Source organism: Muntiacus reevesi, unplaced genomic scaffold, assembly GCF_963930625.1.
Source record: "Muntiacus reevesi unplaced genomic scaffold, mMunRee1.1 SCAFFOLD_98, whole genome shotgun sequence".
In the NCBI taxonomy this organism is placed as follows: domain Eukaryota; kingdom Metazoa; phylum Chordata; class Mammalia; order Artiodactyla; family Cervidae; genus Muntiacus; species Muntiacus reevesi.
This window is the reverse complement of record NW_027077871.1, coordinates 150,425-435,219: the sequence shown is the minus strand read 5'-3', so window position 1 is coordinate 435,219 and position 284,795 is coordinate 150,425. Positions and strand designations below refer to the sequence as shown.

The window sequence follows — 284,795 nt, the reverse complement described above, 5'->3', positions numbered from 1 at the left end:
ACGTGAACACATGGAGAGCACATGTGAACATAGGGAGAGCGTGTGCTAACAGCGCAGTGAACACGGAGAGCGCGCGCTAACACAGAACCCATGAACACATGGAGATCACACGCCAACACAGCACAGTGACCATGTAGCACACACACTAGCATGGAGAGCACACGTGAACACATGGAGAGCACATGCTGACACAGAGAGAGCACATGTGAACATAGGGAGAGCGTGTGCTAACAGCGCAGTGAACACGGAGAGTGCACGCTAACACAGTACCCATGAACACATGGAGATCACACCCCAACACAGCACAGTGACCATGTAGGGCACACACTAGCATGGAGAGCACACGTGAACACATGGAGAGCACATGCTGACAGAGCACATGTGAACATATGCAGAGCGTGTGCTAACAGCGCGGTGAACACGGAGAGCGTGCGCTAACACAGTACCCATGAACACATGGAGATCACACCCCAACACAGCACAGTGACCATGTAGGGCACACACTAGCATGGAGAGCACACGTGAACACATGGAGAGCACATGCTGACACAGAGAGAGCACATGTGAACATAGGGAGAGCGTGTGCTAACAGCGCAGTGAACACGGAGAGCGCGCGCTAACACAGAACCCATGAACACATGGAGATCACACCCCAACACAGCACAGTGACCATGTAGCACACACACTAGCATGGAGAGCACACGTGAACACATGGAGAGCACATGCTGACACAGAGAGAGCACATGTGAACATAGGGAGAGCGTGTGCTAACAGCGCAGTGAACACGGAGAGTGCACGCTAACACAGTACCCATGAACACATGGAGATCACACCCCAACACAGCACAGTGACCATGTAGCACACACACTAGCATGGAGAGCACACGTGAACACGTGGAGAGCACATGCTGACAGAGCACATGTGAACATAGGGAGAGCGTGTGCTAACAGCGCAGTGAACACGGAGAGCGCGCGCTAACACAGAACCCATGAACACATGGAGATCACACCCCAACACAGCACAGTGACCATCTAGGGCACACACTAGCATGGAGAGCACACGTGAACACATGGAGAGCACATGCTGACACAGAGAGAGCACATGTGAACATAGGGAGAGCGTGTGCTAACAGTGCGGTGAACACGGAGAGTGCACGCTAACACAGAACCCATGAACACATGGAGATCACACCCCAACACAGCACAGTGACCATGTAGTGCACACACTAGCATGGAGAGCACACGTGAACACATGGAGAGCACATGCTGACACAGAGAGAGCACATGTGAACATAGGGAGAGCGTGTGCTAACAGCGCGGTGAACACGGAGAGTGCACGCTAACACAGAACCCATGAACACATGGAGATCACACCCCAACACAGCACAGTGACCATCTAGGGCACACACCAGCATGGAGAGCACACGTGAACACATGGAGAGCACATGCTGACACAGAGAGAGCACATGTGAACATAGGGAGAGTGTGTGCTAACAGCGCAGTGAACACGGAGAGTGCACGCTAACAGAACCCATGAACACATGGAGATCACACCCCAACACAGCACAGTGACCATGTAGGGCACACACTAGCATGGAGAGCACACGTGAACACATGGAGAGCACATGCTGACAGAGCACATGTGAACATAGGGAGAGCGTGTGCTAACAGCGCAGTGAACACGGAGAGCGCGCGCTAACACAGAACCCATGAACACATGGAGATCACACCCCAACACAGCACAGTGACCATCTAGGGCACACACTAGCATGGAGAGCACACGTGAACACATGGAGAGCACATGCTGACACAGAGAGAGCACATGTGAACATAGGGAGAGCGTGTGCTAACAGTGCGGTGAACACGGAGAGTGCACGCTAACACAGAACCCATGAACACATGGAGATCACACCCCAACACAGCACAGTGACCATGTAGTGCACACACTAGCATGGAGAGCACATGTGAACATAGGGAGAGCGTGTGCTAACAGCGCAGTGAACACGGAGAGCGCGCGCTAACACAGTACCCATGAACACATGGAGATCACACCCCAACACAGCACAGTGACCATGTAGGGCACACACTAACATGGAGAGCACACGTGAACACATGGAGAGCACATGCTGACAGAGCACATGTGAACATAGGGAGAGCGTGTGCTAACAGCGCAGTGAACACGGAGAGTGCACGCTAACACAGTACCCATGAACACATGGAGATCACACCCCAACACAGCACAGTGACCATGTAGGGCACACACTAACATGGAGAGCACACGTGAACACATGGAGAGTACATGCTGACAGAGCACATGTGAACATAGGGAGAGCGTGTGCTAACAGCGCGGTGAACACGGAGAGTGCACGCTAGCACAGTACCCATGAACACATAGCAGTCGCACCTGAACACATGGAGAGCACACATGCACACACAGAACACCCGGGGACACATGGAGATTACATGTTAACATGGCACTGAATGTGGAGAGCACATGCTAAGACATGGACAGACACACTCACACGGCATGCTAACACAGACACACTCACACGCGCGTCAGGCACGTGGTGAACAGAAGAGTCAAGTGCAGCAGGCGAGGGCATAGAGCGTTCGGAGGCGAAGAGGGAAGGGTTTCCTCAGCAGGACACAAAACAGTACAGAAGAGATTGATACTGTTGAGAGCGTTAGAATTAAGGATTTCCAGGCCTTCCCTGGTGCGGTGGTTAAGGTTCACCTCCCAGTGCAGGGGTGCAGGTCCAGACCCTGGAGAGGGAGTTGAGATCCCACATACCTCAGAGCCAAGAGACGGTAACAGAAGCAGTGTTGCAGTGAATTCAATAAGGACTTTAAAAAATGGTCCATATAAAAAAAAAAGATTTTCGTGTTTCTGTTGAACAGAAGATGTGTGGAGCACGGGAGGGGCCGCACAGTGCCCGGGGCCTCCTGCAGGTGGAGGACGGTCAGGCAGCCTCCATCCCTGGCCGTGGGTCCTGTGAAGCGCACAGCGGAGCCCCCTGGGGAGGAGCGCACGTCACTGCTGTGGGGCGGGGTGTCCGGGTCAGGGTCACAGGGCACCGAGGGCACGTTGCAGCATTTGGTGCGTCTTGCACAAGAGCCAGTCCTGGCAGCCCAGTTCTCCTTGACCAGCGACACAGGCTGGGCTGTCCTACATCAGCGAGTGTAAGTGAGCAGGTGCGGCATGTGCCCAACGGAGCCCTCAGGACGTGGGACTGCGTGGGTTGCAGAAGGGTGTCTGTCTACACGTTACAGCTTAGCACGCGAAGTCTTTGTTTCTGGATGTGCACTTGTGTAGCGAAAGCCTCGGGGGGCACCCACCTGCGAGCGTCGATCAGGCCAGCACTCCCCCCGCCCCGTCTGGCCTCTACTCGGAGGGTGGGGTGGGGGTTGGGCGGCGGCTCTGGTGCTGGATGTTCTGTGGCTGAGGTAGATTTAGGTTCTTGGGAGGTGGAGACAAAGGCCAGCCAGCAGACGCCTGCCGATGGGCCCTGGGGCTTGGTCGCCATGGGGCGTCAGGCGGGGCGAGCTCAGCGCCCTAGGGCTCCCGGGGCCTGTTGGCTGTGGGACCTCAGTGGCTCTCGTGTTACAGGATGCAGAGGGCTCGACTTGTTTGCACCTGGCTGCCAAGAAAGGCCACTACGACGTGGTTCAGTACCTGCTCTCAAATGGACAGATGGACGTCAACTGTCAGGTAAACGCCCCGTCCGCTCTTGATGCCGCCTCATGGGCTCGGCCTGACCTGAGACGAGTCCTCGCGGTGGTCCTGGCCCTGCCTGTCCTCGGGGCTACCTCTGCAGGGCCTGGAGACCTGGCCTCTTCTCCCCAGCCTGTCCGCCTCCTGGCCTGCTCGCTGGCTCACTGGCCTCCTAGAGGTCCGTCTTCAGGCACTGCCGCTCGAGCGGGGCCCCAGCCTCCATGGGCCGAGCTGCCCTGGGCTCCTCGCCTTCCCTCCCAGCGCTGACTGTTTTCGCATGTTCTGTCTCTTCCCGTGTGCTTGCTTTGCGTCTGCCTGTCTGTCCAGCTGCTGTCAGGACTCTGGGGTGTCCTGCAGTGCCCAGTGCAGTGTAGGTCCCGTGTACGTCTCCTGACCTGTGAGGGGCTGGGGGAGAAGATGAGGGTGCAAGGAAGGCCCTTCCACCTCTCAGGGACCCCTTCCCACCCCCTGGGGCCCCACACGTGACTGCGGTTCTGGGGTGACCACCTCCGTCACAGCGCGCACCGTGTGCTGGCTCTGCTGTGGGCTCTCCCGGACGGACCGCGGCGCTACTCCCTGCAGTGAGGTTTGTGCCCCTGCGGGCCCCCTCCCTTGGCTCAGGCTCATCTCCCGCCCGGGCGGACTGGGCTATGCTGCCCTGCCATGTACCCAGTCCCGCAACAGGTCTGTGTGCACCGTCTAACTTCAGTCGTGGAGGCCAAGTGTGTCCACGGGAAGATGCGGTGACTAGCGTAGGCAGCTAGTTGTGTTGGGCAGGGACTGAGCCTCTGGCCGCCGGAGGAGGAATTGGCCATGTGGTCCTTGTTGGCTCCGAGCTGCTCCTGGTTTAAATAAACCCCCGGGACCGCCGAGTGGGGTGGGGGCAGGGTAGAGAGGCAGCCGGCTGGGCAGGACTGTGGTCAGCTGGGTGGGCTTCTGCTCCATGCCCTCCTTCACGGACTCCTCATCCTCTGATCTGGCATCTGTAGTTCATGCCTTGTGCGTGGTCTGTCCTGGGACCACTGAGTGGGCAGATGTGTGCTGGCCGCTGCTTCCTACCAGCCAGGCACACTCTGCCCCCGGCCCTGCTCTCTGCCCCGGCCCTGCTCTCTGCCCCCGGCCCTGCTCTCTGCCCCGGCCCTATTCTGCCCCCGGCCCTGCTCTCTGCCCCCGGCCCTGCTCTCTGCCCCGGGCCTGCTCTGCCCCGGCCCCCTTCGTAGGTGATGCTGTCCGGGGCGCAGGCATGTTGGTTGCCGGGCGGCCTGCCTGCACTCACCAGGGTCCCCGGACAGTGCCCCGAACCTCGGTTTCCCTTAGCAGGACGGGGCCCCCACTCCTACCCCCTCCCTGGGGCCACTTCTCAGGTCCTGAGTGATGACTGTGTCTCTCCTCGCACATCCAGGGGCTGTGATAGGTTTTTCTTTGTCTTTGAAATTAGGATGATGGCGGCTGGACGCCCATGATCTGGGCCACTGAGTACAAGCACGTGGACCTCGTGAAGCTGTTGCTCTCCAAGGGGTCCGACATCAACATCCGGGACAACGTGAGTCTCCCCTGGCAGGAGGGCCTGGAGGACAGGCGGACGTAGGGTGGCTGACAGCACATTGGTCGTGGAGGCCGCATCCTAGCACCTGCCCTGACCTCTTCCTGTCCGGTCGTCAGCGTGTGCTGACCCTGTGCGATCTCCTGTGTCGGCCTGTAGTTGGATGTGAGCCGAGGGACACAGGCCCTGAGACCTGCCTCGGGTGGAGCTGTGTTTCCAGAAGTTTAGAAACATTGACTCTGGTGTCTGTGGTGGGGACTGCGGCCCAAGGCACACCACCCCGGGGCTGAGGTGCTGAGGCGCCGGGCTCTCTGGGAACAGCCTTTGGCTGTGTGTTGGTGGGAGAGTTTGCTTGCAGGCAGCACCAGGCACTTCTGATGAAGCTGAAGGGGAGTCTCATCTCAGGAACGCTTCGGGGGTCCCAGCACCAGTGGGTGGTGGCCTGCTCTGGCATGAACCTGTGTGCTGCCTCCCAGGCGAGGGACAGGGTTCCCGGAACACGGACGGGCTATGCTCGTGAGCTGTGTCCACCTTTGCAGAGTTACCAGAGCCGTAAGTAGGAAGCTGGCCACAAGTCCGTGGCATTGATGATGGACTAAGGTAGGAAGGCACAGCCATCCCTCTGCTTAGAGCCCCAAGTGGACCATGTGAAGACAGGATGGGAGTGGTGACTGCTTTGCAAGAGGACCCTGCCCACAGAGCCTGGGAGCAGTAACCCCACCAAGGGCACTGCTGCTGGGTACCCCCGGGCCTGAGATATGCCCTTAACTGGGAATACTAAACACGCCTGACGTGGACATAACCAGTGCTTCTTAATCAGACACACCAGATACCTGAGAACCAGTCCCCTAACAGACATGACTAGTCCTTCTTAACCAGACATAACCAGATACCTGAGAACCAGTTCCCTAACAGACATGACTAGTCCTTCTTAGCCAGACATACCAGATAGCTGAGAACCAGTCCTCTAACAGACATGACTAGTCCTTCTTAGCCAGACGTAACCAGATACCTGAGAACCAGTCCCGTAATAGACATGAATAGTCCTTCTTAGCCAGACATAACCAGATACCTGAGAACCAGTCCCCTAACAGACATGACTAGTCCTTCTTAACCAGATGTAACCAGCCCCCAAACCGCACACAGCCAGTCTTCTGCCTTGTGTTCCCGAGCGGCCCTCTCAACCTTTTTCCTTGCAGTCCCGCCCGGGCGCTGGCCTGGCTCCCCCTCAGTGGCTGCGTGGAGCCGCCTGCTTGTCCTGCGTGTGGGCGGCCTGTCTCCGGTGCGGCCAGCCCTGCAGGGAGAGTGTTTCCCAGTGGGCGGGTCTGGCTGCTCCACCCTCTACTGCTCTCACAGACATGCTGCGTCTTTCTCTTCTTTTCAGGTCTTTTCATTTTTTTACTGGATTGTTTATCTTATTCTCAAGTTTGGAGAGTTTCTGTGTATTCTAGATAGAAGTCCTTTATCAGATAGTGTGTTCTGTTACTCTCAGTTCAGTTTATCAATTATTTTGTCTATGTGTGTGCTAAGTTGCTTCAGTTGTGTTGTCTCTGCGACCCTATGGACCATAGTCCACCAGGCTCCTCTGTCCATGGCATTTTCCAGGCAAAGATATTGGAGTGGGTTGCCATTTCCTTCTCGGGGGATCTTCCCTTGCCAGGGATGAAACCTACATCTCTTAGGTTTCCTGCGTTGCTGGGAGGGTTCTTTATCACATGTGAAATCCCTGCCCCACCCAGACACTCCATGTCTCCTGTTGTAGTCTGTAGGTTCAGGTGCATAGTAGGAAGTGGGGTTGGGCTCTTTCTTCTTGGGGTGTGGACCTGTCACTGTTGCCAGCAGGGTGCGTAGGAAGCGGCCTTTCCTCCTCAATGGGCTCTGCCCCGTGGCCACGCTTCTCTTCCGGGCCTGGGCCCTGTCCTTGTTCTGGGGCAGGCCCTCCTGACGAACGTCGCTTCAGGGCCTGTGAGGAGAACCTCCCAGTATCTGTCCCTCCCCAGCTTCGTGCCCTTCCTCTCATGTATTTTACTAAATAAACAACATAATATGGGGCTGTTTGTTTAAACAGTGGTGGCCTCTGGGAAAGGCTGTGACGACGCGCCTGGTGTCTGGCTCCCGGAGTCCCCTCCTCCCCGGGCCCGTGTGTCCACTGCTGTTTCCTTCTGCGTGTCTGAGGTCTGTCCGCATTTCCTGCCATGCTGGGTGGCCTGGGCTGAAATCTCAGCTTCTTAACGCCTGCAGAGTCCTTTCCCTCACTCTTGAAAGGTGTTCTTCTGGGTGAAGAGTTGTGAGTGACAGTTGGTTTCAGTGCTTCCCTGAGTCCTGGCTCCGCAGTCTCCAGCGGGGGATGGTCTTGCTGGCGGCCTTGCTGGGCTTCTCCGTGTCACGTGCCTCTTTACTTCCGGGCTCTGTTAAGGTTGTCCCTTTGCTACTGGGGCTTGGTGCTCTTACTACAAGGTGCCTGGTGACGTACGCATGCAAGTGTGCATTCAGGGTTCCCCCTGGGTCTGTTGTAGGGGGGCTCTACCAACCTGGAAGCTTCCTGCTCACTTCTTCCAGAGTCGCCTCTGCCCCACCCCCCTTGGGGAGGCTGTGGTTCCATGTGTACCGCGAAGCTGTTCCACCGCTCACTGAAGCCCTTTTCATTTACTGGGGTTATTTTTCACTCTGGACGTCCGCTTCGTTGGTCCTGCGCGCTGTGTCCGAGCTCGCCGGCCTCCTCCACGGTGTCTGCCACGCTGCTGATTCTGTCCCGTGTGCTCCCACCTCGGGCACTGTGGCCTTCAGCTCTGAACGTTCTGCAGGGCCTTCTTGGTATTTTCTGAAGTGTGTCTCTTCTGAACACAGTTGTTCGGCTTCTCTGATGCCCGAGTTTGCTGGTCCACCCTGTGTGTCATTTCTGGGTTTTGGTGGTTGACTTTCTGCTTGTTGTAGGTCTGGTTTTCTGAGTCTTTGCCTGTCTGGTAAGCTGACACTGGAGTCAAGATGCTGTGAACTCACCTTGCTGGGAATCTGTCTTCAACCTTGTTCCCAGTGCAGCAGTGTTATTTGGAAATGGCCCAGTCATGTGGGGTTTTGCTTTCTAAGTTGGTCAGGTAGTCCGAACAGGTCTCAGCTGAGGCTGGTCATCCCTACCCTGTGGGGCCGGCACTGAGCCTTGTGCACCGGTGTGTCCTTCTGGAGGCCCAGGCTTGGAATGTGCAGCCCTCCAGAGGCCTCTCTCAGCCCACCACTGGCCCTCACTCCTGGCCGCCTTGTTCTGGGGCAGCCTGATCTGGAGCTGAGAGGGACAGGGAGCAGCAGCCACCTCACTCCCGCCTCGGGGTGCAGCCCTTCACTGCCTGATGTCCAGCTCCTGAAAACTGTTCCTGCCTGCATTTCCACCTAGGTGTGGGTAGGGGTAAACCCATCGTAGCCCCTCTTGCCCCTCCTTTGCTGGACACCTGTCAGACGTGTGGGCCTGTCCTAAGGTAGCGGCCCGGGCACCTCCCCCGACCGCAGGCCTGGGGGCTGGGACAGGCTCAGTTCTGCTGATAAGGTCTCGGAGAGCTCTGATGCTGGAGCAGGAAGAGGCCCCTGGGGGGCTCCGTTTCACTGAGGAGCCCACAGGTGTGCGGCAGGTGGAACCTGGGGTGGGGGCTTCTGAGAGCGATGCCGGGGAGAGGAGTCTGCTTCGCTTTCTCTGTGGACTCAGCAAGCAGGGCCTGGCCCCTCAGCTCCTGCTCCACGCTGTCTTCCTCAAGGTGGCCGAGCTGGAGGCCTGGGACGTACGAGGTGTGGGGATGGGGCGCTGAACGGAGCAGGGCCTGGCGTCCTAGACATGATGCGCCCTCTGCCCACACAGCAGAGAGTGGAGGCCGCAGCCCTGAGGCCAGTGGCCAGAAAGGGCAGTGGGAACATTGCTGGGAGTGTCTGCAAGGGAGGCGGAGCCAGGGGCCGGGGGCAGAGCTGGGGGCTGAGCCAGGGGCTGGGGGGGATGGAGCTGGGGGCTGGGGGCTCCCTGCTCTGGGAGCCAGGGACCAGGGGCCACTCTGGGCGGGCTCTCTGTGCATGGGGCCGCGTGCAGCAGGTTGGATGTGCCGTGGTTCTTGTTTAGACTTTGTCTTTTGACTTTTAGGTTTGCTCCTCATTGTTATCTTATGTTGTTTTTTATTTACCTTTCGTTTTCACGTTTGTTTTTTAGAAACTAGTCTTCTTACAGACTTAACATGGTAGATTATATCACGTGTATAATCTATATGTGGTAAATCATGTATTTTACATACGGCACAGGTACTTCAAATTTTTTCTTTGCCTCCTTTAAAGTTTTTAGATTTTTATGAAATAAAGTTTTAATCAGATTTGCCTTTTTCAAATCTTATACAAGCATCACTATCCTACAGTCGTAACTGTGCTTCAAAAGGAACGTGATTTAAAAAAGCAGGTAAACTGGCCCTAGGTGGCATGTCGTGTATGGTGTAGCCCAATTCTGGAGGCTGTTCTCTGTCTAACCTACTCTGCGCTGTGACGATGTGCATCTTAATGAAAAGGAGACAAAACAGCAGGATGCCTCTGTCGCGTGGGGCTCACCCCCGTGTCCCCCACCCAGGAGGAGAACATCTGCCTGCACTGGGCGGCCTTCTCGGGCTGCGTGGACATCGCCGAGATCCTGCTGGCCGCCAGGTGCGACCTGCATGCGGTGAATATCCACGGGGACTCGCCCCTGCACATCGCAGCCAGGGAGGACCGCTACGCCTGTGTCGTGTGAGTGGCTCCAGGGCCCCGGGGGCTTCTTGTGGCGGACAGGCCTCTCCTGCCAGGCCTGCGGTCAGTGGTCAGCGTAGCTCGGGAGGATTGCGGTGAAAATTCGCCATCCTGGAGACTCCCAGTTCCGGGCCAGGAGAGCGACGCCGTCCGGAGGGCAGACGGGTCGCTAGGAGCCCCGCTTGCCAGAGCCTTTGCTCCGCTCCAGGCTGAAGCTCAGGGCCATGCGGCCCAGTCCTCCCCGCATGGGGGCGTGGGACGAGGGGTGCCCCTGTCACGGGGCCTGCGCCCTCTCGGATGGGGTCCCTGGGGACGCCGAGCTCTGGCACACTGTCTGATCCTCCCTGGCACACCATCGCCTGCCAGGTGCTGAGCTTGTGGCCAAGAGACGTCGCTGTCCTTTCATCCCGAGGGTGCCTTTAATGGAAAAGCTGAGAAAAGTCGGATGCCATCCCTAGTTTCTGTGCTCTTCCCGCGAAGGACAGTGCTTGTGGGGAGGAGGCTGTGTCTGCGTGGTGGCTGGAGGCGCCGGTCTGCAGGCTGTGGCGTCTGGGAGCAGGCGGCGGGTCCTTGTGCACTGGGTGGGCGTGCTGCGTGCATCTTGTCGTTGAGTCTTGGACTGAAGGGCTGAGTGTCCTGTGCCTTGCTCTCTGTGCAGCCTCTTCCTGTCCCGGGACTCGGACGTCACCCTGAAGAACAAGGAGGGGGAGACGCCCCTGCAGTGCGCCAGCCTCAACTCGCAGGTGTGGAGTGCCCTGCAGGTGAGCCAGGCTCTGCGGGATGCGGCCCCCGACAGGCCCGCCCCGGTGGAGAGGACGGTGAGCAGGTGAGGAGCAGCCAGGGTCAGGGCGGCGCGGGCACGGGAGGGCGCTGGCTCGCCCGGCGCTGACGCGCGGCCCGTGGCAGGGACATCGCTCGGGGCTACGAGCGGATCCCCATCCCCTGCGTCAACGGCGTGGACGGTGAGCCGTGCCCCACCGACTACAAGTACGTGTCTCAGAACTGCGTGACGTCCCCCATGGGCATCGACAGGAACATCACCCACCTGCAGGTCGGCGGGGGCCCTGGTCCAGCGCTTGCTGGGTGGTGGGAGGCTCGGGCCCAGGCTCGGGCTGCCCTCAGCTCCACTGGCTTGGTTCTGGCCACTCCCCCAGCGCCTGCCCGCTCTCCCGCGCTCCTGGGGCCAAGAGCGCAGGCCCCCAATCCTCCCCCCCCACAAGCCCTGCGTGGGACCTGCGTGTCCTCTCCACCTCCTCCTTGGGGGAGGCTGCAGGCCCCGGCGTCCTGAGGACCGTCCCCAAAGCTGGGAATGGCGTGGGGCTGTGGGGTGGGGCGCTGTCTGACACGGCCCTCCCTGCAGTACTGCGTGTGCATCGACGACTGCTCCTCCAGCAACTGCATGTGTGGCCAGCTCAGCATGCGCTGCTGGTACGACAAGGTGAGCACGCGGGTGAGTGGGGGGATGCAGGGGGCGCCGACTGGGGGCCAGGGCGGGAGCCAAGGCGGAGCCTGTGTCCCTGGGTGGGGGACTGGGGCCAGGGCGGCGTCGCTAGCCTGGCTGGAGGCAGCTGCGGGGCTGGGAGGGCGCTGCTGAGGCAGGAACCCTCTGACTTTGGTTTGGGGTTCAGGGGTCATTATTGGGGGCAGGAGTGAGGTGTACTGGGGTGAGGAGGGCACATAGGCCCTACATGGAGGCTGCTGGCACAGGGTCGTCATTAGGGAAGACAGAGCATCAGGGTCACCCAAAATAGAGGCTCAGGCGTTGTGGGCAGGGCTCTCGGCACCTCCCTGAGGGTGTATCGTGCTGACGGGAGCGGGGCCGGCAAGCTGTGCCCCTCAGAACGGCCCCTGAAGCTGCCAGGGCCTCGGACTCTGCCTGGTGTAGCCCAGCAGTTGACGGCGTCCCCAGTGTCGGACAGAAACAGGGTGCTGGGTCCCTCCAGAGTGGGTGCTTGCAGAGGGGCAGGAGGTGCGGGCAGGCGGTCGAGGTGGGAGGCCACAGGGCAAGCTGCAGGGGCCTCAGGAGGCTGAGAGGATGCGGGGAAGGTGGGCAGGCCAGCCAGTCAGGGACCAGGAACCAGCCATGTGGACTCTTGGCCACTCCTCCCGGGTGGAAGCCAGTGTTCTGGAGGCGTGTTCATCTGCGGGGGCCCTGCTGTGGGTGGCGAGCCCTTCTCGTGTCTGCCCCAGGACGGCCGGCTGCTGCCCGAGTTCAACATGGCAGAGCCACCCCTGCTGTTCGAGTGCAACCACGCCTGCTCCTGCTGGAGGACCTGCCGCAACCGCGTGGTGCAGAACGGCCTCAGGTGAGCCCCGCCGGCGGCACCAGGAGCCCTGCGGCCAAGGGTGCGGGTGGCCTGGGCCCTCGGGCAGCTCACGGTTTCACGAGTGTCCACAGACAGGAGAACGTGTGTTTAGTGTGTGCGTGTGTTCCTTGGAGCCTTGGCCTGTGTTACGGGTTGGTGTAAAGAGCAGAAGTGGGGTGTGTGTGTGTGTGTGTGTGTGTGTAAAGAGCAGAAGGGGTGTGTGTGTGTGTGTGTGTGTGTGTGTGTGTGTGTGTGTGTGTGTGTGTGTGTGTAAAGAGCAGAAGGGGGGTGTGTGTGTGTACGCGCGCGCGTGCGTGCATGTTCCTTGGAGCTTCGGCCTGTGTGTGTGTGTATGTGTGCGCGCATGTGTGTGCGTGCATGTTCCTAGGAGCCTTGGCCTGTGTTAGCGTTGTTGTAAAGAGCAGAAGCCGTGTTTCCTACCTACTCAGATGTGGGTTCAGGTCACACAGCCCAAAGGCGAGAGCCGGGCTTCGCATGAGCCGCCTTATCCAAGCTTACGAGCTCGAGCCGGTGTGGACACTTGGGTCCCCTTGCACTCCGCCCTTTGTGTCATGGAGGTGGCGTCTAGTGTAACACCTTGTCGCTTAGCTATGTGGGTGTTTAGTCTGCTGACCCCCCAGAGCCAGACCCTGGGGCTGTGGTCATGGAGCTTTTTTCTGTGGAATGTTCGAGAGTTGGAAAGTCTAAGGTCATGAGGGCGGATTTATGTTCTGTGTAAGTTTAGCTGAGCGTTAATGACCTCAGGATTTTGGGGTCTGTTAACAGTAAGTAACTTCGCTGCACCATGTGAGCAGCCCACACTTCTGTGTCCTTGTGTGTGGCTGGAAGTCCTTGGGAAGAGGACAGACACGCCTGTCTCCCTCGAGGGCCCCGGAACACAGATGGCAGGCGGATGCCCTGACTCTCGGGGCCGGGAGGGGGCCCCCCCTGCCCCCAGAGGTCAGCTCAGCCTTGCCGTTCGCACATCACCCACGCCCAGCTGCGTTCCAGTCGGGGCTGGCAGGCTGCTCACCCGCCTGGTCCCATGCTGGGCGCTGGGGTCAGGACCCTGCAGCACTGGGAGGGTTGGCGGGGCCGAGGGCCCCCCCCCCCAGCACCTCCTGTGGGCGTGAAGGACGGAGCGGCGTGGCTGGGGGCCTGGGGTTGCTCGGAGTCTCTGTTGCTCCCTCACCTGGTGCTGAAGCGCCTCCAGACACGAAGGCGGTGTTCTCTGCCCTCTACTCCCGAACCTCGCGTGGCACTCCTGAGCGGAGTGAGCTGGGACGTAGCTGTGTTTTCCAGGGCGAGGCTGCAGCTCTATCGGACGCAGAACATGGGCTGGGGCGTCCGGTCTCTGCAGGACATCCCGCTGGGCACCTTTGTTTGCGAGTGAGTGCCGCGCTCCCGGCTCTGCCCCTGCAGTCACAGGGTGGGTGGGTGGGCATCTCCTGGGCCTTGCCCCTGTGGTCTCGGAGTGGCGGGGGGGCAGCACGGGGGAGGGGCGCCAGGCAAGCCCACCCGCCCTCGTGGCCCAGACGCGCCAGGCGGGGCTGCCCAGGCCGGCTGTGTGGCTCGTGCAGTGGGTGCCCCCACCCCGTCTGCTCTGATGCCTACACTTCCTCCCCAGCTTGGAGCTCCTTTCAGAAGGTCTGTCAGGATTTCGTTCGTGATTCCCAGGGATGATCACTTTGGACCCTGGTCAGAGGGTTTCTGTGTTGTATCCTGGGGCCCAGGTTCAGTCCTTGTTGAGTCACAGCAGATCGTCCTTGCGTGGGACTCCTTCAGGTTCCCAGGTGCCGCGTTCTCACCATCCCGCCCTGACCCACAGGTATGTCGGGGAGCTCATCTCTGACTCGGAAGCCGACGTGCGGGAAGAAGACTCTTACCTCTTTGATCTTGACAACAAGGTAACGCAGCCTGAGGGGTAGGACGTGGCACCGGGGGGCCCGTGGTGTGGCGGTGCCCATGGGTAGGGAGACTCGGCAGCCCTGGCCGCTGCTGGCCCTTCTGCTGGGCTCAGGTGCCTGCGGCGGGGTCACCAGGCCCAGAGGCCGTGTCTGTCCCGCCAGCCTCCTGAGCGTGGGGCTAGGACGCAGCTCTGCAGCCTGAGCCCGCCCTCTGAGCAAGGCTCCGTGTGCGCTGAGGGTCACATGTGTGACTGGGGACTGCTCTATGTCCCGGCTCCCTCCCAGGGTCTGGCGGGGTCGCTGGACTCCAGCTTCTCCACTCCGGGCCCTGGTGTCAGGGGTTTCTGAGCTGGCACAGCTGCCCTCCGCCTTGCCCTGGCTCATGAGTTGCTCCCTGGTTCCTCAAGGCTGACTTAGGAACTGGCTGGAGCTCACAGGGGCTGCAAGCAGGGGCCCTCAAGTGCTCAGTCCCCAGGAGCCTGAGCCTCCGAGCCCCTTTCTGTGGGTTGGGGTGAAGCCAGGTGCTCGCTCCCATGCCTGCCCAGTGTGCCGTGTATTCCGAGTGCCCTGCTGAGTAGACATGGTCCCCTCACCAGCCGACGGTCCCCTCCCGGCCGGGCCACCGTTCCCGCTGTGGATGAAGGAAGCTTCCAGACCCCAGGCTCCCATGGACTGTGGGTGCTCAGGGCTCTGCTGCAAGGTCACCAGGAGTCACATGGTTGGCTAGAGGTTCTATTCAGTGCTTTTCTGCATCTGTTGAAATCTTTCTGCTCCTGCAGCCTCTCTCGTACTTGCTGGAGTGATACAGAGGGTGATTCCACTTTGTGGGCCATCACACCCGGGTTGTATCTTACACCTCTTACTCGGTGCATCCTAGCTGCGGCGTTCGCCTGCAGGGGCTCACACGTGCCCCAGCGCGGCCACCGGGCACCGCCCGCCCCCCCCCCCCCCGCCCCCCCCCGGCCTGTGGTCTGTCTCTGGGGTCCCTGTGGTCTGTCTGGTGTCTGGGGTCCCTGCTTACCCGTTACCGCCTGTTCCTAACTGGTTTTTGCTTGGGTCCCAAACCTGCCTGAAGGGCCTCAGGGCGTAGGCTCCCTCCTCTGGGAGCACGTGATCGCGTTGCGGGGACCGAGCTGCAGCTGCCCCCTCTGAGTCCGGCTCAGCCTCCCCCGCGGTGAGCCCAGCCCGGCTGCCCGGCACGCGGCACAGCCGGGACCGCCCCAGGCAGCCTCGCCGTGGAGCTCAACCCCCGAGGTTCTCTGCCCGCTGCTGCTTGGACGTCGCCAGCCTGCCTCCGCCTCCGTCTCTGCAGACCAGGCTGCCGGTCTGGTTCTCACAGCCCCTGACAGGCGGGCGAGGGGTCGCCGTCGGGAGACGGGAGGAGGGCCGTTCTGGGTGCCCAGTGGCCCCTGGCAGAGTGACCCTCGGAGGGGCTGGCTGCCCTGCAGGCCCTCCACGCTCATTCTGGGAGGTCTCTTCCTTGCTCCACCCAGCCCGCGTGGCCTCGGGTTGTGCAGTCCCATGACACATTCATTCTGGGCACGTGAGAGGGCGGATGCACCCACGGCCCCCGCCACTCCAGCTCAGGCCTGAGACCCCAGCACTGACTTTCAGAGTGCCCACACCCGCCGGGTGCCTGCGTCCCCGAGTGCTGGTGTTCAGAGTGCCTGCACCCCCTGCCCCATCGTCCGAGGCAGCAGGGCACTTTCTGGCCATGCTATCCGGGTGTTTCCTGGGTCACAGCACCTGTCCTGCTGCTGCGGATCTGCCCGTCTCCTTGCTGTTCTGGAGCCTTCCAAGCACCCACCCACTTGTCCTCTGCCCGTGTCACCCGACTCCCTGGGTGCCCACACTCTGCGCCTCAGAGCTGTGACGAGGGGTTCAAGTGGGCTTGGGCTCGCTGCCCTCGTTTGTGCTGCAGGACCGGGTGTGGGTGGTTTTTGATCAGAGCAGCTTTGAAGGAGCAACATGCTCATCTGAAAGGACATGTTTTAAAGGCCCGAGCAGTGTTTGTCGCCGGAGGGTGCGGGGGTTCTTGCGGAGGGAACTTACAGGGCCGGGGACACAGTCTGGCCTTCAGGATGGGTGGCCGAGCGCCCAGGACGCACCTTGTGGGAAGTGGGGGGGTGTCGGGGCTGGAACTAGGGGCTGGTGGGCGGAGGAACCCCTGCTCGTCCCCAGGGAGTCCTGCGTTCCTGGGGGCTGCCCAGGTCCTGCAGACTCAGGCGGGCCTGGCCGCCTCGAGTCCTGAGGTGGATGCTGCGTCCGTGGGGCCCTCGCTGCTGTGGGACCAGCCCTGCACCCCTTCCTCCCGCACCTGGGACGAGGACCCCTTCTGTGGCCCATGGAGTCTCTCGTTTAGCTCAGGAAGCTTCCTTCCTGCAAGGATTCCTGTTTCTGGCCTCTGTGGGTAAAGCCACAGGAGACGAGGGAGAATTGGCCCAGTTGCGGCCCCTCCCGCCCCGCTGGGTGCCGCAGACACGGCGGTGCTGGGGGGCCCTGCCCCTCTCCGGGGGGCTCGGGCCGGGGGGCCCTTGCCATGTGGCCCTTCCTGGCGCAGCGTTGCTCTGGTGTTTTGGGTTTTTCCAGGGGAAACGCGGCTTTCTCAGGGTTCAGCCGTGAGGCCAGACCTCTTCTCAGGGCCAGGTCAGGCCTGGGTCCTGGCCACTGTCTCTGCCCACGGGGTCACCACCGCCCTGAAGGCTGGTGTTGGCTAAGTCCCCTCAGCAGTGACTGGCAGACCCACCCTCTGCTCCTCTGACTCCCCGTTCTGTTGTCTCCCTGTCCATCTGTCTCTCTGTCCCTCCATCCATCTCTCTGTCCCTCCATCCATCTCTGTCCCTCCATCCGTCTCTGTGTCCCCCCATCCGTCTCTCTGTCCCCGTCCCTCCCCCTCTGTCCCCGTCCCTCGCTCTCTGTCCCCGTCCCTCTCTCTCTGTCCCCGTCCCTCTCCCCCTCTGTCCCCCCTCCCTCCCTCTCCCCCTGTCCCCGTCCCTCCCCCTCTGTCCCCGTCCCTCTCCCTCTGTCCCCGTCCCTCCCCCTCTGTCCCCGTCCCTCCCCCTCTGTCCCCGTCCCTCTCCCCCTCTGTCCCCCTCCCTCCCCCTCTGTCCCCCCTCCCTCCCTCTCCCCCTGTCCCCGTCCCTCCCCCTCTGTCCCCGTCCCTCCCCCTCTGTCCCCGTCCCTCCCTCCCCCTCTGTCCCCCCTCCCTCTCCCCCTGTCCCCGTCCCTCTCCCCCTCTGTCCCCGTCCCTCTCTCTCTGTCCCCGTCCCTCTCCCCCTGTCCCCATCCCTCTCCCTCTGTCCCCCCTCCCTCTCCCCCTGTCCCCGTCCCTCTCCCCCTCTGTCCCCGTCCCTCCCTCTCTGTCCCCGTCCCTCTCCCTCTGTCCCCGTCCCTCTCTCTCTGTCCCCCTCCCTCTCCCCCTCTGTCCCCGTCCCTCTCCCCCTCTGTCCCCCTCCCTCCCCCTCTGTCCCCCTCCCTCCCCCTCTGTCCCCCCTCCCTCCCTCTCCCCCTGTCCCCGTCCCTCCCCCTCTGTCCCCGTCCCTCTCCCTCTGTCCCCGTCCCTCTCCCCCTCTGTCCCCCTCCCTCCCCCTCTGTCCCCCCTCCCTCTCCCCCTGTCCCCGTCCCTCTCCCCCTCTGTCCCCGTCCCTCTCTCTCTGTCCCCCTCCCTCTCTCTCTGTCCCCCCTCCCTCTCCCCCTGTCCCCGTCCCTCTCCCCCTCTGTCCCCGTCCCTCTCTCTCTGTCCCCCTCCCTCTCTCTCTGTCCCCCTCCCTCCCCCTCTGTCCCCGTCCCTCTCCCTCTGTCCCCGTCCCTCTCCCCCTCTGTCCCCGTCCCTCTCCCTCTGTCCCCGTCCCTCCCCCTCTGTCCCCCTCCCTCCCCCTCTGTCCCCCCTCCCTCTCCCCCTGTCCCCGTCCCTCTCCCCCTCTGTCCCCGTCCCTCTCCCCCTCTGTCCCCGTCCCTCTCCCCCTCTGTCCCCCTCCCTCCCCCTCTGTCCCCCCTCCCTCTCCCCCTGTCCCCGTCCCTCTCCCCCTCTGTCCCCGTCCCTCTCTCTCTGTCCCCCTCCCTCTCTCTCTGTCCCCCTCCCTCCCCCTCTGTCCCCGTCCCTCTCCCTCTGTCCCCGTCCCTCTCCCTCTGTCCCCGTCCCTCCCCCTCTGTCCCCGTCCCTCCCCCTCTGTCCCCGTCCCTCTCCCCCTCTGTCCCCCTCCCTCCCCCTCTGTCCCCCCTCCCTCCCTCTCCCCCTGTCCCCGTCCCTCCCCCTCTGTCCCCGTCCCTCCCTCTCCCTCTGTCCCCGTCCCTCTCCCCCTCTGTCCCCGTCCCTCTCTCTCTGTCCCTGTCCCTCTCCCCCTCTGTCCCCGTCCCTCTCCCCCTCTGTCCCCGTCCCTCCCTCTCTGTCCCCGTCCCTCCCCCTCTGTCCCTGTCCCTCTCCCTCTGTCCCCGTCCCTCTCCCCCTCTGTCCCCGTCCCTCCCTCTCTGTCCCCGTCCCTCTCCCTCTGTCCCCGTCCCTCTCTCTCTGTCCCCCTCCCTCTCCCCCTCTGTCCCCGTCCCTCTCCCCCTCTGTCCCCCTCCCTCCCCCTCTGTCCCCCCTCCCTCCCTCTCCCCCTGTCCCCGTCCCTCCCCCTCTGTCCCCGTCCCTCCCCCTCTGTCCCCGTCCCTCTCTCTCTGTCCCCGTCCCTCTCTCTCTGTCCCCGTCCCTCTCCCTCTGTCCCCGTCCCTCTCTCTCTGTCCCCGTCCCTCCCCCTCTGTCCCCCCTCCTTCTCCCCCTCTGTCCCTCTGTCCCCGTCCCTCTCCCTCTGTCCCCGTCCCTCTCTCTCTGTCCCCGTCCCTCTCTCTCTGTCCCCGTCCCTCTCCCTCTGTCCCCGTCCCTCTCTCTCTGTCCCCCTCCCTCTCCCCCTCTGTCCCCCTCCCTCCCCCTCTGTCCCCGTCCCTCTCTCCCTCTGTCCCCCTCCCTCCCCCTCTGTCCCCGTCCCTCTCCCTCTGTCCCCGTCCCTCTCTCTCTGTCCCCGTCCCTCCCCCTCTGTCCCCCCTCCTTCTCCCCCTCTGTCCCTCTGTCCCCGTCCCTCTCCCTCTGTCCCCGTCCCTCTCCCTCTGTCCCCGTCCCTCTCCCTCTGTCCCCGTCCGTTCCCCCCCCCCCCCCCGGGTCCCCCATTCCTCTCTCCGTCCCCCCGTCCATCTGTCCCTCTGTCCTGCCTCTCGGGGGCGCTCCTCCCCGCTCCATCACCGGGACCCTGAGGGGCAGTGCTCCCTTGTGGTCCTCATGGACCCCGGCGCCTCTCTGGGTGCCCACGGCGCCGTACACGTGAGTCCCGGATCTGCGCTCCTTCCCGGCGAGTGGGAGCTCCGGCCGGGGTGGGGCGGCGTGGCGCCCGCGCCTGCCCCGGGTGCTCAGCGCGTGTCTCCCCCAGGACGGAGAGCTGTACTGCATCGACGCGCGTTTCTACGGCAACGTCAGCCGCTTCATCAACCACCACTGCGAGCCCAACCTGGTGCCCGTGCGTGTCTTCATGTCCCACCAGGACCTGCGCTTCCCGCGGATCGCCTTCTTCAGCACCCGCCTGATCGAGGCCGGGGAGCAGCTGGGGTAGGTGCCCGGCGGGCGGCGGGTGGCGGGCGGCAGCGCGGGCGGGGCGCAGGCGCAGACCCGGCTCTCTCTCCGCAGCTTCGACTACGGGCAGCGCTTCTGGGACATCAAGGGCAAGCTCTTCAGCTGCCGCTGCGGCTCCCCCAAGTGCCGGCACTCCGGGGCCGCGCTGGCCCAGCGGCAGGCCGGCGCCCAGGAGGACGGGCTGCCCGACACCAGCTCCTCGCCCGCTGACCCGCTATGAGAGCGCCGTCCGGCGCCCAAGTGGACGCCGTTCGCTGTGGTTTGGGGAAAACGGAGAGGCGTGCAGGAGACCGTCCGGCCTGCCCGGGGCCGCGGGGGGCGGGGCCCGGCTGCGCGGGGACGCCTGGGCTCCTCGCCGGCCTCGCCGTGAGTTTCCGACGGTGGTCTTTCTGCTCCACGTTTCTCGTCTCCCCCCGCACGCCGTCGCTCCCGGCTCACCGCCGGGCTGGGGGCCGCGTCCTGTCGGCCCGGACTCTCCGTGTGGCCTCCCACAGCCCACGTGGCCGGTGCTGGCTCCGGGTGGCATAGACCCAGTGCCCACCACCCCTCCGAGGTCAGGGCCGAGCCACTGCTGACTTTGGAGAAAACGTGGATTTGCTTTTTAAAGAAATCCTATATCTAGTCCTATACACCAGACCTCTCACGTGTTTCTTTCCGAGGGGGCGGTTTGGGGTGCAGGATGGCCATGGCCCCAGAGCACCGCACCTCCTATTGATTTCTAAGCCACATGCTATGATGATGAATAAACTGATTTATTTTCTACCATTATTGGACATTAGGACAAACAAGAAATAAACACAAAAACACAGACAACGGTGCTGATTCTGGTGTGGTTTCTACTCACCATGTGAAAATAAACTATCAACTGTATAAAGAGAACAAAGTGATTTTAGAATAAAATGCAGGAAAAACTTTTTTTAAAATGTTAGTCTTGTAGTGTGAATAAAATTGCCGTCACCTTTTGTGTGATGGCCTGCCAGGTCATATACTTTTTTTTGGCATATACTTTTTTAAACACTGTAATTAGTGCAGTAACAGTGGGTTTTCTGTGCAACTCTTCTAAAACATTCATGATGCAGTCATGTTTATTTTTTCTGTTAAAATGTTTTTGACAGTTCTAAGAGCAGTCTTTTGGCTCAGACCATTTCTTGTTCTGTTTTCAATGAAATAAATAAAAAAAAAAAAGAAGTACTTTAAGTGAGGCTTCATCATGGTATCATGTTTCAACTGGTTTCTGCGAGACACCCACGCTTCCTGCAAGTGTCACGCGGTGCTTGTGGTTCCCACTCAGCCCTGGGGGCCGGCGGGCAGGCCCAGCCCTGTGCCGCCTCCGAGCAGGTGGGCCTGCAGCCCCCTTATCCCTGGAGGAGGATGCGGCCTGTCCCTCCCCAGGCAGCCCTCAGGGGGATGTGTGTACCTGTGTGTGGGCGTGGGGGCGTCTGTGTGTGTCCAGCGCTCCAGAGGCTGGAAGTGGATCTCCGGACACAGTGACGCTGGAGTTAGACGCGGTGAGGCTGGAGAGGGACGCAGGGAGGCTGGAGAGGGACGCGGGGAGGCTGGGGACGGCAGAGCTGGGCTTGTCCCCCTCTTACCGGGCAGGCCGGTGTCTACAGAACCTCTGGTCCCAAATCTCACCTTCAAACTCAAGAAGCAGCTTGAATGCTCTGCCTTTTATACACAGAAGTTACTCAGATAGACTCTTTCGAACATTTGTCCAGAACCTGCATTTTGCAAACAGTCCAAGCAGGGTGTTTTCCCTGTGGACGGGGACTGAGGCCCCGTGTCTGGAGCCAGGGGACTGAGCTGAGACTGGTCTGCATGAGAAGCCCTCTCTTCCCTGGGGACTTGCTGCCTTTCTCTCCTGGGGGCGCCTGGACCCCAGGAGGGGCTGTGCTGGCCGGAGGGCCCACCTGCAGCTGGACCTCAAGCCGAGATCATACCCCATGTGCCCCTCGGACCAGGCTCTGAGCTCGGGGGCCAGAGGCGTTCACCGGTTCTGTGCTGGGGCAGGGCCAATGCCCAGACAGCTCTTTGTTGACTTGAGATACAGTCCAGTTGCAAACTTCGGGGTGTCGGGGAGGCCTGTGGCGGGGGTTCCCCACGGGGCGTTTCGGCAGCAGGTGCGGGCAGCTGCGTGTGTTCCCGGGTCCTGCGGGGTCTGCACCGTCCCTTGGTGCCCTCACCACCAAGACGCTCCCCTGAGGGGCTGCCCAGAGTGTGGGGGCAGGCCAGAGGCCTCCTGTGGAGTGGGGGCACTTGGGTAGAGCGTGAGGGTCTCACCTGGCCGCTCACTCTTCAAGGCAGACCTGTCAGTTGCCTGCCTGCCTGGGGGTCCCTGTGCCCCGGCCTGCCCAGCTCTGTGGCTGCCCCTGCCTAGGTCCAGACTGTGGCCTCCTCCACGCTTCCCGACAGCTGCTTCCGTTTCCACTGACGTAGACGGGCAGAAAGGAGGGTTCCGAGCCTCGTGTTTCTCCGCCTGTGCGGTTACCCTCCACCCACACCGCCCTCTAATCGTTGGAGGAAGAGGACCCGAGTGCTACTGCTTCGCTGCTGATAACACCGAACGTCGCATTAATGACAGACAGGCCTTCCCTCCTGTGTGAGTTGCCTTGTAAAATTTAATTGCGTCGTTTATATTTCTCTTATTGATTTGTGTGGTCTCCTTATATATTGTAAGGGCTTCTCTGGTAGCTCAGTTGGTAAAGAATCTGCCTGCAATGCAGGAGACCCTGGTTTGATTCCTGGGTCGGGAAGATCACTCTGGTATTGTAGCCTGGAGAATTCCATGGACTCTGTATGGGGCTGCAAAGAGTGGGACACAACTGAGTGACTTCCACTTCACTTTATATACTGTATGCTTTTACTCATGGTGAACTTACATTTTTATATGGTAATATCGCTTGTCATTTCCGATTTTGTACCATATTTAGAAAGACCTTCATCTCCAAACTGCAAAAATATTCTCAGACCTCTCTAGCAGCCCAATGGTCAGGAGCCTGTGTTCCCACTGCAGGGGCATAGGTTCAATCACCCGTCGGAAGACCCTTCATGCCTTGTGGTGTAGCCAAAAAAAAAATTATAAAAATATTCTCTAGTACCTGTTCAGTGTTTTATTTGCAAGTTTAACTCTTGAATCCAGGTGGAATTTATTTGGTATGTGGTGTGAAAAATCTTAAATATGAATATGGAGGAATAATCTTCCGAGGTGGCTCGGGGGTAACCTGCCCGCCAGTGCAGGAGACCTGAGTTTGATCCCTGGGTCAGGAAGATCCCCTGAAGAAGGGAATGGCAGCCCACTCCAGTGTTCTTGCCTGGAGAATTCCGTGGGCAGAGGAGCCTTGCGGGCTGCAGTCCATGGGGTCACAGAGGGTCAGACTGAGCAGTCCACACACTTAACCTCCGCACAGCGAGGCGCGCGGCTCCTCTGTGTACAACCGAGCAGGCTTTGACCCACGCCTTTGCCCAGGTGACCTCTCCTGTGGAGGTGCAGGCCGTTTGATCCCCGAGAAACGCACCCCCACCCTCCGCCTCCGTCCTCCCCAGCTGGTCGCGCCTCTGAGACGCAGTCCCTGTTCTAGACCTCACGTCTGCGGACTCGCAGGGTGCTCTGTCAAGCTTCTCTGCTCAGCTGTTTTCCGTTCACTTTCATAAAGCCCTGCTCACGTGTCGTCTTCCTCCTCAGGCGCGCCCTCAGCGGGAGTCGCCAGGCTTGTTTGTCCCGCCACCTGTGCTGTTTCCATCTGGGGGTTTTGTCGCTACAGCCGCTGCGAGCAGCCTTGTGCGTCTGAAAGTGGGCCTTTTGGGGCGGCCTGAGTGCTGGTCTTTGTTGGCCTGTCCTGGAGGACCTCACTGTGGCTTTGACTGGCATCTGCTGACTTGTGAGGCTGGGCACTTTGCAGAAGCTTGTTGCCTCCCACCGTCTTGTTTGCCAAGTGTCTGTTGAGCCTCCTGTGTGCTTTTGATGGGCATGTGTGTCCACCGAGTGTAGGAGTTATTTATAGGTCCGCTGCAAGTCCTTTGTCACAGTGTTGCTGTTGACTTGCTCAGTCCTGTCTGACTCTTTTGTGACCCCCTGGACTGCTCCTCTGTCCATGGGATTTCCCAGAGGAGAATACTAGAATGGATTGCCATTTCCTTCTCCAGGGGATCTTCCTGAACCAGGGATTGAATCCAGGTCTCCTGCATTGGCAGGCGGATTCTTTACCACTGCGCCACCTGGGAAACCTCTTTTTTTAAACTTAAAGTCTTTATTGGGACACAGTTGACATATCAGAAAATGCACCCATTTTAAGTGTTTCTTGAAAGTGAGTTGCTCAGTCATGTCTGAGTCTTTGTGACCCTGTGAACTGTAGCCTGCCAGGCTCCTCTGTCCATGGGGATCTACCCAACCCAGGGATCGAACCCAGGTCTTCCACACTGCAGATGAGTTTACCGTCTGAGCCACCAGGGAAGCCCAGGAATACTGGAGTGGGTAGCCTATCCCGTCTCCAGGGAATCTTCCTACCCAGGAATTGAACTGGGGTCTCCTGCATTGCCAGCAGATTCTTTGTCAGCTGAGCTGGCAGGGAAGCCCTACATGTTTCATGGGTTCTAGCAGTTTCTGTGCCTGCGTGGCCATGTCCGTGATCAGGACGTGGTGACTGTCTTTGTTGCCTCAGGCTTCCCTGCTGCCCCTGCATGGTCCACCCGCCTGCCCTGGGGCACTGACCTGCCCTGACCCTTCAGACCAACATCTGCTCTAGACCTTTTTATAATTGGAATCTTGCACCGCGGATTCCATCGTATCTATATTCCTTGGGTTAATGTATACTTTAAAATTTTGAAACCATCTCAAATTTATGGAGAACTGCAAGCATAATACAGTGTTCCTGTATTATAAAACATAATACAGTGTTTTCTCTCTTGAGTCATCAGGAAACAGGTTTCTTCCTCCTCGATGCCCCAGCACCGCCGGCACCCGGATGGTGACCCTCAGGCCCGGGGCGGCCCCTGCCCGTTCAGCCGCCGTTCTGTGTGGCTGTCGCATCTCCTGTCGTTTTAGCCAGAGCAGGCCCATCGGCCTGTGTGCATGGACTTGACCATGACGAGGATGGATTGGTGCTCTTGTCGAAAGTCCTCAGTCTGTTCCTGTCTCCTCAGGGCTGGCTTTGGGGCTGCGTCTTGGCAGGGACATGTCAAACATGGTACTGGGTCCTGGTGTGGCCTCCCAGGTGGCCCACAGGTTGGGTTTGGTCCACTTACTGATATGCAAGCGTGAGATCATTGGCCTGAGATTCAGCCTTCCCCACAGCTTCGGTTTTCTTGTTGTAATTCATAAATACTTTGTGGGAGAAAGATCCCATCCTTCATCAGACTTTCCGGTTACTCCTGGGGGTACACACTCACGGGTTGTGCGACATCCAGCGGGTTACAGTCTGTCACTCATTATTCAGTAGCTGAAATGTCAAAGGTTGGACGTGGTGGCACCCTCTCAAGATTTCTTGTTTCTCGCTGAGCACATCTCACTTCATGGCGTGAGATGTCCGCGGCTTTCTGGTACCTTCCCTGCCCCCATCCGATTCGGCTGGTTTTCTAAAGCTTCAGCCTGCCCTTTCGCTGTTCTCTGCTTGTCTAGTCCTCTCTTGGTGCCTTTCCCTGTTTGCAGGCTGTCTTTTGGTTGAGTGTGTTCTGTGATCTGCCCTGCCCGCTCCGTTGGCTGGTTAGCGCGGCCCGTCTCTCGCTGGCTCCTCTGGGGTTCCCTCTCAGGTGACTGCACCCTGCCCTCCGGCGGGGTCACCCAGGCCGCCGCCCGTGTGAGGCTTTCCTTCCAGGGGCAGGCCCGCGTGCCCAGCTGTCGTTCACTGCGGGCCCTAGAGTTTACGCCCCCAGGTGCCGCTTCTGCTCTACTAGCCAACTGCTGTCGTTACTCTTAGTTTGTACCTGGTCTACTCATTCTCTCACTGGTTTCTTTTTTGTAATCGCTTTATGGAAATGCAAGTACATACCATGCGTGCGCTCTACAGTTTCCCACCTCGTGGGTTTCAGCGTGTTCACGGTAGCATGCAGCCGTCGTCGCAGCATTACACTGTGATCGCCCAGGAGGAGCCCCGGTCCTGCTGCTCCAGCCCCAGACCCCTTACAGCAAGCAGAGCATCCCACGTTCATCTCCCGTCTATTACAGCACTGCTGTCCTTACTCATGTCCTGTTTCCACATACTGCAGTCGCCCACTACACGCTTAATTACAAGTAAGATTAAGAAAATTACAATTTTGTGCTTTTGCTAAGTTTGTTCCTTCTCTGACTCTCATCATGTAGATTTGACCTTCTAGTTAGTTCTGTTTTTCTTTTCTCTGAAGAATTTTGTTTATTTTATTGCACAAAGGTTTGTTGTTCACTCACTCGGTCATATCTGACTTTTTGTGACCCCATGGACTGCAGTGTGCCAGGCCTCCCTGTCCATCACCAATTCCCAGAGCTCACCCAAACTCATGTCCATCGAGTTGGTGATGCCGTCCAACCATCTCGTCCTCTGTCGTCCCTTCTCCTGCCCTCAGTCTGTCCCAGCATCAGGGTCTTTTCCAGTGAGTCAGCTCATCAAATCGGGTGGCCAAAGTACTGGAGATGCAGCTTCAGTACCAGTCTTTCCCATGAATATTCATAGTTGATCTCCTTTAGGATGGACTGGCTTCGTCTCCTTGCTGTCCAAGGGACTCTCAAGAGTCTTCTCCAGCATTGAAGTTCAAAAGCATCAGTTCTTTGGCGCTCAGCCTTCTTTATGGTCCAACTCTCACATCCATAAATGACCACTGGAAAAACCATAGCCTTGACTATATATATGGACCTTTGTCCACAAAGTAATGTCTCTGCTTTTGAATACACCGTCTAAAGTTGTCATAGGTTTTTTTCCAAGGAGCAAGCGTCTTTAAATTTTATGGCTGCAATCACCATCTGCCGTGATTTTGGAGTCCAAGAAAATAAAGTCTGTCACTTTTTTCATTGTTTCGCCATCTATTTCCCATGAAGTGATGGGACTGGATGCCATGATCTTAGTTTTCTGAATGTTGAGCTTTAAGCCAGCTTCTTCACTCTTCTCTTTCACTTTCATCAAGAGGCTCTTTAGTTCTTCTTCACTTTCTGCCATAAGGGTGGTGTCACCTGCGTATCTGAGGTTATTGATATTTCTCCCGGCAATCTTGCTTCCAGCTTGTGCTTCATCCAGCCCAGTGTTTCTCATGATGTACTCTGCATATAAGTTAAATAAGCAGGGTGACAATATACAGCCTTGATGTACTCCTTTCCCTATTTGGAACCAGTCTGTTGTTCCATGTCCAGTTCTAACTGTTGCTTCCTGACGTGCATACGGGTGGCAGGTTTCTCAGGAGGCAGGTCAGGTGGTCTGGTATTCCCATCTCTTGAAGAATTTTCCACAGTTTGTTGTGATCCACACAGTCAAAAGCTTTAGTATAGTCAATGAAGCAGAAGTAGATGTTTTTCTGGAATTCTCTTACATTTTCTATGACCCAACGAATGTTGACAATTTGATCTCTGGTTCCTTTCTTTGCCTTTTCTAAATCCAGTTTGTACATCTGGAAGTTCTCAGTTCACATACTGCTGAAACCTAGCTGGAAAGATTTTGAGCATTACCTTGCTAAATTGTGAAATGCATGCAGTTGTGCAGTAGTTTGAACATTCTTGGGCATTGCCTTTTTTGGGGATTGGAATGAAAACTGACCTTTTCCAGTCCTGTGACCACTGCTGAGTTTTCGAAATTTGTTGGCATATTGAGTGCAGCACTTTCACAGCATCGTCTCTTAGGACATGGAATAGCTCAGCTGGAATTCCATCACCTCCACTAACTTTGTTCATAGTGATGCTTCCTAAGGCCCACTTGACTTCACACTCCAGGATGTCTGACTCTAGGTGAGTGATCACACCATCATGATTATCTGGGTCATGAAGGTCTTTTTTGTATGGTTCTTCTGTGTATTCTTGCCACCTCTTCTTAATATCTTCTTCTTCTGTTAGGTCCATACCATTTCTGTCCTTTATTCTCATTTTTGCATGAAATGTTCCCTTGGTATCTCTGATTTTCTTGAAGGGATCTCTAGTAGTCTTTCCCAATCTATTGTTTTCCTCTAATTCTTTGCAGTGTTCACTTAGGAAGGCTTTCTTATCTCTCCTTGCTATTCTTTGAAACTCTGCATTCAGAGGGGTTTATCTTTTTTTTTTTGTCCTTTGCTTTTCACTTTTCTTCTTTTCTCAGCTATTTGTAAGGCCTCCTCAGACAACCATTTTGCCTTTTTGCATTTCTTTTTCTTGGGGATGGTTTTGATCACCACCTCCTCTTCAATGTTACAAACCTCCATCCATAGTTCTTCAGGCACTCTATCAGATCTAATCCCTTGAATCTATTTGTCACTTCCACTGTATAATCGTAAGGGATTTGATTTAGGTCATACCTGAATGGCCTAGTGATTTTCCCTACTTTCTATAATTTAAATCTGAATTTGGCAATAAGGAGTTCATGATCTGAGCCACAGTCAGCTCCTGCTTTTGTTTTGTCTGACTGTGTAGAGCTTTTCCCATCTTTGGCTGCAAAGAATATAATCAATCTGATTTTGGTTTTGACCATCTAGTGATGTCCATATGTAGAGTCTTCTCTTGTGTTGTTGGAAGATGGTGTTTGCTGTGATCAGTGCGTTCGTTCTCTTGGCAAAACTCTGTTAATTTTTGTCCTGCTTCATTTTGTACTCCAAGGCCAAACTTGCCTGTTACTCCAGGTGTTTCTTGACCTCCTACCTTTGCATTCCAGTCCCATATGATGAAAAGGACACCTTTTTTTGGTGTTAGTTCTAGGAGGTCTTGTAGGTCTTCATAGAACCATTCAACTTCAGCTTCTTCGGTATTAGTGGTTGGGGCATAGACTTGGATTACTGTGATGTAGGATGGTTTGCCTTGGAAACAAATGGAGATCATTCTATCGTTTTTCAGGTTGCCTCCAAGTACTGCATTTTGGATTCTTCTGTTCACTGTGGAGGGCTACTCCATTTGTCCTAAGGGATTCCTGCCCACCGGTAGTATAATGGCCATCTGAATTACATTCTCCCTTTCTCGTCCATTTTAGTTCACTGATTCCTAAACTGTCGATATTCACCCTTGCCATCTCCTGTTTGACTACTTCCAATTTTACCTTGATTCCTGGACCTAACATTCCAGGTTCCTAGGCAATATTGTTCTTTACAGCATTGAACTTTACTTTCACCAGCAGACGCATCCCCAGCTGGGCGTTGTTTTTGCTTTGACTCCATCTCTTCATTCCTTCTGGGGCTATTTCTCCACTAATCTCCAGTAGCATATTGGGCACCTACAGACCTGGGGAGTTCATCTTTCAGTGTCATGTCTTTTTGATTTTTCATCCAGTTCATGAGGTTCTCAAGGCAAAAAGGCTGAAGTGGTTTGCCATTCCCTTCTCCAGTGGACCACGTTTGGTCGGAACTCTCCACCACGGGCCCGCCCGTGTAGGTGGCCCTACACAGCATGGCTCCTAGTTTCATTGAGGTAGACAAGGCTGTGGCCCATGTGATCAGTTTGGTTAGCTTTCTGTGATTGTGGCTTTCATTCTGTCCTCCCTCTGATGGAGCAGGATGAGAGGCACAAACAAAACCTTTTGTGCACCCGCACCCGAGAGAAGCACAAGAGACTGAGCCAGAGTCACCTGGGCGCTTTGGGAGGCTGGCGGAGGCGTGGGGTCAGGAGCACTGACTGCAGAAGTCCTGGGAGCGCGCATGCTGGCGTAAGTCCTTTTGAAGGAGGTTGCCATCACCCCTACCATAGTTTGGCCTCTGGGCACACTACAGGGCGCGGACACAGCGCCACCCATCAGCAGAAAATTGCGTGAAAGATTTACTGAGCATGGCCTTGCCCCCCAGATTATCCCCTCATCCAATCCCTCCCATCAGGAAGCTTCCACAAGCCTCTTACCCTCATCCATCAGAGGGCACAAAGGCTTGCCAGTGATGAATTCTGGTTTTATTCGTATGGGAGTCTTAATTTCTCCTTCAGTTTTTAAAACATTTATTTTTGGCTGCTCTGGGTCTTCTCTGCCGCTCGAGTGCTTTTCTCCAGTATCGAGTGGGGGCAGCGCTCTAGTTGTGGAGCATGGGCTTCTGGTTGCAGAGCGCTGGCTCAGGTTCAGTGGTTGTGGTGCTCAGGCTTAGCTGCTCTGTGACATGTGGGATCCTCCCAGGTCAAGGACTGAACCCGTGTCCCCTGCTTTGGCAGTTGGGTTCTTAACCACTAGACCACCAGGGAAGTCCCTTTCCATCACTTTTGAGTGATTATTTCACTGGCAGAGGACGAGATGGTTGGATGGCATCACCGACTCAATGGACATGAGTTTGAGCAAACTCCGGGAAATGGTGAAGGACAGGGAAGCCTGGCGTGCTGCAGTCCGTGGGGTCCCAAAGAGTCGGACACGACTGAGCGACTGAACATCAGCAAAGATAGAATTCTGGGTTGGTGGGGAGTTTGCTTTCAGCACCTCTTCATTCCATTCTCTTCTTACTTGCATGGTTTCAGAGGAGAAGTTGGGTGTAATTCTTATCTTAGTTCCTGTGTAGGTACCGTGTTCTCCCCAACTCCCCTAGCTACTCTCAAAGTTTTCTCTTTGTTTTTGGTTTTCTGCCTAAATGTGGTTTTGGGTATTTATTTGTTGTGTTCTCTGAGCTTCCCGAGCTGTTATGAAGAGCACACCGGGTATATTTCACATGGTTGCTTTCCCTTCATCAACGAGAAGCACGAGGGGTGTTCTTGATTCTTTATTGTAAGAACCTGGTGTTGCTCCCAGAGGTACACCCCAAAGTGTGAGGCGCCCTCAGACACCGGTCCGGGAGTTTCCCACTCCCATCCTAGCTCATTCCCTGCCTCTGGTAATTTGTCCGAGTTACTCGGTGTTCCTGCCAGTTTATGGCTCCCACGGTTTCGGGCCCAGTAGTGGATCTCGGCCAGGGCTGTCTATGCCTGCCTGTCTCCAGAGTCCAGAGGAGGTTCGTGCTGTGACCTCAGTTCTCTGACAGGTTCAGGGAAAGCCATTGGTTTCAGTTGTTTCAGCCTTTTTCTTATTGTAATGTTGGGCGTGTTCACTTAAGAAGTCTATATGTCAGACCTGAAACTCGAAGTTTGGTGTTTTTTAAAGAAATTAAAAAATGAGAGAAAAGATATTTTACATTATGTACATTTACAGTTTCCAGTGCTCTTCTTTTCTTTGCAAATCCAGATTTCCAACTACTGTCATTTTCTTTACCCTGAAAACATCTAAAAAAAATGTTAGCATAGATTTTTCCAGCAAATAATTTTTTCATCTTTTCTTTGTCCAAAAGTATCTTTGTTTCATCTCAATTTTAAAGGTTATTTCAGTGGGTCTAAAACCCTAGGTTGAATGTTCATGCTCCCTTTTCAGTAGTGTAAAGATGCTATTTCATTGCCTTCTGAACTGCCTTGTTTCTGATGAAAAATCTGTGGTTGCTCTGCAGTGTCACATCTGTTAAGCCCATCCATGAATTTTTTATGATTCCCATTCGGGACATGGCATTTGGTTCTTTCATGGCCTCAGTTTCTCTTTTGAGATTCACTCTCTGTGACTTCACTGTATTCATGTTTTCCCCTAACTCTTTGAACATAATTATGATGGCTTTTTTAAAGTGTCTGTATTAATCCTGTCATATCTGTTTTGTTTCTGTTGACTGATCTTTCTCCTAGTTATGTCACGTTTCTACACTGCTTCTCGTGGGTGATAATTTTTAATTGGATGATGGGCAGTATGAATCCTGTGTTAACGGTCTGGAGTTTGTTGTCTTTCTCTGGGAAGCATTGGCAAATAGTTACTTTACTTTTAGATGAGCTTGATCATCTCAAGTCTTTATTCTATGTCTTTTTTGGAGAGAGGTCTAAAGTGGCCATTAATTTAGGGCAAGGGTGGCTCCACGCTGACAGTGGGTCTCTACACTCTTGGCCTCTGCAGCAGAGGGTGCGGCCAGGATTCCTGCTCTTGTTAGGACGCGGACGGCCCCGGCCCGGGGTGAGTGTGGCGCAGTGCAGGCACAGCTGCAGAGCCCCCCGCCCACGTTTTGCAGAGCCTGCGCTTGCACAGGGCGTCTGTCGGCCCGAGGCCCCGGGCTCCCCGCTGTGGGTTTCTGGCGCTCCTTCTCTGTTCACTCCTGCATCTCTGGTGTCTGCCCCTCTGCGTCTCCAGCCTCTGACCCCTGTCCTGGAGCCTTGCCAGGAGGACGTGACTCTGCTTGGTCCCCGCCCTTGTGCTGTGGTGGGGAGTCGTCCCCTTCAGCTGGGCCAGGGCGAGTGTGAGTGTGAGACATGGGCCCGTGTCTTCCTTTTTCCAGGAGTGAGAATCCCGGACTCTCTGCTGTCCAATGCCTGAAAGTAGTTTCACATACATTTGCCCATTTTTACAGTTTTTATGACAGGATGGTTATCTAGTACCTGCTATTTCATTGTGGCCAGAAGCAAAAGAATAATAGAATTATATTTTCTTCCAACCTGAAAGCAAGTTATTTTTGTCATTCAGTCACTCAGTCGTGTCTGACTCTTTGTGACCCCAGGGGCTGCAGCACGCCAGGCCTCCCTGTCCTTCACCAACTCCTGGAGTTTTCTCAAACCCATGTCCATTGAGTCAGTGATGCCACCCAACCACCTCACCCTTTGTCGTCCCCTTCTCCTCCCGTCTTCAGTCTTTCCCAGCATCAGGGCCTTTTCCAGTGAATTGGCTTGTCCCATCAGATGGCCAAATTATTGGAGCTTCAGCATCAGTCCTTCTGAAGAATAGTCAAGGTTGACTTCCTTTAGGATCTCCTTGTTGTCCAAGGACTCTCAAGAGTCTTCTCCAGCACCACAGTTTGAAGGCATCAGTTCTTCAGCACTCAAGCTTTTTTATTGTCCAGCTCTCACATCCATACCTGACTACTGGAAAAACCGCAGCTTTAACTATACCAAATTATTTTAATACCATTTATTGACTTATCTTTCCTTTCTCACAAATCTTAAATCTCATCCACTAGATTTATGTTCACACACACACACTCCTTTTTATTCTGTTATACTGTTCCGTTGTATTATTCTGTTCTTGTATGTATTGTTTCCTTATGATTTGGGTTTTTATTTTATTTTTTTCATTTATTTTTATTAGTTGGAGGCTAATTACTTTACAGTATTGTAGTGGGTTTTGTCATACATTGACATGAATCAGCCATGGATTTACATGTATTCCCCATCCCGATCCCCCGTCCCACCTCCCTCTCCACCCGATCCCTCTGGGTCTTCCCAGGGCACCAGGCCCGAGCACTTGTCTCATGCATCCAACCTGGGCTGGTGATCTCTTTCACCATAGATAATATACATGTTTCGATGCTGTTCTCACGAAACATCCCACCCTCGCCTTCTCCCACAGAGTCCAATGATTTGGGTTTTTAAATAAAAAAAGTCAGTCATAGATACAGTACGGAGACGAGAAAAGTCAAAGCTCAACTCAGTTCCAGTGTCTTTCTCAGATTAGTCGCTTTTAACAGTTTCATGAATATTCTTGCAGATATTTTATGTAAAGAATATATTGATGATAATATGTAGTATTTTTAAACCTCTTACTGTTTTTTAAACAAACAGCGCTTATTATGTCCAGGCACTGTTCTATGTGCTCTACATACACGGCCGTTCAGTTCTCGTGAGAATTCTATGTGGTGGGAGTTGTCCCCACCCCCCAACACAATGATGAAACAGGCGGTGAGGGCCCTGCCCGGGGCCACGCGGCCCAGGCCGTGCGCCCCAGAGCCCTTCCCTCCCAGCCTGTCTCCTCATTGGCACCAGTGGTCCCTTTGGGTCCCTAAAGCTTCTGGTGAGTGAGTGACAGTCACGCAGGCCTGTCCGACTCTGCGACCCCATGGACTGTAGACCACCAGGCTCCTCTGTCCATGGGATTTTCCAGACAAGAAAACTAGAGTGAGTGGCCTTTTTCACCTCCAAGGAATCGTCCTAACCCAGGGATCAAACCCACGTCTGGTGCATTGCAGGTGGATTCTTTTGTTTAAAAGACTCGTTTTGTATCGGGGTGTAGCCAGTTAACAATCCTAGGATGGTTTCACGGGAACAGTGAAGGGACTCAGCCATGGTACGCATGTGTCCATTCTCCTCCAGACTCCCCTCCCATCCAGGCTACCACACAACGTTGAGCAGAGTTCCGCGTGCTGTGCAGTAGGTCCTTGGTGGTTATCCATGTAAAATACAAGAGAGTATACATGTCCATCCCAAACTCCCTAACTATCTCTTTTTCCACTCCTCCTGGCAACCATGAGTTCATCCTCTAAGTCTGTGAGTCTCTTTCTGGTTTGTAAGTTCATCTGTATAATTTCTTTTTAGATTCCACATATAAGGAACGTTGTCTGATCTTCCTCCTCTGTCTGATTTCACTCACTGTGACAATCCCTAGGTCCATCCATGTTGCTGCAGGTGGCATTATTTCATTCTTTTTAATGGCTGAGTAATATTCCATTGCATATATGTTCCACATCTTATTTAACTTATGTGCAGAGTACGTCATGAAAAACGCTGGGCTGGATGAAGCACAAGCTGGAATCAAGATTGCTGGGAGAAATATCAGTAACCTCAGATATGCAGATGACACCACCCTTACAGCAGAAAGTGAAGAACTAAAGAGCCTCTTGATGAAACTGAAAGAGGAGAGTGACAAAGTTGGCTTAAAGCTCAACATTCAGAAAACTAAGATCATGGCATCCAGTCCCATCACTTCATGGCAACTTAGGGGAAACAGTGGAAACAGTGGCTGACTTTATTTTTCTGGGCTCCAAAATCACTGCAGATGGTGATTGCAGGCATAAAATTAAAAGACGCTTATTCTTTGGAAGGAAAGTTATGACCAACCTAGACAGCATATTAAAGAGCAGAGACATTACTTTGCCATAAAGGTCCGTCTAGTCAAGGCTATGGTTTTTCCAGTGGTCATGTATGGATGTGAGAGTTGGACTATAAAGAAAGCTGAGCGCTGAAAAATTGATGCTTTTGAACTGTGGTGTTGGAGAAGACTCTTGAGAGTCCCTTGAAATGCAAGGAGATCCAACCAGTCCACTGTAAAGGAGATCAGTCCTGGGTGTTCTTTGGAAGGACTGATGTTGAAGTGGAAACTCCAATACTTTGGCCACCTGATGTGGAGAGCTGACTCATTGGAAAAGACCCTGATGCTGGGAAAGGTTGAGGGCAGGAAGAGAAGGGGACGACGAAGGATGAGATGGTTGGATGGCATCACTGACTCGATGGACATGGGTTTGGGTGGACTCCGGGAGTCGGTGATGGACAGGGAGGCCTGGCCTTCGGCAGTCCATGGAGTTGCAAAGAGTCGGAGACAACTGAGCGACTGAACTGAACTGAACTGTTGGTTGAACAACACCACGTATTAGATTAGAAGTCACTGAATTGTACATTTTTAATGACTAAAGTGGTAGGTGTTATATTATGCTTATTTTACTTCAATAAAAAGATGTAAATAGAAAGTGTAAATGATTTTTTAAAAATAAGGATATTCGGGTCCCTTCCATCTCTCTGGCTTCCCTGGTAGCTCAGTTGGTAAAGAATCCGCCTGCAATGCGGAGACCTGGGTTTGACCCCTGGGTTGGGAAGATTCCCCTGGAGAAGGGAAAGGCTACCCACTCCAGTATTCTGGCCTGGAGAATTACATAGACTGCAGTCCATGGGGTCGCCAGGAGTCAGACAGGACTGAGCAACTTTCACTTTCCATCTCCACCACCAAAGTCATCTTCCCTGTTGTTCAGCCAGTGGTGTCGACTACCTCATGATTGCTCCTTGCAGCCTTGACCACGTCGCAGCTGCCCACGGCTCCTCTGTGGCTTCCCTGGGGCACCAGCCCTGCCACTCTGGGCCCCCTGCTCATCTGACATCAGCCCCATGGTTCACAGGCCCCTAAAGGTGCCACCTGCTGTCCCTAAGCCTGACAGATGCACATATATAAGCCATATATATATAAGCCCGCAGATAGAAGCCAGAGCCCACATCACCAGCAACTCCCGGGTGCCCACTGGCCTGCGCTGGGCTCTCCCTGCCCTCACCCCCTGGAGCACTCTTGGCGTCTGCCGCCCCGCTTCAGTCACGGGGCTGCAGGCGGCACTTCCCTGCCAAGCGCTGCTGAGCACCCATGGCCACCCCCTGACTGTGACGCTGCTTCTGTCTCCAGACCTGCAAGTGTCCGCGGCAGAGTCGGCCCCCGCAAACGGGCGCTCCATCAGGTAGCTCCCAAACCTCGTCTCCAGGGCGAATTTCTCTCCTGAGCGCCAGACCTGGGATCCACCTGTTTCTGGACATTTTCCCAGGAGAAATGGGAGTCTGAAAAGGATGAAGGAAGGGAACTGACAAATATGTAACAAAAGTTAACCTAAAAGTGCGAATAAATAAAACGAGGACGAAGAGAACAAAAGAACAGTCCCAACAATATAAAAATGGACAATAATCAAATTGTGTAGCCCACCCAGCCCTGAAAGGAAATTGTAAATATACTGATGTGAAGGCAAACTACCAGGAGAGCAGAAACGGCTTTAATCTTCGGGTGCAGGGACACCCCAGCCTGGAAGCTGCATGTGGCCGACAGCAGGGTCGTCTGGAGACAACGCGCCAACAACGCTGCGTGGCCACGGACTGAAAACCACCGACTCAGGGAAATGCTGCTGAACCGGACTAGAGAAGCAAGTGGAAGTCTTGTAAGGCAGAAGCAATAGAGAACCTAAAAGCTGATATACGTTCTTAAGTAACCCATCATAAAAAAGGAAATAAACACATTTAGAAAATATGATTGGACTTCCCTGGTGGTCCAGTGGTTAGGAATCCACCTGCCAACACTCTCCAGCAGTAACTGCAGCAGTATCTCTTTTGATCCATCTCCTAGAATAATGGAAATAAAACCAAAAATAAACAAATGGGACTTAAACTCAAAAGCTTTTGCATAGCAAAGGAAACAACAAACAAAACGAAAAGACAAGGCAGAGAGCGGGAGAAAATATTTGCACACGATGTGACTGACGAGGGACTCGTCTCCAAAATTTACAAACAGGCCATGATGCTGAGCAGCATCAAAACGAGCAAACTAACCAACAACGGTCACAGGACCTAAACAGACATTTCTCCAAAGGAAGAAACACAGATGGCCAAGAGGCACTTAGAAAGAAGTTCAACATCGCCAATTATTGCGGAAATGCAAATCAAAACTACAATGAGACATCACCTCGCATCAGCCAGAAAGGCTAAGATCAAAAAATCCACATAAATGGATTTTGGTGGAGACTGTGAGAAGAAGGGAACCCTCTTAAACTATTGGTGGGAATGTAAGTTGGTACAGCCACTGTGGAGATCAGTATGGAGGTTCCTTAAAAAACTAAAAATAGAGCTACCATATGACTCTGCAGTAACACTGCTAGGCATATATCTGGAGAAATATCTGATCGGAAAGGGTACATGTACCCCAGTGTTCATTGCAGCACTGTTTACAATAGCCAAGACATGGAAGCAACCTAAACATCCAACGACAGAGGAATGGATAAAGAAGATGTGGTCAGTCAGTTCAGTCATTCAGTCGTGTCTGACTCTTTGCAACCCCATGAATCACAGCGCGCCAGGCCTCCCTGTCCATCACCAACTCCCGGAGTCCACCCAAACCCATGTCCATCGAGTCAGTGATGCCATCCAATCATCTCATCCTCTGTCGTCCCCTTCTCTTCCTGCCCTCAATCTTTCCCAGCATCAGGGTCTTTTCCAATGAGTCAGCTCTTCACATCAGGTGGCCAAAGTATTGGAGTTTCCGCTTCAACATCAGTCCTTCCAAAGAACACCCAGGACTGATCTCCTTTACAGTGGACTGGTTGGATCTCCTTGCAGTTCAAGGGACTCTCAAGAGTCTTCTCCAACACCACAGTTCAAAAGCATCAATTTTTCGGCACTCAGCTTTCTTAACAGTCCAACTCTCACATCCATACATGACCACTGGAAAAACCATAGCCTTGACTAGACGGACCTTTATGGCAAAGTAATGTCTCTGCTCTTTAATATGCTGTCTAAGTTGGTCATAACTTTCTTTCCAAAGAGTAAGCATCTTTTAATTTCATGGCTGCAATCACCATCTGCAGTGATTTTGGAGCCCAGAAAAATAAAGTCAGCCACTGTTTCCACTGTTTACCCATCTATTTGCCATGAAGAGATGGGACCAGATGCCATGATCTTAGTTTTCTGAATATTGAGCAAAGCCAACTTTGTCACTCTCCTCTTTCAGTTTCATCAAGAGGCTCTTTAGTTCTTCACTTTCTGCTGTAAGGGTGGTGTCATCTGCATATCTGAGGTTATTGATATTTCTCCCAGCAATCTTGATTCCAGCTTGTGCTTCATCCAGCCTAGTGTTTCTCATGATGTACTTTCCATATAAGTTAAATAAGCAGGGTGACAATATACAGCCTTGACGTACTCCTTTTCCTATTTGGAACCAGTCTGTTGTTCCATGTCCAGTTCTAACTGTTGCTTCCTGACCTGCATACAGGTTTCTCAAGAGGCAGGTCAGGTGATCTGGTATTCCCATCTCTTTCAGAATTTTCCACAGTTTATTGTGATCCACACAGTCGAAGGCTTTGGCATAGTCAATAAAGCAGAAATAGATGTTTTTCTGGAATTCTCTTGCTTTTTCGATGATCCAACGGATGTTGGCAGTTTGATCTCTGGTTCCTCTGCCTTTTCTAAAACCAGCTTAAACATCTGGAAGTTCACGGTTCAGCACTATCTAATTTCAGGAAATTTTCATCACCTGGAAAAGACACCGGGAACCTGTTCCCAGTCTCTCATTCTGCCTCCTTCCCTGCAACCTGTAGTCCACTCTTTGCCTCTTTGGATTTCCCTGGAAACAGTTGATAAAGCAGAATCACGCATGGGTGGCCTTCTCTGTCTGACTTCCACTTAGGGTGATGTCTTCGAGGTTCATCTCAGATACAGCTGGGATTAAATGTACCAGGATTTTATTAGATGTTGTTACTTGATGATAAATAGACATTATTGTCATTAGAGATAAATTGGGAAGGAGTAGTAAAGGCTGGCAGACTGATGCAGCTCTAACTTCCAGCGACAAGAAAGGAACCGAGTCTGGCGGGAACATCATGCTCCCTGCGCTTCTAAGGCTGACTTGGTGAAGCCGCTGTGGAGCTGGGACCCCCAGTCCAGGAACCAGGACCCCACACAGGAGCTGGGTCCCCCAGCTCAGGAGCCAGGACTCCACACAGGAGTTGGGACCGCCCCCCCCCCCACAGGAGCTGGGACCCCCCCCACACACACACGCACAGGAGCTGGGACCCCCACACAGGAGCTGGGACCTCCAGCTCAGGTGCTAGGACCCCACACAGGAGTTGGGACCGCACCCCCCCCCACAGGAGCTGGGACCCCCACACAGGAGCTGGGACCCCCACACAGGAGCTGGGACCCCCACACAGGAGCTGGGACCTCCAGCTCAGGAGCTAGGACCCCAGACAGGAGCTGGGACTCCCCCCCCCCCGCCCCACCACACACACAGGAGCTGGGACCCCCACACAGGAGCAGCGTGGGCTCTCAAGCAGCAGTCCAGTATGTAGTTGTGCCTCCTGCACCTGGGGCAGCCAAGTACAAGTTCAGGACAGCCACTGCTCTTTAAAACAATCATCGTGTCCTGTGTGTGTGCCTTAAGAAATGCTGACAAGTAATTAATCAGTCATCTGAGGGAGCAAATAAACCTAAAATGAAGGAGAAGAGAGGAAACATTAGGAGCAGATATTAATGAAATGGAAAACAACCACATGATAGAGAGAATCAGTGAAGCAAAAATTGGTTATTTGACAAGATTAACCAAATGGTAAACCTCAGCAAGATTGAGAGAGAGAGAGGAAGACAGGCAGAATCCAAAGGTACCAGACAGACTAAAGAGATACAGTGAGCAAGTGTAGGCCAGTACATTTCTAGAAGAATATAACTGAATGAACACTGGCCCGGGAGGAAATAGAAAACTGAATAGTCTTAAATAGAGTCAGTAATTAAAATCACAATGAAAACATCAGGCGACTCAGTTGATTCAGCTGAACTTTCAAAATACAGATGCTTTATAGCAATGCTCCCCAGGGCTGCCATAACAATGATGCCAAAATCTAATAAAAATAGTACAAGAGAGGAATTCAGAGACATACCTGCAACAACTCAACAGATGATTAGTAAATCAGATTTCTCATGTGTGTGTTCCAACTCTTTGCAACTCCATGGTCTGTAGCCCACCAGGCTCCTCTCTCCCTGGGATTTCCCAGGCAAGAATACTGGAGTGGGTTTCAATTTCCTACTCTAGGGGATCTTCCCGACCCAGGGATCAAACCCATGTATCCTGCATCTCCTGCATTGGCAAGCGGATTTTTGACCACTGTACCACCTGGGAAGCCCATAACCAGATTTCAGTAGCATGTAATAATAATCAGTCATGACCACACTTGATTTATCACAGGAATGAAAGGTTGGTTTAACTCTTATGAAATCACTTAGTGTAAGTCACCTACACAGGAGAAAAGTTATATCCTTATCTCAATGCAGAAAAATGATTTGATAGAATTCTTCACCATGATAAAAACTACTAGATGTTAAGACTAGAGGAGAATTTCTTGTGCAGTAAGGTGGGTCTTTTTTTTTTTTTTTTAAGAGCATAGCAGACCTCATAATCGTGAAAGGTTGAAAGTATTTTATTTAAGATGAGGAAAAAGACAGATGTGTACTGCCCCATTTCTCGACTTATGCACCGGCACAGGAATGTCAGGAAAAGAAGCAAAGCATATAATACTTGGAAAAGACGAAACATTTTTCAGTATTATCTACACAGAAAATAAAGAAATCTGACAGTGAATTGTTAGTCAGAGAATTTAGCAATGATGCTGTGTACAGAGAACTGTTGCACAGAATGTGGGCAACAGGACATGTAACTCTAGGTGGAGCCCTTGTTTTAATGTGAAGACAGGAAATACCTGGGAATAAATCTCATAAATATACAGGATCTTCATGGAAAAAATTGTAAAACTTTATTGAAATGAACCAAAGACCACCCAAATAAATGATACATATTTTGCTCATGGGCTGAAAGTCTCAGTATCACAAATGTGTAATTTGCCCCAAACTGATCTATTGATTCCATTCAACTCTTGTCAAAAGTCTACTGTGTGTGTATAACTCGACAAGTTGGTTCTAACAGTTATACAGACAAGGAGTTCCTTGGTGGTCTGGTGGTAGGACTTGGCACCTTCACTGCCATGGCCCCAGTTCAATCCTTTGGTCAGGGAACTAACATCATGCAAGCCATGCAACATGGCCAAATAAAAATATACAGACAAATTCTTGGGCTCCAAAATCACTGTGGTCAGTGAAATTAAAAGACACTTGCTCCTTGAAAGAAAAGCTATGACACACCAAGACAGCGTATTAAAAAGCAGAGATGTCACTTTGCCAACAAAGGTCCATCTAGTCAAAGCTGTGGTTTTTCCAGTAGTCACGTATGGATGTGAGAGTTGGACGGTGAAGAAAGCTGAGTGCTGAAGAATTGATGCTTTTGAACTGTGGTGTTGGAGAAGACTCTTGAGAGTCCCTTGGACTGCAAGGAGATCCAACCAGTCCATCCTAAGGGAGACAGGTCCTGGGTGTTCATTGGAAGGACTGATGCTGAAGCTGAAACTCCAGTACTCTGGCCACCTGATTTAATGAGCTGACTCATTGGAAAAGACCCTGATGCTGGGAAAGATTGAAGGCAAAAGGAGAAGGGTTAGCAGAGGGGGTGATAGTTAGCATCACTGACTCAATGAACATGAGTTTGAGCAAACTCCAGGAAATAGTGGAGGACAGAGGAGCCTGGCATCCTGCAGTCCATGGGACCGCAGAGTCAGACATGACTTAGTGACTGAACAACAACAACAAAATCTTTAGTGACTAATATGGTGTAGTACTGGCCCAGAGATAGACAAATAGAGAGCAGAGCTGAGCTGAGAGCCCAGAAACAGATCCAAACATTTACAAAATTTTGACATGACAGAGCTGACTGAAGTGGAGGAAAGGATAACTTTCAAAAACGATGTTCTGACAATTTAGTTATGTAAAAAACAGTGGACTCCTGCTGCATGACATTACATTGAAAGATTATTTGCACGTGGTTTAAAATCCAAAAAGCAAAACATGCAGACTTTGGAAGATAGGAGACTATATTCTCAACGTTCTAAAAGAACTGCAAGAGAATATCCTCACAACAATTAATGAAGAAAACATTTTCTATGATTCAAAAAGCACAGAATATGAAAGAAAGTTGAATATAGTTAGATACATTATAATTAAGAACTTCTGCACATCAACAGTGAGAGACGACTTCCCTGGTGGCTCGGTGGTAAAGAGTCCAGCTGCCAGCGTAGGAGAGACACAAGAACTACAGGTTGACCCCTGATCCGGGATGACTTCCAACGCTGTGGGCAGTGGAGGTCCGTGTGTGACCGCTGCATGCACGTGCCTGGAGCCTGTGCTCAGCAACAGGAGAAGCCACAGTGACAAGTCCGTGCGCTGCAGCACGAGTAGCCCCAGCTCGCCGCTGGAGAAAGTCCACGCCCAGCAACGAAGACCCAGCACAACGAAAAATAATCAGTTAAACCTCTTAACCATTAAAAAAAAAATGAGTGATTTTGCAACACACACATCTGACAAAGTTTCACACCCAGTACATACAAAGCATTTGTACAAGTAAATGGGAAGAAAATGATCCAGTTGGAACGTGGACATGAGACTTGAACAGGCACTTTGACCGAGGGGTAGATTAAATAGGTAGTAAATGCACGAGCAGTTGCTCACTTCCTTAGTGACCAGGGGAATGCAGATTTAAAGCCATAGTAGAAAAGTAGTGAAAGTTGCTCAGTCGTGTCTGACTCTTTGTGAACCCATGGACCATACAGTCCATGGAATTCTCCAGGCCAGAATACTGGAATGGGTAGCCTTTCCCTTCTCCAGGGGATCTTCCCAACCCAGGGGTCGAACCCAGGTCTCCTGCATTGCAGGCGGATTCTTTACCAGCGGAGCCCCAAGGGAAGCCCAAGAATACTAGAGTGGATAGCCTTTCCCTTCTCCAGGGGATCTTTCTGACCCAAGGAATTGAACCAGTGTCTCCTGCATTGCAGGCAGACTCTTTACCAACTGAGCTACCAGGGAAGCCCCCAAAATGTGATGCTTTAAATATTCAGGTTGCCAACAGTATCGATCACACCAGACAGTTGGGCAAGCGAAACCAATGGGACCTGTGAGCTGCTAGGGCAGCATCAGGTACCAGGAGAACTCAGCTATTTATCAGAGCACGAAGGCAAAAGCATGTAAAACTATACAGATGCTGTGTGAGGATGCAGTAGAGGGAGAATTGAAGGAGGTGGGGACCTCTTTGGGGAGTAGGGACCCCTGGGGGCACAGAGGGGCTTTGCAGGGTCTCCTGGGTCTGTTTACTGGGCTGGTTGGTGGTTGCACAGGAATTTCCAGTATTGTTATTCCTTAAGCCTTATGCATGTTTTATAATATGCATGTACTCATTGTTCAATTTCAGAAAGTAAATATGGAAGTGGGGGCCGTTAGGGAGGGTGTCAGAAATAGGGGTTGATGGTGGGCTGGAGAGGTGTACGGGGCCCTAATTCAGACGGAAGGTGCTGCCTGGTGTTTGAACAAAGGCAAAAGCATGTAAAACTTGTATGCTTAGTCGCTCAGTCCTGTCTGACTCTTTGCGACCCCACGGACTGTAGCCCACCAGGCTCCTCTGTCGATGGGGATTCTCCAGGCAAGAATACTGGAGTGGGTTGACAAGCCCTCCTCCAGGGGATCTTCCCCACCCAGGGATTGAACCCAGGTCTCCTTCATTGGCAGGTGGATTCTTTACCATCTGAGCCACCAGGGAAGCCTATGAATACTGGAGTGGGTAGCCTTTCCCTTCTCCAGGGGGTCTTCCCGACCCGGGAATCGAGCCAGGGTCTCTGGCATTGAAGGTGGATTCTTTACCAGTTGAGATACCATGGAAGCCCATGTAAAATTACACACATATATATGTGTGTGTATATATATACACCCCCTACATACATCTGAGTCCATGTAAAATTACACATATGCATATGTGTATGTGTATATATACACCCCTACATACAACTGAGCCCACGTAAAATTACACATATACATATGTGTATGTGTATATATATATATACACCCCCTACATTTATCTGAGCCCACATAAAATTACACATATACATATGTGTGTGTATATATACACCCCCACATACATCTGAGGGGATGCAGATCAGCTGGAGGCACAGGGGTCCCTCCTTCACAGAGCCACTCTGGCCTCAGGTGCTGCTTACCCTTATGGGTTAAAAATTAAACGTTAATTCTGTATGGAAACAAAAGTTCCTCCAAGTTTTCCCTACTCAACTCTCCATATGGGAACACAACACCTAGTGCAGAGGTGAGACTTGGAAGGGGGTGTATCACATTCCCAACAGCTTCAAAAGCAACAAAACATCCAGGAATAGCGTCTATCCAGGTGAAAGACCTGTACACTGAAAATTATGAGACATTAATGGAAGAAACTGAAGAAGACATAAATAAATGGAAAGATGACCCTTCATCCCCAGACCTCCTGTTCACGGACTGGAAGAGTTAATACTGCCAAAATCTCAACTATTCAAAGCTGTCTATAGATTCAATGTAATCCCTATAAAAATTCCAATGGCAGTTTTGGTAGAAATAGAAAAAACAACCCTACACTTACATGGACTCACAAAAGACCTCAAATAACTGAAGCAAACTTGAGGAAGAATAAAGATGGAGGAATCACACTTCCTGACTCCAAGCTATACTACAAAGCTATAATGATCAAACCAGTATGGCACTGGCAGAAAGGCAGACACAAACACTGCCGGAACAGAATCAAGAACCCAGAAACAAACCCTTATGTATACAGTCAACTACTATTTGGCAAGGGGAAAGTATAGTTGAATTCTCAATGGGGAAAGTTTAGTCTCTTCAATAAATGGGGTTGGAAAAACAATACTCACTTGCAAATGAATGAAAATGGGTCCCTATTTTATACCACTCAGAAAAAGTAACTTGAAATGAATTAAAGATTTAAGTGTAAGACCTGAAACCATAAGACTCCTAGAAGAAAACATAGGGGAAAAGTTCATTGACACTAGTCTTGCCAAAGATTTTTTGAATATGACACCAAAAGCACAAGCAACAAAAGCAAAAATTAACAAGCGTGACTGTGTCAATCTGAAAAGCTTCTGCACAGCAAACCATCAGTGAAATGAAAGGCAGTCTATGGAGCAGCAGAAATATTTGCAAACTACATATCTGATTACTGATTAACATCCAAAATATTTAAGGAACTCTCACAACTCAGCAACAAAACAAATAAACCCCAAGTAACCCAATTAAAAATGGGCAAAGGATCTGAACATTTTTCCAGAGACAATATACAAATAGTCAACAAGTACACAAAAAGTTGTTCATCATCACTAACCATCAGAGAAATGCAGATCAAAACCACAGTGCACTATCACGGCTGCTGGAATGGTGAGCTTGGCGTGCGGCAGTCCATGGGCTTACAGAGTCGGACATGACTGAGCACCTGAATGGCAACAACAGAGTGGCTATCAGAAAGACAAGAAGTGACACGTGTAGGTGAGGACATGGCGAAAAGGGAGCCCTTGAGCACTGTTGGTGGAAATGTAAGTTGGTGCAGCTACTATGGAAAATATATATAGATGCCTCAGAAAAGTAAAAATAGAACTACCATGAGATCCAGCAATTTCACTCCTAGGTATTTATCCAGAGGTAACCAGGATCTCAAAGAGGTATCTGCAGCCCGTGTTTACTGCAGCATCAGTCACCACGGCCAAGATGTGGAAACAACCTGAGTGTCCATCGATGGATGCCTGGACAAAGCAGAAGTGAGACATATAGGTACACACACTGAAATATGTGAACTACGTCCAGTGATAAAAAGAAGGAAGTCCTGCTATTCGTGACAACATGGATACAACTTGAGGGCATTGTGCCAAGTGAAGAAAGAAAGACAGAGAAAGATTAATGCTCTGTTATCTCAATGACATGTCAAATCTCAAAAAAGCTAGACTCAGAGCAGAATGGTGGTTGTCAGGGGCTTGGGAGTGGGGACAACGGGGAAACTCTGGTCAAAGAACAAACTGCAGTTGTAAGCTCTGAGGATCTTGTGCACTGTGTGGGGTGACTACAGTTAATACTGCGTTGTGAACTTGAAAGCTAACAGAGTAGACCTGAAGCCTTCTCACTCCAAAACAACAACAGCAGCAACAAACAAACAGTGTGAGATGACGGACGGTGAACGAGTTAACTGACCTTACTGTGTCATCATTTCACAGTGTGGACATGTATCGGATCATCACATTGTGAGGCTAGACTCACACAATGTTACATGTCAACTGCGTCTCAATAAAGCTGGGGGGAAAGAGGGGAAGGAGTTGAAGTGTGCCAGAGGGGAAGGTGGGCAAGGGCCCTTCCACCTTCTGGGGGTGGGGGCCCAGCTTGTAGGACAGTGCAGCCTGGTTGCAGAGCCATCGCCAGCAAGTGGCAGGAACAGCTTGGCTTGTGAGGACCTCTTGGGGGATGGTGGGTGACACCCTCTGCCTGATGTGTGAAGCTCTGCAGTGGTGGTGCCTTGTGGGGGCATCCCCGAGGATTCCAGGTGAGTAGGACAGAGGAAGGGACCACAGACCCCTGCCAGGAAGGGTGGGGGCGGGCAGGAGACCCCCAAAGTCACCGGTGGGACAAGTGTGCTTGAGGCCTGGAGTGAGAGCAGTGTCACCACTGGGCAACTGCTCAGCCTAGTCCCGACTCCCGTCCCCCCACGGCCGCCCCCCCAGGCCTCTGCAGTGAGTTCTTCTCCCTCCCCTGGATAAACACATCCACTCCTTCTCCTTCCAACCTCAATGCCCCTGCTCGGTCTCAGCTCTGATCTTGCCTCTGATTTCACTGAGAAGATCACAATCCAGAAGCAGCCCCCACCCCCCTTCCCCCATTAACCAACTAGCCTGCTGTCCCTGCGGTGAGTCCCATCTGTCCTTCTGCTCAGGGATGGCTGTCACCTCCAACAGCCTCAGCCCAGAAAGTGTGGCACATCCTTTCTGTTGAACTGGAACTTGTCTTTCTTTTGAGCCACTCCAACCAGCACACGAAGCCCAGTAACATCCACCCCCTTAATTAGCCCACAAAATACCCTCCATGGCCTGTGTTTCCAGCAATGGTGCCATGCCCGCTTCCTTGGGGGAAAACTCACTGAACAGGCTGTGTCCACTTGCTGTATGCACGTCCTCATGAGCCATCCTCTTTTATTCACTCCACCCAGGCTGTTGCCCATTTCTCCTGGAAAATGCTTTCCTCAAGGGAACAGACACCTCTGTCTTTCATGCCAAGGAAAGTCAGCTGCCCGAATCTCTCTACAGCACTTGGCCGATAACTGTGACTTCTCGGTGGACAATGCCCCTCTCATGGCCCTGGGACACTGGACTCTGCGTTCCTCCCCTCCGAGGGCTCTGGGGCTCCTTCTGTCTCCCTTTGATCTGCTCCATCTTGCTGAGCACCCCAGGGGCCTCATCTCTCTATCAGCATTACTCCCTCCATCACGACGACTTTGATTCAGGCAGGGATGTGGCAGGTGGCACGTACGAGGGGCCGTCTACCATGAGTTGCACAGGGTGCAGTGAAACCTCAAGGGGAAGCACTAATACCCCTCAGGCATTGGCATCGCCCTCAGCAGGAGCAAGGGGCAGGAGCAGAAACCTGGGCCTGGAGAGAAAAAGGAGTGGAGGGAGGTGCCTGACAGGAGAGAGCCTCAGCTGGGGCCTAAAGCCCAGCCCAGGTGGCCAGTGGAGGGGCTGGGGGAACAGACTCTGACCTCACTTTTTTCCTTCCTCCACTGCCCATGGTGCTCAACACTGGCCAAGCAGCACTAAGAACCAGAGGTCAAGGGAGTGAGCTCTGTGGTCTACATGTAACCAGGAAGGACCCTGAAGGTCTCCCCATGGACAGACCACCTTGGGTCCCCTGTCTCTTGTTTGCAGAAAAGTTTTAGTCTCCTAGGCCTTCTCTGGTATCCAAAAAAGCAAATTTAATCAGATAAATGAGGAAATGCAAAAACAAAGGAAATGTCAAGGAAGATACTAATTTAGTCATAGAACAAAGTTGAGGACCTTTCATTCCTCCTCACGGCTGTAGGTAACACCCTGAGCCATGTCCTTGAGATGTTTGCAGTCACTGAAAGCCCTGCCGGGGGCAGAGGTTAACTGCCTGCTGCCTGTCAGCATGAAGACCCCAGAACAATTGGGATCAGAAGGTTCATGATGCTAATTCCCAAAATACCACCTGGTTATCTCACCACCAGCCAATCAGAAGGGTGTGCACAAGCTGCTCACACACGCTGAGACTCTTGCCCTTCGTCCTGCCTTTCAAACCCCTGCCCTGAGAGCCTTTGTGGAGTTGGGGTCTTTGGAGCCTGAGCTTCCTTGTTGGGCCCCATCTTGGACACCTTGCAATATACACTGCACTTTGCTTCACCACAAAGGCTGACTTTACTGCCTACAGCCGGGCTGACCCAAGTTTGGCTCAGCAACAGCGCACAGCACAGAGCAAAGTGGGAGGGGTGGAGGGGGTGAGGGGGCAGATAGGAAGCATCCACACGGCTTTCAGAGTCCCATTTCAGCTGTGACCTCTCCTCTGAGCTTCTGTCACGATATCCAACACAACCTCTCCAGTTCTGTGTGAAATACAGAATCCCATGACCAGCAATCCCGTCTCAGTAAAGAGCATCAGTCAATAGTTCTCTTTCACATCTCACAACGGACACAGCAGCCCTTCAGTCAGCTCTGCAGGGGACCACTGGGCGTCACACCCCTCTCCGGGCTTCTGTGAGAATCTCCGGGCTGGCTCCCCCTTTCTCTCTGTGACAGGCCTTTCCCCCACTCCCAGCTGAGTGAGCCCCAGTTTTCTTTGGCGCTACAGTCTCCCCACCTCCGTGGACGGTGGGTCCCTGTTCTCACGGCCCCACCTTCTTGAAGCCAGGAGTGGTACATGGCCCTGGTCTGCCCAGTGGAGTTTGAAGATAAATTTCCTGGGGAGCCTCTGAGAGAACTTTCCTTTGTTATAAAACAATGTAATTTTGTTTATTTTTTTGAAATGTATGTCCTTACAGATGGCCAATAGGCACATGAAGAGATGCTCAGCATTGCTAATTATTAGAAAAATGAAAACCAGAACAAGTGAGGTACCACCTCACACCAGTCAGAAAATCCACAAATAACAAGTGCTGGAGAGGGTATGGGAAAAAAGGAGCCCTCCTTCACTGTTGGTGGGAATGTAAATTGCTGCAGCCACTGTGGAAAACAGTATGGAGCATCCTCAAAATACTGAAAATAGAGTTGCACGTGATCCAGCAATCTCACTCCTGGATATGTATATCCAAGAAAACTCTAATTTGAAAAGGTACATGCACCCCTACATTCATGGGAGCACTATCTCCAATAGGCAAGGCATGGAAGCAACCTAGATGTCCATGGACAGATGGATCGGTAAAGAAGATGTGGTGTGTATAGACAATGGAATACGTGTTTGTTGCTGTTCACTTGATCAGTTGTGTCCGACTCTTTGTGACCCCATGGACTGCAGCATGTCAGGCTTCTCTGTCCTTCACTATCTCCTGGACTTTGCTCAAACTCATGTCCATTGAGTTGGTGATGCGATCCAACCATCTCATCCTCTGTCGTCCTCTTCTCCTGCCTTCAATCTTTCCCAGCGTCAGGGTCTTTTCCAATGAGTCTGCTCTTTGCATCAGGTGACCAGTGTTGGAGCCTCAGCTTCAGCATCAGTCCTTCCAATGAATATGCTGGGTTGATTTCTTTTAGGATTGACTAGTTTGATCTCCTTGCTGTTCAAAGGACTCTCAAGAGTCTTCTCCAGCACCACAGTTTAAAGGCATCTATTTTTCGGCCCTCAGCTTTCTTTATGGTCCAACTCTTACATCCATACATGACTACTGGAAAAACTTTAGCTTTGACTAGATGGAACTTTGTCAGTAAAGTAATGTCTTAGCTTCTTAATACGCTGTTTAGGTTGGTCATAGCTTTTCTTCCAAGGAGTAAGAGTCTTTTAATTTCATGGCTGCACTCACCATCTGCAGTGATTTTGGAGCCCAAGAAAATGAAGTCTGTCAGTGTTAATGTTTCCCCATCTATCTACCATGAAGGGATGGCACCAGATGCCATGATATTCATTTTTTGGATGTTGAGTTTTAAAGCCGGTGGCGCTGGAGAAGGAAATGGCAACCCACTTCAGTATTCTTGCCTGGAAAACCCCACAGATGGAGGAGCCTGGGAGGCTGCAGTCCATGGCTGAGTGACTTCACTTCACTTTCTCCTGAGGGCTCCTGATGAGCGAGACCGGAGCAGAAAGTTACTGGCTTATTGGCTGGAGAGGGTGACGGGTGAAAACTGAGGGGTGCTGGGAAGTTCGGAGTTATGAACTCCCTTCAAGTGCGTGGCTGGCCTGAAATGCAGAAGGTCCCAGGGCAGGACAAAGCCAGAGGCCAAAATGGCCAACTCCAGGGGAGACCAAGTTTGGAAACTGACAGATGCTTTCAGAGAAGAATAAAATGTAAAGCCGGTGGGCTGTAGTGGGGCTGATGGCGGCCTCCTCCAAGAGGACTTGGGCCACATGCTGAGCCTGCGGGACCGCTGCCGTCGGGGCCCCTGTCCCTGGGGCAGGCCACTGCTGACCCACACCTCTGCAGGAGACGCACACACTCAAAGGCAGCTCCGGCTCGGTGTCTTGTGAGCATCACTGCTCCTTTCCCTCTGTCCTGGTGCTCACAAGGTTTTGTTTGCACCCTCCAAGCATCTCTGGCGGGTATGAGATTTGATTTTAAATGTGATTGTGTCCCTCCTACCATCTTGTGGCAGCTTCTCCTTTGTCCTTGGTTGTGGGGTATCTCTTTTTGGTGGGATCCAATATTCTTCTGTCGATGGTTGTTCAGCAGCGAGTTGCAATTCTGGTGTTCTTGCAGGAAAAGATGAGCACATGTCCTTCTACTCCTCCATCGTGAAACAGAAAATATAATGGAATACTACTCAGTCATGAAAATGACATACTGCCATTTGCAGCGGTGTGGATGAACCTGGAAGTTATCATTCTAAGTCAGAGAGAGAAAGAGAAATATCACATGATATCACTTATATGTGGAATCTGAAATATGATACAAATGAACTTCTCTATGAAAAAGATACAGTCTCATAGACATAGAGAATAGATTTGTGGTTGCCAGTGGAAGGTAGGAGAGGGATGGGTTGGGAGTTTGGGGTTAGCAGATGTGAACTATTTATTATATATAGATATAAATGAAGCACTCTGCTGTACACCAGAAATTAACACAACTTTATGAATCAACTATACTTAAAAAAAAGTCCTTTTTACACATGCTTGTTCCTTCCTGTCTGAGACAGAGGTATAAAGACATGATGCCTTGTGCTATGGCAGCCACCTTGGGCCATGAGGCGACAAGCTTGAGGATAAAAGGTGTACATGGTGACAATAGGAGGGAAGAGAGATGGGAGGAGTCTGTGTCCCTGAAATGGTGCACTTTCTGACTTCTGATGAAGTGAGGTTAGAACTGTGCTGCATAGTCACTGACACCGGGGGCTGGGCTGCTAGCCTCTGGACACACCCCCCGGGGATGCACACACCGCAGCCTGCAGTCTGGTCCCCACCGAGCAACCAGAGGGACCCTTTTAGAGAAGGAGTCAAATGACGACTTATCTGTTCCAAACTCTCCTCTGACTACCCATCACGCTAAAAACGGCAGCCAGAGGCCAGACCTCAGTCTGCCTGGCCCCAGTGTTGCCATCCCAGTGTCCCGTCTCACTCTACATTCAGGTCCACTCAAGGACCATTTCCTGAAAGTCGTCTTCCCTGGCTCCTGTTCTGTTTTCACAGCCCTGCTGCCGATGCTGTGGTGGTGCTGACTGGCTGTTTGTGCACTGGTGGAAGGGATGCTTGGCTTACCTCCTCTGTCGCTGATTCGGGAAAGGCTTCTTATTTGAACATTGTGAGGCCCAGATGAGCAAATAGTATGTGAATCCAGGAGAACAGGGCTGGGCACAAATAAGCCCTGTGAGAACACTACCCCTGTGTAAGCATGTCTGCTCCCTAAAGGCAGAGCTGGGAGCTTAGCGCCTGGCATCTAATACTGCTTGGTGGAGATGTTGGCTGAATAGCATACAACAAGCTCTCTTTAAATTTTTATTGAGGGAATGGTGGAACACAGAACTCTCTGAATTGAGGTTTTGGAGCTGATTCAGTGTGTGTTGATGGGAAGGTCTAGGACATGATCGAGGGAGGAGGAGCCCAGGAGAGGGCTGTGCATTCTGAAAACCCGAGACCAGGAGTTGACAGCATCCTCTTTCTTGACGCAGAAGACCCCGAAATGAAGGCAGGAGAGAACCTGGGAGTCAACGTCTTCTTGGAAGAGCCCGGTGGTCGCAGCGAGGGGGAGGGGAGTGGGCGATGTGGCCGCTGGGAGGAGTGAGGTGTGGAAAACCTGGGGAGCAAGGGGCTCCCCGACCCCACTTTGGGCGACAGCATCTCGGAGCTGGCGATGCCTCCGGTGTGTGGGGGGCGGGGGGTGTCGTTTGCGCCGCTCAGCTCGCCGTCGAGGACTCTCAGCCCCGCCCAGCTCCTCGTCTCAGCTGCTCAGTTCAGCATCTGGTCAAGTGCCGGCCGGGAGCGAGGCGGGACGCGCCGAGGGCGCACACTCACCGCTCTCGCGCAGCCGGGAGGACTCGGGGGCCGAGGCGCGGTCCCAGGGGCCGGCGGCTGGACGGGGCTAGGGGACAGGGCGGGGGCGGCCAGCTGGGGGCGGGGCGGGCGCGATCCGGGCGGGCGGGGCGGGCGCGGATTGGCCTGGAGCCTCCATGTGACCGGCCCCATATAGGGCGTGGCGCGGGCGGCTGAGTCGGGTGCGGCGGCTGCCTGGCGGGCGAGGTCTGGTGCGGGTCCGGCGGCTCCGCGGCTGCTCCGCTAGAGCGCCGGGCGAGGCTCGCGCCTTCCGATCCCCGCGGGGCCGCCGGGCCGGGGGATGCGCTCAGCGCCCGGGAGCCATGGTCCGCTTCGGGGACGAGCTGGGCGGCCGCTATGGGGGCCCCGGCGGCGGGGAGCGGGCGCGGGGCGGCGGGGCCGGCGGGGCGGGAGGCCCGGGCCCCGGGGGGCTGCAGCCGGGCCAGCGGGTCCTCTACAAGCAATCGATCGCGCAACGCGCGCGGACCATGGCGCTGTACAACCCCATCCCGGTCAAGCAGAACTGCTTCACCGTCAACCGCTCGCTCTTCGTCTTCAGCGAGGACAACGTCGTCCGCAAATACGCCAAGCGCATCACCGAGTGGCCATATCCTGCCGTGTGCCGGGCCGGGTGGGGGCCAGGGGCCGCCAGAGGCCGCGGGAACGGGGACGGGGCGCGGCGTCCGGCGTCTGCGCCTTGCGGGGTCTGGGAGGGGCGGCCTGGGCTGGGGGCTTGGGAGGGGGCCGGCCGCATGCTGCGCCCAGTGGCCATCTTTCCCCGGGCTGGAGGAGGGTGCGCCCTGGGAGAGCGCATCGGGTCGCTCGGCGAGGAGGGGGCGGGGCGGATTCCGGGCCCTCTCGGCGCGCCGCGTGTGCGTGCGTGGTTTTGTTTCTCTGTGTGTGTGTGTGTGGTCGTGGTGGCGGCGGCCGCGGGAGCGGGGTGGGCGCTGGGCGGAGCCCCCTGCCCCTGGGCTCGTCCCTTCTCTCCGTCGATGCCGGCGCAGAGCGCGTGGCCAGCTTGGAGGGCACCCGAGGGCGAATCGGTGTCCGTGTAGGTGTGAGCGCCGGGTGGAGGCGAGCCCGTGCGCGCGCCTGACTGCAGGTGCCCGAGTGTGTGAGGGCAGAGCGTGAACCCGGCGCTGCGCGTGCGTGCGCTCGGGACTCTCGGTACATGGGTGTTCACGTGCTGTGTAGGTACATGTGGCTGCGTGTCTTGAGGCAGCGTGCGCCTGCGCTGGGTCCTTCCTCCCGCCGCGCGCGGGGGGCGCACGGCCCCCTCTCTCGGGGCGCGGGTATCGGGCGGAGCCGCGGAGGGAGCGGTGTCCGTGGTGCTGACGGCCGCGGGGACGTGCGGAGGCGCTGGGAGTCGGGCGGAGCCGCGCAGGGGCGCTGTCCGTGGTGCTGACGACCGCGGGGACGTGCTGAGGGGCTGGCGGCTGCGACTGCGGAGGCGGCCCTCGCGGCGCCCCGAGCGGGGCGGGAAGTGTGGGGTGGGCTCCGGACCCGGTCATTCTCAGGCCCTCTGGAGGCGGCCGGGCTCGGCTGCTGCACTGCGCGCTGCCGGCCTTGGCCTCCTCGCCTCTCCTCTTTGGCGCCTCCTGTCTAGTCCTTAACCCACGCACTCCGTTTGAGTACATGATTCTGGCCACCATCATCGCCAACTGTATCGTGCTGGCGCTGGAGCAGCACCTCCCAGACGGAGACAAGACGCCCATGTCTGAGCGGCTGGTGAGTGCTGTGGTGGCGGGCTGAGGGCGGGGCGTGCAGTGGCGGCAGCTTGTCTGATTCTGCGACCCTTCAGGACCCGTGACGGGGCAGCTTCCTCGGGCTGGGTTGTCTGGGCAGCTAACACTTCCCTCAACGGTCAGGAGGAGTGGGACAGCCCGCTCAGCCCCTGCTTGGGGCCGGTGGCTTGAGGGAGGGCATGTTAGCCAGCAGCTGCTCTGCCCAGTGACACTAGCCAACCCTACCCCTGTCCCGCCCACGCGGACTTAGCGTGACCTAAGAAACTAAGAGCTAATGCTGGCACGTGAGAGGGGCCTTCACGATGGCCCAGGGTCTGCAATGCCAGGCTGCCCCTTTCCCTCCAGGGCTGTGGTGGGCTCTGACCCAGGTGCACCCCTGGTTGTCTCCCTCTCTGGCTCTGCTTGGGTCGCCTTCCCTGTGGGGCCTTTGCTTCCCATGGATGCACTCCTTCCCAGGCTTTCTTCCCAAACATCCCCAAACATAGTTCTCACCCGCTCCTGCCAGGAGCTCCCAGACCCCATGTTTCCCCTGTTGAAGCACTGAGCCCATGGGAACCAGGGTGCTAGGTCAGGGTATCTGGAGGGGCTGGGGCAGAGGCAGGGTGCTGCTTGAGGAGGCAGGCCCCATTCTGAAGGTGAGCCTATGTCTCCTAGCCCGCAGCGTCCCAGCTGCCCTGGCCTCTCTGCCCAGGCTTGATGTGGGCTCACTGGGGCCTGAGAGACTCAGCTTCAGAGCAGAGAGAAGGAAAGCGCACGCAGGGGCTGGAGGGTGCTGCAGTCCTGGGGTCCCTGAAGAAAGAGGCACTTCTGGGGGCACCAGCCTTCCAGAGACTGAACCCTTTTCTCCACATCCTGACAAGAAACTGTTCTTCCAAACTTCTTTCCTTTACTTCAGCAGAGATAAGCATTGATGAAGCAGAGCCTGTTCTGTGCTTGGCATGGGCCTTGAACTTCAGGCCAAGGGGTGAAGCAGAGGAGACAGAATAGGCTGCCCTGGGGGTGCTCTACTTTGGGTGGGCACCTCGAGAAGGCAGAGAAGTGACAGCCGGGGTGGTCAGCCAAGAGATGGGGGTTTGTGGATTGGCTGTTTCTCCAGGCACAAGAACGGCTGAGGGGTTTCAGTTGTGGGTTTGGAGGGGGAGGGTTGTGAAGGGCATACTGACAGAGTGGAGGGTGGTCCCTGTGGGTGACTCCTGTCCAGATATGGAGCTAGACAGGCTCACCTGCCCTCTTTGGGCCCCAGGTTTCTGCTGGTGATGGGGCCCCTGGCCTGCTGTGAGCTTGGTGGTGGGTGCCCATTCTGAAGGCTGGAGAAGAGGGTGAAAGGGAGAGAAAATGGGTTTCTGGCAGGGAGCCTCGAATGCCAGGCCACAGGGTGTGGCAGGGGCGGGGCCAGAGGGAAACAGGCTGAGGGTGGCAGGGGCAGGGAGGCCTGTGAATGGCAGTCAGGCTCGGGCCTTCCTCCTGGGCAGCAGGCTTGAGTAGGCCAGTGTGCATCCAGCCTCTCAGGTGAGGGACAGTTTGCTTTGTGGTGATGGGAGTCTGTACACTTGTAAGGGTTGAGGGTTGAGCAGAATGTGCTCACCCCCACAAGGCCTGGTGACCCTGAGATGGTTGGAGGCTGAACACAGAGGGCCTGGGGAGCAGGCGCAGTGGTGGCCCAAGATCAGGTCTGGAGGCTGGTGCTGCTGCCAGAGGCTAGGAGGGGCTTCGTGGTGCAGAGGCACCTGCCTCCGCAGCTCTGCTTCCCACCCACCTGTCAACTTCCCACTTGGCCTTTAGCTGGAGCCCCCAGCTCACAGTCTCACCCCTCCCCCGAGCCAGCCCTTGCTGAGTGTGGTCAGGGGTGGGGCTGGGAGCAAGGGGTCTGGGAAGGGGCCCCACTCCATTTCCTCATGTTGGCCAACTCTTCTCCCGCAACCCCAGAGTTTCTCTGAACATGTTTGCTGGGACCCTGTGTTTATTCAGGGTAGGTGGTTGGCAGCCTCTTCTCTTGGGGAAAGGGGACCCTCTGACTGAACCAGACCAGAAGCATTGGGGAGGGAATATCCTCGTGAGTCAGCAACAGGACAGTAGGATGGGGGAGCTAGGCTGTGATGGACGCCCCACTGCCTGGTCCCTGGGGGCAGCAGCTTCTGCCGTACGCTGCTACCAGCAACCATGGGCCAGGAGGCCAGGCTGAGGGCTCCCCAGGTCGGACGGGAGAGCCCTGGAGGCCAGGCTCCTGGGGCGAGGAAGGCACAGGCTGCTGGTCCGCAGTGGGAACAAGCAGCCCCCACAGGAGTCAGCCTGGCTCTCCCCTCCCTGGGTCCGGAGGCCAGGCCTCTCGCTGGCAGAGCAGCCTCTGGGTGGCAGGTCTCACGGTCCTGAGAGCAGGACCTGCCCGCCTCCTCTTTCTCCTCTTGTGTCTGTGGTCTGCGCCCGGGCTGTTTCCCTTGCTGACCCTCCTCCTCCAGTGCCCCTCGGTCCCGCCCCTGGGGTCACCTGCACAGAGGCTCCGTCTGCCCCTGCCCCCAGCGTGTGACATCCCCATGCTCCCCGAGTGCCCACAGCCCATCCCCGCGCGGGCCTTGGCACCCGCAGGCCTGCTCCCCGTCCCAGTGCTGCTGTCTGTTGACTCCAGCCAGAACTCCTGTCTTGGTCGCCCCGCTGGTTGCCTTGCTCTCCAGGGGCTCCCTGAGGCCCACCGTGTTTGCGCGCACCAGAACGTGTGTGTTTTGAATACGCAGCAGGTGTGTCCTGAGTGAGCGAGCGGGTCCTGGGCTGTGCTCCAGGGAGCTGGGCATGGTCCCTGCCGTGGTTCGAGCCCAGGGTCAGACCCGGGTCACCTCTGGCTTGGAATCCGGCTCTGCCTCTCATAAGCTGCGAGTCTCTGGCCCAGTTCCTTGATCTCTCTGTGCCTCAGCTCCCCCTTGGATGGGGATGGCCGCAGTGCTCAGTGCCTGTGGGATGGTGTAAGAGGACCGCCCTGGTGATTGCAGGAAGCCCCTCACATGCTGCTGTTGGCAGCATTGCTCACTCTGCGGTAGGGTGTCGGGGGGAGCCCCTCCTCACATGGCTGGGTGTCACTGGCTGTGGGGACAGGGCCACCTGTGTGCTAGGGGAGCCTGGCAGAGAGCACCCAGGCCCGTGCTGAGAGGACCGAGACGGTGGGTGTCGTGGCAGGGCTGGGGGTCCTCGCCGGTGCGTCTGGGCGGTGGTGACCTTGCTCCGTGCTTCTCCTCAGGATGACACGGAGCCCTACTTCATCGGCATCTTCTGCTTCGAGGCTGGGATCAAGATCATCGCGCTGGGCTTTGTCTTTCACAAGGGCTCCTACCTGCGGAACGGCTGGAACGTCATGGACTTCGTGGTGGTCCTTACGGGGTAGGTGTGGGCCTGGGGTGCCCTGCGCATGGAGTGGGTTCGGGCAGCATTGTCCACACTGGGGGCCGGTGCTTCTTGGTGGTCTTCATGGGTGGACAGGCATTGTTCTTCCCTGGGAAGAGCCTGGGCTGTGATCTTGGCTGAGGGGCTGTCGAGGAGATTTGTCCTCGGCAGAGCTTGCTTGCGGAGCTGCTGGTGCTGTGGTCAGGTCCGCAGGGCAGGGAAGGCACTGGGCCTGATTTTGTAACTCCTGGGCTGCAGCCTGGCCTCTTTTGCCCCATGACCTGGGGACACATGTGTGCGTCCGAGCCTCCTGCCTGAAGGGTTCGTGGACACGTGCTCCTGGAGCTGTGCTTTGGTGAGGCTGTCCCTCTGTAGTCACAGCTTCTGGTTCCAGGAAGGTGCTTAATCAGTGTTCCATCCCCCACTTTCCTTCTCAAATAGACTCTAATAATCACCAGCTTGTGGTTCCCAAACAATCCAGGAGATCCAGAAAATCGCCTGAGCCTGGGCTGGGGAGGGGGAGGAGAGTGGGAAGAAAACCTGTCTCCTCATCACAGGGCCCCCAGCCTTCGGGGCCTCAGTCTCTCTACCTGCCTGATGGTATTCAGGGCCTCTGCCCTATTCTGAGGTTGAGCTGCCATTGCCCCAGCTCTGGGCTGCCCTCCGCCTCTGGCTGGGGTGGGGGTAAGCACCTGGGGTTTGCTCCAGAAACCTGTTTGTACAGTCCAGGTCCCAGAGGCCCCACCCCTGGGACTGCAGCTGCTCCTCCTGGAGCCTCCTTGCTGGGAGCCCCTCTGTGGCCCAGAACTCTCTTTCCAAGGGACAGGTGGCTGTGGCAAGGGCTCCTGTGCTACATGTGAGGATAAACAGACTTGGCCACATGGCCTCTGGGCTCCCAGATAAGACCCTCAGTGCAAGCCCCGCTCCATCCCCGACCCCGGCCTCAGAGGCCGGCTCTCTGTCTGCTTGCACGGCTGCTGATGGCTCCAGCAGTGCCTGTGGCATGCCCAGCACAGGCCAGAATCGAGGTGCCTCGCTTTCAGAGGGTCTCTCCCTGGAGATGACCGAGGGGCCGGTGGGCCTCATGCCGTCTTTGTGGGTGGCACCAGCCTGTCACTGGCTTTGATGAGATGGGCACCACTGAAATTGGATATAATAGGCTGGGCGACTTTCTAGTCTGTTCCTTTTCCCTAATGACCAAGGAGGGGAGGGAGCAGGGGGCCTTTTGTTGGGAGTGGTCATCCTGCCGCGTGGCGCTCACCGTCCACATCCGTCTGCTGCCCGAGGGCAGACTGCCGTGGGGGTTTGTACAGAGAGCCCTCTGAGATCCCACTGACGGGGCGTGGTGGCGAGTGTGCCCTTGGAGGGCAGGGTATGCCCTGCAGTCCACTGGGCGCTGCGTGGGCTGTCGAGAAGTGTCACTGGCTGTTTACATCTCTCTCCCTCTAGGCCTGTGTCGCTGAGGGTATGAACGTATTATTGTTTAGGGTGTCCCCAGAGCATAGCTTAGGCAGGGCCCCCAGGAGGGTCAGGGAGTGTCTTCTGAATTAATGGGCTATTGAAGCTCGGGTGCTCTGTGCTTGAGCCAGCTGGGAGCTGGTGAGGGTGGTGGGACCGGCCTCTGGGGGTGCTGTCCGTGGTGCTGTTTGGGCTGCTGGGAGCAAGGCAGGGAGGTCCACACCAACCCCTTGGCAGGACCCCCGAGTCTTCCAACAAACATATCCTGATTCCAGGCTCAGGGAGCCTGGTCCCTCCGTGAGGCCTGGGAGACTTCCAAGGGCGGCTGCTCTCTCTTGCCTGTTGACCACACTCCTGGGCACAGGAGAGAATAGGACGGCTCACCTTCCTGGAGCCCCAGCATGGGGATCCCAAGGGTCCCAAGACTGTACCTCTGCCCCCAGCCTTGCCTCAGAGATCCTGCCCTCAGTCCCGTCTCTGCCTCTCCTCTCTCCTACCTTCACGTGAGCCTCTATCCCGCCCGCCCTCCCACTGTGTCTCTCTCTCCCCTTCTCTCTCTCTCTCTCTCCCCCTCTCCCTGTCTTAATCTCTTGGTCTTTGTCTCCCCATTTCTAAGCTTCTCTGCATCTCTGCTTTTTTACCTCGTCTTCATCTTTTCTATTTGTTTACCTCTTGATGTTTCTCCTTCTCTGTCTTTTGCTTTCTCTCTCTTATTCTTCCTTTGCCTTTCTCTTTCTGTTTGTTCTGCACCTCTCGTATGGGCCGTGGAGTCTCTGCTCTCACTGTGAGAGGAGGGCTGGGAGTTGGCACTGATGGCTTCCAGGCTCCCTCTCTCTGCACCTTGTTTGCAAGGATTGCTCTGGGTTGGGAGGGAAGCCCCCAGATGGGGAAGGTGGTCTGCGTGCCATGGGGGCTCACATGCTGCCCAGAGTCATGTGGGGGAGTTGCTCTGCTGCTCTTGCTTGCAGCACCTGGGGACTGGCGATGTGTGTACACGTGTATGTATGCATGTGTGCACATATATACGCCTGCACTGCATGTGTGTGCATGCACGCACATGTATATGTGCACACATGTGCAGCAGTGCATATATGTATATTTGTGCGTGTGCACATCCGCACACACACATGCATCTGTTCATGCATGTATGTGTACACACACGTGTGTTTACACGTGTGCGTGTGCATGTGCATCTATTCAGACACACATGTGGACGTGTGTGTGCGTGTGACTGTGCACACATGTATGTATGTATGCACACATGCGACTGAGCACCCGTGTGTGCGTGTGCATGTGCAGAGCTGTGTACGCATGTTTGTGTACACATGTGTCTGTGTGGTGCATGACAGAAGGCGGCCTCGTCTGTTTTTGGGGTGAGTCCTGGGCCTGGGGATCCACAGAGAGCCCTAACCCTCCTGAGCTGAGGCGCCTGTGGGAGCCATGGGGGCGTTGTTTCTCGTCACTCTGTTGTTTTTAATTAGCATTTACTTAATTGGTTCTCAGAGGGCTGGAAGCCCCATGGTGAACAGGGAAGGCCGTGTTGCCTGGTGAAGCTTGACTTGTCCCCGAGGACAACTGGGCTTGCTTCTGCTTCTGGGCTGGCATGCAGGGCGTGGGAGGTGCCCTGGATGGGACTGTGACCCTACCCTGCATCGGGAAAGCCTCTTAACCTCACACACTCACCTGTAAACTATGCCTGGGCACAGCCTTGGCATTGCGGGGGGGAGAGCGATACAGCACCCGTCCTGCCCACGGAGCGGGGCGGGGCTGTCCTGGCTGCAGCCCCCAGTCTGCACACTTCCAGCCACGTGAGCTGCCCTCGTCTGGTGCTGCCCCGCCCACTGGTCGTCCTTTGATCGCTGTTTATTCAGAAGCAGAGCTGAGGATACAGCAGTGAACAAGACCCCAGTCCCTGCCCTGCAGGCTGCATTCTCAGGGCACCTGGTCTCCCTGGCCCTGCTCTGTTTCCTCTAGGTGTCCAGAGGCTCAACAAGGGCTGAGGGCACAGGCTCATGGCCACATCGTGGGGCTTGGGGGTGGGTGTGCTGTGGAGACCACTCCTCACTGACAGTACAGGCTTCATTTTCCCATGTAGGAACGGGGTTCAGGAGAACATGGTGTGGTCTGGACGGCTGCGGTTTGGTGTAGGCTCAGTAGTAAGGGGCTGAGCCTGCTAGGTATTTGGTGAGAGGCAGTGGCTGACGGGGTCAGTACCAGAACACAGGTGTCTCCATGGCCTTTAGAGCTCGAGATCAGACAGGACCCCCAGGGGTGGGGTCTGGAGAAGAAGCTGTCCCTGACTGAGCCTGGAGACTCCAGAGCTGGTAGGTTGGGACTGGCCAGTGAGGTGGGTGGGGACAGTGTTTCAGGAAGGAAGAGCGTGTCCTTCTTGAGCAGGAGTGCGGGGAGGATGGACCACGGAGTGCAGCGACAGGCAGCCTGCAGGTGAAGGGTCCTCGCAGATGGCCTGCACGGAGGCGCCTGTAGGCCCAGAGGGTCCATGGTGGGCACCCAGGGCAGCTCTTCCACCTCCAGGGGTGTTTTTCAGCAAAGCCGGGCAGAGAACTGGGTAGTGGTGGGAGGGAGAGGAGGGGCAGAGGGTTTAATCAGGCGGGGGCCACAGCCTGGCCCAGGAGGCAGAACAGCAGCAGTGCAGCTGGCGTGCTGGAGTGACGTCTGGGTGGACGAGGGCAGCTGGGACCCTGGAGTCCATGCTCATCTCTCTGTGACTTCAATACACCAGAGGTCAAGCTGAGTGCATGTGCTGGGTTGTCAGATGAGAAAGCAGGGATGGGGCGAGAGCCATCCTCTGGTGCTCTGCATGCCCATCAGCTGAGGCTGGCGTGGGTCGCAGGTGGTCTGCGATGGAGGGACAGGCTTGCAGGCAGAGTGAGTGAGGATGCCCTCTGCCTGGCCTCTTGCCTTCTTCTGGGCGCCCCTGGCTGGTCACCTTCCCGTCTCTCCCCGTTGACCCTCTGGCTGACTGCCCATCCCCTCGTTCGTGCGGAAGGTATCTGTCAAGTGCCCTGGTTGCTGGGGACACAGCAATGGACGTGGAGGCTGCATTTCCCGGGGACGCAGGCGACAAGCAGCCTGTCCACGTGGGCGTGAAGTGCAGTGACGAGCAGGGAGCCGGGTGGTGGGGGTGACGTTCCCCTTCATGGGGTTCAGGGGAAGTCCTTAAGAAGGACCTTGAGCAGAGTAGCAAGTGGGAGGGGCTTGGGCGTCCTGAACCTGGGAGGGGGCAGGGGGCAAAGAGGCTGGGAGGCCATGGGGGCTGCTTGGGGCTCTGGGTGCAGGGGCTGACCTGGGGGGTGGGCTGCTGACCGTGGGGAGCAGTGCCCAGGAGGTAGTGTGGGCCTGGGCTGGGCTGGGCTGTGGGAAGCACTGCCGCTTGGTTGTCCTCAGGAAACTTGCTGGCCCCCGAGTGTGGCACCCACGTTGCCCGCCTGTCCTAACTGCTGCCGTGCCCACCCCTGCACCTTTGCCCTCCCCATCCCCAAGGGAGCGCCCAGACCAGCCTTTGGTCCCCAGGGGTTGATTGCAGCTGGGAATCGGGCAGGGTCCTCTCAGACCATGAGGACTTGGGCCCAGAGTCCCCCACCAGTTATGGCCCAGCCTGGAGCTTCCCTTGGGGGAGGAGAGGTCTATCCCAGCTCGGGCAGGTAGCTCCCTGCGGACAGTTCTAACCACAGCATCTCATTTTACTCCAAATTAAGCTGGGATTTCTTTCCAGGACATGTAATTAGAACTCAGGGTCTCCTGTCGCTGGCCTGAGCCTCCTGTGTTGCCTAGGGAGGGATGTCTGTGTCCACGCCCTGCCCTGCCTCCGGAGCACCGGGGGCCTGGCTGGGGCTGCTGTCAGAGGGCATGGGAATGTGGTCCCGGGAGGCTGGGCCCTGGGTGAGGAGGGGTCCAGCAGGTGAGGGCCAAGGTGAGCAGTGAGCCTGTGCCCACGTGTGGGAGCCAAGGGCACCGTGCCTAGCTCCAGGTGACCAGAGACACCATGAGTGACACTGGGTCTGGAGGTGGACTGACCTCGGCTCGTGACCTCGGGTTCCAGAGCTCACGTTTGGGCCGGAGCTGCCCTGTGTGGGCTCTTCCTCTGTTCCGTGATGTGGTCCTGCAGGCGGGGTCTCTGATGCCTGCTCAGGATGGGGGTTTGCTGGACCTTCGCTTCTATCCCCACCTGAGGCTGGTAGTCACTGGGAATCGCTGGGACGGGGAGGGGCCTGAGTTCTGACCAGCGGCCCCTGGAGCGGCAGAGGGAGGCTGCTGGGGACCACGCCTTTAAACTCCCGCCAGGCAGCGTCCCTGAGGCGTTGCTGATAATTCGGAACAGGCTCGGCCGCTGTGTCTGCCTGGCTCCCAGGTGCCTGCTTCCTGCCAGTGGCCCTGCTGGGCTGCTAGCCCCTTGCTGGCGCCAGAGGCAGGGTATGGGGTTCCCTGAGGGTGGCTCATTCTACTGCTCACCTCTCAGTGTCTCTGCTCTCCTGGCTCCCCTCCCCCTTCTTCCTATGATTTAGGGTTTTTCACACCCTCCTGGAGGGCTGTGGGGAGCCAGAACCAGGCCCTTCCTGGCTGCTGCCTGCAGATGCCACCCCATGTGTTGAAGGAGAGCCCCCTCCACCCAGCTCCCAAGGCCTGGTGATCCTGGCAGGACAGGGGGTGCAGGCTGCCAGACTCAGGCCCGGAGCTCTGCTCTGCTGCACTGTGGGGTCTTGAGTGCTGGGCCCCCGGGACTGTTGCAGCCGGTGCCCGCAGCATGCTGATCGCGGTGTGCCCCTGTAGAGGTGTGGTAGTCACTCAGTTGTGTCCAACTCTTTGCAACCCCATGGACTGTAGCCTGCCAGGCTCCTCTGTCCTTGAAATTCTCCAAGCAAGAATAGTGGAGTGGGTTGCCATTTCCTTCTCCAAGGGATCTTCCTGACCCAGGGATTGAACCTGGGTCTCCTGCATTGAAGGCAGATGCTTTGCCATCTGAGCCACCAGGGAAGCCCTCCCTCTGCAGAGATGGCAGGGAGCAACTGCTCATCTATCCATGTATCTTGTGCCAGGTGTGCCTGCAGAGGTTACAGGAGGTCAAGTTCATGCCTGGTGGGAGTGGGAGTCTTTGCCCGTGGCTGGTGGATATACCTGCAGCTGTTCAGGTGGGTGGGGCAGCTGGGTATTGGATTCTGCCTTCCTGTTGAACTTCAGGTGCCTCCCCTCACCCTGTTTCATGCTGGTGAGCCCAGAGCTGCAAATTCACACGGAGGTGAGAAGGGTTGCTAATGTCCTGTTGTGTTGCTAGGCCTGGAGCCAACGCCAGTCCCAGTCCCTGGACTGGGGAAAGGCTGGAGAGCAGGTCCTCCTTGGCTGAGCGGTGGGGGGCCGCCAGGATGGGCCGCTTCCTGCCCTGCCCACAGCCCGTCTGAGTCACACAGGCCTGGAACCTGCGGACCCCCGCAGGCCACCTGCACAGGCCCCTGGGTGTCCTGTCTTCACCCGGCTGGCCGCCCCACTGTGCCTCGCTTTCTCCAGGCCTCAGCCTCTCTGGGGAGCCCCTCTCGGAGCCCTCATCACTCCAGCTGGTGGCTCCCTCTCTCTCCCAGGGTATAAGAGCCCATGTACCCGGGGCCGCTGCTTTCAGCATGATAGGATGTGGGTCTGTGTTTCTCTGCCTAACGGCCTCTCTGCCCTGCTCTTGTCCCAGGGGCTTCCCTCCTGGCTGGCTCCACAGATGGACTTGCCTGCAGAACCTTCCCCTTAGCTTGGGTGCCGCACAGATGCCTGAGATGGGGGTCAGGGCCCGAAACAGCAGGTGTTCACTGTCTCAGTTTGGAGGCTGGATGTCCAAGATCAAGGTGCCCGCAGGGTTGCCTTAGGTGGGGTGTCTTCCTGCCGGTAGGCAGCTGCCTCCCCACTGTGTCTTCCCGGGCTGCTTCTCTGTGTGTGCAGACGCAGGTCTCTGGTGTCTCTCCCTGTTCTATTAAATTAATCCTTTAAATTAAAGCCCATCCGTAGGACCTTGCTTAACCATTTACCTCCCAAGAATCCCATCTCCAGATACAGCCCCACTGGGAGTCAGAGCTTCAACAGAGGAGTCTGCGGGGACACAGGTTAGCCTGCAACAGCTGCGCTCGGACTCCAGGCTCCTCTGATGATCCCTGGCCCCCAGTTCCCAGCGTGGAGTGAGTGCTGCGGGACTGAAATCCAGCGGGGGAGTGGGGACCTCCCTCGGCCCCCATGGGCACAGGTGGCGCCTGGCTGATCCTGGGCGTCCCCGTGGCTACCAGTCCGGGTCTGCAGTGTCTGCGGTGTGGTGGGCCCAGGTTAGTTGTCTAGTTAGTAGGTCCTTTCTCACTCCTGCGTTTGGTCATCAGCCTCCTGGGTCTGACAGCAGGGACTGTGGACTGAGATGGCTGAAGGCAGGGCTGCCCACTGCCCCGGACCCTCTGCAGCCTGGACTGGGGCAGGAGCCGGGGAGGGCACTGCTGAGCGCATGGGGGGGTCAGGGGGGTGTCCTGGGTGTCCTGCAGCCTCCTGTCTGAGGGGGAGCATCCCTGAGGGGGCCTCCAGCACCACCCGCCCTCTCTGCCTGCCGGCCCCTCCCCACACCTGCTGTCTGGGGCCCTGGTTATGTGAATGCAGTGTGGGAGCAGGGAATGGGCAGGAAACGAGAGTGTCCTTCTTCCCATTTCCTGATCAGTCCTGGGGCCTGGTGTTTCCACTGTCCAGCCCTGCAATACACTGACGCAGGGGCACAGCAGGGGCACGAGCGAGACCCCCGTGTGGCCAGGGTTCGGTCTCCGTGAGTGGCTCCTTCCATGGGGTGAGACCCCCTGGATGGTGCGCTCACTCCCATGCTTCTCTGGGTCCCTGGCCTGGCAAGCAAGCAGCGTGGGTGCAGAGCCCTCTGGTGGAACACAAGCGGGTGGGGCTGGAAGGACGAGCAGGGGAGAACGAAAGCGTGAAGTTGGCTTTTCCATGAAGTCTCCTAGGCACTGGCTGCTCTTCTAATGTGATCGTCCCACGACCTTCCTGCGCTGGATGCTATTATTAACATCCCCTCGTAAATAATTAAATATCTTATCTCGAGCTCATCACAGATTTGCAGTATGCACAGAGGGTGCTGAGGTGCCGTCCAGGGAGGCTGTAGCATGGTTTCACAACCAGAGTGTGACCCCGGCACAGCAAGACGCAGAAACTCCATCCCGACCAGGACCCGCCCTGTTGCCCTTCTGTACCTGCTTCCACTTTCCTCCGGCCTCACTGCCCCTTAATCGCTATGACCATGACCCAGCACCCACGTCCATCACTTTGTCACTTCAGGGGCGTTAAGTATTGGTTGATGGAATCGCGCCTTGGGGGCTGGCTCTGTTTACTGGGACGGCCGTGAGGCTGACCGAGTCACACTGCCGCACGCTTCTACTTTCTCTCTCTTTACTGCCCACTGCCTCTAACTGTTCACCTGTTGAAAGACACGTGGTTTGTTTCTGGCTTTTGAAATGTCACCCACAAGACCGCTCTGGATGTCTGTGCACAGGTTTCGTGTGAACGTAAGTTTCCTGGATGGATGCCTAGGAATGCAATTATGGGGCCATACTGTAGCGCATGTTTAGTTGTTTAAGATGTTACCAAACTGTTATCCGAAGTGTCTGTACCACTTTACATTTTTTTTACATTCCCACCAGCAATGTATGAGTGATCTAGTTTCTCCATATCCTTATCAGCATTTGCTGTTGTCACTGTTTCTTATTTTAGCTATTCTGGTGGGTATGCAGTGATATATCATGGTGGTTTTGATTTGCATTCCCCTAATGGACACTGACCTGCATGGCCACTGATACTGGACATCTTTTCATGGGTTTGTCTGCCATCTGTATCTCCATTTTGGTGAAATGTCAGTTCATGTATTCTATTCAGGTTCTAATTGGATTGTTAGATACTAGTTGATTTTCTCCCAGTCTGTAGTTAATTTTTTTTCATCCTTGTGATGAGGACTTTTACAGAGCAAAAGCTTTAAATTGTAATGAAATCCAGTTAGTCAGTTTTCCCTTTTATAGATAGGGCTTGTGGTTTTGAGTCTAAGAACTCTTTGCCAGACTGACGTCACGAAGATTTTCTCCTATTTTTTTTTCTATGAAAGTTTTATCATTCTATATTTTACATGTAAGTCTGGGATCTGTTCCGAGTTAGTGTTTGTTTCAGGAGTGAGGCTTCTTTTAGTTGAGATTCTTTTTGTTAGTTTTCTGCCTGCCTGTGGGTATCCAGGTGCCCCAGTACCACTAATTGAAAAGGCTGTGAAGTGTGTTTCCACCACCGAAGTGTTTTGTTCCTCTGTCAGAAGTCAGCTGGCCATGTGTATATGGGTCTGCTGCTGTTCCATTGATCTGTGTCCATCTCTCCACCAGTTTTACACTGTATTGATTACTAGAACTATTTAAGTATCAAAATTGGGCAGACTCATTCCTCCCACTTTATTCTTTTTTTAAAAACTGTTGTAGCTATTCTAGTTCCTTTTTTTCCATATAAATTTTGGAATAATCTTGTCAATATATATACAAAATCTTCATAGGAGTTGTATAAAATTAGTTTGTTAATTTTCAGAGAATTAATATCTTTACTATGTTGAGTCTTCCAATCTATGAACATAATATGTCTCTTCATTTATGTAGACCTTATTGATTTCTCTCCTCTGTATTTTGTAGTTTTGGGGATTCAAGAGCTGTGCATTCACATCTTGTTAGATTCACATCTAAAAGTTTCTCTTTTATTTTTATGCGTGTACAAGTGGTGCAATATTTAAAACTTCAGTGTTCAAGTGTCCATTGCCATTGCTACATAGAAAAGCAATACATTTTCTTTCATATTTGTTTTTATTTCTGTAACTTTGTTGAATGCACTTTTTAGTTTTAGGAGATTTTTTTTTTTTTTTTTTAAGATTCTTTGGAGTTGTCTATGTAGACAACTATGTCATTTGCAAATGGAACAGTTTTATTTCTTCTGCCCTCTCATTCCTTTTTTTCTCTTATTGCATCAACTAGGACTTCTAGTGCTACATTGAATGAGACAGTGGACACCTTTGCCTTGTTTCCAAGGAGGAAACATTCAAACTCCTCCCGTGAAGTATGATGTCTGCTGTAGGTTTTTGCTTCCCCTAGCTCAGCTGGTAAAGAATCTGCCTGCAGTGCCGGAGACCTCAGTTTGATTCCCGGGTTGGGAAGATCTGCTGGAGAAGGGATAGGCTGCCCACTCCAGTATTCTGGCCTGGAGAATTCCATGGACTGTATGGTCCATGGGGTCGCAAAGAGTTGGACACAGCTCAGCAAATTTCACTTTCACTTTCACTTTGCTGCAGGTTTTTGTAGATGCTGTTTATTAAGTTGAGGTAGTTCTTCTCTATCCCTTCTTTTCTGAGAGTTTTTGTCATGAATCAGCTTCCTCTTGTCAGTGTCTGCTGCTGCTGCTAAGTCGCTTCAGTTGTGTCTGACTCTGTGCGACCCCATAGACGGCAGCCCACCAGGCTCACCCGTCCCTGGGATTCTCCAGGCAAGAACACTGGAGTGGGTTGCCATTTCCTTCTTCACTTGTCAATGTCAGATTTTATCAAATGTTCATTCTACATTGATATGCTTACATGACCTTTTCTTCCTCTGCCTGTTAATATGGTGAATTACAATGATTAATTTTTGAGTATTGAACCAGACTTACTTCCTGGAATGAACATGGTCATGCTATGTAATTCCTTTTACATACTTTTATATACTTCTGAATTGCATTTGCTAATATTTTTTAAAGGATGTTTGCTTCTGTATTCATGAAGGCTATTGATCTGTCAGTTTAGTTTTTTTTTTTTTTTTTTTTGCTTTGTTTTGTTCTTTTTTTTTTTTTGGTACTGTCTTTGTATGGCTTTGATATCAGGATAATACAGGCTTCCAAAAATGGATTTGGAAGTGTTCCTTCCCCATTCTATTTTCTGGAAGCTATTGTGTAAAAGTGCTGTGCATTCTTCTTTAAATATTTGGTAGAGTTCTACAGTGAATCCAGTTGGCCTATAAGTTTCTCTTTAGGGAGTTTTAATATTATGGATTCAATTTCCTAAATAGTCAAAGGGGTATTTAAATTATCTATTTCCTATTGGGTAAGTTGAGGTAGTTTGTATTTTTTTGAGGACATAGTCCATTAAGTCTAAATTGTCAAAATTGTGTGTGTAGAGTTGCCCACAGCAGTCCCTTATTATTCTTATGATGCCTGCAGCATCTGTAGTGACAGCCCTTGTTTCATTCCTTATATTGGTAATTTATGTCTTCTCTCTCAATAGCTCTCTCTTTTGGGAGGTTTGGGTTAGTCTTGCTAGAAGTTTGTCAGTTTTATTGATCTTTTCAAGGAAATAACTCTTAGTTTCAATAATTTTTTAGTTTCTTTTTTTCAATTTTACTTTTTTCTGCCCTTATTTTTATTATTTTCTGCATTCTGTTTACTTTGAGTTTGTTTTGCTCTTCTTTTTCTCAGTTCTTATGGTGAGGCCTTAGGTCAGTGATTTGAGACAGCCTTTCTTTCCTAGTGTGTGTGCATGGTGTATTAAATTTGCCTCTCAGCATACTTGAGCTGTGTCTCACACATTTCAGTATGTTGTATTTTGAGTTTAATTCAGTTTCATGTGTTCTTAAATTTTCTCTAGACTTTTCTTTGATCTATAGATTGTTTAGAAATGTGTTATTTAGTTTCTAAATGTTTGGAAATATTCCAGTATCTTTCTGTTACTGATTTCTAGCTTGATTCCATGTGGTCAAAGAACACTGTATGATTTTGATTGTTTTAAATTTGGTAATGTTTCTTTTAGGCTCGAGATATGGTCCATTTTTGTTTATGTTTCGTGGGAACTTGGCAAAATGTGTATATGGCTGTTTCTGTGTGGCGTGTTCCGCAAATGAGGATTAGATCCTGTTGAAGGTGTTAGTAAGTCTTCTGTGTCCTTGCTGGCCTCTGACCGTTCTGTCAGTGGTCAAGGTGGGTGCTGAGGTCTGTGTTTATAGCAGTGCATTTGTCTGTTTGTCCTTGCATTTCTCTTGGTTTTTACTTCACGTATTTTGTGGCTCTATTGTTGAGTACATACAGGCACACATCATTTACTGAGCTTCACTTTATTGCAGATAGTGCATTTTTTAAAAATTGAAGCTTGTGGTAACCCTGCTTTGAGCGAGTCTATTAGCACGGTTTTTTCAAAAGCATAGGCTCACTTTGTGTCTCTGTGTCATATTTCTTTCATTTTTGGGATATTTCAGACCCTCCTAAAAGATTATGGTTTGTTGAAGGCTCGTCTTCTTTCCCCTTGCCTGCGATTCCGATTGGCTTTTACAGCCCGGAGCCCCTCTCCCCGCACTCCTTCCGCTGCTTCCCCCCCGCCCCGGCTCCGTCTTTGGCCTGATGTCTCGGTCCTTCCTGCTCTTCAGCCCTTGGCCCTTCCCCACGTTCCCTGTCTTCTACAGTTGAGCCCATCCTCTTAGCTTTCACATTGCCTATTGTAGTTTTCAGTTATAAATTTTCCATTTAATTCTTCTTTATATTGTTCAGGATACTTTCTTCTGTTTGTTTCGAACATGTTAGTGGTTCTTTGTGGAAAGACTTTATCATAACTGCTGCAAAATCTTTGTCAGAAAATTTTAGCGCCTCTGTTATCTCAAGTGTCAGAATCTATGATTGTCGTTTTCATGCAGTTTGAGATCTTCCTGGCTTTTTGATAAATGAGATACGATTGAAACCTGGACATCTCCAAATGTTTTTCTGAGACTCTGGTTCTTATTAACTCTGTTTTAGTTGGGTCTGTGATGCTTCTCAGTAAGGAGACAGGGTTTTCTGCTTTGTAACTTCTACGTGGAGTAGAAGTTCAGGTTCCCTGCTCAACCATCATTGGCAGGGCCCCTCATCTTTACAGGGAGGAGGTGACACTCTTACTTTACAGACTGGAAACTGAGAGGAGGTCAGACATTTTGCAGGAACCAGTGCAGATTCCAGCTAGACTAAGCCAAAGTCCAAGCTTGTAACCACCAGCCACCCCGACCTTTAGGAGTGCAGGGGGAGTGCTGTCTACCCTGAGATGAAGGGTCTGATGACAGTGACGTGAAGGCAAGGTTTCCATGGCTGCAGTGGGTGAGCTTCCTGGGTCATGCTGACCGCCCTGGTCAGAGCTTTGCTTCAGGTGACAGAAGTATTAGGCCTTTTTCAAGCTGGACAGAGCCCTGCAGCCAGTCTAAGGATGCAGTGTCCAGGTGGGTGGTGGTCAGGGAAGGGCTGTAGAGCATCTCTACAATGGCCACCCCCCATGCCCCAAAGAAGCTGGGGGCCTGGAACCCCTGATGTCCACTGTGTGGTCCCTACCTGCTCTCTAGCCCTAGAGGAGGGGTTGGAGGGGGTGAGAACATTTAGCTGGACTTTCCTGTACTTTGGGCATGCCCAGCTCCTCCTCTTCGTGGGTCGTGAGCCTGGACACTTGGATGTGCCATCTGAACCTCAGTTTCTTCCTCTGTATGATGGGACTAATGGTACTGACCTCTGAGTGTCCTTGGTGTGGAGTAGACAGCCGTGATGTTTTTCTTTGAGTGAGTTGTGAATGTCATGTTGTCCGGTTGGGGGCCTGCCGCTGCCAGGGCCGGCCCTTCTTCAGCCTTGCCTGGGGTCTCTAGGGTTTGGAGCGGGCTCAGGGCCTCTAGTGCGGGGCACTGTGCTTTATCTGCTGCCCAGGATGGGCTAGAGTGGCGAGCATGGCAGAGGCTGAGACATCTTTGGCTGAGACCAGGAGGCTATATCCATGGCAACTGCCTCAGCCTCCCGGGCAAGAATCAGCATCTGGAGAGTCAGTGACACAGAAGTTCCCGGAGGTGGTGCTGCCCCTGCCAAGTCTGCCCACAGCCCCCCTGTCTCCCTGGGCGTGGGCCTGGCCTGGAGACCGTGTACCTGCCCAGGGCGAGCCAGGGCTGGGGCAAGCAGGTGCAAGCCTCCCCCAGACAAAGTGCTCCTGGCTTTTCCCTGGAGCCCCGCTCCACCCCTCCCCCATGACAGCAGCAGCTATCCCAAGGTGGCCGCACACCAGACCCTTCTTGCTGAGTTGTTGTCCAAACTGCTACGTTTTGAGAGTCAGAGAGATGTCCATAGCAATTGTGTGGGCTTGGCAGCCCAGACTGAGGCTGTCCCGGACATCTCTGCTCTCTTTGTCAGACTTGATGGACTTGGGGCCTCAGGGAGGGCTCCCAGCTTGGCCTGTGGAGGGGCAGAGGTGACCCCCCCATCATAAAACAGATGTGGAAAGGCAGGGTGACCCAACTCAGCCAATATGTTGAACATGCAGCTACAAAGACCCAGCTGGGGACCCCAGAATCTGGGCTGGGGGTGCTTGGGTCAGCGTCGGGGCCCCAGGCCAACACTGCAACGAGTGGTCCCATGTTTCTTCATGGCTGGGCACCCCCTGCCTCGGGTGCCTGTGAGTGGAACCCCAGGAAGGGACTGGCTGGTGTGTCCACACCATGTGTTCCTGGTCCATCATCCACGGTCCAGGCTCCACGGATGATCACGGTCCAGTGTGTCCGTGGCTCCTGCTGGCCACACTGGCTGCTTGTGTACCTGTGGGGCTGTGTGTCTGAGCGTGTGCCTCACGCCTGTGTGTCCCCAGGTCTACGCCATGTCTCCATGCCCTGCCGTTCGGTGTGCAAGGTGATGGGCCTGGGGATCGGGCTACAGTGGTCACAAGCTGGTGAGTGTGTGCTCAGGGGCCCAAGTCTTTGTGTATTTTATGTATTTGTAATCATAATTTGCATAAAACTTCCATTGTACTTTTTCGTGTATAGCAGCATATTGAGGTAAATTCACATACCATGATATTCATCCTTTTATAGTGTACAGTTCAGCAGTTTTCAGTATTTTCTAATTTTAGAGCAGTCCATGTCCCCAAGAAGGGAGCCCCTTCCCATCCGTGGTCACTCCCCGATGCCCTCCTTGCCGACCCCAACCTCGTGTTTGTCTCTGGGGCCGCGTCTGTCTGGACCCTGGCTCCGGGTGCCATCATGCACTGTACGGCCCTTTGTATCTGGCTCCTTTCACTTAGTGCAGTGCTTCTAAGATTCACCCGGGATCAGTTCATCTGTTTCCTTTACTGTTACTTCACAAACACATTAGGTCTGATGTATTATTTGTGATGAACACCCAGGCTTCCACTGTCATTGAACACAAAGATGATTGTTGTTGTTCAGTCCCTAAGTCGTGTCTGACTCTTTGTGACCCCATGGACTGCAGCACGCCCGTCTTCCCTGCCCTTCACTATCTCCAGGAGTTTGCTCAGACTCATGTCCATTGAATTGGTGATGCCATCCAACCATCTCATCCTCTGTCACCCCCTTCTCCTCCTGCCCTCAATCTTTCCCAGCATCAGGGTTTTTTCCAATGAGTCGGCTGTTTGTATCAGGTGGTCAAAATATTGGAGCTTCAGCCTCAGCATCAGTCCGTCCAATGAATATTCCAGGTTGATTTCCTTCAGGATGGACTGGCTTGATCTCCTTGCAGTGCAGGAGACTCTCCAGAGTCTTCTCCAGCACAGTTCCAAAGCATCAGTTCTTCGGCACTCCGTCTTCTTTATGGTCCAACTCTTTAATCGCAATAGCGTGATGTTGATCTTTCGACTTTGGTTTCTTTTTTTTTTTTTTTTTTTCATTATTTCAATGGGGCAGATTCCCAGAGTGGACTAATTGAAAGTGTTTAAGCATTTTATGGCATTTTATTTTGCAAGTTGTTTTACAAGTGTGATGCATTAGTTTACATTCCTACTATATGTGTGTGTTAGTTGATCGGTTGTGTCTGACTCTTTGTGCCCCATGGAATGGAGCCTGCCAGGCTCTTCTGTCCATGGAGTTCTCCAGGAAAGAATACTGGAATGGGTTGCCATGCCATTCTCCAACATTCCTACTAAATCTATTTAAATTTAACATCTACATTGCCACGACTGTGTGTTTTGTTTCTAAATCCTCTTGATGATATATTTGGTGTAAGGCCTTGCCTTGTTGCTGTTTTATCTTTTGTTTCCATGACTGATGGTTTGGACATGTTTGCATGTTACTGCATTATGTTTTCTTTTTTTTTTCTCATTTATTTTTATTAGTTGGAGGCTAATTACTTTACAATATTGTAGTGGTTTTTGTCATACATTGACATGAATCAGCCATGGATTTACATGTATTCCCCATCCCGCTCCCCCCTCCCACCTCCCTCTCTACCCAGTCTCTCTGGGTCTTCCCAGGGCACCAGGCCCGAGCACTTGTCTCATGCATCCAACCTGGGCTGGTGATCTGTTTCACCCTAGATAATATACATGTTTCGATGCTGTTCTCTCAAAACATCCCACCCTCGCCTTCTCCCACAGAGTCCAAAAGTCTGTTCTGTACATCTGTGTCTCTTTTTCTGTTTTGCATATAGGGTTATCATTACCATCTTTCTAAATTCCATATATATGTGTTAGTATACTGTAATGGTCTTTATCTTTCTGGCTTACTTCACTCTGTATAATGGGCTCCAGTTTCATCCATCTCATTAGAACTGATTCAAATGAATTCTTTATAATGGCTGAGTAACATTCCATGGTGTATATGTACCACAGCTTCCTTATCCATTCGTCTGCTGATGGGCATCTAGGTTGCTTCCATGTCCTGGCTATTATAAACAGTGCTGCGATGAACATTGGGGTGCACGTGTCTCTTTCAGATCTGGTTTCCTCGGTGTGCATGCCCAGGAGTGGGATTGCTGGGTCATATGGCAGTTCTATTTCCAGTTTTTTAGGAAATCTCCACACTGTTCTCCATAGCGGCTGTACTAGTTTACATTCCCACCAACAGTGTAAGAGGGTTCCCTTTTCTCCACACCCTCTCCAGCATTTATTGCTTACAGACTTTTGGATAGCAGCCATCCTGACTGGCGTTTATGCATGTGGATTCTTTGCTGTTTCGTTTTGGAAACTTCAGGGCTTCTTCACTAAAACCGAGCATGTGTTTCCTACCAGGAGCCATGCTGGGTGTGAACCCAGAAGGAAGGCCTCCAGCTCCAAGCCAGTCCTGTTCCCCTCCCCCAGGCTGACCTCCTGTCTTGCTCTCCAGCATCTCCTAGAGCCTAAGACTTTGGGAATCATAGGCACCCAGAAAATGCATGTTGAATACAAAGATGTATGCTATAATCACCCTTCTGTTACTGTTGTTAATATATCATTTTTAATTAAAGTGCCTCAAAGTTATTTTATTATTTTAAACAATTTCAGTGTAGGGTACACATTCTTCTTTGCCATGTAAATAAAAATATTGATTTTCTCACTTGAAAATGCTCCTATTGGAAAGAATAAAAATGACCCACAGGCCCACTACCCTGAGATAACCACTGTTAATGTTTTGAGCTTCTCCATTCTAAGCCTTTTCTACGTGTAGGCTTTTGAAATACACAGCTGCTGCCCTACCCTGCGGGCACGGGGCGCTCTGCGGCCGGCACGGGCAGGCTGGCTTGTGGGGGGCTGCGCGAGGTCCCCGGGGCGGTCTGTGCGCCCCCACAGCTGAGAACGCGCTGCAGACACGGGGCCGACCAGTCATCTTCCTCTTGTTGACTGTTGTTATTTCAAAGTTTGCGTTTATAGAAAAGACCAAAAAGCATACCTACATCAGTGCCCTACCTCTGACTGTTTCCTTGGGACAAATGCCTAGAAGATGGGGAGTTTATTTCTTCTGTGTGACGGGATAACGTTCCCGTCATTTGGTTGTGCGTCCTTTGTCACATACTGAAGTGCTCTTGTGTGTTACCCATGCTGCTTGTTTGGGTTCGAACCCATCTGGCCCGTGGTCCAGAAGTTGAGCTCAAAGTAATATCTCAGTGTCTCATGAAACAGGACCTTCTCTCTTTTCTTTCCTGAACATTTATTTAATATTTTGCCTATTTAATTTTCTAGATAATTTTGAAATCATGTTATTATAGTCCAAAGAATTCCTTTTGGGAAGTTGTTTCAGTTATTGAGAATCTCTGAGCTGATTTGTGGAGAATCAGGTTTTGAAACCCCACATTTTGTTTGTCTCTCCAGGAGTGGCGCGTGTCTTAGTATGTGTCCAATTCCTGCAGTTCTACTGGTGTAGGGCATTCCCAGTTTGGAGTCATCCCTCAGTGGTTTGTGTATGAGTCTTCGTGGTTGAGTTTTGTTTCTTTAGGGTTTGGACCAGTCATGTTGGTGCCACATCAGCTTTGGGGAACTTGTGCTCCTGTCCTGGTCCTGGGCTTGGTCCCTACAGTTTGCTGAGGGGAGCTGATGGATGGTGGGCTTGCAGCCAGGTTTTGATTCTTTTCGGCCTAGATTTCTCAGCACTCTGATGACAGTATCTAAAGATTGCTTTTCTGTGTCTGTTTTTTTTTTTTCCTTCCTATAATTGCTCTGTGCTGCATTTTTCCTTCAAGGCTTTGTGTTACTTTCTGTCCTCTGGAAGTTGGGGGTGGGGAGTGGGATTTGCAAACCTGCAGGAAGGGGTTCAAGGAGATGCTTCCGACCAGCATCCGCACAACATGAGTGTGCATCAGAATCACCTGCAGGGTCTCCTGCAGTCTCGGTGCTGGGCCCACCCCCTGAGGTCCAGCGGCTCAGAGCTCACCCCCGATGCCATTTCCCAGGGGCACTGACACTGTGATCCTGGGACCCGGCTCTCTCTCTCTCTCTCTATATATATATATATATATATGCATGTATATAAAATTTATTTTATATGTATATTTTAAATTGGAGTATAGTTGCTTTGCAATGTTGTGTTAGTTCCTGCTGTGTCAGCCACATATATGTATTGATCCCTTCTTCCTTGTTTTTCCTTCTCATTTAGGTCACCTTTGAGAAATTGCTGTCAACCAACTTCCTGGGAGTTTTGTCCGTGTCTTCCAGAAATAATCGCTTTATCTATTCTTTTCCTTATGTCATATTCACATTCTGTTATATTAGCCAGAACTCTTGAAATAAGATTCAGTGAGATTTATGGCAATGATTCTTATTTTATTATGTGATTTAAAAGGAAATCCTTCATGATACACGAGGGTTTTTTGGCACTCTTTAGAGTGGATTTTATGCATAGAAAACTTTTAATTTCTAAAAATCAAGGTTCTATTTGTTAAAGTGACAAATCCAAAATTGCAATTCTTTTAAAGAAATTTTAGGTTCAATTTGTGACCACATGGATGGATCTTGAAAGCATTATGTTAAGTGAAATGAATCAGACAGAGGAAGACAAATACTGTGCTTATATGTGGAATCTAAAAACAGATACACCCCAAACTTATAGAAAAAGAGGTCATATTTGTGGTTCCTAGAATGAGGTGGGGGCAGGGGAATTGGAGTTGTTATTGTTGTAAAGTACAGTTACAGGTATGAGATAAATAAGGCCTGGGGAGTTGATGTACGAGTGGTGACCTCAGCTCACATGAGTATATGATCTGTAAGAAAGCTGTGATCACTCACCTAAAGCCAGACATCCTGGAATGTGAAGTCAAGTGGGCCTTAGGAAGCATCACTATGAACAAAGCTAGTGGAGGTGATGGGATTCCAGCTGAGCTATTTCAAATCCTAAAAGAGGATGCTGTGAAAGTGCTGCACTCAATATGCCAGCAAATTTGGAAAACTCAACAGTGGTCACAGGACTAGAAAAGGTCAGTTTTCATTCCAATCCCAAAGAAGGGCAATGCCAAAGAATGCTCACACTACCGCACAATCGCCCTCATCTCACATGCTAGCAAAGTAATGCTCAAAATTCTCCAAGTCGGGCTTCAACAGTATGTGAACCATGAACTTCCAGATGTTCAAGCTGGATTTAGAAAAGGCAGAGGAACCAGAGATTAAATTGCCATCATCTGTTGGAATGTAGAAAAAGCAAGAGAATTCCAGAAAAACATCTACTACTGCTTTAACTATGCCAAAGCCTTTGACTGTGTGGATCACAACAAACTGTGGAACATTCTTAAAGAGATGGGAATACCAGACCACCTTACCTGCCTCCTGAGAAATCTGTGTGCAGGTCAAGAAGCAACAGTTAGAACCAGACATGGAACAACGACTGGTTCAAATTTGGGAAAGAAGCATATCAAGGCTGTATATTGTCACCCTGCTAATTTAACTTATATGCCCAGAACATCATGCAAAATGCAGGGCTGGATGAAGCACAAGCTGGAATCAAGATTGCTGGGAGAAATATCAATAACCTCAGATATGCAGATGACACCACCCTTATGGCAGGAAGAGAAGAGGAACTAAAGAGCCTCTTGATGAAAGTGAAAGAGGAGAGTGAAAAAGTTGGCTTAAAACTCAACATGCAGAAAACTAAGATCATGGCATCTGGTCCCATCACTTCATGGCAAATAGATGGGGAAACAATGGCAAAAGTGACAGACTTTATTTTCTTGGGCTCCAAAATCACTGCAGACGGTGACTGAAGCCATGAAATTAAAAGACGCTTGCTCCTTGGAAGAAAAGCTATGACCAACCTAGATGGTGTATCAAAGAGCAGAGACATTACTTTGCCAACAGTGGTCCATCTAGTCAAAGCTATGGTTTTTCCAGTAGTCATGTATGGATGTGCGAGTTGGACTATAAAGAAAGCTGAGTACTGAAGAATTGATGCTTTTGAACTGTGGTGTTGGAGAAGACTCTTGAGAGTTCCTTGGACTGCAAGGAGATCCAACCAGTCCATCCTAAAGGAAATCGGTCCTGAATATCATTGGAAGGACTGATGGTGAAGCTGAAGCTCCAATAGTTTGGCCACCTGATGTGAAGAACGAACTCATCGGAAAAGACCCTGATGCTGGGAAAGATTGAAGGCAGGAGGAGAAGAGGACAACAGAGGATTAGGTGGTTGGGTGGCATCACAATTCAATGGAGATGAGTTTGGGTAATCTCCGGGAGTTGGTGATGGACAGGGAGGCCTGGCATGCTGCAGTCCATGGGGTCACAAACAGTCACACATGACTGAATGACTGAACTTGAACTGAACTGAAGAAGGCTCTTGAGAAGTAGATCCTGAGAGAGAATCTTTTTCTCTTTCTCATTGTATCTACATGAGATGATGGATATTAACTAAGCCTATTGAGGTAATAATTTTACAATATATGGAAATCAAACCATTGTTCTGTATGCCTTAAACTTTTATAGTGATGTATGTCAATTATTTTTCAATAAAACTGCAAGAGTATTAACATTTTTAAGATTCAGCTGATGAAAATTTATATGTATACATTTTGCAGTTCTAAAAAAAATTAGTTTTTTAATTGAAGGATAATTGCTTTACAGAATTTCGTTGTTTTCTCCCAAATACCAACATGAAGTGCACACATGCCCCCTCCCGTCTCCCACCCGCCCACCGTCTGGGCTGTTACACGGCCCTGGTTTGAGTTCCCTGAGCCACACAGGAAATTCCCGTGGACTCTCTATTCCACCTGTGGTGATGCAGGTTCCCATGCTGCTGGCCCCATACGTCTCAGCCTCTCCTTCCTCCCCCGCCCCTGCTGTGTCCATAAGTCTGTTCTCTGAGTCTGTTTCTCCATTGCGGCCCTGCAGATAAATTCAGCAGTTCCATCTTTCTAGATTCCGTATGTATTGTTATTTATCATTTTCTTTCTGACTCACTTCACTCTGTATAATAGGCTCTAGGTTTGTTTACCTCATTAGAGCTGACTCACATGTGTTCCTTTTTGTGGCTGAGTAATATTCCATTGCATATATGTACCACAGCTTCTTTACCCATTCACCTGTCAGTGGGCATCCAGGTTGCTTCCATGTTCTAGCTATTGTAAATTGTGCTGCAATGAACATTGGAGAACACATGTCTTTTTCAGTTTTGATTTCCTCAAGGTGTATATGCCCAGATTGCTGGGTCATATAGTGGTTTTATTCCTAGTTTTTTAGGGACTCACCATACTGTCTTCCTTAGTGGCTGCATCAATTTACATTCCCATCAACAGTACAAGAGGGTTCCCTTTTCTCCACACCCTCTCCAGCATTTATTGTCTGTAGACTTTTTGGTGATGGCCATTCTGATTGCTGTGAGGTGACATCTCATTGTAGTTTTGATTTGCATTTCTCTAATAATGAGTGATGTTGAGCATCTTTTCATGTGTTTGTTAGCCATCTGTATGTCCTCTTTGGAGAAATGTCTGTTTAGGCCTTTTTCCCTCTTTTTGACTGGATTGTTTGTTTTTCTGGTATTGAGTTGTATGATCTGCCTGTATATTTTGGAAATTAATCTTTTGTCTGTTGTTTCATTTGCTATTATTTTCTCCCATTCTGAGGGTTGCCTTTTCACCTTGTTTATAGTGTCCTTTGCTGTGCAAAAGCTTTTTAAGTTTAATTAGGTCCTTCTTGTTTATTTTTGTTTTTATTTCCATTACACTAGGAGGTGGGTCATGGAGGACTTTGCTTTTATTTATGTCATCGAGTGTTCTGCCTGTGTTTTCTTCTAAGAGTTTTATAGTTTCTGGTCTTACATTTAGGTCTTTAATCCATTTTGAGTTTCTCTTTCTGTATGATGTTAGGAAGTGTGCTAATTTCATTCTTTCACATGTAGCTGTCCAGTTTTCCCAGCACCACTTATTGAAGAGGCTGTCTTTGCCCCACTGTATATTCTTGTCTCCTTTGTCAAAAATAAGGTACCCATAGGTGCATGGGTTTATTCCTGGGCTTCCCATCTTGTTCCATTGGTCTGTGTTTCTGTTTTTGTGCCAGTACCACACTGTTTTGACAACTATAGCTTTGTCTGAAATCAGGACGGTTGGTTCCCCAGCTCCATTCTTCTTTCTCAAGACTGCTTTGGCTATTTGGGGTCTTTTGTGTTTCCATATGAATTGTAAATTTTTAAAATTATAGTTTTGTGAAAAGCGCCATTGGCAATTTGATAGGGATCACATTGAATCTGTAGATTGCATTTGGTAGTACAGTCATTTTCACAATATTGATTCTTTCAACCCAGGAACATGGACTCTTTTTCCATCTGTTTATGTCATCTTTGATTTCTTTCATCAGTGTCTTACAATTTTCTGTATACAATTCTGTCTCCTTAGATATTTTATTCTTTTTTTTTTGCAATGGTGAATGGGATTGATTCCTTAATTTCTCTTTTTGATTTTTCATTGTTAGTATATAGGAATGCAAGTGATTTCTGTGTATTAATTTTGTATCCTGTGACTTTGCTAAATTCGTTGATAGCTCTAGTAATTTTCTGATAGCCTTTTTAGGGTTTTCTATGTATAGTATCATGTCATCTGCAAACAGAGTTTTACTTCTTTTCTGATCTGGATTCCTTTTATTTCTTTTTCTTCTCTGATTGCTATAGCTAGGAATTCCAAAACTATGTTGAATGATAGTGGTGAGAGTGGACACCCTTGTCTTGTTCTTGATCTTAGAGGGAATGCTTTCAGTTTTTCACCACTGAGAATAATGTTTGCTGTGGGCTTATCACATATGACTTTTATTAAGTTGAGGTAGGTTCCTTCTATGCCCATTTTTGGAAGAGTTTTTTTTTTTTTTTTTTAATCATATATGGGTGCTGAACATTGTCAAAGGCTTTTTGTGCATCTGTTGAGATGATCATATGGTTTTTATCTTTCAATTTGTTAATATGGTGTATCACATTGATTGATTTGCATATACTGAAGAATCCTCGCATCCCTGGAATAAACCTGACTTGATCATGGTGTATGAGCTTCTGATCTATTCTAAAATGAGATTCATTTTTTTACTTTCTCAGAAAGCCTTGGTATAGAGTTGAGCTGTCATCTCTTTAAATGTTCAAATTTTCAGAAAAGTGAATGAAAAAAAAAAGAATTTATAAGAATGGAATAGATCTAGACAAATGGAGGAATTTGTCTCTATTTCAAATTGAATTCTATTTGCTAGAATTTTGCTGAGGACTTTTGCATCCGTGTTCATCAGTGGTACTGGCCTGTAATTTTCTTTCTTTGTGTTGTATTTGCCTGGTGGTGGCATCAGGGTGATGGTGGCCTCGGAGAATGAGCTTGGAAGTGTTCCTTCACCTGCAGTTTTTTGAACGTGTTTCAGAGGGACAGGCGTTAGCATGTCTCTAGATGTTTGATAGAATTCACCTGTGAAGCCATCTGGCCCTGGGCTTTTGTTTTTTGGGAGATTTTTGATCACAATTTCGATTTCAGTGCTTGTAATGGGGTTGTTTATAATTTCTTTTTCTTCCTGGTTGAATCTTGGAAGATTGAACTTTTCTAAGAATCTGTCCGTTTCTTTCCGGTTGTCCATTTTATTGCCTTATAGTTGGTAGTCTCCTATAATCCTTTATATTTCTGCATTGTCTGCTGTAACCTCTCCTTTTTCATTTCTAATTTTGTTCATTTGATCCTTTCCTCTTTTTTCTTGATGAATCTGGCTAAAGGTTTGTTAATTTTCTTTATCTTCTCAAAGAACCAGCTTTTAGTTTTATTAATCTTTACCATGTTTCTTTCATTTCTTTTTCAATTATTTCTGCCCTAATCTTTAAATTTCTTTTCTTCTGTTAACTTTGGGGTTCTTTTGTTCTTCTTTCTCCAGTTGTTTTAGGTGTAAAGTTAGGTTGTCTATTCGATGTTTTTCTTGTTTCTTGAGAGGATTGTATTGCTATAAGCTTCCCTCTTAGAACAGCTTTTGCTGCATCCCTTAGGTTTTGAGTTGTCGTGTTTTCTTTGTCATTTGATTTTAGGAGTTTTTTTATTTCTCTTTCGATTTTTTCAGTAACCTGTTCATTATTTAGAAGTGTATTGTTTAATCTCCATGTGTTTGTGTTTTTTACAGTTATTTTCTTGTAATTGATATCTAGTCTCATAGCATTGTTGTTGGAAAAGATGCTTGATATGGTTTCACTTTTCTTAAATTTACTGAGGTTTGATTTATGACCCAAGATGTGGTCTATCCTGGAGAAAGTTCCATGTGTACTTGAGAAGAAAGTGTATTCTTCTGCATTTGGATGGAATGTCTGAAGATATTAAAAGCAGCAAGGGAAAAGCAACAAGTAACATACAAGGGAAAACCCATATGTTTAAAAGCTGATCTTTCAGCAGAAACTTCAGGCCAGAAGGGAATGGCAGGATATATTTAAAGTACTGAAAGGGAAAAATCTACAACCAAGATTACTCTACCTGGCAATGATCTCATTCAAAATTGTTGGAGATATCAAAAGCTTTACAGACAAGCAAAAGTAAAGAGAATTTAATACCACCAAACCAGCTTTAAAACAAATCTTAAAGGGACTTATATAGTAGGAAACACAATAGAAGAGAAAAATATACAAAAACATGTGCCAAACAATTAAGAAAGTGGCAATTCACTTTCAGTCAGAAAGTGGCAATTTACTCTCAGTTCAGTTCAGTCGCTCAGTTGTGTCTGCCTCTTTGTGACCGCATGGACTGCAGCACACTACTCTTCCCTGTCCTTCACCAACTCCCGGAGATTACCCAAACTCATCTCCATTGAATTGTGATGCCACCCAACCACCTAATCCTCTGTTGTCCTCTTCTCCTCCTGCCTTCAATCTTTCCCAGCATCAGGGTCTTTTCCGATGAGTTCGTTCTTCACATCAGGTGGCCAAACTATTGGAGCTTCAGCTTCACCATCAGTCCTTCCAATGATATTCAGGACCGATTTCCTTTAGGATGGACTGGTTGGATCTCCTTGCAGTCCAAGGAACTCTCAAGAGTCTTCTCCAACACCACAGTTCAAAAGCATCAATTCTTCAGTACTCAGCTTTCTTTATAGTCCAACTCGCACATCCATACATGACTACTGGAAAAACCATAGCTTTGACTAGATGGACCACTGTTGGCAAAGTAATGTCTCTGCTCTTTGATACACCATCTAGGTTGGTCATAGCTTTTCTTCCAAGGAGCAAGCGTCTTTTAATTTCATGGCTTCAGTCACCGTCTGCAGTGATTTTGGAGCCCAAGAAAATAAAGTCTGTCACTTTTGCCATTGTTTCCCCATCTATTTGCCATGAAGTGATGGGACCAGATGCCATGATCTTAGTTTTCTGCATGTTGAGTTTTAAGCCAACTTTTTCACTCTCCTCTTTCACTTTCATCAAGAGGCTCTTTAGTTCCTCTTCTCTTCCTGCCATAAGGGTGGTGTCATCTGCATATCTGAGATTATTGATATTTCTCCCAGCAATCTTGATTCCAGCTTGTGCTTCATCCAGCCCTGCATTTTGCATGATGTTCTGGGCATATAAGTTAAATTAGCAGGGTGACAATATACAGCCTTGATATGCTTCTTTCCCAAATTTGAACCAGTCGTTGTTCCATGTCTGGTTCTAACTGTTGCTTCTTGACCTGCACACAGATTTCTCAGGAGGCAGGTAAGGTGGTCTGGTATTCCCATCTCTTTAAGAATGTTCCACAGTTTGTTGTGATCCACACAGTCAAAGGCTTTGGCATAGTTAAAGCAGTAGTAGATGTTTTTCTGGAATTCTCTTGCTTTTTCTACATTCCAACAGATGATGGCAATTTAATCTCTGGTTCCTCTGCCTTTTCTAAATCCAGCTTGAACATCTGGAAGTTCACGGTTCACATACTGTTGAAGCCCGGCTTGGAGAATTTTGAGCATTACTTTGCTAGCATGTGAGATGAGGGCGATTGTGCGGTAGTGTGAGCATTCTTTGGCATTGCCCTTCTTTGGGATTGGAATGAAAACTGACCTTTTCTAGTCCTGTGACCACTGTTGAGTTTTCCAAATTTGCTGGCATATTGAGTGCAGCACTTTCACAGCATCCTCTTTTAGGATTTGAAATAGCTCAGCTGGAATCCCATCACCTCCACTAGCTTTGTTCATAGTGATGCTTCCTAAGGCCCACTTGACTTTGCACTCCATGTACTCCTAGAGCCATGTCTGGCTCTAGGTGAGTGATCAAACCATCATGGTTATCTGGGTCATGAAGATATTTTTTGCATAACTCTTCTGTTTATTCTTGCCACCACTTCTTTATATCTTTTGCTTCTGTTAGATCCATATCACTTCTGTCCTTTATTGTGCCCATCTTTGCATGAAATATTCCCTTTGTATCTCTAATTTTCTTGAAGAGATCTGTAGTCTTTCCCATTCTACTGTTTTCCTCTATTTCTTTGGATTGATCACTTAGGAAGGTTATCTTATCTCTCCTTGCTATTCTTTGCAACTCTGCATTCAAATGGATATATCTTTCCTTATCTTCTTTTACTTTCACTTCTCTTCTTTTCTTAGCTATTTGTAAGGCCTCCTCAGACAACCATTTGCCTTTTGGCATTTCTTTTTCTTGCGAATGGTTTTGATCATGGCCTCTACAATGTCACGAACCTCCATCCATAGTTCTTCAGGCACTCTGTCTATCAGATCTAGTCCCTTGAATCTCTTGTCACTTCTACTGTATAATCGTAAGGGATTTGATTTAGGTCATAACTGAATAGTCTAGTGGTTTTTCCTACTTTCTTCAATTTAATTCTGCATTTGGCAATAAGGAGTTCATTATCTGAGCCAGCTCTCAGACTTGTTTTTGCTGATTGTGTAGAGCTTCTCCATCTTAGGCTGTGAAGAATATAATCAGTCTGATTCCAATATTGACCTTCTGGTGATATCCATGTGTAGAGTCTTCTCTTGTGTTGCTGGAGAGGGTGTTTGCTATGACCAGTGTGTTCTCTTGGCAAAACTCTGTTAGCCTTTGCCTTGCTTCATTTTGTACTCCAAGGCCAAACTTGCCTGTTACTCCAGGTATCTCTTGATTTCCTACTTTTGCATTCCAGTCTCATATGATGAAAAGGACATCTTTCTTTGGTATTAATTCTAGGTCTTGTAGGTCTTCATACAACTATTCAACTTCAACTTCTTTGGCATTAATGTTTGGGACATAGACTTGGATTACTGTGATATTGAATGATTTGCCTTGGAAATGAACAGGGATCATTTTGTCATTTTTGAGATTGCACCAAGTACTGCATTTCAGACTTTTTTGTTGACTGAGGGCAAGAACATGGCAATAGGAGCATATTTAGCAATAATTACTTTAAATGTAAATGAATTACATGCTCCAACCAAAAGACACAGATTGGCTGAATGGATTAAAAAAACAGGACCCATATATATGCTGTCTACAAGAAACTGACTTTAGACCTAAAGACACATAGAGACTGAAAGTGAGAGGATGGAAAAATGTATTCCATGCAATTGGAAATCAAAAGAAAGCTGGAGTAGCAATCCTCATATCAGATAAAATAGACCTTAAAAAAATATTGCAAGAGATAAAGAGGGACACTACATAATGATCAAGAGATCAATCTAAGAGGAAGACATAACAATTGTAAATATCTATGCACTTCACATAGGAACACCTCAATACAAAAGACAAACACTAATAGACATAAAAGGAGAGTTTGACTGTAGCACAATAATAGTAGGAGACTTTTTTTACACACACCAATGGACAGATCATCAAAACAAAAAATTAATAAGGAAACACAAATGACACATTTTGCAATTTTTAACAATTACTTTCAAGGAGACTCTAAGTGGGCTTTTTATTCCATTTCATTTGCTTAGTTAATGTAAAGCATTTAATATTTCATTTATAAATTTATTCTAACTTGATCTTCCTAAGTATTGTATATCCAGCATATTAGACTGTAAATATAGTGAATCATACATTTGCTTAAATGTTTCAATACTTTTTAGAAACTTATGAAGTTTTCAACTTGAAATCACACATCTAAATCAATTTTCCCATTACACTTAAAAAATTAGAATCACAGGGCTAATGTGATGCTAAACTCAACCCCGTTTAGCATGTCGATATGTTCTGATAAGTTCTTTTAATTGTAATACTGTAATAACAATGCAGAAAATTTGATTTCCATAAACATTTATGTGTTTGATTCTGATTCTCCCTGGGAGTACCGCATTGCTGATCCACTGACGAAGCTGTCATCTCAGAATGAACAAGGCTGAATTTCCGTCCCCTGTGGCCGAGCTGCCTTTGCAGAGAAATTTCCTGGCGGTTGAGGACAGACCCTCCCACAGCATCGAAGCCCAAGGCAGGGCCTCTCACACAGGCTCTCAGGCTGCCGTTGGGTTGTGATTACTCCACCTGGCTGCTTACATCATTTGGGTAGCTTTTGTGTTCTTGCGTTTCTTCATATCGTGGACATTCTTGCCTGGGTCTGAAAATCTTAGAGTTCCTAAAAGACAAAGAGTTGTTTTCCTGTCTCACAGGCTGTGACAACACTGACGTGGCAACGCCAGTTTGTGTGTCGCACGTGACCTGGCAGCGTGGCTTCTCAGGTCATTTTTCTGACATGTCTGGGTTGTGATGACCCCGTGTGTCCTGACGCCTGGGAGACAGGAGCCACAGGCCCAGGAGAGATGGCTTTTCCTTCTGCGTGGCTTATCTCCCCCTGGGAATGGCTGTGGAGGTCCTCCACCGCCCTTCTCTGGCAGATCGTCCATGTCTTCTGAGGGTAGCTCGCCCATGTGTTGTTTAAAGTGTGCGTTCCCCTCCCTCGCATCTCCCTGTAGGTTGGCACCTAGCTTCAGAGATTTCTCTTAGAGAAATAAAGCATTACAGATACAACTGAAGTCTTCTGATTATAATCCCTCAACCAAAATCTCTTCTCTTTATCTGTCCTTCATTTTACCTTCCGATGGAAACAACAGATCTGTGTTCATTATTCAGTGCATGTGTGTGTGTGGATTGCAGAGAGAATTCCAGCTTTTACTAAATGTGTCCATATCCATAAATAGCATGCAGTCTTGTTTGTGTGGTTTTAATTGTATGAGTGTATATATGTGTTTATGCATAGATATATAATTGTTTCACAGCTTGCCTTTTTACCCCTTCACATTGCTTTAGGCATTTTCATGTTAATACATGTAGTTTACTTAATTTTATGTGCTCATCGCATTTCACTACAGTCATGCTCCATCACCAATGTTTTCTGTCTTTGTGTGATAAGCAGTAGGTGATTCCTGTTTTTCATTATTGCAGACAAGTGATGCAACGAACATGCCTGTATACATTTCTGCAAACATTTGTGTGGCAAATCTAGTCTGTATGTTCATTTAAAAATTATCTAGAAGTGGCCACATGCTCTCCCTAATGATTCTACAGTTTTCTCTTCTGCCAGCTGAACTGTTGCTTGGCATCACCAGCTTAACACTATTTGCTAAGTGGAGGATGTGAAATGATATCTCTGTTAGTTTAATTTGAATTCCCCTGACTGGCAGCGGTTTTGAACATCTTTTCTCTTTTGTTATTTGCTTATTTTTCCCATAGGTGATTTGTATTTTTCGTATGAATTCATAGGAATTCTTTATATATTTTGGAAACCAGTTCTCTGTCAGTTTTTTTCATTGCAAACATTTTATTTTCACTTTCTCTGTATCTTTTGTAGTATAAATTTTATTATAGGCAGATTTATCAGTGTACCACTTTATGCTTTGCCATTGTTACGTGTTCTTTAAAATCCTTCCCTACCTCATACTTGTAGATATGTTACAACATGATTTTGTTTTGTTTTTCCAAAGTTCTAAAGTTTGCTTTTTGCACTTAGGCCTACTTTTATTTGACAATTTAAGAAATCATGACAAAATACACGTAACATAAAATTGACCATATTATTCATTTTTAAGTATGTAGTTCAGTCGTATTAAACTTACTCATTTTATTGAGCAGCTATAACCTCCATCCATCTCCAGAGTTTTTTTCATCTTGAGAATGTGAAGCTCTGTCCTCATTAAATAAGCCCCATCTCTCCCTCCCTGCAGACCCTGACAGCCACGATTCTACTTTCTGTCTCTATGATTTTCACTACTCTAAGTATGTCATTAAAGTGGAGTCCTGCAGTATTTGTCTTTTTATGATTGGCTTATTTTCCTTAGCATAGTATCTTCAAGGTTCACCTAAGTTGCATTATATTAGAATTTTCTTCCTTTTTAAGGCTGAATAATATTTCAGCATGTGTATATAACATATTTGCTTCTCCATTCATCCAATGAGGACATGAGTTCCTTTCATGTTTCCGCTCTTGTGAATAATGCTGTTGTGATTCTGGGTGTAACAAATAAGTCCCTTTAAGACCCTGTTTCAGTTCTTCTGGGTTATACCCAGGAGAGGAACTGCTGGATCATATGGTAATTCTATTTTCACTTCCTGAGGAATCACCACAGTGTTTTCCACAGTGGCTGCCCCATTTTACGTTTCCATCAATAATTCACAAGGGCTCTAGTTTCTGCACATCCTACCCAACACTGTTGTCTTTTTATTTTTTTAGTAGTAGTCATCCTAATGGGTGCAGTTGGTATCTTATTATAGTTTAGACTTGCATTTCCCTAATAACTAGTGATGTTAAGCACCTTTCCTTGTGCTTAATGGGTACTTGTATATCTCTTTTTTGACGAAATAGCCATTCAAGTCCTTTGCCTATTTTTAAATTGAGTATTTTTTTGTTGTTGAGTTGTAGGAGTTCTTAATATATTCCAGATATTAATCTCTGATTAGATAAATGATTTGTGAATATTTCACCCCATTCTGTATCTTGTCTTTTCACTCCTTTGATGTACAAAAGTATTAAATTTTATGAAGTCCAATTTTTTGTGTTTTTTAATTGCTCAGGCTTTTGGTGTCATTTCCAAGAAATCATTGCCAAATTCAATGTCATAAAGATTTTCTCCTATATTTTCTTCTGAATGTTACAGATTAAGGTATTACATTTAGATCTTTGATCCATTTTGAGTTGCTTTTTATATATTGCATAAGATACAGGTACAACTTAATTTTTTGCAGGAGGATATCCAGCACAATTTGGTGAAGAGACTTATCTTTTCCAGACTGAATGGTCCTGGTATTCTTTTTGAAAATCGATTGACTGTGTATATGAGGATTTGTTTTTGGGTTATTATTCTATTGTTTTGGCTACCCAGAGTCCCTTGAGAGTCCATATAAATTCTAGGATGAGTTTTTTTGTTTCTTCAAAGAATGTCGTTGGAACTTTGATAGGGTTTGCTATAGGTTGCTTTGGGTATTGACATCTTAACAATATGGTTTTCCAATTTATGAACAGGGATGTCTTTTTCCCTTTTTTAAGAATAGGTTTGTTTATTTGGCAGCATTGGGTCTTAGGTGTGGCACGCAGGGTGTTTGTTGGGGCCTGCAGGTGCTTCTGTTGCTGCCCACAGGCTCTCGGTTAAGGCGCAGGCTCCCCTAGTTGCATGTAGGCTCCAGAGTGCACGGGCCCAGCGGCTGCATTGCACAGTATGTGGGATCTTAGCTCCCCGAGCAGGGAGTGAACTCAAGTCCCCTGTGTTGGGAGGTGACCACCAGGGAAGTCCTGATGCGTATGGGATGTCTTTGTTTAGTGTTCTTTAATTTTCTTCACCATTGTTCTGTAGTTCTTAGTGTCTTTCACCTCCTTAGTTAATTTTATTCCTAAGTATTTTATTCTTTTTGGTGCTGTTGTAAATGGATTTAAAAAAATTTCTTTTTAAGTTGTTCATTTTAAGTGTACAGCATACAACATATTTTTTGTGTTGACTTCATATCTTAAAACTTTGCTGAGTTCATTAGTTCTGGTAATTTTTGGTGGATTTTCTACAAATTATGATTTTCTACACATAAAATCTCGTGGGTTTTTCTTTTTTGGGATTTCATTGAATTTGTAGATTAATTCTGGGAAAGGGACATCTGAAGATGTCAAATTGTCTCATCTATTGATGTGGTTCATCTCTATTATCCCTTTCTTCTTCAAGAATGTTTTAGGACTTTTATTATCAAGATATTACATTTATTTTATTGAGCCTATTCCTAGATACTTTGTAGATTTTGTTGCCATTTTAAACAGTATTTTTATGGCAGCTTTATCGAGATGTACTTCACATGCCATAAAATTCATACTTTTAAGTATACAATTCAGTGATTCTCAGTATGGGCATAGAGGTGCACGGCCATCACCACTAATTGTAGAGCATTTTTGTTACATGGAAAGGAGTCCCATATCCATTAGAATAAGAGATTTAAAATTTCTATTTTCTAATTATAAATGAAAATAATTTATTTTTGTATATGTATTTGGTATTTCATAACCCTCCTAAACATTAGGTTCTAATAGTTTTTCTGTGCTGTTTATGCTTTTAGATCTTCTATGTAGAAATCACAATCTCTGTGAATAAGACAGTTTGTTTCCTCCTTCCTAAAGTTATATATTTTATTTCTCTTTTGTGTCTTTTTACCTTGGCTAGGACCTCTGTATAATATAAATGGTATTTTTGTGTTATCCTTGAATGTAAGCAGAAATCCTCCTCATGGTTTTTATTAGACACCTATTGTCATTTTGGGCTTTCCCGATGGCTCAGTGGATAAAGAATCCACCTGCAATGTGGGAGACCTGGTTTCGGTCCTTGGGTCAGGAAGATCTCCTGTTGGAAGGCATGGCGACCCACTCCAGTATTCTTGATTGGAGAATCCAAAATGGACAGAGGAGCCTGGTGGGCTGCAATCCACGTGGTTGCAAAGAATGGGACATGGCTGGTGACTAAGCACAGCACACATTGTCATTTTAAGGAATTTTCTAATTGTAATTCTTTTTAACATGAATGATACTGAAAATGTTTCACTATTTCAAAAATTTTTAATTGGAGGATAATTGCTTAACAATGTTGTGTTGATTTCTGCTGTACACCATCGTGAATCAGTCAGAAGTATACATCTGTCCCTCCCTTTTTAATCTCACTCCCATCCACTCCCATCCCTCCACTCTGCATTGTCACAGAGCACCAGGCTGAGCTCCCTCTGTTATGATACTGAAACTTTATCAAATAATTTTTCTGAAAATTTTGACGTGATTGTATGATTTTTATTTTTAGTGTGGTGGACTGCATTAATAGGTATTCTACTATTGAGTTATTCTCATGACAGCTCATTTGGTCATTATACGCTTATGCTCTTCAATATGTACCTTTGAATTTTATTTACTCTGATATTTAAAATTTGTGTTCATAACTGAGATGTGTATAAATTTTTCTTGTCCTTTTCCAGTCTTTAAAAATTTTTTATTTTTTTAAAATTGAAGTTTAGTTGATTTACAATGTTGTGTTAGTTTCAGGTGTATGGCAAAGTGACTCAGTTATACATACAGGTATGTCTATTTTTTTCAGAATCTTTTCCTTTATAGGTTATTAAAAAATACTAAGTATAGTATGCTGTGCTAAACAGTAGGTCTTTGTTGGTTATCTATTTTATATGTAATCGTGTATATATGTTAATCCCAAACTCTTAATTTTTCCTTCCCCCCTCTTTCCCTTTTGCTAACCATAAGTTTGTTTTCTATGTCTGTGAGTCTATTTTGCATAAAAGTTCATTTGTATCATTTTTTAAGATTCCACGTCAAAGTGACATCATATGATATTTGTATTTCTCTATTTAGTTTACTTCACTTAGTACGATAATCTCTAGGTCCATCCTTGTTGCTATGAATGGAATTATTTCATTCTTTTTATAGCTGTGTAATATTATATTGTGTAAATATATAACATCTTCTTTACTCATTCATCTGTTGATGGATATTTAGGTTGCTTCCATGTCTTGGCTATTGTGAATAATGCTGCTATGAATATTGGGGGGGTGCATGTATCTTTTTAAATTATAGTTACAGTCTTGATATCAAGGTTATACTTTAATCATAAAATGAGTTGGGAGCTTCTCTTGTATTTTTGTTCTTGAAACAGTTTGTATAATGTAGAATTATCTCTCCTCTGAATGTTTGTAGGGACACACTTGTAAAATTGTCTGGATCTGATATTCTGACGAGGAAACCTGAATCCAAAGTAATTCTTCTAAATGGTTTTGGAAGGCAAAAATTCTAAGATAACTCCAAGACTCTGGTCCCTGCCTGCCCCCTGCAGTCATCTCCCCTTGAATGCGGGTAGATCCTGCGGGTATGATGAGATAGCACTCCTGCGATTAGGCTATGATTAGGTTTGCCTCTGAGTTAACCCAAAGGGAGATTATTTGGGTGGGACTGGCCTTATCAGATGATTCCGTTAAAGACACTTTTCTTGCTAGAGTCAGACTGGTTAGGAGTGTGAGAGGGGCCGTCGAGGAGGCAGGTGGCAGGACCTGAGAGTGAGTGGCCTCCGAGGGCGAAGCGGTGCCTGGATGGCTCCAAGGCAAGGGCCTCTGTTCCTGCTGCAAGGGAGAAAGCTCTGCCGATGGGCCGGGGGCGCTGCAAAGTGCCCCTTTCCCTAGCTGAGCCTCCCAATGAGGATGCAGCTGGCCGGCCCCTTGACCTCAGCCTCGTGAGGCCCACGGCAGAGAATTTAGCCACATGTGCCTGACTTCTGGCTCACAGAACTGTGAGTTGATAAAGGGGTGCTGTTCCAAGTCACTAGGTTTGGGATAAGTTTTTACAGAATAGAAAACTAATATAATTGTTCATGGTTTATTCAGATTTATCTACTCCAGCTACTTTTGGTAATTTGCCTTTCAGGGAGATATATCCATTTCATCCAAGTTTTAGCTTCTATTGGCATAAAATCATTAGTAATATTCTCTTGTGATTCTAAAAACTCCTGTCTGTAGTTGTGTTCCCTGTGTGTATGTACATTCATATGCACGTGTATGTGTGTACACACGTATGCACATATATGAGTGTACATGTGTGCACACATGCACACACTGTGTGTATTTGTTTATGTGCATATCTGTGTATGTATGCGTGTGCACACTCTCTTTTTCTTGATTATTCTTGAACAGGCCAGAAGCCTGTTCATTTTATCAAACTTTCAAGGACTCAGCTTTCTGTTATTTCTCTATTTTTTATTTTCACCATGTCTATGATATCCATTTTTATACTTTTTCTAAATTTACTCTGCTATTCTTTTCTAAGACTCTTGAGACATAGCAATACTTGGTTTATTAATTTTTAATCTTTGAAAAACAAAATCAGTTAAGTTTATCAATTTTCCCTAAGGCATCACTTTGCTTGAACCCTACATGTTTAATATGTAGTGCTTTTGTTGTTGATGAGTCTAAATATTTGGTAATGTCTACTGTTACTTCTTTTATTAATGAGTTATTTAGTTGTGCATTTTGAAGCTTTCTGTAATGCAAGTTTTCTTTTAAAATATGTTTTTATAGTAGTACTCTTTGTTGTTGTTCAGTCACTCAGTTGTGTCTGACTCTTTGGGACCCCACGGACTGCAGCATGCCAGCCTTCCCTGTCCTTCACCATCTCCCAGAGCTTGCTCAAACTCATGTCCATTGAGTCGGTCTTTCCATCCAACTATCTCATCCTCTGTCATCCTCTTCTCCTCCTGTCTTCAATCTTTCCCAGTATCAGGGTCTTTTCTAATGAGTCAGCTCTTCGTATCATGTGGCCAAAGTATTGGAGCTTTAGCTTCAACATCAGTCCTTCCAATATTCGAGTATTCAGGCTTGATCTCTTTTAGGATTGACTGATCTGATCTCCTTGCAGTCCAAGAGACTCTCAAGTCTTCTCCATGCCACAGTTCAAAGGCATCAGTTCTTCATTGCTCACTCTTCTTTATGGTTCAACTCCTCATATCCATACATGACTACTGGAAGAACCATAACTTTGGCATGATGGACCCTTGTTGGCAAAATAATGTCTCTGCTTTTTTAATATGCTGGCTAGGGTTGTCGTAGCTTTTCTAAGGAGCAAGTGTCTTTTAATTTCATGGCTGCAGTCATTGTCTGCAGTGATTTTGGAGCCCCCCCAAAATAAAATCTGTCACCGTTGCCATTGTTTCCCCGTGTGTTTGCCTTGAAGTGATGGGACCAGATGCCATGATCTTAGTTTCTTGAATGTTGAGTTTTAAGCCAGCTTTTTCACTCACCTCTTTTACCTTCATCAGGAGGCTCTTTAGTTCCTCTGTGCTTCTGCCATAAGGGTGGTGTCATCTGCATATCTGAGGTTATTGATATTTCTCTCAGCAATCTTGATTCCAGCTTGTGCTTTATCCAGCCCAGCATTTCTCATGACATACTCTACATATAAGTTAAATAAGCAGGGTGACAATATACAGCCTTGATGTGCTCCTTTCTCAATATTGAACCATTCTATTGTTCCATGTCCTGTTCTAACTGTTGCTTCTTGACCTGCATACAGGTTTCTTAGGAGGTGGGTAAGGTGGTCTGGTATTCCTGTCTCTTTAAGAATATTTCAGTTTGTTGTGATCACAAGGCTTTAGTGTAGTTAGTGAAGCAGAAGTACATGTTTTTATGGAATTCTCTTATTTTCTCTGTGATCTATCGGATGTTGGCAATTTGATCTCTGGTTCCTCTGCCTTTTCTAAATCCAGCTTGGACATCTGGGAGTTCTTGGTTTGTATACTATTGAAGCCTACCTTGGAGAATGTTGAGCATTACTTTGCTAGCGTGTGAGATGAGTGCAGTTGTGCAGTAGTTTGAGCATTCTTTGGCATTGCCTTTCTTTGGGATTGGAATGAAAATTGACCTTTTCCAGTCCTGTGGCCACTGCTGAGTTTTCCAAATTTGCTGGCATATTGAGTGCAGCACCTTCACAGCATCGTCTTTCAGGATTTGAAATAGCTCAGCTGGACTTCCCTCACCACCACTAGCTTTGATGCTTCCTAAGGCCCACTTGACTTCACACTCCAGAATATCTGGCTCTAGATGAGTAATCGCATCATTGTGGTTATCTGGGTCATTAGAATCTTTTTTTGTATAGTTCTGTATATTCTTGCCACTCTTCTTAATCTGTTCTGCTTCTGTTAGGCCCATACTGTTTCTGTCCTTTATTGTGCCCAACTTTGCCTGAAATATTCCCATGGTATCTCTAATCCTCTTGAAGAGATTGCTAGTCTTTTCAACTCTAGTATTTTCCTCTATTTCTTTGTATTGTTCACTTTGCATTTTCACTTTGCATTTGTTGTATTATTATTTAATTGCATTAGTTTAATTGCAGAGGTGCAATAATAAAAGTCACTAATTTTTTGAAATTTGCTGAGACTTCTTTTGTGATGTAGCATATTTTCAAAGCTATTCTTGTGTACTGTAAAAATATATATTTTCTATTTTTTTAGGAACTCATTTTCATGTAAAACTAGATAGATTCTAGTTGATAGATAGGTAGATAGATAGATGAAGAAATATATGGAAGAATAGAAGACAGAACAATAAAATGATCAAGGTGCTAATTCTGTTGTAATCGTGCACAGCATTATTGCACTTTGGTGTTTAGTCCTTCAGATTCTTTTGAGAGCTTTGCAAGAATCTTTCACCAAGTTGGAGGAGTTTTCATTTTTTCTTTTTCTGTTTTGATTTTATGATGTTAGATGCATAAAAATTAATGATGATTGCATTCCTTGGTGTAATTTTGTTTTCATTATTATGTATTATGTTTCTCTTTACTCTTAATATTGTTAATATTGTTTTTGCTTTAAATTATATTTTTTCTTTAGTATTATATATCAGCTTCATTTCCTGTACCATTTACTTAGTATATTCTTTCTAAAATTTCTTATTTTCAACATTTCTGTATTGTTTTCAGGTATGTCTTTTGTAAGTAGCATATGTTTGGACTTTCAAAAGCCCCAATCTAATAGTCTATGATTTAATAAGAAATTAAAATTCATTTATATATTTTATGATATATTTGGGCTTAATTCTAATGTCTTATTTTACGTTTTCTTTTTATATTCCTTCTTAGCCTTTTTTGAGGAGTCTTTGTCTGATTTCTGTAATTTGACTAAATGTTCTTTATTATCTGTTCCCTACACACCTTCCCCCTACACCGCCCCCTCCCCCCGGCTGGTTCTGAAATAGACTGTATTTCTATCCGTTTACTAGATGTCCTTAATTTTTAAAAAAATTTATTATTACAATTTTGTTTGTTGTGGACCATTTTTTTGTCTTTATCGAATTTGTTACAATGTGGCTTCTGCTTTATGTTTTGGTTTTTTGGCCACAAAATTCGTAACTCCCTGACCAGAGGTCGAACCTGCGCCCTCTGCGTTGGAAGCTGAAGTCTTAACCACTGGGCTGCCAGAAAAGTCCCTGAAGCTTTTAGAGGGAGATTCATCGCTGCACATGAGTCTGCGCCTCCAGGCGGCTCAGTGGTAGAATCCGCCTGCCAAGAAGGAGACACAGGTTCAGTCCGCAGACTGGGAAGATCCCCAGGAGCAGGAAATGGCAAACCATCCCAGTATTCTTGCCTGGGAAGTCCCATGGACAGAGGAACCTGGTGGGTTACAGGTCGTAGGGTTGCAGAGAGTCAGACATGGCTGAGCACGCACACACGCGTACATCTGTTTAACACGGAGGACAGACAGTTATAGCCCCACTGCCTGGCAGTCTGTGCTTATAAATAACATTTTTATTGGAACACAGTCTTGTCCATTCATTTACATGTTATCTCTTATGCTACATGGCAGAGTTGAGTGGTTGTAACAGAGATCTTATGACTCACAAAGTCATATTTACTACTGGCCCTAATGCAGTGAAGAATGATTTAACCTCTGTAACATAATCTGATGCAACTATACGTGGAACAACCCCTTCTGTAAATAATTTTGTTATTGCCTAGGTTGTTAGTTTTGTGTGTAGAAAATAGTGAAAAATTGGACATCATAATTTAAAAAAATCAATGAGTAGTTAATTACTTAAAAATTATTTTCTGTACCTACCATTGTTCTTATATACTGTGCTTTCCCTTTGGGTTCAGTTCCTGTGTTGTTTTACCAAGGATCCGGAGTGACGACTTACTGAATCTATGAAAATATGTTTATTTTGCCATCACTCTTCATTCAGAGTTTAGCTTGGTATAAGGTTCTAAGAAGTCAATTATTTTCCTGCTGCTTTTTGAAGGTGTTACTTAGTTGTCTTCTAGCATATTTTCTCTCTCTCCCTCTTTTTTTTTCCTGAGGTGATGTTTTCTCTCCTTTTAACTATCATTTTTCTCCCCTAGGTATTTCATCTTTCTCTTTGGTAGCCTTTAATGCTTTCTTTTTATGCTTGATATCCTGTAGTTACTCACACCATTTCTAGTTGGATGTATTTTATTTATCTGATTGTACCCCTAATACACTTTAAATTTGAGAAATCAAGTCTTTAATTTGGGAAATTTCTCATCTGTTATCTCTTCAAATGTTGCTTCTTCACCATGTTCCCTCTATTCTCTTTTTCTGGAACCCACATGTGATGTGTGTTAGGTATATGGTTTAACCTCTGTGTCATTTCATTTCTTCCATTTTTTTCTTTGTCTTTCTGTTGTTTGTGAGTGATTCCTTAGTACTGTTTCCTAAACCATTAATACTCTCCAGCTATGTCTCCAGCTTAGAGTATGATTATTATTCATATTATTTAAATAAATGTTTGTTTTTTCCAAAAGTTCTAGCTACTATCTTCCAGTAGTTGAATATCCCTCTTAGTATTGGATTTTCTCGTGTGCTATGGAATTTTGCTTTGAGTAGATTTTCTTGTTGCCCTTCTTTCCTTCCCCTACCGTTTCATTTCATTTTACCCCGGCGGCATCTCACATGTCATTCCTTACTGCTGTGTCTCTAGAGTGGGGGCAGCGGGGCAGGCGGCAGTGCTTTTTCACTGAGCGTCCAAGACTTTTTAAAGGTACAGTCAACGGGATTGTAGGTGGATTGGATGTGGAGTGTAAGAGAGAGAGGAGTCACGTGGGAAGCCTTGGTTCTGGCTTATGTAACAGTTGACTAGTGCTCTTCACAGAGAGCGGGAAACACTGCGGGAGGAGCAAGGTTGGGAGAAAGAATAAAAAATTCTCTAGTCGCCATCATGTAACAATTCTGAGCTTAAAAATAATACATACTTTAATATTTGCATTAGAGTTTTAAAAAGTATTCTTTAGTTTTAATAATGTTTGATATGCTTTTTTTTTGCTATCCAAGTGGAAATGTTGAAAAAGGCAAATGGATGGACATACGAACCCAGAGTTCCAGATTTGAGTTAAAGATATAACTTAGGGAGTAATAAGCTTTCAGTAGTATTCAAAGCTATTGGGTGGATTCTGTATGGTTTGAGCCCTGACGCATTCAGGTTTTCAGTCTGGTAGAGGGGGCAAAGGTGACAAAGGGACTCCCGGGGTGTAAAGAAGAAAATGAGAGAGTTGACCAGTGGGCAAGAGAAGAAACCATTTATAGGAGACTTAGCTATTGATATTGGCAAGAAGGCTTGACAAAACACTTTAGTGGAATGGTGGGAGTGAGAATGTAGTTGGACAAAGCTGAAGAGAGGCTGAAGAGTTAACAGTAGGAGACCAAGGATTGACACTTCGAATGCGTTTTGGAGTGAAGGGAGCAGAGAAGTTTGCTGGGGTAGGAGGCAGATACGGAGTTTTCTGTTTTGTTTTAAGATGGGAGACACTGGGGTATGCTTTTATGCTAACGGGGTTTTCTGAGCCCTCCGTTCACCCTCTCCACTCTGCACTCCTGTGCTCTCCTGTGGGAAGCGTGGAGGCCCCGTGGCATCTGTGGCCCTGTGTCCAGAAGTCCCTCCAGCTCATTCTTCTGCTCTCAGTATCACCACCGCTCATGAGGCAACTTGGAGAGCAGCTGGGGTTGCTTGGGGACATGGTTCAGGCTAGGACTCAATTCAAGGACAGATTCAAGGCCGGGCCAGGGACCAGAGACCAAATGTTCCCTCGGGTGATGCCCGGAAGGATGGTCATGCTGGTAAGACCATCACTAACATTACTGGCGAGGATGTCTGAATTCAGTTCCTGGCCTCCCCTGCCTGGTGCTCTGGTGCTTGGACAGTGGGGGACACAGGCATGAAGGTGTCGATGCTCTTGGAGGACAGGACGTGGGTGGTGGGAGGGGCGTGCCCTCTTCTCAACACCATGCAGAAGCCCTTACTTCCCGCTTGTCTTTGTTCCTGCCAGGATCCTCGCCACAGCTGGCACTGACTTTGACCTGCGAACGCTGCGGGCTGTGCGTGTGCTGAGGCCCCTGAAGCTGGTGTCTGGGATTCCAAGTGAGTCTGGCGAAAGCAATCAGGCCCAGCCTACCTGGACCCTGACCTTGTCCCCTACCCCTGCCACAGCCACAGTGAGGCCCTGACCTCTGGACCCTCTGGTGACTCTGAGCTTGCCACCCTTAGCCCCAATGAACCAGGCTTGAAGAAGGCAGAAGTGGCCCTTCTCCAGTCTCTCCCATCTCCTTGAAAGACTAGAGGGTAACCCAGCTTCCTACATGGAAGCTTTGCTCCTCTCACACCCTTTGCTGTATTTCCAGCTCTTTGCTTCTTTTCCTGAGGTTAAAGGGCAGATGAGAGATGAACCAAGGTGGTGGGGCAGGGAATACATTCAGAGGCTGCAGAGGGCCATCTGTCCTGGCTCAGGCTAGGCAGGGCTGTCGAGACCTGTGACCCAGTTAAGACATGCTCCAGGACTGGGCGGCTTAAGAGGCCATGTGAGGGCAGAGGGTGGCCAGGCTGCCTTGAGTGGTGACCGCCTGGGCCCCTGTTCCTCCAGGCCAGTGGAAGTTTGGGTTTCCTTCAGGGTGGGAGGCAGGCCTGGAGCTGTGTCACCCGAGCCCGCTGCAGGGAAGACCGCTGGTCGGCTCTCTGTACTGCCCCGAGACCCTGCCAGGAAGAGGTTCAGGCCTGTACCCAGGAGCGAGCTCAAGGCTGGAGGTGGGGATTGCTGCCCTGGCCTGGACATACTCATGCCCTACAGTCAGTGGTAAAACCCTCCTTAAGAGTAGGCCCCCTGCTTTCCTTTCCCTCAGGAGTGGGTCTGTCAGGAACTCCTGTTTTTCATTCCCAGCATCCCCTGCTCTTAGTTCCCATGATCCTCTGCTCTTCCCTTCCAGCATCCCCTGCTCTTAGTTCCCAGGATCCCCTGCTTTCAGTTCCCAGGTGTCCCTCGTCTTTCCTCTCAGGCCTCTCCACGTTTGCTCCACCCCGAGCCCTCCACAGACTGAGTCCTCGTCAGTACTTCCTACTGATACCCCCACGCACTGTTCCTCTCTCTAACTGGGACTCTGCTCAGTCCACTCCCCCACCTCAAGGAGGCTCCGCTCTACCCCGTGTGGGCACTCACTGTTCTGTCCTGCTTCCCCACCACCCCCTCTCTGTCCCCTGCTTTGAGGGCCCAACCCTGTCCTCTCGCCTCAGGAACGCTCATTGCTCCACACTTTGCCCAGGACTCTCAGCACTGCCTCCCCAGGCCTTGCTGTTCTGTCCATACCCCAGCCCACTCCCTGCCCTGACCACTGTGCTCCTGACCTGCCTGCTTCGCCTGCTCTGCCCAGGTTTGCAGGTGGTGCTCAAGTCCATCATGAAGGCCATGGTTCCACTCCTGCAGATTGGGCTGCTTCTCTTTTTCGCCATCCTCATGTTCGCCATCATTGGCCTCGAGTTCTACATGGGCAAATTCCACAAGGCTTGTTTCCCCAACAGCACAGGTGAGGCCTTGAAGTACCCGTCGGACCCAGAGAAGGACCACAGACTCATTCGTCCCGGAGAGATTCACTGTTCTGGGCCCTGAGGGGGCCTTCTAGGTGCTAGACAAAGGAGGTGGACACAGGCAAGAATCTGATAAACACAAACACACGAAGTAATTACAGAAATTACTGCAGTAACTTCTAGGAGGGAAACAAGAAAGGTATCTAGAATAGAATGATTTGGGGGTCTGTTTCACAGAGCATAGCCTGGGGAGGCCTCTGTCGGGGTGACAGTTGGACGCGACCTGAGTGTGGTGACAGCGAGCCCATTCAGCAGCCTGCTGGAGGCTCCGGCCACAATACTAGCAAGTGTGAAAGGCCAGAGGGAGAAGCAGTGAGTGCAGGGGCATCATGTGGGTTCAGGCCATGGTAGGACTCTGCATCTTATTCCTAGAGAAGTGGGAGGACAGTGGGGCCTTGAGTGAGCGCTGGTACCCTCTGATTGTTCTGGCTGCTCTGGGGAGGCAGATCAAACAGGGGAGAGTCAGAGAGTCAAATCTCAGTCCAGGAGAGATGGATAGAGGCTGGGGCCAGGCTGTTTGGCAGTTAGTATTGTTTTAGTCACTAAGTTGTGTCTGACTCCTTGTGACCCCAAGAACTGTAGCCCGCCAGGCTCCTCTGTCCATGGGATTTCCCAGGCAAGAATACTGGAGTGGGTTGCCATTTCCTTTTTTAGGGGATCATCCCGACCCAGGGACTGAACCCAAGTCTCCTGCACTGGCAGGAGCATTCTTTATCACTGAGCACCTGGGAAACCTGTTTGGCTCTTAGAATCTGTCAAGTTCTGGGTATATTTTGCAGTGAGTCCTGCTGGGCTATCTGGGTTTTCTGGGCAATTGTATGTGGAGTGAGAGAAAGTGAAGAGTTAAGGGTGACACAAAGGTTTGTGTCTTGACCTATAAACACATTAAAGGAGAAAACCTGTATGATCATCTCAATAGATTCAGGAAAAGTTTTTATTAAAGCTTAAATCATTAATAATTTTAAAAACCCTCTTAATCAAATTGGAAATAAGGGGAATTTTCTTAAACTTCCTGAAATTCCCTTCAGACAACATACTTTGTCATCAGTCTCGAGAGCTGTTCCTTTAAAGTCAAAAATGAGATGAAGGCACACATGGTCACTGCTGGTCCATGTAGCCTTGGTGCTTGTGGCCAGTGATGTGAGGCAAGAAAGAGAACAAAAACTCTAAGAAGAATATGAAAGGAGGAAATAAAACTGTCATTATTCACAGAGAACACAATTGGCTACAAATAGACAGACAATGACTTCCTGGTTTTCTTTATGAGCATTTATTAAGATAATTGGAAGGAAAGGAATAAACTTGTGTGATCAGTTTTGCCTTCTAAATTTGGGAATATTTGCTTCCCATCCTAGCTATTCCTAAAAATTTCCCCTATCCTGATAGGAGAGCTTTTCCATGTGTTGTTATGCATTTTTAAAGAATAGTTTTTTCTTTAGGTTTTGGGAGGGAGGGATTAGCATGAGTTGCTTGCCCCCTTATTCCAGAGGTTAGTCCTGGTTTTCTGCGATTTCTTTAACATCTCTTTGTGTGGCTCCTGGCTGCCAGCAAGAGCGTGTCCCCTTTGCTGGGGCCAGTGCCAGGAGAACTGGGCCCTGAGGCCCAGTCATGCTCTGGGCCTGTGTTGGTCAACCTGCCTGAAGAGCACCGGGGCTTCAGGGCTCCGTCCAGCTTGGTTCTGGCTCCAGAGCGACAGGCAGACCCACATGTTGGGGAAGTCTGGGTAGAGGTTCACCTGTGGGACAGTTCGGGTGCTGGCGATAGGAAGAGTAGGAGGTTAGGAGTTGGTTGTTTTTGATTTTAAGGTGATTGAGTTCTCGGCATGTTTTCATAGTGATGATGGGCAGTTTCTGTGGGGAAGGAGAGGTTGGCCAGCTGTTCCTGAGAGGGTGGATCTGAGGGTGGGTGGGGGCAAGGTGTCGATTGAGGATGGAGGCAGGGCAGGCGCAGGGGTGGCAGGAAGCAGTTTCCCTTGTGCCTGATCCCTTTCTCCCGTGATGAGGTCTCTGGGGCCCACAGTCCCCGCAAGGGTGGAGAGTTCGGTGTTTTCGGCTCAGCCCTGCCTACCCCTTCTCCCCGCAGATGCAGATCCGGTAGGTGACTTCCCGTGTGGCAGGGAAGCCCCAGCTCGGCTGTGTGAGGGCGACACTGAGTGCCGGGAGTACTGGGCTGGCCCCAACTTCGGCATCACCAACTTCGACAACATCCTGTTCGCCATCCTGACGGTGTTCCAGTGCATCACCATGGAGGGCTGGACCGACATCCTCTACAACGTGAGTCAAGTCTTGGTCCAGGAGCTCCTGGGCCCCCTTGGGGCAAGGCTTCTGTCCAGCCTCTGGCTCCCTTCTCCCCCTAGAATGGAACACAGGCTCCTTCGGGCAGCTCCCCTGCAGGGCCACTGACCTGGGTTCTGGATTCTCCAGGCAACTTCTGTTTTGAAAGTGAAGGTGAGGGCTGGGTGGTGAAGGTTAGAAAAAAAAATTCCAGCACTGCCACTGCTGGTGATGAGAGCCCTGCCTGCAGACGTGGGAGTGAGGCTTGGAGAAGCTGGTTAGCTCATTCTGGGCTTGAAGCAGCAGGCTGCTGCCTTGTGAACGGGAGGAGCGGGGCTCAGGTGCAGGGAGGATCTGCTGATTGTGCCAGGGTCCTGGGGGTGGGAGGTGGGGTCTGGGGTTCCTGGGTGGGGGGAAACCAGAGTCCTGCAGGTGGGAACTGCATTGTATACCTTTGCTTGCGTCCCTCTGAGTCTCCCTCCTGCTCTCCTGCCCGCCCTCCCCGTCTTCTCTGTCATTAGGACTCTAGTCCACCTAGCACTGTAGGGTGGTCTGGGGGTTGGTGCTTGTGGACAGAAGCTGGGTATAAGGCCCTCTGGGGCTTCCTGATGACCCGTCTCATGCCTGCCTCCCCTCCATCTGAGGCTCTTCTTGGGGACTCCTGGGTAGCTCTCTGTGTCTTTTTTTATGTGATGAGCCTCCACCCCCACAGAGGTCCCCTCTAGAGTCCTGTGATTGTGGGCATGAGAACAGTCAAGTTAGAAGAAGTGGAGAAAGACAGTGCATTTGAAACAGGAATTTTGGAAGGTCTGGCTGGTGGATTGCTGTATTTTGCTAGCTAGAGGGTATGTTGGCCCGGGAGCTGTGGAGGGGGCTTTGTGGAGTGCAAGTTACTTCACTTTGAACTTGTCACTTGTGCACTGGGGATGGGGCTTGGGCCGCCAGCCTCCAGAAGCACTGGCGTAGCCACGTGTTTCTGTCATGGACAAGGATGGGAGGGACAGGCTGGAACCCTCTGCTCTGTGACTTGTCTTAGAGTTCATGGAAACTTGGTGGGTCTCAGGGCTGGACATCTCACAGTGTTTGGTAAGTGCTGGCTGGGCAGGAAGGTGGCAGAGGGTGAGTTATGGAAAAACTGGCCCGAGGTCCACTGAGCCAGAGCCCTTCTTGGAGACGGAGTCGTGTCTGATAGCAGGCTTGGTTTGATCAAGGGAGAAACAGAGACAAGGGTGGTGATGAGGAGCTTGGCTGTTCTCTCCCTGCAGCCAATCCAGGAACAATTTCCACAAAGACAAACCCTAAAAATAGCTGGAGATGGCCACATCCCTGCCAGCCCCACCGAGCGGGGCACTGCGTGAGCCACGGGACTTGGTCACGGCCCAGGTGACTCAGCCTGGTGGGCCTGTGCCCCCAGGGGAGGGGCGGGTGGGAGGCGCTGGCTGGGAAGAGCCACAGAGGCTTACTTGACACAGATTTCCAGGGGACACACTGGGTGCAGATGCTGCAGGCACAGTGGTGGCAGGAGGCTTTCGATAAATAATGCCAATCAGTAACGGCAAGTTCTGTGAAGGGAGCAGGAGGGTGAGGGGCAGGGGTGGCAGGTCGGGGGCGCTGGGAAAGCAAGATCTGTGGGCTCTGGGAACCAGACCTGCAGAGCCTGCGGGACAGCGCTGGGGAGCCCGCAGCTCACCGGCATGCTATGCAGGGTGTGGGCCGTGAGCCTGGTGCCTGGAGCCAGTGGCAGAGCGCTGAGTCCACTCCACACGGAGCAGTTACAGCGCCAGTTGCTGGAGATCAGACAGACTTCGTTCTCTTCTGTCTGCACCAGGGGTTGAACCCAGGTCCTCGGCAGTGGACTCGCAGAGTCCTAACCATTGCACCGCCAGGAACGTCGCCAGACAGGACATTTGAAGAGTGTTCTCTGGCGGGAGAGGCTGCCTCTCCCCACGGCCCAGGGACGGGGTGTTTGTGGTTGCCTCAGATGAATGCTCCTTGATGGAGCCTTCAAGGGGCGGTGCCTCAGGCTGCACCTTGGGCTGGGGGGCTGGGGGGTGGTGAGCACCTGTGCCGCCTGGGGAGAGCAGGCCGCCCAGCCCGGGAGGCATGGGGGTCCTCGCGGAGACTGGCTGCTGAGGCACTGGCGGTGGTGGCAGGTCGGTCCCCATCTTGAGGAGCGATGGCCGTCTGGGTTCTGAGGAATGTGGTCAGATGGGTCCTGAAAGAGTGTCTTGTGAGGGATGAGTCAGTTGCGAGTTCCTGCCAGGCCGGAGAGGTGGGTTGTCTCGGGACAGTGGGCCCCGTGCAGGGAGGACTGTCCCCCCCACCTCCGCTGCATCAGTAGTGCTGGGGTCAGAGGCCCTGGAAGGAGGAACAATGCGAGGCGTGGTGGGCAGGGAGGGCCGCGCTGTTCTTTCCCTCTGAAAGCAGCCAGCTGTGCAGGCCTTTGGAGGAGGGGCGATGATCTCAGTGAGGAGCACGGCAGCTGGGATGGGACGCTTAATTACTGAGTTCAGCCTGTGTTTTCTACTTGCATTGATTGTAGCATCTATTACCCAGTTATCAGAACCGTCACAGGACCTATCCACATTTTCATCCTGGGATGTGACTATGTTCAGAGGGACCATAGGAGGTAAATAATGTGGGTTTATGGTTACATATGTGTGGTTTTGCATCTGTTCATTGCACTAGTTTTGTGAAGATCTGAGGAAGGGGCCTTCAGATATGTAGGTGGAAAGCTCCATTTTGAAGTTAGTGCAGACAGAACTTGTTCATTGGTTCAATGTGATGTTTAACGTGAAAGAAAGAGGGATCAAAGATGCTGTGACTTGAGCCATTAGGAAAGGTGGTGCCTTTTACTGAGAAGGGGAGAAAGGTGCTTGAGGAATTTTGTTTTAGCAGAGCATTGTGGTGGACACTGAGAACTCTGCTTTGTCCCTGGGAAGCTGAACACACTGTTTCATCCAAGTGTAGGTGCTGAGTATACAGTTGAACATATGAGAAGGGGCTTCGGGGGACAGCAGGGCTGAGGGTGCATGTGTGAAGTCATGGGTGGTGTTTCAAATTACGAGACAGGATGAGATTGCCCAGTGTGAATATGTGGAGCTAGAAGCAAGGTGGCTAAAATGAAGCTTCTGTGAGCCTTTGACTGTCAGGAGACTTGCAACATTCGGAAGCCAAGTAGGAGAGAAGTAGCCAAGAAGAGTGCAAGGCGGGCCTGAGGGGAACCGCAGCCCCCGCAGGTGTGCCATGTCCTGGAAGCCGAGCGATCGACCAGACCAGCTGTCGCCAAGAAGTCCCAGGAGACGGGCAGCTAGTGGGAATAGAGCCTCGGAACGCACAGGTTAAAGGGGGCGAGGCTGAAGGTGAGGACGGCAGGGCAGTGAGGCACCTGCAAGGGACACGTGGGAATTGTCTCTTTTTTTAAATGAAACTTTTTATTGTGGTAAGGTAGGTTCACATACAGTTGTAAGGATTAATACAGAGAGAGCCCATGTATGCTTTGTCTGCTTCTTCCAACAGCCTGCAAAACAGGCGACTCCCAGAACCAGGACGGTGACCCTGCTGCCGCAGAGACAGAATGTCCCATCGGCAGGGTGTCCTGCTGGCCTCTGGTCCTCTGATGGCCACGCCTGCGGCTCTCTCGCCCTCATCTCTGGTCACCACGTGCTTTTTGCCACATTGATAATTCTGCCTTTTCAAGAACATTATGTAGATGAAACCAGACCCTGTGTGACTTTTGGGTATTGGTTATTTTTCCCTCAACATATTCTCTGGAGACACGTCTGGATTATTGCATGTCAGCAGTTTCTTCATTTTTCTTTTTTTTTTGCTGAGTGGTCTCCCAGGTGTGAGTGGACTACAGTGTTTAATACTCACCTGTTAAAGGACATTTGTGTTGTCTCTGCTTGGGGCTATCATGAATAAAGTTGCTCTACACGTTTGTGGGCAGATTTAAAAAAAAAATTATTTATTTATTTATTTATTTTTGGCTGTGCTGGGTCTTCGTTGCAGTCTACTCTCTAGTTGCAGTGTGTAGGTTTCTTCTTGTGGTAGCTTCTCTTGTTGTGGAGCACGGGCTCTAGGGTGTGCATGCCTCAGTAGCTGTGGCGAGTGCGCTCGGCAGTTCGGTGGCTGTGGCGAGTGGGCTCGGTAGCTGTGGCGAGTGGGCTCGGTAGTTCAGTGGCTGTGGCGAGTGGGCTCGGTAGCTGTGGCGAGTGCGCTCGGCAGTTCGGTGGCTGTGGCGAGTGGGCTCGGTAGCTGTGGCGAGTGCGCTCGGCAGTTCGGTGGCTGTGGCGAGTGGGCTCGGTAGCTGTGGCGAGTGCGCTCGGCAGTTCGGTGGCTGTGGCGAGTGGGCTCAGTAGCTGTGGCGAGTGCGCTCGGCAGTTCGGTGGCTGTGGCGAGTGGGCTCGGTAGCTGTGGCGAGTGCGCTCGGCAGTTCGGTGGCTGTGGCGAGTGGGCTCGGTAGCTGTGGCGAGTGCGCTCGGCAGTTCGGTGGCTGTGGCGAGTGGGATCGGTAGCTGTGGCGAGTGCGCTCGGTAGTTCAGTGGCTGTGGCGAGTGGGCTCAGTAGCTGTGGTGAGTGGGCTCGGTAGTTCAGTGGCTGTGGCGAGTGGGCTCAGTAGCTGTGGTGAGTGGGCTCGGTAGTTCAGTGGCTGTGGCGAGCGGGCTCGGTAGCTGTGGCGAGTGCGCTCGGCAGTTCGGTGGCTGTGGTGAGTGGACTCGGTAGCTGTGGCGAGTGGGCTCGGTAGTTCGGTGGCTGTGGCGAGTGCGCTCGGTAGTTCGGTGGCTGTGGCGAGTGGGCTCAGTAGCTGTGGCGAGTGCGCTCGGCAGTTCGGTGGCTGTGGCGAGTGGGCTCAGTAGCTGTGGTGAGTGGGCTCGGTAGTTCAGTGGCTGTGGCGAGTGGGCTCGGTAGCTGTGGTGAGTGGGCTCGGTAGTTCGGTGGCTGTGGCGAGTGGGCTCGGTAGTTCGGTGGCTGTGGCGAGTGGGCTCGGTAGTTCGGTGGCTGTGGCGAGTGGGATCGGTAGCTGTGACGAGTGCGCTCGGTAGTTCGGTGGCTGTGGCGAGTGGGCTCAGTAGCTGTGGTGAGTGGGCTCGGTAGTTCAGTGGCTGTGGCGAGTGGGCTCGGTAGCTGTGGTGAGTGGGCTCGGTAGTTCAGTGGCTGTGGCGAGTGGGCTCGGTAGTTCGGTGGCTGTGGCGAGTGGGCTCGGTAGTTCGGTGGCTGTGGCGAGTGGGCTCGGTGGCTGTGGCGAGTGCGCTCGGTAGTTCGGTGGCTGTGGCGAGTGGGCTCGGTAGTTCGGTGGCTGTGGCGAGTGGGCTCAGTAGCTGTGGCGAGTGCGCTCGGCAGTTCGGTGGCTGTGGCGAGTGGGATCGGTAGCTGTGACGAGTGCGCTCGGTAGTTCGGTGGCTGTGGCGAGTGGGCTCAGTAGCTGTGGTGAGTGGGCTCGGTAGTTCAGTGGCTGTGGCGAGTGGGCTCAGTAGCTGTGGTGAGTGGGCTCGGTAGTTCAGTGGCTGTGGCGAGTGGGCTCAGTAGCTGTGACGAGTGCGCTCGGTAGTTCAGTGGCTGTGGCGAGTGGGCTCAGTAGCTGTGGCGAGTGTGCTCGGCAGTTCGGTGGTTGTGGCGAGTGGGCTCGGTGGTTGTGGCGAGTGGGCTCGGTGGCTGTGGTGAGTGGGCTCGGTAGTTCAGTGGCTGTGGCGAGTGGGCTCGGTAGTTCAGTGGCTGTGGCGAGTGGGCTCGGTGGTTGTGGCGAGTGGGCTCAGTAGCTGTGGCGAGTGGGCTCAGTAGCTGTGGCGAGTGGGCTCAGTAGCTGTGGCGAGTGCGCTCGGCAGTTCGGTGGTTGTGGCGAGTGGCATCGGTAGCTGTGGCGAGTGGGCTCGGTAGTTCAGTGGCTGTGGCGAGTGGGCTCGGTGGTTGTGGCGAGTGGGCTCGGTGGCTGTGGCGAGTGCGCTCGGTAGTTCAGTGGCTGTGGCGAGTGGGCTCGGTGGCTGTGGTGAGTGGGCTCGGTAGTTCAGTGGCTGTGGCGAGTGGGCTCAGTAGCTGTGACGAGTGCGCTCGGTAGTTCGGTGGCTGTGGCGAGTGGGCTCAGTAGCTGTGGCGAGTGTGCTCGGCAGTTCGGTGGTTGTGGCGAGTGGGCTCAGTAGCTGTGGCGAGTGCGCTCGGCAGTTCGGTGGTTGTGGTGAGTGGGCTCAGTAGCTGTGACGAGTGCGCTCGGTAGTTCGGTGGTTGTGGCGAGTGGGCTCAGTAGCTGTGGCGAGTGCGCTCGGCAGTTCAGTGGTTGTGGCGAGTGGGCTCAGTAGCTGTGGCGAGTGCGCTCGGCAGTTCGGTGGTTGTGGCGAGTGGGCTCAGTAGCTGTGGCGAGTGCGCTCGGTAGTTCGGTGGTTGTGGTGAGTGGGCTCAGTAGCTGTGGCGAGTGCGCTCGGTAGTTCAGTGGCTGTGGCGAGTGGGCTCGGCAGTTCGGTGGTTGTGGCGAGTAGGCTCAGTAGTTGTGGCGAGTGGGCTCGGTAGCTGTGGCGAGTGGGCTTGGTGGCTGTGGCGAGTGGGCTCGGTAGTTCGGTGGCTGTGGCGAGCGGGCTCGGTAGTTCGGTGGCTGTGGCGAGTGGGCTCAGTAGTTGTGGCGAGTGGGCTCGGTAGCTGTGGCGAGTGGGCTTGGTGGCTGTGGCGAGTGGGCTCGGTAGCTGTGGCGAGTGCGCTCGGTAGTTCGGTGGCTGTGGCGAGTGTGCTCGGTAGCTGTGGCGAGTGGGCTCAGTAGCTGTGGCGAGTGCACTCCGTAGTTCAGTGGCTGTGGTGAGCGGGCTCGGTGGCTGTGGCGAGTGGGCTCAGTAGTTGTGGCGAGTGGGCTCAGTAGCTGTGGCGAGTGGGCTCAGTAGCTGTGGCGAGTGGGCTCGGTAGCTGTGGCGAGTGCGCTCGGTAGTTCGGTGGTTGTGGCGAGCGGGCTCGGTGGCTGTGGCGAGTGGGCTCGGTAGTTCAGTGGCTGTGGCGAGCGGGCTCGGTGGCTGTGGCGAGTGGGCTCGGTAGCTGTGGCGAGTGCGCTCGGTAGTTCGGTGGTTGTGGCGAGCGGGCTCGGTGGCTGTGGCGAGTGGGCTCAGTAGTTGTGGCGAGTGGGCTCAGTAGCTGTGGCGAGTGGGCTCGGTAGCTGTGGCGAGTGGGCTTGGTAGTTCAGTGGCTGTGGCGAGCGGGCTCGGTGGCTGTGGCGAGTGGGCTCGGTAGCTGTGGCGAGTGGGCTTGGTAGTTCAGTGGTTGTGGCGAGTGTGCTCGGTAGTTCGGTGGCCGTGGCGAGTGGGCTCGGTAGTTGTAGCTCCTGGGCTCTAGAGCACAGGCTCGATAGTTACTTGCAATCTTCCTGGATCAGAGATCGAACTTTGTGTCTTCTGCATTGGCAGGCAGATTCTTTTCCACTGAGCCACCAGAGAAGTCCTGTGGGCAGGTTTTTGTGCAAATGAAAATTTTCATTTCTCTGGGTTAAATGCTCAAGAGTGCAATTTCTGGGTTGTATGTTTAATTTTTTAGGAAACTAACACCTTTCGAAGACCCGTATTCTTTTGAATCCACCAGCAGTGTATGAATAATCTAGTTTTTCTATCTCCTTACTGATATTTGGTGTTTTTAACTTCAGGCATTCTGATTGTGCAGACATGAATCATCATGGATTTCCTAGTGGCCGATAATGCTAAGTATCTTCTCATACTGATTTGCTGCTTGTGCATCTTCTTCAGTGAAATATCTCTTCCTATCTTTAGCTCATGGTCTGGATTGTTTTTTTGCTCTAGAGGTGTATATATTCTAGATACGAATTGTTTGTCAGATGTATGGTTTGCAAATATGTTCTCTGAGTCAGTAGCTTGTCTTTTCCTACACCTCATCTGACCTGTGAAAGAATGTGCATATTTAATATGGATAAAGTCCTGTTTAGCAGTTTTTTCTTTTGTGGACTGCGCTTTTGGCATAAAATCTAATAACTCTTTGCCTAGTCCTAAATCAAATATTTTCTTCTATATTTTTTCTGACATTTTTATTATTTTACACATAAGTCTGTGATCCATTTTGCATTAATTTTTGTATAAAGTGTGAAGTTTAGGTTGAGATGTGCTCCCCCCTGCCCCCTCCCTCCCTCCTTTTCTTTTTCTTTTTTTCTCTCTCCCTCCCTTCTTCCTTCCCTCCTCTGGCTTTTGGACATCCAGTTACTCCAGCAACACTTACTGAAATGCTGTATTTCCACCATTGGATTGCTTTTGCACCTTTGCAAACAACCCGTCGGGCATACTTGTGTGGGTCCCATTTCTGTTCCAGTGATCTCTGTGTCTGTCCCTCTGCCAGCATCACACAGTCCTCAATATTGTAGCTATACAATAAATCTTTTAAACCAGAAAGATTCCTCCCATTTTATTCAGTTTTGGAGAATTGACATCTTTACTGTATTGGGTCTTTCAATCCATGACATGGTGTATCTCTCCCTTTATTTAGATTGATTTCTTCAATCAGAATTTTATAGTTTTCAAATATACAAATCTTGTATATGTTTGTTAGATTGTAAATGGTGTTATATTTTAAATCTTTGTGTCCATATGTATTTTCATTGCTAGTATACAGAAATACAGGTTTCCTAGGTGGCACAGGAGTAAAGAATCCGCCTGCCAAAGCAGGAGACACAAGAGTGGAGGGTTTGATCTCTGGGTCGGGAAGATCCCCTCGAGTAGGAAATGGCAACCCACTCAGTATTCTTGCCTGGAAATGTCCATGGACAGATGAGCCTGGTGGGCTACAGTCTGTAGGGTCGCAAAGAGTCAGACACGACTGAGTGACTGAGCACACAAACATATAAAGAAATATGACTGACTTTTGTTAGTTGATCTTATATTCCTGACCTTTCTGAACTCACTTATTAGTTTTAGGAGATTTTTTGGAGATTCCTTGGGATTTTCTATATAGATAGACGTGTCATTTGTAAATAGGAATGATTTCTTTTTTTCTGACCTGTATGACTTTTATGTTTTAATTTTTTAAAGTCTTTATTGAATTTGTTACAATATTGCTTCCATTTCATGTTCTTTTTTTCTGGCTATGAGACATGTGGGTCTAGCTCCCTAAGCAGAGATAAAACCTGTACCCCCTACATTGGAAGGTGAAGTCTTAACCACTGGACCACCAGGAATGTTCCCCTGTATGCCTTTTATTTTCTGACTCTTGCTTAATTTCAGTGGCTAAAACATCCACCATCACAGCAATTAACTTAGAGTAGTGAGAGCAGACATACTTTCCATGCTCCCAATCTTAGGGGGAAAGCATTCAGTTTTCACTGCTAAGGTTTAATGTTAGCTGTCAGTTTTTTTGCAGATGCTCTTTATCAAGCTGAGTTAGTCCTTGGATTCCTATTTTTCTGAGAGTTTTTATCGTGAATGGGTGTTGAGTTTTGTAAAATACTTTTTCTGCATTGGTATGATTATGTGATTTTTTTTTCTTTAGCCTGTTAATGGTGGATTACACTGATTGACTTTTGAATATTGAACCAACATTGCATTCCTGGAATAAACCCATATGGTCTTGGTATACAATTCTTTTATATATTGCTTAATTCTATTTGCTAATATTTTATCAAGGAAGCCTGTATATATATATATGTGTATATATATATACATACATGTATATATATACATACATGTATATATATACACATATATACAACTATATATATATATATAGTTGATTTACAATGTTGTGCCAATCTCTGATATATAGCAAAGTGACTCAATTATACACATATACATTCTTTTTTATATTCTTTTCCATTACAATTTATCACAGTATATTGAATATAGTTCCCTGTACTATACCTTAGGACCTCATTGTTTATCCATTCCAAACCTTATAATTTTCACCTACCAACCCCTACTTCCCAGTATATCCCTCTCCCTTCCTCCTCCTGCTTACAACCACAAGTCTCTATGTCTGTGAGTCTGTTTTTGTTTTGTTGTTGTTGTTCAGTTGCTAAGTTATGTCTCACTCTTTGCGATCCCATGAACTGAAGCACACCAGGCTTCCCTTTCCTTCACTATCTCCCTGAGTTTGCTCAGACTCTTGTCCGTCTAGTCAGTGATGCCATCCAACCATCTTATCCTGTCGCCCCTTTCTCCTCTTGCCGTCAATCTTTCCTGGCATCAGGGTCTTTTTTAATGATTGGTTCTTTGCATCAGATGACCAAAGTATTGGAGCTTCAGCAGCAGTCCTTCCGATGAATATTCTGGGTTGATTTCCTTTAGGATTGACTGGTTTGATCTCCTTGCTGTCCAAGGGACTCTCAAGAGTCTTCTCCAGCACCATAATTCAAAAGCATCAATTCTTCAGTGCTCAACCTTCCTTATGGTTCAACTCTCACGTCCATACATGACTGCTGGAAAAACCATAGCTTTGACTATATGAACTTTTGCTGGCAAGTAATGTCTCTGACTTTTTAATACACTGTCTAGGTTTGTCATAACTTTTCTTCCAAAGAGCAAGCATCTTTTAATTTTGTGGCTGCAGTCACTGTCCACAGTGATTTTGAAGCCTAAGAAAATGATCTGACACTATTTCCACTTTTTCCCCATCTATTTGCCATGACGTGATGGAACTGGATGCCATGATCTTTGGTTTTTTGGGTGTTGAGTTTTAAGCCAGCTTTTTTACTCTCCTCTTTCACTTTCATCAAGAGACTCTTTAGTTCCTCTTCACTTTCTGCCATAAGGGTGGTGCCATCTGCATATCTGAGGTTGTTGATATTTCTCTTGGCAATTTTAATTCGGGCTTGTGAGTCATCCAGCCCGGCATTTTGCATGGTGTACCCTGCATATAAGTTAGATAATCAGGGTGACAATATACAGCCTTGACGTATTCTTTTCCCAATTTGGAACCAGTCTGTTGTTCCAAGTCCAGTTCTAGCTGTTGCTTTTTTTCCTGCATACAGGTTTCTTAGGAGGCAGGTCAGGTGGTCTGGTATTCCCATCTCTTTAAGAATATTCCACAGTTTGTTGTGATCCACAGTCAAAGGCTTTAGTGTAGTCAGTGAAGCAGAAGTAGAGTCTTTTTTATGAATTCCCATGGTTTTTCTATGATCCAGTGGATGTTGGCAATTTGATCTCTAGTTCTTCTGCCTTTTCTACATCCAGCTTGTACATCTGGAAGTTCTTGGTTCACAAACTGCTGAAACCTCAGTCAGCTCAGTTCAGTTGCTCAGTCATGTCCAACTCTTTGCAACCCCATGGGCTGCAGCATGTCAGGCTTCCCTGTCCATCACCAACTTCTGGAGCTTACTCAAACTTATGTCCATAGAATCGGTGATGCCATCCAACCATCTCATCCTCTGTTGTCCCCTTTTCCTCCTGCCTTCAATCTTTCCCAGCATCAGGGTCTTTTCCAATGAGTCCATTCTTCACATCAGGTGACCAAAGTATTGGAGTTTAAGCTTCAGCATCAGTCCTTCCAATGAATATTTAGGACTGATTTCCTTTAGGATGGACTGATTGGATCTCTTTGCAGTCCAAGGGACTCTCAAGAGTCTTCTCCAACACCACAGTTCAAAAGCATCAGTTCTTTGGTGCTCAGCTTTCTTTATGGTCCAACTCTAACATTCATACATGACTACTGGAAAAACCATAGCTTTGACTAGACGGACCTTTGTTGGCAAAAAAAACACAGCACCTTTGTTGACTGAAAGCTAGCTTGGAGAATTTTGAGCGCAATCTAGTGTGTGAAAGGAGTGCCATTGTATGGTAGTTTGAACATTCTTTGGCATTGCCTTTCTTTGGGATTGGAATGAAAACTGACCTTTTCCAGTCCTGTGGCCTCTGCTGAGTTTTCCAAATTTGCTGGCATGTTGAGTGCAGCGCTTTCACAGCATCATCTCTTAGGATTTGAAGTAGCTCAGTTGCATACAACTGAGCTACTTCACTCATCCAGCTGAGCCATCTCCACTATCTTTCTTTGTAGCAATGCTTCCTAAGGCCCTCTTGACTTCATACTCCAGGTTGTTTTGCACTAGGTGAGTGATCACACCATTGTGGTTGTCTGGGACATTAAGAGCTTTTTTGAACAGTTCTTCTGTGTATTCTTGCCCCATCTTCTTAATATCTTCCATTCCTGTTAGGTCCTTGCCAATTTTGTCCTTTATTGTGCCCATCTTTGCATGAAATGTTCCCTTGGTATCTTCAATTTTCTTACAGAGATCTCTTTCTAGTAGATAGGTTTATTTGTCCTGTATTTTAGATTCCACATGTAAGTGGTGTCATATGGTACTTGTTTTTCTCTTTCTGACTTACTTCACTTAGTATGATAAACTCTAGGTCCATCTGTGTTGCTGCAAATGCATTATTTCGTTCTTTTCATGACTGAGTAGTATTCCATCGTATATATATATGTACCACATCTTCTTTACCCGTTCATCTGTTGTTGGACATGTAAGTTGTTTCCATGTTTTGGCTTTTGTAAATAGTGCTTCTGTGAACATCCAGGTGCATGTATCTTTTTGAATTAGAGTTTCGTCTGGATATATGCCCAGTAGTGGGATTGCTGGATTTTATGGTAATTCTATTTTTAGTTTTCTGAGGAACCTCCTTATTGCTTTCCATAGTGGCTGTACTAACTAATATTCTCACCAACAGTGAAGGAGGGCTCCCTTTTTTCCATACCCTCTCCAACATTTGTTATTTGTAGACTTTTCAGTGATGGCCATTCTGACTGGTGTGAGGTGGCACCTCATTGCAGTTTTGATTTGCATTTCTCTAATAATTAGTGATGATGAGTTTCTTTTCATGTGCCTACTGGCCATCTGTATATCCTCCTTGGAGAAATGTCTACTAAGATCTTTTGTCCATTTTTGACTAGGCTGTTTGTTTTTTTATTGTTGAGCTCAACAATATTGTTGAGCTGTTTGTATATTTTGGAGATTAAGCCCTTGTCTGTCACATCATTTCCTGCATCTATATTGATGATGACTTTTGATCATACTTACTTTTCTTTCTTTCTTTCTTCTATTTTTGTCTGTTTTTAAAAAAAAAATAAGGATAATACAAGTTTTATAAAATCAATTGGGAAGTAATTCTTCCTGTTCTATTTTCCTAGAAGAGATTGCATATAAGTGGTGTTAATTTTTAAAAATCATATATAAAATAGACAGCCAGCAGGAGTGTGCTGTATGACACGGGGAACCCAAAGATGATGCTTTATGATGACCTAGAAGGTTGGGAGGGGGAGGGCGGAGGTTGGGGTGTAAGAGGGAGGGCGCGTATGTATACCTACGGCTGTTTCTTATTGCTGTATGGCAAAAACCATCACAATATTATAATTATCCTACAGTTAACAATAAAATATTAAAAAAAAGATTGCAGAAAGAAAAAAAATGGTTGATAGAATTCTGTAATCTGGGCCTGTTGTTCAGTCACCTAGTTGAGTCCGACTCTTCCCACCCCCATGGACTGCTGCATGCCGGGTTTCTCTGGCCCTCACCATCTTCCAGAGTTTGCCCAAGTTCATATCCATTGCATTGGTGATGCCATCCAGCCATCTCATCCTTTGTCTCCCTCTTCTCCTTCTGCCTTCAATCTTTTCCAGCATCAGGGTCTTTTCCAATGAATCAGCTATTCACATCAGGTGGCCAAAGTATTGGAGCTTCTGAGCCTAGAGATTTATTTTTATTTTTTTAAATAATGATTTTATTTTTATTCAACTACTATGAAATCCATCAAAGTGGTGAATGGTTCAGTGCATTTTGTATATTCACAAGATTGTGCAACCAGTATCATTACTAATTTTTGAAGATTTTCATCAACTAAAAAAGAAACTCTGTATCTATTCATAGTCACTTCCCATTCCTCCATTCCCCTAGCCTCTGGCAAACACTAATATATTCTGTCTCTTTATATTAGTCTATTCCAGACATTTCATACAAATGGACTCCTACAGGATGTGGAATTTTGTGTTTTTAAGGTCCCTCCATGTTATAGCAAGTATCAGTATTTCATCGCTTTTATTATCAAAGATGATTCCATTGTGTGGATGTACCATCTTTTGTTTATATTTCATCAGTTGGACATTTTGGGGTTGTTTCCACTGTTTTACATTATGAATAATGCTGCTATGGACATTTGTTTACAAATTTTTGTGTGGAATGTGTTTTCATTTCTCTTACATGTACACCAAGGAGTGGAATTTTCTGGGTCACATGGTAACTCCGTATTTAACCTTTTGAAGAACTGCCAAATTGGTTTCCACAGTGGTTGCAGCATTTTACATCCCCACCAGGAGTGTACGAATGTCCCACACTCTCCACGTCCTCACCGAGCTTTGGGCTTCCCGGGTGGCACTGGTAGTGAAGGATCCACCTGTCAGTGCAGGAGGTTCGATCCCTGGTTTGGGAAGATCCCTTGGGGTAGGAAATGACACCCCACTCCGGTACTCTTGCCTGGAAAATGCCATAGGCAGAGGGGCCTGGTGGGGCTGCAAAGAGTCAGACATGATTGCGTGGCTGAGCACACACACACACATCACCAACGCTTGTCTTTCTTTTAAATTTTAATCATCCTAGTAAAATCCATTTGCAAATTTAACCAGCCAACCATGAAGTGAAGTGGTTTCATTTTAGCTTTGATTTGTATTTTCTTAATGACTTATGATGTTGAGCATCTTTTACATGATTATAATACCATTTTATATCTTCTTTGGAGAAATATGTGTTCAGATCCTTTGTCCGGTTAAAGATTAGGTTATTTGTCATTTTATTATTGACCTGTAAGATTTCTTTATACATTATGAACACTAGACCCTTACCAGATATTTCAGATGATTTGCAAGTATTTTCTCACACTTTATGAGGTATCTTTTCACTATTCTGATGGTGTTATTTGAAGTAAAAAAGATTTTTATTTTGATGAAGTCCAATTTTCCTGTTATTCTTTGCAGTTTTGGTGTCATATCTAAGAATCCTTTACCTAATCCAAAGTCATGAAAATTTACTCCTGTATTTTCTAGTTTTGGCTCATATATTTAGGTCTATGATCCATTTTGACTTCATTTTTGCTGTGTGGTAGGATCCAATTTTATTTTTTTGTCTGTGGATAGCCACTTGTCCCAGCACCATTTGTTGGAAAGAGTATACTTTCCCCACTGAATTGCCTTGGCATATTTATTTTAAAAAAATTTACATCATACATATAAAGGTTTATTTCTAGATCATCAATTCTATTTCATTGATCAATATGTCTGTCCTTTTGTAGGGGAAGTTTTAAAATCATCACTTTCTTTAATAGTTATTGGACTATATTTTATATTGGGTGGGTTGCAGTAATTTGTGTTTTTGGAAAAATTAATCTATTTCATCCATGTTGTCTAATGCATTGAGAGTTGTCTGTAGTATTCTTTAATTATCCTTTTAATGTTTCTTGGGTCTGTAGTGCGGTACCCTGTTTCATTATTGATATTGATAATTTATATCTTCTCTTTTTCTTGGTCAGTATTGCCAGAGGTATGTCAATTTGACTGTGTTTTCTAAGAGCAAACTTTTTCAAAAATTGATTTTCTCTATTGTTTGTATTTTCAACTTCGTTGATTTCTGTTTTTATCTTTGCTGTTTACTTTCTTCTACTTGATTGGGCTTGTTTTGTACTTCCTTTTCTAAATGTTTCAGGTGGAAGCCTAGATTACTGATTTGAGACTTTTCCTTCTTTCGTAAAGTATTTAGTAATATAAATTCCTTCTTACAATTGCTTTAGCCATGTCATTCAAATTTGATGTCTTATATTTTCATTCTCATTCAGTTCAATATTTTAAAATTTCCTTGAGGATTCTTCTTTGATACATACATTATTTAGAATTGTTTGTTTACTTTGTGCTTGGAGAGTTTCCTATCATCTTTCTGTTATTTGTCTCTTGTTTGATTTTATTAGGGTTAGAGAATATACTAAATTTGAAAAAATTTTCAATTCTTTTAAATTTATTGAGACTTGTTTTATGGCTCAGGATATGGTCTATCTTCATATATGTGTCGGGTATACTTGAAAAGAATGTTTGTAACATGTTATTGTGAACTGTGTGTATAAATGTCAATTAAATCCTGTTGGTTGATGGTGAGTTCTTTTATATCCTTGCTGATTTTCTGTCTAGTTGCCTTATCAATTTTTGAGAGAGAGGTGTTGAAGTTTTCAACTGTAATTATGCGTTTGTCTGTTTCTCCTTTCAGTTCTGTCAGTTTTAGCTTCACGTGTGTTATAGTTCATTTGTTAGGCGTGTTCACCTTTAGAATCGCTATGTCTTCTTGATGAATTGACCATTTTATCATTCTAATATATCCCCCAATTTTTGAAAGTTCTCCTAATACCACTTCACTTTTATGAAATACCTACATTAGTACTTGTTCCCACTAACCAAAAGAAAGCCGTGGAGGATTTATGCTTTTATGAAACAAGGTGAAAAGAGAAAATAGTGTTCAGCGTTTGTTTTGCAGGAAACTACTCTAGTGGCAGCGTGCCCCCCAAGCAGCAGGAGTGGCACTGCCCAGCTCAGCCCTGGGCGCCGCGCTAGCTCCTCGGCGTCAGGCAGGCCACAACTCCGTGGTGTCTGGGAGCGTCTGTCCCCTGTTTACTTTCCTCTGTCTGGCAGCACGTGTATCCTGTGGTGACTGGTTGTTCTTGGCTTTACACCATCCTGGCTTAGGAAAGCTTCACAGGACTGCACTGCTTTCAGATTGTGGGGAAGCGTGTATATGTTCCTGTGTCTCTGGAGAAATTTTTTGTTCTAATGTCTGCTTTATCTTATATTATTCTAGCCACTACAGTTTCCATTTGATACATGTTTATATGATGTTTCTTTTTCCATGTCTCCCTTTCAGCCTGCCTATCTATCATGTGAAAGTCGCTCAGTCATGTCCGACTCTTTGCGACCCCCTGGTTTGTAGCCTGCCAGGCTCCTCTGTCCATGGAATTCTCCAGGCCAGAATGCTAGAGTGGGTAGCTATTCCCTTCTCCAGGGGATCTTCCCAACCCAGGGATCAAACCCAGGTTCGCTCTCCTGCATTATAGGCAGATTCTTTACCATCTGAGCTACCAGGGAAGTCCAAGAACCCTGGAGTGGATAGCCTATCTCTTCTCCAGAGGATCTTCCTGACCCAGGAATTGAACTGGTGTCTCCTGCATTGCAGGTGAATTCTTTACCAGCTGAGCTACCTGCCTAAATTGCTATATTTGAAATGAGTTTCTTGTAGACAAAACATAGTTGGGTCATGTTTTTAAATTCAGTAGCTAATCTTTGTCTTTTAATTTGTATATCCAGACACTTAACATATAATGCAATTATTGATATGTTAAAGCTCACATCTGCCATTTTATTTGCTTATTTTTTGTTTGCTGTTTGTTTTGGCTTTTTGTTTGTTTTCTTTTTCCTGCCTTCTTGGAAAAAAATTCAATTTTCATCTATCTAGCTGTTTTTGAGTGTATCTCTGCTCTTTTAGTAGTTGCTCTATATCTTACTCTAATCTACTGGTGTCATAATAGTATCAGTTCAAGTGACTTGTATATCCCTTATCTTCTTTTTATTTCTTTATCCTCCCCTATTTATAATACAATTATCTTAAACATTTCCTCTGCATATATTTATAACCACATCATAGTGTGCTACAATTTTTGCTTCCACTGTCAAAACATAATTTAGGAAACTCAAAAGGATGAATAAAATCCATCTACCCTTAATTTTGGGCTTCCCTTGTTGCTCAGTTGGTAAAGAATCTGCCTATAGTGCAGGAGACCCAGGTTCGATTCCTGGGTTATGAAGATCCCCTGGAGAAGAAAATGGCAACCCATTCCAGTATTCTTGCCTGGAGAATCTCATGGACTGTAGCCTGCCTGCCAGGTTCCTTTGGCCATGGAATCGCAAGAGTCGGACATGACTTAGCGACTAAACCACCACCACCACCACCCTTATTTTTACTCTTTTCATTGTTTTTTCTTCCTTCTTAATGGTCAAGAATTCCTTTTTAAATCATTCCTTTCTGCTTAGAGATTTTCACTAGTCATTCTCTTAGGGTAGATATGCTGGCGACAAATTCTCCCACTTACCCTGCTTTTATTAAGAGAATGTTTTGATGTTCCCTTCATTCCTAAAGTATATATTTGATGGGTGCAGGTGTTTGTTGAAGGTTTCTCTCTCTGAGCACCTGAAAAGTAGTGTGTGACTTCATTCTGGCCTCAGTAGTCAGTGATGAGGAATCTTCTGAATTGTTTTCCCCCATAAGTAAGGTGCCATTTTTCTCTTGCCACTTTGAAGATTTTTAATCTGTGCTTTTCTTGGTTTGACAATGAGATATCTTGTGGATCTCTTTGGGTTTATTCTGTCTGGTATTAACTCAGCTTCTTGAATCTGTTGGTTTATGTCTATTGCCAAATATGGGGATTTTTTGAGCTATTATTTCTTTGAGTACTGTTCAGCTTTCTCTTCTTTCTCCTGTGCTCTTCTACTCTGATAAATGAATGTCAAATGTTTCGTCATTGCCACACAGGTTATTGAGGCTCTGCTCTGATCTTTCTTGTTTGATTTTTTAAAGTCTATTTCTCTTTTTATATTGAGTAATTTCTCTTCTTCTTTTTTACCATCTGTTAATTCTTTCCTTTATTGTCTTTATTGTTATGCCTTTCCACTGAGATTTTAATTTTGATTATTGTATTTTTCAGTTCTAAATTTTCCATTTGATTGTTCATTGTATCTTTTATTTATTTGATGATATTATTTCTTTGTTGAGACTTTCTATTTTTTTCATGTGTTTCAAATGTGCATACAATTACCCTTTGAAATATTTTTACAATGGCTGCTTTAAAATCTTTGTCAGATATCTGTCATCTCTGTCATCTTAGTGTTAGTGATCTCTGGGGGTTCTCCAGAGAAATAAAACAGACAAGACATACGTGTGTATGTGTGTGTGTGAGACAGAGAGAAAGAAAGGTCTCTATTGTTAGGAACTGGCCCATGTGATCAGGAAGGTTGCCAGGTCCACGTGTGCAGTGAGCTTTGGCTGGCAGGCTCACAGCCCAGGAGAACGTGTGGTGCAGCTCCAGTCTGAAGCAGCTGGAGGCCCAACAGTGCCAATGGTGCAGATAACGTCTGCATTCTCTTCTGGAGAATCTTCTCTTACTTCAAAGAGGGTCAGTTTTTTGTTCTATTATGTCCTTGAATTGATTGGATGAGGCCCACCACATTATGGAGAACTATCTGCTTTATTAATGAAAATGTTAATTTCATCCAAAAACACACTTGGAGAACCATCCAGAATGTTTGGCTAAACATCTGGACACCCCATGGCCCAGTCAAGTTGACACATAAAATTACAGCATCTAATTGTTTTGTGTGCTCTTTATTCTTTATTACACAGCATCTATTCTTTTTTTTTTTTTTTTTTTTAATTCAGTTTGTCTCTTCCTGGTTCTTGTTTTGGCAAATGAGTGTCAATTGAAAGCTGAACATTGCTGGCATTGTGTTCTAAGACCCTGGATCTTATGTAAATCCTGTTTTAGCTGACCTCCTCTGACTTCTGCCAAGAGAAGCAGGGGTTGCTGCCTTGCTACTGCAAGGTGGGCATAGAAGGCTGGTCTCCCTACCTGGCCTCCGCTGACACATTGTGGGGTGTTTTCGTTCTGCCTGGTGCAGTGGTGATTCTGGCTCCCACTGTACCTCTAGGGTGCTTCCCTGGTTGGGAAGGTTAGGTGTGCCTCGCTCCTGCTCTCCACGTGGTCTGTGCACATTATGTGGGTGGGGTGTGTGTGGCCTCGTCACTGGGTGACGGTGAGAGTCTGACTTTCCCCTAGGGCCCCTCTGGCAGCAGCACCTCAGCAGGGAGCGGGAAGTGTGTCTCATTGCTGCCACCTGGGGGTGGAAGTCCAGGCTCTTGCTGTGGTCCCCGCTGATATCACAGAGGTAGGGTGGGATGGGCGCCTTGGGAGGATGTCCACCTCCCTGCTTGTCTTTCTCTGGCATGTCCGTGGTTTAGGGGTGTTGGGAGGTTGCTTACCTCATTACGGTCTGGGGAGGGGGTTGTCTAGCTCCTCCTTGGCCTTTACTGACCAGGGTGGAGGTGTCGTCATGTACTTTCTGCCCTGTTTGTCTGGAATAGCACAGTTATTGTCTGTCTTACTAGGTGGCCCCCTTCCTGGCCCTTTGGTTAGAGAGAGAGAGAGAGACAGAGAGAGAGCACACTGGTTTTTGTTGCTGTAATTTTTGTCTGTGTCTCTTGGCATTTCCAGGTTGTAGGTTTTAAGAGCCCCAGGTCTGGGATATATGAGGGAAAAACAAAACAGAAACACAAGAACTCATCGTGTGTACAGAGGTTCCAGCTGATCTGCTTTCTTTTCTCCACTTTTTAGAGTCTTCTGTGAAATGGATATTTGCTCTAGATATAATGTTCAGGTTATTAATTGTACTCAGTGGGAGAAATACGGAAGAGAATGTCTGCTTCATCTTCCCAGAAGTGCAAGTCCTTGTTTGTTTCTTAAGATGAAACTAGGGTACTCTGGCTACCGGTGGAAATGGTCCATTAGTGGGACGTCGTGGAGCCAAACCCCTGACCGAGTGGGTAGGAGGAGCCGAGGCGGCGCACAGCTCTCCTTCTTCCCAGAAGGAAGCTGGTTTTGAGGGTGCCCTTTGGGGAGGCTGGCGGCTTTGGCGGTCATTGTAGCCGATAGGTTGGAGTTCTGTTTGAAGCTGGCAGAGGTTGGTCAGGGAACAGGGGCAGCAAGCAAAGTCAGATGTCTGAGTGTCTCTTTTGGTCAAGGCCTGGGGTTCTTGGCGACCAGCCTGGAATCAATGTCCAGGAATCAGAAGCCACAAGCGGCAGGCAGGCAGGAGGGGCTCAGGACTTGCAGGGGTGGAGTCCACAGTTCTGTCTGGGCTGGCGGACACTGGAGGGCAGGAGCCCCAGCAGCAGTGCCTAGATGTCAGCCCGGCCTCGGGGCAGGGCAAGGACGTCCTTTTGCCTCTGTCCTGCTCAGGCCTGGCCCTTGGCTCGTGAGCCGCCTCTGAACGGAGGAGCAGAGGGGCCCGGTGGTTGCCTGCCTACAATGCCCACGCCCCTTGGTTCACTTCTAGCAGCAAATTCGTGTGGAGAAAGAGGTGTCCCCCAGTCAGGGGCCTACAGGGGCCCCTGAAAACAAAACAACAGTGGAAAAGAATTGGATGGAGAGGGCCTTATCCCTTTGTGGGCTGTGCTCTAGAGTCAGAAGGCTTGGGGGGAGCCCCCCTGCATCAGGTTATTTAGACCCGGCCTGAGGGCGGGGTTCTGTCAGGCTCAGCTTCTCCCTGGGGACGGTAGCAGCGAGATGCTTGCTTGTTGACGGGGTGTGACCCAGGCTCCCTGCGCTGTGCTGGGGAGTGGCAGGAGACAGATCAGACTTGGACCCTGGGGTCCACGGGCTTCACGAAGGAGGACTGTCCCTGAAGCTGCCTGGTGTGCCCAGCAGCCTGGGGAGCGCAGGGGCAGTGTCCAGGTGGGGTAGCGGGAGGTGAAGCCCTTGGCTTCTCGGCGCTGCTGGGCAGGTCAGGAGTACGGAGCTCTTTGGTCCTGCGGGGCCCCAGTCCTAGAGGGGGCAAGGGCAGGCAGGTGTGGTTTGGGTTTCCTGTCTGGCGCCACCCGTACCTGGACACTGCTGGTGTATGAGAAGGCCGAGGCACTGTCCTGCCCACCGTCCTGCTCATCTGCTCTTGCTTCCAGACCAATGATGCGGCCGGCAACACCTGGAACTGGCTCTACTTCCTGCCCTTGATTATCATCGGTTCCTTCTTCATGCTCAACCTGGTGCTGGGCGTGCTCTCAGGGTAAGGGGCTTGCGGCTGCATGCGCCTCTGAGTTTGCAGGCTAGGGCTGGGTGATGGGATTGGACATGGCCTGTGTGGTATAGGGGAGGCGGGGCCTGGCCCTGGGGTGGCCGCTCCTAGAGCCCTGAGTTCTAGCCAGTCTGCCCTTGGGCTGCCATCTGACCTCTCCCCTGGCTTCCTTACGTCTAGCTCTTGGCCTTCACCCCGACCTTTGAGTTGGGAGGGGCTGCTGCTGCCTCTTACCTGGATTCATGGTGGGGTTTCTGCAGGAGCAGCCCTGGGGGCCAGAGAGCCCTCTGCTGTGAAACTGGAGAAAGGATGGAGCAGCCCTGACCCCTGGCTTACCCTCCTCTCTGGGCCCCTGTCCCTGCTGACCTCAAGGACAGGACAAGTGAGGGTTCAGGACAAGGGTCCCTCCTGGAGAAAGGGGCTCTGACCCTCCCTGGGAGAGAGGTGCAGCAACCTGTGGCCCACCGTGCCCTCCTGGCCTACATGCGGCTGAGGCTGGAGAAGTGCCGTTGGCTTCAGGAAACCACTGGGGCTGGTGTCTGGGGCTTCCACCCTTCTCCGGGGCTGAGGAGGCTGTGTGGACAGTTAGAGGGCATCTGGCTTGGCCTGCCACCATGCCCCCACCTGGGCATCAGATCCCTGTAAAGCTGGGGGGGAATGTTGCCATTCCCCTGGCCTGAGGTAGGCTGGGGAGAGCCTGGGGGACCCAGTGGGCAGCTGTCCTATCATCTGAGAAGGTGCCGCCACTGAGAGGGCAGCGTCTGGGCCCCGCGCTCTGCTTGGCTTTGACATGTGCTCCTGCCTTGCTCCCTCCTGTGAGGCTCTGATTGTCACTAGCGTGCCTTTCTGAGCCTCTCCGCCCGGAGCAGCCCCGGGGATGGTGGGAGCTCCCCATCAGGTGGAGGCTGCAGTCTGAGCTGGGATGGGGAAGCCAAGGGAGGCCTGGGCTCAGAGGAGGATCTGGGGAAGGGGCAGCTCCACTGAGACGCAGGGGGACCAGCTTGGCAAGGAGGGAGGAGGGTCGTGTCTTCAGAGAACTGCTGGAGTGCAGGCACAGACAGTGTGGGGCCTGCGATGCAGGGAGCTCAGAGCTGGAGCCGCCAGGCTTGTGAGGAGGTGGGGAGGCTGGCAGGACACGAGTGGGCCCTGCTCAGGGTTGCTCTGAGGATGGGAGGAGGAACGGGATTGCCAGTGGAGCCTGAGGGCGGCCCGCGAACTTTGTGTTTCTCAGCCCTTCCCCCACCTGTGGGTGCTGGTTTTCCTAATCGGTCTCAGCTGGGCGCAGGCTTCTCCTCCAGCCCCAGAAAGGTGGGAGACTGCATGGCCGCTTAGGGTGGTGATCACCACACGTGTGACTCTGCCACGGCTGGATGAGGGCTGCTGGAGGGGCCAGCTTGGAGGTGGTTCAGCCTTGCTCCTGTCCACACCTCGGGCTCTCACCCTCTCAGTGCCCAGAGAAGCAGAATGGGCCATTCCTCTCTCAGTCCTTCCTCCTGGAGGGGCAGAAGCCTGGGGAGGGGAGGCTCACAGCTGCCCCCAGGCAGTGGCTGCCCAGCAGCTGGGTCAGTCACTGCAGGAGTTTCTGCTGAAGACCCTCAGGCCACCCAGGCAGGGTGGTCTCACCCCATCCTGCCCTCAGGCCTCTGCACTCAGGTGTGGCCAAGGGGCTGGCCTGGTGGGGAAACCATGAGGGGCCCTGCATCTCTCTAGTCAGGACTCGGGTGGGGTGAGGCATCCAGGAGGGAGCCATCCCCTCTCACGGCCAGGGCTGAGGTGGCTCAGGCCCTGGTAGACAGTGGCCTCAGGCTCGGGGTCCATCCTGGTCAGAGCCGAGCTCTCCCTCGCCAGGGCTGTGAGAGGGGCCCGGCCTGCCGGGCCCGCCCCTCTGTCGAGCCCGGAAGCTGCTGCTCCTGAGGGAGAACAGGCCTGCTCTTTTGCCCCGGGAGCATGCCTGCTTGCACTTCGGGCACCTGAGCCGAGGTGTGTGCGCGTGTGGTATGTGTGTGGGGGTGTGTGTGCAGGGCTTCCTTCTGGCCCTTTGTGCCTAGAAGCTCAGCTGAGGTGGGGCAGGTGCTGAGGCCCCGGCGGCAGAGGGACCTCGTGACGCTAGACTGTCTCCCTGCCTCTGGCCGCCCTGAGATGGTCTGGTTCCTCCCTGTCCCTCCTGCTAGCATGGCTGCGGGTCTGAACCAGCCGAAGAAAAAAGGTGAAAGTCCTATGGAGGGTTCTTGTCCATAAGCTCTCTGCCTGTCTCTGTCCAGAGGACGGGGTCCTGCACGCAGAGGGTGTGCGCCCAAACCTGCTCTAGGCCAGGGGGTGGTGGAGCCCCTCTCGGGGCACTGGGGAGCGGTCCCTGTGTACTGCAGGGGCCCAAGGTGGGAGCGTTTGCCTGGGCCTTGTAAATGCTCAGGTGGGCAGAGGCCAGGGTGGTGGGAGCCGCCGGGAGGGGTGGCCCGTGGCCCGCTGCCCCTGTCCCGGCCTCTTCCTGGTTCCTGGTGCCTCTGGCTGTACAGGTGGGGCCTGTAGATGAGCTTGTACCCACCTGATCTGCCTCCTGCCCTGGCTTTGCCCATCACAGAGAGTTTGCCAAGGAGCGTGAGCGGGTGGAGAACCGCCGGGCCTTTCTGAAACTCCGCCGGCAGCAGCAGATCGAGCGGGAGCTCAACGGGTACCTGGAGTGGATCTTCAAGGCCGGTGAGGACAGGGCTGTGTGGTGCTCCTGGCCTGCGCTCTGCTGGCTCCCTGCACCCCCCACCAGGGCCCTCCAGGAGCGCGCTCTGCTGGGGTGGGGGCTGCTTGCAGGAGGGCCACGTGAGGGGGGTGCAAGCCAGGCCCTCTTCATGGCGCTCTGTCTGTGGGACACACCAAGGGCTCTGACTCAGTGGGATGAGCTCAACCATGGCCCATGGCTTCTGAAAGTGGGAAGGCCAAGCAGGCAGGGCCTCGCCTCCGTTCTGCTGTTTTTCTGGGGGATGAGCCCTAGTCAGGGGTGGGCACGGGAGGGCTCTGGCCTGAGGCTGTGTCTCGCTCGCAGAGGAGGTCATGCTGGCCGAGGAGGACAAGAACGCGGAGGAGAAGTCCCCTCTGGATGGTAGGTGGCTGCTGTCAGCATTCCTTGCCTGGTCTCAGGGCTTTGGGGGCCAGTGGGCCATGGCACGTGTGTGCGCTTGCGTGTAATGCATGAGGCCTTCTGCTCTTCTGGGTGCCTGCCTTTCGGAGGCAGGCTCTGTGTGGGTCAGCAGCATGTGGAGGTTAGCCGGATCCTCCTTAGGAGCTGTGGGCCATGACCAGAGAGGGTGTAGCCAGTAGTGGGCTCAGCCCAGGGTCTCAGGAGCCTGTGCTCACAGCACAGCCTGAGAGCCGTGTTGTCCAGCATGGCAGCAGACTCATGACTGCAGTGAGTTTGCAGATGCCCCTGTTTCAATGAAACAGAAGTGAAAATCCAGCCCCTTAGTCTTCCTCGGCTCGTTTCAAATCATCCTAGAAAGTTCTGTTGGGACCACACTGCTTCTAGAAGGCTGTGGGTTTAAACCAAGCTGTGTCTGTCCCCAGGGCTCAGGACGATGCTGACCCCAGCTTGCCATGGAAGACCTCTAGTGCCACGTGGGGCCCCAGAGCAGGGACAGGGGCGAGCACAGCCCCAGCGGCAGGAAAGAAGGCTGCCGTCTTTATGCCCACTGCTCAGGACAGGACCAGACAGGGTGCCACGCCTGCCATGGTCTCGCGGGGCCCACACCTGGGGCCTGAGCAGGTCTCGTGGGTTCCTCTGCGGCCTTGAGCTCATCTCTCCTGTCTCGCCTGGCCTTGGAGTGCGGGCACCCGGGGCAGCTGGCTACAGCCCTGGCCTTGCCCCCACTTGGAAGTTTCATGGTCTGCATGGCAGCCAGGCCTTCCCCACGGACATCATCATGGAGAGAAGGACAAGCAGAACCTCAAAATCCCTTGTCCCTTTTGATCTGAGGACCAAGAGGGACCATGGGGGCCAGGCCTTGTCCTTCCTGCTGCCAGCCTTGGCTTCAGGAGAGGGGATCTGGAAAGGCTGCTCGTTCCTGAAGATTAGGGAGTGGGCAACTGAGAGACAGCCCAGCCCTGAGGCAGGTTGCCCAGCCGGGTTGCACTCATGCCGCCTGCCCACCCTTTGTTTAAAGCAGTGTTGAAGAGAGCAGCCACCAAGAAGAGCCGGAACGACCTGATCCACGCGGAGGAGGGAGAGGACCGCTTTGCAGACCTCTGTGCCGTGGGTGAGTCTGTGGGAGTGTGCTGTGCGGAGTGCGCACCTGCTCCCTCCCCGCCGCCCTGGCTTCCCGCCTTCCCTTCCTCCCCCACCTCCCCCACCCCCAAGTCAGTCAGCCAGTTGGTCAGCCCCAGGTTGGTGTGTCTGACACACCCAGCACCCAGTGCAGAGATGTCTTCCTGGGGCCAGGCCTTGAGGTGGGCTGCGTGCACGGCTCCTAGAAATTCTACTTTGCTCGTGCCCCTTGCTCCTTCAGTTCAGCACACTGCTGGCTCCCAGGTGTTCTTGACTCTGCTGTCCTGTGTGGACTGGAGACCTCTGGCGCACCCCGAGGCTGTGGACTGTGTGTGTCACTGCTGTGGGGACTTAAAGCTTCTTATATCTCTCTTGTAAGCTCTGTGCATCTTCCATATTCCTTGGGTCTGCTGCCTCTGAGGCCGTGGCTTCATCCCCTGCTTCTTAAAGAGTGAAAGGGAAACCTGGTTCTTTCATCTTTTTAGTTCCCTTCCTCTTAGCCTGGTACGAGAAGCCTAGCACCTGAAGTGCCTGGGCCTTTCCCACTGAATGCCCTGAGGCTGTGCATTCTGTGGCCAAGGAGGACTTGGCCCTGGGCCTCCACCTTTGGCAGCATGGGGAGGGGGTGCACTTGGCAATGACAGCTTTGCATTACAGGCACCAAGTCAGGTCCAGGCTGCACCTCCTTGCTCTCCAGCAGTCCTGAGTGGACTTGAGTTGAAGGAGCTGCTTCCTGTTATATTGTTACATTTGTAAGACTGAGCTCTCTAATAAGTCATTTGTGTACTTGTTTATCTATTTATACTTCCCATTCTCTGTCCTCGGAGAGCCCATGTCAATAGTTTGGGGTTTATCCTTCCTGTTTCGAGACGCTCATCTCAGATAACACTCATACCACACCCCACCCCTCCACACACAGATGCACACATACATACTGTAGACTTTTGGCGTCTTTTCATACTACAGAAATAGTTTCATACAAAATTTTCTCATCAGTGCCTCTTGGAACACCCCCCACCCTGATCAACTGGTCTAATTAGAATTTGCTTCTGTATGGTGTTCATAGCGTCCATGGTGTGGTGCCCACTGTCCTGTAAGCAGTTGCTTAAACATCTGTCCTTCCTCGGCAGAGCTGTTGCCCCCGTGGGCTGGGTCCCAGCAGCAGGGCTGCTGCAGTGAGGGTGCGCTGGCACCTTCCGGGGCTGCCGCCACGCTGCCGTCCAGAGGGTCTGTGGCCACACATTCACCCTGGCGCAGGGACGACTCTGTTCTCGTCCTGCCTGGAGGTTGCAGCTACTGTTGGCTTTTCCCAGTTTGAGGGGAATTTGATGATTATACAGTGGTATTTTGTGGCAATTTTAATTCTTATTTCACTCACTACTAGTGATTTTGAAGCTCTTTTTAAATGTTTGTTTCCCATTTGAATTTGGGTGTTGGTGACTTTTCATGTACTCTGTACGCTTTTCTGTTGGGTTATTTGTGTTTGTTAACAGGAGACCAATATATATTGTGGATCTGAATTTTAATTTTTTTCAAATTTATCATGAGTGTTAATATTTAAATGGTCCCTGTATTCTTATTTTACCTAAAGTTTTTTTAAAAAGTTTTTATTGTGATTTTGTAAAATGAATTAGGGAGGTAAAAAAATCTTTTCCTGTAGCTTGGAATAGTTTAAATAACACCTAAATTATCTGTTCTTTAAAGGTAAAATAAAAATGTGAAACCATCTAATTAAGAAATGAAAAGAATGTGTTAGTCACTCAGTTGTGTCTGACTCTTTGTGACCCCATGGACTCCTCTGTCTATGGAATTCTTCAGGCAAGAATACTAGAGTGGGTAACCATTCCCTTCTCAAGGGGATCTTCGCAACTCAAGGACTGAACCTCTGTCTTCCACATTGCAGGCAGATTCTTTACCGTCTGAGCCACCAGGGAAAAGAGTATGGACCAGTGTTATATTTTGTTAGGAAATATTCCATTTTGTCACCTTTCAAGCTTGTTTCTATAGAACTGCATGTAGAGTTCTCTTGTATTCTTCTCATCTCTCCTTCATTCAGTTCTTTGCTGGTCCATTCACTCAACAGATACTAAGTGCCCAGATGTGTTGGGAGTTGCCCGAGACATTGGGCTATAGCATTGAGCAAGGTGCAGAAGCCTTCATCTTTGGAGTTTCCATTCCAGTGCTAGGTGTGAAAAGGAAAAAAGTAGAGAAAGAGGGGGCTTGAAGGGTCTGAGGGTGTAGGAATTTTAAACAGAGTGGCTACAACAGGCCCTGGGAAGGTCGCCTTGGAGTAAAAAGCTGAAGAAATGAGCAGGTGAATTTACCAGAGCGTAGAGCATCCCCGAGAGAGGTGAGAGGACCCTGAGGCAGGAGAGTTCAGGAGGCAGTGTGGCTGGAGCAGAGTAGAGGGCTGGGGCAGCAGGAGAGGAAACGAGAGCGCCAGGGGGGCTGGAGCCCAGTGCGGACTCTGCCAGCCATGGCGGTTTGCAGAGGAGGGTGGCATCTGGCTGCAGGGGATGCTGAAGACTGCCCGCCATGCAGAGAGGGCAGGCAGGACCAAGTCAGGGGCTGCTGTGAGGACCCCAGCACTGGGGGCGGGGCTACTAAGTAGTTGGATTCTAGATCTATATTGAGGACAAGCCTATAGGATTTCTGACCAGCCGGACGTGGAGATGAGACAGAGAGAGACATCAAGGACAGCTCTGCAGGGAGTGACCACAGAGGAGCCCTGCCCAAGAGGATGGGACCAGAAACCCATGCATTTTGGGGGACAATGACTAGAATTTGGTTCAGAGTTTGTGCTGAGTTTGAGATGCACGTTGGGAATGCAGTGGGGGTATCAGGTGGGTACTCTGTGTGTTAGGGGCTGGCATTCAGGCTGCAGAAGGTATTTAGAGCTCTGAGACCGAGTAGATTCTGTCGAGTTTGGTTTTGCTTTTTTCTGGTAGTCAGTATATTTATCTTTGATTTTTAATTACTTAATTAGGGTCATGTAAGCTTAGTGTGTATTAATGATCATTTAAAACAAACAGATTGTAGATTTCCTTATATTTTTTGTTTTCATTTTTATTATTGTTATTTTTAGTCATTATTAGGTTTATCTTTCTACTTTATTTTGATTTATTTTATTATTATTTTTCTAACTTCTTAAAACGTGTAACTTGTTCTTTTTTCTTTCTTCTTCAACAGCAAAAGCAGTTAAGGCTGCATATTTTCCTCTGCACAGAGCTTTGCTGTGATGTCCCCTCTGTACTGGTTTCCAGATAACAATTTTTTTACTTTCCTCTTGAGGCAAAGGTTATCTGGGAATGTGCTTGAGTTATAAGCAGCAATATTTTGACCATCTTTTTATTATGTCTAATTTTATCAGATAATGATTGGGAAATGTGGCCAGTAAATCTCTACATTTAGAAGTTTTCAAATTCCAACTTCATGATTGACTTTAGAAAGCTTCATTGACAGAAGCATGCTCTGTGTATGCTCTGCTTTTGAGAGTTATCAGGTTATATGTGTGTCTCAAAGTGAAGTTTGTTGACTGTGTTTTCCAGTTCTTTAGGTCTTTGTGTTTTTATCTACTAAATCTGTTCAGTTCTGAAAAAGGTGTTTGGAACATTCCCACTTCGTTTTTTATTATTTTTTATTATTCATTATTTGTTATATTTTTATTAATGTTTCTTTTGTATTTTTTTCTTAAAGTTGCGTGTGTGTGTATGATCAGAATGCATCACGAGATCCATCCTCTTACATTTAGAGTGAACGCTGCATTCCTGTTGGCTGCGGGCACTGCACTGGGCAGCAGGTCTGCAGAGCGTGTCCACCTTGCTTCACTGGAGCCTGTTCCTGTCCACTCTCCAGCCCCACCCAGCAGCCCCTGGTCACCCCTGTCCTGTCTCTGGCTTAATGAATTTCACTATTTTAGATCCCTCATCTGTGTGCAATCATTCATGAAGTATTTGTCTTTCTGAATGTAGCTCATTTCACTTGGCATGACATCCACAAGGCCCATCCGTGTGGGTACACATTGCCGAACTTCCTTCTTTGTTGAGGCTGAGTAGTACTCTGTGCTGTGTGCAGGCCGCATTCTCTCCATCCATCAGCTCTCAGCGGATAGTTGGGTTGTTTCTAGGTCTTACCTTTTGTGAAGTGTGCTGTCGTTAACATGAGAGAGCTCAGATCTCTTTAAGATTCTGATTTCAGTTATTTTGGAGACCTCTCTCTGTATAGATGCAGATATAGATACAGATACATGCTGTGCCCACTCAGTCGTGTCCAACTCTTTGTGACCCTGTGGACTATAGCCCGCAAGGTTCCTCTGTCCAAGGGATTTTCCAGGCAAGAGAACTGGAGTGGGTTGTTTCCCCTCCTCCAAGGGATCTTCCTGACCTAGGGATTGAATCCTCATCTCTTATGTCCCCTGCGTTAGCAGGTGGATTCTTTACCACTACTTCCACCTGGGAAGCCCAAGATAGAGAGATAGATATAGTCTCCCCAGCAGCCGGATTGCTGGATCATCACGTAGTTTTATTTTTCACTTTTGAGGAGCCAGAGTACTGTTCTCCATTTACGTTCCCATCAACAGAGCAAAAAGGTCCAGTTTCTCCACGTTGTCACCAACATGGTCTTCTGTCTTTCTGGAAGCAGTCATCCTGACGAGTGTGAGGTGATGAGTCTTGTGGTTTTGATTTGCATTTTCTTGATGCTTCCTTGTGTATGTTTCATGGCTTCTGTTTATATATTTGGCCGCTATATATTTTTATGGCTGTTACATCTTCTTTGTGAATCATGTGTTTCATCATCACACAGTACCTTCTTTATCTGTCTACTTCCTCCACTGGACAATTTCTTGTCTGACAGCAAATATCTTACTTTTCATTACTACCATTATTTTTGGGTTTTAGTTCGCATTGCTTGGTATCTTTGCTTTTCCTTTCATTTTCAACTCTTTATCATGTTAAGTATTTTAAATGTTCTTCTTACAAACAGCATTTAGCTGGGTTTTGCTTTTTTTTTTAAACCCAGTCTTATGGTCTCTGTTCCTAATGGGGGAGTCCAGCCTGTCTCTGCTTAGTGTGAGGGTTGGCATCCGTGACTTCTTCCTCTTCCTCCTCCTTTGATATTTGGTGTCGATGTTTGATACTGTGGTCTCTATCTTTCCTGCTTTGTTCTTTGACCAGGTTGCTGTTCATCATGCTCTTCCCTCTGCTAATTTCCGATTCTTCCTGCTTCTGTTCCACAAATGATGACCTTCCACCCCTGCTCTCAGAATTAGAAACATCTTCTTTACTATTTTCGTGTTTTTCTACCCTCTTTACCACCAAGATGTAGTATTTCCATAACTGAATTGCTGTATTTCCCATTTCTCTGCCCCACCCTCAACCCACTAAGTATTTGCAGTATTTCCCTCCTTGTTCCCCACTCCTGGTGGGAATGTCTTGGGGATTTAGTTCTCTGTGTCATTAGTCCCTGTGGTCACCCCGGGCAGGCATAGGTATAGGCCTGCTTTGGCCTTTCCATTGAGTGGCCACGTGGGTGTTCTCTCCTGTGCAGTCACTGTGTCCCACAAGGGGTTTGCTCCCTCTGGGCTCTGCTGTCCTTAGTCTTCCGCTTGGACGGCGTGTAGGTGAGTGACTGGCTTTTGCACATGCTCAGGCATCCTTTGTTGTTCTCATGACAAGAGAGCTTTTGCTGCTGTGGTTGTTCTCTCTTGCTCTGCGGGGGTCACTGTCCTGTTCCTATTGTCCTGGTTGCAGATACGGCCCCACCTGGAATGCCCTCTTCCTGGGGTCTGAAGCCCAGGGGTCCTCTCAGCCTGCAGCTCAGGTCTTCCTACTCGAGGAATGTTTTGTTCCATTTGTTCAGTTATTTAACCTCCTTTCCTTTTTCTTTTTGCTCCTGGAATTCCTGTTACTTTGTGTTACCTCTTCCTTTGCTCCTTTGTGTCTCTCAACCTTTTCCTTTGATTTCTTCCTCCTTATATTTCCTGTATATGTTTATCTAAGACATTGCTTTGCTGCATCTTCAGACTCCTAGTTTGGGTTTTTAAGAGTGAACTTCTTTCTTTTCATCTGCTGAATGATTGGGAGGAGTTTTACTTTCTCTCTTGGTTTCATTTTGGTTGTTTTGGCTCTGTGCCATATCTGGGACCCTGTAGACTTTGCTCCAAGTCCCCAGCAGAGCCCAAGGGCCAAGGGTCTCCTTGCACTCAGGGCCTCAGGCTCTGCAGGTGGTCTGCTTCCCTTGGGTCTGGATATAGGGCCTGGCACCTCCTGGGTCCCCCCAGCTCCATGCTGGCTGCTGGTTGAGGCCTGATGGCCCAGCCTGCATGATTTTCCTTAACCCCCAGAACCCCATGAGACACCATATCTGTTTCCAGTGAGGACTCTTCAGCTGCGAGGATGTACCAGTCATGTGCCTATTGGGTGGACAGGGTTCATGTCCACAGGCCTGGTGTCCAGTCCACATCACTTCTGCCTCCCATACCAAGGAATGCAGCTGCTAAGCAGGAAGGGATCTTGCACTCACTGCCTGTCACCTGTGATCTGTGACCTGTGCCCTGGTAGGCTGGCAGGGGCAGGGGCAGGTCATGGTTACCCTGTGTCTCTGTGGCCCACTCAGGGCAGTCGTGGAGGGGAGGTGCTAGGTGAGGCTGCTGTAGACGTTGTGTTGGCTAATGAGACCCTGCCTGGGCGCAGTGCACAGGCCCCCGTGTCATCTAACTGGGGCTTGATCCTGCTGTCACTCATAGTTCACTCTCCACTGCCCCTAGCTTGAAGATGTGCATCTTTTGTGAAATAAGCCTTTTTATCATGAAGAATATGTGCTGATTAAGTGGAACCTAGAAAACGTACAAAGCCTAGAAGTCCCGACGTCGCACGTTTCCACCCAAAGCAGGGATTCTGACTGTGACACATTTCACTTCTACTGCAAACCCTTCCTTTCACCGAAGAGCTGCTGTGAGCACACAGGCGCTGCTCGTGGGAAGTGCTGCCTGTCCTCAGGGATCCAGCAGGTCCCGGGTGTGTGAGCGGATAGCAGGCCTGAGGCCTGCTTGGGCGGGGCCAGCTGGCCTCACGGGGCGTGTCCAGCAGGGAGTCTCCCCGGAGAGTGTGTTGCTTGTCTCACTGGCCACATGTGTGCACAGAGTGCCTTTCCTGAGTCACATGTTCTCTTGACCTGCCTTCCCAGAGCGGGCCTGTGTGTGATCGCAGGTGTGCGCCCGTGTGTCTGCGTGTGTCTTTGGGGGTGTGGTCAGCATTGGGGCGTGCTGTGTGTGTGTGACCCTGTTTCTAAAGGCAGTGTCTGGGGGTCCTGAGTGTGTGGGTTCCCCAGCGGGTCTGTGTGGGCTCTGCCTGTGTGCCGGCCTCTCCTTGTCTGTATTGGGTCCCTGTCTGCCCTCTTGGCCCCATGGTTGTCTTGGAGGAGGGAGTGGGTGTGTCTGGCTGTGGCCTTGGCATTTTGCAGCCCTTGGCAAGGCTGGCCAAGAGGTTTTGTTGAATGAGCCAGTCACGAGGATCGGCATTGGCTGGTGTCAGGTCATGGACTGGGAGCTGTGTCCTGGCTCAGCCAGAGGCTGTGATGGAAGAGTGTCTTCCACAGTGTGGATGGGGTGTGGGTGTGGCGTCTAGAGTGCTGGGAATTCCCCATTCAGGCCCTGCCCTGCCCCCAAGGGCTGACTGACAGGTACTCCTCAGGACCCACCTTCTGTCTGGTGCAGACTGTCTCTGTGTGATGTAGCTGCTCCAGAGACCTTGGCCCATCTTCATTTAGTGAATTCAAGAAGAAACCAGCCTGAAAATGCTCTTGAGTCTGCACACGCACACACCCCTGTGCAAATACGCCCGCCATCGTATAACACGCTCACATGCTTCTTCCCGAGGGACTGCAGCCAGCCCAGATGTTGAGCCGTCTGCATTTGAGCACTCGGAGGCACTCAGAACCTCCAGGCACCCATGAAGTCTGCTCGTGCAATTGTCACATGGCACAAGGGGCTGGGGGTGCAGAGGGAAACCCTGCCCCCCAGAGCTCAGTCTGATCTGGGGCTCGGGCACAGAACAGGCTGATGAGCCCACGCAGTGCAGTTGGTACAAGGGTGTGATTGTTGGGGCACTGAAGCCTGTTACTGGATCCTAGAGAAGGGTGACCTTGGAGCTGAGAAGGAGCCGGGGGGAAGGCACTCCCCCAGGGGGGCAGTGCGGGGCCGTGGGCATGGGAGTGGGAAAGGGCAGTTGGGTCTGGCGGGTGAGTCGGGGCAGAGGAGCAGCTTCCTGGGCAGACTTTCTGAGCTTTGTGGGCCACAGTCTGCAGACTGTGTGTCTGCAGCCAGACACAAATGAAGGAGCTTGGCTGTGTTCCAGAACAACTCCTAGAAAATCAGGTGATCAGTGGCTCTTGGCCCCAGAGCTACGGAGGGAGGAAGGGCCAGAAGTAGCAGGACTCCCTCCCAGGAATCAGAGTGGCCTGGGAGCATGGGGACTGCCCTCCTGTAAGGTGGCTGGGGCGCTGGGGACCAGAGGCCTGTTTCAGCGCAGGCCTCCCAGCCAGAGCCCAGCAGCTATGGAGACCACCCAGGCTCTTGGTTCCCTCATTTGTGAAGCAGGGGTGTGGCCAGGACCCACTCCAGGGGCACAGGGGCCTTTAGCACAATGTTGGTAGTGGCTCTGACACACGTGGCGCCTGTGACGGACACTGGTGCCTTGAGCCAGGCCAGGGCAAGTGTCCTTGTGGGGTGGGGGGCACGAATCCTGGAGGGTGCGTCTGCAGGCCTCACACTGGCAGAGGGAGAGTGTCCTGGGGCCCACTGGCCCCCCGCACCCTCAGCCAGCCTCCTGTTCCTGCAGGGTCCCCCTTCGCCCGAGCCAGCCTCAAGAGTGGGAAGACGGAGAGCTCGTCCTACTTCCGCAGGAAGGAGAAGATGTTCCGGTTCTTCATCCGGCGCCTGGTGAAGGCCCAGAGCTTCTACTGGGTGGTGCTGTGCGTGGTGGCCCTGAACACACTGTGCGTGGCCATGGTGCACTACCACCAGCCGCAGCGGCTCACCACGGCGCTGTGTACGTAGCTGGGCCCGCCCTCCCGGGCCCCGCCTCTTGGAACCACTGCCAGTCCGCAGCCTGTGGCCTTGGGGTGCCCTGGGTAGGACCCCTGTGCCGACCAGAGTGCCCCGGGGGGTCTCTGCTGGAGGCCTGACTGTGCCCGGGCCCAGGTTCCAGGAGACCGGACTGGTCTGCTTAGACCCCGTCTGTCAGTGTAGTGGGAAACAAGTGAGGGGTCTGGGGAACCGGGATGATGTCTCCTGCCCTAAGGGCTTTAGACCCAGGGACGGAGGGATCCGTCTGCCCTGGATTCCTGAGGAGAAAGAGTCTTGGCTCCCAGGGGTCTCCCAGGGCTCTTCTAGTTGTTTCTGTTTTTCTTCTTGGTTGGTTGAATCTGGATGTGTCTATGACCAGGGATTACTTGCAAATATGTCCATGAGCCTCAGGACACGGCAGGGACTCTGGGTCGTGACCTGTCTGGCCCTGGTTACAGTTCCAAGGAGGCGAAGAGCTGAGGCCCCTTCCCAGGGACCAGATTCCTTCACACCCAAGGGCCCTGCAGGGCATATGCAACAAAAGGTCTTGCTTGTTTGTTTTGCCTCAAGAGAGCTCCAGAGACGCTGCATGAATGATTTCTGTCCTGCGGTCAGGGGCCCCTCCTGCCTCTTCCCTGGGGTCGGCTGCCTTCAGCCTGCTCGTGTTAGTGGCTGATCTGGAAAGAGCCTGCTCTGGGCTTCTACACGTGCCTCCCTCTTCTCCTTTCTGTCTCCCTTTCCCTGCGTGTGTGCAGCCACCTAGATGCCCAAGAAAGCCTTTCTCCAGAGAAGCTTCCTGGCTCCCAGTTCTGGCCCCCAACGAGCCAGCCACATGGAGCCTAGGCAGCTGTGACCAGGAGCCTGGGCTGCTGCTGCTGGGTGCTTTTGGGCTCTGGATGGACGGCTCCCTGGGTCACTTGAAAATGTGGGTGGGGAGGGCTGTGTTGGGGGCTGGCTCCAGGCTGTTTCCCAGACTTCAACTGCAATCCATTGTTGGCATGATGGGAAAGGGCAGACAGAGGAGAAGCAGGAGGGGCCCCAGCTGGTTCCCGGGTGGGGAGGGCGGGCTAAGGCACCAAAGTGTGTGCACTGAGCCGGGCGCCCTGCCCCTGACCCATGTGTCCTGGGCCTGTGGTTTGGCGTGGGGCCTGGCTCGGGACTGAATTCAGTGTCTCCTTGAGTCCTCAGGCTGCGGTTCCCACCTCTGGGGGCTGGGCAGGGGCTGGGGAGACAGGGCTTCCTCCTCGCTCAGCCAGTGGTGTGGCTGCTCCCTGGGGCTTCCCAGCTAGGCCTTTTCTTCCTGCAAGAAGCTGATGGTACCCATTCTGTCTTGTGGTTCCTCATTTTTCCTGGAGATTTGCCCTATGAATGGGCTGGAGGGGGCCTGCACAGCCTGGTCGTGTGTCTGATGTCAGGAGCACGAGGCTGGAAGTGCTTAGGTGCTGGCCGGGCCGCAGGCGTCCCTGGCTGCGAATCTGTCCCCTCACTGCCTTATCTTCTCTGTGGTTTCCTGGAAACTCCTGCGTGCATCAGCATCCCCCAGGGAAAATGGCCGGAGGGAGGGTCTGCTTCTGCTGGGTCTGGAGGCATCTGCTCAGTGCCCAGGGCTCTGCCCTTGACAGCTGGGCTAGAGCTGAGGCGTTCTGACCCAGCTTGGGAGGGCAGGCCTTGCAGGAGGCAGAGGCAGAAGTGGGGGCTCGCTTCAGGACCAACTTCATCAGAGCTCAGCATGGGGCCCTGGCCTGAGGCTGGCCATGCACCTCGCTGTCTGCCCGTCAAATGCACCACCCTCAAGGCACTAAGGACCCTGAGACTGATGCTCAGATGGTGAAGGGGGCCTGGGAGTGGATGTTGCCATGCCGTGAACCCCTGGGCCTGGCAGGATGGACCTGACCACCCTCTCCTCTGTCCCTTTGTTCCCACAGTTGCTGTCTTCCTGTTATAACGCAGACACTGTGTAATGTAGTTGCTCTGCTCCCCTAGCCCGTGATCTCCTGGAGGGAGGGGCAGCTGTCTCTGGGGCCAGCTCAGGGCAGCGCAAGGGCCTACAAGCTGAATGAATACTTTAGGAAGGAACATGTGGATGCCCTTTCTTGGCCTCTGAGGGGAGGCTGAGCATATGAAGTTGAGGGTCTCTTCCTTGGGAGAGGGAAGGAGTGGGTATGTTGTGGAGGCTGTGCCCCAGGTGTCCCCTTTCTTGGAAAGCTTCCCTTTCAGCACTTCCTGGGCTGGTTCTAATAAAGGGCTCCCACTTTGATCTCCTGGGAGCAAGACGGGCCACTGTGTAGCTTCAGCTCCAAGATCTGGGTGGGGCGGCTGGGGGCCCCATCTCTGTGGTCTCTCCTCCCAAGACCTGAGCTCCCCTCGTGGGGCCCTGGAGTGCAGGGCCCGAGGGGCTCATGTTCCAAGTTGGACTCAGGGCACAGCCTTCACATGGCTTCTCCAGGAGGGCTGCCGTGCCGTCGCCTTACTCATCCTGGGCACGGCTCGGGCACCCTGCTGGCGTTTGTACTGGCTTCAGGGGCCAGGAAGGTGCTGATTGTACCTGGGTTGCCTACCCAAGACCTTCTTGAGCTGTGTGAACCATCACACGTCTGTGAGGCACGCTGCCCAGTGGGCAGTGGGACTGGTGTCTCAGCTGCTGCAGAGCTGCCTGGGGAGGCCTGTGTGCCTGTGCGGCACATGGAGAACAGTTTCAGGGTGCACACGGAGGGCAGGAAGTGTATGACCCTCTCTTCCACCATCTGTTTGAGCAGAAGCTGCTTGAGGGCCAGTCTCCCAACCAGTCTGGATGCCAGAGGCCCTGGGGCCACCGAGTGAGTGACTGCCTGGTGACTGGACCCCTGTGTCCCTGGCCCTCTGTGGGGACTCTGCCGTTCATGCTCCACTACTTCCCTGGCCCCATGCTCTGGGGTCAGAGGCCACAGTGCCTTTGGCTCACTATCTGAAATGATGCATGGATTCCAGCTTTGGGCGGAGGATCAAAAGCAGCGACCTTGTTCTGATGCCTGGAATTCCTGGTTTGGCCAGCCAGTCAGGGGCTAAGCTTGGCTGGGTCTCCTGCAGTCTGTGGTCTCATACACCTTCTGGACTGCTCTTCTTGTTCTGACCCTGCCTTCTGCTCAGGCTGGGTTGGGGCAGTGTCTCTGTGCCTTGAATTCCCAGGAAGACCCTCAGGTCCAGTGTGGCCTCCCTCCAGTCCTGCAGCAGGGTCAGCACTGCCAGTGGCAGGATCCCTGGGCTGAAGCAGGCCCTGCTCACCACCGCCACCTGCCGGGCCCAGCCTGCAGGACGCTGAAGGCACCACACCCACAGGGGTCTCTGTGTGACTCCCCAGGGCCCCTAGCAAGTGTGGGTGCCTCCTGGGAGACTTGTACTGTGGGAGTCTGGGGGTGTTAGGTGGTAAGGATGCTTGCCTTTAGTGGGGTGAGCCTGTGAACAGAGTTAAAACCAAACACGGTGCTGTGAGTCCAAGAGGGTCAGGGAGGTCCTTGCAGGGAAACTGGCGTTCTGTCCCAGGGTCCTCGCAGAGGGACTTCAGTTGCAGCCAGTGTGTGGATCAGGGAATAAGACTGAAGGGAGCAGGAAGGGTTCAGGCCGTCCAGCATCTCCGGAGGGTTGGCTGCCTCCTGCCTGACCACCTAAGTCCTCTGGGAGACTTGGGCCCTTGACCCAGAGCTCACTCCCGAGCCTGGTGCTGGGAGCCTGCCTCCGTGTCCCAGGGCACTGGGCACTCGCCTTGCAAGCTGGAAGGAGCCCCTTTCTGTGTCACGTCCTCTCTGCTCGCTGTTTTGTCCTGGGCTGAGGCTGGAGCTCAGAGCCGCAGAGCAGGCCTGGAAGCTGCCCCCTGGATCGGCCCAGAGGTCTGGTGTCCTCCGGTCTGGACTGAGCCAGGCGGGAGGAGGCCGTGAGCTAATCCCCCTCTTCTCCGGCTTCTCCTAGACTTTGCAGAGTTTGTTTTCCTGGGTCTCTTCCTCACAGAGATGTCCCTGAAGATGTATGGCCTGGGGCCCAGGAGCTACTTCCGGTCCTCCTTCAACTGCTTCGATTTTGGGGTGAGTAAGCCGCCTCATCAGGGAATGCCTACTGTGGGTCCAGGTGGGCCCACCGTGTCCTGGCCTGAGAGCACACGCAGCCCGCTCCCACGATGCCATGTCCAGTGTGAGCTGGGGTCTGGAGCAGAGTCCATGGGTTGGGGGATGATCCCCCCGGGTCGGAAAGGCAGCCTGCAGACAGGGGAGGCCCATCCTGGTCAGGTTCTTACCAGTGCGGGTGTTGGCCGCGGGGCAGCCTCGTTTCCCTCCTGACCTGTCTGTAGTCTCAAGATCAGCTCAAGCCTCTGTGGCCTCCTCCGCGCTTGGTAGATGATCTTTTAAATGTGCTGCTGCTATCCCATGGAGGCTCAAGGAGGCTATGATCCTGACCCCATCCTGTAGGTCTGGCCTGGGCAGGCCTGGACACATGTACCAGATTTTCCTGGGAGGCTGGAGGGGAGCAGTGGGCCCAGGTCCCTTCAGCAGCCTCTGCAGTGAGGGAGGCCTGGAAGGCAGGTGCTTCTGAGGCTCACCGTGGATGAGCACAGGCCCTGGGCGGTGCGGAAGTCCCTTCCCCAGGCCCTGCAGCTGTGCAGGGTGCTGCCCTGTGCTGACCCCAGAGCCCGAGGATGGGCACTGTTGACACCTGCACACAGCCAAGTTCTGACCTGGCGGAGGGCCCGAGTGAGAAGCGGCCATGCTTCTTCAGCCCAAGGAGGCCTCGCACGTCTGCAGGTTTCTCAGTAGCCAGGGAGGGAGGCTGGACCTTGGTCAAAGGGAAGGTTCGACCTGAAATGGAGTTTACCATTTCCTCTCTGCGATGCAGTGCAGCCGAAAGACATGGTCTGTGACTTTGTCAGGGCCTCATGACGGCTCACTTCACATGTGAATGACGGGACATTGTGTGATGGGCCCAGGGCTGCCCAGTTCATATGCAGGACGGTCCACACTGGAGCCCAGGGAGGGGGTCATACACTGCCACGCTGCCTGCGCTTCAGCGGGGCAGGCAGTGCCTGCCTCAGTGCTCTCTGGGACACGCGGCACCTGTGACTTTGGCGGGCGGTTGGGAGCAAGCCAACGCTTCTGCTCCTTTGCCTTCTTGGTTACAAAGGAAAAGAGAAAACTTGGCGTGTGTAGGCAGAGGGCACCCAGTTGGGGAGGAGCCTTCAGAGATGGTCATCTGGGAACCAGCTAGGTCCCAGGACAGGGAGTAATTTGCATATAAGCTAACAATTACTCCAGAACTTATCAGCTTAAAACAAGTATCTATTATCTCACAGCTCCTAAGGGTCAGGTGTCCAGGTGTGGCTTGACAGGGTGCCTGTGGCCTGGGGTCCCTCATGAGGTCACAGTCCAGCTGAAGCCAGGGGTGCAGCCAGTCCGAGGCTTGACTGACTGGAGGGTTATGTTCAGGCCCATTAGAGACTGTTGAAAACACCGGCTTGTGGTGGGTGGCTGGCCGTGCCCCCCAGTGCTGCGGCTTCTCCGTGGGCTGCTTGAGTGTCCTCACCACGCTGGAACTCACGACGTGAGTACCAGACAGAGGCTGCAGACAGCAGTCGCAGGGGAAAGAGCCACCAGCTGTGCTATTGTATCTGTCAGGAGGGAGTCAATGGGCCAGCCCACCTTTCTTGGGGGAGAATGTTACCAGGATCCAGGGGTCTGTGGGGCTGTCCTTGGGGCTGCCTGCCATGGTCTGCTGATCCAGCTTCTTCCCCTGTAAGATACACTCACCTGCACTCCCCAGCTCACCCTACTGCAGCATCAGCTCAAAGGCAGAATCTCATCATCCAAATTGGACCCAGGTCTGGTTGAGGCTCCGCAGTTTCTCTAGATCTTAGAGCCACGAAACGAGAGAGACAAGCTCTCCAGCCCCACATGCAGCGTTACAGTGGAGGGTGGGCAGGGGTGGCTGCTCTACACCTTCCTGTTCAAAACGGGGACACTGGACATACGGAAGGGCTGATTGGGGTCCAGCAGACACTGGGAAAATCCCTGATTAGTTCTCAAGTCTAGGAACCCCCTGGGTCCCCTTTCCTAGTTCTAGGTCCAGGTGCCCCCTGGGGCCCCTTTCCTGCCTACTGGCCTGGGAGCCCTCTGAGTCTCCTTTCTTAGTTCTAGATCTGGGCGCCCCCTGAGTCCCCTTTTCTAGTTCTAGGTCTGGGATCCCCTGGTCCGCTTTCCTAGTTCTAGGTCTTGGATTCCTCTGGTCCCCTTTTCTAGTTCTAGGTCTGAGATCCCCCTGCTCTCCTTTCTGAGTTCTAGGTCTGGGATTGAAACCATTTACCTCAGATTGGGACTTGAACCCAAGTGCCTGGGACTCAAACCCAACCAAAACCCATGGTATCTGGTTTCAGGACCTAATGAAGCTCAGGTTCTTGATGTATCATCAGAAAAAGAATTCATTGAGAGACAAAGTGATAGGTAAGAAGTGGATTTGTTCAGATTCAGAGAGAAGCACCCTCTGCAGACACTGTGGGCCATCGCAGAGTGTGAGTGTGCCCACGAAATGTGGTGTGGTTAGTTTTTATAGGATGGGTAATTTCATATGCTGATGGGTGGGAGGATTATTCCAACTATTTTTGGGAAGGGGTGGAGATTTCCAGGATTTGGGCCACTGCCCACTCTTTGGTCTTTGCAAGTGCCTTGGAACTGTCATGGCACGTCTGGGTGTGTCATTTCACTTGCTGATTGAAGATCAAGGCTTAGTCTTGTCTGCCTTCTTGGTCCCATTTGATTCTAATTGGTTTATGTTGTGTCTATGAGCTATGTCATTCTTTCAGAAGTTGTGCCTTGCCTCTTTTCCTCCTGTTACTGGGATCTCCAGTAACTGGGCTCCCCCTGGTCCCCTTTGCTAGTTCTAGGCATGGGCTCCCCCTGGTCCCCTTTCCTAGTTCTAGGCATGGGCTCCCCCTGGTCGCCTTTCCTAGTTCTAGGCATGGGCTCCCCCTGGTCCCCTTTCCAGTTCTAGATCTGGGCTCCCCCTGGTCCCCTTTCCTAGTTCTAGATCTGGGCTCCCCCTAGTCCCCTTTCCTAGTTCTAGATCTGGGCTTCCCCTGGTCCCCTTTCCAGTTCTAGATCTGGGCTCCCAATGGTCCCCTTTCCTAGTTCTAGGCATGGGCTCCCCCTGGTCCCCTTTCCTAGTTCTAGATCTGGGCTCCCCCTGGTTCCCTTTCCTAGTTCTAGATCTGGGATCCCCCTGGTCCCCTTTCCTAGTTCTATATCTGGGCTCCCCCTGGTCCCCTTTCCTAGTTCTAGGCATGGGCTCCCCCTGGTCCCCTTTCCTAGTTCTAGATCTGGGCTCCCCCTGGTCCCCTTTCCTAGTTCTAGGCATGGGCTCCCCCTGGTCCCCTTTCCTAGTTCTACGCATGGGCTCCCCCTGGTCCCCTTTCCTAGTTCTAGATCTGGGCTCCCCCTGGTCCCCTTTCCTAGTTCTAGATCTGGGCTCCCCCTGGACCCCTTTCCTAGTTCTAGGCATGGGCTCCCCCTGGGCCCCTTTCCTAGTTCTAGATCTGGGAGCCCCCTGGTCCCCTTGCCTAGTTCTAGATCCGGGCTCCCCCTGGTCCCCTTTCCTAGTTCTAGATCTGGGCTCCCCCTGGTCCCCTTTCCGAGTTCTAGATCTGGGCTCCCCCTGGTCCCCTTTCCTAGTTCTAGGCATGGGCTCCCCCTGGTCCCCTTTCCTAGTTCTAGGCATGGGCTCCCCCTGGTTCCCTTTTCCTAGTTCTAGATCTGGGCTCCCCCTGGTCCCCTTTCCTAGTTCTAGATCTGGGCTCCCCCTGGTCCCCTTTCCGAGTTCTAGATCTGGGCTCCCCCTGGTCCCCTTTCCGAGTTCTAGATCTGGGCTCCCCCTGGTCCCCTTTCCTAGTTCTAGATCTGGGCTCCCCCTGGTCCCCTTTCCTAGTTCTAGATCTGGACTCCCCCTGGTCCCCTTTCCTAGTTCTAGATCTGGGCTCCCCCTGGTCCCCTTTCCTAGATTTAGATCTGGGCTCCCCCTGGTCCCCTTTCCTAGTTCTAGATCTGGGAGCCCCCTGGTCCCCTTTCCTAGTTCTAGATCTGGGAGCCCCCTGGTCCCCTTTCCTAGTTCTAGGCATGGGCTCCCCCTGGTCCCCTTTCCTAGTTCAAGGCATGGGCTCGCCCTGGTCCCCTGTCCTAGTTCTAGATCTGGGCTCCCCCTGGTCCCCTTTCCTAGTTCTAGGCATGGGCTCCCCCTGGTCCCCTTTCCTAGTTCTGGGCATGGGCTCCCCCTGGTCCCCTTTCCTAGTTCTAGATCTGGGCTCCCCCAGGTCCCCTTTCCTAGTTCTAGGCATGGGCTCCCCCTGGTCCCCTTTCCTAGTTCTAGGCATGGGCTCCCCCTGGTCCCCTTTCCTAGTTCTAGGCATGGGCTCCCCCTGGTCCCCTTTCCTAGTTCTAGATCTGGGCTCCCCCTGGTTCCCTTTCCTAGTTCTAGATCAGGGCTCCCCCTGGTCCCCTTTCCTAGTTCTAGATCTGGGCTCCCCCTGGTCCCCTTGCCTAGTTCTAGATCTGGGCTCCCCTTGGTCCCCTTTCCTAGTTCTAGATCTGGGAGCCCCCTGGTCCCCTTTCCTAGTTCTAGATCTGGGAGACTCCTGGTCCCCTTTCCTAGTTCTAGATCTGGGAGCCCCCTGGTCCCCTTTCCTAGTTCTAGGCATGGGCTCCCCCTGGTCCCCTTTCCTAGTTCTAGATCTGGGCTCCCCCTGGTCCCCTTTCCTAGTTCTAGATCTGGGCTCCCCCTGGCCCCCTTTCCTAGTTCTAGGCATGGGCTCCCCCTGGTCCCCTTTCCTAGTTCTACGCATGGGCTCCCCCTGGTCCCCTTTCCTAGTTCTAGGCATGGGCTCCCCTGGTCCCCTTTCCTAGTTCTAGATCTGGACTCCCCTTGGTCCCCTTTCCTAGTTCTAGATCTAGGCTCCCCCTGGTCCCCTTTCCTAGTTCTAGGCATGGGCTCCCCCTGGTCCCCTTTCCTAGTTCTAGATCTGGACTCCCCCTGGTCCCCTTTCCTAGTTCTAGGCATAGGCTCCCCCTGGTCCCCTTTCCTAGTTCTAGATCTGGGCTCCCCCTGGTCCCCTTTCCTAGCTCTGGGCATGGGCTCCCCCTGGTCCCCTTTCCTAGTTCTAGATCTGGGCTCCCCCAGGTCCCCTTTCCTAGTTCTAGGCATGGGCTCCCCCTGGTCCCCTTTCCTAGTTCTAGGCATGGGCTCCCCCTGGTCCCCTTTCCTAGTTCTAGGCATGGGCTCCCCCTGGTCCCCTTTCCTAGTTCTAGGCATGGGCTCCCCCTGGTCCCCTTTCCTAGTTCTAGGCATGGGCTCACCCTGGTCCCCTTTCCTAGTTCTAGGCATGGGCTCCCCCTGGTCCCCTTTCCTAGTTCTAGGCATGGGCTCACCCTGGTTCCCTTTTCCTAGTTCTAGGCATGGGCTCCCCCGGTCCCCTTTCCTAGTTCTAGATCTGGGCTCCCCCTGGTCCCCTTTCCTAGTTCTAGATCTGGGTCCCCCTGGTCCCCTTTCTTAGTTCTAGGCATGGGCTCCCCTTTGTCCCCTTTCCTAGTTCTAGATCTGGGCTCCCCCTGGTCCCCTTTCCTAGTTCTAGGTATAGGCTCCCCCTGGTCCCCTTTCCTAGTTCTAGATCTGGGCTCCCCATAGTCCTTTTTTCTAGTTCTAGATCTTGGCTCCCCCTGGTCCGCTTTCCTAGTTCTACGCATGGGCTCCCCCTGGTCCCCTTTCCTAGTTCTAGGCATGGGCTCCCCCTGGTCCCCTTTCCTAGTTCTAGGCATGGGCTCCCCCTGGTCCCCTTTCCTAGTTCTAGATCTGGGCTCCCCCTAGTCCTTTTTTCTAGTTCTAGATCTGGGCTCCCCCTGGTCCGCTTTCCTAGTTCTACGCATGGGATCCCCCTGGTCACCTTTCCTAGTTCTAGGCATGGGCTCCCCCTGGTCCCCTTTCCTAGTTCTAGGCATGGGCTCCCCCTGGTCCCCTTTCCTAGTTCTAGAACTGGGCTCCCCCTGGTCCCCTTTCCTAGTTCTAGATCTGGGCTCCCCCTGGTCCCCTTTTCTAGTTCTAGGCATGGGCTCCCCCTGGTCCCCTTTCCTAGTTCTAGGCATGGGCTCCCCCTGGTCCCCTTTCCTAGTTCTAGATCTGGACTCCCCCTGGTCCCCTTTCCTATTTCTAGAACTGGGCTCCGCCTGGTCCCCTTTCCTAGTTCTAGATCTGGGCTCCCCCTGGTCCCCTTTCCTAGTTCTAGATCTGGGCTCCCCCTGGTCCCCTTTCCTAGTTCTAGGCATGGGCTCCCCCTGGTCCCCTTTCCTAGTTCTAGATCTGGCTCCCTCTGGTCCCCTTTCCTAGTTCTAGATCTGGCTCCCTCTGGTCCCCTTTCCTAGTTCTAGATCTGAGCTCCCCCTGGTCCCCTTTCCTAGTTCTAGATCTGGGCTCCCCCTGGTCCCCTTTCCTAGTTCTAGATCTGGGCTCCCCCTGGTCCCCTTTCCTAGTTCTAGGCATGGGCTCCCCCAGGTCCCCTTTCCTAGTTCTAGGCATGGGCTCCCCCTGGTCCCCTTTCCTAGTTCTAGGTCTGGGCACCCCCTGGTCCCCTTTCCTAGTTCTAGATCTGGGCTCCCCCTGGTCCCCTTTCCTAATTCTAGGCATAGGCTCCCCCTGGTCCCCTTTCCTAGTTCTAGATCTGGGCTCCCCCTGGTCCCCTTTTCTAGTTCTAGATCTGGGCTACCCCTGGTCCGCTTTCCTAGTTCTAGATCTGGGCTCCCCCTGGTCCCCTTTCCTAGTTCTAGGCATGGGCTCCCCGTGGTCCCCTTTCCTAGTTCTAGGCATGGACTCCCCCTGGTCCCCTTTCCTAGTTCTAGATCTGGGCTCCCCCTGGTCCCCTTTCCTAGTTCTAGGCATGGGCTCCCCCTGGTCCCCTTTCCTAGTTCTAGATCTGGACTCCCCCTGGTCCCCTTTCCTATTTCTAGAACTGGGCTCCCCCTGGTCCCCTTTCCTAGTTCTAGATCTGGGCTCCCCCTGGTCCCCTTTCCTAGTTCTAGATCTGGGCTCCCCCTGGTCCCCTTTCCTAGTTCTAGGCATGGGCTCCCCCTGGTCCCCTTTCCTAGTTCTAAATCTGGGCTCCCCCTGGTCCCCTTTCCTAGTTCTAGATCTGGCTCCCTCTGGTCCCCTTTCCTAGTTCTAGGCATGGGCTCCCCCTGGTCCCCTTTCCTAGTTCTAAATCTGGGCTCCCCCTGGTCCCCTTTCCTAGTTCTAGATCTGGGCTCCCCCTGGTCCCCTTTCCTAGTTTTAGATCTGGGCTCTCCCTGGTCCCCTTTCCTAGTTCTAGATCTGGGAGCCCCCTGGTCCCCTTTCCTAGTTCTAGATCTGGGAGCCCCCTGGTCCCCTTTCCTAGTTCTAGGCATGGGCTCCCCCTGGTCCCCTTTCCTAGTTCAAGGCATGGGCTCGCCCTGGTCCCCTGTCCTAGTTCTAGATCTGGGCTCCCCCTGGCCCCCTTTCCTAGTTCTAGGCATGGGCTCCCCCTGGTCCCCTTTCCTAGTTCTGGGCATGGGCTCCCCCTGGTCCCCTTTCCTAGTTCTAGATCTGGGCTCCCCCAGGTCCCCTTTCCTAGTTCTAGGCATGGGCTCCCCCTGGTCCCCTTTCCTAGTTCTAGGCATGGGCTCCCCCTGGTCCCCTTTCCTAGTTCTAGGCATGGGCTCCCCCTGGTCCCCTTTCCTAGTTCTAGGCATGGGCTCCCCCTGGTCCCCTTTCCTAGTTCTAGATCTGGGCTCCCCCTGGTCCCCTTTCCTAGTTCTAGATCAGGGCTCCCCCTGGTCCCCTTTCCTAGTTCTAGATCTGGGCTCCCCCTGGTCCCCTTTCCTAGTTCTAGATCTGGGCTCCCCTTGGTCCCCTTTCCTAGTTCTAGATCTGGGAGCCCCCTGGTCCCCTTTCCTAGTTCTAGATCTGGGAGACTCCTGGTCCCCTTTCCTAGTTCTAGATCTGGGAGCCCCCTGGTCCCCTTTCCTAGTTCTAGGCATGGGCTCCCCCTGGTCCCCTTTCCAGTTCTAGATCTGGGCTCCCCCTGGTCCCCTTTCCTAGTTCTAGATCTGGACTCCCCCTGGCCCCCTTTCCTAGTTCTAGGCATGGGCTCCCCCTGGTCCCCTTTCCTAGTTCTACGCATGGGCTCCCCCTGGTCCCCTTTCCTAGTTCTAGGCATGGGCTCCCCCTGGTCCCCTTTCCTAGTTCTAGATCTGGACTCCCCTTGGTCCCCTTTCCTAGTTCTAGATCTAGGCTCCCCCTGGTCCCCTTTCCTAGTTCTAGGCATGGGCTCCCCCTGGTCCCCTTTCCTAGTTCTAGATCTGGACTCCACCTGGTCCCCTTTCCTAGTTCTATATCTGGACTCCCCCTGGTCCCCATTCCTAGTTCTAGGCATAGGCTCCCCCTGGTCCCCTTTCCTAGTTCTAGATCTGAACTCCCCCTGGTCCCCTTTCCTAATTCTAGGCATCGGCTCCCCCTGGTCCCCTTTCCTAGTTCTAGATCTGGGCTCCCCCTGGTCCCCTTTTCTAGTTCTAGATCTGGGCTCCCCCTGGTCCGCTTTCCTAGTTCTAGGCATGGGCTCCCCCTGGTCCCCTTTCCTAGTTCTAGGCATGGGCTCACCCTGGTCCCCTTTCCTAATTCTAGGCATGGGCTCCCCCTGGTCCCCTTTCCTAGTTCTAGGCATGGGCTCCCCCTGGTTCCCTTTTCCTAGTTCTAGGCATGGGCTCCCCCTGGTCCCCTTTCCTAGTTCTAGGCATGGGCTCCCCCTGGTCCCCTTTCCTAGTTCTAAATCTGGGCTCCCCCTGGTCCCCTTTCCTAGTTCTAGATCTGGCTCCCTCTGGTCCCCTTTCCTAGTTCTAGATCTGGGCTCCCCCTGGTCCCCTTTCCTAGTTCTAGATCTGGGCTCCCCCTGGTCCCCTTTCCTAGTTCTAGGCATGGGCTCCCCCTGGTCCCCTTTTCTAGTTCTAGGCATGGGCTCCCCCTGGTCCCCTTTCCTAGTTCTAGGTCTGGGCACCCCCTGGTCCCCTTTCCTAGTTCTAGATCTGGGCTCCCCCTGGTCCCCTTTCCTAATTCTAGGCATAGGCTCCCCCTGGTCCCCTTTCCTAGTTCTAGATCTGGGCTCCCCCTGGTCCCCTTTTCTAGTTCTAGATCTGGGCTCCCCCTGGTCCGCTTTCCTAGTTCTAGATCTGGGGTCCCCCTGGTCCCCTTTCCTAGTTCTAGATCTGGGCTCCCCCTGGTCCCCTTTCCTAGTTCTAGGCATGGGCTCCCCCTGGTCCCCTTTCCTAGTCTAGGCATGGGCTCACCCTGGTCCCCTTTCCTAGTTCTAGGCATGGGCTCCCCCTGGTCCCCTTTCCTAGTTCTAGGCATGGGCTCCCCCTGGTCCCCTTTCCTAGTTCTAGGCATGGACTCCCCCTGGTCCCCTTTCCTAGTTCTAGATCTGGACTCCCCCTGGTCCCCTTTCCTATTTCTAGAACTGGGCTCCCCCTGGTCCCCTTTCCTAGTTCTAGATCTGGGCTCCCCCTGGTCCCCTTTCCTAGTTCTAGATCTGGGCTCCCCCTGGTCCCCTTTCCTAGTTCTAGGCATGGGTTCCCCCTGGTCCCCTTTCCTAGTTCTAAATCTGGGCTCCCCCTGGTCCCCTTTCCTAGTTCTAGATCTGGGCTCCCTCTGGTCCCCTTTCCTAGTTCTAGGCATGGGCTCCCCCTGGTCCCCTTTCCTAGTTCTAAATCTGGGCTCCCCCTGGTCCCCTTTCCTAGTTCTAGATCTGGGCTCCCCCTGGTCCCCTTTCCTAGTTCTAGGCATGGGCTCCCCCTGGTCCCCTTTCCTAGTTCTAGATCTGGGAGTCCCCTGATCTTCTTTCCTTAAAAGTGGTAAACATTCTAGCTGAGGTTTTCTTGACCTACTTCATATTTAGTGGAATTTGGGGAATGCAAAAGCCTCATTCTGTTTTCTGCATTTTGACGCAAGCTGGTGATGTTTTTGCACGTATAATCGTGTAGAGCGTAATGTGGTGTGTCTTCCTGTGTTTCCCTCTGTTGGACAGAAGCCGTGCCCACAGCGCTTTTAGAGATCAGCCTCCTCGGCCTGAGTTGCTGCTGAGATGGCCAGGGTCAACACCCTTTCACGTCCTGGAAAGGAAAGGACTTTGTCGGGCCCATTTGGAGGCTCACCTTACATCCCTTTGAAAGGCTAGACAGCTGTGGAATCTGCTCTGAGACCCACCTTTCATCTTTTGGGATCTTGCATACCTGACACTGTTGTGCCCTTGGCTTCATTTTTAGACCATGTCATCTCTCTCTTTTAAAAAGTTTGTTTGTTTTTAATTGAAGGATAATTGCTTTACAATATTGTGCATGTTTCTCCCACACATCAACACGAGTCAGCCGTAATTATACACATGTCCCCTCCTCTTGCGCTCCCCTCCCACCCCCACCCTGTGCTGCCCCTCTGGTCGTCACAGAGCCCCAGCGTGAACCCCCTGAGCCATACGGCGAATCCCCACTGGCTGTCTATTTTACATGCGGTAGCGTATATGTTTCCATGCTGCTCTCTCTGCTCATGACACCCTCTCCTCCCCGCCACCCTGCCCCACGTCCATGTTGTTGTTCAGTCACTCAGTCATGTCCGGCTCTTTCTGACCCCATGGACTACAGCACGCCAGGCCTCCCTGTCCTTCACTATCTCCTAGAGTTTCCTCAAACTCATGTCCATTGAGTCGATGATACCATTCAACCATTTCATCCTCTTGTTTCCCGCTTCTGCCCTTGATCTTTCCCAGAATCAGGATCTTTTCCAATGATTCAGCTCTGCACATCAGGTGGCCAAAGTATTGAAGCTTTAGCTTCAGCATCAGTCCTTCCAATGAATATTCAGGGTTGATTTCCTTTAGGATTGACTGGTTTGATCTCCTTGCAGTCCAAGGGGCTCTCAAGAGTATTCTCCAGCACCACAGTTGAAAAGCATCAATTATTCAGAGCTCAGCCTTCTTTATGGTTCAGCTCTCACATCCATACATGACTACTGGAAAAACCATAGCTCTGGGTTTGTTGGCAAGTGATGCCTCTGCTTTTTAATGTGCTGTCTAGGTTTGTCATAGCTTTTCTACCAGGGAGCAAGCGTCTTTTAATTTAATGGCAGCAGTCACCATCTGCAGGACTTCCCTGATAGCTCAGTTAATAAAGAATCCATCTGCAATGCAGGAGACCCTGGTTCAATTCCTGGGTTGGGAAGATCTGCTGGAGAAGGGATAGGCTACTCACTCCAGCTTTCTTGGACTTCCCTTGTGACTCAGCTGGTAAAGAATCTGCCTGTAGTGCGGGAAACCTGGGTTCGAGCCCTGGGTTTGGAAGATCCCCTGAAGAAGGGAAAAGTTGCCCACTCCATATTCTGGCCTGGAGAATTCCATTGAATGTATAGTCTGTGAGGTTGCAAAGAGTTGGGCATGACTGAGAGACTTTGACTTACACCATCTGCAGTGATTCTGGAGCCCAAGAAAAAAAGTCTGTCACTGTTTGCGTTTTTTTCTGCATCTTTTTGCCATGAAGTGATGGGACTGGATGCCATGATCTTTGCTTTTTGAATGCTGAGTTTTAAGTCAGTTTTTTTCACTCTCCTCTTTCACTTTCATCAAGAGGCTCTTTAGTTCCTCTTCACTTTCTGTCTTTTGTGCTCATTTTACATGCTAGCAAGATAATGCTCAAAATCCTTCAAGCTAGGCTTCAACAGTATGTGAACCAAGAACTTCTAAATGCACAAGCTGAATTTAGAACAGGCAGAGGAACCAGAGACCAAATTGGCAACATCCACTGGATCAGAAAAATATCTGCTTCATTGACTATCAGTTCAGTTCAGTTCAGTTGCTCAGTCATGTCCGACTCTGCAACCTATGAACTGTAGCACACCAGGCTTCCCTGTCCTTCACCAGTTCCTGGTGCTTACTCAAACTCAGGTCCATAGAGTCGGTGATGCCATCCAACCATCTCATCCTCTGTCATCCCCTTCTCTTCCTGCCTTCAGTCTTTCCCAGCATCAGGGTCTTTTCCAGTGAGTCAATTCTTCACATCAGGTGACCAAAGTATTGGAGTTTAAGCTTCAGCATGAGTCCTTCCAATGAATATTCAGGACTGATTTCCTTTAGGATGGACTGGTTGGATCTCCTTGCAGTCCAGGGGACTCTCAAGTCTTCTCCAACACCACAGTTCAAAAGCACAATTCTTCGGTGCTCAGCTTTCTTTATGGTCCAACTCTCACATCCATACATGACTACTGGAAAAACCATAGCTTTGACTAGATGGACCTTTGTTGGCAAAGTAATGGTTCTGCTGTATAATATGCTGTCTAGGTTGGTCATTGACTATGGTAAAGCCTTTGACTGTGTGGATCATAACAAACTGTGGCAAATTCTTAAAGAGATGTGAATATCAGACCACTTTACCTGCCTCCTGAGAAATCTGTATGCAGATCAAGAAGCAACAGTTAGAATCAGACATGGAAAAATAGACTGTTTCAAAACTGGGAAAGGAATACATCAAGACTGTATATTGTTACTCTGCTTATTTAACTTATATGCAGAGGGGTGGTGGGTGGTGGTTTAGTCACTAAGTCTTGTCCGACTCTTGCAACCCCATGGACTGTAGCCCACCAGGCTCCTCTGTCCATGGGATTTTCCGGGCAAGAATACTGGAGTGGGTTGCCATTTCCTTCTCCATATATGTAGAGTATGTTGTACAAAATGCTGGGCTGGATGAATCACAAGCTGGAATGAAGATTACTGGGAGAAAGATCAATCACTTCAGATATGCAGATGACAGTGTCCTTAAGTCTGTTCTCTGGGTCTCCATCTCCACTGCTGCCCTGCAGATAGGTTCATCAGTACCGTCTTTCTAGATTCTGCATATGTGTGTGTTAATGTATGATATTTTTCCTTCTCTTTCTGACTTACTTCATTCCGTATAATAAGATCTCTATTCATCCACCTCATTAGCACTGACTTAAATGGCATGCCATCTCTAAACATGGCCTCATTTGTTCTGGAGAGGCTGAGCATTTTCCAAACTAGCCACTTGTGGCCTCCCTTTACCGAACAGCACTTCCCTCAGCTCCCCCTCCTCTCGGCTGGACGGATCGGGGGCGGCGGAGACGCCAGGCAGTGGCAGCACGCACTGTGTGGACGTGTCCCGGCCGGAGCTCCAGCTCGGGAGGCGCGCTTCCTGCTGTCCGTGTGGCCGTGGGCCCCGCGGGGCTCTCTTCTGCTCCCCTCTGTGGTCCCCCATGACCCCCCTCACCCTGCTGCAGACCTGACCTGCATTGTCTTCAGAGCCCAGAATCCTTGCAGGGGCGTGTTCAGGGTGGGTAAGGCGTTCGCTCTGTGCTGCTCCCTGACTCCTGAGCCACTCCTGCGTCGGGTTTCTAGTTCAGCAGCGCCGTGCGCCTGCTGCCAGAGTTGGTGTTGACTCCCCTTCCTGGGTGTCAGTTTATCCCAGGGTTTAGTGGCTTAAAGCAGCCAGCGTCTGTCTTCATTCTGGTGGGTGGGCAGTCCGGCTGTGGCTCACTGGGCCCCTCACGAGGTTCCGTGAGAGCGCCTTCCAAGCTTGTGCTCGTGGCTGCTGACAGACCTCAGGAAGGCATTCTCCAGGCCCACTCTGGTGGCTGCTGGTCACATGGGCCTCTGCACAGGCTGCCCTCTGTCCTCAGAGGGCTGAGGGCACCAAGGCAAAGCCCCAGTCTTCCTGTAAGTCCTCTCGGAGGTGCCATCCTATCGTGTTTGTTGGGTTCTGTTTGCTAAAAGTGGCTCGCTAGGTCCAACCTACCTCCCAGGGGACAGGGGTGACAAGGGGGTGAGCCCCAGGCAGTGGGATCATTGGGGACTATCTGAAAGGCCACCTATATTATAAAGAAATGTGAGCGAATTTTGAGGATTAATGGAAAATAGGAGATATGTTGGGAGACTGACAATGGGAAGAAAGTAGATTTAGAAAATGAGAGCGTTCAACCCTGGGGACGTGTGATGCTGAGAAAAATTGGTGGTGATGGTTGAGCTGCCAAGGGCAGACGTGACAAGCTCATTCCGTTTGCTGCTCTGTAGGGTCAAAGTGGACGCAGCAGCTGTGGGCAGGTCTGAAGTCCTCTGAGTGGCGTGCTGTATCCAGGCTGGGGAGGCAGGCAGCGGAAGGCTGTGCGTTTGGGTGACTTGGAGCTGGTGCAGCCGGCACAGCAGGCACGCAGGGCGTGGGCCAGCATTAGCCTGCAGAGGCCACTGCCCCTGATCAGTCACCGTTTGTCAGGCTTGGTGAGGATGTTGATGTCAGGCCGATCGTGTTGGCAGTTGGTACGAAATGGGTGGACGTGACTGGAACCTTGGGTGATGAGTGAGCCACACAGCAAAGTGGAATTCAGGAGACTGATGTTCGCAGGGGAGTTCTCCACACCGGCTGCAGAAGCCAGGTCAGCAGGAGTAAGGGTTAGCCACACACATGGAGAGCACACAGCACTCACGCTGACTGTGGCGTGCCCCGCAAGGTGCAGTGCCGGGGAGGGAACTCCATTTGGGCACCGGTGGCGAGGGATCCGCTGTGCCCCAGCCCCACTGCTCTGTCCTTTCCGAGTCCCTCGCCCCAGACACACTGATGCTGGCAGTGACTGGAGCAGGGGGAGGCCTCTTGCCCACAAGTCCCAGCCCACCAGTGTGGTCAGTGATCGGGATGAGCCTTGGTGAAACAAGAGGGCAGGCTAGTCCCCGTCTGTCTTTGGTGGCACTTGCTGGCTCCTAGCATTTGGGGGAAGACAATATACAGTTATGAACTGGAATGTCTCGGAGGGGACAAGACCAAACAGGGGATATTACAAGGAAGCCGAGTCTGCTGGTCTGTGTGGACACAGCCTAACAGTCAAGGCTGTCTGAGGCGGTTTGCTGGCCTAGAGGGGTCACCTGGTTGTGATAAACCCCAGGGGAGGCACTGCACAAGGAGTCTTTAAGATTTGCCCAGAAACCCACAGGCCAGACCTGCTCTGTGTCCTGTGTCCTCCTGGTATGTCTGGAGAAGGACAGGCACCGTCTGTGGCTCCCAGAGGCTGCAGGAGCTCCACGTGAGGCCCCTGCCTCATGTTGACTTATCTGGCTTGAGCTTCGGACAGGGGAGCCAGGGCTGATGCTTCAGGAGAGACGTGGCCATAGCCCTGCCCCGGGCCGACCCCATCTTTGTTGCAGGTCATTGTGGGGAGCATTTTCGAGGTGGTGTGGGCGGCCATCAAGCCAGGAACCTCCTTTGGCATCAGTGTGCTGCGGGCGCTGAGGCTGCTGAGAATCTTCAAAGTCACAAAGTATGTCGTCCGTGTGCTGGTGGGGGCGGTGGTTCCTGTCGTGTGCTCTGGGGTGGGGGGATTACTGTCCTCCTTGTGCTCCGGGAGTGGGGGGAGAGGATTCCCTGTGCTCTGGGGGTGGGGGGAGGGGATCCCCTGTGCTCCGGGGGTGGAGAGGAGTTTCTCCTAGGCTGGGGGGCGGAGTTCCTTATCCACATGCTCAAGGGCTGGAAGGGGAGTTCCTCTGGGGGTCGGTGGGAGGAGTTCCTCCTCCTCGGGCCCTGGGGGTGGTGCAGCATGCCCCCAGGAGCAGCACCTTTGTTGGCTCAGTTCCCATGCTGCCTGTGACCCCAGCCCTGGAGCACACGGGTGTGCAGCAGGGGTCTTGCGCTCAGCAGTCCGGGGTCTCTTCCTGTGGCTTTTAACTGGGTAAACAGACAACAGCCACAAAGCAGCGAGTGTGAGGCTGGCAGCCCAGCGTGAGTCCGTCTAGGCCCTGGTGGCCTGTCTGTCTGCGGGGCTGTTTTCAGCCTCGGCACTGCCCCAGCATTCTGGTTTTCTCATTAGCTTGTTCCCCACAGCTTCACACTGGTTCCTGCCTTGAAACCCACAAGCCCATCTTTCAACCTCGAAGGGTGACTGTTCCCTAGTTAATGGAGAAAACAGAGGTTGTCAGATAGAGGTTTCCTATCTTGCTGCCCCCAAGTTTGCCTACCTGCCTTGCAGCCCCTGTCCTGGCCCCAGCGGGACTCTAACCTTCTGACCTGAACTCCCAGGCCTGCCTTTTCCACTCAGGGCTGGCCCTGCAGGCCGTCCTCAGTGATAGGACGCGGCCCTGACTGTGTGTTCAGGTTCATCCCACTTGGCTCCACAGCCCTGGAGGAAGGTTGCTCCCTTCTGCCCATGAGGGGGCTGAACCTCCCCCTCTCTGCCGGAGCGGTGGTGGGAGGGGGCTGCTCCTGGCCACAGCTGTCACGGCGGCAGCAGGGCTGCCCTCACCCTGCTGGGCGTGGGCATAGTGACCCCACCGTGGGTCCCGAGCCGCCCTGAGCCTCTGAGGCTCCCAGCCCGGCGCGCCTGGAGCATGTGGCTGCACATACCCAGGTCGTGATGGCTGTGGGATGGTCCAGACTGAGCCTGTGCAGGTGACCTGCTTCCAAGCACCTGCAGTGACTTCCTCAGCCTCCTGGGGAGGCTGGACTAGATCTTTTCTAGTCTGTTTTAAATCCACACCGGAGGCCATTCAAAGTCAGGATGGCGTAACGCAGAGGAGCTTTGGATAGGACTCCCGTCTGGCTTGGCCCACAGACGCTTCTGGGGGCTCCCGCCACCTGCCTGCGTCCTCCGCTGCTTCTGCAGGAGGAGGTGGTGCACTGCTACCTGCACCTTGGCTGTGGGCCTGGCATCTTAGCAGCTCCATTTCCTCCTGGAAATGGGTGGCTCTTGTCCTGACCTAGACCCTGCCCATCAGGAGAAGGCTTTCTGGAGTCTTCTAGCCCATCTCTTATTAACTTTCACGCACCCAGTAAGAGAGTAGTGGGTCTCTGTGACACAGCCTTGGGGACGAAGGCTCACGGATGTCCCAGGCCTCTCCCCAGTCCAGGGCGGAGGACAGCAAGTACTAAGGCAGAGAGGCACATGGCGTGTCTCCTGGGGCTTGGGCTCTCCTGGGGTTGGAGCTGGAGGGACCCATTACCTAGCAAGCCCTCAGCAAGACTTATCCGCAGACTGCAGGGGGCCTGTGAGGCACAGGGGTTCAGCTGAATGAGAGGGTTGTGGTCTCTGGCCCCCAGGAGTGTTTGAGGGGTGGGCTGGAGGGGTGTTGAGCCTGGAGGGCTGCTCCGAGCTACGTGGCTCAGGCCCTGGGGGGCACCCAAGCCTGGCCTGCTTCGCTGACTCTGCGTGCGAACCTGCTCGCTGAGGGTGGTGGTGCTGATGGACGCTCCAGTGCGGCCCCTTCTCCTGCACAGCTGGGACACACAGCTGTGGCCCTCACTTCCCGCGTGCTGGCCTAGGGGAGCTGAGGGATGCAGGCAGGTGTAGCTGCAGGGGAGGGAGACCAGAGAGCTAGTGTGGAAGGTGCGCATGAGCCCAGCTCTGAACGTGCAGTCTCTGCTGTCACCCTGGGCCGGGTGGTGGGCTGCAGTGCAGATGGGGTGTGGGCCTCTGGAGAAAGTGCGTGTGGGGCCCTCAGGGTGGGAGGTGCCGGAAGCCGCAGGCGTGGCCCTCGGGGGCCCGGTGTCCTGGCGCGCTCGGACCAGGCCTCCCCACAGGTACTGGAGCTCCCTGCGGAACCTGGTGGTGTCCCTGCTCAACTCCATGAAGTCCATCATCAGCCTGCTCTTCCTGCTCTTCCTCTTCATCGTGGTCTTCGCCCTGCTGGGCATGCAGCTCTTCGGGGGGCAGTAAGTGAGGCTGGGCCCCCTAGGGGCAGGGCTCAGGGGACAGTAGTGCTGGACTCCCATTCTGCTTCCCCCACAAAGGCCCTAAGAAGGGCTGCTGGCCCAGACACAGCCTCCAGATGCCAGCCCTCCTGGGCCCAGTGGACCTGCCTCTGTCTGTCCAAGACCCTTGTTCTTCTCAGGTTCAACTTCCAGGATGAGACTCCGACAACCAACTTTGACACCTTCCCTGCTGCCATCCTCACTGTCTTCCAGGTAAGGCTCCCAGCTCTGGACTAAGTCGTGGCTGCGGGGCTTTGTGGGTGCAGGGGAGGCAGCCTGCCGTCGAGGACACAGGCACAGTGGGCCTCTGATGTCAGGCCCCGGCTGGGACCCGGCTTGGGAGCCTGCCAGGGGCAGGTGGATGCCCTAGGAAACCCTGGCTTCAGTTGTCGATTAGCTCTCTGCCGGATACCTGGAACTGATTACAGCTGTCTTTGTCCTTTGCAAATACAGCGGAAAGCTGTCCCCAGGCTTCTCCCTCCAGGGGCTTGGCCGAGCAGCCCCTTGGCTCTCCTTGTATCTGGACACATGCTCCCCGCAGCCCCTGGGGGCATGTAGGTCAGGGCCCCATTCGTGGTGGCATCTGTGTTCCCTCCTGAGAGCTCTCTTGGTTGAGCGCTCTCCCCATCACAGAGGCTTGCACTGCCACGACGGGTCTCCCCCATGTGATAAGGCAAACATCTCTGTCCCACACATTGCCCTTGGCCACGTCTGAAACCAGGCAGGATGAGGGTGGGGGTGGGCGTCCATGATGGAGCTTAGAGAAGCCCCCACACCACAGGTACTCTGGCCAGGGTCCTGCCTACCCTCAGCTACTGCTGGAGCTATGACGAGTATGAGGAGCGGGGACCTTGGGGCCCCTCTCTCAAAAGAAGGGGACTTCCTAGCCGACCTTTTGAACCACTTGCTGATGGAGTGACTCAGTCTGGTCCTTTCAGCCCCTGAGCCCTCCCGGTCTGGGGGAGCCCTGCAACTACTCCACCCCCAGGGACAGTCCGTCCAGAGGGTCGTCCTCTCCTGGCCTGACCGGACCCCGGACCCTGCACTGTCACTGCTCGCTTCCCATCTGACCCCATCTCGAGTCCTATGGCTTCTCCACCTCTGAGCTCGAAGGTTTGGAGTGCCTGTGAGCGCACTGCCCTTCTTACCGTCTTTGTCAAGGCATCCACAGGTGACGCAGAGCAGTGTCTGGTCTTTTAAGGAGGCTGAGAGGGTAGTTAAGGCTGGAGGAGGCTGAGCAGATCGCCAAGGACAGGCACATGACACCCTCAGGATGACACTGGGCCAATGGCCTGAGAGCCCAGGGTGGAGCCCCTGCTTCTGAATGGGGTTGGAGAGGGAGGCATGTGACGGGGTGGGGTGGAGCAGGAGGACAGCTTGAACTCCGCTCCCAGTGAGGCTGCCCCTGTGGAAGAGCGCCGACCATGCCCACAGGTGGAGGGGAGCCGCTCCTAAGACATGGAAATAGCAGACGAATGCAGCTGCCTTCAACCCTCAGATGGCTAAAGGTTAAAGGAAGAGAGGCACCTCAGAGCCAAGAATATCAGGTTAATATGACAAATAACTAACAATCCTGGAAGTAAAAATATAGCTATCTAAATAAACAAATAGGGGGTGAATCGTACACTGATGTGGTCCTCGTGAGAACTGGGGAACTGGCAGGCATGGAGGACCTGAGCCCACTGTGGCTCAGAGGTGCAGAGAAGGTGCCAGCAACCTTTCAGAAAGAGCTGAGACCTGGACACTGTCCAGTAAAGAGAAAATCTTAAAATCTGTTGTAGAAAGAAGGATTTTCTGTGAAGAATGCAAGTCTGATGGCAGAAGGTTGGGGAAAAGTAACTGAAATATTGGAGGACAGTCTCTGTTGTTCTGGAAGAGTGCACAATCTGAGGTGGAGGAGACACATCCAGACGCGGACGCCAGGGGGAAAGCAGTGCAAGAGTGATGCAGGCGCATCTAGGGCAGCGGGGGCGGGGGATGCAGCAACCCGGGGAGAAGCGGAAACCCAGGCGGTTTCATAAATGGAATAATTTATGAATAGTAATTGAAAAATCTAACTATCCTGGCCACCACGCTGACAGTTTAACAACTGAATTCTGCCAAGTGTTTAAGAACAGTTACTCCAATTTTATACAGATGACTCCAGAGAAGATAAAAAGGAAATACCCACCCTTTATGAAACTGGACTAATCTTGATATGAAAATGCCATATAAAGACAATATGAGAGAAGAAAAATATATATTACCATTACACACAGAAAGACAAGACATCCTCAGGGAAATAAGAACCAATCCAACCTGGATGTACTTAAAGATCATCTTAATGATCAACTTGAATTTACCCTAGAAATGCAAAATTTACCCTAGATGCAAGAAGACTTAACATTAGAAAGCCTATTACTGTAACTCACCATCTTAACAGACTGAAGAAGGAAAAGAGTGTACCATCAGAAAGAGCATCTGAGCTCCAGAGTGTAGAATCAGAAAGAGCATCTGAGCTCTAGAGTGTAGGATCAGAAAGAGCAACTGAGCTCTGGAGTGTACCATCAGAAACAGCATCTGAGTTCTGGAGTGTACCATCAGAAACAGCATCTGAGGTCTGGAGTGTACCATCAGAAAGAGCATCTGAGCTCTGGAGTGTACCGTCAGAAAGAGCATCTGAGCTCCAGAGTGTACCGTCAGAAAGAGCATCTGAGCTCTGGAGTGTACCGTCAGAAAGAGCAACTGAGCTCCGGAGTGTACCATCAGAAAGAGCATCTGAGTTCTGGAGTGTACCATCAGAAAGACCATCTGAGCTCTGGAGTGTACCGTCAGAAAGAGCATCTGAACTCTGGAGTGTACCATCAGAAAGAGCATCTGAGCTCCAGAGTGTAGAATCAGAAAGAGCATCTGAGCTCTGGAGTGTAGGATCAGAAAGAGCAACTGAGCTCTGGAGTGTACCGTCAGAAAGAGCATCTGAGCTCCGGAGTGTACCATCAGAAAGACCATATGAGCTCTGGAGTGTACCGTCAGAAAGAGCATCTGAGCTCCGGAGTGTACCGTCAGAAAGAGCATCTGAGCTCCAGAGTGTACCATCAGAAAGACCATATGAGCTCTGGAGTGTACCGTCAGAAAGAGCATCTGAGCTCCGGAGTGTACCGTCAGAAAGAGCATCTGAGCTCCGGAGTGTACCATCAGAAAGAGCATCTGAGCTATGGAGTGTACCATCAGAAAGAGCATCTGAGCTCCAGAGTGTACCATCAGAAAGAGCATCTGAGCTCTGGAGTGTACCGTCAGAAAGAGCATCTGAGCTATGGAGTGTACCATCAGAAAGACCATCTGAGCTCTGGAGTGTACCGTCAGAAAGAGCATCTGAGCTCCGGAGTGTACCGTCAGAAAGAGCATCTGAGCACTGGAGTGTACCGTCAGAAAGAGCATCTGAGCTCCAGAGAGTACCGTCAGAAAGAGCATCTGAGCTCCAGAGTGTACCATCAGAAAAAGCATCTGAGGTCTGGAGTGTACCATCAGAAAGAGCATCTGAGCTCTGGAGTGTACCGTCAGAAAGAGCATCTGAGCTCTGGAGTGTACCGTCAGAAAGAGCATCTGAGCTCTGGAGTGTACCGTCAGAAAGAGCATCTGAGCTCCAGAGTGTACCATCAGAAAGAGCATCTGAGGTCTGGAGTGTACCATCAGAAAGAGCATCTGAGTTCCAGAGTGTACCATCAGAAAGAGCATCTGAGCTCCAGAGTGTAGAATCAGAAAGAGCATCTGAGCACTGGAGTGTACCATCAGAAAGAGCATCTGAGCTCCAGAGTGTACCATCAGAAAGAGCATCTGAGCTCTGGAGTGTACCATCAGAAAGAGCATCTGAGCTCTGGAGTGTACCATCAGAAAGAGCATCTGAGCTCTGGAGTGTACCATCAGAAAGAGCATCTGAGCTCCAGAGTGTACCATCAGAAACAGCATCTGAGCTCTGGAGTGTACCATCAGAAACAGCATCTGAATTCTGGAGTGTACCATCAGAAAGAGCATCTGAGCTCCAGAGTGTACCATCAGAAAGAGCATCTGAGCTCCAGAGTGTAGAATCAGAAAGAGCATCTGAGCACTGGAGTGTACCATCAGAAAGAGCATCTGAGCTCCAGAGTGTACCATCAGAAAGAGCATCTGAGCTCCGGAGTGTACCATCAGAAAGAGCATCTGAGCTGTGGAGTGTACGATCAGAAAGAGCATCTGAGCTCCAGAGTGTAGAATCAGAAAGAGGATCTGAGCTCCAGAGTGTACCGTCAGAAAGAGCATCTGAGCTCTGGAGTGTACCATCAGAAAGAGCATCTGAGCTCCGGAGTGTACTGTCAGAAAGAGCATCTGAGCTGTGGAGTGTACGATCAGAAAGAGCATCTGAGCCCCAGAGTGTAGAATCAGAAAGAGCATATGAGCTCCAGAGTGTACCATCAGAAAGAGCATCTGAGCACTGGAGTGTACCATCAGAAAGAGCATCTGAGCTCCAGAGTGTACCGTCAGAAAGAGCATCTGAGGTCTGGAGTGTACCGTCAGAAAGCGCATCTGAGGTCTGGAGTGTACCATCAGAAAGAGCATCTAAGCTCTGGAGTGTACCGTCAGAAAGAGCATCTGAGCTCCGGAGTGTACCGTCAGAAAGAGCATCTGAGCTCTGGAGTGTACCATCAGAAAGAGCATCTGAGCTCTGGAGTGTACCATCAGAAAGAGCATCTGAGCTCCAGAGTGTACCGTCAGAAAGAGCATCTGAGGTCTGGAGTGTACCGTCAGAAAGAGCATCTGAGGTCTGGAGTGTACCGTCAGAAAGAGCATCTGAGGTCTGGAGTGTACCGTCAGAAAGCGCATCTGAGGTCTGGAGTGTACCATCAGAAAGAGCATCTAAGCTCTGGAGTGTACCGTCAGAAAGAGCATCTGAGCTCTAGAGTGTAGGATCAGAAAGAGCATCTGAGCTCCAGAGTGTACCATCAGAAAGACCATCTGAGCTCTGGAGTGTACCGTCAGAAAGAGCATCTGAGCTCTGGAGTGTACCGTCAGAAAGAGCATCTGAGCTCTGGAGTGTACCGTCAGAAAGACCATCTGAGCTCTGGAGTGTAGCATCAGAAAGAGCGTCTGAGCTCTGGAGTGTACCGTCAGAAAGAGCATCTGAGCTCCAGAGTGTACCGTCAGAAAGAGCATCTGAGCTCCAGAGTGTACCATCAGAAAGACCATCTGAGCTCTGGAGTGTACCATCAGAAAGAGCATCTGAGCTCTGGAGTGTACCGTCAGAAAGAGCATCTGAGCTCTGGAGTGTACCGTCAGAAAGAACATCTGAGGTCCGGAGTGTACCATCAGAAAGAGCATCTGAGCTCCGGAGTGTACCGTCAGAAAGAGCATCTGAGCTCTGGAGTGTACCATCAGAAAGAGCATCTGAGCTCCGGAGTGTACCGTCAGAAAGAGCATCTGAGCTCTGGAGTGTACCGTCAGAAAGAGCATCTGAGGTCTGGAGTGTACCGTCAGAAAGAGCATCTGAGCTCCAGCAAAAGCCCAACGAAGCACCAGAGTGAGAAGCAGACGGAATGAGATGAGCAAGTGTGTTAATTGTGGAAGCTGCGTGATCAGTGTGTGGGGGTGCATCACACCCTGTACTCTGCGTGTGTTTGATAAAACCCAGCACTCTTCCAGAGAGAAGCTCTGAGCAGACTATGCCAGTATCAGTGGTCTTGGTGCAGAGAATAAGAAAAAGATGACATAAAATTTCTCAGGATTGCCAAGGAAGAAAGAAAAATGTCATTATTCACAGATGAAATATTTATGTACTCAGAACACTTGTGTTGTCACTGCAGATGGTTTGGTTATCCATAGAGAAAAAAAAGGAAGTTGGATTTCCACCTCGTAGCAGATTTGAAAATCAGCTCAGATGAATTAAGACATGAATGTGAAAAGCAAATTTCAAATTTTAGAACATACAGGAGAGCACTGTTACTAACTGAAGGCCTTCTTAAGGAAGAGATAAAAATGCACAGATCATAAATGAAACGTTTGGCAAACTTGACTATTGATATACAAACTTCTGCATCCAAAAATCACCATAGAGTGTCAAATGAGTCATAGGCTGGAGCAGACATTTCCACAGCATCAGCCAATAAACAGCGACCAGAATAAATAGCAACCAGAACGCGGGCGTCCCAGGTGGCGCTAGTGGTAAAAAATCCACCTGCCGATGCAGGAGACTCAAGAGACACAGTTTCGATCTGCGGGTTGGGAAGATCTCCTGGAGTAGGAAATGACAACCCACTTCAATATTCTTGCTGGAAAATTCCATGGGCAGAGGAGTGTGGTGGGCTACAGTCCATGGGGCTGCAAAAAGTCAGACATGACTGAACAACTGAGCAGAGCAATCAGAATAAATAAAAACTTCCACAAATGAAAAAGGGAAAACAGCAGCAGGGAGATGTAGCAGGAAAGGACAAAGTGTGTAACAAGGAACTCAGGATAAGAAAGTGGGCTGAAGAGCAGACCTGTAAAAACCATCATCTAGTACTTGTAGTCAGGGAAATGCAAATTAAGCCCGTCTCTCAGGTTAGCTGAAATTAAGAAACCTAACAGTCTCAAGTTTTAGAGAAAGTGAAAGTGAAAGGTCACTCAGTCGTGTCCAACTCTTTGTAACCCCCATGAACTACACAGTCCATAGAATTCTCCAGGCCAGAATACTGGTGTGGGTAGCCTTTCCCTTCTCCAGGGGATCTTCCCAACCCAGGGATCAAACCCAGGTCTCCCACATTGCAGGCAGATTCTTTACCAGCTGAGCCACAAGGGAAGCCCCAGGTTTTAGAGAGGATGTGGAGAAATGGGGATTCCACTGTGGTGTTGGTGGGTTGATAGAACCGCTTTGGAAACTAATGTCACAGTATCTAACCCACTGGCACTCACATGAAAGTCGTTCCTGTTGTGGGTGCATACCCTGGAAGGTCCCTGGCCAAATGCACAGACACCTATGAGACCATGGAGGTGGCATCACACATGGTAGCGAAACCCTGGAGACCTCTTCATTGTTCATCCTCAGGAGAGTGGTAAGAAGAGTGTATTCTGTCTGGGCAGCAGGACCATGAATGAATGACCTGGAATTAACTATATTAACATGGATCAGAAGCAATGTTAATCTAAAAAAAGCAAGATTCAGAATAATGCAAATCATATGATACTACTTAATTAACTTTAAAAATTTAAGTAGAGTTGATTACAGTGTTACTTTAATTTCTGCTGTATAGCAAAGTGACTCAGTTATACATATACATATATATATATTCTTTTTTCCATTCTTTTCCATTATGGTTTAGCATATGATACTATTTAAATAAGAATGGAAACATCCTGTTTCCAAACATACTGTGTAACAATATTGTTTATGGTAAATATACAAGTAGAACTATAAAAACCTGCATGGGAATGAGTAACACCAAAGTCAGGGCTAGGTGGGTGTGGGGAGAGGAGGAATGAGACTGGGGATTTCTACTCAAGGACCTTCCTGGTACATTTTTTTTTTTACACTAGCTTATTTTATTTTTTTCCATATTACCTTATACATTTCTGTTAGCCATGAGGTAATGCAAAGCAAATATTGAATGCTTTTATTTTTTTTAACTTTTTTTTTATTTTTAAAAATTTATTTATTTTTAATTGAAGGCTAATTGCTTTACAGTATTGGTTTGATTTCTGCCATACCTCAGCATGAATTAGCCATTGGTGTACATACGTCCCCTCCCTCTTGAATCCCCTTCCCCTTCAGCTACATTTTAATGTTTTATTTCTTAAGCTGGGAGTAGATACACAGAGCTTTAAATATTATTCATTGTACCATTCTGAATGTTTGAAATAATAGTTGAAAATTAAATGAATACAAAAAGATAAACTAAGTTAACATTAACCAAGAGAAATCTGGTGTAATAGTAACATCAGCCAAAATAGAAGGTGAGAAAAAAACTTTAGTGAAAAGAAGAAACTACATTCCATAACAATAAAGGGAAGATGCAGTGTAAGAACACGGCCCCCCAAAGCAAAAACGGACAGAATTACAAAGAGAAATAAAAAGTCCACTCTCTTTTCAGGGATATATATTTCCAGCAAACTGAAGGATGAAGCTGATAAGAGATGAGAAAGGATCAGGAATCAGCTGATGCATACAAGAACTTGCACAACTGATAGTGGATAAAACACTCATTTGGGGGCACAGAGAACTTCTGCAGAAACTGACCACTTGTTAAGTCACTCAGGAAATCCTACAAGTATTAAAGAACTGCTCTCCTGCAGTGAACATGCTTTTTATAAAAAGCAGGTTTTACTTATTTATTTACAACTTGGTCACACACTGTGACACGTGGGACCTTATTTCCCTGTCCAGGGACCGAATCTGTACCCCCTGCATTGGGACATGGCATCTTAACCACTGGACCAGCAGAGAAGTCCCAGAGCACATCCTTGGCATTACTTAAATAAATAGAAACCACCAATAAACAATCACATAAAATCGTCCCCATGTTTGAAAGCTGAGGGATTGTGTTGAAGAAGACATCACAGTGGATACTACAGAATACTTAGAACTAAATAATAATTAGCAAAACTTACAGGATGCGTTTGAAGCAATGCTTAGAGAAAAATTTAGAATCTTAGAAGCAAGTATCAAAATAAGAAAATGACTAAAGAGAATGGCTGAAAATAAATATGTTAAATACTCATCTTAAAAATTAAGAAAAAAAAAAGGAACAATAGAGTAAACCAAAGAGAAACTGAAAGCAGGAAAAAAATAATGCTAAGAGCAGATGTTAGTGAGACAGAAAACTGACATACCAAGATAACAAAATCATAAAAAGTTCATTATCAGTAAGTGCATGGGTGTTCAGTCATGTCTGACTCTTTGCCATCCATTGAACTGCAGCCTGCTGAGGGCCACAGCTGTGTACAGATGTGTGTCCTTCAGGGATGGCACCACCAGGCGTTTCTGGGCTGGTGTCTCTAAGTGTCCTGAGTGTGTGACAGCTGTCCTGGGAGCCTGCGTCAGGACAGTGATTGATCAGAAGGTCAGAGTCCCTGTGTCAGGACAGTGATTGATCCGAAGGTCAGAGTCCCTGTGTCAGGACAGTGATTGATCCGAAGGTCAGAGTCCCTGCGTCAGGACAGTGATTGATCAGAAGGCCAGAGTCCCTGCGTCAGGACAGTGATTGATCCGAAGGTCAGAGTCCCTGCGTCAGGACAGTGATTGATCAGAAGGCCAGAGTCCCTGCGTCAGGACAGTGATTGATCCGAAGGTCAGAGTCCCTGCGTCAGGACAGTGATTGATCAGAAGGCCAGAGTCCCTGCGTCAGGACAGTGATTGATCAGAAGGCCAGAGTCCCTGCGTCAGGACAGTGATTGATCAGAAGGCCAGAGTCCCTGCGTCAGGACAGTGATTGATCAGAAGGCCAGAGTCCCTGCGTCAGGACAGTGATTGATCAGAAGGTCAGAGTCCCTGCGTCAGGACAGTGATTGATCAGAAGGCCAGAGTCCCTGCGTCAGGACAGTGATTGATCAGAAGGCCAGAGTCCCTGCGTCAGGACAGTGATTGATCAGAAGGCCAGAGTCCCTGCGTCAGGACAGTGATTGATCAGAAGGCCAGAGTCCCTGCGTCAGGACAGTGATTGATCAGAAGGCCAGAGTCCCTGCGTCAGGACAGTGATTGATCAGAAGGCCAGAGTCCCTGCGTCAGGACAGTGATTGATCCGAAGGTCAGAGTCCCTGCGTCAGGACAGTGATTGATCAGAAGGCCAGAGTCCCTGCGTCAGGACAGTGATTGATCCGAAGGTCAGAGTCCCTGCGTCAGGACAGTGATTGATCAGAAGGCCAGAGTCCCTGCGTCAGGACAGTGATTGATCAGAAGGCCAGAGTCCCTGCGTCAGGACAGTGATTGATCAGAAGGCCAGAGTCCCTGCGTCAGGACAGTGATTGATCAGAAGGCCAGAGTCCCTGCGTCAGGACAGTGATTGATCAGAAGGCCAGAGTCCCTGCGTCAGGACAGTGATTGATCAGAAGGCCAGAGTCCCTGCGTCAGGACAGTGATTGATCAGAAGGTCAGAGTCCATCTGAGCCTCCTGGCTCCACTTCCGCGTCCTCTCCCCCCATCGCTCTGTGAGGCAGGGGCTTTGTTTTGTCCACTGAGGAACATAAGACCTGGAGGCTGCCTGGCACACAGCAGGCACTGTTTGCTCAGTGAAGGTAGACGCAAGTAGTCTGCAATAAAGTTCTCAAGAATCAAATCCAATTCTGTATAAAGTAGAACCTCAGAGTTAAACTGCACTTATCTCAGTAATATAATAATTTGTCAATGTAATTTCCTGATCTCTACATGTTAAAGAGAAAAATAAGCATATCAATAGATATAGAAAGATAAAACATTAACATTATGATGAAAAACATGTTATACAAAGAACTTAAAATACTAAGGACTCAAAAACAAGAAAGCAACCCAAAACAAACCCACAGCTAGGTGGGATAGCTAATATGGATGAGCTTTCTTTTTGAAGGGATAGAAATGTTCTAAGGTTGACTGTGGTAGTGGTTGCATATATGTGTGAATGTACTAAAAACCATTGAACTGTACACTTTAAATGACTGATTTATATGGTATGTTAACTATATCTCTTAATTTCTTCTAAGAATACCTTAGAAGAAATGAAGTAGCCCTCATAGTCAACAAAAGAGTCCAAAATGCAGTACTTGGGTGCTATCTCAAAAATTCCAGAATGATCTCTGTTCGTTTCCAAGGCAAACCATTCAAGATCACAGTAATCCAAATCTATGCCCAATCTCTAATGCTGAAGAAGCTGAAGTTGAACATTTCTATGATGACCTACAAGACCTTTTAGAATTAACACCAATAAAAGATGTCCTTTTCATCATAGGGGACTGGAATGCAAAAGTAGGAAATCAAGAGATACCTGGAGTAACAGGCAAGTTTGGCCTTGGAGTACGGAATGAAGCAGGACAAAGGCTAACAGAGTTTTGCCAAGAGAGCACACTGGTCAGAGCAATCACCCTCTTCCAACAACACAAGAGATGACTCCACACATGGACATCACCAGATGGCCAACACTGAAATCAGATTGATTATATTCTTTGCACCTGAAGATGGAAAATCTTTATACAGTCAGCAAAAACAAGACCGGGAGATGACTGTGGTTCACATCATGAACTTCTTATTGTCAAATGCAGACCTAAATTGAAGAAAGTAGGGAAAACCACTAGACCATTCAGGTATGACCTAAATCAAAGTGGAAGTGACAAATAGATTCAAGGGATTAGATCTGAAAGACAGAGTGCCTGAAGAACCTTGGACAGAGGTTTGTGACATTGTACAGGAGGCTGTCCATGATCAAGACCATCCCCAAGAAAAAGAAATGCAAAAAGGCAAAATGGTTGTCTGAGAAGGCCTTACAAATAACTGAGAAAGGAAGAGAAGTGAAAGGCAAAAGGGAAAAGGAAAGATATATTCATCTGAATGCAGAGTTCCAAAGAAAAGCAAGGAGAAATAAGAAAGCCTTCCTCAGTGATCAATGCAAAGAAATAGAGGAAAAAATAGAATGGGAAAGATCAGAGGTCCCTTCAAGAAAATTAGAGATACCAAGGGAACATTTCAAAGATAGGCACAATAGAGGACAGAAATGGTATGGACCTAACAGAAGCAGAAGATATTAAGAAGAGTGGTAGGAATACACAGAAGAACTATATAAAAAAGATCTTCATGACCCAGATAACCATGATGGTGTGATCACTCACCTAGAGCCAGACATTCTGGAGTCCAAAGTCAAGTGGGCCTTAGGAAGCATCACTATGAACAAAGCTGGTGGAAGTGATAGAATTCCACCTGAACTATTCCAAGTCCTAAGAGATGATGCTGTTAAAGTGCTGCACTCAATATGCCAGCAAATTTGGAAAACTCAGCAGTGTCCACTGGACTGAAAAAGGTCAGTTTTCATTCCAATCCCAAAGAAAGGCAATGCCAAGGAATGTTCTAACTACCACACAATTGCACTCATCTCACACATTAGCACAGTAATGCTCAAAATTCTCCAAGCGAGGCTTCAATAATACATGAACCGTGAGCTTCCAGATGTTCAAGCTGGATTTAGAAAAGGCAGAGGAACCAGAGATCATATTGCCAACATCCGTTGGAGCATCGAAAAAGTGGAATTCCAGAAAAACATCTGCTTTCTTGACTACACCAAAGCCTTTGACCATGTGGATCACAAGAAACTGTGGAACATTCTTCAAGAGATGGGAATACCAGATCAGCTTACCTGTCTCCTGAGAAATCTGTATGCAGGTCAAGGAGCAACAGTTGGAAATGGAAATGGAACAACGGACTGGTTCCAAATTGGGAAAGAAGTACATCAAGGCTGTGTATTGTCACCCTGCTTATTTAACTTATATGCAGAGCATATCATGGGAAATGCTGGGCTGGATGAAACACCAGCTGGAATCAAGTTTGCTGGGAAAAATATCAATAACCTCAGATATGCAGATGATACCATCCTTATGGCAGAAAGCAAAGAGGCACTAAAGAGCCTCTTGTTGAAAGTGAAAGAGGAGGGTGAAAAAGTTGACTTAAAACTCAACATTCAAAAAACAAAGATTATGGCATCTGGTCCCATCACTTCATGGCAAACAGATGGGGAAACAATGGCAACAGTGACAGACTTTATTTTCTTGTGTTCCAAAATCACTGCAGATTGTGACTAAAGCCATAAAATTAAAAGACGCTTACTCCTTGGAAGAAAAGCTATGACCAACCTAGATAGCATATTAAAAAGCAAAGATATTACCTTGCTGACAAAGGTCCTTCTAGTCAAAGCTATGGTTTTTCCATTAGTTCTGTATGGATATGAGAGTTGGATCATAAAGGAGGCTGAGTGCCGAAGAATTGATGCTTTTGAACTGTGGTGTTGGAGAAGGCTCTTGAGAGTCCCTTGGACTGCAAGGAGATCCAACCAATCCATCCTAAAGGAGATCAGTCCTAAATATTCATTGGAAGGACTGATGCTGAAGCTGAAACTCCAATACATTGGCCACCTGATGTGAAGAAGTGACTCGTTGGAAAAGACCCTTGTACTGTAAAGGTTGAAGGCAGGAGGAGAAGGGGATACCTGTATGAGGTGGTTGGATGCCATCACCGATTTGATGGACATGAATTTGAGCGAGCTCCAGGAGTTGGTGATGGACAGGCATGCTGCAGTTCAAGGGGTCGCAAAGAATTGGACACGACTGAGTGACTGAATGAACTATATCTAAATAAAACTGTTATTTTAGAACGACCATAGCAAACATTGCAGGTAAAAGATTGTTGATGGTGAATTTCATGTGCAACTTGACTGGACAATGGGGTGCCTAGATTGAACACTATTTCTGGGTGTGTCTATGACGGTGTTTCTGGATGACATGAACATTTGAATTGGAGGACTGAAAAAGCAGATGTGGGAGCTTCATCTAGTCCACTGAAGGCTTGAGTAGAGCAAAGGGCTGAGTAAGGGAGAGTCCATTCTTGCTGCCCAAATATGTTTGAGCTGGGGCATTCAGTTTCTCTTGCCCTTGGACTCAGATTTGGACTGAAACTTACACTGTCATCTCTCCCAGTCAGCTGTGGGTCTTGGGACTTACTCTCCATAATCACAAGATAAGGTATACCCAGACATCTCCTATTGCTTCTGTTTCTCTGGAGAACTCAGACTAATACTGGTTGAAAGCATTATGACTAAAGAAAAACCAAGGGTAGCTAGTATTCAGGCAGTTGAAGTCAATGTAATAAGAAAAAGGAAGAGGTAGGAGGACTGGAAAGGAATAGACAAGTGATGTGATTACATAGAAACCCAGAGAATCAGTTAGAAATAATAAGGGAATTCACCAGTGCTGCTGAACACAAGAGGAGCATTCAAAAGATAGAGCTTTTCTATATACCTGTATCGCTAAATTAGAATATTCAATTAAAATGAAAGATTTCACTTACAGTAGTTATAAAAGCTATGAGTTACCCAGAAATAAATCCACAAGAAATATGCAAGACTTTTACATGTGAAATTATAACGTGTTATTAAAAGACCTGAAGAACTGAAAACAAATGTTTTTAAATGGGAAGCCTCACTGTTGTAAAGGGATCAGTTCTCCCTAATTTAATCAGTGATTCAAATCCCAACAGGACTTCTCTTGGAATTTAGCATGTTGATTCTATGGGACAGTAAATATTCAAGAATAGCAAAGACAATTAAAGGTGGAGTGATTTGCCCCACTGTGTATCAAGACTTACTATAGAGCTACCATAATGAAGATTTTAACGTCTAAAGACAAAGTATCAGAGAACAGACTAGAAAGCCCAGAAACATGCCCAGGCTTTTGTATGAAGTTGGTCATATTAAAAAGATGGTGTTTAAATCAATGGGGGATGGGTGGGGTGGGCGGTAGGGGTGGAATGGTCAAAAAACGAGCCTTCTGTGTGGGAGAAAAGTCGATCTTCATCCCCATGGTAGACAGAATGTAACCACTCCACGAAAACTCCAGTTGGATTAGAGATCTAAAAACCAAATTTTAAAATGATTCAAAGAAAATGTAGGAAAATTCGTCATGACTTTGGGATGGAGAGGGACTTCTTAAGAGGCAAAAAGCAGAAACCATAAGGGAAAGAGTGATATATTTGACTTCATTAAACTTTTTAATAATTCAACAAATTAGTTAAAAGCAAAAGGACACAAGCAGATTTCTCCAGCAGAGATAGAGGACTAGTATACACAAGACTCACTTTATTTTTTAAATTAATTTATTTATTTTAATTGGAAAAAAAGGAATATACATATGGCAGTCAGTAAGAAAAGATGAGTCACGAGAAATATAAGCCGAAGAGTTGGAAGGGCCACAGAAGGGAGATCTGAGCAGAGGTCCCACCTGACTGGCTGCCTCTTCACCCTGCAGGCTGGGAGCTATCAAAGGGTGTGACGGTGCTCAGTTTGGGAGGAGGGTGTGAGGAAGACACAGCCTGAGTTGTTGATGGGACAGTAATTTGGGATAAGCGCTTTGGAAGCATTTAGTTAAGAGTGTGCAGAACCTATGATCCAGCATTCCCAGTTCTATACAAACTTCATGTACACAGTGGGACACACTGGCAAAACCTCAAAGTGCCAGTCAGGAAGATGGGTGAACGTGTGGAAGGGCCCTATGCAGCGCTTTCCAGGAACAGTGGGCTTAAGTGTCCACATGGGCCAACTTCAAGGATGCAACAGTGAATGAACAGGATGGTGTATGCAGTCTGACACTTTTCTCTGCATGTTTAGAGCACACACGGTATATTTTGTGTGTGTACATGTGTGTTGTGTAGATGGGAATGCACCCCAGATTCGTGATTGTGGTTGCCTGTCAAGGGTGATCATGGGTGGTGGGGCCTGACGCAAATATGACAAACTGTCAGCAGTCTCCATCTTGAGTGGTGGACGCATGAAAGTCTGTTATCTTATCCCCTTGCACTTTTCCAAAATACAATTGAAAACGAGACCTGTTTCCTGATGGGGCAAGGATTGCGTGTAGCTGCCTTCATAGCCTGGACCCACTGGACTGAGGGAGGTGGCTGCTTGGAGGGTCAGAGGCCGAAGCTGCTGTCTGGCCTTGAGAGCTCACGCCGCCCCTGAGCCCTGGGCTCCTCCCCCGTGCAGCAGTGGCCTGGCAGCTGGGGACGCGGGAAGCCCACCGGGCGGACCCCATGCAGCCCAGGGCCGGTCTCCTCGCCCTTGCTCACCTCTCCCGAGAGCTCCCTTTCCATTCTGGGTGGAGACTCAGCCCAGCAGCCATAACGGCCCTTCTGGAAGTTTCTTTGGAGGCCCCTGGGCTACCTCGAGTGTCATCCAAGAACCTGTGTGCGCACGCGCGTGTGCCCTGGGCTCAGCCGACTCTCCCTGGGCGTGCGTGTGGGCGCCGGCGGCTGTGGACGTGCCCGGGTGCTCCCCCTGCCTCCCTCTGCAGATCCTGACCGGAGAGGACTGGAACGCGGTGATGTACCACGGGATCGAGTCGCAGGGCGGAGTCAGCAAAGGCATGTTCTCGTCCGTGTACTTCATTGTCCTGACGCTGTTTGGGAACTGTATCCTCTGCGGGCCGGGCGAGGGGGTGGCTGCCTCCTGGGTCCCTCTCCTCCTCCCCCACCGCGGTGGGGTAGGAAGGGAGCACTTGGGGAAAGACGTGGGCTTTGGGCCTGAGGGCAGCTGTTTGTTTTGTTTTCACTTTAATTTAAATTAATAATTAGGTCTTGGCACCAAGCTTTTAAAAAACCTCTCCCTGGTAGAAATGAATCTGCAGGGAAGCACAAGGCAAGGTCTTGTGTGGCGGACGCTCCTCAGGCTTGTGTCTGGAGTCGGGTGGGGGTTCTGCAGGGTCAGGGCAAGCCCGGCTGGGGAGGCTCTGCAGCGGGTGCCCCCATCCTGCCTGACTGGAGTGTTTCCCTGCGACTGGACCCCAAGGGGCATGACCTTCATCCTGCTCTCTGGGCGTGGCGAGGCTTCTGGGTCACCCACAGCTGTGCTCAATGCCAGGAAGCAGCAGCTGACCTCAGTGTGCTGTCTCATGGACCTGCTGCAGCCCTGCAGAGGTTCGTCCATGACGCAGAGCCCTGGGGTGTGTTTCCCCCTGAGTTCCAGGGTATTAATACCTCCTTGCCTGACAGGGGGGCCTGAGCTAAAAGGCCACCTACCCAGAGATTTGCATCAAGGAGGCTAGGGGGCCGCCGCCTAGCAGCTGGGCTGGGCTGTGTCTGATGGGGGCTGACATGGCTGGAGGGTTGGGGGATCGGGGGGCACCAAGGAAGCAGGCAAGGCTGGCCAGGACCTGGGGAGATGGGCCCCTGTGCTGCATGGAGGGAGCCATGGCCTGACCCTGGGGAGGCTGGGGCATAGACGTCCTTCCTTAGCTGGAGCACCAGACACCCTGCTGAACGTCTTCCTGGCCATCGCCGTGGACAACCTCGCCAATGCTCAGGAGCTGACGAAGGTGCGCACCTGCAGCCCAGGGAGGGTGGGTGGGGGCCAGCCCACGTCACTCTGGGGGGCTGCAGCGTCGTGAGGGGGCCAGGGCCTGCTTGAGGAATGCGTGGCCGCTGCCCAGGGGCTCTCCTCAAGTCCTGCACATGCAGGGGTGTGGGGGCACTGACGAGGCGGGGGGCACCATGCCAGGAAGGGGGGTGACCGTGAGGGCCACTTCTGGGAGGTCAAAACCTGGGAAGGATGGCCAGAAAAACAGGAGGCGGCCCACAGGAGATGCAAGCCACAGGCAGACCTGGATGATGGGGATGCGGGCTGCCCTGGTCTCAGGATTGAAGGGCACTGTGGCTTCAGTGTGTGAAGTGGGGGCTGTGTCCTCTCAGAGTGAGAGCCATCATGAGGTGGGCCCTAGGGGACATCTGTTCTGAACACCCTAAAGGGCAGTGAGGGGACTCTGTGGTCATCTCTGGGTGGTGAGGACAGCCTGTGGTCATCCCCGGGAGGGGAGGGTCCCCTGTGTTCATCCCCAGATGGTGAGGGGACCCTGTGATCCTCTCTGGGAAGTGAGGACAGCCTGTGGTCACCCCCGGGAGGGGAGGGTCCCCTGTGTTCATCCCCAGACGGTGAGGGGACCCTGTGATCCTCTCTGGGAGGTGAGGGGGCCCCTGTGTTTGGTTTCCTGTGTGGATGGCTGAGCTCGAGTGGCTCTTGTGTGGTGCTGCCCTTGGATTCTGGGCCAGGCTGGTGGCTGGAGGAGCAGCTGGTGTCTGTTCCCAGCACGTCTGCACCCAGCGGGATGGCTTTCTGTCAAGGCTGTGCCCCGCGGGAGCCAGCTGATAGTCATCTCGCATCCCTGAGTCTGTGGGGGATGTGATCACACATGTCTCCCCGTGGCGTCCCTCCAGATGACGCAGCCCCCTGCCCGGTTACTCTCATGGCGTCTGTCCCGGCCGGGGCAGGCCGCCCGCCGTTTCAGCCTCGGGCTGGCGCTTTGACAACCCTGGCTGCTGGCCCGGAGGGGCTGTGGTCCGGAGGCCTGGGGACGCTCTGACCCTCACAGGCACGCACCTGCTATCTGTGCGCATGTGCCTGGGTGCACACCCATGTGTCTGTCTGTACGCTCGCCCCCACTGTCCCCGACAGCCTTCCGCTTGTGTTGCACCCACTCAGTCCTGCACATCCAAAGACTTTACACTGTCCCTGCTCTGGGGCTTGACTTGGGTCTCCCTTGGGGAAGCTGGGCTCTGGACGTCTCTGCAGGCTGCAGAGACTCTGGTGCCCACGTGCTCCTGGCAGCGCACGCTGTGCAGGGGCCCTGTCTCCCCACCTGGTGGGGAAGAATGTTCCCCCAGGGGCTCATGGGTGCGCCCGCCTCTGCCTCTGCTCGACTGGGCTGGGCTGTGCCTGTGGGTCTGGACCCCTCCCTTCCTCTGAGGCTCGGGAATCCCCCTGGCCTGCCTATTCCTGCTGTAGTCAGTTGCTGGACTGAATCTCGCAATCCAGGAGCAGCTGGAGAGTGGCCCAAGCCCCTGGCTGGGGGGACCGGTGCAGCCGCAGAGCACTTCTGGTGTCAGGATTTCTGGAGCCACGTGAACCAGGGGTGCCCAGTAGCCTTGGTGATCTGGCACCAGCTGTCCTGAGCTTGAGGTCAAAGTTCTCACTGCCCCTTCAAGGTTGTCAGTGGGAGGACATACTGATAGGTCATGTCCTGGGGTCCTGTCTCCATGCCCAGACACCCTGGGTGGTGGCCCCTTTGGACAAACTGCCCTAATTCAGGGATTTCCTCCCTTTTGGAGGTGGAAGTGGAGGCCTGTTTGTGTCAGGCTCTGGGCACTCCTGGGCTGGAAAAGGGTCCCAAAGAGTGGGGCTTGGTGCTCCCTCCTTCATACTCCCACTAATACACGGTGGTGTCACTTGTTTTTTCAAGTGGAAATAAACTCATGTCAAGTTTGTAGAACACCCACTGGAGTGACTTGAGGGCCATAAACCAGGATGGAGCCCGGAGCTGGAGGAGGGGTGTCCCTCGGGGGCTTCGTGGTAGGTCTAGTTCTGCCACCCCCTGGGGCCTGAAGCTGGAAGCTCTCTTCTCTATGGTGGGAAATGTACAGACAGCTCACAGGAGCTTAGTTGCCATTACTGTGCCCCTAAAAGCAAATTTAAGGATGTTTGGGATGTGTTGGGAATGCCAGCTTCCAGAGGAGCCAGGTGGGCCTGGGGTTGGGATAATGGGGGATATAAGGGTGGTCCCAGTGATGTAGCTGGACCACATGGAGACTGGTGGGCCTGTAGACTCAGCCTAGAGCTCTTTATCTAGATCTGAGGAGCAGAGCATTTTGGTTTTGCCTGGTGACGTGGGCTCGGGGCTGAAGGGTCCGTCTCCCCCCGGGTGGAGGGGCAGAGGTGGGGCAAGGCGTCTGCTCAGGTGTCACATGCCAGCCCAGAGACAGAGGGCCTTGGGGCTCTTCCCCAGGAGCTCAGTGAGGAATGGAACCCATGATCAGGCACAGTCACCGCCGGGGACCAGTGGTCAGATGTGACCCAGTAGGTCCGGGCGGAGAAGCTCTGAGGTCGTGAGGTGGCCCTGCTAGACACTCCTGGGGAGGGCCCCTGTGGGCGGTGCTGCGGGGCACCCAGGCTCAGGGTGGCCAGCTGTCCCGTGTGCTGGCTCACTGGTCTGGGGCAGAGATGGACTTCGTTCCAGTGTGACCTCTGCTGGGGGGAGGCAGGAGGGGGCAGGTGGGAATAGAGAGGTGGGTTGCATTTCACGGAATGAGGCTGACATGCAGGAATATGCTCCTGGGCTGGGGCTCCAGAGCGGTACTGTCAGAGGTGAGCGCGCTGTGAAGGGCGCTGACTGCGGACTGTCGCCTGCAGAGATGGGCATAGCAGGGGGTTCTGGAGCCTGCATGGGTCGTGCTGAGGCAGGAGCCAGCTGCCTTGCCTGTGACTTAGGGGGCGGAAGGACTCAGAGGCTCTAGGATGAAGAGCTGGTGGCATGAGAGGAGGTCAGGTGGGGCCAAGGCTTCTGTGGAGCCTCAGAGTAGACAGCACTCACAGGCTAGCTACACTTTCCTGTCTGTCCAAACAGGACGAAGAGGAGATGGAAGAAGCAGCCAATCAGAAGCTTGCTCTGCAAAAGGCCAAAGAAGTGGCTGAAGTCAGCCCCATGTCTGCTGCGAACATCTCCATTGCCGCGTAAGGCTCTAGGAGTGGGTTATGGGGTGGTGGCAGGGCTGCTGCAGAGCCCAGCTCCTCCTGGGGCTTCTAGAGAGGGGCCCTTGCCTTGACTGGAGCTTCTTAGGACATAGCCCTCCCCAGGAGCTGCGGTGGGGGGGGTGGTTCTCCTCCCCAGCAGGGGCCTTTGAGCCAAGAGACCACGAGGTAGAGCCTCTGGCTTCTCCCTGCTGGGATGAGAGTAAGGGGTGGCAGTGCTGTGGGTGGGAGTGGCCTGCTGAAGGCGGTCCCCCTGGACAGTCTTGGGCGGCTCCAAGGAATTAGTATGTCTGACTTAGGCTCAGTTTTTCAGAAATGTGTTTTGTGAGGCGAAAGATTCAACATGGTACTTCAGCAGCCCAAGAGTCTTAACGCAGTTTCCAAAAGTATCTTTGAGTTTTTGGTGTTGGGACAGAGGTCAAGAGGTGGCCCCTCTGATGAGAGGAGGTCAGGTGGGGCTGAGACTTCTGTGGAGCCTCCAGGCACGTTGCAGGAGCACTGCTGCTGTGCTATGGACCTCAGAGTTGGGGCAGAGCACCCAGCCCAGGGCCAAAAACTGCAGTGGCTGGGGGAGGTTGGCCCCTGGGAAGGAGGCGGGACAGTCTGGCCCAGTGTCTGGTAATTGGGTGACCGCAAGAGAGCACAGAGGGGCTTGGGGCCAGACTGAGTTCACCTGGAGCTGCCAGTCTTGCGTCCAGCCCCACACTCACCACCCCACAGCCCCTCCGGCTCCTGGTGCAGATCCCGCCCTCGCTCTGCAGCTGTGCCCCTCTGCTGTGCTGACTGAGGTCAGAGTGCCAGGAGCAGCCTCAGGCCCTTCCGTGGTGATGCAGGCGTCAGTGCTGAGTATTCTGGTGGGGGATGAGTCTGTGCAAGTGTGTACATGCATGGGTGAGGGTCATCTTAGCAGCTTGGTCTCACTTGGATGTCACAGGGCCATGGCCTGTTTTCTAGGAGGGCATTTGCAGAGGTCCTGTCTGTAAGGTGACCAGAAAGTGGTGGTCTGTGGGGGAGAAGAAGCAAAGGGAGGTCCCAGGCCCTGGGAGTGAAGGCAGGGGGCCAGGGGCCTGCAGGGAGCCAGGCAGGACACAGCTGCCACCACTCTGCCAGCTGCTGGGGCCTTGGTGCCCAGCAGTCCTGGAGTCTTGGTGTTTGGCCAGTGTACCGGCTCTGTCTGCTTGGTCCTGGGCTTACAGTGACCCTGGTGACTTCCTGTCACAGCCTCTTCTCCCAAACTGTGTAAGCTGCTGGCAGTCTGCATGGAGGATGTGGTGGTGGCTGGCCAAGTTTATTCACGTGGGCCTTGTGTGGTTTCTGTGTACCGTTTGCCTTCCTGCTGTTCTGGAGGGGAGTGCGATGTCCTGTGTCCCCTGCTGCTGGCCAGCACTGCCCGCTCCTTGGGAATGTGCGGCAGGGCGTCCACCCCCACCTGGGCAGAGACCCCAGAGAGGAGGGGTCCCTGGCACAGCCACAGGGAGCTTGTCTGGACACCAGAAAGGCAGGGCTGGACGCCCTTCCTGTTTCTCCGCCCCGCCCCGTTCAGGACGCTGCTGCGCAGGAACCAGGCTGTGGACCTCCGGCCCCAGGGCCTGGGGACACTTGGTGCTCCCCTCACAGCAGGCCCCGAGCTCCATGCCGACCTGTCCACGCCACGGCCAGCCTGGGGTGTGTCCAGGTGCTGGCCCCTGGGTCTTCCTGTGGGTCCTGCAGGCCCACCCAGAATGCAGCTTTGGGTCCTCAGCCCACCTCTGGTGCATGTGCAGGGGCTCTGATTGACCCCTGAGGTCCCAATTCCTGGAGGAGGTCGGGCCCCAGGCATGGGGGTGGGGGTGAGGCCTCTGTGCGTGGCTGTTCACTTTCCTCCGTCAGCTGAGGTGTCTGAGGGCGGGGCCTCCCTGAGACGGCTGTTCCCGCGTCCGTCTGTCCATCTGCCTGGCTCCCTGCTCCGCTGGCAGCACCAGCCTCTCACGGTCGCTTCTCTGTCTGAGCTGCTGAGGTAGGGGGACAGGGTGTTCCCACCCAAACCTGCTCCCCGAGCTGTGCTGTGTGGCTTGTGAGACAGGGCCTGCCGAGATGTGCTCTGTGGGCCTCGGATGCTCGGGGCAGCTTTAGTGTCTCTGATGTTTGAGGGGACTTTGCCGGAGACTCTGCACCGGCCCCTCCTGAGGGGGGTGCCCGAGTCCCTGGAGCCTCCGTGGGACCCCGGTGTGCTTGGCTGCAGGGGACAGTCCTCTCAGGCTCCTTGGAGGGGTGACACTCAGGCCGATGTGCCTGAGTCCCTGGAGCCCCCTTGGGGACCCCGGTGTGCTTGGCTGCAGGGGACAGTCCTCTCAGGCTCCTTGGAGTGGGGACACTCAGGCTGACGTGGTCATCCGAGCTCTCGGCTGCATCAGCCTCAGGAGCACTGGTTCCCGTGGCCCCTCCTGCACACGTGTTCATACTCACACCCACTCTTGATGTTCACAGTCTCAGTCACACTCACAGGCTCACACACTGGGTCATGCACACTGCTTTGCTCAGTCTCTTGGACACACATGCCTCTTTGCATGCAGGGTCAGCAGGCAGGTGAGTAGTTTTGAGCGTCTCATGTATTTGTCGACTCAGCCTTGAGAAGGCGGAGTTGGGTACCCATCTGGTCCTCCCCTGGGGAAGCCACCTTGAAGGGAAATGACTGTAAAGCGATCTCTGGTTTCTCTCTATTGATTTTGGAAAAGCTTCCAGAAAGACACTCAAGGGAAGATGGGCTGGTGATGGAACCTCTTTGCACCTGGGAAGGGTGGTGCTGAGTGGGAGACAATGACTTAGAGCCTGGGCAGCCTTGGCTGGGGGTCAAGCATGGTGGTCAGGAACCAGGGCCCAAGCAAGGCCGCAAGCAGGTAAGGCCCCTGTGTCAGCCATCTCTGCTCCGTCTTGAAGGGGTTAGTGGTCCCCAGCGTCGGGGGATGGAGGCACCAGGTCCGACAGAGGAGGGCTGTTGAGAATTGCAGGGCAAGAGGTGCCTGCTCTTTCCAGCCCTGCTGCCCTTCCAGGGGCAGTGGGCACAGAGCTGGGTTGGTCGGCTCAAGGTAACCTTCCTGCCCTCCAGCCATGGGCGTTGCTGCTCTGCTGGATGTGCGCTCTCTCAACTTCTCCTTTATCCCGAGGTCTCGGCTGGTGTCGTTCTGACAGAAGCGTCCCTGGCCTCCTGCCTGGATGCACGCTGAGCCTCTGTCCTGACCCGATGCGGCTCATGCGTGGTCTGGCATCTCTTAGAACTCTCTCTGGTGTTCTCACTTTTGTTCTGTTTTGTTTTTTGCATGTGCAGTTTTGTAAAGCAAACTCGAGGTACTGTATCTCGCAGCTCATCTGTCTCCAGCGTAAACTCACCGTGAGTCTCTCTGCTACAATTTCCATCTGTGGCTTCATGATAACTACACGCCAGCACCTTTGCCCCTAACTCTGCTTTCCCACTTCAAGTCATTCGCTTCAGGGGGCAGCTCCAGGACCACCTCCCGCTGCCCCGCTGGGGACACAGGCACACTTCCTGGCGCCCTCACATCCTGCTCAGCCTGCTATTGGGATCAGGCTCTCTGAGCTCAGCCCCTCCTCCTCTCCTGGTCTGTCCTCTCTGCTATCTGTCCCTGTGCTGTCACTCTGGCATCTTGAGCAGGTCTGCTTTTCCTGAGGTGACCACCACGGGGAGCCGCTGGGCTGTCTCCTTGCAGCTCCTGTGAAGTAGAGGGTCCTCAGGGGCTCAGGGCATTTGTGGGGCCCTCCTGTTCCAGCCAGCCTTACCTGGGAGAGGACGTCTCTGTGATCCTTAGGAAGTCTTGTTGTAGTGAGAGCAGAGCTTCTGCCTGTTTGCAAGGCTGCAGAGATAGGCAGAGCCTGAGGTGGGGCCACAGGAGCACCGGGGTGGCCCTGCTGGGGGTGACACCAGTCTGACTGTCCCCAGGGGCTTCCTCCTGCATGTGAGAAGTCCCTGGGGATGGCCGGGTGCCCTCTCTGCGTCCTGGTGCTGACTGGTGCTCCTGGGGTCCCTGAGCCCCATCGCCCTGTTGCTGGGCCAGCACAGAGCTGGGCTTGGTGCAGCTACAAGAATGCAGAGCTGCTGGTTGTTGGGCCCCTAATGTCCACAGGGTAAGGGGTTGTACTTGGGCTGCTTCTGCTTGTCACAGCTACGGGTGACTGAGGAGTGATGGCTTTCTCAGCGCAGAGACCTCAAAGCAGGGCCATGCCATGGAGGCTCCTTCTGAGTCCTGTCAGCACGTGGTTGAACCCAGCTCTGTGGGCAAGCTGGGCTGGAACGTGGTAGGGCGGCTCCTCCCCGGGCCTCCTTCAGTGAGGCCTCTGCCTTGGGCTGAGCTGCCTGCCACTCTGTGCGGTGGGTCTCTCACACGTCCTGAGCTGCTTGGGAACTGGGTGGAGAGGCGTGGGCTGTGAGGCGAGCGCACCATGCGCCGGGCAGAGCAGACACAGAGAGGCCCGCAGGCGGGGGCGCCTCAGCCGGGCTCAGACCCAGAGACATGTCCAGAGAGGCAGCCGTGCTGCATGCCGGGGGGGCATAGGTAGTCCCAGGGGAGGGGGCCCGGAGCGGCAGCAATCCAGCGGGAGCGGGGCTGGGAAGTTACGCAGGGAGCCTGGACGCACTCTCTAGTCCGGCAGGCAGCCCGCCTCTTCGTGGGCTTGAGCTGGCTCCTGGGTGGGACAGAGCTGTGTCTGAGGGCGAGGGTGAGGGCAGAGCCCTTCCTCCTGAGCCACCATGTGTCCCCGTCGTCTTTACTGCCCGCCTGTTTGTGTTCTGGCAGACAGCACGGGTCCCAGGGCTCATGGCTGCATCTGAGCAGGTCACCACCTGCTGCCCATATGGCTCAGAGTCCGGGTCTATCTCCGACTGGTGGACTGATGAGGAGGCCTGACCAGTGACTGGCTGTCAGCTCTCGTGGCCTCCGGCAGCTGGGGAATTCCCCCTAGTGGCTGTTGTCCACTGTACAAGGTTCAGTCTTGTTCAGAGTCTGACCCTTTGTTTTGATGCCAGCTGGGGATGGGGAGGTCCCCTGGGGCTCTGGGTTGAAGCCAGAGGAAGATAAGGTGGGTCTGTTGTGAGGTGACCTCGGGAATGGGGCAGTAGGTCAGGGCTTGGGGTGGCAGCTAAAGGTGTGGGTTGGCAGATGGCCGGAGAGGCCAGCAGTTGTCCCTCATGTGTCTCCTGCCTGCCCTCCTGCTGGGCCCCCAGGGACAGACATCAGGCTCTGTTGCTCTCATCCTTCCGAGGTGCTCCCCTGGAAATGGCTCCCCACCCTGAGCCTGGACTAGTCCTACAAAGGGCAGGACTAGTGTGGTGCTCAGTGGCCCCAGCCCAGAGCCGGGGGTGGGGCCTGTCCAGCCCGGCCCTCCAGGCCCATGGGTTGTGGCTCTCGGCTGTGCCGTCAGCGCAGCTGGAGCCTGGCTCACATCTCCTTTAGACACTCTTCCTCTTGTCCTTGCATGCGTTCGGTCCTGGCTCCGTCAGTGACTTGCTGTGGACCCTGTGGGTCACAGCTCTGTGCTAAGTGTGCCATGGGGACAAGAGGTGGGTGTGAGGGCTGGCGGAGGTGGCCAGATGCCACCTGATCCAGATGCCCCGGCCATCCTTGTCCTGTGCTGCCCCTGCTGCCCCAGGGGGTTCCAGGAACCTCCAGAGGAGAAGGGCAAGACTGGCCTCTGAGGCAGTTTCCACTTGGCCAAGGTGGTGTTGGGGTCACCAACTCTGGGGTCTTGTCTTGTGAAAACTGCAGAATGCAAAGGGCTCCCATGCACCCTGGGCTGTGGGCCCCCCGTGACCATGTGGGTGAGCTTGGCGGGTGGCCGTCAGGGCCTTCAGGAGCCTGTGCTGTGAGGGCTGAGCCCGGGTCACAGGCCATTCCTGGTGCCAGAGGGCTCTCAGCCCTGTGGAGCCAGGAGAGAGGGGGTACTGGTGACCACAAGAGGGGGTGTCCAGCTCCAGACCTGACGCTGGGCTCCTGGGCCTTCAGCAAATGGTCATTGAACTGAGTGGCAGCTGCCCAAATGGGTCTGACCAGCTCAGGGAGAGTGCCTGCCCGACTCCTGAGGGCCAGCTGTCAGGGCCCCTCACTCCCTGGGCCCCTCTCCCCTCTGCTCCTGATGACCCGCCTCTTCTTGAGTTCCCTCTCAAACACCCTCTGTGTCCTCTGGCCAGTGACTCTCCTCCTGGAGGGAGAGATGGAGAAGCCCCTCCTTGGGCAGCCCCCCAACCCCAGTCCCACTGCATTTGGGCGCTGCCCCGCTCCTTGCCCCATTTTGGCCTTCCTGGCAGGTGGCCCACCTGCCTGAGAAGGCTGTCTGCCACCTCATGCTAGTGCCTGCCATTCCCACTGCCCTACACCCCTTGTGCCCTCCGGCCTGGGGCCCCCACCTCAGGTGAGGCTCTCACAGTCTGTGGGCTCCCCCACAAGGGGCATAGGGACGAGGTCTGTTACTCGGGGTATCTGCCACCGACTCAGCCCATCCACTCTGCTGGGCTGGCCAGGACTCCTGCCACCTTCTTCCCTCCTCTTGCCCTGCGTCCCTGCGTCCTCTGCCATCCGTCCATCGCTCTGTGTCCATCAGTGGCTTCCCCTGCGAAGCAGAGAGGTGGGAGGCAGCGCAGGGGGCTCACAGGGGCGGTCTCCCCACAGCAGGCAGCAGAACTCGGCCAAGGCGCGCTCGGTGTGGGAGCAGCGGGCCAGCCAGCTGCGGCTGCAGAACCTGCGGGCCAGCTGTGAAGCGCTGTATAGCGAGATGGACCCTGAGGAGCGGCTGCGCTTCGCCACTTCCCGCCACCTGCGGCCCGACATGAAGACGCACCTGGACCGGCCGCTTGTGGTGGAGCCAGGCCGGGATGGCGCGCGGGGGCCCGCGGGGGGCAAGGTCCGGCCCGAGGGCGGGGAGGCCGGCGAGGGTACCGACCCGCCGCGCAGGCACCACCGGCACCGCGACAGGGACAGGGACAAGGCCGCGGCCCCGGCGGGGGAGCCGGACAGGGCGGACGCCCCAAAGGCGGAGGGCGGGGACCCGGGGGTCCGGGAGGAGCGGGCACGACCGCGCCGCAGCCGCAGCAAGGAGGCCGCGGGCCCCCGCGAGGCCAGGAGCGAGCGAGGCCGCGGGCTGGGCCCGGACGGCGGCCGGCGCCACCACCGGCGGGGCTCCCCGGAGGAGGCCGCGGAGCGCGAGCCCCGGCGCCACCGCGCACACCGGCACGCGCCGGAGCCGAGCAGGGAGGGCGCGCCCGGGAGCAAGGGCGAGCGGCGAGCGCGGCACCGCGGCGGCGCCCGGGCAGGCCCCCGGGAGGCCGAGAGCGGCGAGGAGCCCGCCCGGCGGCACCGATCGCGACACAAGGCGCCACCCGCACACGAGGAGGCGGAGAAGGAGGCCGAGGCGGAGGACAGGGACAGGGACAAGGAGCCCCGGAACCACCAGCCCAGGTGAGCCAGCGCGGGGCGGGGGCGCGGGCCAGGAGGGCGCCCCGGATGGGGACAGTGCGCCGTGTTCGGGCTGTGTGAGAAATGCTTTCACCCGCGGGCCGGGGAGCTTGGCTCAGGGAAATTTAGCCTAGTCTAAGCTGCCTGGGTGGGGAGAAGGCAATGGCACCCCACTCCAGTACTCTTGCCTGGAAAATCCCATGGACAAAGAAGCCTGGTAGGCTGCAGTCCATGGGGTCGCTAAGAGTCGGACACGACTGAAATGAATTAGCAGCAGCAGCAGCAAGGTGCCCGGGTGAGATTCCCTGGTGGCTCAGTTGGTAAAGCGTCTGCCCGCAATGCGGGAGGCCTAGGTTCAATCCCTGGGTCGGGAAGATCCCCTGGAGAAGGAAACGGCAACCCACTCCAGTACTCATGCCTGGAAAATTCCATGGATGGAGAAGCCTGGCGGGCTACAGCCCATGGGGTGGCAAAGAGTTGGACAGGACTGAGCCACTTCACTTTCACTTTCAAGGTGCCCAGGGGGAAGGGAGGCTTAGGGCAAAATCGTTGGGACTGGTTTGGAACAGGAAGACTTGGCAAGAACAAGATGACCCAGAGAGAAGAGAAAAATGGGGAGCATTGTGAAGGAAGGAGGATCAGGAGAGCCTGGGGGAAACTGGAGGAGGCCTCCAGGCTAAATGGTCTAACGGAAGGGGGCTGGGCTATGTGCCTATTCCCTCCCCAGGCCAGCCAGCCTGGCCCTGCAGCTGGGACCGGATCCCAGGGTGACTGAGAGCCTGGGGGCGACAGGGGCTGCTAGGCTGAGGCCACAGGTCGCAGACCACCCGGAACTCTCACAGGCAGAGGCTGCAGCTCAGGATCAGCCCCACCCAAGCACTGACTTTGTTTGCAGAGCTCTGTGCTTGGCCCTGGTGGGGCTCCAGGTAGGGTGGCTGAGGGTAGCATCCTCTTCCAGGCTTGTTCATTCTGCCAGCAGTTTTGTTACATACACACAATGTGATGTCAGCCATGCCTGGCCTTTTGCCAGGGAAAAACAGGTGAGTCAGCTGCAACCCTACCTTTCAGACCCCAAAACACAGAATGTATAGGATGATAAAAATCAGAACAGAGGAGGTGGTCAGGGATTTATTTGATCTGGATAGGGGTTTAAGAAGCTGGGTTTTGCAGACAGAATAGGAGTTTGGGGCTACATCACTCTGATGTGCATTATTGGTTGCAGGGAGTCGCACTGTGACCTGGAGGCCACTGTGGTAATTGGTGTGGGCCCTGTGCATGCCCTGCCCAGCACTTGTCTAGAGAAGGTGGAAGAACAGCCAGAGGATGCAGACAATCAGCGGAATGTTACTCGCATGGGCAGTCAGCCCTCGGATCTGAGCACCACTGTGCATGTTCCAGTGACGCTGAGCGGGCCTCCCGGGGAGACCACGGCTGTTCCCAGTGAGTATCTCCCCACAGCAGCTAGGCAGGGCCCCCCTTGTGTGGGCCCAGTTTGTGCTCCTTCCTCCCCTCCTGCTCCACAGCGGCCATCTGGGGACAGAGCTTGCCTCTGAATTGTTCTCAGCTGGAGGGTCTTTGTTGTCAGCATCTGTGCCTCCATGTCCCTTTGCTTTCCAGGGCCCCAGAGGAGCACTGTCACTGTTACATGTCACTTAAGCCTTAGTCTCCTCCCTTCCAAAAATACTTGCAAGTTCTCAGGTAAGTGCCAGGCGTGGTGTTAAAGTGCAGAGGCACAGCAGGAGGGAGTGTGACGGGCTGTCCTCATGGGGCCCAGAGTCTCGTCGGCAAGACAGATCACAACATGGTTACGGCTCTTCATAGTCATACCAATGCTGCCAGGGACTGTGGCCACAGACCAGACTGAGGTTGGAGTTAGTAGGGGAGAGGAGGAGGGTCTCGGGGTGGTGGTCTTCCATGCTGCATGGCGCCTGCTCTGCGGTTCCTCCCAGGCCTGAAGGAACGGTGGTTCCACAGCTGACCGTGTGAAGAGCTGAGGGCACAGGAAGGCGAGCGCCTGGCTATGTGCTTTGTGAGCACCGAGCACAGAGAAAATGTTCCCGGGGGCAGAGCTGATGTGGAATTCCCGATGAAGATTTAGTCTCAGGCAGACCCAGATGCTGCCACCCGCCTGCGTGTGTGCAGACCTGTCCACACGCAGACGCAAGCACACACATGTGCTCTCACCTGGGGCCGATGGACCCGTGCGCTGTGCCGGGTGTGACAGTGCAGTTGGCTGCTCTGGCTGCTGAGCCTTGCCTTCCTCATTGCCTCCTTGGAAGAAAGATTTCCCTGGTCCCTTGTGTTGTTTCACCTCCTAAGGTGGTAGTGTGTCTGTTTTCCCAGACTCCCAAAATGAGCCCCTGGGTATGATTCTTTCTGGATTAGCTTGAGGGTCCCACCTGGCTTTTGTCTGCAGAAACCTAAATGTGGCCCCTCCTCCCTAACCCCAGTAACCGCTGATCTTTTTTACTGTCTGTCATTTGCCTTTTCCAGAATGTCATATAGTTGGAATTGCATAGTATGTAGCCTCTTCAAATTGGCTTCTTTCACTTACCCATGTTCATTTAAGGTTCCTCTGTGTCTTTTCATGACTTGATAGCTCATTTCTTTTTTGTGCTGAATAATATTTGGTTGTTGGGGTGGACCACAGTTTATTTATCCATCCATCTGTTAAAGGACACCTTGGTTGTTTGGAAAATTTTGGCAATTATGAATAAAGCATTCATATTCATGAATAAGCATTCATGTTCAGGTTTTTGTGTGGGCATACATTTCCAGCTCATTTGGGTAAATATCTAAGAGTGTGATTTTTGGACTATATGGTGAAACTACATTTATCTTTTTAAGAACCTGGTCTAACAAATTGGCTGTATCACTTTACATTTCCACCAGCAACAAATGAGAATTCCTACTGCTTCACATTCCTTTCCAACAGTTGGTACTGCCCGTGTTTTGAATTTTTGCCATTCTAATAAGTGTGTAATGGTATCTCATTTTTTAGCTTCTGACTCCTTAATAACATATGATGTTGAGCTTTTTTTAATATGCTGATTTGATATCTGTATATCCTTTTTGGTTAGGTGCCTGTTAATATCTTTTGCCCACTTTTAAGTATTTTATTTGAAAAAAATTGTAGAGACTTAATTTTTTTAAAGAGCAGTTTAAGTTTCAGAACAAAATTGGGAGGAAGGTACCAAGATTTTCAGATACTCTCTGCCCCCACTCATGCAATAGCCTCCCTATTACTCATCAGAATGGTGTTTTTTTTTTTTTTTTTTTTTTTAACCAAAGATGAACCTACATTGACACATCATAATCACTCAAAGTCTATAGGTCATATTAGAGTTCACTCTTGGTATTGTACATTCTGTGGGTTTGGACAAATGTATAATAATATATATCCATCATTGTAACATGACATAGAATATTTTCAGTATCCTAAAAATTCTCTGTGCTCTGCCTATCCATCCCTTGGTGACTCCCACCAGTGATCTTTTCATTGTCCTCATTGTTTTGCCTTTTTCAGAATGTCATATAGTTGGAATAATACAGTGTGTAGCCTCTTCAGATCGACTTGTTTCACTTACCAACATGTAATTTAAGGTTTCTCTATGTCTTTTCATGGCTTGATAGCTCATTTTTTTTTTTTTAAGTGCTGAAGAACATTCCATTATGTTATTATCCAGGGCTTCCCTGGTGACTTAGCTGGTGAAGAATCCGCCTGCAATGTGGGAGACCTGGGTTCAACCCTGGGTTGGGTAGATCCCCTGGAGAAGGGAATGGCTTCCCACTCCAGTATTCTGGCCTGGAGAATCCCATGGACTCTATAGTCCATGGGGTCGCAAAGAGTCGGACATGACTGAGCGACTTTCACTTCATTTCAACTTTCCATTATCTGGATGCACTTTAGTTCATCCATTCAACTACTTGAGAACATCTTGGCTGCCTCCAAATTTTGGCAATATGAATAAAGCTGCTATAAACATTTGTGTGCACATTTTTGTGTGGACATAAATTTTCAACTCCTTTGGGTAAGTACTAAAGAGAACGATGGTTGGTTTAGATGGCAAGAATATATTTAGTTTTAAAGAAATCACAAAACTGGCTGTACCATTTTGCATTCCCACCAGCAGTGAATGAGAATTTCTGTTGCTCCACATTTTGACAGCATTTGGTGTTGCTAATGTTCCAGAATTTGGCCATTCTAGTTGGTGTGCAGTGGTATCAGATTGTGTTAATTTTCATTTCCTCGATATCATTTGCTGTGGAACATCTTCTTATGCTTATTTACCCTCTGTATATATTCTTTTGTGAGATGTCTGTTAAGGTCTTTTGCCCATATTTTATTCAGGTAGTTTTTTTTTTTAATTTTATTTTATTAGTTGGAGGCCAATTACTTCACAATCAGGTAGTTTTTTATTGTTGAATTTTAGGAGTTCTTTGTGTATTTTTAATAACAGTCTTTTATCTGATGTGTCTTTTGCAAACATTTTCTCTCAATTTATTGCTTGTCTTCTCATTCTGTTGATGTCTTTCACAGAGCAGCAGTTGTTAATTATCTCCTCAGAATGTTATTGGAAAATATCCTGATGCTAGGAAAGATTGAGAGCAAGAGGGCAAGGGGGCAACAGAGGATGAGATACTTGGATGGCATCACTGACTCCAGGAGATAGTTAAGTCTGCAGTCCATGGGAAGCCCGTCCTTCACTATCTCCTGGAGTTTGCTGAAACTCATGTCTGCTGAGTCAGTGATGCCATCCAATCATCTCATCCTCTGTTGCCCCCTTCTCCTCTTGCCCTCAATCTTTCCTTGGTAACTCAACTGGTAAAGAATCTGCCTGCAATGTAGGAGACCCCAGTTCGATTCTTGGGTTGGGAAGATCACCTGGAGAAGGTATGAGCTACCCATTCCAGTATTCTTGGGCTTCCCTGGTGGCTCAGATGGTAAAGAATCCGCCTGCAATGTGGGAGACCTGGGTTTGATCCCTGGGTTGGGAAGATCCCCTGGAGAAGGGAATGACAACCCTTTCAGTATTCTTGCCTGGAGAATCCCCATGGACAGAGGAACCTGGTGGGCTACAGTCCGTGGGTCGCAGGGAGTTGGACATGACTGAGAGACTAGGCACAGGGAAGTTTGGCATGCTGCAGTTCATGGGGCTGCAAAGAGTCAGACATGGTTGTTATAACTTTGCATTTCGTGTTTAGGCCTATGAGCCATTTTGGGTTAATTTTTGTGAAGGGTGGAAAATCTCTCTAGATTCTTTTTTTTTTTAACCTTGCGTGTGGAGGTCCAGTTGTTCCAGCATCATTTATTGAAGAGACTTTGTTCCATTGTATTGACTGTAATTTGTGGGAGTCTATTGCTGAACTCTCCTTTCTATTCTGCTGATCTGTTTGCTCATTCTTTCATGAGGACCACACTGTTTTGATGACCATAGCTGTGTAGTAAGTCTTGAAGTTGGGTAATGCTGATCCTCTAACTTTGGTCTTCTTTGATATTAAACTGTTGGCTATTCTGAGTCTTTTACATCACATTATAAAACTCTAGAGTCACTTTGCTGATATCCATGAAACAGCTTGTTGGGATTTTTATTGAGATTGCCTTGAATCTAATCTATAGATCAAGTTGGAAAGAACTGACAGCTTGACAGTGTTGAATCCTTCCATCCATGAACAAGGAATGCCTCTCCATTTATTTAGCTCTTTTATTTAATTCATTGGAGTTTATAGTTTTCCTCATAGGGGAAAACTTGTGCATATTTTGTTAGATTTATACTTAAATATTTCATTTGAGGGGATACTAATGTGCATAGTGTTGTGTTTTAATTTTAAATTTCACTTGTTCATTGTTGGTATATAGGAAAACAATTGACTTTGTATGTTAACCTTCTATCCTGAAACCTTGCTACATCAGTTATTAGTTCCAGGAATTTTTTTGATTCTTTCAGATTTTCTAAATAAATGATCAAGTCATCTGCTAACAAATACAGGTTTTTTGTTTTTTTGTTTTTTTTTTTTTTAGTCTTACCAATCTGTAAACTTTTTCTTTCTTTTCTTTCTTTTTTTTTTTTTTGCCTTATTGCATTAGCAAGGACTTCCAGTATGGTGTTGAAAAGGATTGGTGAGAGGGGACATCTTTTCCTTGTATGTGATCTTTGTAAGACAGCTTTGAGTTTCTCACCATTAAGTATGATGCTAGCTGTAGAGTTTTTGGTACATATTGTTTATAAAGTTGAGGAAATTCCCCCTATTCCAATTTACTGAGAGTTTTTATGATGAATAGGTATTGAATTTGTCAAATACTTTTTTTTTTCTTTGTACCTGTTGATATGTGCATATGATTTTTCTTTTTTAGTTTGTTGACATGATGGATTATATTAATTGATTTTTGATTCTTGGACAGTCTCTCATACCTGGGATTAATCCCACTTGGTTGTGGTATATAATTCTTTTTATACTTTTTTGGATTTGATTTGCTAATGTTTTGTTTGAGAATTTTTAATCTGTATTCATGGGAGATAGTGGTGTATAGTTTCCTTGTGATGTCTTGACTGGTTTTAGTATTAGGGTAAAATGCTGGCCTCCTAGAATTTATTCAGATTTGCTTCTGTCTTCTGAAAGAGACTGTAGAGAATGGCTATGATTTCTTTCTTAGGTATTTTGTAGACTTCACCAGTAAACCCATCTGGGCCTGGTGCTTTCTGTTTTAGAAGGCAATTATTGATTCGATCTTTCACTTTAATAGCTATAAACGTATTTAAATTATCTATTTTTTCTTGTGTGAGTTTTGGCAGATTGTATCCTTCCTAAGAATTGGCTCATTTCACATAGTTTATAAAATTTGTGGGCATAGAGTTGTTCACAGTATTAATTTATTATCCTTTTAATGTCCATGGGATCAGTAGTGATGTCTCCTCTCTTATTTCCGATATTAGAAATTTTTATTTTCCCTCTTTTATCTTAGCCTGGCTAGAGGTTTATCAGTGTTAATCAAGGAACCAGCTTTTGGGTTCCTTAATATTCTCTGCTTCTTTCAGTTTCATTGATTTCTGCTCTAATTCTCTTTATTTCTTTTCTTCTGCTTCCTTTGGATTAAGGTTCCTCTTCTTTTTCTAGTTTCCTAAGGTGGAAGCTAAATTATTGACTTTGGATCCTTATTTTCTAATGTATGTGTTCAATGCTATAAATTTCCTTCTATTCAACAAACTTTATTAAAATTGTGTTTTCATTTTCATTTAGTTATAAATATCTTACAGTTTCTCTTGGAATTTATTCTTTGACTCATATGTTATCTAGAAGTATGCTATTTAATTTTTGTGTACTTTGAGAATTATCCTTCTGTTATCAATTTCTAGTTTACTTCATTGTGGTCTGAAAACAGACTTTTTGCCTACTTTTTAATTAGGTTGTTTGTTTTCTAACTGTTGAATTTTTAGAGTTCTTTGTATAATTTTAGTACAAGACTTTTTATCAGATATGTGGTTTACAAATATTTTTTCCCAGTTTATGGCTTGTCTTTTCATTTTCTTAATGTTTGGTGTTTTTGATTGCTACTCATGGGAGGGTTAATTTGGTCCCTATTATTACTTCTGCTAGAAGCAGAATTTTAAGCTATTGACTTTTATTGTTAATTTTGTGTCCTACTACTTTCCTGAATCCTCAAATTGTTCATTAGTTTTAGCATTGATTGTCTTTTTTTCCCCAAGTATATTATATAAAACTTTGCAATACAGTTCTAACTATTCCTTTATAAATCTTAGGTTTTCCTTCCTTCCTTTTTCTTTCTTTCTTCCTACCTGATTGCACCAGCTGATACACTAGCATTGGGCTAGTATATACTAACATTATGTATACTAACATATATACTAACATTATGTATACTAACATATATACTAACATATATACTAACATTATATATACTAACATATACTAACATATATACTAACAAATATACCAACATATATGCTAACATATATACTAACATTATATATACTAACATATATGCTAACATATATACTAACATATATGCTAGCATATATACTAACGTATATACCAACATATATGCCGACATATATACTAACATATATACCAACATATATACCGACATATATACTAACATATATACTGACATATATACCAACATATATGCCGACATATATACTAACATATATACCAACATATATACCGACATATATACTAACATATATACTGACATATATACCAACATATATGCCAACATATATACTAACATATATACTAACATATATACTGACATATATACTGACATATATGCTAACATATATACTGACATATATACTAACATATATGCTAACATATATACTAACATATATACTGACATATATACTAACATATATGCTGACATATATACTGACATATATACTGACATATATGCTGACATATATACTGACATATATGCTAACATATATACTGACATATATACTAACATATATACTAACATATACTAACATATATGCTAACATATATACTAACATATATACTAACATATATACTGACATATATACTAACATATATACTGACATATATACTAACATATATGCTGACATATATACTAACATATATACTAACATATATACTGACATATATACTGACATATATGCTAACATATATACTGACATATATACTAACATATATACTAACATATACTAACATATATGCTAACATATATACTAACATATATACTAACATATATACTGACATATATACTAACATATATGCTGACATATATACTGACATATATACTAACATATATGCTGACATATATACTGACATATATGCTAACATATATACTGACATATATACTAACATATATACTAACATATATACTAACATATATGCTAACATATATACTGACATATATACTAACATATATACTAACATATATGCTAACATATATACTAACATATACTAACATATATGCTAACATATATACTAACATATATACTAACATATATACTGACATATATACTGACATATATGCTAACATATATACTGACATATATACTAACATATATACTAACATATACTAACATATATGCTAACATATATACTAACATATATACTAACATATATACTGACATATATACTAACATATATGCTGACATATATACTGACATATATACTAACATATATGCTGACATATATACTGACATATATGCTAACATATATACTGACATATATACTAACATATACTAACATATATGCTAACATATATACTGACATATATACTAACATATATGCTGACATATATACTGACATATATACTAACATATATGCTAACATATATACTGACATATATACTAACATATACTAACATATATGCTAACATATATACTAACATATATACTGACATATATACTAACATATATGCTGACATATATACTGACATATATACTAACATATATGCTGACATATATACTGACATATATACGGACATATATGCTAACATATATACTGACATATATACTGACATATATGCTAACATATATACTGACATATATACTAACATATATGCTGACATATATACTGACATATATACTAACATATATACTAACATATACTAACATATATGCTAACATATATACTAACATATATACTGACATATATACTAACATATATGCTGACATATATACTAACATATATACTGACATATATACTAACATATATACTGACATATATACTAACATATACTAACATATATGCTAACATATATACTGACATATATACTGACATATATACTAACATATATGCTGACATATATACTGACATATATACTAACATATATGCTGACATATATACTGACATATATACTGACATATATGCTAACATATATACTGACATATATACTGACATATATGCTAACATATATGTTAACATATATACTGACATATATACTGACATATATGCTGACATATATACTGACATATATACTGACATATATGCTGACATATATACTGACATATATGCTGACATATATACTGACATATATGCTAACATATATACTGACATATATACTGACATATATGCTAACATATATACCGACATATATACTGACATATATGCTGACATATATACCGACATATATACTAACATATATGCTGACATATATACCGACATATATACTAACATATATGCTGACATATATACTGACATATATACTAACATATATGCTGACATATATACTGACATATATACTAACATATATGCTGACATATATACCGACATATATACTAACATATATGCTGACATATATACTGACATATATGCTGACATATATACCGACATATATACTAACATATATGCTGACATATATACCGACATATATACTGACATATATGCTAACATATATACCGACATATATACTAACATATATGCTGACATATATACTGACATATATACTAACATATATGCTGACATATATACTGACATATATACTCACATATACTAACATCAGTGGGTCCCTTTACCTTGTCTCTGCCTACCTGAGTAAGATTACAGTTTTGGGCTTGAGAGGTGTGTGTGTGTGTATATATAAAGTCATGTTATAGTATTCATTAATTTCTATTTCAGTAAGTATCTTTTTATCTGAAATAGATATTGAATTTTGTTGAAGGCCTTTTCAGCATCCATAGAGATCATATGTTTTCTGCTTACATATGGGGATTTACAGTAAAAAGCTTTCAGATCTTGAACTGTCTTTGCAGTCTTACCAAAAACTCCATTAGGTTATCATAATTATTTTTATGTGATGTTGGATTCTGTTTGTGCTTTATGGGGGATTTTTGGATTGGTATTGGCATGTGCTCTGTAACTTTCCTATATTATTTTCAAGTGTCATAAGGTTTTGGTGTTAATGCTATATAGTTATTTCTTGCTTAACCTCACTAATCCATTCCTAAAAGTCAAATGTTGTACTGGGAGTCCAATTTCCCATTATTTTAAGTGGGAAAAATTTAATGTACTATAAAAACTGTAATGTATTATAATTGGTTGTATTCAAAATCCCCAACCAATTTCTTAAAATATAACTCAAGCACAGTTAATCACTGAGAAGTAGAAACTATCATGCTGCTGCTGCTGCCAAGTCACGTCAGTCGTGTCCAACTCTGTGCGACCCCATAGACGGCAGCCCACCAGGCTCCCCTGTCCCTGGGATTCTCCAGGCAAGAGCACTGGAGTGGGTTGCCATTCCCTTCTTCAATGCATGAAAGTGAAAAGTGAAAGTGAAGTCGCTCAGTCATGTCCGACTCTTAGCGACCCCATGGACCGCAGCCTACCAGGCTCCTCTGTCCATGCGATTCTCCAGGCAAGAGTACTGGAGTGGGTTGCCATTGCCTTCTCCGGAAACTATCATATTAGTACATAAAACTTTTAATACATTGTTTCCTGATGACGACAGTTGAAACAGCAGTAAACAAGCAGTAGCTCTGGACACCTCCTTCAGTGAAACGCACACTTTTCCCAAACATCCACACATGATTCTGATAGCTAACCAACTGACTTTGGAATCATGCTTGAGGGTTTTTCCCCACATTAAAATAAAATATTTTGCATTCTTGGGATTTATACATTTTTCCTACATAAACATCAGTCGAGAAAACCTCAACATTGTAATGAGAGATACATATGTTCTCCTGAAGCCTGAGTATTTTATTGGGTTGGCCAGAAAGTTTATTTGAGTTTTTCCATTGATTTTACTTTTTGGCCAACCCAATAATGGACAGAAGTGCCTGGCAGCCTACAGCTCATGGGGTCACAAAAGAGTTTGACACAACTTAGCGACTAAACAACAACAATAAAAATAAGAGGTGATCTGTTGAGAAATTTTACTGGAGGAGATGTTCTGTGAATATACCTATGATTGATCCATAAAACAGTTAGAATATTTGATTCTGTTTCTTTTCTGGGATGGTTTAAGTAGCATTACGATTACTTGGTCTTTAAAGATTTAGTATAATCTTTTATGAAGTCATCTGGGTTTGGTTTTTGTTGTTGGACAGTCCTTTGATAATTTATCTGCCTCTGAATAGACATTGGTCCATTTAAACTTTTTTTTTTATCTCCTAAGATCAGTTTGGTAAATTATAATTTCCTTAGAAACGATCCTTTTATTTTAGGTTTTCCAGTGTATTTACATGGATACAAAGAAGTGGCTTAAGTTTTTAAAACAGTTACCTCTGGTTCAGTGTTCTTTTTCCCCCTTCTTACTTTTTATCCTGTATATTTTGTATTTTCTCCTTTTTCTTGGTTAAAATAGTTAGTAGTTTATAAATTTTGTGGATTTTTATAAACAGAACCAGCGTCTTTATTAGTTCTATTAATATTATGTTTTTAATCATTTTTTTCTAATTTTATTCTCATTATTTTCCTCCTACTGCCACTTTGTTTTACTCTGTCATTCTTTTCTACCCTCTTCAGTTGGAGGCTTAGTTTATTTTAGTCTTCAGTTTTTATTATATGGTTATTTAGGGTTGTGAATTTTCCTCTGATTACTAATTTAATTGTGTCCTATAGATTCTGATGTTTGGTGTTTTCCTTTTCACCAGATTTTAAAAGAATTATGAAATTTTATTTTGTATTTCCCCTTAGTGTTTCCTTCACTTCAGTTCAGTCACTCTGTCGTGTCCGACTCTTTGCGACCCCATTGCAGCACACCAGGCCTCCCTGTCCATCACAAACTCCCAGAACTTATTCAAACCCATGTCCACTGAGTCAGTGATGCCATCCAACCATCTCATCCCCTGTCATCCCCTTCTCCTCCTGCCTTCAGTCTTTCCCAGCATCAGGGTCTTTTCTAGTGAGTCAGCTCTTCACATCAGGTGGCCAAAGTATTGGAGTTTCAGCTTCAGCATCAGTCCTTCCAATGAATATTCAGGACTGATTTCCTTTAGGATGGACTGAATATTTACTATATAAGGAATCAAGAACCCTGCAAATGAGCAGTTTTGTTTTTTACTTTCTGGTATATATGCCTTTTGTTTCCCCTCTTCCCTCATACCGCTGGATGTCAACTCCAGTGCTTGTTCCCATCTTGTGGGAGGAGGGAGCACTCAACCTTTCACCACTAGTATAATATTCGTTGTAGGTCTCTTGCTTTTAAGATGTCCTTTCAAGTTGAGGAAATTCCCCTCTATCTCTTTTTTCCCCTAAGTTTTTATATTAAAGTGTTGAATTTTTTCCAAGTTTCTGCCTCAGTTGATGGGATCGTGTGGTTTTTCTTCTGTAATATGGTAGTTTGCATTGATTGATTTTCAAGTATTGACCTGCCTTGCATCCCTGGGATAAACTTGTGTATAATTACTTTATATATTGCTGATTTCTGTTTGATAGTATTTTGTTAGAGAGTTTGGCCTTTGTATTTATGAGAGATATTGCTCTATAGTTTTCTTTTTTGTACTCTTTCTGATTTTGGTATCAGAATAACACTGAATTCTTAAAATGAATTGGACGATATTTTTTATTATTTTTTTGGAGGAGATTGTATGGAGTTGGTGTTAACTCTTTAAATGTTGGGAGAAATTTGCTGATGAAATATTTCTTTATTAGAATTTAAAAATTACCCTTAATAGGGCTCTGTTATCTAATCATATTGGGTGAGTGGCATTAGTTTGTGCCTTTGAAGGAATTGGCCCATTTTGTTTAAGTTATGAATTTTATGTATGTATAGTTGTTTGTGTTAGTCAAGTGTTAGTCATTCAGTCATGTCTGACTCTTTGTAAGCCCATGGACTATAACCCGACAGGCTCCTCTGTCCATGGGATTTTCCGGGCGAGAATACTGGAATGGGTTGCCATTTCCTTCTCCAATAGTTGTTTGTAGTATTCCGTTATCTTTTGACGTCATCATGATCTGTAGTGACAGCTGTTGTCTCATTCTCGACATTGGTACTTTGTGTCTTGTCTCTTTTTTGTTAGTCTTACTAAAATTTTCCTATTTTATTGATTTTTTCAAAGAAATGGATTCTTTTTTTTAAATATACTTTTTTATTTGGGTGCACTGGATCTTAGTTGTGGCACTGGGCATCTAGTTCCCTGCCCAGGGATCAAACTTGGGCCCCGTGCATTTGGAGCTTGGAATCTTAGCCATTAGACCACCAGGGAAGTCCCAGAAATGGATTCTTATTTCATTTATTTTTCTATGTTGTTTTTCTTTTTCCAATTGCATTCAGTTTCTCCTCCCTATTATTTTATTCTTTCTGTGTACTTTGGGTTTATTTTGTTCTTTATTAGTATCCTGGGGTGGGAACTTAGATCGACATAAGTATTTTCCTCTTTTCTAATGTAAACATTAAGTGTTGTAAATTTTCGTCTTAGTATTGCTTTAGCTGCGTCTCACAGATTTTGATATGTCATCTTTACATTTTCATTCAGTTTAGTTTAAAAATTTCCAGATCAGATAACCATTTCTCTGTTTAGTTTTATCAGTTTTTGCTTCATGTATTTTTCAGCTCTGTTGTTGAGTCCATACACAGTTAGAATTTTGTCTTCTTGAAAAACTTGACCCTTTTATCATTGTGTAATATGTCTTTCTGTACCTGATGAATTTCTTTGCTTTGATATCTACTTTATCTGATATAAATATATCCACTCTTGCTTTTTAATTTAATATTTCCACATAAGATATATATCTTTTTCATCTTTTTACTTTTAAACTAGCTATATATTTATATTTTAAGTTAAGTTTCTTGTAGACAGTGTATTGTTGGGTCATAGTTTTCATCCACTCTGTCAGTTCTTTGTTTGGGGGAGGCATATTTAGACAGTTTATGTTTAATGTAATTATATATATTATAGCTTACATATGCTGTTGCATATTGTTTATTCTTTCTATTTTTTATTTCTCTGGTTTCTTTTTCCTGCTTTCATGTGAGTTACTTGTATATATTTTAGAATTCCATTTTGATTTATCTATAGTATTTTTGAGTGTGTCTCTTTGTGTTGGTTTTTTGATGGTTCCTCTAAATATTACATATATATAACTTGTCTCAATCCACTAGGGTTGTCCTTTTATCAGTTGAAATGAAGTATAGAAATTTTGCCTTTCTTTTTCCTCCCCATGTATAATTACACATATATTTAAGTACATCAATGTATGTTACAATTTTTGCTTCGCTGTCAAATGTAATTTAGAAAACTCAAGAGGAAAAGGAAAGTGTGCTGTATTTTTACTCTTTCTATTTTTCTTTATTTCTTCCTTCCTGATATTCCAATATTTCTTCTTTCATAGCTTACTTTCTGTTTGGAGGACCTTCCTTAGTCATTCTTTTAGGGTAGTTCTCCAGGTGGAAATTCTCTTAGTTTTCCTTCATCTGAGAATGTCTTGATTTTCCTTTCAATCCTGAAGGATATTTTCACTGGGTATAGAATTCTGGGTTGACAGTTCTTTTTTTTTCAGCACTTGAAAAAACGTGTGCCTCATCCTTCTGACCTCCATGGTTTCTGATGAGAAATCCACTGTCATTCGAATTGTTTTCTTCCTATAGGTAAGATGTTGTTTCTCTCTCACTGCTTTCAAGATTTTTTTTCTTTATATTTCAGAAGTTTGATTATTATGTATTTTGGCATGAATTTCTTTAGGTTTATCCTGTTTGGGATTCACCTAGCTTCTTAAATTTGTAGGTTTTTGCCAATTTTGGAAATTTTTCATCCATATGTCTTTGAATACGTCTTCAGCTCTGCCCTCTTACTCTTTTCTTTCCAGGACTCTGTTGACATGAATGGTAGATCTTTTGTTATAGTCCCAAAGGTCCCTGAGACTTGGTTTACTTTTTTCAGTCTATTTTTCTCTCTGTTGCTCAGACTGAGTAATTTCTATTGATTGTTCTGTCTTCCAGTTCACTGGTTCTTTCATTTGTGCCCTCCATTCTGCTGTTGAGCCCATCTATTAAGTTTTACTTTCAGTTACTATATTTTTCACTTCTAAAATGTATGTTTGGTTCTATATATCTTCTGTTTCTTTGCTGAGGTTTTTTTTCTCATTTGTTTTGAGTGTATTTTTACATGTGTTGAAGCATTTTTATGATGGATGCTTTAACATCTGTGTTATCTTGGTGTTTATTGATTGTCTTTTCTCATTCAAATTGAGATTTTCCTGGTTCTTGGTATGACAAGTGATTTTTTGATTGAAACCTAGACATTTTGGTAGTATACGAGCCTCTGAGTGTTATTTAAATCTTCTGTTTTTATTGGCCTGCTGTGACAACCCTTCAGCAGGGAGAGGGTTGGTGAACTGCCCCATTATTGACAAATAGGGTGAAATGCAAGTTCCTCACTCAGCCTTCATTGACACCTAGTGGGATTGGGCTCCTTGTCCCAGCTGGGCTGCCCTGGGAATTCTAGTTACCCCTGGGCCTCCACTGATACCCTCTTGTCTGAGAGACAGGGGAGGCTTTGTTACGGCTCCCAGTATGGCCTCTGCTGGCACAGTAAGGGTTGATCTCATTACTTCTGAGTGGTGGTAAAAGTACTGATTTTTCACAAAGATGCACTCTAGCCAATAACGGGAAGGGGATCCTTTTTACCTCTGGAATTGAAGTCAAGGCTTACTTGAGTAATCTTTTCTGACATTGCATGATTTGGAAGTTTTATTGTTACCACAGGGTGGGTGTGAAAGTTCCTGCCTTCACACTTGGCTCACTTGGCTCTCTTGAGACCCACTTGGCTCTCTCTAATGCCACCTCAGCAATGGTTTTGGGGTACCTCATTATAGACTGGTGAGGGTGGAGGTCTAGGCTCCCCACTGACCTCCACTCATTAATACTAGTGGAGGCAGGGCTGCAGTCTTTTTTTTTCTTTCTGTGGTGTTAGTAGAGTGGTTTTGGCTGTAAGTTTCCCACCTGGTTAGGCTGTACCTTTCTTGGTCCTGTTACTAGGGAGAGCTTTAAAAATCTTTCCTATTGGCACTTCTGGGTTGTTGGCTTCTCTGGAACCAAGGATATATGAAGCTTAAAAGAAAACCCAGAAAAGAAAACCTGTTGTATTGTTCTTCAGGTTCCAAGATCCCAGCAAGTCTGCCTTCTTCTCTCCACCTTTCAGAATCTTCTAGGTTTGCCTTGTATTTGATGTCCAGGGTTTTTAGTTGTGCTCAGAGGATGAATGAAAGAAGGTACTCCTATTCCATCTTTCTGAAAGCTGAAGTCTTTGAGTTAATTTTTACATATGACGTGAGGTAAGAAAGGGTTGAGGTTCTTATTACCCACCACTGATGTCCATTTGTTCCCCTACCATTTGTTGAAAAGGCAGTCCTTTCAGTAGAATTACTTTGGTACTTTTGTCAAAAATCAGTTGACAGATGTTCTTTCATTTCAGGAAAAATTTCTGGGACTACAGTTTTAAATGTTAGTTATATTACATTGCTTTATTTTTGTTTTTCAGACATTCCAGTTATTTAAATGTTGACTCTCCTTTGCTTGTCTTCTGTATGAATTTCTCTTTTACCCATCTTAAAACTCATTCCTTATTTCATAGTTTTTCTTTTGGCTCATTTCACTCTGAAATTCCTTTTCCCTTGCTGTAATTTCAGTCATATGTATTTTCCCTTGGACTTATCTGTTAACTCCTCATAATTTCTGAGATGATTTTGTTTTTTCTCTGTAACTTTATTTCTTAGATGATTTTGTCTTCTTTTTCAATTTCTCTCCTAAGTTTGCTTAGCTCTCATTTCATATCACCCAATTGTCCACACATTTTTATTTTGAGCTTTTGAGTTTGATTTGTGGTGCTTTTTCTTATCAACAACTGTTTGTTTAATTATCTTTAGTTCATGTTGGAAAGTTTTTGTCTGCTTTGCAGTTTTTTTTTTTTGGCGTATTTTTATTACCTGAAAGATTCTCATCCTCATTTTCTGTGTTCTTATGTAGAAACTTTGCATGGATGTTGGGTTCATTTTTCTGATAATGAGAAAGTGTATTACAATTTCTTGGACCAAAAATTACATGTGATTTTGGGAAGAGTAGGGGAGAGGTTTAGGCAGCTTAGTTGGTTTCTAGTTCAAGAACACCTTCTTATGTTAGTACAATGAAACCCATTTTCTTTTTCAGTGGTATCTAGTGGAGGGTGTTTATTCTAATTCTAGATCTTCTCTGGAGGACCCTGGATCTCGGACACTTGTTTCTTCTTTCCTTCCATCACTGAGCCACTGAATTCACATCTCTCATTGTCATCTCAAGTTTGCCACCTACAGCGCTGTGTACTTTCAGGCCCTTCCTTTCAAGCCCCAGAAGCAACACCCTGACCTAGCGGGTCTCAAACCTGTTCTCAGTGTTTCCCTGCCTGGGCAGGGAAGGGGTGGTGTGGGGCTTTTTTCCTGTGGGTGAACCAGTTGATGTTTCTGTGTTCAGCATCAAACTAGGACCCACCTCACTCTTCTTTCTCCACACAGTCCCTGCCTGATTCTTCAGGTCAAAATTTGCTTTCACACTGACATGTAAATTCAGGTTTGTAGTTTCCTTATTTCCTGTATGCTGGAGGCATGCACTGTGGATGATTTTATCACCTCTCCTTATCAACCATATGGGTTATGGAGCATGTAGAGAGAAATTTAAATTTGAGTGTGACTGTCTGCCAGTATCAACAGGAACCAGCCTCTTTTTAGTTTCTGCTGGATTTGTAGTTAAGGCCACATTACATTTCTAATTTTCTTTTTTCATTTTCTTCTTTCTATCCTTCACTCCCTTCCTCCCTTCTTTCTTCACTCCTTCTCTCCTTCTCTTGATAAACTCTTTTTTTTCCCCCTCAGTTCAGTTCAGTTCGGTTCATAGGCTACTAAAGTTTCAACTTTGGCGTTCTTACCTTTTTATTGTATCTTTTTCTGTGTCATTTTGTCCTTATTTATTATTTCTTCTTCTGCTTTCTTTGTCTTTATTGTAATCTCTTTCCCCACTTATTAGTTGAGTACTCAGCTGTGACACAAGCTTTCCTACTTTGCTAGGGTGTTTAAGGCTTTAACTATCACTCTAAGAATTACTTTAGTTGTATTTTACAAGTTATGAAACATCATATTTTTTACTTCTAAATCTTTTCCAAGTTTCATTATGATTTGATTCATTAGTTATTTATAAGTTCAGTTTTGAATTTACAAATAACAGAGATTTCTTTAAAATTTTTCTGTTGATTTCATTATTTTTTCTTGTATTTTATCACTCTTTGTATTTCAGGTCATCCATTTGGCTTTTTTTTGCCTTCTGCATGAAGAACTTTTTCTTCTATTATCTTTTACTTAGATCTCATGGCAGTGAAGGGCTTCCCAGATGCCATTAGTGGTAAAGAATCCACCTGCCAATGTAAGAAATGCAGGTTCAACCCCTGGGTCGGGAAGATCCCCTGGAGTAGGAAATAGCAATTCTCTCCAGTATTCTTGCCTGGAAAATCCCATGGGCAAAGGAGCCTAGCAGGTCACACTCCATGGGGCTGCAAAAAGTTGGACACAACTGAGCAACTGAGCCCTTGGATGGTGGTGGTTGTTGCTGTTCAGTTGCTCAGTCATGTCTGACTTTTTGTGACCTCACGGACTGCAGCACGCCAGGCTTCCTTGTCCTTCACTATCTCCTGGAGTTTGCTCAAACTCATGTCCATTGAGTCAATAATGTCATCCAACCATCTCATCTTCTGTTGCTCCCTTTTCTTCCTGCTCTCTGTCTTTCCCAGCATCAGGGTCTTTTCCAATGAATCGGTTGTTTGCATCAGGTGACCAGAGTATTTTAGCTTTAGCTTCAGCATCAGTCCTTCCAATGAATATTCAGGGTTGATTTCCTTTAAGATTGACTGGTTCAGTCTCCTTGCAGTCCAAGCGACTCTCAAGCCTTCTCCAGCACCACAATTTGAAAGTATCAGTTCTTTGGCGCTCAGTCTTCTTTCACATCCATACCTGACTACCGGAAAAATTATAGCTTTGACTGTATGGACCTTTGTCGGCAAGGTGATGTCTTTGCTTTTTAATGCACTGTCTAGATTTGCCATAACTTTCCTTCCAAGGAATAAGTGTCTTTTAATTTCATGACTGCAGTCACTGTCCATAGTGATTTTGGAGCCTAAGAAAATAAAATCTTTTACTGCTTCTACTTTCCCCCTCTTCTATTTGCCATGAAGTGAAGGGACCAGATGCCGTGATCTTAGTTTTTTGAATGTTTAGTTTTAAGCCAGCTTTTTCACTTTCCTCTTTTACCCTCATCAAGAGGCTCTTTAGTTCCTCTTTGCTATCTGCCTTTAGAGTGGTATCATCTGCATATCTGAGATTATCAATAACTTCTCTGGGCAGTCTTGATTCCAGCTTGTGGTTCTTCCAGCCCAGCATTTTGCATGATGTATTCAGACCAGTCAATCTTAAAGGAAATCCGCCCTGAATATTCACTGGAAGGATTGATACTGAAGCTGAAGCTCCAATACTTTGGTTACCTGATGTGAAGTGCCTACTCATTGGAGAAGACCCTGATACTTGGAAAGATTGAAGGCAGGAGGAGAAGGGGGCAACAGAGGATGAGCTGGTTGGATGGCATCATTGACTCAATAGACATGAGTTTGAGCAAACTCTGGGAGATAGTGAAGGACACGGAAGCCCAGTGTGCTGCAGTCCATGGGGTCTCAAAGGGCCAGATATGACTGAGCAACTAAACAATAATGAACTCTACATATAAGCTAAATAAACAGGGTGATAATATATAGCCTTGTCATACTCCTTTCCCAATATTTCTCTCAGTTTGCCTGAAACATCTTTTCGAATTGTTTGTAAAAGTAGTTTCAATTTGTATGAAATTCTGTGTGGTTAGTTATTTCCTCTCAGCCTTTTGAGACTGTTCCACTGTCTCCTGCTTCCTGCTGTTTTCTGTTGAGAAGTTAATCATTAATCCAAGTTGTTCCTCTGTCTTCTTTCTTTGGCTGCTTACATAAAAACCTTTTTATTATGGAAAATTAAAACACTGAAAGTAGAGACACAAGTATAATGAAGCCCCATTTGCTGTCACAAACCCTCAAAGTAATAATTCACGTTTTTGCCAGTTGTGTTTCACTTGTGTATCTCCTTTTTTTTTCTTTTAATCACTTTAGGTTTAACTGTGTCTGTAAGCATCTCTAATAATTAAGGATTTAACAAACACAATAGCTTTATTACACCTACAAAGTTGATAATAATTTTTTCAGTTCAGTCGTGTCTGACTCTTTGTGACCCCATGGACTGCAGCACACCAGGCTTCCCTGTCCATTACCAACTCCCAGAGCTTGCTCAAACTCATGTCCATCGAGTCAGTGATGCCATCCAACCATCTCATCCTCTGTCGTCTCCTTCTCTTCCTGCCTTCGATCTTTCCCAGCATCAGAGTATTTTCCATTGAGTCAATTCTTTGTATCAGGTGGCCAAAGTATTGGAACTTCAGCTTCATCATCAGTCCTTCCAATGAATATTCAGGACTGATTACCTTTAGGATTGACTGGTTTGATCTCCTTGCAGTCCAAGGGACTGTCAAGAGTCTTCTCCAACACCACAGTTCAAAGCATCAGTTCTTCAGTGCTCAGCTTTCTTTATGGTCCAACTCTCACATCCATACATGACTGGAAAAACCATAGCTTTGACTAGCTTTGACCTTTCTCAACAAAGTAATGTCTCTGCTTTTTAATATACTGTCTAGGCTGGTCATAGTTTTTCTCCCAAGGAGCAAGCATCTTTCAATTTCATGGCTGCAGTCACCATCTGCAGTGATTTTGGAGCCCAAGAAAATAGTCTATCACTGTTTCCATTGTTTTCCCATCTGTTTGCCATGAAGGGATGGGACTGGATGTCATATCTTAGTCTTTTGAATGTTGAGTTTCAAGTCAGCTTTTTCAGTCTCCTCTTTAACTTTCTTCAAGAGGCTCTTCAGTTCTTCCTTGCTTTCTGCCGTAAAGGTGTCATCTGCATATCTGAGGTTATTGATATTTCTCCTGGCAATCTTCATTCCAGTTTGTGCTTCATCCAGCCTGGCATTTCACATGATGTACTCTGCATATAAGTTAAATAAACAGGGTGACAATATACAGCTTTGACATACTCCTTTGCCAATTTGGAAGCAGTCTGTTGTTCCATGTCCTGTTCTAAGTGATGCTTCTTGACCTGCATACAGATTTCTTGAGTTCACATTTTACCAGTTATCTGAAAAATAGCTTTTTAAAGCTGGTATGTTTGAATCAGGATGCAAACAAGATTTGCTCATTTGACCTAGCTTAATCTGTCTATGTCTGTTTTACTCTGTGATTATTTTATGCATGCCATTTATTTGTTGAAATACTGTAGAATTTATCCTGTTAAACATTCTGGATTTGGTTGATTGCCTCATGGTGTCTCGTAGCACATTTCTCTATCCTTAGGATTCCTGTTATCTGGTAATTAGATCTGAAACAGGCCTTCTGAACCTTTGCACTATTGAAATTTTGTTGGTGGTTGGCTGTCTTGTGTGTTTTAAGCTGTTCAGCTGCGTCCCTGACCTTTCCCTTCTAGATGCCAGTAGCATACTGTAGTTATGACAACCAAAACAAACAAACAAACAAACAAAAAAGCAGCCTCTAGACGTTGCCAGGTATTCCTTAGGAGGTGCAATTACCCTTGTCTGTGAATCACACATCTGATTCTAATCAGAGTAAGAAAGCCCCAGGGAAGCTTCCTAGGTGGGTGTGTGCTTCCTCTCACATTCCGTCAGGAGCCGCGTAGCATCTGCTGTTTTCCTTTGGGCAGCATTAAGATTGATCAGTGGGTTTTGCCCGATCCATCCAGGGTAAGGTTCTCCACCAGCTTTTCCCCTAGTGAGCGGTAGGCACTGATGATTGTCACCCAAATTTGTGATTTTATTTGGTACTGTAGAGTTGTGAATTATAATTCCATCATGCTTTCTGAATTATTCCAACTTTTTCTATTCCAACTATTCCAACTTTTTCTGTAAGGTAGAACTTTCTTCATCAACACTAATAAAAACAAGAATAATCTGAATGCAGAATGATAGCGGAGTTGAATCTGTTTGCATTTGTTCCCAGTATCAAGCCTTCAGCCTTGCCTCTGCCTTGAGACCCGTTGGTCCAGTAGAGACCAGTCTTGCCTTACACCAGTACAGCAGAGACCGGCGGGGAGCTGTGGGTGCTGACTCACTTTTCTCTCCATCTCTCCCCTCTGGGAGTTTGCCCCTTATTCTCAGATATTCCGTCATCCTCACCTCCAGTCTTCCACTCCTCCTTCCAGTAGGGGTGCTGCTTTCTGCTTCTACAAATAAGAAACTGGCCCCCAGGCACAGGTGTCTCCCAAGGATTATAGCTTCTTGGTTCTTTAAGCAGTTACACATTTTTGTCTTGCTTTTATAATTGTCTGTAGTAGGAGGTTGAGTTCTTTGTAAGCCTCTCTGTCATAGGCCATGGAAATGCTGGGCCAATTTTATAGACTTCTATTGCTTGTTCATTTTTTAAAGACTCATTTATTTTATTTCTTTGCATATTTATATTTAGTTCTTTACTTCTTTTACAGTCCTCATCTAAAGGTACTTATATCTGAAGTCCCTTGGGGATTATACATCTATTACTAGTTTCTGCTGTCTTTCACCTACCTCACTTCTTTTTGTGTTTGTTGATATGAGTTCACATATAATTGACCATAATGCGCCCTTTCTGAGTCGGGCTTTATGAGATAACTAAGCCCTATAGAAAAAGAATAGCTTGGCTGCTTTTTCAGTTCTCCCGAGGATGGTACATAGCTCTAGGAGAGAAATTCTTTCTACATGGTGGACGCCTTGGGACATCAGGCTTACTGTCTCTTCAAGTCGGCAACAGCTGTCTTGGTTGGTGGCGATTCTGTGGCCAGACGGGGGACGACTGGCCTGTGCTTTCCCAGAAGCCCAGGGCACTGCTGTCTGGACTCCCTTCAGGCCCCTGGAGGGAGCAGTTTATTGTGGTGCCTCACTTTCCCTGCCTTCCCCAGCCTTGGTCGGTCTTGTCCCCACAGGGTGATTCTTCAGCTCAGCCTCAGGTTCTTAATCTGAATGCTGGAGACACTAACACGCGTCAGTAAGGGCTGTCGTGGGGGATGAAGCTCCCGGGCCAGCCCGCACATGGTTGTTTTCAGGAACATCCCGTTCCTTTCTTTATCCACGCCTCCAATGACCCTTATCTGGTCATCTGGCTTGATTGTCTTCTGTTTCAATGAATTTTTTGTTACTGTCAGGTCTCTTTTTAAAATAAACTGTTTCCAACAATGAATCTCCTTAGTTGGTTGTAGCTCTTGTTTTGATCCTCTCCTTGTTTTCCTGGTCTGTTTTGATTTGTTGATGAGTTATGTTGTTGTTATAGTAAATTTATTTCAGGAGAAGTATTTCTATCCAGGCTCTGACATCTTTGTTTCATTTCTTTTAAGCAGAAAAAAACAACTTCGTTAAGTGTTAAGTTCCTTTCCCCTAGTTTACTTGTCCTTCAGTTTGCTTACTTGTTATTCTGGAAGAGTCTGAAAAGCTGTGGTTTTAAATTTATAAATGTTTTCTTAATTTAAAAGTTATACATGCTCCTCACAGAAGAAAATATTTTAATGTTAAAAGTATAGTGGAGAGAATTAAAATTGTTACTGGAAAGCCTTTCAGAGACCACAACAGTTCCTGTTATTTTGGTGGTGTTTCTCTCCCTGTATATGTTATTTTTCATAGTTGAGTCTATCTGGTATATACAAGTGTTAGCCTGTCTTTTTTTTTTTAACCTTATCATAAGCTTTTGTCATTTAAACTATTTGTATGGGCTTTTTAACATTCATAGTATGATGCTTCCTGTAGATGTTGCACACTTAGTTGATCTCCTGTGGTTATATGTTTCATAGTTTTTATTATTGCAAAAGAACTTATTACAAACACGTTTGTGAATACAGATGTTTGTGTGCTTGATTTCCTTAGGAGATAATTTTGAACAAGTGAAATCAATGAACAATTGTTTTAGGGCTTTAAGTAAGTATTGCCCAGTTGCTTTCTTAGAAGATGATACTATATAATTTATGCCTTCAGCCAAGGAATTGAATGGTGCCGGGTGGTGGCAGCTGACAGTCCACAAAGCGCTATAGCTGCTGTGGCTCTAGCTGGCTTCACATTCAGCCCAGTTTTCTCTGGCTCGTCCATTCGTTCTCTGTAGGACTTCAGAGTGGCCAGCAGTCGGGGAGGAAGACTGGAGGGAATCACCTTCATTTCTGCTTGTATGCTTCTCCCAAGAAGTAAAAGTGAGGTGGACGGTGGGCATTGGCTCTGAGTCACTGCACTCTCTCCCTGGTACCCCTGGTACTTGAAAAATTGAAACATACCTTAGGATAGTTAAAAATGAAGCACTGCTGTGAGAAGCATACTCTGCATGAAGAGCACAATCTACTTAAAAAGCACAGTGGTCACAGCCGTTTTAACCCTGGGGAGTTTGATCTATGGCTGCCAAGGGGGAGAGGGGTGCTGAGTGCAGAGGATGCCCTTTAGGGACGGGGGAGCCGGGGGTGAGGCAGACGAGGGCAGTGCCACGTCCTCCCTGGGTCAGCGTCCTGTGCAGTCAGGCCTGACCAGCGGGCTCTGTGGCTGCAGGACAGATGGGCTCCCTCCTTGCTGCCTGCTGGCCCCGTCCGAGCCACCTGCAGGGCAGAGACAGCTTTCACTGGGCAGCCCAGGATACCTTTTCTTGAGGTGTGAGCCATGAACTGGGATGGGAGAACCTACTGGCCCTGGTCTCTGGGACTGATATTCTTAGAACATCTAGATTAATGGCCCCTAGGGAGGCAGAGGGCTTCCCAGGTGGCGCAGTGGTAAAGGATTCGCCTGCTAATGCAGGAGACACAAGAGACTTGCGTTTAATCCCTGGTTGGAAAGGTCCCCTAGAATAGGAAATGGCAACCCACTCCTGTATTCTTGCCTAGGAAATCCCATGGATAGAGGGGCCTGGCAGGTTTATAGTCCATGGGTTTGCAAAGAGTTGGATACGACTGAACACTCTCACACACAGGGAGGCAGAGGTGTCCGCAGCCAGGGACACTCACCAGGCTTGGTGCTGCTCCCCAGAGACCCTGGTGGAGGGAGAGGTGAGGAAGGGTCTCTGGGTCTTTGCAGCAGACAGCCAGATCCTCAGAGCTGGTTCAGCCCGGCATCACCCACCTCAGCGGTGATCTGGCTGTGATCAGACAGGGCCTCATGTGAAGCTGTGTTCTTGGCCTCATGCCCTTCCCTGGACAGGTCCATGAGCCTGTGGGGGCTGGAGCTTGGAGGGTATTGCCCAGGGGTGACCTGCATGGTGTGGGTTTATGAGTGGCACCCCTAACTTGGTGGCCTTTGTGCTTGTAGGTGGTAACGTGGATCTGGAAAGCCAAGCAGAAGGAAAGAAGGAGGTGGAAGCTGATGACGTGATGAGGAGCGGCCCCCGACCCATTGTCCCGTACAGCTCCATGTTCTGCTTAAGCCCCACCAACCTGTGAGTGTTGCCACCAGCCCATGTCCGGCGCTGTCTCCTAGTCCACAGCCTGTGATCCATGGGCACACGAGAGCAGGTGTGCTAGACATGACCCAGCCCGTTACATGCATTAACATCTTGATAGATCATCACAACTTCCCACAGAGCACATCCTGCTGTTGCCTCACTTTGCCGATGAGGACATGGAGCCACAGGGAAGGCTGGTGTCGAGACATACAGCCCACCCGTCTCGGTGGCAGAGCTGGGGTTTAAACCCAGGCAGGCATCCCAGGGCCTTGCTTTTAACCCCCGCTGCAGCCGTAGGTCATCTCTGTGCACACGCACCCAGTTTCATGCTGCATTGACACCTTCTACTGGAGCCCACGGACATGTGTTGCAGTCACTCACCTGTCTGTTTGGCGTTCTCCCCTCTGTTTACGTCATGCAGCCCTCACATGTCACTCATCCATATACCACTCCAGCTGCTTCATTAGCTCCACCAGTGTTCAGACAGTGTTCTCGGTGCTGGGAACCACAGTGATGAGCAGCAGCGATGAGAGTCTGTCCTCTAAGCTACGGGCAAGTGGAGGGGCAGGCAGCAGACGGGGCACCAAGGTGGGGATGTGAGGCGCTCACGGTGGGAAGGGCCGGGAGGAAGCACAGAGCAGAGACTGGAGGTGTGTGCGGTGGGGCTGCGGTGGTGAAGTGGGACTGGAGCCCACGGAAGGAGAGGGAAGCCCGCCAGGCAGGGGTGCAGGCAGATCACCTGCGGAACGCTCGCCACGGGGGCGGAGCAGCAGCGTCTGAGGGACCACCGTCTCGTCCCTTTCCCGTGTGTCCAGCCCCTCTGCCCTCGGTCATCTAGCAGTCTGTCCACCAGCTATTGCTGTCCGCCCTCCCCTCCTTCCTCTGCTCAGCACGCCAGTGTGGGGAGTTTGCTTTTTAGGGGTTGGGCGTGAGATGGCAGTAGAGACAGGTATGGCCCCTGCCTCCAGCACTGACTGGTGTGTCCATCACGTGACTACAGCGTGGGTAGGTCGGGCAGGGAGGTCTGGTGTCTGGGAGCCTTCCTGGAGGGAGGGAGAGATCTTGGCTGAAACCTGAAGGGTGAGAGGCGGGGTGAAGAGGGAGGAGACAGTGTTCCTAGAGGGCGGAGAGAGCTTGCGATGGTCTCGACATGAAAGACCTCGGGCTCTGAACAGCTGAAGGCAGTTGGGTGAAAAAGCACAGAGGCAGACGGGGCTGATGTGTGTTCTGTGGAGAAGCAGGATGACGTGAGAACCCAGAGGAGCTGGAGGGGCTGTGGGGGTGCGTCTCAGTCAGGCTGCACTGGAGCCCTTGGGAGAATGGAGATGAGACAGAGAGACCGTTTGGAAGGTGGTTGTGGCAATTGGATAAGGGTGGTCAGAGTGGAGAAGTTTGGGAGTGAAGTGCATGGAGAGAAATTTTAGAGGCAGAATCTGCAAGATTTGATGGCAAAATAGAGGTGGAAGAGAGTGGAGTTGTGAAGGATGACAACCAGGGTTTCTGCTTGATAACTGGAGGCCTGGCTGAGCCCCGGAGCCCGGGGAAGCTGGCGGGTGGCACGTGGCCAGCGGAACTTCAGGGTCTGAGGAGGGGTGGAAACTCAGCCACAAGATGAACTGGTAGTGTTGTTTTGAAGAAAAGAGGGGCTGGGATGGAAGAGAGCCTGTGATGGAGCGTCGTGGGGGTGGAAGGAAAGGTTTCAGTTTGGAGGGAGAAGTACCAGCAGGGCACTCGGGGGCTTGGAAGAGCAGCTTGGGGAGTAGGGGGCTGGAGCTGGGCCATGGCGGTTGGGATGAGGAGCAGACAGGAAGGGACAGAGACGTGGTGTCCCTGGGAACACGGCGTTGGTGAGAGGAGAGGTGGCAGGGGCTGGCGGGCGGAGGGCGAGCCCGTGGAGGCAAGAGGGGCTCTGAGAGCACGTCTCTTGAGCGGGCAGCAGTGACGTCTGTTTGGTGTACTTGTCACCCAGGCTTGGCTTCGCTGTCCCCCTGAGAGGCCTTGCTGGCCTCGGTCACTGTCTCCTGCTGTGTCGTAGCGTTTGCCAACATCTGAGCATCTCCTGCTGATTTCTGTTTGCACTGTTTACTGGTGTCTTGGTTGCCACTGTGCCCCAGTCCAGGATGTACCTGAACAGACCAGAATAGTCGTCAGCGGTGCTGACTCGCAAGTGGAGGCAGACAGGTGACTGAAGGGCAGGTGTGCACACGCATCTCTGGGAGCTCAGTCGAGGGCGCCCAGCACTGGCGTTCGAGAAGGGCTGCTCAGGGACTGTTGGTGCTCGGCTTCTACCCCACCCACAGCAGAGCTGGAGGCCTGTCCAGGGCATGGTAGCTCCATAGCATGTAGACAGGCAGGCCTGGCTGGGCCCCAGTGGAACTTAATGTAACAAAAGGTCCAGACCAACTTGGCCTGCGAGTGATGGTGACTGGCCCTGCGTGGGGTTTCTGCAGCCTTCCACCACTCCCATTCACTCCCAGGAATTTAGTCCCCGTCAGTCAGTTGGCTGCTGTCACCTGAACAGAGGGACATTTAGCAGAACTCAGCCCTTTCTACGGGGAGGGGCCAGGCAAGCCCTCTGTAAGCCTTTGTTGACCCGTGCTTTGCCTTCCAGGCTCCGCCGCTTCTGCCACTACATTGTGACCATGCAGTACTTCGAGATGGTCATTCTCGTGGTCATTGCCCTAAGTAGCATTGCCCTGGCCGCTGAGGACCCTGTGCAGACAGACTCGCCCAGGAACAATGTGAGCGATGCTGTTGGGCTAGGGGGGGGCCCTGTCTGCCCGTCAGAGTGTGGGTCTGAAGGTCTGGGGACATGTCCAGGATGCAGTGAGGACCGTTCCTGCAGGGGCCCCGCCCATGGGATGCTGGCCAAGCCTCCCCTCCCTTCCCCATGGCCCTTGCCCACAGGCCCCAGGCCAGTGGGTTATCTGTTCAGGCTCCTGGAAGAAGACATGGAGTTGCTGAACTGGCCCCAGCTCAAGCTTCCTGCCTTGCCCTTGAAAAAAGCCCCTTTTTGGTTCCAGGTGCTGAAGTACATGGACTACATCTTCACAGGTGTCTTCACCTTTGAGATGGTGATAAAGGTGAGACGTGTGGTTGCCTTGGTGACTGCAGGGCTTTGCTCATCCCCCCCTCATGATTGAGATGAAGGCATGGGGCAGATGTGTCGTGGGCATGCACACGTGTGTGGGTGACGAGCTCACCTGCAGAGGTTGTGTTTTGTGGAGACATGAGGTCACATTTGCTAAGGGCTCCCCACGGTATTATATCAGCCTCAGGAGAGCTCGTGAGCGCTGGGCCTGGTCTCCACTACCTGCCGACAGAGACCCTGCTCTCTGGGGCGGACAGGCTTCGCCTCCTGTGTAGCAACGAGCCCAGGTCCCGCGGGGTTGTCTCAGCAGAGAGGGAGGCCAGGGCCTCAGCTGGAGGAAGGAGAGTGAGGACAGGGCGGTGGCCTCAAGGCCCAAAGATTGCAGCAGGTGGGCGGAGAGGACCCCCTGGCGCTTGACTGCAGATGAAGCAGGACCATGCTGTGTGGCCCTGGTCCTTCTCTCGGTGTGGCCGAGGGCCTGTGCGCGTCCCCACAGGTGCAGCTCGAGGAGGGGAGGGGGCCTTGCATGGTGGCTCAGGGTGGCTTCTGTGTGTGCTCACTTCACTTCTCTTGTGGATTCCTGGGGGAAGTGTTACTGCATTTTGCAAACAAGGACACTGAGGCCCAGAAACAGTAAGACGCCTCCAGAAGTCACCGCTGCAGAGGGGCAGCTCCGCAGCACCTCCTGCCAGCGGGGCTGACCCTCTGAGGGTCTGCAGGTGGTAAGCTCCGGGCAGGTGTGCCTGCAGCCCAGGGAGGAGACTCATTCATGCTCCAGAGGAACTGGAGGCCCGGCAGGCTCTCAGCCAGTCTTGGCCATGCAGAGTCACTGGGGTCAAGGGCATGGAGATCCAAATGCCTGTTGAGGCTTTAAGAGGCCATTGACTGAGCCATGTCTGCTCCCCTGACAGGACGTGACCTGAGCCGTAGCCCCTCCCCTGATAGGATGTGACCTGAGCCATGACCCCTCCCCTGACAGGACGTGACCTGAGCCGTGGCTCCTCACCTTGACAGACATGATCAGGACTGTGTCCTTTCCCTTGACAGGATGTGACCTGAGCCATGACCCCTCCCCTGACAGGATGTGACCTGAGCCATGACCCCTCCCCTGACAGGATGTGACCTGAGCCATGACCCCTCCCCTGACAGGATGTGACCTGAGCCATGACCCCTCCCCTGACAGGACGTGACCTGAGCCGTGGCTCCTCACCTTGACAGACATGATCAGGACTGTGTCCTTTCCCTTGACAGGATGTGACCTGAGCCATGACCCCTCCCCTGACAGGACGTGACCTGAGCTGTGGCTCCTCACCTTGACAGACACGACTGGGACTGTATCCTCTTTCCTGGGGGGACGGAACATGAAACAGCATCCTTCCTCTCACCACAGGTCTCTGGGCTGTGACCCTGCCTTTGTTTTCCGAAATATTCTGTTCCTTAAAGTGTGTTGTTCCCCTAAAGATGATCGATTTGGGACTGCTGCTGCACCCTGGTGCCTACTTCCGGGATCTGTGGAACATTCTGGACTTCATTGTGGTCAGTGGGGCCCTGGTGGCGTTTGCCTTCTCGTAAGTACCTGGGTCTGCTCTGACTTGCTGGACAGCACCCCCAGAGCTGTGATGAGTGTGGGGGGTGGGGGAGGAAGGGGTGCCACGGCCACCATGCTGTCTCTCGTCAGTCCCTGTCTGCTTGGGGCCGGCTGTGGGGCTGGGAGGACCTCAAGGCTTGTCATCCCTGACACACCCTGTGGTTCTGAAATTGGATAGGCAGGCTCTGGCTTAAGGCGTCTGCCTCTCACGTTCTACAGAAGGCTCTTGGTGCCCTGAGGAGGCCGCACTACTTGGTCAGCCAGTGCAAGTGGGTGCAGCTGGGTGTCTCCCCTACTGGGGGGCTCCTCTGTTTTCTGTGGCTCCCTAGCGAGCAACACTCAGCCCTGTTGTGGCTGGGCCTAGATTGGCTCCCTTAGACCCTGCACGGTGGTGGGTGGGGGCTTGGGTGGAGCTGGGGGCAGATTCTGGGGAGGTGGTTGCTTACCCAGACAAAGACGTAAGTAAGCTCGTTGATGGACAGTGAGCTTGAGGGTTGGGGTCATTTCTGAGTCCATGGGGAGGCCTCCTCACTGACTCTCTTCTCTTTGTCTCCTGTTGCTGGACTCTCGGTAGGAGCTTCATGGGGTAATGCCTTCCCTCTGTCCCCTCACACTGCCCCACATCACAGCACGCTGCGACCCCATGTGGGCCGTTTCATCACCATGCCTCACCTCTGTTCATTTCCTCCACCATCTGGGCTGCATGCTGCCAGGAGCCATGTCCCCCGGCCACATGTCCCCACCTCACCTCTGGGGGCTGGGTTGGGGGCTGGGGCTGGGCATGGCCCCCCCTTGGTGAGCAGGGCATCCTGACTGAGTGCTGGAGGCTGGGCACCTGGGTCTGGAGGGCAGTGCCCATGCTGGCTGGGAGCTGTGTGACCCCAGCTGCCAGGATGTTGGACATCCTGAGACCCTTTCCCACTCGTCTTCTCTGGAAACAGGCTTTCTTTGCTCTTTCCTTTCCACACTTCCCTGAAATGCCCAGCATCTCTGACCCTCACTATTATAAAGCAAAATTCAACCGAGTGAATCTGAAGGTCTGGTTGGGTTTATTCAGTGATTTGTGAAACAGGCAGCATCCCATCCAGTAGTTAGGAAGGCCGTACATGGTGGAAGCGTGTAAAATGGAGCCTTTATAGACAGGGAGCCAGATAAGGTTTTAACAAGAGGAAAGAAAGGATTGCTTCAGGCAGTGTTACCTCAATGGTGCTCACTAGGTGATTCCAGAAATTTCATTCCTGGGAAAGGTTAAAGCTACAATTAGGTCTTGGTCTGCTCTCCTGGGGGCAAGTGGCTCCACTTTGGTCCTGTTTCTTGTTATTTTTCCTTCTTCTTCTTCTTCATTTTCCTCCTCCTCCTTTCTCTCCCTCTTCCCCTCCTCTTTTTTTTTTTTTTATAAACAGTTCTCCCCTTCTGATCAAACTGTCAATCCAACTGGGAGATGTGATAAAAATTTTAGATGTGTCAACTGTGCCGACTTAAAAAGAAAGCACAATGTGAGAGCTGCAAGTTAAGTATTATTTGCGGCAAAATGAGGACTATATCATGGGGGACAGCATTTCAGATAGCTCTGAGAAACTGCTCCAGAGAAGGAGGGGGAAAGGTCAGTAAATATGTGATTTTGGTGAAGGGGAATACATGAAATCAAGCACATATATTTTGCAGAAGGTTTCTGCTAGTGATGAGGAGCAGTCATCGCCATGAAGTATTTTAGTGCTTTTCTAGATATGAGGAGATGCAAGAATTGGGCTTGTAAAATCTGCTCCTGGAAATATCTGTCTGAAGAGCTGTTCTCCCAGTTTTTCCTGGAGCACCAAGGACCTCATTTGTGCTCTCCACCTGGAATTCCTTTCAGGGGGATGTTGAAAGTCAGCAGCTGCAGCAGCACATAATTTAATCCTTGCAGAGGTAGATGCCAAGTGCCAATTTGTAGTTGACATCTGAAAAAAAATTTACAACCTGTACGTTGAGAGTTACCTTGTATTTGGCTGACAAAACTGAGGACTTAAGCCTGGGGCACAACATCTCAGATAACTCTGAGAGACAGTACCAAAGAGGCAAGGAGGGAGCCATGAGCCACGATATGTAGGAGTTTTTGCAACAGAGACCTGGTAGTCAGAATATCAAAAGATTACTGCTAATTAAAGAAAACGAGGCATCTTAAGGAATTTAGTGCTTTCCTATATATGGGAAATACAAGAGTCTGGGCTCACTGAAGTCATTTCTTTGATGTGTACCTCAGCTATCTGGGGCCAGTATCCTCCCCTTCTCCTCCTGAGTCTCCTCGGGGTGTCGCATTGAGGGGGTCTGGCTCACTGTTGGATGGGGGACATCCTGCTTCCATCCCAAATCCCCCCAGGGCTCACTGTCAGCTGTAATGTGATGGCTTAATGACTGCAGCATCCTTTGTTTACTGATATGGCAGGCAGTACTTTTTATTCGCAGGTGTTAGCACCATGCTCAGCTCCCGTTGTGTAGTTTTTGCAGCTTTGATCTTAGACACAGTATCTACAGGTCATGATGTATTTGTTTAATCCCTATGACATTCACACAGATCACAGTTTTAGGTTTATAATCCTTATGTTGGTCATTTTCTTTGCTTCTTTTTGACATTCCAGTCAGAATGGAGACCACTTACTTAGTGGCTATCAGCTACAAATATGTATTTAATGTTTTTGAGAGAATATAACAGACATATCAGGGGCATTACAAACAGGATAATTCCTAATGTTTGAAGTGTATTTTGGAGTCATGGTCCCCAAGACCCGAATCAATCAGAGAAAGATCCCATGAAGAAGTCACAGTTTTGAGCCAAGTAGCTGGCTCAGTGATCTGATTTAACTGATTTTCAACTTCCCCAGAAGTGTCAATCCAGGTACTGTAGGTGGTGTTGGCCAAAGCATAGACAACCTATTGCTCTGCTAAAGGTAATTGAAGGCTATCCTATTATTAGGACCAACCTTGGCCAGAGTCTAAGGGTGTCTTCTGGGAAGCTGATGTCTTAGAACGGAACTCTGCAGTGTCTTCAAGAGTTAAGGAGAGGTTCTGATCCTATCTTGTGCATATTTGCTCCTAACCAAGTGATGGACTTACTCTCAGGGTTTACTGTGTTTACCCATTTAAGCCAGGGGTCACTTAGGTTTTTAATGTACTTGAAAAGAGAATCTCCTCGCATGAAATAAGGAGTCTCCCTAAATGTCTTGCAAAGACAGGTACTGCTGTGGGGTTTCCTAGTGAGTGGAGATAAACCACATCTACCCAGTTGGGATAGATCGGAATCAGCCCTGGGCAGAGCAACAGGAGTGAGGCAGCCCCAGCCTTGGTGCTGGGGATTTGGGACTGGTCCAGCACGAGGCTGCTAAAACCAGCAGGGGCCTGGCCTGCTAGACACTGTCCCAGGGGCCCTCTGAAGCCTGCTGCTCCTCTCTGCTCCAGGAATTGAGAAAACAGTGTAGGGGATCAGACCAGAGAAGGGGATGCTGGGGCTGCTTCAGGTCTGAAATATTTATTCAAGGTTCAAGTCCCTGAGGTTCACTGCCATCTGGGTAGCGAGGAGGACCTGGTGCAGTTTCTTCCAAGGAGGTTTTGGGGCAGTCTTTGTTCTGATTGATTTCAAATTAGAGGGGTGGAAGAAAACTGGAAACATGAGTTTGGTAAGTCAGAGCCAGATATTTGAGGAAATAATTCAGGATCCAGGCAAGTTTGTAGGTACACAGCAAAACCTCAAAAACAATTATTAGGACTAGAATCTAATATCTATGGAGGGGCAAACATATTTTTTCTCTCTACAATACTCCCTTTCTTTTAAAAAACCGAAGATAATCACAGTAAAAGTAATTTGTTTGTATTAAACTTGTATTATTTATATAAGTGTTGCAAGAAGAGTGACTGATCATTTAAGTTCTTTTTAAGACTGCTTTGTTGCTGCTAATTTTCATAAGGAGTTTCAAACTGAACTCTCAAAAGCCTTCAAAGCTAGGAAACCAAGCCAAGGACATGGCCATCAGATTTTACCTACAACCCCTTGTCAGTGAAAGCCTTCGTCATATGGCCAGTGTTTCCAATTGTGTCCTGTAGAAGGAGAATAGGTTCTTATTGAACTTATGCAAATAAATATATTATCAGGGAAGTAAGAGTACTCCTTGAAATACTCTGAATTTTGAAGGAATCAGGGAGAAAAAGTAAATGTTTCATCTTTGTTCACAAAGGTATATCTTACCAAATTGTTGATAGCTTAAGGGACAAGATTTCTTTAAATCTGGAAGAACGTTTATGAATCAGCAATATTTTAGACACATAATCATAACAATTATAGTCATCCTACATACTATTTTTGCCATTTTGTAGAAGTCTCCCCACCAATGTCTCTATGTAAATTGAGTCATGTTAAAAGCCCCGTGGTGGGTGAAAGACCAGTGGGGTTTGCCGTGGAGCCAGGAAGAACCAGGCAGCCAACTGTTTAATTTACAGTCACTGTTAGTCCGTTTTAATGTTTCTGAGGCAGGAGCAGATGCTGCCATGTTCCAAGGGCAGACGGTGGGCAGTGGAGGTTAATTTTTGGCAGAAGAAGAAGGGACTTCACCCACATGTGCCATAGCCTTGATAGATTCTGCTGCTGTTGCCTTTGCGTAACAGTCAACCGGGCGCTTCCCTGACATCAGCCTCAGTGCTGGTGGTGTGAACCCTCCCCTCCTTCCATCAGCAGGGAAAGGCAGGCAGGCCAGCCCTTCCAGAAGACTCTATGGTGATGGGCATGGGTCTGCAACTGCTCATAGACTTGCACGTGCTGCCTGGGCTGGGGCTGCCATCCTGGTGCCCACCTACCTTTACTCCCACTGGGGTCTTGGCATGGTGTCTGGAGGACTCTGGTGTGGGGTGGGTGGGAGTGCTGAATGATGGGATCTGGGGGGGATGAGCTCTTCCCACCCAGAAGCCCAGCTCTCCCTGGACACCAGGTGCTGCTGACCTGGCCCCAGCCCGTGTCCACTCAGGCAGCCTGTTGGGGGAGACGCACCGGCCCGTGGTGTCTGCAGGGCCGAGGCTGACCTGTCCCCAGCCGTCTGGGCACAGGTGTGCACCCTACCTGTCTACATGGGTGGCTTCTCCCTTCTAGAGGCTCCAAAGGGAAGGACATCAGCACCATCAAGTCCCTGAGGGTCCTGCGTGTGCTGAGGCCACTCAAGACCATCAAGCGGCTGCCCAAGCTCAAAGTGAGAGTCCGGAGTGGGGCCTGGAGGGGGGTGGGGGCTGTGTGTGCCTGTGTACACATGTGTATGCACGTGTATAGGTAGACTTCACGTGTGTGTGCAGGTATGTGCACACACGTATGTGTAGGCCTGCATTGCGGGGTGCACATATGTATCTTGCCTGGCCCCCTGCAGCTCCCTGTGCGGGGTGGGGACGAGCAGAGCTGAGGGGAGGCCCCCACGAAGGAGGCCCTGCGGTATGTGCATGGGATGGGCTCTCAGCTCCGTGACCATCTCTGACGGGGCTCCTCTCTGCACGTCCTGTGAGGCCCTTCTTCCCGTACTCAGGGGCACCCGTGGGACCAAGTCTTTCGTCAGCAGCTGTAGTGCAGGGGTCGGGGTCCCAGGGAGATGCGGGAGAGCAGGGGCTGGGGGATATGGCTTTAGAATTGTGCCGCAGTCTAATTGTTGCTGAGCTTGTGCTTAAATTCCCTGAATTCTCCAAGACTGTGCAGTAAAATGTTAGGAGTTCCTTTGACCTGCAGGCTGGGGAGACACTAAGCGATGTGAGGTTCTGGGGGGGTGATTTGCTTAGAGCCCATGTTGAAGGGGCGGCTCGGGGGTGACTGAGGCGCCAGGGGCAGGGCTGCCAAGGCGGCTGCCTGTGTGTGGAGTGTGCCCTGGAGGGTCTTGAGAGCCGGTTGCAGATTGGCCTCTGTGCACAGCCAGCAACAACCACACCAGCGCAGCAGGGAGAGGCTCGCTGGAGAATAGGCGGCCCGGGCAGTGGGGACAGCTGGGAGTCCCCTCTGGTTCACACACATGCCCCAGGTCCTGCCCTGAGCTGGCCTCCGCATCGCCGGTTGTCTGCCCCATTGCGAATGCCCCTGTTGGACAGAAGCCAAGCACTGTCCTCAGTTTACCCCTGTGCCTTCCCTCCATGCTGGCCTGAGGCCTGGCTGAGTGGCCTAACACTGGCGCCAGCCCCAGGTTTTCCGTGGTGGGGGCCCCCTGCCCACACTACCTCTTCTAGCACCTCCTGCCCACCCATCCGGTCCAGGAGGACCCTCCTGGTCCCCGGTCCAGACCCTTCCGGGTCCTGGGCTGGCCCTGCCCCCTCACAGCCCTGCCCCTCCCCAGGCTGTGTTTGACTGTGTGGTGAACTCCCTGAAGAACGTCCTCAACATCCTGATCGTCTACATGCTCTTCATGTTCATATTTGCTGTCATCGCGGTACAGCTCTTCAAGGGGAAGTTTTTCTACTGCACCGATGAGTCCAAGGAGCTGGAGCGGGACTGCAGGTAAACCGGGCCCCTCCGCTGTCCCCAGCACCATGCCTGGGCCCTTCCTGCCTGCACATCTCAGGGAGCTCAGTGTGGCCTCTGCTGGACGCTCTGTCAACCCTCGAGGTCCAGGCTGGGCCCTAAGGTCAGGGGGCCGCCCCAGGGCTGAAGTCACTTCCTCATCACTGAGGCCTCGGGCCCCAGCTGAGCAGACAAGAGAAGTGCCCTCAGGGAGGGGCGGGGGGAAGGCTGGTGCCTGTGTGAGCACTGTCCTGGACACTGCACATAAAGGGAATCGTGTGGTCCGCAGTACCCGGCTCCTGCCACTGCTGCTGTCAAGGTCTCTGCTGCTGTGGCCCAAGCGGTCTCCCTCCCCTGACAGTTGAATGTCATTCCCTCTATAGTCAAACCTCACTGAGTGGATCTGCTTACCTGTTGGTGGACATTTGGTTGTTCCCACGTTTGGGCTGCCGTGGTTACTGATGCTTTGAATATGTGTGCAACTTTTTCTGTGCACAGGTGCTCTCATTTCTCTCGAGGATAAGCCTGCAGGTGAGGTTGTTGGGCTGCGTGGTGATTCTCTGTGTCAGTTTCAGGAGCTGCCAAGCCGTTTCCCACCAACAGTGTCTGAGAGTTCTGATTTCTTCACGGGCTTGCCAGCACTGTTATTTTCCTTTTAAAAAGATGTAATTATAGCTATCTTAGTGGGGATAAAGTGGTATCTCATTGTGGTTTGATTTGCATTTCCTTGATGATTCATGATGTAGAGCCTCTTTTCATGTGCATATTGATAATTTGTATATCTTCTTTGCAAAAATATCTATTCAGGTCTTTTACCCATTGTTTAAATTGAAATGTTCATCCATTTTATAACTGACTGTAATAGTTGTTAGTATAGTGCTGATAGAAAGCCCTTTATCAGACAGATGGTTTTCTGTCTTTAGTTCCATTTTGAGTGTTGATGATTTCCTTTGAAAAACAGAGCTTTCCATTTTGACGAAGTCCAATTTATCTATTTTTTTCTATGGCCCTCTATATTTTCTTCTAAGAGTCTTATAGAGTTACTGCTTACATTTAAGCCTTTGATCCATTTTGAGTTAATTTGTACGCATGGGGTGAGATGGGCTCCACATTCATATTCTTGCCTGTAGATACCCAGTGGTTTCAGCACCATCTGAATGAAGAGACCATTCTTTCTCCCCTGAATGGACGACCTTTTTCAAAAATCGTCTGCAGACGCGGAGCTTTGTTTAGATCCTTTGTCTTTGACCTCTGGCTCCCTCTGTGTTCCCACCCCCAGGGGCCAGTATTTGGACTACGAGAAGGAGGAGGTGGAAGCTCAGCCGCGGCAGTGGAAGAAATACGACTTCCACTACGACAACGTGCTCTGGGCCCTGCTGACTCTGTTCACTGTGTCCACGGGTGAAGGGTGGCCCATGTGAGTGCTGCCCGGTTCCCCACGGCTGCTCAGGCGAGAGAGAGGGGCAGCTGGGGTGGGGGGCTCAGACTCTGCACCTGTCACTAAGCAGATACGCCCTAGGCTCTGTGCTTACTGGTGAGAGGAGGCCCTCCCTCTGGGAGTGGGCAGCCTGGAGGGGGAGGAGGAGAGTAAGCCCAGAGCACAGTATCACGAGCTCCTAAAAATCCTCGCTCAGTGGCAGGGCGCTGGAGGGAAGAGGAGCCCTGCAGCATCACCCCGAGCTGGCCGCTGCCTCGCTAAGGGGAGCATGAGGGACGCAGGTGTTCAGTGCCACACTGGATGGCAGGGGCTTCCTTTAGGGCTGAGAGGACCATCCCTCAGAAGGTAGAATCGATGCTCTGCCAGGAGACTACTGAGCCCAGGGCTTCCTGACAACAGGTGAAGTTGGGTATGGGTAGGTGACCCGGTGTGAGATGTGAGAGAGCTGGGCAGCACAGGACTGCTGGGCCTCTCCCACTTCTTGTGGGGGTAGGACCTCAGGCAGCCAAGGCCTCCTCCTGGAGGTCCCCAGCAGCCCTGAGTACAAGGCCTTTGGGAGGGGCAGCCTCTGCTGGGAGACATGGCTCTCCTGGGGAGCAGGCCTGACTGTGCGTGGCACCATCCCTGGCTCAGCCACAGAGCCGCCTGTGACGCGGGTCTCATCTTTTCTGGAACCATGTCCTCCTGGGCTCCCCTGATGTTTGGTGTTGGCTCTTGGCCCAGGGTGCTGAAACACTCAGTGGATGCCACCTACGAGGAGCAGGGCCCAAGCCCCGGGTACCGCATGGAACTGTCCATTTTCTACGTGGTCTACTTCGTGGTCTTCCCCTTCTTCTTTGTGAACATCTTTGTGGCCTTGATCATCATCACCTTCCAGGAGCAGGGGGACAAGGTCATGTCTGAGTGCAGCTTGGAGAAGAACGAGGTGGGACTCCCTGCCTCTCCATCTCCAGGCAACTCCCTGGTGGGCAAAGTGATCAGGGCCCTTGGGCCTCCCTTCTGTGTGGGGACCACTGGCCAGCATGTGGTGGGGAGGGCTGCTTGGAGAAGGCCTTCTGTCATCGGGGCTCTGTGTGTGGCTGGGGGAGGGGTGTGCAGGGGCTCCAAGGGGTTCAAGTTCTCACCGCTCCTTTCTCCCTCGCAGAGGGCTTGTATCGACTTCGCCATCAGTGCCAAGCCCCTGACGCGGTACATGCCCCAGAACAAGCAGTCGTTCCAGTACAAGACGTGGACGTTCGTGGTCTCACCACCCTTTGAGTATTTCATCATGGCCATGATAGCCCTCAACACGGTGGTGCTGATGATGAAGGTGCGTGAGGCCTGCATGGTGGACTGCGGGCGCCCGTGGGCATGGGGACTCGACTCCAGCCTGGTGGAGAGCCCGCCTCCCCCTGGGTGTGAGCAGCAGTGATGCCACCCTGAGTGCTGATCAGCTTGGGTTGCCTATGCAACCCTGATTCCCTGGTCGTCCGTGGGCTGAGATCGTAGGAAGGTTCTGGAAGACACGGGGGGCAGGGATGGGTGTCCCAGCATGGCAGGTGTGTCTGCCCACTCTGCTCTGACAGGAGGTCTTCATGAGCCCCATGGGGTGTGTTGGGGCAGCTGAGTCCATGGCCAACAGCACCTCTTCCTTGGGCAGTTCTATGATGCGCCCTACGAGTATGAGCTGATGCTGAAGTGTCTGAACATCGTGTTCACGTCCATGTTCTCCATGGAGTGTGTACTCAAGATCATCGCCTTTGGAGTGCTGGTATGTGCCGTAGCCCCCCCTGGCCTTTTGGTGTCTGTGTTCTGGCCACCCCTCCGTAGGGGACCTTTGGGTGTTCACTGTTTGGAGCTGGGATTCCATGAACCCCCAGAGCACATATGACCCTGAAGGGGCCCCAGGAAAGTGACCGCCGGGTTCTGCCCCACCTCTGCCCCCACCCTGTTCCTGGAAGGGAGGGGGTGTGTGGCCTTGTGCTCCACCCACCTGCCCACGAAGGGGCCCATGTATCCTCTGTTACCTTCTTGACGAGAGGCCACCTCCTGCAGCTTGTCTGCAGATCCTCCCTACCCCCGCCAGCCCAGCACTAACTGTCCTTCTTTCTCTCCAGAACTATTTCAGAGACGCCTGGAATGTCTTTGACTTTGTCACTGTGTTGGGAAGTATTACTGATATTTTAGTAACAGAGATTGCGGTGAGTAGCTCTCCTGCCCTTGCAGGCCCTGAGTGGTCTCCCCACTGTGCCTCCAGGCCTGGGGGTTAGCTCCTCCTCAGAGGATGGTTCCCCATGAAGCTCCTCCCCAGAGGCGAGTTTGGGGGCTGGGTATCCTGTAGGCAAATGCTTTGTCTTGGATAAGAAATTGGTTCCCAGAAGGTCTTCCAGGCTGATGGCCTGAAAATCACCTGGAAGTGTAAGTGACCAGGAAGATAAGGATCTTGTAATTTCGTATGTGTCTAATACGGATGCATCTGACAACTGGTTCCAAAAAGATACAACTAAAGTCAATAAGGATTTGGAGTGTTTTAAAATATCAGATTTGTTTTACGTATGTGTGTGTGTGTGTGTATGCACGTGCACACATGCTGAAGATTCTAGTTCTTACTAAAATACATGGATTATATCTGAAAACTGACTGAGGGCTAGAGCATGAACATGTCTCAACAAATTTGAAAGAATCTGAGTCATAAAGTGGTGTTCTTTAAGCACAGCAGATTGATAGAATCAAAGGCAAAAACATCTATGTTTCTTAAGTTGAATTCCCTAGGAATAGACACTGAGGTGAGGGTTCTTGTAAAAGTTATCTTTTAGGACATGTTCCAAGGGAGAACCGTGGGGAGAGCTTTGGGGAGGTGGGTGGGGAAAGAAGAACCAGAGGGGCCGAGGCTCCAGCTTCGTGTCAGGTGAGCTGGATTGTCCCCCAGAGGCTCTGGAGGCAGAGTGGGTCACAGCTCAGAGCTGCAGAGTTCTGTGCCCACCAGGCCTCGGCTAAAGGCTTGCCTGGGGTGTGGATTCCCAGGTACCCGAGTGCCCTGAGGCAGGTAAAGCAGGCTCCGGTGGCCTGTGCTGTTGGGCCTAAGGGCCACACGCAGGGCGGGGGCATCTGCTTGCAGCCCTGGCCCCACCCGGCTCTGTCCACACTTCATGTCGGGTCCTGTCTCTGGCTTCAGGTGACCTCAGGGAGGAGGGAGTTGATGGGAGGAACAGGGAGCCTACGGTTGCCTTGGGGACCCACGTCATCTTGGGACCTTTGCTGTGGTCAGCCCTCTGCTGCTCTAGTTGCTGGTCACACCAACTGAGCCAGCCTTCACGCTGTACCGCCAAGGCCCTGCTTGCTGTGCCCTGTGGTGGCTCTGGCTGCCATGATGATGCAGACACAGTTCAGACTGGTCCCAGAAACTTCTAGAAAGGCCCCCGGGAGCCCCCTGATTTCCAGACAGACTTCTCCCTGCCCCGTGCAAGGGCAGCTCTGCCCTTCGCACCTTGGCTGTGAAGAGCCCAGAGTAACGAGCCACGGTGGCCTTCTGGGCACCACCAGTTTGAGTCTGGACTCCTGGATGTGCCTCACCTGAGTTTGTGGCATGGTGGTGCAAAGTCCCCCTGGGCTCCTGTGGGCGACGCCTCCACTTTGGCTCCTTGTTTCCTAAATCCATGCGTTTTTCCAGGTTGGGCACCCAGTATGTCTAATGGCCATCAGTTCATCTTGAAGGACAGCCCCACCACCCTGGTGTCTTTTCTGTGCCTGAGGAGGCTGTCCCAGCATTTCACCTAGGCGACCCCTGAGTGATGTGGAGACCGAAATGCCAGTGGGTCCTGGGTCTCTCACCCTGTTGCCCCTCCTTTCTCTTCTAAGTGGATGTCGTGTGGAATCTTGTTCTGGTGCATCTCTGACGCTAGCGCATCAGCCAAGGCAGGCCTGACCCACTGCTGTTTCCTGGTGAAAGTTTCCCACAGAATGACTGGTGGCAGCACCAAGTGGGGCTCCCCTTAGAGGGCTGCAGGTGGCCTCTGCTTGTAATGGGCAGGTGCTCAGTAGTGGCCGTGGCTGAATTAGCTTTGCTGAGGAGGAGCCTGGCCGTTGGGCCCAGGCACAGCCTCCCTCCTGGCTGTCTCAGTCCCTGTCTTTGTGGGTCTGCCATGTGAGTGGGGACTGGTGATGGAGGCCTGCTGACATCTGTCGGCCAGCACGTCCAAGGTACGTGGGGTTTTAGTGCCTTTGTAGCTGTGGGTGCCGGGGTGGATGTTGACATGGGACACATGGTGTCCATTTCCAGGTCCGGCCTCTGCCCCAAACCTTGTTCCCTCCAGAGGCCTGAGCAAGCTGGAGTTCTTGCCTTATCACAGGCACCTTTTTCCTACACACACACACGCATGCATGCACACACATGTGCACGTGCTTGCACAGGCACGTACACAGCGTGGTAGATTGGGCACACCACCCGGAGCTCCGCCTCACACCGTCTCTTGGGTGACCCTGCCTGGGGCTCTGATGAGGGCTGCGCTCGATCATCAGGCCAGTCCCTCCGCAGCCAGGTTTTGGGTTTTACTTCCTGGTTCTGGTGATCGCCCCACGATGTGCTGGGAAGGGGTGACCTGAGAAGAGACCGGTGTGGCAGAGGCGAGGGGCTGGGCTGGGCCTTCCTGTCACATGCCTGTGGCCTGTAGACTTGCTCCCGTGTGGCCCCAGATGTGGCTTGTCCCTCGTGCCCTGGGCTGTTGCTGGGCCTGCAGCACACGACTCGCGAGGGCAGCTTGGTGCCTCATGGTCGGACAGTCTCTGTGGGACCTTGTGGCCAGGCAGGACATCTCTGCAGATGATGTGCATCTTTGCTCTTGGAGCCTAGGTGACTATACTGACCTTCATATGGGGGCTTCGAGGGCCCCACACAAGTGCTTATCTGCCACAGATGTTCCTAGCACCATGGGGCCTGTTGGGGCTTGTGGCCCGAGAGGCAGGCTCCTGACACTGCAGTGTGGACCTACTAGAGAGCCTTCTCTTGCTCTGAAACCTGGTAGCTTTGAGTTACCTGATAAATGGGACATGGGCAGTCTTTCCTTAGTTGTGCGTGCTATCCCCAGGACCCACAGAAGTCTTCCAAGAATAGGAGGTGTGAGGTCCAGTCGCTAGTTTGTTCTTAACCTTGGAGTCCATGTTCGGGCCTGGCTCATACCACTGGATTATAACAGTTTTGTACACTAGATTTCCACCTAAAACATGGGGAAAGACCATTTCAATCCTAAATGTGTTCTAGAGAATAGAAGAGGGAACATTTCCTAACTAGTTGTATGAGGCCAGTATAATCTTGACATCAAAAATTTTAAAAAGAGTGTAAGAAAGGAAGATCATAATCCATACTCACTCATTAACATAGATGCAGAATTCAAAATAGCATGTAAGCAAGCCAGATTCTGCAGTGTCCAGGAAGAAGTGCAATCAGGTTTATCCCAGGAACACCAAATTCCACAACAGAAAGTCTATCACTGTAATTTACATGAACAGGTCAAAGGACACTGTTAATGAGCCTGTCGCTGATGCAGAAAAGATACTCAATAAGATTCAGATTTTATTCATGATGAAAATTATTAGTGTATATTAACTTGATGAAGAGCATTTGCCAAAAAATCCTATGCAAATACCTACAGTGGTGAAATTTGGAAAGAATTCCCTTTAAAATCAGAAAAGGACAATGACGTCTGTAACCACTACTTCTTTTCAACATTGAACAATATATCAACAGTTCAATAAGTTGTATGTCAGCTTCATAAGAACAGATTTTTCCTGTTTTGCTCATTGCTGATTCCAGTGCTTAAAATAGTGCCTGAGAGTGTGCAGGTATTTGTAAATACTTGCCGAGTGAATAAGACAGAAAAAATAAATATTTAAGTTTCAGAAGAGGACTAAGTAAACTGCCATTAGTCAATGATGACATATCATCTGTGGATGAAATCTAGAATAATCTATAACTAATTAAATGTGAGATTACTCAAGAGAGTGTATTGTATTTCATTATAATGTCAGCACTCCTGACGATAAACCTAACAAGGTGTGTGTGCAAGATCTCTTTGTGCAAAATTATTAAGCTTTATTGACAGATATTAAAGAAGACTTGAATAGATGGAGTTATACATCATGTTAATAAGTAGTGTCAATGTCATAGAGATGACAATATTCCCCTACTGATCTATAGATTCAATGCAATTTCAATAAAAATGCCAATTATTTTGCTTTTCTTTTTGTTTGTCTCTCTTTATGCAATTTGGCAAGTTGTTTTTAACATTGATAAGAAAGAGAAAGGCTCACAAATGGCCAAGATACTTGAGAAGAAAGTGCTCCTGGGGGGGGGGGGGGGGATGGGCTGTGGTGGGGAGGCTGCTCCTGACAGTGAGGAGACATCCTGGAAAGCTGTAGCAATTAAAACAGTGTGGTGTTGGCACAGGAATAGCTCAAGAGCCTGGACACAGACCCACTTGTGTTTGGAAACTTGGTGTGTCACTCGCTGTGGGTGTAACTGATGGACAGCACAGCGGAAAAGAGAAACTGGATTTGGTTCATACCACTCACAGAAACACGGCAAATGGATGAAGAGACGGAGCTTTGAAACTCTTAGAAGAAAATACAAGAGGTTATCTTTAAGACCTTGAGATAGGGATGATTTGTTAAGCCAAATATATGTAAAGTACCAGCCATAAGTGGAAAAAATTGTATAAAATAAAGTTTCTGTTTATCAACAGGAGGAATACCAATCCATGAGCAGGGAAAGGATAGTCACATCACATTCCTTCATGTATATGTGTTAAAATATTTGTGCAGTGCCTGTCATGTGCTTAGCACTGTCCTAAGTGCTGGGACAAAAGATGAAAACCCCATTTCATCCTAGTGGGCAGGACACACGTGTTAGTGACTGGTGAGAAGACAAAGCAGGGGGTGTGAGGACTGGTGCTTTGTGTGTGGCTGAGGCTTGGTTCCAGGTAGGGAGCTGGGCTTGTGAGGAAGCGGGGCCGGTCAGAGCTGGGGGCAGCAGAGGCCCCCTCATGGCTGAGGGCGTGGGCATGGTGGCTGCACAGGGAAGGCGTTGCAGTCGGTAGAACTTGGCTTTTCTTTTGAATGAGATGGGAGGACTTGGAGGGTTTTGTGAGGAGGAGTGACATGATCTGACTTTTAAGACCACAACCCTGGTGGCTCTGTCGAGAAGCGTGTGCAGGTGGAAGCAGAGGCTGTTTTAGTTGGGTTATCCTAGAAACAGACCTGAGACAAGGATGTGGTTCAAGTTGTTATCTGGAAGTGAGTGGGAAGGAAGGTGGGAAGCTCGTGGAAGTTGCTGGCAGGTCAGCGGCTGTCATATCCCTGCGCATCCCCACCAGGCATTGTCTGCCACAGGTAGAGAGGGCCGAAGAATCACCCTTTAGTGATTGAATAACAACTCACCCTTTATTGACGTTAGGCTGTAGGCCTTGTGTCCTGGCCTAGGAAAGCTTTCAGGAACAAAGATATAAGCTCTGACAACTGGATATTGGGCCACAGAAGATGTGTATGTGGCCCAGCATTACTGCCATGAGCCTGGAGTGGAGCTGGGGTGCAGTGAGACATGGTCAAGTTCTGGGTGTAATTTCAAGGTAGAGCTGTAGATGAATCAGATGGGAGTGTGAGAGATGAAGTAAGGATGGCATCAGAAATTTTATCTGAGCACTTGGAGAAGTGGTTGGTCTTTCATTGAAAAGGGAGAAAATTGTGAGGAACAGGTTTTCTGAGGACGGTCTGGCTGCACTTTATCCATGTCAGAGTTCAGTCTGGCTGCCCTCCCTGGAGTCATCCATGGTCAGCCAGAGGAGACTCAGGCCAATAATGTAAGGCTGGGAATTGTGAGCCTGTAAGGTGAGATTGTATGAGACCCATGGGAGCAAGGAGTGTGAGGCCGACACTTGGTGACCAGGGCTGGAGGGCAGAGGCCTTCCAGACTCCAGGGGGGTTGGTGTCCAGAGTGTGCAAGGCTCTTCTGTGAGCCGAAGGTATGGTTGGGCATCTTACAGGATAGAAGGCACACTTGGCCATGGAAAGATGCTCAACCTTATTTGTAATCAAAGAAATACAAAGTGAAATGGCACCGCGATGCCATTTCACACCTACTGGTTTGTCAGGCAGAAATTCTGATGTTGGCAACAATGGGTGAGGATGTGGACGCTGCTGCTGGGTGTCTGGGAAGGTCGGGCATGTCTGTAGCCTCACCCTCCGAGGTACAGGTGTGCAGGGTGCCTGAGCAGATGAGCCTGGAGATGGTTTTTACTCTGATGTTCATGGCAGTGTCTGCAGCAGCAGTAGCAACAGAAGTGGTTTGTTGACATAGTGAATGGCATCCTCATCAAGAGGACGCCTTTCAAATTGTTGTTTGCTTAGAGTCAGAGCACAAGTTCGCCTGAGCCCAAGAGGGCTACATACAGTCTAATCCCATCACAGAGTTAAGAAAAGATGAGTATAGCGCATTTTAAGAGTTTGAGCTAAAACAGTAAAGAAAAGCAATTATTAACAATAATTAAGTGTAGTTACTACATCTGGTGGAGGAGGGCATGGCAACCTCCTCCAGTATTCCTGCCTGGAGAATCCCCAGGGACAGAGGAGCCTGGTGGGCTACAGTCCATGGGGATTGCAAAGAGTCAGACACAACTGAGCGACTAAGCACAAGCACATCTGGGGAAGAGAGAGATCAGAAGGGCTTTCAGAGTAATGGTGACTTCTGTTTTTTAAGCTGGATAATGAATATAGGGATGATTTATTACCTTTATTTAAAATACGTGTGTGTATATAAATAATTACACATATTCTTTTGTTTATATGAGACGTTTCATGGTTTTGAGAAGTTGATGATCTGAATAATCCAGGCTGAAAGCTGAAAGCTGCCATTTTAACAAAAAATCAAGGTGGTTTGTTGCACCAGCCATTGGCCTTGCAGCACGGTCTGATTGCCACCCATTCACTGTGGGCTTCCCACTCAGAAACGGTTCCCCCGTGTAGTTTTTGACGGGTGCTCTGCTTCCCTGGACACGGGAATCTTTATTCCCCTGGAAAAAAGGATCCAAACACTGGGCTTCCAACTGCAAGGGCTCAGTCCTGGGGGTTTGGGCACATGTGTGCCTCGTCAGCAGTGGGTGGTGGCTCAGCTGGCTTATGTCACAGACGTGCTGGCTTCCAGGGATGCCTCTCCAGAGAGAGGCCCCTCAGCTGCCGGACACTTGAGGGGCAGCTTGCAGATGGCTGAGGCCCTCCAGGGCAGCCTCCCTCAGCCCTGCACGCCTAGCAGGCCTGGTGGGGGGGTGCAGAACCCGCCTGGTCTCAAAGCTCAGCTGCCCAACTGCTAATGATTTCTGAGGGCAGCCTTCTTGCTGTTCTGCCTGGAGGAGGAAAGATGAAAGCAAGCCACCCTGTGGACTTCCGTGTTGTTTTTCTTTCTCCATTTGTAGTCACTTCATTTGTTACTTTGTGGATGCACGTTTTTTTCCTGAGGCAAAAATATGAGTGTCAGTTCCCACTCCCAACTTAAAAGCCACATAGAGCAATAGTCTTAATAACCAGGGTCACATAGAGAAAGTGCTCCAAACAAGCATGAAACTGACATTGATTTCTTTGCCTGGAATAAAAAAAATAAGTGTCTGTGAGTCATCTTTGGATTTGCATTACAAACAGAAATGCAAATGACACCTCTGTCTGCGTAACCTACAGATTTCAAAAATGTGTTTTGATTTGCTTCATTTTAAGCAAAATATGCGGTTTACCAAAATCCTAAAAATTTCCAGTGAAGTATTCAGAGTTTGAGGTTTTGCTTGTGTTGATGACTCATTTTCTCTTTTGTTTTCTGTTTTTGTTCTTGATTTACCTTAACCTACCTGCTGACTCACGCCACCCAACCAACATACAATGCGAAAACCATGTCTCCGTCTGTATGTTGCGCGCCTGCTGCTCAAACATCCCAATTTGTAAATAACACGCAAATATCCATCCATGAAAACATCACATATAGGAAACGGTTGGTTTCATGACTTATACACTTCTTAAAGCTCTTTGTTTTGCTTGCTCTGCTCCATTTTTTCCTCTGCTTCCTGTCACCCTCACCACCGCCCTCCTGTGCTCAGAGCCCAGCTGCACCCGCCCCCTCTGGCCTCTAGTTGCGCTCTCCCTGGCTTCCAGGTCCCACAGGGCCTTCTGAGGGCCCTCAGGGGCTGCTTGATCACAGGAACTGGCCTTGGGCCAAGAGAGGAGATAGGGGCTTCTGAGTGAGAGGCAGGTAAGTGTTGAGACTGGGTCAGAATTGGGGGGGTTGCTGGATGAGAGGTTGGATCTGCTCCCCGTAGAGTCCACGGTTTCTGCTGCATCTCCCTTCTGCTCTGCCTCTGTTGGCCAGCAGACCAAGTGGGCCTGGGTCCACCTCTGACGAAGTCTCCTGTCGGGTCCTTCCTGGATAGACCATCCATGGAGGCCTGGCTAGGGGGCACGAGCCTTGGGGGATTGTCCTGACTGAGTAGGAAGAGGGCCTTTGCCCCAGGAGGCAGCAGAGAGCTGGGCCTCCATCTGGCACCGTGAACTCCTGCATGCCCTGGTCAGCGAGCTTGTGTGGAGCCCGTGCAAGTGGTGTGGACAGGGCGTCCTTCCGGGTCTCAGGAAAATCTGAGGGAGAGTGGGGACGCTGGAGCAGACTGAGCCAAGGCCTCGGCTGGAAGTTCATGCAAAGAGCAAATATTTCAGACTCCTGAACAGAAAGTGAATGTGGTAAAGCGTTTCACGATCGGAGCAGAAAAGCTTGAGTTTTGAGAAAAAGACATTTAAGCCGCAGAAGTACCAGGCTGCATCTTTAGCACAGGCTCCGCTGGTGTCGTCAGGCCTCTGCTCAGCCCTTCCTGCCGCCTCCGAGCAGGCCCCTCGGGCACCTCCTCCTCAGCAAGTGTGGGGCCCCCGGCACATGCGCACATTCTGAGGGGGAGCCCCTCATTCTGCTGTGAGTCTGCCCAGACGCAGTGATGTGCTTGGACACAGGAGATGAGGGCCTTGGCCTGGGGTCCTCTTGCCTGTGTGGCTCCCGTCTCAGTGCTGGGTGTGCTGTAAGCTCCTTTTCTCCATGATTCCTCACCCCCAGGCATGACGTCCCAACACTGCCATCGTGGGGCACTCGGGCTGGGGACCAGTGTCCCCTCAGCGTAAAGCAGCTGCTGCATTGAGGGGTGCAGCACTGACCTTTCTGGCTCAGAGGCAGGGGTGATAAGGGGGGACCTGACTTGAAAGTAGGTGTGTCTGCTCCAGGGCACAGCAGAAACCGTGGACTCTGGGGGATGTGGAAGGTTGTGTCCACCTCCAGGGGTTGGCTGAGGCCAGGGGTGACCGTGCTCAGCTACGGGGAGGCCGCCACGTGCTTGCTGCCCCCACTGTCCAGCATGCGGCCCGCATGGTGCTGCCTGGCGGCTTGTGCCCTGGGTGCAGCCATGATGCGCTCAGGCCATCACACTGCTTGCGGCATCTGTAGCTGCCTCACCATCCTCCTTCATGACTCTCTAGGGCTGTCTGTCTGTTGGCACCCTCACCCTCTCCTAGGCGCCCACTGGAGCCCCGAGGAGGAAGTCTGGGAGGATGGGTGGGGCCTGGGTGTCAATGGAAAGTGTTAGGTGGCTGAGCTCTGCGTCCAGGGACTTGAATGGACAGCACCTTCCTCTGTCTGCTCTGGTATCCATCCCTTCCTTATTACCCAGAAGACTATTTCCTCCCAGTATTTTCAGGAAATCATCTCATCTGTGCCAACTGCCTGAGCAAATTGCTTTTGTCCTGACCCCTCCAGATCCACACGCGCAAGTGGTTTCAAGGTGAAGAAGCCTGAGGAGGCAGCCCCTCGCCCCTGCTGTGCTTCATTGTCTTGTGCAAAGGGCTCCCTGACAGCGTAAACAGTCCACCTTCCATCTTCCTGAGATTGCTGGCTCTCCTGAGTCCTCAGGGCCCCGGGGACTCAGAGAGTGTGGATGTATCTCATCTACCCTGTCTACCCTGAGGGTCTCTTTCCCCAGCAGCTAGTGGGGGAGCTGCAGGCAACTGAGAACACCCTCCAGGGTCACGTCCCGAGGTCCACTCTGCCTCCTTGCTGATCTGCACCACAGTCGGCCCTTCTGTGCCTGCGAACTGCCCTGTCCTCCTGTGGCATTGTCTAAAACTTGGCACCACCCTCCAGGGTAGCTTATGTCCCTCACCAGCAGACAGTCCAGAGTCCCGGGGGGCGGGGGGGGGAAGTAAAGAAGCCAGCCCCTGAGATGAGGCAAGCAAGGGGTGGAGTGAGGCCTGTCCCCCGACGGACACCTTGTCCCAGCCAAGATCAGATGGGCAGCCCTGGAGTGGGATGCCGCTCCTCCCAGGCCCTGCTACCTCCTGCACGAGCTTGCCGCTGCTGCTGCCTCATTCAACACCTGCTCTCTTTCCTCTGTGTCTGACCACTGAATCTGGCAACACAATGTGTCTAGCCTGGGCTGCTTGCATATTTTAAAACAGCAAAGTGTGAGGAAGCTGCTCTCAGGCTGCGTGTGGGTGGGCAGAAGAGGGCACCTGGTTTCTAAGCAAGCAGGGCAGGAAGCCCCCCGTGCCCGTGAGCACCCCTTTCTACTCAGGGACACTGCCCAGAGCCAGGCCTCCTGAAAGGGATGTGCCAGGGATTCAGGTGCCCCTGGGCCAGGGTGGAAGCCTTACTCCCGGGTCATCTGTGGAGTCCAGAGATTATCGGTTTGCTCTGTGCTTGACTTCGGACCCTCCGGATGAGGGCGTGCTGCGAGACATCTTGGGTTCTCTGGAGCAGACACTGGTCCGGGGGCTACGGAGGGGGCTTTTCAGGTGGCAGCAGCAGGACTGCCACCATCTACACCTCCTGTCAGGACTTGTCTGTAGGTCCCTGCCTGGCCCCAGAGGACGTGTCTGCCTCTCTGCTGGGCCCTGGGTGGCAGGGCCTTGCTGGCGTGTGGGAGACAAGGGTGTGGCCGCCGAGTCTGAGGAGAGGCAGCCCCACCCAGTCCTTGGGCTGCTCAGCTGTGTCCTGCGAGAGGCGGTCACTGTTGGAGGCCTGGCAGCGGACGGCCTCCTGTTCCACCTGGCAGCAGGGAGCTGCTTCGCAGGACTTCTCTGTCCCTCTCTGTGGAGGGAGTGTCTCTGATTTGCTGCATGAAAAGTTGTTTGCAATGACAAGCTTTACTTTTGAAAGATTTTCTGATGGCTGATTGCTGCTTAGACTGTGAAGCAGTGACTTTTTGTTTCAGTCTCTCCTCACCTGCTTTTCTTCGGGACACAGTGACTTGGGGAGGTGGGTGGGAAGCCACCTCCCTGTGCCTGTGGGAGGCTGGTTTCTGAAGGTCAGAGCACAATCTCTTTTCCCTGCAGAACAACTTCATCAACCTTAGCTTCCTCCGCCTCTTCCGTGCTGCCAGACTCATCAAGCTGCTCCGCCAAGGCTACACCATCCGCATCCTGCTCTGGACCTTCGTCCAGTCCTTCAAGGTGAGGCCGGGCGTGGCCAGGCAGGGCCTGATCTCTCCCTCGTTGTGCCAGCAGGGAAGCTTCTGCCCCATCGCCCAAGCACTCTCCTTGGGAAGACCAGGGTGGGTGCCCACCCCTCCCACCACTCCCACGGTCCCGGTTGTTGCTGTGATAGTTTGTTAGGACACTTTCAGTTTTACAGAGAGTATCTTGTTTATGCTCACAAAGGGCTGAGGTGGCTTTTATGACTTGGTTTTTAAATGAAGATGATGGGCACTTGGTGAAGGGGCTTGGTGGTCAGTGGGGCTGGGTCTGTAGTCAGCTAAGGCCAGTGTGGCCCAGAGACCCAGCCACTCTCCAGATGTGGTGCAGGCAAGGGGGCGGGTGGCTCTCCTGGCGCTGAGCCGCCCTTCCTGTGTCTCTGCAGGCCCTGCCCTATGTGTGCCTGCTCATCGCCATGCTGTTCTTCATCTACGCCATCATCGGCATGCAGGTGGGTGTGTGCAGGGCGTCACGTGACAGCAGGGACCGGTTGGCACTTAGCTGTGTTTCTGTGAGCCAGGGGCCAGTCTGAGCAATTTATGAACTCAATTCTTAGAAAGACTGTTCTGTAGCTGAGGCCAGGCATTGCCACCCTTTGTGGGCAGATGCACGGCCTTGCTCTTGCGTGGAATCCTGCTGGTCTGTGTCAGGGCGCTGGTGGGCACGATTGCTTGGGTGCTGGGCCTGCACAGTGTGGAGTATTTGAGCATATCCGCATGGCCCAGGTGGCCTGCGTTGCAGCAGCTGGTCATGCCTTTAGCCCAGGAGCACTTCTGAAGGACGTAGGGATGGGAGGTGGTCTCAAATGTTAATTTGTGGTGGCAGGAGACAGTGTCTTAAAGGTTAAGACACTGAAATCTGAAAACTGATTTTTAAACTCTTATTTTCAGGGATTGAAAGTTCTCTTGCTTGAAATTTACTGAGATCTGATGCTATTTAAAACAAATACCTGTTTTTCTTGCTTTGGTCTATGGACATACAAAAACAGCCCAGTGATCTTTGTTTTTGATGGATATATGATAATTCATAAATTTTCAGCTGGATTCCAGATTTTAAGCTACTTAAAGTGAGGGACTTATTTGCATTTCTAACCCTGAAAGAAAGAAATTAAAATGTGTAGAAAGCCCATTGTGGTGTTTGCATAAAAATGTTAAAAAAAACTTTCAAGTGATCTATCAGAATATCAGTATAATTACTGTTTTGGGGTCATTGATGAGAGAGTGAATTTTAAAATGATCCCCTCAGTGCTCGCTTTGGCAGCACACATACTAAAATGATCCCCTCCTTTTGTCTAGCAGAGCCCACCTAAACTTAGCTCTGGGCCCCAGTTTTTATTGGTTATGCTATTTGATCTTGGACAGGTTCGGAGCCAGAGCCTGCTCAAACTGGGCTGTGTGACAGTGACATGTTAGACTTTCCAGAGGTTTTCTCTTCCCTGGAAATAAATGCGCAGATGCTGCTGGAGCCAGACGCCCTGACCCTCTAGCCCCAGCAGCAGTAGTGGCAGCTCCGGTCGGGGTCCGTGCGTGAGGGCAGTCCCCACGTGCACACCCGCAGTCTCTTGCCTGGACACAGCTCCTGAAGACCCAGCGGCACTGGTCTGCAGGGTTGTCTGCCTTTTCTCCATTTCAGGTGTTTGGAAACATTGCTCTGGATGACGACACCAGCATCAACCGTCACAATAACTTTCGGACGTTTCTTCAAGCCCTGATGCTGCTCTTCAGGTGTGTTGTGGGAGGTGGAGGTGGGTCCAGAATCAGAGGCTCCTCATTCAGTGTGTTGTGTAGAGGTAGGTCCAGGCTCAGGGACGCCTTCATTCAAGAAGGACCCAACCCTCTTTTCCTTGTCATACTGGCTTCTCTATGGTGGACCTTTCCAGTTTCTCCTCCCTTTCTGCTTGTTCTTCCTTTATGGCTCCTGGGCCTGAAGTGAGGCCCCCGAGGCAGTCGGCCTGAGACCCCTGGGCTGGGATGGCTCGCCTACCTTGTCTCTGCTGCCCAGCGAGGTCTTGAAGGACAGGTGTCGAAAGAGCCTTTCTTGGTGTGCCAGCCCCAAGCTTCCCATCTGCTTGCCTTAGTGATTTCGGGGATCTCTGGGATCAGGAAGAGCCGACAGCAGAGGGCTGCTATGGACAGAGTGGACCCTCTCAGTGACCCAAGGAACCAAACTGGCCAGACGTGTGGGTCTGAGGGCAGCTCCTTCCACCTCTGTCGCTCACAGGGGCTGCAGTCCCCACGGCTCCAGGGTGCAGTCAAGGGGAGCACCAGGGCAGGGCCTTGAGGAGCACAGACTTGTGTCAGCTCAGAGGCCTCCCTGCAGAGGTGTATGGGAGATGGCTCCCCAGCCATTGCTCTCAGGCGTGGGCACACGTGGACTGGGGCTGTCCACCACCCTGGTGTAAGAATGCACTTGTGGGTAGAGCCCAGAGGGTTGACTGTGTCTTCTTCATTTGCTGTTATCCTCGGGGAGGGGGGGAAGTGCTCTCTCTAGTAATTTGTGATGAGGGGCCTCATAATAAATTAATATTTAATTAATAAATAAACAACAGACCCCACCTTGGGCCCCTTCCTGAGGTTTCCCTGCTATGTCCACTTTTGGGGACACCCAGCTCAGCTGACCCTATGCAGATGCATTTGGGGGGTGTGGGAGCTCATTTTTTGGAGGGTGAGCTCAGGCCAGGCCTGGAGAGAGTTTCTGACTTACTCTTTGCATCAGATAAACAGTATCCTTAGGCTGACAGTTCCCCGAGTCATGTCATTTCTCTGGACTTTAGCTCTTACGTCCACTTTATTTCTTTGTTTATTAATATCCTGCTTTGTGTCACAAAAGATATGAGGCCAGCCTTGATTTTAAATCTTTGATCTCAAAGATCTCTGTTCCTTCGTCATCACATGGGCACCCTCATCATTCAGGCCTGGCACAGGCTGAACTGGCCATTGTTAGTGGGGAGTGGACCCAGCTTCTGCCCAGGACTGACCACACAGAGGCACGCTGGGCCACCTGCAAGTCTGACGCACATCTGGCCTCTGTGCTGGCTTCGTGTACAGGAGCAAAAGGCCACACGGGAGCGCTGCTGTGGTAGCTGCCCAGGGTTGAGGGTTCCTGATGTGTTCCAGAGACGGTAGAAGCTGGGGTAGCTGCGGTAGAGTGAGTGGGGACCGTGGTAAGGGATGAGGTCAGGGAAAGGGCAGCTGCAGCTCCACAGAGCTCTAGGCAGTCATGTAGGGGCTCATCGGGGAGGTCTTTGGTCTGATCTGCTGGGCTACTGGGCGGGGGAGCATCCAGTTAAGGAGCTGTTGCTGCAGCTCAGAAGTGGTTGCTCAGCCCAGGGAGATGGGGTAGTTAAGAGCCTGGCTGTTTTTGAAGGCAGATCAAGATGTGGTGAGAGAGAGGAGACAAGGATGACTCCTGTGTCTTTGGCCTGAGCACTGGGAAGGATGGAGTCACCGCGTCCTGAATCCAGGAGGACTAGGTGGCACACACTGGGGAGGAGATCAAAATCCACGGAGGGAGCTCACCGTGGTGCTGACTTCGGTGCCGTGATTTCTTTCCTGTAACGCGTGCTTTCCCACTTTGGATCAGCTTGAAAATCTAATGTCAGAGGTTTCTTTTTAAGAACCAGCATCTGTTACCCAGACTTAACACCTGTGCAGGATCCCTGTGGGAGGGAAAGCAGTTCTCCTAAATTCCTGGGCTTCCTTCCCGGCCAGTCCTGGGCCTTCCCTCCTGGCCTCACACTCTGCCCTCATCCCAGGAGTGCCACCGGGGAGGCCTGGCATGAGATCATGCTGTCCTGCCTCAGCAGCCGGGCCTGCGACGAGCTCGCCAATGCCACGGAGTGTGGGAGTGACTTCGCCTACTTCTACTTTGTCTCCTTCATCTTCCTTTGCTCCTTTCTGGTGAGTCCTGGGCCCTGTGTGCACCCCATTGCCACATCTGCCTGTCTCAGACCAACTTGAGTCCCCCTGCTCTCTTGCTGACGTCTGATTTTGACCCATGATGCATGAAAGCTGATTCCATGTTGATGGTCCTTGTTTCCTTGGAGATGAGGACCATGTTAATCCTGAAAGGACCCACTGAGTAATGAGCTCCTGTGGGCCTGCCTTTACTTCTGTGGAAAGGGTTTTACATTTCTGCGGGGCACTATCCCTCAGTTCTCAGCTGGAAGGACTTACACCGTGGTGACACGATATAAGCACCAGCACTCTAGCCAGCCTGCCTGTGTCTGATGAGGTTCAGGAAACTCATGGGGTCAGGCTGGAGGTCTCAGCCAGTCACGTCGCAGTGAGTGGATTTTATTACAAGTCAGCAGAAGCCTCTGGGAGACTATGCACAGTGACATCATCTACTTGACATCTAAAAACCTCACTCTGGCTTCTGCTCAGGAGAGGCTGTGTGTGGCCAGGAGCTGATTGGAAGTGATGGTTGGAGAAGGGAGGGTGTGAAGGAAGCTGTGTGGACGAGGGCCACCCTGTACAGGCAGAGCTTACATGATTGGTGACTGAACATGGGCATGAGAGAAAAGGGGAAAGAAAGCTGTGTTCTGGGGTTTGCTGGGGTGATGCAGTGAATGATTCTTCCCGGAGTGGAAAGGTTGGGGAGCTGCACGTGTGGGGATAGGGAGGGAGGGAGGGAGGGAGTTGAGGCATATAGGGGCCTCTGGCTGGAGATGTAAATTCGTTGTCATTAGTGTTTGGTGTATCAGTCAGGCTGGATGATACCCTCTAGGTCCCTGTGTGGTCCAGAGACCCATGACTTAAGCATCACCTGAGCACTTGCTAGAAATTCAGATTCCTGGGTCCCTTCTAAGACTTACCGTACTGGAATCTTTGGGAGAGGGACCCAAGAGTCTGTGTTCTAACAATCTCCCAGGTGCCTCTACTCCCTCCCATACATACACTTTGCTGTGCACTTAGCATAGATCAACTACACTTTAAGAAAAACTTTTAAAAATTAAATACAAAAAAACCCAACGACAAGATAGGAGGCCTCATACTTTGTGATTTAAAATTTGACACCAAAACTTCAGTAACCAAAACAGTATTATACTGGCATAAATCCAAACATATACACTGAACGAATAGAGTTGAGACTAGAAATAAATCCGCATATGCATGGTCAAAAGATTTCTAAGAAGGCTGCTGAAACCATTTAGTTAGGAAACATAAGCTTTACAACAAATGGTGCTGGATACCCACATGCAAAGAAAAATGAAGTTGACTTTACACCATATGCGAAAATTAGCTGTTTAAGACTCTGCACCCGCACTGCAGGGGGCGCACGTTTGATCCCCACTTGGGAAATAGGATCCACATGCTATGGGAAGAAAAGAAAAGAAATTACCTCAAAATTGATGAAGACCTGAATACAAGAGCTTAAACTATAAAACTTTTAGAAGAAAACATTGTAGTCTCAGAGTCATAACCTCAGATTTGGCAAAGGATTCTTAGATTTGACACCATAATCCTGAGTAATAAAAGGAAAAAATGGACTATTCAAAATCTGAAACTTTTGTGCATCAGAGGATACTATTATACAAAGTGAAAAGGCAACCCAAGGAATGGGAGAAAAGTTTTGCAAATCATGTATATGATAAGGGGTTAATATCCAAAATATATAAAGAGCTCCTGCATCTCAACAACAAAAGATAACCATCTAAAAATGGACAAAGTACTTAAAGAGACATTTCTCTAAAAAAAAGCTGTACAAATGGCCAACGAGTACATAGAAATATTCTCAACTTCAGTAATCATTAGGGAAAAGCAAATCAAAACCCATGAAATACCACTTCATATCTATTAGTATTGCTATTTGAAAAAACAAGACAAAATAGCAAGTTTTGTGAGGATATGGAGAAACTGACACCCTTGTGCACTGCACATGGAAATGTAAAATGGTATAGCCACCATGGAAAACAGTATGGTGATTCCTTAAAATATTAAATGTAGAATTATGGTATGATTCAACAATTCTACTTTTGGGCGTAGCCCAAATGTCCGCCAGTAGATGAATGGATAAACAAATTGTGCTTCAGTTCAGTCGCTCAGTCACGTCCAACTCTTTGTGACCCCATGGATTGCAGCATGCCAGGCTTGCCTGTCCATCACCAACTCCCAGAGCTTGCTTAAACTCATGTCCATTGAGTTGGTGATGCCATCCGTCTATCTCATCCTCTGTTGTCCCCTTCTCCTCTTGCCTTCAATCTTTCCCAGCATCAGGAACTTTTCCATTGAGTCAGTTCTTCACATTAGGTGGCCAAAGTATTGGAGTTTCAGCTTCAGCATCAGTTCTTCTAATGAATATTCAGGGTTGATCTCCTTTATGATTGACTGGTTTGATCTCCTTGCAGCCCAAAGGACTCTCAAGAGTCTTCTCCAACACCACAGTTCAAAAGCATCAATTCTTCCACACTCAGCTTTCTTTGTGGTCCAATTCTCACATCCAGGCATGACTACTGGAAAAACCATAGCTTTGACTAGATAGACCTTTGTTGGCAAAGTAATGTCTCTGCTTTTTAATATGCTGTCTAGGCTGGTCATAGCTTTTCTTCTAAGGAACAAGTGTCTTAATTTTATGGCTGCAGTCACCATCTGCAGTGATTTTGCAGCCCTCCCAAAATAAAGTCTGTCACTGTTTCCATTGTTTCCCCATCTATTTGCCATGAAGCAATGGGACCAGTTGCCATGATCTTCGTTTTTTGAATGCTGAGTTTTAAGCCAGCTTTTTCAGTCTCCTCTTTCACGTTCATCAAGAGGCTCTTTAGTTCTTCTTCACTTTATGCCATAAGAGTGGTATCATCTACTACATTTGTCATAAACAAGTTGTACAGACCTGCAAAGGAATATTATTCAGCCATAAACAAGAATGAAGTTCTGACAAATGCTGCAATATGGATCAACTTCGAAAACATCACACTAAGTGAAAGAAACCTGACACAAAGGTTACACGTTGTATGGATCCTTTTGCTTGAAATGCCCCAAATAGATAACTTTCTAGGTACAGAAAGGAGATTGGTGGTTTCCAGAGAATGGGAAGACAGATGTATAAGGAATGATTACTTAGTACCGTGTATTCTTCAGGAGTATGAAAAAAATTTGAAACTAGGTAAGTATTGTGCATACACTAAATGCCACTGAATTGTAGACTTACTTGTATGTTAAGTGAATTTCAACTCAGTTTAAAAAAACAAAACAAAATGCCTGAGTTTTAGGTCTCTAGAGCTCAAGTTATTAAGTCCAAAGTTGCCACTTTCCTTGAAGGCTTAGTGAGAAGGGGAAAGCTGGGGACCTCATAATGGGGAAGATTAACCCAGATGGCAGGACAGATGGTTGGCAGGAGTTGACAGGACTGAGTGAGGATGGTGCAGGAGATGTAGAGACTGAAGCCTTCAGAGGACCAGATCCTGGGCTAGGGTTGGCCTGTGGGACCTGGAACCAGGGAAGGATGATGCTGTTGGTAGTGGCGATGTGCAGGGGGCCTGGGAAGCCCTGTGAGAGGTCATGGGGGGAGCAGGTGGGGCAGGCTCTACCTGAGTCAGTGACCTCTGCTGCCCTAACTGCCTCACACAGAGACTTCTGTTGCAGGGGAGGGGGAGGGCAGGGGGCAGTCTGAGGTTTCTGGACGTCACCTCTTTTCCTTCCTGTCCTGCAGATGTTGAACCTCTTTGTGGCTGTGATCATGGACAATTTTGAGTACCTTACGCGGGACTCTTCCATCCTAGGGCCTCACCACCTGGACGAATTCATCCGGGTCTGGGCTGAGTACGACCCGGCTGCGTGGTGAGTGAGCCCCTGTGCTGCGTGGCCCTCAGGGTTGGTACACACCACCCGCAGGTCTCAGCACAGGGCCGGGTCACTGCAGGCATGTTTCTAATGAGCGACCCCCTTTGGGTTTTGGTGGGGGTCGGGGCTCCATCCTGATACACATGGGGTGCTGCTGAGCTTCCTCCTGGGAGGTACACTCACGCTAGCTCCCTGTGCCCTTCTGTACAGCTCCCTGGGCTGAGAGATCCTCTTCTCAAGCCTGTAGTCCAGCCCTTAGGAGGTTGCCTGGGGGTCGTGGAAGGTCTTCAGGGGGTTGTGACACTCAGGTTCCTATTGGGCAGGAGCTCACTGTCTTCTCACAAGGCATGTCACATCTGGGTTGTGAGAGGTCACGGGGCAAAACCCTCTCATAAGGCTCCGAGGCCTCTGTGGCCAGAAACAACGTGAGGCCTTAGTTCTTTTCCTCTGGGCTCAGGGCCCGTCTGCCTGCTGCCTTCTGGAGGACAAGAGCCAGTGCGCCTCTGTGTCACCAGCCCAGGCTGTGAATAGAGGGTTTTCGGTAAACTTTTATTGAAATCAGATGAACTGCCAGAAAAGGTCTAGTGTGTTTGAGGCCCTTTGGTCATGGTGCAAAACTGTTAATGCATTGCTGTTTCATAAGTGAGGGCCAAGTGCTTCCAGACAATGCAAGGGTCTCCTGAAGAGAGTGATTGGGTCAGAAGACAGTGAGGACCATGTGTTTCTTGGGGGAGCCCTGCACACCTGTGATGTTTTGTCCTCGGGCCCAGCACAGCAGTGTGGCTCCTCCATCTGCCCGTTTGTCTGTCCCTTTGTTGAGTTCATTCTCTTGCCTGTTTGTCTGTCTTTTGTCGAGCACTTGTTCCCTTGCTCATTCATTCAGGCACCCTCCAGAGTCGTGACTTGAGGAGTCACTAAGGACATGGCCTCTGCAGCAAAACATGGGATGTGGAGGGAGGCCCAAGAGACATGGCTACTGGGTGAGACCCAGGCCTGCTCAGTACCTTGCTCACAGTGAGCCTAGGATTGAATAAGTACCAGGGAGGGGGCTCCAGGGAGACAAGAAGAGCGTGGAACTGGGGTGCTTCCCCCTTCTTTCTCGCAGGCGCCCCAGCCTGCCTGCATCCCTGTTGTATGACTCTGCATTCGGTCACCCGTTGTGTGGTAGAGGCCTGGAGGAGATGGTCAGTGTCCTCATGGGAGGACCCTGGGACTCTGAATCCAAGCTCAACAAGGGGAACACTGAGGAGCTCTCTGATCCCCCAGACCCCCAAAGGGCTGGGAGCTTGACTGGGCTCCTGTACCTGCCTCTGATCCAGTCTTCTTAGCCCTCCCACCTATCACAGTGAGGACACAGAAGGTGCTATGTGAGGCCCTTTCCAAACTGGGCAGTGCCAGGGCCCTGGGGCTCTTCTAGGCCTAGAGCATCTCTGAGTGTTTTTCACTGCAATGAAGAATTCATAGTTTTCACACAGTGCAGAACAAGCCTGCCTGTTGTTTATGTCTCATGTATATGACTTTTCATGGTCTTAGAGCGTCCTGTCGCTTTTAGCACATTTGCCCGCAGCACGTGCTGGAGCTCGCAGGCTCAGGCGTATTCCAGGGCTGTCTGGTCAGGAAGGCCCAGTCAGATCGAAGGGGAGACTGATCACACCCGAGACCTGGTCCTTGTCAGGCAAAGGGCAGGAGAGAGTCCAGCTGAGGCAGGACTGAGACTCATTCCAGGAGGATCCTGCTGACTGTGGTCTAAAGAGATGCTGCTGTTTCTGGGCATATTTTTTCCTAGAGGAGATTTGTGTTGTAGAAAGCAGAGAGATTGTGTAGAATGTGACTTGGACTAACAGGCAAAGGAAGGTCAGTGCAGGTCTGCCAGAGGGGAGTGACATCCCCCAGATCTTTGTGAACTGTAGACCCAGCACCTCCCCAACAGTCGAAAACTGATTCAAGACATATAAGAAGTGGGCCTGGGTCAGGCTGCAGCTTTGTGATTGTGCACAGAGATGCTGATTGTTTCCCAGACCCAGAGTTCTAGACCTGGGGCCTCGGGAAGACATGGGCATTCAGGGATATGGTGAAGAGCTGATGGAAGAGAAGGGGGCAACCTGTAAGCTTCACTGCAGAGTGCAGCACCATGCAAGAAAACATGCGATCTGCGGCCCAGAAGAAGCACAGACATGACCTGCAGCTGGCCCTCAGACCCGCTGCTCCAGTGAGAGGCTAGGGCAGCAGAAGGCTGGGCAGAGACAGCTAAGCAGACCAGGCTTGGACCCCTCATCTGGGCAGGCTGGAGCATGCTTTGAGGCTTCCATTAGCCTCTCTGACCGATGCAGGGCCCTGACCATCTTTATTTCCCAGGGACCATCTACTGTCTCCTTATTCTTAGGGAGCCTAAAACAAAAGTGAACTTTGTGAAAATTTCTCAAGCTTTTGTGTGTATGTATATATACTATGTGTGTGTGCACAAGCGTGTGCATGTGTGTTGTCTGTGCACAGATCTGTGTACACCAGAGTGTGTGTGTCTTTATGTGCAAGCAGGCACATACCTGTGTGTACGTGTTTTTGCGTGCTTATGAGTGCAGTGCATCTTTGCGCGTGTGTGGTGTGTGTGTGCATGTGTGTGTGAATGCAGTGCATGGGCATGTACGTGCCCATGTTCCCTACTCTTCCATAATGTGTGCATGGGCATGTATGTGTGTGCGTGTGTGCACACGCGCGCTGTGGGAAGGTGAGGAGAGCATGGAATTAGTGCCTTCTGGTGCTGCCTCCCCCACCCTCCCTTGTGTTGTTGCCGCCACACTTCGTGGTAAAGTGCAGAGACTCTGACGGAGAGTCAGGACCACCCCCTGTGTGATGAGTCTGCTTATCCTCACACTCATCCATCTGTTCAGTAAGCATCCTGAGCCTGGGCCATGCGCTGGGGCCTGCACCCTCAGCTCTGCTCAGCCCAGCCGGCCGTGGGCAGAGGAGCGCAGTGTGAGGCCAGGGCCTCTCTGAGCCCGGAGAGGCTGGTGAGTCAGAGGAGGTGGCAGCTGAGCTGAGCTGCAGGGGCAAGAGGGATGGAGCTGGGGAGGAGGGGTGGGGGCAGAGGGAAAGGGGAGCTGACTGCCTGGCTGGGGGGAGAACACATGGTAAGCATGTGTTGTGAGGGGCTGAGAAAGGCCTTGATGTTGGGGTCCAAAAGTGGCCTTTGGCTGTTTTTCATGGACAGCAGGAACAGTTTTGAATCAGAGTGACCGTATCAGGCCTACACTTTTCCTCTGGTGGCATCTGAGGGGTTTGACAGCAGAAGAGAGGAGATAAATGGGGTCTTGGGAGGAACTAGGGCTTTGCCAGGCTTCCAGCCTCTGTGTGGGCATCCTTTGGGTCCATGAGGTTAGCAAGCACTTGGGTGAGGCCAGAGTGGGGCTTTCCCTTTATTCCCTCTTTTCCAGAAGTAAATGCATCACAGTTTGGAGCTAGTTGGACTGATGGGGCCATGGTGCAGGAAAGGGAAGCAACGGCATTGACCAGGGTGCCCACCCTGGGAAAAGGGGGTCCTTAGCTGGACCTGCAGTTTCCAGGGGAGGACATGGTATGTTCAGGGAGGTGGGGATAGTGACGAGAGCCAGGTGTGGAGAGAAGCTTTGCCAAGGAGGCCTTGGGGTCTCAGGCACTGAGGGGGTGAGGGAATGGGCTGTCAGAGAGCTGATGAAGGAGACCCAGGTGTAGACGGACCAACAGCCGTGCTGTGTGTGAAGTGGACACTCTGGCCCGACACTGTCTGCATGGAGTGTCTCCTGCCTGCTGGGGGCTCTGGAGTTTGTCGGGTTGCCATGTCTCCTGGGTACTCCGTCTGTCCTCCCTGGGCCCCCAGCTGGGCGCTGCCTGTCCAGCCTCCCCTGGCTCCACCTCCAGGCAGTGCAGCGCAAGGATGGGCGTGCGGGATGGGCTCCTCATGCCTCTGTGGCCATAACCTGTGACATTTCCTTTCCAGTTTCTGGATCCATTATAAGGATATGTACAGTTTGTTGCATTGTATTGCGCCACCCGTTGGCTTAGGGAAGAACTGCCCTCGTAGGTTGGCCTACAAGGTTTGCTACTTCAGAGCCTCCATCCGACATACTCTTCCCTGCTCGAAATGCAAACACAGCACACAGTCCCTGCCTAGTGTGGAAGTGATGACACCTCTTGCTCCTCCTGCCCTGTCCTGCCCACACTCCAAGCCCCTGGACGGTTTGGTTTCCCATCGAACTCCTGACCCCTCCAGCTGGCTGGGGGCAGGCAGCCTCGTGAGACTGCATACAGAGCTTTCTGCTGGGCCCTGAAGACGAGGACCAGCCGCTGGTGGGAGTAGGGGACCAGGTCCCACCTGTGCCAAGGAAGCAGCTGTCCCACCCAGATTTGCCTCTGGACTCTTGAGGGCAGACTGATGCTCACACAGGCCAGAGGCCAAGGGCCCCAGAGGAGGGGATATGGGCACAAGTAGACCAGGAACAGTGGCCCCAACAACCCAGGGTTCCAGATTCCTGCAGAGGAGAGCGCAGAGTGGGGACCCAAAGACAGGTCCTCCTGCTTCACCTCTGGACTGATCCGCTCGGCTGAGCCCAGAAGTCTTGGGAGGAGGACCGGACCCAGGACCATCTGGGGTGGATCCACCGGCCTGGAGAAGGCTGTCACTCCTCTCTCTTGGGCGGCCTGAACCTGACCCTATCTCTGGGAACCCAAGCAGGTCCCATAAGCAGCTGTCCCGGGGTGGAGGTGAGGCTTCCAGCCTGGTGGCCAGTCTGCCTAAGGAGGTTGCAGTCATCAAGCCTAAATGCCTACCTTGGTCTAGAGCCTTATTCCATATGTCGGTCCCAGCCCTTCCTGGTGTGCTGTCAGGAGGCTGCAGGAGTGACACCAAGCCATATCCCATCCCGCGACCCCAACCCTGCAGTTTCCTGCCCAGCCCTGACCGAACAGTGGCCCTGCTCCGGGCAGGGCTTGGGTGTCTCTGGGCTTGTAGCAGGGCTTGTCCCCACGGACTTTGTCTCTAGAGCCTTGGGGCCCACTGCAGAACAATGTGGCTCCCACACTAGTTTTCTGGCCTGTTTTAGGCTTTTCTCCAATTTTTAAGCCTCTTGGCTCATTTGGAAGCAAATTAGGCATGAAGGAAAGCTGATGTTTCTGCCGTGGTTCTCCAGCCAGCTTCTTTGGTCACTGGACAGCTGTCTCCCAGCTGGCATGTTGAAACAGCTCTTTTCCAATTTGGCATTATCCATGGCTTCTGAAAGTATAAAATCAGAGTTGACAACCCAAAGCCACCCTGATGCAGCCTCTGTCATCTCCCCATGTTCATTAGCTCAGATGCCCCCTGCTCACTCCCTGTGTGGGGCCAGAGTGTGGAGGTGAGGCTGGGGGGCTAGGAGGGGATTGAGCCCCCCACAGAAAGCCCTCATACCGCTTGTTTTGACTTCTGGCATTTAATCTGACGCTGGTTAACTGCTCTGTTTTCTTGTCTGCTTCCTCCCCCGCCCTCCTGCTGCGCCCCTCCCGGGGACCCCTCCTGTGGACCCCTCCCGTGGACCCCACTCTGCCTCTGTCCTATGGGCTGGGTCTCCAGTGGGCGCATCAGCTACAATGACATGTTTGAGATGCTGAAACACATGTCCCCGCCCCTGGGGCTGGGGAAGAAATGCCCTGCTCGCGTTGCATACAAGGTAGACCCCACCCCTGCATGCCACAGGCTGTCTGTGCTGGGCTCCCATCTCTTCCGGGGCTTGTCTGTCTGTCTGCTGCTCTACCGTCTCTCTGTTTCTTTCTTTTCTCTGTCCCAACCTTCTCCGCGTTCTTCCCAACGGAGGGAAACAGACACTGTGAAGTGTCTCTACACTGGCCCCTTGTCCCCTAGGGCTGCCCCCTCTGAGAGCCCCCCAAGAGGCTCAGGAAGATGGGGCCAGAGCCCAATATCTGCCTTTTCTCCTTCCCTTCTCTTCCTCAGAAAGGAGGGGACAAACTAACTTTTTTGACAGAGGCTGTTTTTGTTCTGAGCTCAGGACCACACTCGGATCCTCTGTCCCCCAAGCCTCTGATGTGAGCAAAGTTGTTCAGCCCTCAGTGTCTGGCCCTGCAAGGCCTCTGCAGGGTGCACCAGTGGAACCCACACCCAGCTCTGCATGTGCTGAACTTCCCAGGCTATGGAGGGAATATTTTCTAGAACTTCATGAGTCCATGGAGCCTTAAGAAGGAAGGGTGCTGGAGAGAGGCACCCTGCCCTCGTTCCTGGGCCTCCAGAGGGTCCTGTGGGAGTGAGAACAACCTCTGGGGCCTGGGTGGTCCCTTGTCCCTCCCTCTCTGTTGCCGAGGGCCTAGTGGGCTGAGCTGCAAAGAGGGGGTAAACTGAGGACACTCCCAGGCCTCCCCCTGGCTACATGAGCAGGCCACGTGGCCCCATTCCCAAGTCTGCTCCTACCTGCCCCTGCATCCCCAGTCACCGCCCACCCCCCCCCCCCCTCCCGCCTTGGTGAGTAAGCACTTTCCACCCCTCCAGCACTCCCAGCCTGAGAGCCCTCTAGCAGTCCCAGTGGTTACATGACTCAGCCAGCACAAATCTGGAGCCTAGCTGCCATCTCCTTGTCTCTGAGCAGGCTTCCCACAGAGCTTTGGTCTGTCTGGTTCTGTCCACGTTGTCTGTTTCTGTGCTCTGATTCTGGTCTTGCATCTATCCCCTGGCTCAGCATAGCCTCTGGGAGCTAAGCGGCTCCTCTGGGCCACACGTGATGCCTCTGGTGTCCTCCTTGGTCCTCCCTTGCCCGGCATGCGTGTCAAGTCTGCCTAGAGGCCCCGCATGCAAGGCTGTGACACTGTCCTCGAGAAGGAGAGCTCTGTCCTCACTGACACCTGGGCCAGGGTAGGCAGGGAAGGCCATGATGGGATAGCCACTGGAGTTCCTTCCTAGGTGTGCTGGCCAGCTCCAAGGTTCTGGGCATGAGGAGACCAGGAGAGGCCTCAAGTTTAGTGAGAGCAGATTGTCTTGGTGAGTTGGGGAGGGCCCAGGAGATGCGCAGAGTGCCATGGCTAGAGGGTCTAGGCCCAGGCGGAGATGCCTGTCTGTTTGCCCTGGTCTCACCCCTCTGCTGCTCCCAAACTCCTGGCCCTTTGGGGCCTGGGTGGGCAGATGCGGGGCTCTGGTAAAGGTGCCCTGGATGGAGCTCTCCTCTCTGGGAAAACACCTGCTTGTTCTTCCTTCATGCTGGCCCCTGACTCCCTGGCTCCGCTTGAGAGGAATCCCTCTGCCTCTCCCACTGCTGTCCGTACTGGTCTGCAGGAGCACTGTGCTCTGGGAGCCGTGTGTGTCACACAGGTGATGAGTGAGGTCCTAGGACCAGGATCGGAGGTGCCAAGTGGGGCTTTGCCAGCATTCGGGGACAGAGTGTGGGTGTTGTCTCCAGCCACCTGCCCTCCATCAGGCTGAACACTGGATTTGGTTCCAGAATGTTGGGGGTAGAGTGGCCTTACCCAAAGAAGGGACAGAGAGGCTGCCATATCACAGGGTTTAGGCTTGGCAGAGGTCAGCATACCCCAGGGAGGGGCCCTGTACCCCCACCTCTGGCTCCCACCCTGGTAAGGAATGAAGAGGCTGCTGGGGGAGGACAGGGGCCCACAGCGCCCCAAGGGCTCCCCGTGGCCAGCACGGTGGCCACCCCATGGCCAGGACGCTCCAGACACGTCTGAGGCCATTTTCCTCCGGGAGGTCAGCTAAGTTCTTAAAGCCTCAGGCTCTGGGCAGCTGCTGGTTATTACCAGAGGATTTTGGTACAGACACACTCCTATTTCCAGCTGTTCTGTCCTAGAAAATGGAAGAGAGGGGAGGGGGCTGTTCACCTAATGGTGAAACAGGGGGAAAGCGTGCACGGCCCCCAGTCTGGTTAAGTGCTTGTGTCCCTGTGGGATGGCCCTGGGCCCCTGTGCAGCTGGCGGAGCCCGAGGCCCTTGCAGTCACATCTGTTGGGTCCTTCCCCTGTACGGAGCTGGCCTCTAAGACTTTCCTTGTTGCCTTGGGCTGGTGCCACTGAGCATCCTTCCCTAGCCCCTAGCTAGGTGGTGAGACACAGAGGCCGTCCCGGGGCTTCTGTCTCCTCGCTGGGAACTGACCTCCGAGCTTGCGGCCCTGGCTGCCCTACCACTTGCCTGATGCTCCTGTCTGTGGACTGTCCCAGGGGTCCTGCTGCCCAGGCCCTTCTTCAGCCTAGGCCACACACTTGTTCTATCATGGGCAGTGGGCTGGGGTCCCTCTGGCTGAGACATGCCTGTTCTTTCAGAGGAATCCAGGCTTCTGGCCTGGCCCCATTGGACAGTATTTACCTGGACTGCTGTCTTTCTGTAGTGAAGGGAATCCTCAGCTCAGATGAGGGTAGGGGTCCAGGGATAGTGTGAATGCTGGCAAAACTCCCATCCACCCAACATCTCCTGGTCCTGGGACCCCTGGGAGGCCCGGCCTGATTTGCCCCCTTATCCCCAGCGCCTGGTTCGTATGAACATGCCCATCTCCAATGACGACATGACCGTCCACTTCACATCCACGCTGATGGCCCTCATCCGGACCGCACTGGAGATCAAGCTGGCTCCAGGTGAGAGAGGCAGCCCGGAGGGGAGGGCGCAAAGCAGGGCCATGTGACCGCCCCACCCCCTCTGAGAGCCTCCCCAGGCCGCCGTGCAGGGCGGGGAGGGGCTGTCTGGACAGCTCCTTGTCAGACCCTGGCCTTGTCGCCTGAAGCCGTCCTGCATGGTAGCGCTGCAGTAACCCCATCTACATGTACGGAGGCTGAGGTGGTGTGAAACTGAATGACCCCAGATGACCCATAGTCATGCGGTGCAGGAGCCTGTGTCACGTGGGCCATGCCCCTTACAAGCCGAAGAGTACCCCTTCCCCATCGTGAGCCTAGTCCCCCCCTCAGGGCCTCTCCTGGGTTTCTGACAGGACCGTGAAGCCCCCACCAGGTCAAGGAGGAAATGGGCCTCCCGCTTGTCCTCCTCTCCCGCCCTCCTCACGTGGTGACTGCTTTCCCTTCGCAGAGAAAATGGAGGGCCCTCCCCCTACGTCGCTTCCTCCCTGCATCCGTGCCCTTGAGGTTGGTCCTCTCTTGTGTAAACTGATGAGCTGAGGCCAGTCTCCCCTCTTTGCACATTCTGTACTGTTTTCATCATCTACCCTAGGATGTCATGCCCAAAATTCTATATTCTATTTCTTGCCCTATCAACTTTCTCTTCTGGGTTATTTCTATCAATGTATAAATGTGCTGTTATTTTGCCTATTTTTTAAAAGTTCTTCTCTTCCCCTACGCAACCCCCCCCCACCATCAACTTCTCTGTTTTTCTTCTTTCCTTCCTAGCAACAGGAGAAATGGGTCCGCATTGTCTCTGATTTCTCCTTTCCTAGCCTGCAGTCCAGCTTTCACAGCACAAAGCTTTGCTGGCACTGCTCTTGTCAAGTTCTGCAGGAACCTCCCCTTGCCCTGTGGCCTGTCCACAGCCTGTCCGTAGTAGTCCCTCCCTTTTGTGTAAAACCCCTCGTGCCTTTTTTTTTTCCTTCTGTTTTTTCCCCAACCTCTGAAGGTCATTGTGTGCTTCAGACACACATTCTCACCTTTTCCCATGGCTTTACATGTTGTGAATTCCAGTTTTGTATTTTTAGTCCAGGCTTGCTTCTAAACCCCAGGCTTATATAGCCCACACATCATTTGCCAACTCTGCTTGGAGGCCCAATAAACATCTAGAATCCACGTGCTGACCCTCGTGCTCCAGATACTCCCCAGATTCCTCCCTGTCTCAATTAGTGGAAACACTCTTAGAGTTACTCAGGCCAACACTTTGGGCATCATTTTTGTCTCCTACTTTTTTCTTATCCTATTTCTGATCCATATTTCTGAACCCTTGCAACATCTTCTGACTCCACCTTCAAAATGCACCTAGAATATGATCAATGTCTACTCTCTCTTCCTGCCACCTCTTGGTCCACGTCACTCTGTCAGGTCTTGGCTGGGATTGTTGCAGTAGCCTTCTCACTGGTCTGCTTCTGCCCTTGCCCTTTCTCTCTTCAACACAGCAGCCAGAATGGTCATGCTAAAAATCAAACCAGTAACATTAACAAACCTCTAGCTAGCCTGATCATAAAAAATAGAAGATAAAAATAACCTATATAAGGAACGAAAGAGGGAGCATCGCTATACATCCTGCTGACATTAAATGGATAACAGGGAAATTTTATGAACAACCCTATGTGGATAACTTCAGTAACTTAAATGAAATGGAAAAATTCCTTGACACAAACTATGAGGCTCTTTCAAAAATAGATAACCCGAAAAAAGGAAATAGATAGCCTGAGTAATACTGTATATATTAAATAAGTTAAATTCATAGTTAAAAATCTTCTAAGAAAGAAAATCATGGGTCTAGTTGGCTCCATTGATGAAGTCAACCAAACATTTAAGGAGGAAATAATTCTATACAAACTCCTCTAGACAATAGAAAAAGAGAAGATAGTTCCCAATTTATTTTATGAAGCCAGCATTGTTCTGATACCAAAACTAGGCAAAGACATTATAAGCAAAGATGATAGACATTCCTCATGAAGACAATAAAATTTTCAGTGAGTGTTAGCAAACTGAATATGATGACTAAAGTAGGATTTATCCTAGGAATGAAAAATGCAAATTTGAGCTCAATCAATACAACTTAATATGTCAAAGAAGAAAAACTACATGATTATCTCAATAGATACAGAAAAAGCTTTGACAAAATTCAGCATCCACTTATGATACACAAATGCTATTGTAAACTAGAAATTAAAGCAAACTTCTACGGTCTGATCAAGGGTATCTATGACAAACCTACAGCTGCTGACATGTTTAACAAAGAAGCCTGGCTCCTTTCCCCCTGAGATGAGTAACAAGGCAAGGATGTCTGCTGTCACTATTTTTGTGAAATATCATACTTGAGATTCTAAGCATTGTGACAAGTCAAGAAAAAGAGACAAGAGGTGTGCCAATTGGAAAGGATGAAAGAAAATTGCCTCTATTCATGATTGACGTGATTATCTATGTAGAAAATCTCAAAGAATAGAATAAAAAGTTAACAAAACTGAAGCATCTACATGCCTAGGAACATGAAGCATTGCTGGAACCACTGAAACCTAGAAACAGACAAGAAGGCACTTCATTAGAGCCTTCAGAGTGATCACAGCCTCGCTAACACCTTGATTCTCTGACCTCCAGAACTAGATGGTATATTTCTGTTGTTTAAAGCTGTAAAAAGAAATTACTAAAACTGAAACGTGAGTATAACAAGGTCAATATATAAAAAACAAGTATATTTCTATAGATTAGCTATTGAAATTGAAAAATGTTCCACCCAAATCATTGAATATTTTTATAACTCTAAAAATATATATGCTAGCGTGTGTGCCACACATTTCAGAATATTGACCAGAAGAATCTCCTTTGATAAATAAGCCACGTTCATGCCTTGGCAGACTCAGTATTGTCATTTCTTCTCCTATTGATCAGTAGCGTCAATGTCATCCCAATCAAAATCCCAGCAGGATTTTTGAGATAAGCTTTAGAAACTGACCCTAAAATATACGTAGAAAGCAAACAAATGTGAATGACAAAAACAATTTTGAAAAGAAAGAAAAAAAATGACAATATTAAGTACTGAGGAGAATGCAGAAAACTCAGATTCTTGTGTTCCTAGTGGACACAGTGGCGCAGCTGCTTTGGAAAAGTCTCGCAGTTCTTTATCGTGGGGCCCAGCCATCCCGCACCTAAGGGGGATGACATGAAAATACACACATACAAACCTCTCTGCTGAAGTTCACACCTTTATTCATAATCACCCCAAACTGTAAAGAACTCAGGTGTCAACCAAGTGGTGACCAATAAGCAAACTGGTGTGTCTTTGTGATGAGACAGTTCTCGCTCAGCAACTGAGAAAGAGGTCGCTGATGTGTTGGCGTGGGTGGGTCTCAGACACATCATGCTGGGTGGAAGGTCAGACTCGACAGCCAGCATGTTATGTGATGCCATCTGTATGACATTCTGAGAAGTTGAAATAGTAGAGACAGAAAACACATTGGTGATGCCAGGACCCTGGAAGGGGTCGAAGGGGTGGAACACAAAGGGTGCAGAGGGAGCTGGGCAGGGGTGCCGTGCTCCTGCCTGAATTGTGGTGAATCCACAGTTGTATGCACTCCACAGAGTGGAGGGACTAACGAGGAGAATGTTCTTGTAGATAATCATACCTTAATACCCAGGATGCTCGAAGAAGGTTAGATCGGAGCACAGCACCCCTCTGCTCGGTCCCTCTGCGGCTTCCTCTCTCAGCGGCCCCCACTTGCACTTCTGCTCCTGCTACTGCGGCCTTGCCCCACTGGCTCCCTGGCCGCCTCTGTCTCCAGGGTCCTGTGAACACGTTCCTGACTGTCTGTCCACACTGCAGCCCTCCTGACAGTTCCCTTCCCTTCCCTCCTGGTTTTTCCTGTATCCAAGTTACTGGATTTTTAACTTACTGCTACTGTATTATAGATTAAAATCATGTGATTCCTCGGGGCGATTTCTTTTGATTTTGTTCCATCACCTAGAACAGCACCTGTCATTTGGTAGGTGCTCAGTAAGTTTAATGGAATGACGAATGGAACACTGGCTGGAACACTGAGGCGTCCCTTCCCCTCCCCGCTCCTGCCCATCACGCCTGCTTGCCCACTCACCCTCGCTCAGCACCACGCCTCTTCAGACGCATTTTGCCTGGGAGCTCTCTGACCAGCCCTCCTGGCGGTGCTTCTTACCCAGCAACGTTCCCCCGGGATCAGGTCTCTCCCCACCCAGCTCGGCCTGTTCCCCTGCGGGGCTAAGGGATGGCTCCTAACAGCCCTCCCCGCTTCCCCACCCTTGTCCTGCCCCAGCTGGCACGAAGCAGCATCAGTGCGACGCCGAGCTGAGGAAGGAGATTTCCTCCGTGTGGGCCAACCTGCCCCAGAAGACCCTGGACTTACTGGTGCCGCCCCATAAGCGTAAGTAGGGTGAGAAACTCACCCTGCCCGCCCCCTTTCATGTCCCACTCGGGCAGAGTCGAGAGTCCTAGGTGAGTCAGCTTGAAGAGGAGGGCTCACCTCCTTGATAGCCCAAAACTCTGGTCTCCACGGTGGGTGCACAGGGGCTGTGGGAGGAGATACCGAGGCCATATTCCACTGAGCAGAGTCACCCACACTCTTCGTGTGGGGACTTCCCTGCAGAAAATCCAGGGAAATGGTAAGGAGACCCCTATAGTTGGAGCAGCCAGGACAACGTCTGGGGTTACACTGAGCTGTGCTTTGCTGGGTGGAGCACGGGGCGGGGGGGCCTGGGGAGGGTCAGTGTAGCGCCCGTCCTCAGGTCCAGGAGTCTTTACCCAACCTCCCTGCATGTCCCCTTTCTCTGTATTCCCTCCCTTGCCTGTCGTGCTCTCCAGCCGACGAGATGACGGTGGGGAAGGTGTACGCAGCTCTGATGATATTCGACTTCTACAAACAGAACAAAACCACCAGAGACCAGATTCACCAAGCTCCTGGAGGCCTGGCCCAGGTACTAGTTTCCAGGAGTCCCCAAAAGTAACCCTGAGATTCTGGCACCTTCTGTTGGTTGGCAGCAGAGGGGACGCGGCCCCTTCTTGGAGAAAGTGCAGCGGGAAAAGGAAGATGAGAGGTTCTTGTGGCTGCCTCGCCAGCCCCCAAAGTCAGAAACCCCACCCAGCCTGTGCTCCCGCTGACTGGCTGCCTGTTGCTGTTCGGGAGCCCCTGTGTGGAGAGCTAGTCACGTCCAGGGCAGAGATGTGGGTTGAGAACAGCGGCCGCAGCCCATGCTGCTGCTTTGGAGAGTGCTTGAGATCACCTGGGAGGGGCGCACAGGCAGGGCCCCCAACAGCCCAGTGTCATGAGGGTCCCACTCACGCCTCTGAGCGGGGTGGTTTGGGGCCTGTCTTCCAAGAGGCCATTCTCCAAAGATGACGACTTCATCACAGTCCAGACCTTGAGCGAGCGTGTGTAGACTCTCATCTCTAAAGTTGTCTGGTGTCCAGAGCTTACAGGACATTCACCCCTGGCATGTGAAGTGTCTGGTGCCCACACCCCAGCCCTGAAATCTCTGAATTCTTCTCAACCTTCAACTCTAGTGGTCTCTGCCAGGCAGGCCAAGTTGATGATGAGGTTCAGTCCCCAAATCGTGTAGGAAGGGAAGCTGAGGCTCCAAGGAATGATAGGACTCTCCTGAAGTCACTTACAGGCCCAGTTGGGAAGGGGCTCCTGATGGGCACGGGGCAGGCCCAGCCATCCCCTTCACATGCTGGGGGGTCCGGGCAGGTGGCCGAACACGGCAGCACCCTTGTCCACGGTGCCTCCCAGGCCTCAGAGACCCCTCCCCGCGTCCTTCTGCAGATGGGCCCTGTGTCCCTGTTCCACCCCCTGAAGGCCACACTGGAGCAGACTCAGCCAGCTGTGCTCCGAGGAGCCCGCGTTTTCCTTCGGCAGAAGAGCTCAGCCTCCCTCAGCAACGGTGGGGCAGTGTGAGTGCCACCAGCAGGCGTGGGGCGGGGATGGGAGGAGGGCAGGGCTCCCCGGGCTCCAACCGCTCTCACCCCTGCTGCTCTGGGGTCCACCCGGAGGCACCCGGGGCTCCTTCCGGCAGCGCTCCAGGACAGGGAGCCCTTGGGTCTTATCACCGCCCACCTGCACCCACTGTGGGTCCAGCTGGTCCAGGCGGCCACCAGAGCTGGTTCTGTGGTTGATCTGAAGCTCATTCCTCTAACAGTAGACAGGTGCTCTTATAGCACCCGGGGCACCTGAGTTAGGCAGCCTGTTATTCCAGCCTGTGCCTCCCACTGTGTGCTCCTGTTTCTCTGTCAGGTGAAGGCTTCCCTCTGCTTCCTCATTGGCCTTTGTTGCCTGCAGACCATTAAGAAGCTTTTGTTTCCACCTCAGCTTCTCACCACTTTTTGGTAATGGCCATTTAGTGTTTTCATCTTCCTTTAAGAGACTTTTCCCCTCAGATCTCCATTTTGGTTATATATGTGTGTGTATCTATATCTATATCTATATCTATATATTTGGCTGTGTGAGGTCTTGGGTGTCCTGCGTTGAGTGGTGGTGAAGAATCCACACAATGCAGGAGACATGGGTTCTATCCCTGGGTTGGGAAGATCCCCAAGTCCATAGGGTTGCAAAGAGTCAAACACAACTGAGCAACTGAGCACGCACTCACGCTGGGTCTTAGTTGCAGCATACAAACTCTTAGTTGTGTCATGTGGGATCTAGCTCCCCAACCAGGGATTGAACTTGGGCTCTGCATTGAGACCTCAGAGTCTTAGCCACTGGACCACCAGGGGAGTCCCTCCATTTGATGTCTGCATTTTGTAGTTAAATTGGTAAGATCCTTCCATATCATGAAACTCTTGGTACTGACCCTCAGTAATTCTTGGTAATGACCCCAAAAGCAAGTGATGCAAAATAACAATCACCATGGGACTCTGGCCGATGGGCAGAAGGTGGTGCCAGGCTGAACTGCACCAGAGGGCAGGATTCTCAGTCGCCCTCCAGGCCAGGGGTCCTACGTCTGCTAATATCCTCTTGGCCAAAGCAACTCATTTCTTGAGCCCAAACAACATGCGCTCTGCCTCACTGGCAGGAACCGAGGGTGGGCCTCACACCCATCTGCTGTCCTGGAGAGCAGCAAGGTTGGCGGCACGCATGGCTAGGGCTCCCGGTTTCTTCCTCTCCTCTGTATGTTTTGGACACTTGTTTTGAAGCCGAGTCTGGATTCATGGGCTGCTCGCCATGTAGCTTTTGATGAGTAATAAACTGCTGTATTTCGGGAGCCCACCTGGCAGCGCTCCAGACCTGGTCCTGCGTCAGGACGACTGGGGTCCTGGGTGCATCCGTATCGTGAGGCCAGAGAGCAACCCTGGGGAAGTGCAGGCTGCAGGCGTTCAGGCCACCCCCTGTGCCCTGTTGGCCAAAACAAGTCACTTCCCAGGCCCAAGCTGGTGGGATGGGGGGTGGGCGGTGGCACTGCAAGACTCAATCCAGAGGTAGAGGTGCCATAGGACACCGGGAGAACCTGAGCACAAGTGGGAAGACTCCCGCAGGAAAACCATGCTCCGGAAGAGTGCCTGTGGGCCCCGGGGACAGTGACTTTTCTCCATATTGGTTAAGATCCCGTTTGCGCACTTAAACAGTGGATTCTGAGTGTGCATGTGTGTGTTGGAGGGGATGGGGTAGGGAAGTGTCTTTGTGGATTGATCTGAGCTGAGCTTTCAGTTCAGGAGAATGAGTGTCACTTTTTCCTGTGGTTATAATGTCTGCACAAATCAGTCACCACCACTTTTTGTTGCATGTGAGAGAGGGTCCAGTCTACTGGGGCCAGGCAGTAGGGGTGTTTATTGAGCCCTCTGATGGGTGGTATCAATGCCTGCCTGGCCTCAGCATGGTGTGACCTCAGGGGTGACCAGGCCTTGGGGCCAGTGTCTGTCCTCTTGGATGTGCTTCCCCTCACGGTCAGCCTCTTCTGAGGCTGCAGCTGCTCCAGACAGCACAGGACAGAGGTGCTTGCAGCCTGGGAAGATGAAGGATGTTCTCAGAAACTTCAGCGATGCTGGGTCAGGTCATTCATGTGGCCAGCTGAGGGCATCAGGCTTCACCTCCAAGCTCAGAGTGTGATTGTTACCACTCAACCTGGGTAACGGAGAATGTATGTGATACTTCATTGAACGTGAGAGCAAGCAGAAACCCAGGCAAATGCTGGGCCATATGGGAGACATACTAAAACACACTGAGAGGGTGAGGGCAGGCAGGTGGGTTGTGTGTGCTGGGAAGGCCTCCAAAAGTGGTCTCGCCAGAGGTGATCTCAGGGCAGAAAAGCACAAGTCAGGGGAGTAGGGACGAGCCCTGGTTGTCAGGGTTGATGAGCTGCAGCACAGGCTGGGTGCCTCTGTGTGTGCACGTGTGGCCCTGTCCTTGTTGTGGAGTAGGGACGAGCCCTGGTTGTCAGGGTTGATGAGCTGCAGCACAGGCTGGGTGCCTCTGTGTGTGCACGTGTGGCCTTGTCCTTGTTGTGGGCTATCTTTGCTTCCACCACACATGGGAGCCCCTGTGTAGGCCAGCTGCCCCCAGATTAGGGTCTCCTCTCTGCCTTTCCACTCTGGGCCATGGCAGGGGGTCTGCTGTACCTGTACCTCCTGCTGAGGCTGTTGCTGTACCTCCACTTGGGAGTGTCCACATTCAAGGGGTCTCATCCCTCTGGGCTCCTTCTAGCCCAGAACAGGGTCAAGGTGGAGGTTCCTGGCAGGGTGGAGCCTGGTTCTGGGTGGGAGCCAGGTTCTATGGCCCCTGGGCCTCCAGGCCAACAGGATGATCCTCTGTCCTCCATAGACAAACCCAAGAGGGCGGCATCAAGGAGTCTGTCTCCTGGGGCACTCAGAGGACCCAGGAGGTACCCTGCGAGGTGAGGACACCCCTGGAGCGTGGCCACTCCACAGAGATCCCGGTGGTGCAGACAGGAAAACCGGTGAGGGCTCCCAGGGCTGGGGGCCGAGTTGGGGGTTGGGTGAGAGTGGGTGGGGGAGGGTGAGAGCAGCATGGGGTGTGAGGCTGGGATGTGGGGGGAGGTGAGAGTGGGATGGGATGGGTGTGACTGGGGGGTTGCTGTACCTCCAGGCTGTGGACGTCCAGATGCAGAGCATGGCCCTGAGAGGCCCTGATGAGGAACCCCAACCCGGGCTGGAGAGCCAGGGCCGAGCGGCCTCCATGCCCCGCCTGGCAGCAGAGACTCAGGTGGGTGGTCTGGGAGGGTTGGGGTCGTGGGAGGGGGTTGGAGGTGAGGAGACCTGACATAGAGGAGCTTTGCATCCCACAGGTGGGCTTTGCTGGGGTGAAGCTTCCCAAATGCACAGCGTCCAGGATAACCCCAACCCCGCTGGAAACCCTCTGGAGGTGTTGTCAGGCCATCTAGAGTACCCACTGCCCACTGTGCTCAGCGTCTGTCTGGGCACCAAGGCCTGCAGCCCACAGGTGGCCCTGTGTCCCCGACCTAGCCTTTCCCTCTCTCTGGGACACACCTCTCCCACCCTAGCCCTGCTCCTCCCCCAGAAATCAATGCCTCCTCCTGCCACTCTTTCCCCTTTCATGTCCTCTCAGAGACCCGGGGGGTGACCCTGTTCTTTCTCTGGGACACTTGACAGCCTCGCAGGAAGCCCCTGGGTTGGGGCTGTGTGCTGTGTGTTTCCTGGGCTGAGTCCCTAGGCAGAGCACTCTTCCAGTCCCTCCCTGCCCCGTCTCTGCCCACTTGCTCAGTGCCCTCCTGGCCCGGCCACCTCCCCTTGGTGCCATGTTGGCGCCTCTTCGCCCTCTGTGGTGCTTGACCTTGACGGTGGCTGTGGGTGAGCGTGTTTCCACGGGTCTTGATTTCAGCCTTGGAGGAGCAGCTTCACAGTCCTGGATGGATGGAGGGCTGGCAGAGTGGTCAACCACGGCTGCCAGGCAGCTCTGGGTCCCACTTGGGATCCTTCCAGCCAGGCCCACAGCCCCTCTTCCCAGCACCTTTCCTGTCCTGTGGGGACTCTGAGGCCTCACCTGGCCTGGGAGAGACAGACACATAAATGGAAACTCGTGAACAGGGTGCTTTTGGAGAAAGGGTGGATCTCGGGTGGGGAAGAGTATTCCAGGGAGAGGGAAGGGCCTCGCAGTCCCTGAACCCCAGCCCCACAGGGGTCCTCCACAGGCCAGGCCCTCCTAGGCACTGTCCTTCCCCCTGGCCCCACCTTCCTCAGCACTCAGCCTGCCCTGTCTGGGGCGATACCCCAGCTTCGGGGATGGAGCCCCAGGTCCATTCCTCCCGATGGGATGTGTCCTGTGGCCTGCAAGCCCCCATAGCCTGGCTGCTGCCTGGAGGCTGGACCCCACTCTCAGGCTGTGAGCCCACCCGTGTCCCCGTCCACAGCCACCCCCAGATGCCAGCCCCATGAAGCGCTCCATCTCCACACTGGCACCCCAGAGGCCCCACGTGGCTCATCTCTGCAATGCGGCCCTGGACCGTGCTCCAGTCAGCCAGGCCGCCCCCCACCACCACCACCGCTGCCATCGCCGCAGGGACCGGAAGCAGAAGTCCCTGGAGAAGGGGCCCAGCCTGTCTGCAGACACAGATGGCGGTGCGTGCGAGGGGGCTCTCAAGGGGTGGTGGCTCCAGTTGGGGTCCAAGAATCCCTGCGAGACCTTCTTCCCTTCTGTAACTCATGACCCCATGGGCAACTCTGAGTGTGGAGACAGAACAACCTCCCAGCCCTTCCCCTGGGATCCCTGCTGGCCCTGAGGAAGCAGGCCTGGGTGAGGTCTGTGTCCCCCCAACCCCAGTCACTCCACTGACTTCCATTCTCCCCCGGCCAGCGCCCTACAGCACCGCGGGGCCGGGGCCCCCACCGCCCCCAGGGGATGGGGCAGCGGGCTGCCGGCGGGAGCGCAGGCAGGAGCGGGGCCGGTCCCAGGAACGCAGGCAGCCCTCCTCCTCCTCCTCTGAGAAGCAGCGCTTCTACTCCTGCGACCGCTTCGGAGGCCGCGAGCCCCAACAGCCCAAGCCCTCTCTCAGCAGCCATCCGACATCGCCCACGGCTGGGCAGGAGCCAGGACCCCCGAGACAGGTACATGGGCCCCGGGAACCTCCCGTGCTCCCACCCGCACCCCATTCCCTCGGGCCCCGGGAGGGGGTCCTCTCCTGTCCCGGTTCCCAGGCCAGATCCTGCTCCTGGCTTCCTGGCCTGTCCATCCTGCCTGGCGGGCCTTGGCCCTCCTGCTTCCCAGTGCCTTCTTTCTCTCCTTCCCGCCTGAGATGGGCTGGACTGTGCTCTCCTCTTCCCTGGCCCTGTGCCCAGCCCCTTCTGGCACTGCTTTCCCACCCCCCTGGGGCTGCCCTTGTTCATCCCACCTGCCCGGCTGTGCACCCTGTCCTTTGATTTGGGTTTGCTCTGTTCCGTTTTCTTGCAGGGCAGTGGCTCCGTGAACGGGAGCCCCCTGCTGTCAACATCTGGTGCTAGCACCCCGGGCCGTGGCGGGCGGAGGCAGCTCCCCCAGACCCCGCTGACGCCCCGTCCCAGCATCACCTATAAAACGGCCAACTCCTCGCCTGTCCACTTTGCCGGGGCTCAGACCAGCCTCCCTGCCTTTTCCCCTGGCCGGCTTAGCCGTGGCCTTTCAGAACACAACGCTCTGCTCCAGAGAGACCCCCTCAGCCAGCCCCTGGCCCCCAGCTCTCGGATTGGCTCTGACCCTTACCTGGGGCAGCGTCTGGACAGCGAGGCTGCGGCCCGCACCCAACCTGAGGACACGCTCACCTTCGAGGAGGCCGTGGCCACCAACTCGGGCCGCTCCTCCCGGACTTCCTACGTGTCCTCCCTGACCTCCCAGTCCCACCCCCTCCGTCGGGTGCCCAATGGCTACCACTGCACTCTGGGGCTCAGCTCGGGCGGGGGCGGCCGGGGGCGGCACAGCTACCACCACCCTGACCAAGACCACTGGTGCTAGCCGCACCGCCCGGCAGGCGTGTCCAGGTGATGAGTTTTATCATCCGTGCTGGGCCCCAGGGGCGCTCGGGGCACCGAGGTGGGCAGCAGCCCTGGGAGGAGGGCCTGCCCCATCTCTCCTCCTCCAGCGGGATGAGCGGTTTGTAGAGGGAGGTTGCTCCCTCTCCACCCCTTCCACGCTGCCTCCCTGGGTCTAGGCACAGACCCCACACAGGACACGGCTGTGTGTGCTGAGGGGGACCCGGTGAAGAGCCCAGCATCCAGGGTGTGTGCTGGAAACATTCCGTAGGAAGTCTGCATCTTGTAGGGATCATCTTTTATCCAAATGTATGGTACAGAGGAGCAGGTGAGACCTCAGGACAGAGTCAGTGTAAACGGAGCAGGTCTCGTCAGCATCCTCACACCAACAGTCTGGGCGCCCTTCATACCTGAAATGGCAAACAAGCACTAGAAACACATGCAGACACGGTCCTCTCCCGACAGCCACCCCTCACAGGGACCAAACCTGGGCAACATTCTTGATGTTGGCTTCGGTTTTTAGTCACAACACCCTTCACTCTTTTGTCGACTCTATGTATTCAATCAAAAAATAAACAACCAGAATAATGGGGAAGGGAACAGGAACGTAACAGTAAAATATCCAACCTGTAGGAGGATCTCAGCCTTTCAGGATGTGTGTTCCTGGCTTGCTCGAGGAGATGCTCTGTGTCCAGTACAAGCGGCCAATAGGACCACCCAGCTCCCACTGCTCTCGACCAAGTGCCTGACCTCCGAGCCCCTCGTGCAGGCTCCCAGGGGCCCATCACTGTAAGCGGGCTTTGTGGAGACTGTTCCAAACAGCAACTTAATAGAAGGCAGACGTACTGGAGAACGTGCAGAAAACACCCAGTAGATTGGTCGTAGCTGGGATGAAGCGGCTGTTGCCCCTTTTCCTCAAAACAATAGAAAGGCTGCAGGGCGTGTGGAGAGAGGCCCGTGTGGGCGATCAGTCTGTTCTCCACTCGATTCTCAGGGATGCAGGGTGCAATCTCTGTAGTTGTGCAAGCTTCTTTCCACAGAAGGCTCATTGGGGAGAGGCTGGTACAAAGGGGGAGATGGCACAGTGGGGGCAGAAGTGCCCAGGCCTGAGCAGATGAGGGCAGTTGGGAACCACACTGAACCAAGCCTGGAAACTGGATGCAGGAGCAGCTCGGCTGCGGCTGCTGTGCTGGGCGTCTGAGCCCACACTGGCTCTGGCATAAGATGTGTGACAGCAGGCAGCTAAAGGAAGCCCGGCTTCAGGGCCACATTCAACGCAGAGAGACCGCAGTTAGGGCGTGGTGCATAAAACACTGGGAGACCCTCGTTTGGTGAATGAAGGGAACGTTCAGATGAGTCGATTCTGGTATGTGCTCCATATTTTGAAGTGTGCGATGATCTCTTTGCTGGATCATTTGAGTGTTCCCATTGGCTTTTACCCCATGATTCTCCTAAAGAAACTTGGTGTGTGATGTGTGTGTGCGTGTCTGTGTGTCCCAGTGAGTGGATGCCGTTAACCCATAGGGCTATGCAACAAAAGACACACGTTTAACAGAAATAAAACACACAAGACCGCCACCTGTTCTAGGGTTTCAGCATGATTGTGACCAAACCATTTTATAGAATTTCCTTACTCGAAGGCACAACACTCTGAAACTTTAAGATAACAGAGTATTTTACTCCAATAGGATACGACGAAAATCAGAATCTCCGACTGTGCATGTGATCACTGGCTCCGGTTGCAAAGCAGAAGGATGTGTATCTTGGTACTGATGTTTTGTCTCTGGTCCCCCCAGCCCATATTATTTTGAATGTATTCATTCTGTGCTGAATCATAGCTGCTTCCCCAGGCCATATTGGGCAGAGAATCCACTTTGATAGACCCACACAGCCTTGCTGGTTTGTCTGGATCCTTCCAGACACTGGAATTGGTGAAAAATTACAGAGAGTGAGGGAGAGACTGTGTCTTGTTTTCCCAACTCTGTGTTTTGTTTCTGTGCTGTCTCTTTTCAACTATCATATTTCCCTCAAAATCTCATAGTGAGTTGCCAAATTTGAAATGCATCAACCAGTTGTCTGCATCTGGAACCAGTCAAGCAGTGGCTGTAGTTTGAACAAGTTATGTGTGCATGTAAAATATATACATATATACATATATTCAAGTATGTGCATGAAATGTATATCTTCGTACTTTTTGATACAATGTATTCATTTGTTAATTTTTAATTATATTTGATATAAATCAAAGGTTTGTTGCAAAACTTTATATTTAAGAACAGTGTTAAAAAAAAAAGAGAGTCCCAACCATGCAACACAACTGGGACTCACTTTTAAAAAAATTCTGTGATTGACTAGTTTGCTGCCTGAGTAACATTTATCAGCCAAACTTTGGATTCCACTGTTGTTTCTACAATGACATTTTGTATGAAGCAAAGTCCTTGGATTAAAATAAAACTTAGCAAAAAATCAAAAACAGAACCCCACCATGCTGCTGGGTGATGTATACAAGGGGTGTGGAGGCAGACATATGAGCTGTCTCTGTGGGCATGTGGCTGAGTGCACAGTGAGCAGAGCTCAGAAGAGGCTGAAAACCTCTCCAACTTGCTCTGGGTCTGGTTAAGATGCAAGGATTAGCTCAGCTTCGGGGTGAGGATCCAGGTAGACCTATGGTTGGAGGAGCCAGGGTAAGTCCTTACAGGGGATGTGGTTGTTTTTTAGGGTTAGGAATATAGTGGTGGGTAGGTTAAGGTTGGGGATGAGCAGGCATTGGCTGAGGTTTGGGGTGACTGTTAGCTACATTAGTGGTTAGAGGTCAGAGTGACAGTGTTAGATTTGAGTTAAGTTTGGGGTTGAGGTTGGTGTAAGTTATGAGTTAGGGTTAAGAATTAGGGTTTAGGATTAGGTTTAGGCAAAGGGTTTGTCCTTATAACCACTAACAATATAGGGTTATGTGGGTATAAAAATTAAGATTTTCTTCAGTTTAGAGTTCATTTAGAAAAGACATAAGTGAGCAGTACTAGGTTCACACAAAAATAAACATTATGGTTCTGATTATACTGGAAAAAGGGATTGGAGTAGGGTTCGAACTTTTAGCCTGTTCTGATATGGGCATATGTTTAGAGTCAAGGGTGGTGTGGGACAATGGTCAGGTCAGAGGTTAGGGTTAGGGAATAGTGTAAGGTTCAGAGTTAGAGGATCAAGATTAAGGATAGAAATTCAGGCTCAGTGCTCAAGGTTAGAAGGTAAGGTCAAGGTCAGGGTTGGAAGGTCAGGGACAGAATTAAAGGGAACAGTAAGAGGATGAGGTTTTGAGGAACCAGAGTCAAAAGATGCAGGTTAGCGGGTCAGTGTCAGGGGTTAGGTTAGATGGTCTGAGTCAGGGTCAGGGTTGGAAGTCTAGGGGCTAAGTCCAGTACCTAGGGGTAAGGGATTAAGGAGTATTAGGGCACAGAGTCGGACACGACTGAAGTGACTTAGCAATAACAGTAGCAGGGTTTAGATTTAGAGGTAGGAGGGTAGGTTTAAAGGGTTAGTGTTAGTGTTAGAGTTAATGGTAGAGGTTTGGGTGTTTGAGTTAGTGTAATAATGTTGGGGTTAAGCCTAACTGGTCCATGCCCCTTTTCCCTCTCCTCCATAACTCTGAGGCCTCTGGGATGAACAGGACTTTCCCTGGTTTGCTTGTGGGGGTGTGGTTGACCTGGAGTGCTGGTCGTCACTTCTGAGTCCTGAAATCTGGGGCAGAAGAATGAAATGTCTGTTCTGGTCTCCAACAGTGTCAAATCCAACTCAGCCTTGGTCAGTGGTTGCTAGGGCCTCAGCAGGTTGTTATTGTCCACAGAGTTTCCTCCCACCATGTGACCTGGGGAGGGCAGTGCCTGCCCTACTCGGGCTGGACGGCACCAGGCCCAGCACAGGCCTGACTGAGGGCATTCAATGGTCATGTGTAAATTTATACAGAACTTGGTGCAGCGACTGACCAACCCTAGGTGCTGCCTCTTGAGTGCTTGTGGGGCCCTTCTGGGACCCATTAGAGTGGGCATCAATGGACATCAAGTCTCAGGACAGCCCTTGACCTCTGACCGTTCCGGCAGTCATCGCGGTCCACCAGCTCAGGCAATCCTGGTCCCTGTCAAGCCCCTGTCGCCAGTTATTGAGCTGACCATGTTTCTGGGCCATTGAACACCTGGGCAGTGTGGACAACCCCTTGGGATGTTTCAGTACCAACATCCATGTGACTGAGAAAAGGGTCTCCCTCTCACAGCCTTGCAGCCTGTCAAGAGAGGCAATAGCAATCTAAACATTTGTGTGTCCTTGTTCACAACAACCATCCAGCAGACCATGGCCCTGCAATCCTTTGGCCTGCCAGGTGTCACAGATTTTGACAGTCATACTCATCGCGACTCAAAGATATGGGGGCAGCTGTGCCTCCTCAGGGGAGGTTCTCGCTGAGGCTGCCGGGTCTTGGGGAGCCACGTGCACCCATGTGGGCTCTGCGAACTGCCAGTCCTGGATTCCATGATGTGGAGCAACCTTGAGCCTCCGACTGCTTCACTGAGCAAGTAGTCTCTGCTCTTTTTAAGAGAGGGAGGAGACTGGATAAATGAGCAGTATTGCTCTTGGGGGCTGGGTAGGTAATGTGGCTGGGAGCAGGTGTGACTCCTAGGCTCCCACCGAGTGAGATCTGTGCCTTTTGCAAGTGGAAGGGCTTCTTGCTGTCAAGAGAGGACCAACCACAAGGGCACTGGACGGGTGACTGCAGCTCCTGACCCTCAGTCAACCCTCCTTCCTTGGCCTTCACGTCCCACAGCTGTTCCGTGGACTGTCAGTGATGTGGAGTCTGCTGTTTTCCTCCAGCCAGCATGTTCTTGAGTCAAAGCTCGGAACCTCAGCTTTCCTTAGGGAACTTACCTGCTTCTAATATGAATGTTTTCAGAGAGTTGACCCCATGTTCCACCCACCTTGAAGATGGGCATATAATCCACATCTAGACAATCCTATGTTCTGTCCTCTAGGTGCTCTGATGGGTTCAAGGATGATAATATGACCCAAGTTAGACCAATGGCATTTAAAGCCATGACTTTCAATGGAACACAAGGGAAGGAGAAACCTTTTCTAGTAGCATGGACGGTGAGTGGTGTCAGCCTGGAGTTGCTGTAGGCCCTAGAGACAGTGAGTGAAACCGTGCCTGTGAATGGGGCCCCCCAGAGTCATATAGCAGGACGAAGGGTTGGAGAGGGACCAGGTCACACTGTGAGAGTGTGAGCGCCTTGACCTGCCAGGTCTGAGCCTGCTCTTAAACTTGCCACTTAGAAATACTACTTTATTTCTACCATTTAAAATATATTAAATTATTTTACTTCAGAAGTATGTCCAGTCCCTAGGGATCAGAAAAGTCCTTGCTGACTCACAATAATCAATACTCTCTGAGTCTCCTGCCGCATGGTGTCCGCACTGGGTGGGGCACATCTGGGGGAGGTGAAGACGTTGGGTGGCTGAGATCTTAGGGGGCCTGCCAAACATCTCCTGTTTGGAGATGTTCTGTTCCTTCCCTGTCCCGGGAAGAGAAAATCCCAGAATAATGAGAGGAGAACCAGTGGGGGAAAGAGTTAATTGGTTTGTATCTTCTGTATTTTAGAGTCCATCTTGTTAATGTGTGTTTTTACTAGTAAATCACTCATTTCCTCTTGGTTGCCAGTGTGATACAATAGGTTTCTCTTATTTGATTTTTATTTTCTCCTCCTTTTAGTTTTTTTAAATGTAATCCTTACAGCTAATGAACAAATATTGATACCTTACTATGGGCATTCCTAGTGGCTCAGACGGTAAAGAATCCGCCTGCAATGCAGATGTGGGTTTGATCCCTGGGTAGGGGAAATCCCCTGGAGAAGGGAATGGCAACCCACTCCAGTATTCTTGCCTGGAGAATTCCATGGACAGATGAGCCTGGTGGAGGGTCGCAAAGAGTTGAAGACAACTGTGACTAACACTTTCATTCAAATTTTTTCTGTTCCAGGCTTCCATCCATGGTACCACATGATATGTAGTCATCAGGACTTTTTAACTTTCCTTGTCCTTGACAGTTTCTTAGACTTTTCTTTTTTCAATGACCTTGACAGGAGAAAGTCACTATGTGGAGCCCACACTTCAGGAGAGGGATTGTAGCTCCACCTCCTTGATGGATGGCTGAATGTGTCTATCATTTATTTAAAATTCTCCTGCATAAGAGATTTCTATTTATTTATTTATTTTAGAAATAGAATAACCAAAAATATTTTACTAAAACATAAGGTTTACAGAAGTTTCCAAATAGGCCATACAAAATGGTCACAAGCTTTTTCTTGAAGGGAGAATTCTACACTTGACGGCAGGGTCACAATGTTATTAGTGAGGGCTGTGATGTTTACTGTTCCCATTTTGGTTTAAACAATCAAACTTGCCACCTAAGGCATCTAAATGAAGCTAGAGAAAGTATTCTAAAGAACTGGTTAGCTGCTTTTAACAAATGCAATTAGAGCACCATAAAAATGAGGAAAGGAACCCATAAAATTGAAATAAAATGACCTTCCCCTTGACAAAAAAAAAAATAATAATAAAGTAAAGAAAAATACCCACACCGCTGCAGCTAACCCTGACAACTACCTTCATCTGCCGTGCATGCGTGCGAAGTTGCTTCAGTCGTGTCCAACTCTTTGCAGCCCTATGCACTATAGCCCACCAGGTTTCTCCGTCCACGGGACTCTCCAGGCAAGAAAATTGGAGTGGGTTGCCATGCTGTCCTCCAGGGGTCTTCCCAACCCAGGAATCAAACCCTAGTCTCTTAAGTCTCCTGCATTGGCAGGTGGGTTCTTTACCACGAGCACTAGCTGGGGAGCCCAGTTCATTTCCAGCGCTTTATACTTACACTATGAAGAGGGAAACAAATAAAAGCAGAGAGGGGCCATTGCTTTTAAATGTTTTGCAACAATCCAGATGATACTTCTAGGCTCTGTTCATGCTTTACAACAGTGAATCAGGACAAGGCATAGATTTGCTAATGTACATTTAATCACCAAAGGACTGAAGATGTCTGGGTTTTTATTCTGTAAGGTTTCTGTGTTCATTAAATGCCAAAAAAAAGGAGGGTGGCGGGGGGGGGGGAGCGGGGAAGAAATCTTGGCACAACAGGAGAAGTGGTGCACTTGATGACTGGGGCAATTTAAATATTATTCACGGCATGTAGTCTAGTCTATGCTCTAGCTGTCTTTGAGGCTTGGGCTTCCTTGGTCTTCCATTGCTCTCCTACATCATTTACTAATGGATCATCTGGATTGGGAGTACTTAACAAAGCCTGGAGTGATAGCAGAACTGTGTGAATCTGCAGTGCTGGGGGCCACTTATCTTTCAAAATATCTAAACACATTCTTCCCAACTTGTCTACATTAGGATGATAATTTTGGGTCATGGAATGTACTTTAGGGGCTGCCATTGGGTATTTTTCTGGAAGGAATAATTCAACCTTAAAAATCCCTTCCTCAGGGGGATTTCTGAGGGTCAGCAATGACCACATGAAAATAATGGGCATTGCTCTCATGTGGTTCTGCCAGCAAATGCTAGGATTCCTGATAATCCTGCAGGGCAGCCCAGTCATTTAGTCAGATCTCTGGCTTGGCCTCTGGTCTCATCTCCTGATATTTAAGTTTAACCCCAACAACTGTCTGGAATTTTCCTGCATTGAAGATTTCTATCCAATCCCATTGATAAAATACCTGTGCAACCATTAATTTTTACTAGTGTGGATACTTGGATAGTTAGGTTAAGCTTTTGGTTATAATCCAGCACTCTAGTATTTGGTTGCTCAGTTTATTCTGTTTTGACTGTTGATATTTCTTTTCCTTTGGCTCCTGTTTCCTTTGACATCATTCCATATGTGAATTTTTTTCCTGCCTGTTTTGACTACTTAGGTTTCATTTCTAGGAGACCTCTGTGTGCAGGAATTACATTTGTTTCTTTTCCCTCTGTGTTAATTTTATTATTAGCCCAGCCACAAGATTTCAAGAGGGATAAAACTCAAAGAGTCCTAATAGGGACACAGGGATATCTTCTTGTTGTATTAATTTGTAATTCCCTAATGGTGTATGATGGAGAAGGAAATGGCAACCCACTCCAGTGTTCTTGCCTGGAGAATCCCAGGGATGGGTCCCACAGAGTCGGACATGACTGAAGTGATTTAGCAGTAGCAATGGTGTATGATGTTGAGTATATTTTTGTATACTAACTGTATATCTTCTTTGGCCAGGTGTTTGTCCATATCTCTGCCTATTTTTAATGGGGTTGCTTGTGTTAGAGTTCTTTGCATATTTGAGGCAGAGTCTTTATTAGATGTGTGTTGGCAAAAATTTTTTCTTCCAGTTTGTGGCTTGTATTTTGATTTTCTGAATATGGCTTTTCACAGAGTAGAAATCTTAAATTTTATAAAGTCCATGAAATTCCTTGCTCTTTTTTTGTGGATTGCCTTTTTGTGTTGTGTTAAAACTCAAAGCTCATGCTCTATATGACAAAATCCATAATTTTGAATAGTTTTGCATTTAAAATTTGTCTATAAAAATTTTTGAGTAAGTTGATTTAAAGTTTGCATCCACATTCATTTCATTCTATACAGCTTCCAACTAAGTGTTGTTGTTGTTCAGTTGCTCATTCGTGGCCGACACTTTGCGATTCCATGGACTGCAGCATGCCAGGCTTCCCTGTCCTTCACAGTCTCTTGCAGTTTGCTCAAACTCATGTCCATTGAGTCAATGCTGCCATCCAACCATCTCATCCTCTGTTGCACCTTTCTCTTCAGCATTCTTTATGGTCTAACTCACATCTGGAAACTCACATACATGACTACTGGAAAAACCATAGCTTTGACTATATGGGCTTCTGTTGGCCAAGTGATGTCTCTTTTTAAAAAATATACTGTCTGTTTGTCATAGCTTTTCTTCAAGGAGCAAGTGTCTTTTAATTTCATGGCTCAGTCACCATCTGCAGTGATTTTGGAGCTCAATAAAAAAGGTCTGTCACTGTTTCCATTTTTTCCCCATCTATTTGCCATGAAGTGATGGGACCAAATGTCATGATCTTAGTTTCTTGAATGTTGAGCTTTAAGTCAGCTTTTTCACTCTCCTCTTTCACCTTCATCAAGAGACTCTTCAGTTCTTCTTTGCTGTCTGCTATTAGGGTGGTATCATTTGCATATCTGAGGTTATTGATATTTCTCCTGGTAATCTTGATTCCAAGTAAGTATTCTTTAGTTAGTTTGGAAAAGTTATGGGATATTTGAATTTCCACAGGTTAATAGATTCAGCAATTCTGCCAGCTTCCCTGGTAGCTCACCTGGTAAAGAACCTCCCTGCAATGCAGGAGACCCCGGTTCCATCCCGGTGTCGGGAAGATCCCCTGGAGAAGGGAAATGGCTACCCACTCCAGTATTCTTGGCCTTCCCTGGTGGCTCAGACTGTAAAGAATCCACCTGCAATGTGGGAGACCTGGGTTCAGTCCCTGGGTCGGGATGATCCCCTGGAGGAGGACATGGCAACCCACTCCAGTATTCTTGCCTGGAGAATCTAAATGGACAGAGGAGCCTGGCGGGCAAAGAGTCGGGCACGACTGAGCACAATGGATTCAGCAATTCTGTCAGCAGGAAAGCCCTGTGTCCGGTGAACTGGGAGGTAGGCAGGGCCTGCACTTCCCATACTGATCACGGGGTGGCGCTGAGCCCGCTTCGCTGACCCACGGCGCATGCGTGTTCCCTGTGGCCTTAGCTGGGAGCGCCGCTGGGAGGAGCTGGGTCTCAGGCACGCCTGGGGTTTCTGCTGGGACTCCCGATCAGCGTCTCTGCTGACAGGAGCTCAGGCTTCCTCGGACTCGCTGGGGTTTTGGCTTCAGGGTGACATGGGGTAGCGTCCACAATAGTGGGGACTGGGTTTCCTGATGAAAGGAGAAGAAGGTGAGGAAAAACGGAGAAGTGAGTAGAAGCTTCCTGTGTGCAACCCACAACTCTTCGGGCGACACAGAAGGCCTTGGTGTGGGAAGTTGTTTCAGTGAGTTTTCTGTGCGGTGTAAATGGTGTCCAGGGTCTGTCTTTGGCATGTGGTGTCCACTTTTTCCAGCACTGTTTCTTTGGGGCTGCCCTCCCCTTGGTACTTTTTCGTGTATTAAAGGACTGCATCCATGAAGGTTGGATTCTGGGATTTCTGTCCTGTTCCTGTGTTCAGGTTCGGGTTTAGAGTTCGGTTTAGGGTTCGGGTTTGGGTTCGGGAGTTAGGGTTAGAGGGTTAGATTTAGGGTTAGGGTTAGGGTTTAGGGTTAGGATTAAGGGTTAGGGTCAGGGTCAGGGGTAGGGTTAGGAGGTAGGGGTAGGGGTTAAGGCTTAGGGTTAGGGGTTAGGGATAGGGTGTTGGGTGTTGGGGGTTAGGGTTAGGTTTAGGGGTTAGTGGTTCAGAGGTTAAAGTGTCTGCCTGCAATGTGGGAGACCTGGCTTTGATCCCTAGGTCAGGAAGATCCCCTGGAGAAGGAAATGGCAACCCACTCCAGTATTCTTGCCTGGGGAATCTAATGGACGGAGGAGCCTGGTGGGCTACAGTCCACGAGGTCACAAAGAGTCATGACTGACTGACTTAAGTCACTGACTGAGTGACTTAACTTTAACTTTAACTTTAGGGTAGGGGTTAGGGGTTAGCGTTAGGTTTAGGGGTTAGGGGTTAGGGTTAGGGTTACAGTGGACATGAAATTTAATAACATTTCAACAAATTGTTGTGTGAGCTATTTAATTCAGTATGAATGAGTGTACATTCCTGCCATCAATTTATCCCTTCAACTATATCTATATTTGTAATCTAGCTCACAGATACTATCTTCAGCATCCTTGACTTTCTTACTCCTAGATGAATGTTTAAATGTGGAGTCACTCATTCACAAAACATTCAGGGGACTCTCAGGGGCTTTGAGCTGGGCCTGGACTTCTGAGAATTAACAGGTATGGACTAGGCTATCAAAGCTCACAACACAGGGGCAGGCTAAACAAATGATTCCAAACATGAGAGTTGCCTAATCAGAGCTCAGGAGAAGGACTTGTTACTCCCTCCTGCAAGAATGAGCATTTGAAATCATGCCTAGATGATGAGTTTCTATTCAAAAGCGGGTAACCTAGTGAAGTCCTTCAATTATTTTTTTATATGTTGCTTTTCAGTCATAAACCTCAGGCTTGTCAGGGTTGTGAGTTGCTTCTTATTGGAGTGGGAGGCTCTGAGGTAGGGATCCTGTCGCCTTCTTCATCCTGGACTGTCCACTTTACACACTGCCCAGCATGTCCTTAAGCTTCTTCATCTTGGACCGTCCACTCTACAAACTGTCCAGCACATCCTTAAGCTTCCCTTAGTCAGATGTCTTAGCATATCCCTCCCTAGCACAGCACAAAAGAACTGAGGTTGAAAACATCTCTCAGATGAATGATATAAAGATGTATGAATAAACTTCATAGAACTATGGAAGTTTTAATCATTTTGTAAGGAGTTTAGAAGTGCTTTGGATTAGATTGCACTACCAGTGATACTGTGATCTCAGGCATATAATCAATCATTTTTTTTAACCTCAGCTTTATGATCTATAATGGTGATAGCTATATACCTACTTATAGGTACTGTAGGATTGTTTTAAGGTTTAAGTAAGTTTATTCACATAAAATGCTTAAAGTCTGAAATATTGTGAAAATAATGTAACAATAGAACAGCCTACTGTTGTTGTTGTTCTTACTAACTATAAAGATGGTGATGATATCAGACAGTGTGCTAAAGATTCAGGACAGGAAGGCAGCAGTCTCCAGGATCTCTGTTTTCTCCTATTCTCACCTGTGACTGGATCCATGAGGAGGATATTTTTGCAACAGGATTTGGGAAATACTCACCTTCTTGTGTTTACTGTGCCCCACTCTGAAGGCCATCACAGAAGGTTTACCTAAAAAATGATGAGAATCAGTGTTTTAGTTGGTAAATGTTTCCAAACTCTGGGCATTCTAATTAAGGACACATAATTCTGAGCCAGAGAGTGACAAGGACAAGGATTACCAAAGGAGGAATGGAAAATGATTTCTGTATCATCAACTCTGATGCTTCCACTGGGAGCATTACATAATTTTCTTACAATTAAAAAAAATATGAAACTTCATCTGTGCCTCATCTAATGTCCATAAAGTATCTAATAAATTTACTAGCCTTTCATGACAAAAATACTCAACAAAGTAGAAACAGAAGGAAGTGACTGCAATATAATAAAGGTCATATATGAAAAGTCTACCTCTAACATCATAGTCATCAGTGAAAAGCTGAAAACTTCTCTAAGAAAGATTCAGAAAAAAGGCAAGGATGTCCATTCTCAACATTTCTATTCACCATAATGTTAGAAGTCCTAGCCAGGGCATTAGGTTAGAAAAGGAAACAAAAGGCTTCCATTTGGAAAGGAAGAAGTAAAATTATGTCTGTTCACAGAGGACATGACTTTATGTACAGAAAAATCTTTAAATTTCCACACACCAAAAAAACCTGCACAGAAAGTTGCATGGTACAAAATCAACATTCAAATACCTTTCTATGCATGAACAATGACCATTCCAAAAAGGAAAATAAGAAAACAATCCTATTTATTTTTTTATTTTTTTTAAGCTACGGTCAAGATATAAATTTAAATTTAAAAAAATATTTATTTATATTTATTTATTTGTGCCAGGCCTTTGTTGCAGCATGTGGGATCTAGTTCCCTGACCAGGGACTGAACCCAAGTTCTCTGCATTGGGATTGTGGAGTCTTGGCCTCTGGACCCCCCGAGAAGTCCCAATAATCTTATTTATAATAACATCAGAAAGAATGAAGTAATTGGGAGTAAACTTAAGGAGATGGAACACTTATACATGGAAAACTACAAAGTATTGCTGAAAGGAATCTGACACAAGTAAATGGAAAGGTGTCTCACGTCTACGGATTTGGAGACTGAATATTATTAAGCTGTTCATACTACCCAAAGCAATTTAAAGATTCAATGAAATTCCTATTAAAATCACAATGGAATTTTTTTCTGATATAGAAAATCCATCCTACAGTTAATACTGAATCTCAGAGGACCCCAAATAGGCAAAACCATCTTAGAAAAAACAGCAAAACTGGAGGCATCTGATTTCAGAACATATTACAAAGGTACATAAACTAAAAGAGTGTAGTTTTGGCATAAAGTGTGTGCTTAGTCACTCAGTTGTGTTGACTCTTTGTGACCTTTTGGATTGTAGCCCACCAGGCTCCTCTGTCCAGGGGATTTCTCAGGCAAGAATACTGGAGGTGGTTGCCATTTCCTTCTCCAGGGGATCTTCTTAACCCATGGATTGAAACTGCATGTCCTGTGTCTTTTGCATTGAAGGCAGATTCTTCACCTGCTGAGCCACTGAAGAAGCCTGTTGGCATAAAGAGAGACATGTCAATCAATGGAACAGAATAGACAGCAAGAAATAAACAGAAATACACTCTTGGATACATGGTCTAATGATTTTCATCAAGGGTGTCAAGACAGTGGGGAAAGTTTAATCTCTATAACGAATGGTGCTGAGGAAACAAAATATCCATAGGCAAAATAACGAAGATTTTACATCATGAAGAAAAATCAACTCAGAATGGATTAAAGACCTAAATGCAAGACTTGATAAGACTCTTAGAGGAAAACAAGGGTGAAGCTTCATGACACTGAATCAGCAGTGATTTCTTAGATATGGTACCAAGTGCATAAGTATTAGTAACAAAGTAAAAATAGACAAATGAGATTGCATTAATCTTAAAACCTCTGTGCAGCAAAGGACACAGTGAACAGAGTGAAAAGGCCACCTACAGGACGGTAGAAAATATTTGTAAAATATGTTATCTGATAAGGGGTTAATAAGCATACACCAATATGAAGCCTACCTATAAGTCAGGAAGAGAACCTGATTGACCATGATGGCACCCTGATATCAAACTTCCATGCTCCAGCATTGTAGGAAAACAAATTTCTGTGGTTTAAGGAATGCAATCTGTTTTGCTATGGCAGTCTGAGCTGACTAACACAGTGGGAGAAGGAATTCAATAGACATTTCTCCAAAGAAGATACACAAATGGCCAACAAACATATGAAAAGATGCTCAGTATTATTAATCAATAGGGAAATACAAATGGAAACCTTCTGTGATGGGCAATATGAATAAGAAGATAATAGCAAGTTTGGTAAGGATATGGAGAAATAGGAACCTTTATGCACTATTGTTGGAAATGTAAAATGTTGGAACCTTCATAGAAAACAGTATGGAGTTTCCTCAGCAAATTAGAATTGCTATATGATCTAGCAATCCAACTCAAGAGTATATTTCCATAAAAAAAATTTAAAGCAAGATCTTGAATAAATAGTGTGTACATCTATGGTCATTGCAGCATTATTCCCAGTTGGTGAGATGTGGAAGCAATCTAAATGTTCATTGGTGGAAAAACAGATAAAGATTATGTATAAGATATATCTTATATCTGTTATATACACATGCACACAATGGGATGTTTTTAAGCCTTAAAAAAGAATTTTGTTATAGGCTACATCAGGGATGGGTCTTGATGATATGCTAAGTGAAATGAACCAATCCAAAAAAGACAAATATTGCCGGATTCCACTTTTATGAGGTATCTAAATTAATCAAATCCATGGAAACAGAAAATATAATCATGTTTGCCAAGGGTTATGAGGAAGAAGGATTGGAGAATTGTTCCTCAGTGGGTTAGGGCTTCAGTCATGCAAGATGGAAAAGTTCTACAGATTTGTTGTACAGCAATGTGCATATATATCCCTGGTGGCTCAGCGGTAAAGAATCCACCTGCAATGCAGGAGATGCAACAGACGCAGGTTCGATCCCTGGGTTGGGAAGATCACCTGGATCAAGAAATGGCAACCCATTCCAGGATTCTTGCCTGGAGAATCCCATGGACAGAGAAGCCTGGTGGGCTACAGTCTGTGGGCACGCAAAGAGTCGGACATGATGGAGTGATGAACACTATGGCCACTAACACTAATGTGTACATAGTTAGCAAGAGTGTACCATATACTCAGAAATTGTTAAGAAGGTAAATAAATATGTGCAGAGGTATGGTGAACCATGACATATATATTCCC

At 50.2% G+C, this 284,795-nt stretch overlaps 2 protein-coding genes across 3 annotated transcripts in view; both read left to right on the top strand.

Moving 5' to 3' along the window:
- The window catches only part of LOC136155206 (histone-lysine N-methyltransferase EHMT1-like), a 49,127-nt gene extending 28,130 nt beyond the window's left edge, over nt 1-20,997 (top strand). The window contains exons 14-24 of the mRNA XM_065917068.1: nt 3,607-3,708; nt 5,150-5,254; nt 9,843-9,997; nt 10,656-10,823; nt 10,904-11,048; nt 11,358-11,435; nt 12,188-12,303; nt 13,606-13,692; nt 14,132-14,210; nt 19,610-19,785; nt 19,864-20,997. Of these exons, the coding sequence (XP_065773140.1) occupies nt 3,607-3,708; nt 5,150-5,254; nt 9,843-9,997; nt 10,656-10,823; nt 10,904-11,048; nt 11,358-11,435; nt 12,188-12,303; nt 13,606-13,692; nt 14,132-14,210; nt 19,610-19,785; nt 19,864-20,029 (1,377 nt within the window). The 3' untranslated portion in view covers nt 20,030-20,997. The remainder of the gene's footprint in view (nt 1-3,606; nt 3,709-5,149; nt 5,255-9,842; nt 9,998-10,655; nt 10,824-10,903; nt 11,049-11,357; nt 11,436-12,187; nt 12,304-13,605; nt 13,693-14,131; nt 14,211-19,609; nt 19,786-19,863) is intronic.
- A 32,091-nt stretch (nt 20,998-53,088) lies between these two features.
- On the top strand, nt 53,089-269,592 carry CACNA1B (calcium voltage-gated channel subunit alpha1 B). 2 transcript variants are annotated; one of them, XM_065917065.1, is made up of 47 exons: nt 53,089-53,372; nt 54,388-54,493; nt 57,737-57,876; nt 100,252-100,343; nt 101,624-101,776; nt 103,920-104,110; nt 125,817-125,920; nt 128,508-128,623; nt 128,964-129,020; nt 130,081-130,170; nt 139,016-139,225; nt 143,185-143,297; nt 158,489-158,601; nt 160,854-160,985; nt 161,165-161,237; nt 177,021-177,138; nt 177,973-178,040; nt 181,119-181,225; nt 187,900-188,685; nt 189,905-190,122; nt 215,012-215,138; nt 217,756-217,885; nt 218,168-218,227; nt 219,697-219,803; nt 224,937-225,033; nt 226,150-226,310; nt 227,593-227,730; nt 228,475-228,676; nt 228,896-229,060; nt 229,391-229,501; nt 229,848-229,931; nt 237,746-237,751; nt 241,123-241,239; nt 241,646-241,711; nt 242,893-242,984; nt 245,015-245,159; nt 248,911-249,038; nt 254,623-254,719; nt 257,521-257,629; nt 261,958-262,065; nt 262,503-262,615; nt 263,464-263,591; nt 266,452-266,587; nt 266,737-266,853; nt 268,019-268,226; nt 268,462-268,712; nt 269,056-269,592. In XM_065917065.1, exons 1-47 carry the CDS (start codon nt 53,089-53,091, stop codon nt 269,590-269,592), a joined length of 7,011 nt encoding a protein of 2,336 aa, XP_065773137.1. The 2 variants fall into 2 exon arrangements, with proteins under 2 accessions (XP_065773137.1, XP_065773139.1); XM_065917067.1 differs by having other exon boundaries at nt 268,462-268,699; nt 269,230-269,467.
- Nucleotides 269,593-284,795: the final 15,203 nt, after the last annotated feature.

Bases quoted from the DNA above. Each gene is read 5' to 3' on its own strand.
- CACNA1B (XM_065917065.1), top strand. From the start codon at position 53,089: ATGGTCCGCTTCGGGGACGAGCTGGGCGGCCGCTATGGGGGCCCCGGC. The intron at 143,298-158,488 runs GTGAGTAAGCCG...TCTTTGTTGCAG, and splicing joins TCAACTGCTTCGATTTTGGG to GTCATTGTGGGGAGCATTTT. The intron at 241,240-241,645 runs GTGAGGCCGGGC...GTGTCTCTGCAG, and splicing joins CCTTCGTCCAGTCCTTCAAG to GCCCTGCCCTATGTGTGCCT.